Here is a 288358-nt window from a genome sequence, read left to right as displayed (position 1 = left end):
AGTTCTAACCCAGGTGCTGATGACAACTAGGCCACCCATCACTCTGTGCTCAGGATATCATTTTCCAAAATGCTCTGCCGAATCTTCCTACCAGAGTCCATCTATCTTCATGACACAATGATGAGATTCGTAAATAACTTAAAAGAACCCTGAAGACATCACTTCCTTACTTGCCTCACTGTTAAGATATGTAATTAGAACTCGATGAGCTGATACTACCATGTAATACACAGAAAATGACAAAATGCAGATGCTATCTGCATATTTCTTTATTTATAAGATAAAATGCTATCTTATTTAGATGGTCTTCAAGATCAAGGTAGAAATCATGAAGACTAGGTATAAACCCCAATGACTATTTTATTCTCAGCAGCTGCTCTTTGGAAGTGAATGTTTCGTATTCTCAAAGGAAAACAGGCACTGGAGTGGAGGAAAAATGAGCCTATATATACTTATTTTTCCTAGTACATACAATTAAGGAAAATGATCTAAAAATCATGGAATTAGCAATTTTCAGGAGTTAACTTAATTGTGGTTATAATTGTTATATATGTTATTGTAGAAAACTTCAAAACCAAAATATTTTAAAAATTGTCCATAACCTAATTGAACACTGACCATAACACCGACTATATTTCTGCTATTGATACTTACATTCCTGGTCCTATGACTCAAGTAGTATGACCTTGGGGAATGGAAGGCTGGTGACATTCAATTGCTTATCCCAGGGAACTACAGCTGGTTACACACTTTACCCATGTGACCATTTATCTGTATTTCCTTTAATGGAAAATGCCATTTCTTCTTTTCCTCCTTTTACTTTGTTTCTCTTCCAGTGGTTTTCAAACATAATGACATCATACCTTTTAAAGAGGCATAAAATAGAAAATTGTTTCTCGTTCCAGTGAAATTATAAGTGTGCAGGAATGACTCTTAGTTTTCAATAGGTTACCCTGGATCAACCATGCTTTCGTCAGTTTAAATTCGAAAGTGTTTCTGAGCAGCAGCAATGGGAGGGATGGAGTTCCAGTGGACCTGGTGGATATGAACATACCCGTGGGCACTGCTGTGACTCACACAAGGCTTGTGGAAGTCCCCACAGCAAGTACCCCTCAGAGAGAAAACTCAGACGCCAGCTGTGCTGCACCTTCTCCTCTGTCTTCCCGAGGGACAATACAAGATTAAAATAGAGCCTTTCTAAAATGAAATTAAATCCCTATCTCTGACCCTACACAGAACTCAACTCAAAGTGGATCAAAGGCTTAGGTACTAGAACAGAGACCCTGTGCCCTAGAAGAAAAAGTAGGCCCAAATCTTCACCATGTCGTCTTAGGACCTGACTTCTTTAACAAGACTCCTAAAGCACAAGTAGTAGATCAAGAATCAATATAAGAGATGGATTCAAACTAAAAAAGCGCTTTCTCGGCAAAGGATACAATCAACAAAGTGAAGAGAGAACCTACAGAGTGGAAGAAAATCTTCACCACCTGCACCTCAAAGCACTAATCTTCATGATACATAAAGAACTCAAAAAAAACAAACAAACAAAAAAACTTAACACTAAAAAACAAATAACCCACTCAATAAATGGGCTAAGGAACTGAGCAGATACTTCACAGAAGAAGATATACAATTGATCAATAAATATATAAAAAAATTCAATATCTCTAATAATTAGAGAAATTCAAATCAAAACTACTGTACGATTTCATCTCACTCCAGTCAGAACTGCAATTATCAAGATTACAAGCAGGACCTCCTTAACTGTGCTGTAAGCTCTTTTACTGCCATGGATGACAGAGGTGTTAACAAAGAGCCAAATCAGAAACTAAACTTTTCCTTTTGTGAAGAAGAGACTGAGAATGAAGGGCAGAAGACAGTACAAGAGAGTGGGGAGGCCCAGAGCCCGAGTCCAGAGAAGGGTGAGGCCCAGGACTCGGTGGCTTCCCTAACTCCCCTCAGCAACATACAGGAATGCGACACATCTCAGGAGAGAGCTGAGGGAAGCCCAGATCCACTTCTCCGGACTCCAGAGTCAGCCGCTCCCAAATGTCCTGCTACACCAGTACAGACAGACAAAAGGAGCAGGCTGCCACATGGCGACACCCCCTCACCAAGGGTCTGGTGAGCCAGCCAGAGATTTCTTCAGCAGGGAAGTTTCCCTCCCGAAGCTCTAAGCATTTGAGACACACACCTGTTCCCCTCATGGATGAGACAACCTCACTGGCTCTGGTTAATATTAATCCATTCACCCCAGAGTCCTATAGAAAATCATTCCTTCAAGGCAAGAGGAAGACCCGAGGAGATGTTGAGGAAGCTGACGCAGAGGAAGGCAGATTAGAACAAGGGCTGCCTGCCAAGAAAAGTGTTCTACGAGAAACTAACATGGCTTCCCGCTATGAAAAGGAATTCTTGGAGGTAGAAAAAATCGGGGTTGGGGAATTTGGTACAGTCTACAAGTGCATTAAGAGGCTGGATGGATGTGTTTATGCAATAAAGCGCTCTACGAAACCTTTTACAGGATTGTCAAATGAGAATTTGACTTTGCATGAGGTTTATGCTCACCCAGTGCTTGGGCATCACCCTCATGTGGTACGTTACTATTCCTCATGGGCAGAAGACGACCATGTGATCATTCAGAATGAATATTGCAATGGTGGGAGTTTGCAAGCTGCTATATCTGAAAACACCAAGTCTGGTAATCATTTCCAAGAACCGAAACTCAAAGACATTCTTCTACAGATTTCCTTGGGGCTTAAGTACATCCACAACTCTGGCATGGTACACCTGGACATCAAACCTAGTAACATCTTCATTTGCCATAAAATGCAAAGTGACTCTCCTGGAGTCCCAGAAGAGGTTGAAAATGAAGCCGATTGGTTTCTCTCTGCCAGTGTGATATATAAAATTGGTGACCTGGGTCATGTGACATCAATAAGCAAACCTAAAGTAGAAGAAGGAGATATTCGCTTCCTGGCTAATGAAATTTTGCAAGAGGATTATGAACACCTTCCCAAAGCAGACGTATTCGCATTGGGATTAACTATCGCAGTGGCTGCAGGAGCGGAGGCACTGCCCACCAATGGCAGCGCCTGGCATCATATTCGCAAGGGCAACTTTCCAGATGTTCCTCAGGAGCTCTCAGAAGACTTTCACAATTTGCTCAAGAAAATGATCCACCCTGAGCCAGCAGAGAGACCTTCTGCAGCAGCTCTGGCCAGAAATCGAGTTCTTCGGCCTTCCCTGGGGAAAACAGAGGAGCTCCAGAAGCAGCTGAACTTGGAAAAGTCCAAGATAGCCATACTGGAAAGGGAACTGAGAGAAACCCAGCAGGCCCAGTCTCCTACAGGAGACACCCACCACAGTGACCCTGGGATCTCTGGGGCTCACACAGAATCGAGAAACAAAAAACGCCTGGTAGGAGGAAAGAGTGCAAAGTCTTCAAGCTTCACCTGTGGGGACTCTTCCCCATAAGAACTCATTTCATACCAGACTGCCTTGTACCACACAGACCCCTGAAACAGATACTGAACATCCAAATCCCCCTGTTACAAGAAGGAAAAATTCACCAATTTGAGTGCCCAAAGACTTCAAAAGCCACCTTCACTTAGTATTTACAGTTAAGATCATAAAGCTACTAAGGGTCTTATCAGCAGTGGTCCCAGGTGTACTGATTGGCAGACATTTTTCTTCCCTGTTATATTCCTAATGCCTCCTATCAATAACTTACTCTCAAATTTTCTGATGAACAATGAGAAAATGGCCTCTAAAGTGGAAGAAAGGAATAACCTTTGGCTTGGCCTGTGGACTAAGAAATTTCCAAGGGCCCCAGGGACTCCTGGGATGTACATAGAAAGGAATAATATTTGGCTTTGAGTTGAAGTAACAGCTTAAAAAAATGTTCCTGGAATTCAACAGTGCTTCCCAAGTTATATAATGCTATTCCTAAAAGTGAATTCCCATCCTTTTGAGCAAGCTGTTTTCTGGATGGCGGTATTCTCTGATACTGTATTTGTTAAATTAATGGCCATATTATGTATAATTAGGACATCCCTGAACTGGTTAACTTGTGAAACAAAAACAGGAGGTAGAGGTTCCAGGAAGTTTGATATCACTGCTCTATTTGTTTTAACCATCTTGTGGTTGTTGTAATTGGTTTGGATTTTTCTGGATACCAATAATTTCTCTTGATTTTAGCAGAATTTGGCTTTGCTTCTGTGATTTTAGCATATTTTATCCAAATCCTTTTTCTGTGTACATTTTCATAGGAATTTGTAAATAAAGGTTTTTATCTTTTCCAAAGCCAAAAAAAAAAAAAAAAGATTACAAGCAAAAATAAGTGCTGGCAAGGATGTGGAAGAAAAGGTACACTCATACATTGTGGGCGGGACTGCAAATTAGTGTAACTACTCTGGAAAGCAATATGAAGATTCCTCAAAAAATTTGAAATGGAAACACCATTTGACCCAGGTATCCCACTCCTTGGTCTCTACCCAAAAGACTTAAAATCAGCAAACTACAGTGATGCAGTCACATCAATGTTTATAGCAGATCAATTCACAATAGCTAAACTGTGGAATGTTCAACCTAGATGCCTATCAATAGATGAATGGATAAAAAAAAAAATTGTGGTACATATACACAATGGAATATTACTCAGTCTTAAAGGAGAATAAAATTATGGCACTTTTAGGTAAATGGATGGAGTAGGAGAATATCATGCTAAGCAAAATAAGCTAATCCCAAAAAAGCAAAGTCCAAATGTTTTCTCTGATATGTGGATGCTGATCCATAATGGGGTGGGGGAATGAATTGAGGAACTTTGTATTGGACAGAAGGGAGTGGGGAGGGGGAGGGGGCAGGGGAGTGGGAAAGATGGTGGAATGAGATTGGCATCATTACCCTGGGTACTTGTAAGATCGGAGAATGGTGTGACTACATCATGTACAACCAGAGACATGAATAGTTGTGCTCCATTTGGGTACAATGAATCAAAATGCATTTTGATGTCATGTATAACTAGTTAGAACAAATAAAAATTTTTCAAAAATAAAATAAAATAGAGGCTTTCTTCTGTTAAAAGTAATGGAAGAGACTTTTTCCTTTCTGGCATTTGTTTTAGAAAACATTGTAATCTCTTTTTCTGGCTTTTTAAGATCTGTGTATTGTTTTTTAATTAAATAAGCTCTTTGCCAGTTTTACAACCCAGGAAAGCTTTTCTTAAGGTCTTAGCGTCTTTTGAACTACAGTCATCAAGGAAGGTAGAGTCCCTTTCTCTAACTTTCTGTGGGAGGTTCCAAGCTGAAAAGTACCTTCAGTTATAAAGTATGAGAACTTTATTTTCTCCTCACATGAAGCGATCATTACACAGAGGCGGCTCTCCTACAAACTAAGTGAACTTAGGTTGAACCATGCCAAATGATGCTGCCAAGTCCTCTTACCTAAGGGCCAACTACCACCTATCCTGAAAATATGTATCTAGTAGATGGTACAGACCTGGTAAATAGAAGCTAAATTTTCTTCCTGTTTTTGAATTCTTTTTAGTGGATTGCCTTTGAGATAAATCACAATCTGATTGAATGCTTATTAAATAACAAAACTGTTCTTTTTTTTTTTCTTCTATCTTTTTGAGAGTTATTTTTGGGGGAGAGTGGCAGATGTTATGAAACGAATTTTGTTGTCCTAAAATTCATGTCCTGAAATCTGAACCCCCTGTGCCTGAGAACCGACTGTGCTTGGAGATGGGTCCTAATGGGGTGATGCAGTTAAAATGAGGTCATTTGGCTGGGCCCCAATCCAATATGACTCATGTCCTTATAAGAATAGATAAGACACAGATACACACAGGACGGCCATGGGAGGGCTATCAGGCCAGAAGCGCCTCAAAAGCAGCAGCCCTGCCAACACCCTGGTCTCAGATTTCTCACCGCCAGAACTGTGGGAAAATAAATTTCGATTTAAGCCATTCAGTTGATGGTGTTTTGTTACCACAGCCCTAGTCGACTAACGCAGCAGATTTCGTTTTAAATCTTATTTCCATGCCCACTTCCAATCTTCCTTTTTCCCTTCATTTGCCTTCCACAGATATTTATTGAACATACTGTCCATATCATGTCCTTATTCAGGTTCTGGAGATGCCAAGTTTAATAAAGCATGACCTCATGGAACTTCAGACTACAAGGAGAGAGAGAATTTAAAGGAACCACTGTGAAGTGCAACAGATGAAGCTGAGCTTCATTCATGCTGTTTTCTATGACAGTTCTGGTGTCTAACTCCAGGAACAACCCACAGTTGGAATTAAGTAGGGTTCATTGAAGGTATGAGGGTATGCAAAGAGGAGAAGCATCAAACTGGGCTTGTGGCTCAGGGAGGACTTCCAACGAACAGGCACTTAAAGATGTGTTTTAAAAGGAAAGTATGTATATGTTTTATGCAGGTAGAAAAAATTTCCAGGTTGAAGTAATTGTGCATTTTAAAAGTATGGTATGATTTTGCAGAATATAGTTAAGGGATTTCTGCTGAAGTAAGAGCAAAGAATATTAATTTAGAAGTGAAAAGGAATAAGATTTCAGTGTAAAGTTTCTAATCAAAGGCCAGTCTTTTAGCTTGCATTTTCTTGTGAAAACCAAGGCAAACTACTAAAGAATTTGTATACAGCAAGTGATATTGTGATATCAATTGAGAGGTGGAAAATCAATTGCAGATGAGAAGGATCTAGAATAAGGTAAACACAGAAAGAAAGGAAGTAAGCTTACAGAACAAGTTAGAAAGCAATCTCAAAAGGGAAGGTAGTTAGAGTGGAAATCCTATAGGACATTAATTTCATAAGAAGACTGGGAAATAGTGAGCTATATCCAATTATTACCAAGTACTTTCTCCATTAGTTTTTATTTGCACTGTAGGTGCCTCAAAAATTAATGGAAGGATTTCTAAAGAGGATTTTATGAGCTCCCAGATTTAAAACATAAAAAAAATCTTGTTTTTTCTTATTGTTTGTTCTATTTAGTTATACATGACAGCAGAATATATTTTGATTCATTGTACACAAATAGAGACTACTTTTCATTTCTCTGGATGTACATGAGGTAGAGTCACACCATTCATGTAATCTTGCATGGACTTGGGGTAATGATGTTTGTCACATTCCACCATCTTCCCTTTCCCTGGCCCCTTCCCCTCCCCTCATTTCCCTCTACACAATCCAACATTCCTCCATTCTTCACTTATGCCCTCCCTGCCCCCCACCCCACCCCCTGCTCTCTCCTGCCACCCTGTGACCTCCTGCAGGTTTCCAGCACTGGCGGAAGAGAACAGGAGACCAGAGAGCAAGGGAACCTGAAGGAGGCCTTCTTCAGAGGTGCTCAGAGGCACCGCTGGGTGGAGAAGAGCAGAGGAAGGGCCGGGTGCAGGGAGTCAGGAGGAAGATCCCTGAGAACAAGAACCGGAAGGGAGACGCCATCGGGGCCAGGCAGAAGTTGAACTGTGATACGGTCACAACAAAGGCATCAGCTGATCCCTGTAGGCTCTGGTGCTGGGACAGACCTGCAGAGATGTCCTGAACAGGGACAAGTGGCTTGGATGTTTGTACCCAGTTAAGTAAGTCATCGGATGTCATCTGCACTGGGGAGGGGGCGCATGCTCAGGAGAGTTCCTCTCAGCCCAGGTGAGTTCCCAGGTAGGGATTTGGCTGTGAGACATCTAACAGCCAACACCGTGACCCCTGGGAAATGAGGCCAGGCCTGAAGGAGGACTCAACTGCACAGAAAGCGTCCACCACAATATCTTCTTGAATCAAAGGAGTTCAGAAAAATAATCGTTTGGCAGCAGTAAGGAAATGAATTTTCTATCTTGCTTAAAATAATTTTATTTATTACTTGACTATATATAAGATTTTGAGAAAAGCCTGTCTTAGTCTCAGTTAAACCACCTCAAGACTGGAGTGTTTTTCTGTGTAGCTGAGTTTTCAAGGATGTGCCTATAACCTCAAAATGAAGCCACCCTATTGGGAGAAGAGCATCGGACCTCAGGAGGCCTCTTTCTCCAGGAGAATGGAACCATGGCCTCTTGGGGGTTCATTCTTATATTTTATCTTCTTCCCTCTGTATTTTGATTCTTTTAAACACTACAACTTCTAGTTTACAAGAGTGGGATAGATTTGACAGGCAGCAATATCTTGTTTCTTGAAATGTTTATGCACAAACCTTTAGGAAGGTGAAAGCAAAAGTAAGCACACAGGGACTGACAATCACTGAATACGTTATTACCTAAAACAACCATGAGAGACCACAGCTGATTCTCTAGAACAGTCCAGCAATCCAGAAGCAAGAGCATATAAGATCTCAAGTCACTCATGCTAAATGCCAATCTACTACAAAGTCGAACTATTTCTTTGACTTATAAAGTCAACTCATTGACTTTTAGAGTCAAAAGCTGAACCAGCACCTATGGCAGCTGGGAGAAAAGCCACAGACAGACATTCTTTACAAAACGCTTCTGTGCAGAGCAATGCCTGAGGCATAGCTCAGTGTTCTTAGACGGAAAGATATGGCCTCATTAAGTCTCCTGAAAACATGGAGGAGAAAAGTATCTTGAAACAGTTTTCATTAGGAACCAGGGGAATGTTTTAGAAATGCCTTGCTCAGAGAACACAAGGAAGCTGCAGCTGGACAGAAGCAGAAAAACGAGGGTGAAGGCAACATGAGGTTCACTCAGAAGTGAATAGCAAGGTGACTGAAATAAAAGGAGAGCTGCAGAAAACCCAGGCTACACGAGAAGAATTAAACTGGGATTTTGTACAACTGACCTTAAGAAAGATCAGGAAAACAGACTTTTATGTCCCCCAAGAACACAAAGAAAGTGATGACAGGGACAATGACAAATAACCAAGAACGGAAACACCGTGCTGAGGAAAAGTCACGAGTACCAGAAATGGAAATAATCACAAAAATAACAAAAGCAAATTTAACAGAATTAAAAATGACGTGAACTTGAGTCTGCAGAGTGAAACCTATGAAAAGAGAAAAGCTCTTCCCCAAGGTGACCTTATATTTAACAGAAGTAGCAACTTAGTTGGAGAAAAACAGAAGAGACTATTGAGTGTCCAGACACTGAAATGAACTGGGGGATTCATTTACATACTCATAATGGTTTAGCGTACAGACTTTAAAATACATTTCCTAAATTGGAAACCAGTTCAGTGGTTTGGGAAGGAAAAGTGCTTGTGGGAAGGAAAAGACCCACATCCAGCTCACCTTTAGGTGAGCCTTGTCTCTCCTGAAGATTAGAAGGTAGAGGAAGTTGAGAACACTAGTGAAAGAAGTCACAGTTCAAAGTCACGGGCTCATTTAAAGATTAACACCTGATCATAGAACTATAAAATGCTTCCCAACTCCAATGCCCTACAATACCACCACATCAATAGGATGCCTGTATAATAACAGGATTACCCTCAAAAGAACTGCAAGGCTCAGACGATATTCAAGAAGGAGTCTCCAGGGAAACCCAAAAACAGCCAAAGAGAGAAAACTGAGAACACAAGAGGAAATTTTAGCTTCTGACACCAACAGCTAAAGCAAATAGCCACTAAAGCCTAACTCCTAGCCAGAAAAACATAAAAGCTCACACTAAAGACCTAGTTATCTCAACTCCTTATCTAATTAATTATGCCTAGTTTTCAACAAATAAGTTCAAAACATACTTGAAAGCAAAGAACAGTCTGAAGAGACAAACCAAGCACCAATCCCCAACTCAGTTATGCCACATATTCTGGAATGATGAGACACATTAATAACTATGATAACTATGATTAATGTGCCAAGGACTCCAGTTGGAAAAGCATGCAAGAAAAGGGGGGTGGTTCTAGCACAGAGATGGAAACTCTAAGAAAGTCTGTTGCCTTTGTTTTGTTTTGTTTTGTTCTGCTTTAGTATCACCTTCCATCAAGAGAAAACCAAGAGTATTTAATTTACAGAATTTGTATTTATAAAGTCCTGCTCTTTAGTGCCCCATGTCTTATATTTACCTCATGGTAAGCACTCAAAAAATAACACAGTTATGATAAGCGGATGAGGATATATAATGGGGGTGGGAGGGGTTAGCCTTAGGGTTAGCGTTAGGGTTAGGGTTAGGTTTAGGGTTAGGGATAAGGAGGGTGGCAAGAATGGAGGAAGGAAGGACTGTATAGAGGGAAAAGAGGGGTGGGAGGGGTGGGGGGAAAGGGAAAAAAATAACAGAATGAATCAAACAACATTGCCCTATGTAAATTTATGATTACACAAATGGTATGCCTTGACTCTATGTACAAATAGAGAAACAACATGTATCCCATTTGTTTACAATAAAAAAAAAACACAGCTATTATTATTTTTGAAAATTCATAGCTGTCTTCTAGATACTACCATTATGGAATGTCAAATGACCCATTGATTATAACAATTAAAATGCTTTCAAAGGGAATGCATTTTTCTTCATTCAAAGCAAAGCTGCAGAACCCACAGTCTACAGATATAATCTAACATAATATATAGGACTTCTAAATGAAGAGAATTAAAATCATATCAAGAGATTGTTTCTTTAGCAACTTCAGTAAATGAAAAGACATCTGTTGTGATTATGGATGGGAAAATTAAATTTCTTTCATCTCTTTAATTTGTATAATATAAAATATTAATTATTTCCATGCATGGATATGAAACTTGACAAAATAATTATAAGAATTTAACTACAATAAGTAGCAGGAAGAAATAGTTTTGAAAAGCTGAGATTGCAAAGGAAGAGCTCTAAAAGAATACTTCAAAGTTATAATAATTAAATTCTAAACACATACAGGAAATGTGTCAGTGGTACTGATCCTATATAATGAAATAAAGTAATTTGTAAGTAATTACTTTAAATAAAGTAATTTGTTGTTATTCTTCCATATCAGCACTGATTTCTGTTGCTTCTTTGATCATATACTATGAATTCATGTTATATAAGTCAATTTTAAAATTCCATTGCAATTTGAACTATAGTTATATACTATCTCTGTCCTCTGACAAATTTACATTCTGAAATGATGTCTCTCTCTCTCCAGATATTTAAGTTTCTTTAACAGTAATCACAGTAGTCTTGTAAATTCTCCAGATAGGTTTTATAACTAAACAATATATGTTTTAATAAAACTTTTAAAACATTTTATCCTAAAAATATTGTAAGTATATAAAGAATTCTTATAGAATTGTTTATTCATACCTGGTTAAATTTTACATGTGTTGAGTAGACTTGTCCATTGCTCAGATTTTAGATTTGAATTTGTACTTTCTGTTCATTAATTCTCTTTTGCTATTTCTGCATTCTCTGGTTTCTTTCTCTTAATTACATTTTTTGTCTACCTTTTTCCTTTTAGGTCAACATTTATTATTTTCAGCACAGCGTTTTCCCCTCCTCCTTTTGAAACCAGATTGCTCCCACCCACATTTTATGGGACGTTCTTCACTCTAATTTCTTCGTTCAAAGGAATGCTGCAGAACCCACATTCCAGCGAGTGACCCGGAGTGACTGAGGAGATGGCTGCTGAGATCTCAGTTCTTTGGCTGCATCGAATTATACAACATTTCTCCAGCATTCCTTGCACCTCAACTCATAGTTACTGTTCTTTAAGAACACTAGAAAATGTAAAGGTATCTTCAGGGTTGTATATTACCAGCAAGAAAACCAAATTTTGGAATTTAGTTGAAAGATAAAAGGTAACTTATTTCAAACTGCTTCTATAAGGTTTTTAAAAGTATCTCATTATATTTCTTAAGCAATGAGAAATTTTGAATCTCTGAAAACCATTATTTAAAAAGGAAGTTATCATATGCTATGATTGTTCTGTGCTGAAATAACATCATAAGGTTTAAAAGCATGCAATGACTTTAACGCAATTTTTAAAAATCATGAATTTAAGATAGAGGAAGGAGATCCAAATTCCTCCCCACCTTTCAGTAGTATTCCTTTCAATAAAAATCAGTTTATAATAGGTTTCTAGTTTTTATAGTAGGCAGGTGTTTAATGTAATAAATTCTAAGCATGCAAATGTAACTTGCAATATAAATTTCACAGAGAAAGGATAGTCTGTCTATATTTTTAAATGGAACTAGCAACTATCACAGAATCTAGATATTATTAAAAAATATTCAAGGGCAACAAATCTTCAGAATTTCACAATAAGAGACTTTTAACTCTGTTGAAATAAGAACTCAAGAGCTAACTACTAACTGAAAATAAAAAAATTTAGGCCATAGATGTGCAGGCTGGAGTCAGCTGCAGGCCGGTGTGCAAAACTAGCTTGAGAGAGCAGAGATTTAGACTGCTACCAGCAAAACTCTAGGGGTGGAACTCCTCACTGCAGAGTATCTGGGACACTAGAGGTGGAGCCTTAGGATTTATTGTTTGCCCTGCTGAGTTTTGCTCTTGCTTTCAGCAGGTTCTTCTTTCTATTTACCCATTTCTCCCTTTCAGTATTGTTTACCTATACCTGTCTCACCACTAGATCTTAGTAGTACATAATTTTATTTTTTCCTCCACAGGGGCTGGGCTCACAACTGAAAGAATTTGCCTTGCGTGTCAGATGAGACTTTGGACTTGGACTTCTGAGCAATGTTGGAAAATTTAAGATTTTAGGACTCTTGGTGCTAAAATAAAGAGGGCACAAAACTTTGGAGGTCAAAAGCAGAATGCTATAGTTTGGGTGTGTTTGAGTGTCCCCACAGGGTTCATTGTGATCAAGGTGTGGTCCCCAGAGTGGCCATATGTCGACCTTGAAGAGATCTGGTCTGGCAGGAAGTCTTTAGATGATCAGGTAAGGGATTGTGGGACTCCAGTCTCCTTCTCTGCTTGGGGACTTAAGGCATGATCTTTCCTCCAGAACTTGGCCAATGTAGGCACCATGCTTTGAATTGAGTTAGAGAAACTTTTCCTCTATTAGTATCTGGTGTCAGGTATTTCATTACAGTAAGAAAAAAAAAACCTGAGTAATATAATATAGATGCAAAAATCCTCAACAAAATACTAGATACTGAATTCAACAGCACATTAAAAGAGTCATTCATCATGATCAAGTTGGATTTATCTCTGAGATGCAAGGATGACCCAGTATATGAAGATCAATTGATGCAATACATTACATTAACAGAACCGAGGGTAAAAGATCACATCGTCATCTTAATAGTTGTAAAAAAAAAAAAAAAAAGCACTTAGCAAAGGTCAGTGCTCTTTCTTGAATGAAACACTCAACACTAAGAATTGAAATATATTTGGACAGCACAACAAAGGTCATATATAAAAAGCTCATAGCTAGTATTATATTCAATGGTTAAATAAAAAATTAAAAGCTGTTCCTCTAAAATTGGAACAAGACAAGTGCTATAAACCTTAGGCTTATGTCTCCCCACAATTCCCACATTAAAACCTTAATGTGATGATATTGGAGGTCAGGTCTTTGGGAGGTGACTAGATCATGAGGAGTCCCTAGTGACCTTATGAGAAAAAGAAAAGAGCTTTTTCTGCCACGAAAGGATAAAATGAGAAAACCTGCAAATTCAAGGGTGTCATCTCCAGATGTGGAATCTTTTGCCTCCTTGATCTTCAAATTCCTAGTATCTATTCTGTGAGAAATAAGCACTCGTTATTCCCCATTATTGTCCAAAAAATTATCAGTACTAATAAACAAATGCAGCAAAGTTGCAGAATAAAACATGAACATAAAAGAATATGGGCTGAGGATGCAGCTCAGTGGTGGAGCATTTGACTAGTGCCTACGAAGGTTTGGGTTTAATCCCTAGAACTGCAAAAAAAGAAAAAAAAAAGTTGAGTTTCTCTATACTAATAATAAATATTCTGGAAAAGAGGCAAAAGACCTGAAAAGCTACAAAATGTCATTGAAAAAAATGTAAAGACAATGAAAATGGGAAGACATCCTATGTTAATGCAATTGATCTATAGATTAAATGTATCCTCGTCAAATCCTCTCTCACCAAAAACAAAACAAAACAAAACACAACCCCATGAAGGATCTCAAGTAGACAATATAATCATGAGAAAGAACAAAGCTGGAGTGATCAAAGTAGCATGTGTATGGACATAAAGACAAACTAATAGACTCAGAGAACAGAACGGAGCACCCAGAAACAAATCCAGGAACAGGATAGTGTTTCCAACAAATAGTGTTGGGAAAACTGGATATGTACACTCAAAAGAATCAAATTGGACCCTTATGGCATGTGCCCCCCAATATCAACTTAAGATGAATCGAAGACTTAAATGTAACACTTGGAACTGTAAAGAAGAAACCTTAGAGGAAGAATTTTGTAACAATCTTGGCAATAATTTCTTGAATATGACCCTAAAAAAGTATAGGCAACAATAGCAAAAATAGACAGTGGGATCACATTATATGAAAAAGTGTCTGTGCAGCAAAGAAACCCATCAATGGAGTGAAAAAGCAAGACACCAAATCAGAGAAAATACTTGCAAACGTATCTGATAAGGCATATCCAAAATACATAAGAAACACCTACGGGTCAATCGTAAAATGATACAAATTGAAAGTGGGCAAAGGATTGGAATAGACATCTCTCCAGTGAAATGGTCAAGAAGTATATGAAGACACTCAACATGACTAATCATCAGAAATCCAAATATATCATGACATTACCTCATGCCTGTTAGAATGGCCATTAGTTTAAAAAAAAGAACAAGAATTGGCAAAGATGGAGAAAAACCATAAGCTTTATGCTCTGTTGGCAGAAATGTAAAACAGAGCAAGCACTATGGAAAACAGTTATGGAGTTACCTCAATGAACTAAAAATAGAACTACCATATGACCCAGCAATCCCACTGCTGGGTATTTATTCAGAACTGAAACAAGGATCTGGAGAGAGGAGCATTCCCACATTCACTGCCCCATTGTTCACAATGGTGGAGGTAAAAATAGCCTAAAAGCTCATCAGTGGATGAACAGATCAACAAAAGGCAGTAGATACATACAATGAAATATTATTCAACCTTTAAAAAGAAAAGAAGTACTGTCATGTAACATAGATGAACCTGGAAGTTGTCATTTGATGTGAAATAAGCCAGTCATGGAAGGACAAATAGTGCCTGATTCCATTTGCACGAGGTATTCAGAGTAGTAAAGTTCACAGAAGAAGAAAGCAGAACAGCGGTTGCCAGAGGACACGGGAATTGACGCTCAATCAGCATAGTTACTGTTATGTACAATGAAAAAAGTTCCAGGGCTCTGCTATAAAACCATGTGCCTTTAGTGTACAATACTCTATGTACTGCACATTTAAAAATTCGAGAACAGATTTCGTGTTCAATATTTTTTGCTGCAATTAAAATATAACCCAAACAAGTTGATTTTAGCTCTTTAAAGTTTGTCCACTTTACATCCTCTAAGAAACTTCATCCAGCATCTCATGGCCATTAATAAGTTAGGGCCTTTGTAAATTGGGATTTTTGTTTATAAGATCACAAGTTGCCATTTCCCCTAGAAACTCCCTAGCCTAGGAACTTTCCCACTGTGCTGCTGAGGACAGTCCTCCCTCTCCAGGGAGTTCTCTTGCTCTCCTCCCTTCCACCCCTACATGATGGCTTTCAAGGGGCCTCGGGACAGATCTTTGTTATGAGGGACTTTATCTCTTCAGTGACTTTACCCAAATACTGTCCAACAAAATTTATGACATGATGTAGTCTCTTGTAGTAGTATCTTTCCCCTTGACACGTTACAGTCTAGAGCTACCAAAACCTTATTTGCAAAGAGCCTGATTTCTACTTTTAATGTCCTGCCTTTTAGACCAGTGGAGAATTTGAGGAACCAACTGCAGAAGAAGGAACAGCTGACGCCACCCGTAAAGTGACTATTGGGTGTGTATAGGAAGACAGTATGAATAGTGTTGCCACACTTGAAGGTCTACCAAGAGTGGAGAGCAGTACTCTGTTATGGAATATGGTACATGCTCGCTCCTTGTGCAGAATTTCTAGGTTCACCTTTCATATCAAATCAAATCATGAAAAAATGCTTGGCCTGATGACATCTTCATTTCCTGCAGAAATACCTTCATGAAGATACAATAAAGTATATCATTTAATTGCCTGCCATTGCCAAGCATTGACATGAGAAAGACACTGTCACAAAGACTTCCAGGACTGAGGATGTAGCTCAGTGGTAGAATGCTTGCTTAGCATCCTTGAGGACCTTGGTTCAATCCCCGGTGTCACAAAAAAGAAAGAAAAGAAAACTTCCCATATGTGTGTATTTGTACATGAAATGGCACCAATTTTTTTCACTGCACTCATATCAAGACAAACCTGATAAATTTAGTGCTAAAAGAATAACATCCTTTTCCTGAGAAAGTCTCATGATTCCCCTTATTAGAAGAGAATTTAACTACTGTAGCTTTTTGTTTTGGTTCCAATTTTCTTTTTATATATGTCTCCACCCAATGCAGGACTCAACCTTTTTTAGAATTGCAATGGCTTTGTGTTCTTATTGAGTTTGTCTTTTTTATTGCATTGGAGCACTTTGCTCATATCGCCACTGTGGCTGGCCACATACGTTATCATTAGAGTTAGTTACTGGCCTCCACTAGGCAGTGAGATTCCTGAATGCAGAGAACATGCCATGTCCATTTTGACACCCATCACAGAGCACTTAATGCTTCATTGGGGATCAGAAGTATCGATACATTTTTGCTGATTTGTTTCATTGAATTATGGTATGCTGCCTCAAATCCTTCTGGGCAGTAGGCAAAGTAAAATGTAAATAGCAATTGTAAGTCAGACATTAGAAAGAATATCAGTGGATTTTTACATCAGAATAAAACAAGTGTTTGCTGACTCACTTCTGGTGAAAGATAATTTCTTATGCTATCTGTACATACCATGTCATAAAATTACAAAGCATTTCCATTCTCTCAAAATGTGCTACACATCTCCCATGTGTTTTTATTAATAAAAATTTCATAAAGAATAGGAAATGTTGTCGGTGCAGTTTCATTCTCAACAAAATATGCTGACCATCTACTTTGTATTAATCACTATTCTAAGCACTAGCGGAAAATAATGAACTTGGCAGAAGCTTTAAAAAAATAGTGAGAAAGATGCGATTTGTCACATGAGGAGCCTATTAACTGGCCCCAACGTTCCTACACTTAGACATATGATAATTCAGAGGAATGACAGTGCATTTGGTCATGGATTTGCTCTGTTCTTGAACAGAATCTCTTGAAACACCAAAACAGAGGCCTTGAAATGTGTCATGTAGGCAACCACAGGTGGAGGTAGGGGAGCAGCAGGCAGCTACTTCCTGCAGGATGTCCTGAAAAGAAGCAGTTTTGACAGTGGGGTGGGGTCCATGGAACTAGGACAACATTGCCATGAAGTCCTAAGTGCGGAGGTCACACCTGGCCCAGAACAGCGTAAAGCCGATGGTGAACTCGCGATTCCAGGTTTAGGATCCATGGGCCTTGGTGACCTCAGCGTCACTTTTCTTCATGACTTATGGAAACTCTAGAGGGATGCAGTGATGCAGTAAGTTGTTCCTAATATGTGCTACCTCCTTCTTCTTTCTCTGCCTCACTTAATATTAAATGATTACTTCATCTCCATCCTTCCCTACATGGAAGTATGGATTCTGTTACAATAAGCCAGTAAACAAATGTACCTGAAAATAAAACAGTTGTTAGTTAATTTAATGGTTAGCGTTACTCAATAATGTAAATCAGATGTCAAAATAATATTTTCTTATTTTATCTTTTTTTATTCATTTTTATTGGTGCGTTAAAGTTCTACATAATTCTGGGGTCCGTTTTGATATACTTATGAATGCATACAACCGAGTTTGCTGCATTTCGATCCCCAGTACCACCCACTTGCCATCCCTCTTTGTTCCCCTAATCCCCTGCATCTACTCCACTGATCTTCTTTCTAGCATCTTTTTTCATAAATATTTCTATCATTTTTAGTTATGCATGACAACAGAGTATACTATGGCATAATTATAAAAGCATGGAATATAATGTGTTCTTATTCAGTCCCCAGTATTTCTCCTTCCCCTCCCTCCCACCCCATTCCCTTCCTTCTATTGATCTTTCTGCTGTTTACTTTCCCTATCTCATCCTCCCTTCTCCCTTCATTTCATTCCCCTCTGTTTACTACACTAATCTTACTTCTATTCATTTTTTTTAATCCAACCCTCTTATTTTGAATTAGCTTCCACATATCAGAGAAAACATTTGACCTGTGATTTTGGAGGAACTGGCTTATTTCACTTAGCATGATAGTCTCCAGTTCTATTCCTTTACCAGCAAATGCCATAAAGTCATTATTCTTTATGGCCCAGTAATATTCCATTGTGTATATATACAATATACACATATTAATATATGTGTACACACAATACATAAATGTATTAATATATGTATATACATAATATATAAATGTGTATATATATATATATACCACATTTTCTTTACCCGTTCATTTGTTGACGGGCATCTAGGTTGATTCCACAGCTTAGCATTTGTGAATTGTGCTGCTGTAAACATTGATGTGGCTGCATCACATTAAGTCCTTTGGGTATGTATAGCTAGGTCATATGATGATTCAATACTGCTTTTCCATAGTGGTTGCTTTTCCACCAACAATGTATGAGTGTACCTTTTTGCCCCACATTCTCGCCAACATTTATCATTACTTATATTTTTTTGGTACCAGGAATTGAACCTGGAGCACTTAATCATTGAGCCACATCCCCAGTCCTTTTCTATATTATATTTTGAAACAGGGTCTCAGTCAGTTGCTTAGGGCCTCACTAAAGTTGTTGAGGTTGGGTTTGAACTCAAGATCCTCCTGCCTCAGCCTCCTGAGTTGCTGGGATTACAGGTGTGTACCACCATGCCCAGCTTTGTTACTTGTATTCTTGATAATTGCCCTTCTGACTGGAGTGAGATGAAATCTCAGTGTAGTTTTATTTTGCATTTCTTTAATTGCTAAATAAACATGTTGAACATTTTTTCATACATTTGTTGACGCTTCATATTCTTTTGAGAAGTCTGTTAGTTCTTTTGCCCATTTATTGATTGGGCTCTTTGGTTTTTTGGTGTTAAGGTTTTTTGAGCTCTTTGTATATCTTGGATATTAATATCCTACGTGCAGGTGGCAAAGATTTTCTCCTATTCTGTAGGTTACCTCTTCACACTCTTGATTATTTCCTTTGCTGTGAGAAAGCTTTTAAATTTAATGCCATCGATTTATTCATTTTTAATTTTATTCCTTGTGCTTTGGGCGTCTTGCTAAGGAAGTCAGTTCCTGAGCTGACATGTTGGAGTGCTGGTCCTACATTTTCTCCTAGCAGGTGCAGGGTTTCTGGTCTAATGCGTAGGTCTTTGATCCACTTTGAGTTGAGTCTTGTGCAGGGTGAGAGATTGGGATTCAATTTCCTTCTACTACATATGATTTTCCAGTTTTCCCAGCACCATTTATTGAAGAGGCTATTTTTTCTTATGTATATTTATGGCACCTTTGTCCAGTTTGAGATAACTGTATTTATGTGGGTTTGTCTATGTCTTCTAATGTATGCCATTGGTCTTCATGCCTGTTTTGGTGCCAATATGATGCTGTTTTTGTTATTTTTGTTCTCTACTATAATTTAAGGTCATGACTGCTTTTTCTATTTCTGCAAAGAACATCATGACAATTTTGATGGGAATTGCATTGAATCTATATAGCACTTTTGGAAGTATGGCCATTTTGACAATATTATTTCTGCTTATCCAAGAACATGGAAGATCTTTTCATCTTCTAAGGTCTTCTTCAATTTCTTTCCTTAGTGTTCTATAGTTTACCTTCACCTCTTTTATTAGATTGATTCCCCAATATTTTATTTTTTTAAGGCCATTATGAGTGAGAGAGTTTTCCTAATTTCTTTTTCAGCACATTAATCTTTGGAGTATAGAATGCAATTGGTTTATGGGCATTGATTTTGTATCCTGCTACTTTGCTAAATTCATTTGTGAGCTCTAGAAATCTTCTCATGCAGGTTTTTAGGTCTTCTAAATATGGGATCATGTCATCAGCAAACAGATAATTTGAGTTCTTCTTTTCCTATTTGGATCCCTTTAATTTCCTCCTCTTGCCTTATTACTCTAGCTAGAGTATGTTGAATAGGAGTGGTGAAAGTAGGCATCTCTGTCTTGTTTCTGTTTCTGGAGAAATGATTTCAGTTTTTCTCCATTCAGAATAGTGTTGGCCTTGAGTCTGTCTTTTATAGCCTTTGCAACATTGAAGTAGGTTCCTTCTATCCCTAGTTTCACTAGTGTTTTAAACATGAATGAGTGTCGTACTTTGTCAAATGATTTTTCTGCATCTATGGAGATAATCATGTGATTCTTGTCTTTAAGTCTATTTATGTGGTGAATTACATTTATTGATTTCCACATGTTGAACCAACCTTGCATTCCTGGGATGAATCCCAGGTGACCATGGTGCACTAGCTTTTTGATGCCTTTTTGTGTACACTTTGAAAATATTTTATTAAGATTTTTTGCATCTAAGTTCATCAAAGATAATGGTCTGAAGTTTTCTTTGTCAGAATCTCTATCTCTATCTCTTTTACCTCATTATTTTCTCTCTGAATTCATTCCTTATGTCATCTTTTAGCTCATAGAACAGTTTGACTATAAATTTTCTAAATTCCATCTCTGACATTTGCTTCACTTTGGTGTCATTGAAGCCTTTTGTTGAAGTGTTATGGGTTGTTGGGGATGGTTTGTTCCCTTGCTTTTTCATATTGTTTGTATGTCCACTCATCTGTCAGCAGAGTTCTGACTTCTTTTATATGAAGGACTACTATGAAAGCTTTTTGTTTTCTTAAGAGGCCTGGGTTGGGTGGATATCTTGATTACAATATTTCAATTCTATGTGTGACCTCTACCTATCCCAGCACTACTTTAGAGGTACTACTGAACCTCATTCCTTGGAGTCACTTCTGAGCCAAGCCTTATACTATTCAACCTTCTAAGAACAAACACTTGCTTCAGTGGTTCTTTGTGGTTCCTCAAATTCAAGTATTAACCTATAGTAAAGTTTGTGGACAAGCCAAAAAATTAGTAGTGAAATTTGGTAAACTTATTATAAACTTAAGTGAGTGCCAAAAGGAGGGAGGAAGAAAGTTTGTGCAAATGGGGGGAAAAAAGGACAGAAAGAAAGAGAGAAAGAGAGGGAGAGAGAAGCTATAAAAGGGTAGTTTTACACCAATGTAGACAGGAGGAAGAGATGAATTGGTGTTATTGGAGGCAGGAGAGGAGAGTGCAAGAGTAGTGATTAAGAGAAGCAGGTATAAACTAGAGCTAGGAACACAAAGAGAGGAAGATTGGTTCCAACTAAGCTTTAAACCACTAGATGAAATACATTCAAGTGGGTTGGAGGTACCTCGTCGGCTATAGGATTAACAATTATTGTTCAAGCTAAGGAGTTATTTATTTTTATTGATTTTTTAAAATATTTTTTAGTTGTTGATGGACCTTCATCTCATTTATTTATATGTGATGTTAAGAATCGAACCCCGTGCCTCACACATGCTAGGCAAGTGCTGCACCACTGAGCCACAACCCCAACCTTTGGCCATAAGAAGTGAATTACTCAGGGCCATAAGAAGTCATTTATAGGTGCTCATCTGACATTAGAGTTGTTTGTAGGCTCAGAGGGTGCAGTGTTGGGAGCTGGCTGATTCTACTGTTGCAGAAGTTCAGGATGCAGGTCTGAGATGCACCTGTGTTTGCTGTGGGTCACAGGGGTACCTGTTCACCTCTGCTAGATTCTTTTCGTGGGAGTGAAGATCCTGGTAGATGTCTGTGCGAGCCAGAACCCTGGTTGTGGGTTTTCCGCAGGAGCTCCGTGGTGCAGGGGTACCTCCTGCTGCTTCCACTCCCTGATGTGCTGTAGTGAAGGGTCTCTGGCTCTGTACCTGCTCTCTAGTTCCACGGCTCCAGGTTGATTCCTTCTGCTTAATAGGTCTGGTGGAAGGTCCCACAAGTCTGCAAACAATGCCCTGTCGCCTGCCACTTGGATCCCGAGTTAGACAGTGCACCCATTTAGGCTAACATCCAGCCTTTTCTGCTGCAGAGCCTCTGGTATTGTCCCACTGGGTCTGTATGTCACTGATATTCCTGCAGCTTCCCTCTGGTATAGGTGCTGCTCTTCTGGGGATGACCCTAGGCTTCCCAGGGTGCCTACCCTAGTGCTAGCAGTAGAGCCTAGTGAACCAATTTTCCTTTGTTCAGGGCCAAATGCACTTCCTGGTGACCTGTGTCTGAGTCAAGCTAGCCTGCACAGAGGCTTCTGCCCTTGCCTGGGTCCTAGAGGTTGACGGGGGCTAGATCTGCACTTCCCTTGGCCCCGTCCCCTCCAGATGGCTCCATTCCCCTTGTTTGCAAATGGAGGGGAGGGGGTTCCATGATTTACCTAGTAGTGGTCCTTCAGAAGTCTTTCCAGCCAGATTCTTAAGAAGGCCATGCAGGGGACTTCCTTCTGATTTAACCTGCAACTGTCTGGGCACGGGAAGCTGCCCTGCTGATTTAAGAGAGTGGCTGGTCTGGTCAGCTGCAGCCCCCACCTTCCTTTTCGTGATTTGGTTTTAAGCAGTTTGTGCTATTTTAAGGAGGCTTCTGTGTTTTAAATTCTGTCTTTCCAACAGTTTTTAATTAGGTGAGCTTAAGAGAATGCCTGCCCCATCTCTCTTTCCTTCTCTGATGCTTCCTCCCCAATCACAGGTTGGGTCTCGGTTCCCACCTTTCCTGTTCCACTCTGGTAGCCCGTCTTTCAGTCTTTCCAGGCCTCAGACTGTGTAGTATGGAATCACAGAGCATTTATTTTGTCACCTACCTCTCAATTCTGCTCTTATTTGCTTTTTCCTTTCCGTGGTGTGAGGAGCTCAGGACTCGCTGGCTAGTTTGCTTCCGCCATCTTCTGCAATACTTCTCTTATTTTAAAGGAATGGAGAACATACGGAAATGTCAACTTTGAATGGCATTTAGAAGCCATGAGAGTTAAACAATTTTGTCAAAGAGCCCTGTACTTGTAGACTTTTTACACATGCACTTCTCTTAATAGATTAAAACTCATACTGAATTTGCCTAAACATATAAGTGCTTCTGTGCACAATTTTATATTAACTCCTTTTCTATAGATTAAAAGTTTGTTTTTTTTTTTTTTGGTGGGGGAGAGTGGTATTATCAAATTACCAGGGTGAAGCAAACTGGAAAATGTACCCACCCTCGTTCTCTGGTTCATTTACAGCCATCCTAGAGCTTCGTATTGGACTTGGAAAATGATCCAAACTCCCATCTGCAGCCTCCAGCGCTTGCAGAAACTGCACTCTAAACATCTGATATCCTAGTCTTCCCTCTTCTCTATTCTTTGGGCTCTTTGGCCTTCTGGTCTTCCCTGAGTATCAAGGTCAACCCCAATTTAGGACCTTTATTCTTACTAAATACGCTGCCCACGATGCTTTTCTCCCAGATTTCCAAGGGTTGTTTCCCTCTACTGCTCAAATTTTAGCATTGATGTTGGTAAAGAGATGGCCCTAACTCTCCCATTTGAAACACAGACCTCAATTTGGCCATGTTCTTGCCTCTTGCCTTGATTAGTTTTCGCTATAGTATTTTGTTTTTGTTTTTGTTTTTGGTACCAGAGATTAAACCCAGGGGCACTTGACCACTTAGCCACACATATCCTCAGCCCTTTTTTATATTTTATTTAAAGACAGGGTCTCACTAAGTTGCTTTGGTTCGTGCTAAGCTGCTGAGGCTGGCTTTGAACTCACAAGCCTCCTGTCTCATCCTCCCAAGTCACTGGAATTACATGCATGCACCACCATGCCTGACTTTATAGTATTTCTTGATATATAAAATTATTATAAGTTCCTTTATTTATTGTCTTTTCCCCTATTATAACATAAGATCTGAGACCAGAACACTTGTCTATCTTGCACATAATCGCTGCTCAAAAACATACTTGATGAATAAATGAATATATGAACATGAGTTCATCCTACTTAAAACCATCTTCATAGGAGGATTATATTTTAACTGTCTAGCCAAACTTGTAAGAAAGTTTTTTCCTGATATCTAATCAATCTACTTTTTTCTTGTTCTGTTCTTCTCAGAATAGACCTGACATATTTGAAATTTTTCTCCCAGAATAAGTCATGTCAGTTTCTTCAGTTTTCTGTCTTATATTTAACGCACTGATATTCTAGTAATGTGGATGTCTAGTTCCTCCCTGACACCTATTCAAATGTTCCTGTTCTAAGTTCTAACTTTTAGAGAATGGGGAAAGTGGCCATTATATGAATAATGTTCTGACTAGTGTTGAATACATATTCATCGCCATTCAATTCGCAAAGGGTAAATTGCAATTTGCTTCCTTTATTTTTTCCAATGAAAATTAGATTTTATTAGTACAGTACACACACATGTAGAAATATTAAAGTTACATTCCTGATAGTTATAATTTCCTGTTTTTACCATTTTAAAAGAAATAAAGGTGGTTTGATTTAAAACACAGCTGAATAACCTTTAAAAACGTGAGTAACCACAAATGAATGATTTCTTCAAATCCTAATTGACAATTAATCCCTTTTTGCCCTTCCTTCTTTGTCCTGAGTTTCAGCAATTTTATGTTCAGTTGGTGGGGTAGCCTCTCGCATCTGGGCTGCCCAAATTCAATCACTGGCATTTGATCTTATGGAGCTGTGTATGACATGCCAGACTCCACATCACCTTTAAAGCAGCCTCTCCACAAATCCAAAGGAGGTTAGATTCTCTTTCATGAATATGGTTATCTGTTGTACAGATGGAGTAAATATCACCATGCAGGAACGAGATTTGATACTATTGACATTCCTTCTGATATTAAAAAGATGGACTAGAAAAGAGTGAGAAAATTTCTGAGAATCATAGCTCATTCATCCTGTTATTTCACCAAAACTTAAAATGAATGTTGCTTTTCATTCCTTTATCAAAGTTTTTCATTATGTTAGACTTCTTACCAATCAGAAACTGAAGATTTACATAGAATGTATGAAATAGTTAGTCCTCTTACAAAGTTTTAAAAAACTTTCGGTATGAAAAATAATGAGTCACTAAGTGATCTTAATATTACAAAATTATCTTAATAATTGAATATTATTTAATGATGTTCTGCTGGTTTCCTGGATGCTATTCTTTGGTTGGTAATGGAGACTGGGTATACTCAGGATTTCTAAGTAGAATAAAGTGAAAAGAGAAAATGCGGGGTTGGGGTTTTGGCTCAGTGATAGTGTGCTTGTTGGCACCTCTGAGGCCCTGGGTTCAATCCTCAGCACCACATAAAAAATAAATAAAGTTAAAAAAAACAGAACATGGTATCCAAACCCCATCTCGCTTGGCTCTGTTCACGTGGACTTCCTTGGCATAGTTCATCTTTCTGCTTGTCAATAAAGTCAGGGTGTTTCCCATACTTTCTGTGGTTACCTACATTATTTGCTTGGCTTCTAGATCTTGGTTTCATAACTTGGTCTAATATCATCCGATCCAACTTATTCTTCAATAAACTGCCAATAGATATTCTCCAGCAGTGCCCCTCACCCTAGGGTTGTCATTCCTTTGAACAAACTCATTCCTGTGACCCTGTTCTCATTCATACTCTTCCGCTCCTGTCTAAGGAATCCTCTTTTTCTTTGTCTGTCATGGTACCCAAACTTCAAAGTCCAGACCAAATTACATCTCTTCCCATGAAATTGTCATTCATCTTCATTCTCCTCCTGTCCCAAAACTGACACCATCTGCCCAGATCCAAAAAGAGTTTTTTCTCTTCTTGGAATCTCAATACCAAACATCTCTCAGCCCCTTAGCAGTAAATAAAGGCATCTATTGGTTGATTTGTTTCAGGTAAATATTTGTGTCTTAATTGATGAATAAAAGTGACAATGGTAAGGGAAGAAAGGAAGCAGTATTACTGACAAAGAAGTAGAAAATATAGAAGCCCAAATTAGCAATTTGGGGGCTAAATAAATTAAATTGTTAATTAATAATTTACTATTTGCAATACTGATGTACTCTATTACTTGTCTGAACATTTGGGGATTGATGTATATCAGCTCTGCAAGCCTTTAGAAACCTGCAAACAAATGGTGCAGTTTTCCTAGCTACTACCTATGAAAAGCCAGGTATCACTTCTCACTAGCAAGGAGTTTTCTATCTTGTACCATTGGTCTATCTGTCTATTTTTGTGCCAGTACCATGCCATTTTTGTTACTATTGCTCTATGGTAGAGTTTAAGGTCTGGTATTGTGATACCTCCTGCATCACTCTTCCTGTCCAGGATTGTTTTGGCTATTCTGGATCTTTTGTTCTTCCAGATGAATTTCATGATCTCCAAAGTTTATAAAGAACTTAAAAACTTTACACCAAAAATACAAAGAACCCAATCAATAAATGGGCTAAGAAACTGGGCAGATACTTCACAGAAGAAGATATACAGGTGATCAACAAATATATGAAAAAGTGCTCATTATCCCTAGTAATTAGAGAAATGTAAATTAAAACAACTCTAAGATTTCATCTAACTCTGATTAGAATGACTATTATCAAGAACACAAGCAATAATAAATGTTGGCATGGATGTGGGGAAAAAGGCACAATTTTACATTGCTGATGGAGTTGCAAATTGGTGCAGCCACTCTGGAAAGCAGTGTGGAGAATCCTCAGAAAGCTTGGAATGGACCCACCATTTGACGCAGCTATCCCACTCCTTGGTTTATACCCAAAGGACTTAAAATCAGCATACTACAGTGATGCAGCTCCATCAATGTTCATAGCAGCTCAAATCACAATAGCTAGATTGTGGAACCAACTAGGTGCCCTTCAGTTGATGAATGGATAAAGAAACTGTGATATATAAACACAATGGAATTTTACTCAGCCATAAAGAAGAATAAAATTACGGCATTTGCTGGTAAATGAATGAAGTTGGAAAATATCATGCTAAGTGAAATAGGCCACGCCCAAAAAACCAAAGGCCAAATTTTTTCTCTGATAAGTAGATGATGACATATAACAAGGGGAGGTGGCAGCAGTGGAGAGAGAAGAATGAAGGAACTTTGGATGGTGTAGAGGAAAATGGGGTGGGAGACGGAAAGATAGTGGAATGAAACAGATAGTATCACCCTATGTATATGTATGATTACATGAATGGTGTGAATCTACATTGTGTACAACTGTAGAAATGAAAAGCTGTACTCCATATGTGTACAATGAATCAAAATACAGTCTGTAAAAATTAAAAATTTTTTATTAAAAAGCTATGTGAGTGAAGCACTGAGTAAAGATAATGCTGCTTTGCATTAAAATTTCCGTTTTTAGCCTTCATCATCATCAACATCATCACTGTCAACCAGAATATCTATCCAAGTGGTGTGGGGCAAACTATGACAGAGAGCAAAGGAATTAGGAATATTGGGTAGTCTGGATCAAGTCCAGGGTCCAGTCACTCAAGTACAAATGAGGAAACTCAGTCAACAGGCCTCATGGTGCCAAAGATAGAGCAGGAGCCCCAGAAAGACATAACTGATCCAGAAGGCAACTGACTGAGGACCCTACTGACCATGGCACGATCACTCCCACCACGTGTGGCGACGTTGGCCCGAGGGAAGGAGGAGATACAGACGTGGAGCTGGGGAACAAACAGGCTCAATGGCTAAGGGTCTCAGGACTGTGGAAGACGATGAGCCTGCCACTGCAACAAACAGAATCTGCACAGCTGAGCTCAGACTCTAAAGTCATACACATCTTGGTTCATACCCATTCCATGAGGGAAGTTATCATGTCCGTTTTGTTCACTTGTATTCAATACCCAGCACAAACAAAAGTACAACAACGATATTAAATAAATACTCATAAAAGAAATAAATAAATTACCAATCGTTAATAATTGCTGGTTAATTTTACTATTGTTTTCTTAGTTCTCATAATGCATTGAGTGCCTCCGAACTTTTCATTATTTTTTGGAAGTCTATGTTATCTTTTTAAGCCCTTCGAAAAGCCTTATCTAATTTCTAATTATCCCAGAGATAATTGACTCTTGGCATCTTTTCTTCTTGGAAGAAAAAATTGGAGTGTATTCTTCTGACTTTTTCTACCCTCATTTTCAAAATAGAAAAAAATAATTGAATTCACCCTACATAAAGCAGTGAGTGTAACCTACCAAAAGAGCAACATCTGACAATGTCCTTTATCTATTTTAAACTATTCTAATCAATCTTCTAGTCCATCTTCTGTTGCAATGACAAAACACTTGAGGGTGGGTAAATTATAAAGAAAAGATTTTTTTTAGCTCACAGTTCTGAAGATCCACAAAGGGTTACTTCTGATGAGGATTGGCTTATTGGCAGAGTCCTGAAATAGGATATGGCAAGACAGAGCAAACATGCCAGCTCAGGTCTCTTTTCCTCTTCCTAAAAAGTCACTAAGTAGTTTTGAGGGCCTCATCTTCATGATCTCTGCTAATCTTAGTCACCTCCCAAAGGTTCCACCTCCAAATCCCATTAACATTTGACTTTGGTAATGAAGTTTGCATCACATGAATTCCGCAGGGACACACTCAAACTGCAGCAGGTGCTGTTGAATTTGAGTGGATCCATACCCGGCTCACCAGAGCTGCCAGGAACTAGAGAATGGGTGTCCAGCCTCACCTTCCACTGTTCTTTAAATCCCTCTAACCACCATGCACTCACTGACCCCTGGGCCTTTGATCATCCTCCACCTGCCTAGATTTTCCTCCATCAATCTTAGTCTTGATCTCTAGTTCTCTCTCCTCCCTCCATCCCTCTTGTCTAACACCTTTACGGAGGCATAATTGATGTGCAAAGAACTGCACATATTTAACACGCATGATTTGAAGAGCCTGGACATATGGAAACACCATGATACAATCATCACAATCACCAAAATCAAGGCTATAGACATATCCAACACCTCCCAAAGTTTCCTTTTGTCTCCCTTCCCTTTACTTTTGAGTGGTTTTCATGCTTAATGTGAGATATACCCTGAACCCATTTTGAAGTTCAAATACCTCATTGTTAACCATAGGCACATTGGTGTACAGCACATCTCTAGAGCTTATTCATGTAGAATAAGTGAAACTTCATACTCATTGAACGACTCCCTAATATCCCACCCTGCAACTCCTGTCAATCTCTATTACATTTTCTGCTTCTATGAGTTTGACTGTTGCAGGATATCTCATATTAGTGCAATCATGAAGAATATTATTCAGCTATATAAAAGGAAATCTTGCCATTTGTAACAATACAGATGAACCTGGAGGACACGACATATCCATTCATTATTAGGCATAGTGAGGATACAAGGATCCGTAAAACCTATCACACCTTATTACTCCTGTTTAATTCTCTACTTTTCCCCTTTGGACTCTGTGCTATAGGTAATGTGACAGCCTGTATCCACCTTATTCAAAGATGTATCTTCTGTGACCAATGGAGTCTGATACCTTGTGTACATTAAACTCTTAAATGAATGAATGATTAACCTATGATACCACAAAGGTTACATATTTCCAAACTCATTCTGTCCACTAATTCCAGGGCAACTATGTGGAGAAGGTTAATTTGCATCAAGTTGATAATCATCCTGGTAACCACCCCACAAGTCCCCTCTATACCTATAAGTAAAAGAATGTCTTTTGTGGGTCTGAATCTTTTAAATGTATGGTAATGTTATAAGAATAATTTAAAATATAAATGTATAAAAGTTTCTAATAATTAGAAATGTCTACTTTAAAAATAAATGTATACTCAAGGTCCAGAAGGAGAAAAATCATTTTGACAGGTTATTAGATGTTCCTACCTATTATGCATAATGAATGACTTTGTATATTATTTGGGTGTCACTATGACCTATTTATTGTTTTCCAAATCTTATTTTTATTAAGTATGTGATCTTTATGAATACACTTGAATAATGAAATTATTAACTAATGTGTGTTGGTATTTCATTATAATCATAAGAGAAATATCAGGCTATCAAGAGTGTTCTGCACTACACCTGTAAATCCAGTGGCTCAGGAGGCTGAGGCAGGAGGACCTCTGAATTCGAAGCTAGCCTCAGCAATGGCCAGGTGCTAAGCCACTCAGTGAGACCCTGTCTCTAAATAAAATACAAAATAGGACTGGGGATATGGCTCAGCGGTTGCGGGCACCTGTGTTTAATTCCTAGCATCCCTGCCCCAAAAAAGAGCGTTCTAGGATTTTCAAAAACTTCCATTTGTTTTTCAGCTCTGATGATAACTAAGGACCAAATTCTTCAAAGTTATATTATCTCATAATACTATACACAGTTCTCATTCATGCTTACATTATTTAATCTGCATGAATAAATCTGTCACTTCTAATAATATGCTTGGGATTTCAACATCATCAATTATTCCAGCTAGTAGTGCTTTGCTATGTAAAAGTTATTAAATCAATAGAGTCACAGGACAAAATTCATGTCAAATACATTTTGAATGGTTTAAAGAACAATTGGCAAAGCACTCAATATCAAATAAACTTGGAATAAAATGAAAATTGCAGGGAAAAAATCAGAAATGGAAATTGGTGCCCCTAAATTGACACATTGCTCACTGTATAACACACAAAGAGAATTAACAATATGAAAGCTGTTTACATGATGTTAAATCACTTTTTAAATATTTTATTTCTGATGTTTCCCTTATAATCTTACTAAAATGCTCTCGCTGAAAAAACTTCTGAAGTCTTTTAAAGAATGTGATTTTTGAAAAAGCAATAAAAATAATAATTCTGTCCACATGCTCTATGGGATGAAAGGTAGATTATTCTAAATATAAGTGTCATCTGAGAACGGGCGCCTCATAATTTTCTCCCATGACTCACTCATACGTAGCCTTATTTCATGTTTTCTTTCTTCATTTGGGATGGTCATTAATAGCCTCAGAAATAGGGAGCAAAGAAACCAATAGCCTCTACAAAGGTCAATCTTAGTCACAGATAAATGAGAAGGACATCTGTGGGGTATGATTTCAGAGGCACCAAGAAAGGTTCCTGTTCCCCAAATATTTTCTTATTAATTCCAAAATTTATTCCACAAGATGTGATGTTTTTTCAGTTAGGGATAGCACCAAAACCTCGAGCTCTCCAAAAATGTGACACTTGAACTTAAATTTACAGCTATGTGTATTATCAAGTCATTCCAGGTAGACAGATTTTGCAGGTAGAACGGCAGGGGAAAAAATGAGCAAAATACCAAGATCCTGGGTTCCCATATGGGTGGAATAGACAGGAGGGTGTTTTAAATTCAAGCCTACTGCATAGTCCTGGGGGTCAGACGTAGGCTCAACTTTGCTTCTGTGAGCCCCAGGACCAACATTTGTAAAATAAGAGCACTTAACTGAAAAAGTGTGTTAGTCAGCTTTACGTTGTTGTGACAAAAAATGCCTGATAAGAACAATTTAGAGGAGAAAAATTCATTTCGAGCTCATGGTTTCAAAGGTCTCGGTTCACATTCAGCTGACTCCACAGTTCTGGGCTTGATCTGAGGCAAAAGTCATGGTGGAAGGTCATGGCAGAGGGAAGCTGTTCAACTCACTGCACGGCGCATCCAGAAAGCAGAGCGGAGGGTGAGAGAGGACCCAGGACAAGATATGATCCCCAAGGACAGCCCCCAGTGATCCAATTCCTCCAGACACACCTGCCTGAAATTTATCACCCAGTAATCCATTCAAAGTATGAAAATCTACTGATTAGGTTTCAATTTTCATAAGCGAATAGTTTCATCTCTTTACATTTTGCATTGTCTAATGCATGAGTTTTTCAGGGGACACTTTATATCCAAATCACAATCAAGAGTCTTCAGGCTTTTGTTGAAGAGTAGGGAGCAGAGCTATATAGATCAAATGAGCTTATCGTGTAAAGTGCTTAGATTAGTGCCCAGCATGAAGAAGGCGCGCAATGATGTTAGTTGCTAGAATTATCCTCATTTCTTAAAGTAAAGCAGAATAATTGTCATGGAAGATAACTTTGTATACATAGCTATGTGCCTGGTAAATCATAAAAGAAAGTTAACCAGGTCAAAGGTCATTTAAGATTCATCCTGCCCTGAGACTTTCTGATTCTACAATAGTTTGTTCAACAAGTTACTCACCTAGTAATGCCATTAGTTCACAGAGCCATTCTGCAATTATTCTGGAGAGGAGAGAAACATTATTTTGCTATGCTTTCTCATGTAAATCTGCAGAAGGTTTTATTCTCAGGGCAATTCAATTCAATAAAATTTATGTTTGACACATGGTATAGTATATCATTCTAGATTTGGATTCAATGATGCTTTCATTAATGAATCCACAGAAATAAAACTCTTAAATAAATCAGAAGCTATGGTTAATATATGGGGTAATAAACCCTCAAAAACATGTATATAGAATACTGAGAGAAGGAAAAAATAATCCACTTTTAGAGATATCCATACAGGTACAACCGATGTGACAGAAACTCCCTCAAAGAGCCCATGAGGTAAACTGTGTTTTATAACAAGTCTATGAGGTGAAGAACTAACCTGTAGAAATTACAGGAAAATGTCCAAAAGATGAAAATTGGAAGACTGGGTATTTCCAGCCAAGTTCAGGAAAAAGGGTCACCTGCTTTCCAGTGACTGGAAAGTGCAAATCGTGTGCTTGTAACTTGAAAGCAAACTTTAAATAACATCAAGTACCTTTGACACAATAAATCTTTCTCTAGAAGATTTTCCTAACTGGGAGAAATGTGGTGGACAAGGAAAAAGAATACTGAGTTCAATGGGATGATTATTTAAGTGAAATGAAAATATTCACACATAATCCACCTCAAGAAAGTAGAATACATGGCAGAAAAGCAAGGCATAGTCAGTCTTTGATTGAGCCTTGAGTTCCCCAACTTAGTACAGACCTGTATTAAGTTGGCTTAGACCATGTTGACACTATCTTACTGTGATGTTCAGAAAGTATAAATAGATCACAGACAAATAGAGATGTCCTTCTTTTCATTCTGCAGTCCAAACGCCAGGCTTAAGTCTTAGAATTGCCATTTGTCTGCACTAAAGAATCAGGACCCCAGCATGGTATCCCTCATCTCTAATCCCAGGGACTCAGAGGGCTGAGGCAGGAGGATCAAGACCAGTCTTAGGCCTTTTGGCTCTCTGAGCTACCACGGCGGTAGGCAAGAACAAACGCCTTATGAAAGGCAGCAAGGAGGGAGCGAAGAAGAAAGTGGTTGATCCATTTTCTAAGAAAGATTGGTATGATGTGAAAGCACCGGCTGTGTTCAATATAAGAAATATTGAAAGAACATTAGTCACAAGGACCCAAGGAACCAAAATTGCATCTGATGGCCTCAAGGGTCATGTGTTTGAAGTGAGTCTTGCTGATCTGCAGAATGATGAAGTTACATTTAGGAAATTCAAACTAATTACTGAGGACGTTCAGGGGAAAAACTGCCTGACCAACTTCCATGGCAGGGATCTTACCTGTGACAAAATGTGTTAAATGGACAAAAAATGGCAGACGATGATCAAAGCTCATGTTGATGTCAAGACTACAGATGGTTATTTACTGTGTCTGTTTTGTGTTGGTTTTACTAAAAAATGCAACAATCAGATATGGAAGACCTCTTATGCTCAGCACCAACAGGTCCGCCAAATCCGAAAGAAGATGATGGAAATGACTTGAAAGAAGTAGTCAATAAACTGATTCCAGACAGTATTGGGAAAGACATACAGAAGGCTTGTCAATCAATTTACCCTCTTCATGATGTCTTTGTTAGAAAAGTAAAAATGCTGAAGAAGCCCAAGTTTAAATTGGGAAAACTCATGGAGCTTCATGGTGAAGGTAGTAGTTGTGGAAAAACTACTGGGGACGAGACAGGTGCTAAAGTTGAACAGGCTGATGGATATGAACCACCAGTTCAAGAATCTGTTAGCAAATTAGCAAGGCCCTAAGCAACTTAGTGAGATCCTGTCCCAAAATAAAAAATAGAAAGGACTCATGATGTAATTCAATGGTAAAATGCCCTCGGGTTCAATTCCTGGTACCAAAAAATAAAAATAAAAGAACATAAAGAATTGTAGTTTACATAGTATTTTTGATTAACTATAATTTCAACAAGATTATGATACTCATTTGATAACCAACATCTTATGTTCCTCTTGGGTACAACTTAATTTGGTCATATTCTACAGTGCCATACAGTTATATTGATACCTGAAGTTCTTATTTTCTCTGGGTATTGGCTTCTTGAGCCCAGAGGCAGACATTTCAGACTCTTTTCATTGTCTTTATCTTGTAATTTTCCCTGAGTTGTAATTCAGGTTCCCTCAATCTGCATGATGCACCTATTCAAAGTGAAGAGGAGACATTTAATAGAATGGAACCGACTTCCTTGGAGAAAGACCTGTCAGCAAACTATATAAGATCCTAGAACTAAATACTAAAATTAATACTAGAAATAGAGAAACATGTATGCACAAGGTGGACATTAGCTGTAATTTCCTTGTGAAATAATTTTTAAAATATTCTGTAAACCTTATTAAAATATATAGCAATTCTCAACTATAGAAATTTTCCTCTTCACTCCAAGTAAGTGTAATAAGAAAAAAATAATCTTTTTGTGAAGATTGAATATATGTTCTTTTTAAATACTTCTTGATACTTAGTTTTATCCCTGCACATGCACACTTGTATGTCCCTGATTAGACTGCAAAAGTATTTACTGATTCCAGAAGAGGCTACAGAGAGACTAATAAACTGAGTTTGGCAAATTTAAAGTAGTGTCAAAAGTTGGCATTCAGGGTCTGCTAAGGAAGTTTGGGACTTATGTCCTAGGTGCAAGGTTAAGTAAGAAATAGGGACAAGCAGCAATTTAAACTGTGTTTCTAATCATGTCAATCCCTGGGGTTGAAAATAAAAACAATAGACAATAGAAACAGACAAATAAGAAATATAAATTAATTATTTGACACAGCTTTAAAAATTACATGTATTATGTCAAAGGAAAAACAGAAAATATGGATATTTTCATCAGATAACCTATAACACTAGAAAGTAAACATTGAGGTGCCAGAATATATTTGAGGTTGTGCTTTAAGTTTTTAGAAGACTGACCCATTTCCAGTTTATTTCTCCTTAAGTGTAATCAATAAAGGTTTCCACAGAAGGATTGAATAATGGTCAGGGACCCTTGTCCTTGGTGGACACTTGATTTCAATTCTTTGTCTCCCCAGCTCAGTGGGAGACCTGTGCTTAGGTCTTTAACTCAGCAGGATCCTTCTTGGTTTTCCTAACCTCTTGACCTAAGTAGGTGTGGTTTAGAAATAAGTAACTGCATCAAGAGGGAATTAAGTGAAGAATGTTGGGTATACTGCTTTTTAGTATCCTATCTTCTGGGATTATGGCCTCACGGATTCTGGCTTCCTTAATATCTGTCATCTTTTTCCTTTCTCCATTTTGGTGAGACTGACATCAATTCTAGATGGTCATTTAATGTATCACTTCTATGCTGACTACTTAAGTTGGCCTAAGTCACAAAGGAATAATGTAAGGCCAATGTAGGTCTTACCAATGATCTTCCTTTATTTTCAGTATTGACCTTTCAGGATATGGCTGTGTTCTTGCTTTCTCATATCTTTAAACTGATTGTTTAAAAATTATTTTATCTAGCATTTATTAATTAGTTAATTTTTGGTCAGAGCATTAGCCTAATAAAAGAAGCACCATTCTTTTGAAGGCAGAGGTCTGCGTATTGAATTTAATCAAATGTCAAATGTTTTGTTCTCTCCCTATATATAAAATATATATTATATATTCACATTATTATATAATATATACATATACATTACATGTATACATTATATATATAATGTATATCTACATATATGTGTATGTATATATGTATACACACACACACACACACACACACACATACACACACACACACGTTTTTTGTGATACTAGGGATTGAAGCCAGGGACACTTAATCATAAAGCTACATACTCAGTGATTTTCATTTTTTATATTGAGGAAGGGTTTTGCTAAGCTGCTGAGACTGACCTGGAACTTGTGATCTTCCTGTTGCTAAGATTACAGATGTGTGCCACCACACTCAGCCATGATCATATAATTTTTTATTATGTTAATGTGAAAAATTATAGTCATTGATTTCTGAATGTTAAAACTGTTTTGCATTCTTGGGATAATTCCAACTTGATCATCTTGTTCATAGTGTATTATCCTTGTTACACATTATTATATTCATTTACTAATAATATGCTTAGGGTTTTTGTATTCATTTTTATGAATAAGATTGGTTTATAGTTTCCAGAATGCTGATATGGGGACAGGAAATTTAGCTTAGGATTACGTCTGAGGCAGGAAGCAGTATCTAAGAAGACCATCCTAAATCTGATCTTCCAGTAGCTCTCCCTCCATTTAAACTGACAAGAAGACTGCTAAGCAGACAAGAGATGTAGCAAAAAATCTTTTTCATGTTTGGGTATAAAGAACAAAACAGGAGAACTACTTTCCATGTTGATCGAAACCTTAGGCTTGAGTAGGGATGGAAGCATACTGGAAATCTAAACTATTTGTATTGGGGGGTTGGAATTTCAAGGTGAAAAATTTAATCTAAGCTTGGTGAATACTTGCAAGTAAAAAACAGTTCTGAAAGATACTTTCATGAAACAAGTTCATAAGATTTACACAAAAAATGCAGTCTCACCCAAATATTAATTCACAATAAAGCAATTACAAAGAAGAGTGAGGAAATGATCAACCCTACAATGAAACAAAAATTATATATCCTAAATTAAATTCAGACATCCTAAATTAAATTTAAAGCAGGTATAGCTAAAATAAACTGTCACAGAAAGGTTGTAAGTAATCAGGTAAAAATAGATATTTCAAGCAAATATTCATCAAAGGAAATATCTTCTACCAGTTGCTAGGGTTGCCAAAACAAACTATCACAGACTGGGTGACTTAAAACAACAGAAATTTATTTTCTTATGGAAGGGAAGCTGGAAGCCCAAGATCAAGGTGTCAGCAGGGCTGGTTTTTCCTGAGCCCTCTCTCCTGGGCTTACAGATACACCCCTTCTCTCTGCCTTCTCCCATGGCCATCTCCCTGTGACACATATCCTTGGTGTCACCTCCTCTTCTTGTAAGGATACCAGCTACGTTATGTCAGCGTCCCATCCCAATGGTCTCATTTTAGCTTAATCACCTCTTTAGAGACCTTATTTCTGATGCAGTTACATTCTGAAATCCTGGAGGTTGGAATTTCATATGAATAGCTAAACTACTATCAGGTAAAATAATAGGTAACCAAAAATGTGCTGGGTGATCTGGACTCACTTTCATGTGATAAAAGGTAAAACTCTTAGAGAAGACCTGAAGATCCTGAGGCACTGCACACAGAAAGACCAAGGCTCAACATATAAAAATCAAATATTGATAACATAAGAAGAAATTGATCACAGCAAGATAATTTAATATACCTCTGTGGAAATTGATAGATTAGTCAAAAATTAGAAGGATTTAGAAGGATTGAATATTGCAATTGACAAGCATGGGTAGAAGGCTACATTCTTTACAACAAGTAAAGAATAGGTTTTTGTTAAAAACAAACATGAAGCATTTATGATATTGAAGTTCATTCTAGTTGCCAAAACAGATCTCAGAAAATCATTATATCAACTTTCTTCTCATGCATTTTCTACTGTTAAATGAACTTAAAATCAAGAGCAAAAAGGCCTGAGATTCTATTCATTCTATTCATTTATAAATGTAAAAGTATTTATAAATAGTTTATAGGCAAAAAAAAATAGTAATGACAATAGAAGCATTAAGGATGAAATGCCAATGAAAATAACACAAATTAAAACCTTTGCATTATGCTTATATAAAGTTTATGCAGTATTGAGGGGAAAATGGATGGTCCTGACTGGATAAGCTAAAGAGAAAAACAAAAGATGGAAAATTGTTATCGTTATTTATTTAATTCAAGAAAATATAACTAGAACAGGGGCAGGAATGCAAAGATGAGAAAGGAAGGAATTTGTAGGGACGAGAGCAGAAATGCATGATACGGAGAAAACAAAAACATAAAGAGAAGCACAGGAAATCAAAAGCTAAGCGGCTGAAAACACTGATTAGTTTTTTCCAGTGGTGTCGATAAAGGGAATCCTAAAATAAATTAATTATGTTGGAACTTGTGAAAATGAATGGAGATAAAGATTAAAAGAATTAAAAGAGCACATTTTGACTCCCTTCATGATGGTACATTTTTTAAAAAATACAAATTAATAAAATGGGTTTAAAAAACAAACTAAAACAAATACATAAGCACTACTAAAACCAAATCTGACCCCAAAATCTACTTGCCAGGACTTCAGTGGCAAAAAAAATTGACAAAGGATTAAAATATCCATATAGAGAATATTATTTTAAATCTGCATAAAGAAATAACAAGGTAGAGTTGTCCTACTCAAGGATGAGACCAGTTTTCCATTAGATTCTGTTCCTCAGGAGAATCCAGCACATAGTCTAATATACTTTTTAAAATACCATACAGAATGGGTGCAGGGTGTTCAGCTAATGAGCTCATCTTGTTTGTGAAAAAAAATCATTTTATTTCTATTCATTTGAGCATCATGAAAATTATGTCACCAAAAATCCCTGGGAAGTGTTGCTTATAAGTCCTCAGAGATCAAATTTCCATGGAATGTATTCCACCGACAAAAAAAAAAAAATTGCATTATGCTTTCTTTATATTTGGAGCTCTCTTTACTTACAGACATTAAGTCATCAGATCAGGAACTCACCTCTTAATTCCATAGTACACTGAAACGTCCTCAATTAAACCAAACAGTGATACATTAAAATTTAACAAATGGTGCATCACAAATATTTTTCCATTGATAATGCTCTCCACTATTGCTATTGAGGGAAACTTCAATTTGACTACATTTCCAAATAGCTCCAAAAACCACCAAGACCCAGCCAAGGTGCACAGCATATGCAGACTTACTGTCTATGATAGTAGCAAGAGAGAAGAGCAAGAGAACAACAGTTATTTTCACAAACAAGGACAAAACCACTCTCGGCAGGATGAAATTCTTGCTTTATTGAAATAAATATCAAATAGAAAGTTAAAGCACAGTGGTATTCAGGTGAACCCACCACAGCCACTAATAACACCATTTGATTCCCTTCAAGGAAAGAGTTCTCCAAAGCACAATGAGCTAAACTAATGCTGCTGCTTCATTCAGCTCGATTCTTAAGTAAGAACAAAACACTAGGGATATCAAATCCATGATTCTGTGCAAATTCATAGAACTTTAAAAGGAAAAAATTGCTACTACCTTGGTTTTGAACTAAACCAAAGATAAGATCAGAGATAAATCTAATCAGAATATTCTATATTAAGGTGAGTCAGGGTCAAGTCAGAGAACTGTACGTGACTACCCAAGAACAATAATCGCCTTCGTATTTGAAAAAAAAAAAAAGAGCTTTGTTTTGCAGATGAAAAATATGTATAGACAATTAAATGAAATAAAATCTGTAAATCACTGGAAAAATTCTGCATTACTATTATTTTTCCTAGCTTATGAATAATTTTTAGAAACACGACTATACAGACGTGGTTGAGTAATAAAGAGAAAAAAAAGCCTATGAAGATATATTAGTGCTAGTACTCTATATTGTAACTTTTTAAAAGACTATTTAAGACATATATCTATTTTTACTACAACAAACATGATGACTGCAAACTTTTGAAGATATGAGAAGACATTGTAAGTTTTATTAACACTACTTTCATTTAAGTTATATGTAAAATGCACACATGTAAAATAACATTAAAATGGTCCCTATAGGTTTATACATGTGTGGTATACATATAACAGATGTGTATGTATGTAAAATATGTGCCCAAGTACATATGTGTATATGTATAAGATATTTGCAACACACTAGGAAGAAATGTTTCTATAATATATTTCCATGTAACTGAGTCCTACGTATGTCACTGTAGATTTCTCTGCCTTTTCGTAGGCAGAAATGTTCTATAACCAAATGTGAGACATCTGTCATGAAGAGTGATAGTTCCATGAATTTTAGCTTGGCTACTCCCCTTCACCTTGGATTTAAGAAACACATTTTGATGATTCACACATACAGAATAAGGACGACTTTGACAGGAAAATGACTGCAAGCTATATAAGCCTCTAAATAAAGGGAAGTCATACCTCTCACACAAGTAAATTCTCACAAGAATTCATTTTGTAAAATTGGAGAAACCTGCTCCAAGTGGGCAATGGGTATAAGATCCTAAAACGAAGAAATAAACATTCTAGTTTTCCATTTAGAACACATTCCAGAATTCCACTCTCCTCCTACCACCCCATATTTTGAAGTTTTATAGTACCTAGCATAATTTGTCTTCCATTTATTTGCTTTTGAAACATGCTAAGCTGTAATTACTTGGTTAATGGGAATCTATTTTTTTTTTTTTCACACTGACCCACATTAGCTAGAACAGATTTTCAAACCTTTGTATGTCTATACATCACCTGGGTATCTTTTCAAAATGCTGCTTCAGACTCAGTAGGATTGGGATGGGACTGCATTTCCAGCAAACTTCTTGCTGATGTTGATCCTGCTGGCTAGCAGCCCTCCCGCTGTGTGCCAAGGGATTAGTGTACTTCAGCCATGTTATTCACGTCCATCCTGCCCTCCAAACATGTGAATCCAGGTGTAAAGCAGGTTTTAAAAGTTATTTTTCTTTATATTTTGCTTATTCCATTTGGCTATGGAAAACAAGTTATAAAATGCCTTCTGGAAAATGTATGACTGTTTGTTAGACTTGCTTGAGAATAATGCAGAGATGCCTTAAGTTAGCTTTGCTTTGCTAAGTACCACCTAATCCTGGTGGAAACAATCCTCATAAAGACTACTTAAAGGAACACCTTGCATTCTTTCTCCTTACACTACCAGAACTCAACAGTTGAAAGAGTCCACCTAAAACACATTTTATTCAACACTGTCAACCTTTCTTCAAGGTCAGAAAACCCTGTGCAAAGAAGATTGAGTTTGGAGTCAGACCTATTTGGATAAGGTATGATAAATCCCACTTATCTGTATGATCCTCAAGTTGTATCAACTCCCTGATCCTGTGCTCTTTCCTGCAAACATGGATGTGTTAGCCAGCTTCCCATCACTGAGAAAAAAATATCTGAGGGAGTTGTCTTAAAAGGAGGAATAGTTTATTTTGGTTCACAGTTTCAGAGATCATGGTCCCTTGGTCCTGTTGCTTTGGGTTTGTGGTGACACAGTACATCAACACAAAACCACATGGAAGAGGCCTGTTCACCTCATGAAGGTCAGGAAGCAAAAAACAAGGAAGACACTGGCATCCCAATATCCTTTCAAGGGCACCTAACTTCCTGTACCAAGCTCCACCTCCTAAAGGCTCCACCTGCTCCCAATGCACCATGTGCTGGTGAGCAAACCTTCAGCACGTGGACCTTTGGGGTCCTTTGAGATCCATAGTATAGCTATGGGTATGAACGTCATCTTCCACTTATTTGAAACATTTATGAATAGCTGCAATGAGCTAGGCTCTGTTTTATCACTTGGGACGATCAGTGAGCAAATGGACAAGGACTCCCCCATCGTATGTATGTTGCATGACAATAACGCAGGTAAGCACACCCTGGCATGCACCTGACACCCCAAAATGGTAGCTGCATAAATGTTCATAGCAGCTCTCATACAGTGCTTACTGTATGCCTGACACGACCCAAGAGTTTTGCAAGTGTCTAAAGCCATAGAACCTCACAGCTACCCCACAACTAGGTTGCTACTCTCATTTCACAGGGATAAGAACACTTTGGCTCAGAGAGAAAATTAAGGAATCCCCTAAGACCACAGAATGGATAAATAGCCAAATGGGCACCTAAACTCAAGGAATTTGTCTTCTGACAACTACACCACCTTGGAGAGATGAAATGAGAATCATTTAAAACAAGTCTGAAACGTTTCAATTCGTGGACTAAAGAAAATAGTGGCGAATTGTGGGTTAGTTAGGTTTGTTCTGCCCTCTGGTGGGTAACCAAGGAAAGGGAAGGCCAAGTGCAGTAGGGAAAGAAAACAAGATTCCTGACACTGTGGGCTCTGCAAAAGTTGACAAACTCAGGAAAAGGGCAGGACAATTTACTATAAGACAGAAGAAAACCAAGCGAGACCCCAAGTAGGTGTACTAGGGCAGTTTGATGTGAAATCTCAAGGGATAAAGAGCAGAGGAGCAGATTTTACTAGAAACATTAGTAAAAAGGTATCTGTCAGCATTCAAAACACTGGACCATGAATCTGTTGTACAGTCTTCCCAGGCATGAATGCCCAGGCAGGAAGTATGGCCTGGCCCTCCTTGTGCTGCTGTAACATTTGGGATTGATGAGTTCCTAGGACATCCTAGTTCCTAGGATGGTGGCCTCCTAAGTCCTCCTGGGTAGCTTTTGCACCCCTTACTCCCGATCCCCCAAGCAAAAGCCTGGTGGAGGGAGATAATGCTTCTTTGCTCATCGCATTATACATTCCAGTAGTCTAATGCCAATGGGCGTTAAATGTCAGTTGCCTGCTGTGACGTTCTGATAGCATGGCATCTTCTGTGACATCACCAACACTGTCTGATATGTACCCTGTGCTCCAGCTACTGAAGGAGGGCAGAAAGTTTGCTCTCTTATGTTCCTCTTCCCCCTGCCCTTCAGTCTCAGCTGTGACAGAGTCTTCACGTCCAGGAGACTCTCAGACCATTGCTTTGCTATTGCCCAGACTGCTGAGAACCCACCATGCTCACCTACCCTCCTGGCTCAGGATTCTCCTTTCTCTTGTTGGGTCTCTCAGGAAGACAAGGATGGCATTAGAGATGGCTTTGACATTTGTCTCCTGAGAATCTGTGACTTTGTGTAAACATTTGTTTATCTAGAGAGAAAGAGCACAGTCTCTCATGCCTCAGGCCTGGAACCTGGATTCTTCAGGATGCTTAGCCACTTCATTAGACCAGGTGTGGCCATTGACCTTTCTACAGTCTATCCACCACTATGTAAAGTGCTTCTAAATGACCCTCTGGAATGAGCAAGTCCGTTCTTAAAAACACTCAAGTATTTTTACTTAATTATTTTTAAAGTTGGCTTTTGAAAAAAAAAAAAAAAAACAGTACTACTTAAAAATAAATAATACCTCCGTGCGTTCGGAAGCTGGTCAGCTATGCAGGTGTTTCTTTGGGTGGTCACAGTCTCTAACTTTGCCTTTGAGTTCCTCTTCAGCCACCCTACTCTTAATCGTTTTAGGACGTTTTCAGTGGGCTTTTTCCTATCAGCTAGAGTGAAATTGATAGTGGTTTTTCCCAGTGTGAGAGGAAAACAGATGACGAGAACCGCTCTCCTCACTGCAGCATAGGAGCTTCTGAGGACATGGCATCCTCGCCCTGAATTCCCACAGTGACTTGTGAGAAACTGCATACACTCCTTAGCTAATTCATCTCTGCTTCAATCATGCTTTTTAAAAAAAGCGATTGCACTTTTAAAAAAGAGAAGGGGCAGAGCAAGGAAAGGAGTAAATTCTTTTCTCTCCAATAGCCAGGCAAGGTGGTGCCCACCTGTAATCACAAAGGTTTGGGAGGCTGAGGCAGGAGGATGGGAAGTTTAAAGTCAGCCTAAACAACTTAGCAAGACTCCGTCTCAAAATAAAAATAAATAAATAAAAAGGGCTAGAGATATGCCTTAGTAGGTAAGTGTCTCTAGGTTCAGCCCCCAGTACGAAAAAAAAAAAAAAAAAAAAAAAAGGTTCTCTTCAATAATTTTTTGGCTCTGATCTTCTTGTTGGAAATAATTTTCCTTCATTCTAAGACCACAGCATTTTTCTTTGCATTTATTTCCTTTTGCCTTCTCTATAGTTAACTTAGTAATTTTTTTCATCTAGCTCCACATCTCCTAGACTTTCTTAATTAGGATTCTTATGTGAGTCATAGATCCTGGAAACATATTTCAGTAATTATTTTCCTAACTTTGTCAGGGAAGTTTAATAACTGATACCACTCCAGACGCCCAGAAGAAATATTCATGTGTTGCGCGTAACCGATGCCTTAGGTTAGTAACACTGAGTTCTGCACTGGAACCCGGGTTGAGAAAGGTTTGTACTTGACCTCGCCAGCAAGCTTCATTGTGACTAGAAGGTACTCAATGGGTGCTTTTTAAAATAAACAAATAAATTAATATCTGTAAATTTCTAAATGTGAGCTTTGAAGTCATTCAAAGGTTCATGAACTCAGTGTTTTAACAAAATTATTTTCTCATAAGGTTACTTTTTCTACTCATCTGCTAAGAACAAAAAAACTTTTCAATTCTCAGGATTAAATAAGATAGGTGATGGAAAATTTAATATAAGATTTATTCTAGTCATCAAACTACAGAATTATTTAGGAAGAGACTTCTTTATTTTGCCTATCTTAAAGATCTAGATATTTGGAAGCATTAATACTTTGGCCATGATGGAAAATTATTAAAAATTTATCTTATTTATTATGTGCCAGAAATTACATTAGTACTTCACTTATATTTTTTACTTTAATAATTGTGTTAATAAAATCAGGCAGGCAGTATTACCTTGTCCTTACAAATATGAAAAGCGGAATTTGTAGATGTTAAAAACTTCCCAAAGTTTAACTAGTAAGTGGAAAAGTCAGGATTTGAAACCAAAGATATCCCATCAGGGATACTGCTGTCCCACGGGGGCTTTGGACAAAAAAAAAAAAAAAAAAAATTGGTGCACCCAGTGTGTGACTACGCAGTCTCTTCTGTTGACAGGTAGAGGTATCTTCCAGAATAAAGTAAATATTTAACTACCAGTGCGGACAGGAACGGTTCCCTTGCTTTCCACCCTTTATCCTGATGATCAGAGACTTGTCTGTTCTCTAATCTCACGTGAGTTTATCATCAAAGCCTTTTGAAAACAAATGACAATGACAAAATGCAGCAAATCCTCTTCATTTATGTCTATCTCCCACATGTAATGGGATACACCAAAAAAAATGTTTTAAAAAGCAAAACAAAAAAGGCAGTAGTGAAGAGGTATTCTCCAAAACGAAAATCCTGGGTTCTCTATGCGCTTTGAACCTGAGGAAGAAGAGGAAACTGCTCCGGAGTGAAAAGAGCAGAGAAGGCTTTGCAAGGGTCACAGTAGATTCTGCTGCTCAGCTGGAGGCCACGCCCCAGGTCAGCGGCAGGTCCACTGCCTCCCAGGGAAGAGGTTAGCCTGACTCTATCTAGATGGTTCATATATTAATTCTGGAAATAGTTAGGAAGCACTTTATAGGGGAAAGGGATACAAGATTAGACCCGCATGGGTGACAGTAGTTTCCTGTCAGTTTGGGAGTGACAGTGTGGGCTGGGGTCCAATGAAGTGCAAGTTACTGAAAAAACAGTGTGAGTTTCTGAAAGAAAGACCCAACATCATTTAGATGAGATCTGTTCCTTCACTTTGTAGAAAACACTGTCATCTCCACTTCTAGAAGTTGACTTATTTGTAAAAGTCTGGAAAACCTGGGCATTAGGGTACTAGGGCGTGACACGTGGGTTAAAGTGTCACAAAACCCCTGGGGTGCTTATTGGCCGTGATGAACACGGCCCTGAAGAAACATGGAGTAAGGGATATGTGAAGTTCAAAATGTCCTAGTTGCCACACTGAAAGAGTAAAGCTAAACACATAAAAATTGATCTTCGTAGTATTTAAGCCAGTATATGTCTATGTGGAGTCAAAATGAAAATCGTTGATGGCATTTTGGTCTTTTTCACGCTAAGCCTTCAATATCTAGTGTGCATTTGACAATAGTGCATCTCGACTTGAAGTCACATCTGACATGTTCAGCAGCCAGAAATCACTCCTGACTTGGTCAGTGCAGATCTCAACTCTTTATGTAAACAATGTTTCAAAATGTTGAAGAGAGCAAAACTAGTGACCTTCACAACGGAGAAAAACAAGTAAATCACCTGTATCTATGTATCTTACCTTAACACTGTGTGTGGATTTCATTTTCTAAGCTGAAAGCCTAAATGGAATAAGAAAGCAGTAATAATGTTGTTTCACCCGGTTTTATATCTGAATGAACAAACTCAAAAGGACAGTGTTAAAAGAGCACCACCTTGTGGTGTTGTTTTCACATTGTTGAAGCAGAATTTGGAAAAAAGAAAACAAAACAATCAGAGTAGAAGTATAAGAAACATTGATGTGGCTGCATCACTGTAGTTTGCTGATTTTAAGTCCTTTGGGTATAAACCCAGGAGTGGGATAACTCGGTCAAAAGGAAGATCCATTCCAAGTTTTCTGAGGATTCTCCACACTGCTTTCCAGAGTGGCTGCACCAATTTGCAACTCCAGCAGCAATGTATGAGTGTGCCTTTTTCCCCACATCCACGCCAACATCTATTATTGTTTGTGTTCTTGATAATAGCCATTCTAATTGGAGTAAGATGAAATCTTAGAGTTGTTTTAATTTGCATTTCTCTAATTAATAGAAATGCTGAACACTTTTTCATATATTTATTAATTGCCTGTATATCTTCTTCTGTAAAGTGTCCAGTTCCTTAGCCCATTTATTGTTTGGGTTCTTTGTATTTTTGGTGTAAAGTTTTGAAAGTTCTTTATAATTTTGGAGATTAGTGCTTTCTCTGAAGTGTGCGTGGAAAAGATTTTCTCCCACTCTGTAGGCTCTCTTTTCACATAACTGATTGTATCTTTTGCTGAGAAGCTTTTTAGTTTGAATCTATCTCATTTATTGATTCTTCCTTTGATTTCTTATGCTTTTGGAGTCTTGTTAAGGAAGTCTGATCCTAAACCAACATGATGGAGATTCGGGCTTACTCTTTCTTCCATTTGGTGCAGGATCTCTGGCCTAATTCCTAAGTCCTTGATCCACTTTGAGTTGAGTTTTGTGCAGGGTGAGAGGGAGAGGTTTAATTTCATTTTAGTGCATATGGATTTCCAGGTTATCTAGGTTGTGGAACCAACCTAGATACCCTTCAACGGATGAATGGATAAAGAAACTGTGGTGTATATATACACAATGGAATTTTTTTTTTTTTTTTTTTTTTTTCGGTGCTGGGGATCGAACCAAGGGCCTTCGGCTTGCAAGGCAAGCACTCTACCAACTGAGCTCTCTCCCCAGCCCCACAATGGAATATTATGCAGCCATAAAGAATAATATTATGGCATTTGCAGATAAATGGATGGTATTGGAGAATATCATGCTGAGTGAAATAAGCCAATTCCAAAAAACCAAAGGCCGAATGTTTTCCCTGATAAGTGGATGATGATACATAACTGGGGTCGGGGGCAAGAGAAGAATGGAGGAACTTTAGATTACATAGAGGGAAATGAGAGGGAGGAGGGGGCAGGGGTATGAAAGATGGTGGAATGAGACAGAGATCATTACCCTATGTACATGTATGATTACTCGAATGGTGTGACTCTACATCATGTACAACCATAGAAACGAAATGATGTACAAAAAAATCAAAATGCAGTCTGTAAAAATAAAAAATAAATAAAAAGATTTTAAAAAAGAAGTGTAAGACACTGCTTTAGTAAGGCATCACCATTTTGTCCTTATATGCAGTTTTTATGGCAGGTCCTCAAGTTGTATGACAAACTTCCCAGACAGAGGACATGGAAGTGCTGAACTCTGGGTGCCAGAGAGCAATCCACACGGCCCTCGGCTAACAGCAAGCAGGCTTCGGTGCTTTCAGATTGACACGGCATTTGCTTCATATGGAAGTTTGAAACCATATGAGCACATCCATCAAAATTTTAGCAGAAACACTAAAAGCCCCACCCTCTGCAAGCAACCACGGAGATACTCTGGGACTGCCAAACTTTAACTTTATTAGGCAAAGACCTCAATGAAGCTGCCTCTGCCATTAAATGTCATCCCAACTGATCAAAAATACTAGTTAGCTTCACACTCTACTAGGATGGCCAGGAATGACTGCATGAGAGTACAGACTTCTCATTGGCTTGATCAGAGAAGTCATGGAAAGGAGGTCATTCTGGAGCTGGCCGCCCAGCTCAGAGTCCTTTGGCCAAGGTCCGTAAAGGTCCTTCTGAACGTCGTATGTATTCTCACCACAACGTGAACCAACAAAGGAATCTTATGAAATAGAGTTCGCTTACATTCAATGTATGTAGTAGATGCTGGAATACAAAGAAAAAATTTCTAGTAAGCTTTGGCTAGGACTGTGACATTCAATAAAAAATAAGTTTTTAAAATACCATATATTATAGTAAAATACATCTCTAAATGATACATGCTCCCTGATACAGAAGGCTTAAAATCCTTGTGATCAGACCAGATCAAACCCATTTTGGCTTGGGAATGTGAGTTGTTTTTATTGAGCACTTTCTACAACATGGTGGCTTATAACCCTGTACTTAAGCCAGTGTCAATTCCAGGCCAATCAATTCTGTATCTCAGAGTTCCAGACCAGATATTCTCAGTATTAATTAGTATAGCCAAAGTGTGAGAAGACTTCTGCTCATCTATACCTAATTTTTTTTTTTTAAACTGGGGATTGAACCCAGAGGGCCACTTTACCACACCCCTAGCCCTTTATAATCTTTCATTTTCAGACGGTGTCTCACTAAGTTGCTTGCGGCCTTGCTAAGCTGTTGAGGGGACTCGAATCTGTAATCCTCCTGCCTCAGCCTCCAGAGCTGCTGGGATTACAGGCTGACACAGCCGCGTCCAGCTGTTGAGTTGTTTTATCATAAAAGGATGCTTACACCCTTCTTTACCTGATTTGCTGATTTTTACTCATGAAAGGGTGTTTAATTTTGTGAAATGCTTTTCTGCATCCAGTGAAAACGATCGTGATCTTTTTCTTTTGTTGTAGATGGACACAATAACTTTATATTATTTATTTTTTATGTGGTGCTGAGGGTGGAACCCGGTACATCACACATGTGAGGCACTCTACCAGAGGTACAGCCCCAGCCCTTGAGTGGTTTTGATCTTATATTTTTTTTGTACCTTGATTTTTGTCCCTCTTTGGCAGCTTCTTCACTCTCTTCCCCCAATGGTAGCTGCATTTTTGTATTTCCTCTCCCACTTTTTAAGATTTTTATTTTTTATTCCTCCCTCGTTACTGCTGTTATCTGTTGCCTTTCTCCTGCCTCTCCTGTGTTCTAAAGTATTTCAGATTTTCTCTTGCCTTCCTACTCTATTTCCTCTTCACTTTAGAAATGAAGCCAGGTACAGTGGCACACACCTATAATCCCAGTGACTGGATTATAGGCTGAGGTAGGAGGATCTCATGTTTGAGGTCAGCCTTAGCAACTTAGAGAGGTCCTAAGCAACTTAGTGAGATCACATCTCTAAATAAAGAATAGAAAGGGCTGGGGCTGTGGCTCAGTGGTTAAGCGTCCCTGAGTTCAAGCCTGGTACCAATAAGTTAATAAATAAAATTAAAAAGTTCTCCTTTGTTATTTCTATTGAACATTTTACCAGAGGTTTTAGCCAGTAAATTTGCCAAAATGTAGGTTTACAGACTAAAATAAGAAAATTAGTTTTTTTTTGTAGAAGATCATTTACATAGAAAATCTGGTAGACTAAATTATAACTAATTGTTTAGCAACTAAAGGTGGAGGATAACAAGTCAACATATAAAAACACTGCATTTCAATATATTAGTAACAAATCATCAAAAACCAAACTGTCATTTACAGTAGTATAAAAACATGAAATGGATAAATCTGACACAAATGTATATAATGAAAAGATAAAGCATTGCTAAAAGAAATCTTGAAACATGTGAATCAGAATTACTGTGTTCCTGGGTTGGAAAACCCCATGTTGTCAATACTCCCTGTATTGATTTGTTACAATCTCCACCAAAACCCATGGGGCATTTCTGGTACGTGGTAAAGTTGATTATAAAATTTACACAGAAACGCAACAGAATGGACATCCCAGAAACAGAACAGTGAAATTTCTTTTTTCTGAAGAAAAATAAAGGACCATCATTGCCCAATTTTAAAGTTATGAAGGCAGTGTGATATGGGAGTTTGAGATGCAACTCAGTGAACAAAGAGCAGCTTTGTCTGCAAATAGTATAGGAACAAGGTGTGAATCCATAGCTCCCACCATATTCAAAACTGCAGATGGATCTTAAACCTAAGTGTAAAATTGAAGACTGTAAAACATCTTGAAGAAAACATAGAAAAATTATTATGCTCTTATACTAGGAAAATTTTAGATAAAACACCAAAAGCATGACCCAGAAAACTATAATCATTTGGATTTCATAAAAACAAAATTTTTCCAGACACTAAGAGACAAGGCCCCCCATGATAAAGCTCTTGTAACAGAAGATATATTCTCAGATCTCAGTAAAAAACAATGAATTATTTAAGTAGACACATCACCAAAAATGTATGAAGTCAAACAACATGAATAGATGGTACTTCAGAAAACTCTGACCCTTTTAAAAAGCTGAATGTGACACTTTGTATATAATCTAGCTATTCTGCTCATAATTACAGAAGAGAAATGAAAACAACTATTTATAGACTTGTCTAGAAATGTTTACAGAAACTTATTTAGAAAAACAGCCAGGCATGGTGGCGCACGCCTGTAAACCCAGCAGCTTGGGAATCTGAGGCTGGAAGTTCAAAGCAGGGGTGGAGCACCCCTGAGTTCAATTCCTGCTACCCCCGCCAACTCCAAAAAAAGATGTGGGGAGCCAAATATTCATTAACAAGAGGCGAATAAAACTGGCAAATCCAACAGCACAGTGCTTAGTAAGGAATGGACTTCCAGCGCACACGCTTGGATGCATCTCGAAATCATGTTCAGTGAAAGCACACACACTAAGAATGTAGTTTGATTCCATTTGTATCGAGTTCTCGAAAAGGCAAACTAACAGGATGGAGAACACATCAGACGCCTGGGCACTGACAGGAGGAATCAGGAGAAAGCGTGGGGAAGGCCCTGCTCCTGTGGTCGCCTGGCGCTCCTGACACACTTCAACACTCACCACTCACTCTAGCCTGCCATCAGTTTACTTCAGCAAAGCTGCATGAAGAAGACGGTTCACCACTTGGGGTAAATTGATCAAATGAAGTCTATTACAACTTCCAAATCAAGTTATTTCTAGGATTAAGATATTCATAATAACATAAGGCAAATGTTATTAAGTTCGTAACAATTTTATTCATAACAAAATTTATTCATAGGTATATACATTACTTTTTTACTTTGACACATAAAAATACAGACATATTTACACATATACAAAAATATTAAAACCAACTTCGGAAACAAGGAAAAAGTCACAATTTTACAAAGGACAGATTCGTGAGAAATATATACACTGAAAAAATGGTTAAGGAAAGTTAAACAAACATTTAAATTAATAGACTCCAAAAATTGATAAATTGGTATTCATTTAGTGAAGCAAGATGTCTCGAATGCTAGTAGATAGCAAACCAGATTTATATTTCAGATTGTCTAGGTAAAATTACATAGCTTCCCTTTATCCTAAAACAATCAATTTTATTTTCTCTCTTAAATCACAAACATCAGATAATTATGCAGTTTTCCTCTTAAAATACTTATATCATTAAGTTGTAAAATATTTTAAGAGTTTTGTGTTCTCTATTTACTGGGGGGAAAAAAAAAAAATCCCAGACACATTGATTTCAACATAAAATGGGAAAAATCACCACCATTTTTTTTTTTTTGTGGGGTAAGATTAAAATCTAACATTTTCTAACCCTCATGGACATTCACAATTGATTTAATAACAGATCACAATCTCTGTAAATTCTTTTTACTTTTTTTAGTACCAGGAAGAGGACCCACTTTACAACTGGCTTTTAGGAGCTTGCCATTTAAACAGTCTTTGGTGGAATGATAATCACAAAGACACCTTGTACAATAATCGAATCCACAGCCTTCCCTTCTGCAGGTTGCTCGCTGTAAATAGCAATCGTATTTCGCAGGTGACTTACAGCGAATACAGGCTTTGAGACTCTCGTTCTTTTTCAAAGTCTTGGCAACCTAAAAGAAGCAGATTGATTTTAGTAAGGACTGAATGTAATTTAGTTAGTAAGCAAGAAGGACACCCGTTCCCCCACACATACTTAAAGCACTACTGTCACACACAAGACTTCTTTCCCTTAAGGAGACTACTATTCAATGGGTGACAGCATTACTCCTCAGGGGGTCCAAGGGCCATGGCTGCTCTTAGATTTACTGCCTTTTGCCTCAGGCTAAGGCATTAAGTAGACACTGAAGGTTACTTCCACATCAATGTGCAACTTAAATGCCACCATTTCTATGAAGCCTTCCTAGCTTCACCGAGTTGGGTGATCTTTTATCTTGAGTTCTTTTAAAAAGCACCTACTATATTATATGCCCTTTATTTTTTAAGTACCTATTTTCCATTTTATTTCAAAATGTGTACTTGATTATGATTTTCTAAATTAAGCTTGCAAAATTATCCATTTTCAAGCAGAACTTTTAGTACCTATCACCCTGTGATCTGAAGGTATAAGAAGCTTTTGATTTCTAAAAGTCAGGCTTTTATGACTTAGTTCTTTCCTCAGTTACAAAATGCACCACTGACTAATTTTATAAGTTTTAAATCCATTTTTGAGAGTGAAATGAAGAGAGGAGAGGAACTCTATTAATTCCCTAATAATTCTAATTATGATACAATTAAATTTAAATGAGCATCAATATCAGGTGTCCCAATTTGGAAGAGAATACATTAGTTGTTATTAAATACTAAGTTTACATTTTGACCTTGAAAGTCCTTTTCTATTTCTTACTTTAAACTTTTAAACAAAATAAACCCCTATGTTTCTAATTTGTTGATTAAAATAAAGTTACCTCAGAGAATTCATTGTGTCGACTGTAAGTAGAACTTTTCTGATCACGCTGACTGGATAACTTGGTTTGAGCACTTTTGGAGGGAGGACCATGCACTGCAGATTTTTGAACTGAAGCTAATGCAGTTCTGAACATAACATATTCTCTGGTTGAAGCATGTGGTGAAAACTTAATGCTGTTTTCCTAATTAAAGAAATTTTAACAGGGGTTACAATATTTTCTTTGCTATATCAGTTCAACAGTCAATCACTTATATTTGCACACATAGGAAAGGTCAAACAGGAATGTGTGAATTTAGTCCTATCTAATGTAACTGCATGTGCTTAAACACAGCCACAGTAACTATTCAGAACTTTAAAGCCTAACTCTTGACAGAATTCGTGAGTCACAAACTGAGAAATCACCTTACCTGTGCAGTCTATGTGGCGTTTGTCTAATATATGATTTATAACTAACCAATGTCAAAGTAATGACAGAACAAATGGTCATTCTTCCTATCATCAGTAGATGGCAGTAGCCACACTTAAGCGTCACCACAGTATTATGAACAGCTTTTATAGTCTTTTATACTAGAGTTTTCATTAATACCAGTAAGGAATTCCAATGTGGAGAATTTAGGCAATACTTCTATAGTCATTTATTTAGCACCAAAATTTTATACCTAACCCTGTCCAGTTCTAAAGCCTCAGCTTTAAATCATGCACTGATCTTGATTCTTAGACGCATCTACAGTTACCAAGTATTTTAGAAAAGTAAACATATTTCCCTTCCACAATAAGAATCTTCCATATGTTGATATTACTGGTTGTTTTTTGGCAAGAAAAATATACTTTTTATAGTCCTTATTTCTTACTAACTAAGAAGTGTAACTACAATAGATTTCCACATCTGTCTCCAAGATTGGCTAGATGGTCAACTCTCAGTATCTGAAAACTTAGTTATTTCTCCCACTTTGGGCATTCATAGAATCCTAGGGGGAACTCAATAAATAAATAACTGAGGTGGCATTCCTTTCTCTTAAATTTTTTGAATTTCGTTTCTTAATCAGTTCCATTGAAAGGCTAAAATTATTTGCAAAGCATTTTTCCTTTTGGGAAAGGGTTTCTAGATTATCTTTTTTCTTTCCTATTTCTCCTTTATTAATAAAGGTAAGAGCAGTAGCAGTGTATTTTAAAAAGAAAACACCAATTGCAAAGACTTACAGTAATTCTTTGCATAGCCTTATTGTACAGCTGGAATGTCCCCTTATCATCTTCTAGAATCTTCTTCCAAGCTGTGCTCACTTTTGACATACTGGAAAAAAAGTGATCATAAAAGAAATGATTAAAGTACCACAAAGATGCTAAAATAGATATAGTAGAGAAACATTAAGTGTATAAATGAAATTTATCTTAACAGTGTTTTTCATATCTAACTATCCATTAGAATTGTTTTAGGCACTTGAGTCTTAAGGATGGATGCCCGGGGCTAGTCATTTGGGTTTAACTGGTCTAAAATGGGCCTCAGGTTTCTATATTTTTCAATAGCTCCTTATGGAGTAATTCTAGTATATCCAGTTAAGGATCACTGTTTTGTATTTTAATAATTATCTGTGAACACTAAATAAGTAGCTATCATTGTATATATGATACCATGGACACATTTCAAAGTACTCTAGGACATACCACTATTAACAGAAATCTATTTGAAAACCCATTATGCTAACAGAAAAGGGTACTGATAATGATTAGCCTTTAAGAAGCTAGCTGGGCTACGGTTGTGGCTCAGTGGTGGAGCGCTTGCCTAGCACATGTGAGGCCCTGGGTTTAACCCTCAGCACCACATTAAAATAAAATAAAGGTATTATATCCACCTACAACTTAAAAAAAAAAAAAAAAAAAAGTATGTGTGTGTGTGTGTGTATATATATATATATATATATATATATATATATATTCAGTCAACAATAATACTTGTTTAAAATGTCATCATTATCAAACCCAGGAGGACCTACTTAAAAAAAAATCTAAAGACCAACTGAATTTTGTGTGCAAAAAGTAATAAGGCGTATTAAACCCACAGACTGGAACTAGGCTTTTATAGTTGATTTCCAAAGACATAACTAATACATTAGAAATTTCAGAACTAAAAGAAACAAAAGATGCCAGACTAATAGAAACACAGTTTTCTAACAGTGAACATGAAATTCAAAATGACAACATGAAATGCATACTTCTTTCATCTCAGGGGCCCACAGGTAGCGAAACACCAGCAATCAGAAATCATTATTTCAATTAAACATTAGTCTTTGTATCAGCTGACAGAACTGAGTCATCTAACAGAAATGTGCAGATTACACTCATGTACTCAAAGCAATAATACTTACTTGATTAAGTCCATATCACTGAGCTGTGTCAAAATATTTGCTAGAAGATGCCTGAGTCCCCTTCGAAAGAGTTCACCGAGGATATCTACACATTCTAGGCCCATTTTCCTGCCAATTATATTCTGGAGTCTAAAATTTCCATTGGATATAATTTCCTTCAGCATTTCTCGATCTATTTTAGGATTTCGCTTGGCATTCTTTTTTAATGTTGAACAAACCACTTTTTCAAAATGAAGAACTGGCAGCAAGTTTTTGTTGGGATATTCTGGGCTTTGTGTCTGTAGCAGGCAGGACTGTGGGCTGTTTCTGAAATTTTCCTCAAGTGTAAGGCTACCCTCTTCATATTCGCTGAGGACACTTTGCTGAGTAAATGAGGAATATCCACTGTCTTCATAAAGTCTACTGGTCTCCAATTCTTCTATTTCATTGGAACTATTAAGTGTTTGTTGTACATGTTGATTTTCTTTGTTATGCAAGGGTTTGCTTTTAGGTTCAAGTTCTTTAGTCCTTGTGCTCACAACTGGTGACCCAATATATGACAACCTTTCACAGTCTTTAATGCAGTCTTTACAAGAACCGTCCACATATGCAGGAGTGCAGGAAACTTGTCTTCCACTCTCATCAGGTTTTACTGGTTTTGATTCAGAATGAACATGGTTACAATTAAAATCACACTTCATTTTGTCAGAAAGAGGGAAATCTTCTTTACAACCTACAAAAAGAACATATTTACTTCTTAATTGCAAAATTTACATTGGAATATGCAAGATTCAATGACTTTGCATTCTCTTAGCATTATGTACTGCCTACAAAGCTGTGAAATTATCCAAATTTAATGGAGATATGATAATACATGTAGAAATATTATTTAAATCTTATGGACATATACATATTCTTGAAAAGATTTCAGAACAGATTGCTTCTGGATCTATATACATGTAAAATTTGTTTAGAATCTACATTTGATTAAGTAAAAACCAGTCAGAAAAGTGACCATATACATGTGAACTTAAGGAATAAATGAGGAATATGATACAACAAAAGAGTAGGGTCCAAAGTTAAAATGATCCTTAAAGTAATCACAAATGCTTCTAGAATCCATATTTCTTCTCTGGACTTTAATAAACATTCATATGCTAAAGTTACCTGAACTCCCAGTTCTCATCTCCAACTTTTATTCTGACAGGCTCGAGGTGACTGTGTGACACATTTAAAGTGTTTGTGTACCTAAGGGATAAGTATAGGAACACCTCTCTATATCTGGTTTAAATGTACTAGAAATATTGCTATTTTTAATTACTGAGCAAAGACTTTTCATGACGAATTAACCAAAGAATCAGAGTACTTCAGCTACCAGTCAGAATTAAGACTTGACAAATAAACATGGCACTCCAATCATTATAAAACTATATTTAATAACTTGAGGGAAGTAGGTCGGCAGGTGTGTGCAGCTGCTTTAAACAACTTAAGACAACATACTGGTTATAAGTAGTGTGAGAGGAAAAAAAATATTATCAACAAATCATGCAATTATTTCTGAACATTATTCATTAGAATTCCTAATTACTGATTCAATCTTAAGCTTAAAAAGTGAAAGGTCTTTCAGGGCTATTACGTGATTATCAGAGCCTAAGATACTAGTTGAGACACAATGGGGAAGGCAGCATTTTAGGACAGCTTTAAAGCAAGGTTTCCCAATCTCTACTTGCTCGATTCTTGCTCGTATGTGCTGCTCAGACATGGTAGGCTGTTCAGCAGCCTTGGGTACCAGTAGGAGCCCCCAGCCACAAGGTGTAACAAAGAACAAATGTCTTCAGTTACCAGTATCTCTAAACAGCCCAAGGAAGGTGGAAATGGCAACATTTCCCTTATTCCTAAGTAGAAAACTACAGCTTTAAAGGACGATTAGGATTTCTGTCAGGCAGTAGGGGCTGGGGAGGTTATTCACTGAAGGATAACTTCAGTAAAGCCACAAAGCTGGGAGGGAATGTGGTTGTCATGAGTTCGGGATAATTGTTTAGCATTGTTGGAAGGCAGATATATGAGCAGGGGGACAATGAGGACACAGCCAAGAAAGCGTCAGTCTTCAATGCCCGGTGAAGTGTCACTTCCTTCCCACGTGCCCCACCTACCATCACAGATAGGCTGCGAACTTATTCTGTAAGTCAGTTGTGTATGCTAGCCAGTTGTTTATCATATACAAAATACTGGTGATTTGTCCATATTAATTTAACTGGTTTTACTGAGAGCAAAACTTTTCAAGTCAAAGTACAAATTTATCTTTCTATCAAGTAAACTTGTAGGTGGGAGTCTGCCTTTAACTTCTAATGCTTGAGAGTGACAGTTACTGCTTTCGTATCCCACTAAACCTTAATCTGAACCTAAAAATTGTTTTAACTAAGAGGTCAGGGCCATAAAGAGCACATAAACAACTTTCCAATTAACCCTTACCTAAAAACAAATTAAGTGGTTTCCTTCTATTCCAAAGAGTAAGAAACACCAAGAAAGGATTTTTCCCCCCTAATCTTGCCTCAACTGGAGAACTGTTGGATTTACATAGGACCACAATTTATCTGAGGATAAAAAAAGCAGAAGCAGCCTATCAAAGCCACACCCTTTACTTCAGGTGCCTGAAGCAAATAGGTGTGGAGCAGAACTCCAAGAACTCCTTTTTCAAAGGCTGTCCCTATTCCAGAACCCAGATTTGGGAAGACTGTCCTATAGAACCACTTTTACTCAACAGCATTCCTTAAATAGACAGTCCTTTAAAATTCAGCTAGTAATGATTCAAATATTTTATACTTTTTTAAAAGTTTTCAATTGGTCCTCACAATCTTGAGGTGGGATGGGGAGTTCCTATTACCCTGGTTTTGATAATGCAGCGCAGTGAAGCCAGCTACGTAGATCGCAAAAGATTGGATCATCAGTCAAGAAAGCCAGATCACTTGACTGTAAATCCAGGGCTCTTTTCACTATCTCACCTGGGAATGAGGTGCTTTGGAAACATAAACCTGTTTATAAATGATGAAAAAGCCAGAATTTATGGTGCAAGAAGTTACATATTCACTTAAGGCACAAAGGAACATTTTTACATTTCTTCTCTCATTTAAGAAACCTTTTTTTCAGTTTGTTAGAACAATAATTTTCCCCATCCTAGGAGTTTTGCATAATATATTTTTCTCTGACTAGTGTATCTTTTTAGCTGCCTTTGTCTAGTTAGCTCCTAATTTATTATTCATGTAAAGCTTCATATTTCATTTAATTTTTCGAAGAGTTTTTTTAGACCACGTCAAACCCTGCTTCACAGCTCAATTTTAAATTCATAAGATTACTGTAAATTCCTTAACATGACTGCTATTGCTTATGATGCAACCAAGCAGCCGGTACTGTGCCTGACACAGTGAAGACAGACATAAAACATTAGTGTTTCCTAGTATTCTTTAAGACCAAGATTAGAATCTGTCCCTAACATCAATATTGTGTCAACATTTTTTTTCTTTTTTGGCTCTGGTGCTGGGCTTGAACCCAGGGCCCTATACACTCAGCCCTTGTGTTTTCATATGAATAGCACAGAATTCCTATACATCCAGCACCAGATCCAACCCTCAGGTTACTATGGTGCGCATGTCAGAATAAATGATTCTTATTATTACTGATGCATTATTAATGACCAAACTCCACATTTTAGTTGTTTCAGTTTCTACCTGTTGGTTTTTTTCTGTTCCAGGTTCCCATCCAGGATACATGGTCATGTTCTGGTACACCCCCCTTGGCTTTGTCAATTTTTGACTTTCCTTAAGTCTACTGTTTTTGTCATGGTTATCTGGGGTTGTGGGTTTTTAGGAAAAAAGACACAGAAGTAAAAATACAACTGTCATCACATCCTACAGAAGATAAATGTTATTAATATACTAACTTATTTCCAATCTTTACCTTAAGCACCAGGCTGAACTGATCAGGTCTTTTCACCATAAAGTTAATCCTTTTTGTTCCTTTCCCACATCATACTCTTTAAAAGGGAAATCACTAAACATAGTTTATACTTCAAAGAAGAGCCGACTTCTGTTCTATCTCTTTTAGGGAGAGTAAATACATAATCATTTGGAATTTCTCTGCAGATTTATCTATTTTATCCCACTTCTTTTTCAACCATTTCTGTCAGTACGGACTCATGGATTTTGGATTATAATACAATACTATTTCAGTTTTTGCTCAACTTGTTCCAGCTTTCACAACTGCAAGCTCTCTCAGTTGGCACTGATGTTCATTTGACATATCTGCAGATGACACTTGCATCATTTTGGTTTTTGAACATTCCTTATTTTTTGGTTCTACAGGATTCTCTTCATTGTTTCTATCAGAGAACAGTATTAGAAAGTAAAATCTGGATGCTGGTTGTAGATGTGAAGTGACTGTAATGTATTTTTCATCTCCATAACAATACTTTATTAAATACCGCCATCAATAGGAAAGGAAGCAGAAGAAAACTGTAAAAAGCTAAGCCCATGCCTTTAACTAGTCAGGTACTTTCCAATGATCAAGTCAAGTGTTCCTAAACTACGTGGGAAATATAGGTATCCATAATTGATCTGATACTATCCAGAAAGGCAGAGAAGATGACTTGGTTCTATAACCTCTTGAAATTAGCAAATAGGGTCAAGAGTCCAGTTCTGCCTCTTCATTCATTTATCCATTACTTAAATCTGAAAGCCTTTTCGGAAATCTGTTAGAATTCCAGATTTAGGGAAACACAAGGAAGCAAGGACAAGTGTAAAATTTTAATGTTCAAGAAAGACTAAGGACTAATAGTGCTACAACTTAGTGAGATGGGAAGAATGACTAAGAAATAATGTCGGAGAAGTGGAACATTCACAGGACTTGTAAGGGTAGGTTGGGCCTTTGCACTGTTCCAAGTGAAGGAGAGAAATTTGGTTTACATTTTGAGATCTTTGAAAGCTGTGGTGAATGGACTGCAGGAAAATAAAAGTGAAGGCTAGTAAGTTAGTTAAAAGTTTTTATCGTAAAAGTATTTTATCATAGGAGTCCAGAGTTGGGGACTTCAGTGGAAATGAAAATAACTGGATAGATTCGAGGTCTTTTGTATGAGGATAAAGACATAATTACTTTGCTAATGTACTGGTTGTTGATGATTAGGGAAAGTGGAATAACAATAGCCTGGGATTTAAGGTTTGAGCTATCCAAGATATGCAGCCCTATTTACTGAGTTGGGGAAAGGCAATGACCTCTCAAAGTCTGTTTCTTCATCCATAAAATGGGGGGAAGAAAACCAGATTAAATGCATGGCAGAGTCTCTATAATGAGTGTTTAATCAATAGACTTTTTACATTATTCACAATAAATCAAACCCTTCATATTCCTCAAGTTGCAAATCATGAACATTTAAAAGCAGTAAAATACCCTCCAAAGCGTACACTTAGGAAGCAGAACCAAGTTCAAAACAAAATTCCTGCCCAGTCGTGACTAGCTTTGTTGATTGGAACAGTGCCCTTCATTATTTTTCATTTTCTCTAAAACAGAGATACTAATGACATCCAAATAGAGCATTAAAAAAAACCTCTTGACTCAAAAGAGTTCAATCATGAAAAAGTAGTATTATAATAAACCTTACAAATTTGACCTTCCATTTAACTTTCCAATATAGACCTGACACACCATATTAGAAATTAAATTGGGTTATAGTGCTTAAAAATCTTTATACCTCTTTCAATGTTAATAATTAAATTTCACTGTTTCCAATGTCTATAGATAACCCGCCATGTGCCCCAGGCTACACATGGTCATTCCTTAACTTAAGGATTTAAGAGAGAGCCAAGACTTGTGGCCAAAGCTGCAAATGAGCCACAATCCTCAACAGAAAATTTCAGGAAAGCTTCCTTTCAAAAATATTTGGATGCAATATTTGGTTTTCTCACACCTGTAAACAGGTAGGGGGAAATAAAAAACCCTGGAGGCAGCAAATATTTTCAGAAGAGTAGTTAAGACAACTGAATTAAATTTTGTTAATCCCATCATAAAGACATCAAGGTTCAGAATTTCGAAGGGAAACTTACAAATCAGGATTTTTTAGAAGTACATAGTTTAACCTGTTACAATTATTTTTTTCTTTCACGACTTGATTCCTTTTCTAATGAAAGAGATATTACCAAACAGTGCAATACAGATTTACTATTTTTTTTCATTTGGGACCATTTGTGAAGTAAAATAAATGCATTAGAATTTCATTTAGAGATAGCAACAAAGAAGATAAAAATAAGCCATTCTACCCAAATTTTGTTAATAAAGGACTATAGCTGTTAGGGATTACAGAAAAATAAAAATCACTTCTTCAATTCTCAAAAATTGGCCAAATACCCTAGATAAATTCACAGGTCTTTATTAAAAAGTGCTTTTATTTAACCCTTCCTTTTCGAATCCAGGCCTTGAGATTGGACTACAGAGCAAACAGCAAAAAAAGGAGAAAACTGACGTTTTTGTCTGGATGTCCCCAAGGAGCTTGGTCCGATTGCGGGCGGGGGGTCCTCCCCATTTGGCGGGAGTGGGGAGGAGACCCTGAAAATCAGGCGGGGTGGGTGGGCCGCCCCTGCGGGCGCGGGACTCCGGAGGCGGGAGATCACCGCGAGCTGATCTCCCGCGCCCGCCCGCCCGCCCCAGGAGCAGGACCCGGGAGCCGGCCTGGACCTGAGGAGTGTGCGGATGCAGGAGAGGCTGGCGGGCAGGGGGCAGGCACCTGGCGGCCCCGGGGCCCGCGCGGCCTGTCAGCCCCAGCGCGCGTGGGGGCGGGGAGGGGGCATTTGGCGCCCATTCAAGCGGGTGGGGCGGGCAGATCGTCCCGGGAAGGCGCAGCCCGTCCGCCACCGCGCACCTCCCCGCCGCTCAGCCCAGGTTCCGCATGGGCGGCGGGACCCCGCGGGGGCCACCGCTCCCCAACACATCTGGCCTCCGGTCCTGGACCCCAGAGTGCTCTCTCCCCGACCTGAGAACCATCGCGACCCTCGCCCGCACCGGGGTCCTGCGTGTGGCCACGCGACCAGACTCGGGGGGATGGAGGATCAGGAGTCGCAGGTTGCGCCCCTCACCATGCACCCCTAACTGAACGCGCGCTACCCCGCTCGGCTTCCCCGCACTCACTGTCTGGGCGATGAGGTCGCGCGGCGGCTGTCAACGGGCTGGAGCTGCAGGGGCAGGAGCTGCAAGAGCAGGAGAAAGGCCGTGCGACACAGCTGCAGGGGCGCCAGCTCATGCCAGTGGACGTGGGGTCCGCCTCAGGTGGAGTTCCGGCCAAACCTGCAGCCGAGCGAGTGCCTGCTTCACAAGGCTGTAGTTCTTAAAAGGCGCCAGCTGGTACTTTTAAAATCTTTGAATTTGGTGCCCAAATCCGCGCGGCCCAATGAGGCGCGTCGCTCGCACAAGCGCACCAATAGGAAGGCGGTGGGAGGGGACGCCCTCGCCCACACCCAATTGGATGCTGCCGAGGCGGGGCCGAGTCGCGAAGCCCAACCCCCTTCCATCCTGCCGGTTCCACAAGTCCCAAAAGATGCTGCAGCTGGGGCGGGGCCTAAGAGGACTGGGAGCCCGCGGTCCAGCCGCACGTGGAGAGAGCCTACCACGCATGCGTGCACCCGCCACACTTTCCTCCGCCGTCCTGGGAACGGGCCTCCTGCAAGTCCCAATATCAACCAGAAAACGACTCTGGCTTGTCTGAAGATCTCTGACGGGTACAAATGATATCCAACTTTCTTCGATCGTCTCAACAAGTGGGAGTTCGGTGAGCGGCAACTCTGGTCGTCCGGGAATCCAGACTTTCCGGAAGACGAACCCTCCCCCCAGCCCTGCGGAGCCCGCCTCTCTAGGATTTAGGCGCGATCGCCTCTCCCTCCTAATTTTGCCCCTCCCCCCGCCGAATGCCTCTGCGCAGGCGCCTTTGGCGGGAGGCTGGCGACTTGGCGGGTTGGCGCTTGCGCGCTGGGGTGCCCCGCCGTTCCCTCTCGGGCGGGTGGGGCGCAACCGGCGCGGAGCAGGTAGCGGTGCATAGGTGCGCGACCCTTGCGGAGGCGGGGCCGCTTCGGCCAACCGCGCTGGCGGGAGACTGGAGCCTGCCTTTCAGGCCTTCCGGCGTGTCCGAGTGCCAAAGTCACTGTCTCCTTGCCAGTACGTTTTCGTGTATTTTCGGCTGTAGTTGTTCAGCCACCATTGATTTTTTTTTCCTGACGTTAAGTGTACTGGTTTTGTATGTACGCCTTCCTGATTTTTTCTTTCCTTCGTGGACTGAATGCAAGACTTTAGTCCTGCTCAAAAAAAAAAAATAAAATTACCACTTTCTTGAACTGAAGCCCTCTGGCCAGGTGAATGCTTTTTCTCGTGATGGCAGGAGTGGATGTAATGATTGTTAAACCTTTGCTGACAGATTGTACTGAACTTGTATTTGGACACGCGCCGAAGTGGTGAGGGTGCATTCCTTGGACTCAGTTTTGGCTCCTTCAGTGAAGCCACAGGATGTATGCTTTCAAAAAACCCGCCTTTTGCTGTTTCCCCTCCTTTGCTTCTCTGCAGTCTCAGGAAGGGAGGTTGGCAGTTGGCTTTCAGTTAGTGTTCAGGGTAATTGGTGCACACAGTTCGTGTGAAGCAGGGCCTGCATTAGGATGAGTCATGCAAGTGCTGGCTGGATCCATCTTTGCCTAAAATTTTTACAGTTAAGTCATATTGAATTTTCTTTTTTTGCATTTTCATTTTTTTAAATGTTGCATTAAAGTAATAACAATCTTGAGTACTAAGATTTCTGTTAGCCGCTTAAGTTTTGTATCAGAGGCATGTGCCTGGCCCTGGTGGTAGGTCCTGGAAATACTGGATTACAAAGACAAAAGTTCTGTCCTTCAGGAAATTGGAAAGCAATTGACAAGAATATTGTAAATATAAACCCAAGAATCATGAATGGGGAGGAGAGAGACATAGGTTAAGGACTTTGGAGGGTTGGGACAATTTCTGAGGCTTTGAACCATCATGTACATGTGGAGCTGGCAGTGCAGACATAAGCAGGTAAGACCAGAATGCCTGGCTAGAACTCACTGAGCAAGGAGAGTGGAAGAAAATGAGGCCAGAGGTAGGGAGAAGCCAGATCCTGTAGGATATTGTAGGATTCCATGTAAAATTTAGAGTTTCTTCTTTCTAAGGGGAATGTTTGGATTTTAGCACAGGAATTGTTGAGTGAATATTAAACTATATGAAGTTCTTTTATGTACTGTGCAACTAATGTTAATTCATTAATAATGTTGGCACGATTTTCATTTTATGATGGTTGTGCTTTGAAGTTAATCTTCACTGTTGGGAACTAGAACTGCAGGGTGGGAGGATTTCTGACAAACTGTCCTCACAGGGTGAGAACTTGGAAGGATTCAAAGGACCAAACTCATGAAGACTAGGATTATGTGATTCAGAAAGTCCATGTAACTTTCTCTGTTATGCTATGGAACATTTACTGGGGCCTTGGTTGTTGACTATGTTTTCACATTTTACTTCCCTCTTTGACTTTAAAATCATCATTATGCATCTTATTTATTTTCAGATATGGGCAGAGAGGACATTTCAGAATGGGCAAGGGTTCTCATTAAACTAGTTGAGTGAGCATCTGGAATATAACCTTTGGCTCTTAAGCACCTCTTACAAGTTTTGTTCAGTCCCCCCCCCGCCCCGACTGATATATTATTAGAAAAATTAAAATAACTTTAACAATATAAGGTAATATAGCCAAGCATATTTAGTTACATGTTGGCATAATTGTCCCATTCCTTTTCAGTTTATTATTTGATTTGTGCTTTGATTATTCTTAACTGATACTTGACAGGCTCATGGCACCTGTTAATATCATCAAAGCATATACCTCTTTTTTGATGCAAATCAACATCAGAGTTGTTGGATTTTAGATGCAAAATGAAGTCCCCAGAGAATTGCCCTTATTCTTGATGATCAACAGCTTTTTGCAGACCTAGTGCATACAAGACATTATGAAGTGATGTAGTGGGAATAATTGGGACATAGTATACCTACACTTCTTGCTTATGATGTGGGTTGCCTTCATAGTAGACAGTAAATACTTTTGAAAAAGTCATGAAGTGCAAGAAGGAATAAATACACAATATAAAACTATAATAGAACATTGGATGGACCAAATATATTTGAAGATACAGTGGGAAATTTTTATAGAACACAGGTTGAAGTCTATGTTAGGATAAGGGAGTAATCCATAGGACAGGGTTTCTCAACATCAGCATCATTAACATTGTAGACGAGATATTTTTTCATTTGTGGAGGCTGTGCTTTGTATTGCAGGGTGTTCAGCATCACTAGTCTGTAATTCACCTTCCCAAGGTATAATTGAAAACATTGCCAGAAATTCCCTGGGGGCTGGGGTGGGGGTGAAGCCTCCTCTGAATGAGAACCACTGCTGTGGGGATGTCTCTTGAGAGAATTGGAGGAGGGTGGTTATCTACAGTATAAGGAACAAAATGGAGGAAGCTTAAATGCAAGGGCCTTTAATTTGATGGAGCATAAAGGAGGTGGGTATGTAAAATCATCTCCCTAAAGGGGAGTACATAGTGAAGCTGGTTGCCAATCATGGATATATGGTATGCACAGTTGAGAGCTGTAGTTTTATTTGGCAGTGGGGACCTATTACGTGTTGAGCAAAGGAGTGCTGTGATCAGAGCCCCACTCTATGTACAGGAGAATCTGGTGGTTATTTGTGTGCAGCCAGCATTATACAGCATACAGGAGGATGCAGGGAGAAGTCAGGCGGCTATTAAAGTAGCCCAGGAGAAGAGTTAATTCTGGACAAGAGTGAGTGGTAAGAGAGGATTAGAGTGTTTAGAGAAGTAGGATTTAGCAGTAAACTGAATACACAGAAGAGGAATCTAAGGTGCCTAGATTTTAAATTCAAGAGAGGGAAATTGGTAGTTCCATTAATGGCAAGTTATAGATGAGTATGTTTCATCTGAAAGTTATCTTTTATATGGCTTCAAAATTCATTCAACCTAATGAATTTTGATTAATTGGTTTGGTAGGCTCTTGAAGTTGTTTTTTTATGAACAGTACACCCAATTTCTAGAAAAAATAGTTGAGGTATTACTGCTTGTAAGCATCTATTTAGCCTATTAGAGTGTAGGTCCTGAAGAGACAAGAATGGTGAAAACACAATCTTTTCTGTTAATGGACAGTGTGAGGTCTAGGTAAATATATGCTCCTTAAAATTTGGTTATGTCCCCATAAACTCATAAGTTAAAAATACCAAAGTCAAAAACATATTTCATGCACCTACCTACTGAACACCACTTCAGCAACACCATATTGTAGAATCATGGGTGGTCAGTAACCTCATAATTGTGTGGCTAGGAGCAGAAGCTCCCTGTTGCTGCCCAGCATCCCAAGAGAATATCCCATTAAAATCCTGCAGAAGTCCAACCATCTTGGGCTGGGGACGAACTGACTCTCCTTTTCCATTCCTTATTATACACACACTCTTGTCTTTAATAAAACTAGATATAAAATAGTTTACTACTTTGAAATGACTGTTGCCATACACACATTATGGTATCTTAGTCTGTTTGCACCTCTGTAACAATATCACGTGATATCTACTGTCACACTTCTATTATTTTACATTTTAAGCTTCTCAAAGAAATTTTTGATTAAATATTTTAAGTATTTTACATAAAACAAATGACTTCATTCGCTTGTACAGAAGAATGCAAGATTTACAACAGCAGTCATGATTATGTATGTTTATTAATACATTGAGGGAGGTCTACATTAATTATGCATTAAGAATATGCATATTACTTCCCATTGTAAAAACTTTTTTTTAAGAATACTGGTGAGTAAGCACAATTGATGTGCTATAGAATTTTCCTAAGCTCATAAAATAATGACAAATCAACCTAAACTTTTTTTGGAAATAATTTCAAGTAAAGATTCATAATCTGCATAGTCCTTCAGTGACTGTATAAGTTCATCCAGTAGATAATCTCCTTGCATAAAAGTCTCAAGATTGTGCAGTGATTTGTTTATTCTGTGATCTGTAACTCGGTTCTGTGGAAAATTATATGTTCTTATTTTCTCTGATCTTCCTTTAGTTCCAACCTACACATGTATAAAAAAAGATATGAGATACAATTAGATTCAGGAAAACTTAAACATTTAACTTAGATTAAATTCTTGATTTATAATGTAAGTCACAATGCAAAACCAAGTTTTAACATGTTGAATGTCCACATGACATAGGATGTGATAAAGAAAAAAGAATGTGGGCTTTAAAGTCATAAAGATTGATATTTGAATTCTGGCTTTGCCACTTCGGTGCTCTCATTTCAGGAAATAGATTTAAACTCTAAACTTTAATTTTCCCACATGAAAAACACAGATGAATTTTATCTACAACACAGTGATGTTGTGTATACGTAATCTCTGTGAATTAATGCAGCCATCTTGAGTGGCGACAAGATGAAATGCACACACTGAGGAAGTCTTAAAAGGGCTCTGTAAAAGCAAATAGGAAGAAAAGTTCACTTTGCAGGAATTTAAAAAAAAATTTTTGTGGTACGAGGGATTGAACCCAGAGTTCCTTCACAAACAATGAGCCACATCCCAGCCCTTTTAACTTTTTAGTGTTAGACAGGGTCTCAGTAAGTTGCTCAGGGCCTTGATAAATTGCTGAGGCTGGCCTTGAACTTGAGATCTTCCTGCCTCAGCCTTCCCAGGGGATTAAAGGTGTGTTCCACAATAGTTGGCTCTCAAGGGGTTAAAGATTAAAGGGAGTGGGGACTCATTATATCTTTTTTTAGTAACTTTGACAAAAAAGTCTGAGAAAAATGCCTCTGAATATAGAAGGCAGGGGTGCAAGATTACTATAATACAAGTAGGACTTCCTCAGTCAACCTACTTGAATTGTTTTCTACTTTTGACAAATACATGGAAAGAGTGGACATACAAAAACTCAGTTATATAAAACATTTTTATCCTGTGGAAACATGTTTTAAATTGACTTTTACCTGAATCTTCCTCGCACTGTATCTCCTGCTTATTTCTTCCTCTAGACGCATATTGTACAGCTTTGCCCGTAACTTTTTCATAGCCATCTCTCTATTTTTCAGTTGAGACCTTTCTTGTTGACATTCAGAAACAACACCTGAATAGTGTTATGAGAATTAGAGAGTTTTAATAGAAAAATCTTCTTATTATCAAGGAATACTCCTTTTCCTTCTCATTCTTCTTCCTTTATGAGGGGGAGAAAAACAGGACTCTAAAATAAAAGGGAGACTTTAAACTTAAATAGCTTTTTAAAATTTATCAGAAAAACTGAAATTTAAGTCTGAGCTATAGCCAAGGGTATTTCCATATTGAAGGCATATATAATTAAACAATAAATATAAACCATTTAATAGATTGTTTTCTTATATCCTCAGCTAACTTCTATACTTTTGAAAAAATAACACTTATAGAAACAAAGATATACAGAAGTTAAAATCATAACACTATTAATGTTTTTGAGAATATCTTTTTTCCCATTACTGTTTACACTTGACCTTGAAATTTAATAGGAGGACATTCCCATATTAAAAAGAACAAAAACATAACCCAGCACTCCCATCAGTCACTTCTGATTAATGGGAAATATGCCTATTTGAGATCAGTTAGAGGTTCCTATATTCTTTCTAAACAGTTGAGGTCTACTAACCCCTATACTCTTTATCACATGTAAATCTGTGTAGTAACATCAGTAAAACACACTTAATTCTACTTGGTAAGGATAGTGGAGACTTAAAGATTTAGATACAGTCCCCTTGCCTAATTATCTAGAATCAGAACCCTTACAATGATCTCAATGGGAAGAAGACCCCAAAATTATATTCAAAACTTCACATGCATATGTTTCTGGGTAAGGGGGTCAAATGCTTTCATTTTCCCAAAGGAATCCATGTTGCCCTTTCCCCAAAAAGACTCAAGAACCAGTGAGTAAGAGCATTTCCTATATGTAACCTGTGATAATTACTTCACAGTAATCATTTTCTTAAATATCTAAGAATATTAAGTATAATTTTCAGAATGCCATTTAGAAAGACTACATACTTTCTCTTCATAGGCACTAATACGGAAATTCCCTGAGTTCATCAGAACTCCTCCTTTTCCTGGCTTTGTAATTATCTTGCAGAGCATCATGTGCAGATTCTAAATCAAGTAATTAATAACGATCCTAAATAGTATATATTCCTTGGGTGACTGAGGGTCTGTTTCAGTGGAAAATGAGTCAAGTCCTTCAGAAAGTGACTCTTAATTCAGTTTTATGTTGAAGAAATAAGTACACACCTGTTGGAAGATGAACGATCCGGACAGCACTGTCCGTGGTATTTACATGCTGACCCCCAGCTCCACTGGCTCGCTTAGTATCTATTCTCAAATCTTTAGGATCAATCACCAGATTAATCTATACATACAAAGAGAAGTTTAAAAGATTTTTAAAACTTATGTGTACAACTATATAAAGGGAAGGTTGAACCATTTATAAATACATGTCATGTAAAGAATTCATAAGATTTAAAAAGTTTAAGAATAGAAAGTAATTGGAATGATGCTATTTTTAGACTTGTTTGTTTGTTTAAGAAGAGTAGGGAATCTAAGCATAATACAGAACAAAAACAAACCCTTCCTAATCCTCAAAAACTGGGCTTGGTTTCTCTGGAAATTATTCCCTTTTTCCCCACATGAACAGCAAAACTTAGCTACTATTAGTGGTGTGTGAATATAAGCTACAATGAGATTCATAGACTATTTCTGAGTTCAAAAAGACTAGCAGAGGGGGGAAAATTGCTAGCTTGAATGCAGGGTATTTCAGACAGGGAAATGGAAACGGCAAAGGCCAGGACTCCAAGAGTATTAAGAGTATAGACTCAGTGGATACACTGGGATCTCACATCAGGATAACACTTGGTCCTGGGAGTCACTGTAAGAAGCACTAAGTTTAAAAAGTTCCAGGAACTATGAATTGCTCTATGGAATGTCCACAATCTTGGCAGTAAGAATCTCACCATTCCCCCCATGTCTCCCTACATAACTCTAAGAGTTGCTAGAAGTGTCAGATGATATATGGACCTCAGTCTCCCATCATTTCCTGAAAGCACCTACCATCTCCAAGATCTCAAACCAAAGTGATTAATACCTGGGTGTGACTCCTGCTGCTCATTCTACTTTACTTTCTCCCTTAACTGTTCATCTATGCTTCATACAAATATGAGAACTAAAGAAACTCCATTAACCCTATTTATATACAGCAAAACCACACTTTTTCTCTAATAAACAGAAACCATCCATTAAATTTCTTTCTCAAATTATATCTCATTTTGAAAAATGTCGAAAACAGCACAAATTAAGCAAAACAAATACTACACTAGATGGAAAATTAACTTTGTAAGAATAATACTCATTATGAACACTATAACAGTGTTTCAATTTTAATGTGATTGAGCCATAAAGTAGCAATTATATTAACTTAATACCCTTGTTCTAATATCCGGGGATCCAGTCACACAAAGCAAAATTATTACTAAGGCTATCAAACCATATTTAAATTGGTTAGTATTATTTTACCTACAGAGATGGTCTCACAATGTATATTTTAGTGGTAGAAATAAATTGATAATGCAAGAATGGATCATTTATAAATCTTTAGTTCTTACCATCTGCTGTAAAACTACAGATTTTGAACTAAGAATCTATTGATTCTCAGAATTAACTCAAAAGATGTGAGGAAGGCCAAATGATAAGAGATAACACTCAATTGAGTAAACTTTTGAATGTTACTGGGGAGTACAGGGGTACTATTTGCTAGAAAAGAGGGAGATATTAGCCTTACCTCAGTGGGCTGGGGTAATATTGCCACTGTCATGGTGCTAGTATGGATGCGGCCTTGCTTCTCTGTCTTTGGCACTCTCTGTACTCTATGCACTCCCCCTTCAAATTTCATGTGTTTATAGGCTTCTGAACCGCTAATGCTGGCAGATGCATGTCTAAGGCCACCTTGAAAGTACAGGGAAAACAGGTTCTTTTTATTATTCCTGAGATTTATAAGTAACTGACCATTACATCTACTACCTTGAAATATATTTAAAAGAACCACAAAAAATTATAAGTAGAGATTGCAGATACATTCACTTTGGCAAGTGTATTGATACTTAGCATTTTCACATTTCTTTATTACTTACAATGACTAAACTATAAAGCATTTACAGTGCTACTGAACTGACATCAATGAAACATGTTGAAAGACTGCTCTTAGAGACCATTAGTCATTCAGTCCTTAATACTGAATGAATATCCATTAGATTGTATAGGCTATTTCAAAATTGGTATGCTTATATTCAAAATTATTAGGTAAATGATGAGCATAAAACAGCTTAAGACATCCTAACAAGTAAGTTTCTAAAGCCCAGTCATGGTCTTGCCAACTCTTTTTCTAGGGCCCAGGTAGATAAGTAAAATAATACTACATTGCACCCACCAAAATAATTTGAACAATTTTACTGACCTATTTCACTTGGAAAGTATTCCAGGGTTTCAAAATGCCATCTTTTATATGCAGCATACTGCTGATACATATCAAACATCTCCGAAGTAAATAACATTGCCTCCTGACCCCCAACTCCTGCAGTTACCTCCAGAATCAAATCATTTTCATCAGTTTCTTCTGAGGGAACCAAAAGTAAGACAATCTGTAAACATAAAAATATTATCCCTCCTATAATTGAGAATTCTCTGACACTTAGTAACAACAAAAAGAAAAGCTAAATGATTAGAGTATTTTAAGTATTCAATGCAAGTTTCTCTAAGCAAAGAATTGCTGAGTACTATTCAACCATCTTGCAAATTAGAACTATATAATCCATCACTTCCATGAAATATCAATGTTATAACTATAATAAATGTTATAAAATTCATATTAAACTTACTGGCTTGATTTTATTTCTCCTTAGAAATCTTATATGCTTTCAGTTCCCTATTCAGTTATTAAGAATTAGGTGCTCATTGTGAGCAGGATATTAGGCAAAAGAAGATTCTAGTTCAAGTCTTGAATAGTAAAGCCTAGAGTAGAAGAAAAACAAAAGGATTCAAATTGCATTTGTGGATTTATATGAAGAGAAAGCTTGTCATTTTGCAAGTCTAGACGGGCACTCTGTAGTACGAGGGGCACGAAGATAAAAACCCTCTTGCCCCTGAGGTGCTCCCAGTCTGCCATCACTTTCATAACCTCTTCTACCCACTGTCCGTTCCTAACCCCTTAAAATAACAATAGCGGAAATATTTCATTACTTTTCCAGAAAATGCTAATACTGAGACATTTGTCTTTTTGTGAGAGCTCTACAATCCTTTTGGTATGAAAAGAGGACCATACAAAGTATGTCTTTTCCTGCTTTAAAAAGCAGTTTGTTGATAGTGGTAATCATTTCATAATGAATGTATTGAATACCTTCAGTAAATAAAAATTTTGTCAATTACAACTCAATCAGATGAAAAAATTAGGTTAAAAAGCTTATTATAAATAGTAAAAAGTTAGTTACTTCTTGATTTTATTATAAACCTCTAATAAAATACATAGGAAGTAATGACACGCAATTTATTCTTTATACCAATACTGTACCTGATGCTTCAACTGGGCTATTTCTTTTTGACACAAAGTTATTTCATTCTCTGCAAGCTTCCTTAAATCTTCATTCTCATCTAAGAAAAAAAAGGCAGCAAGTGAGTTTTTCTTAACTTCATATTAAACTGCCAACAAGTCTTCAGGATAACAGGAAGTCTTCGGGAAAAATAAAATGTCTAGCTTGTGGTTTTAATAATTACATTAAAAGCATTTGTACACTAGTTTTCATAAACATGCAGCTGTGAGAAAACAAATTTTTCCTTTTCTGATGATGAAAGTGTAAGTTAAACTAAAACTAAAAAGTGCCTATAGGAAAGAAATAGTTAAACTTTTCTATAATTTCATCCCCATAAAATTGTCACATTAATAATCAAACTTCTAGTTTTTCAACTTAGACTGTACAATAACAAATGAATACATTTAGCAAGTTCAGAAAACCAGAAGAGGAACAGAAGGTTCTACCACTTAAACCAAAACTGGATCAAAAAGTAGGAAGTTACTGTCTTAGTAAATATTTCCTTATCACAAATAAGTATTCCTGCTTAACTTTTACATGAAATGCTCCTGTTTCTCTGGCTTTACCCTTCTGGTTTCATCTTTGAGTTTTTATTTTTGACCAACAAAACATACTTCCTCATTTATTCTATAAATAATCACACAGCCTACAAAAGGAGAGACGGGGACATTTTTTAGCCATTATCAATTGTTCTTTCTGTGAAAGATCAAACTCTTAGAGAGTATCTGTATGCTTATCTATTAAGGACCAACCTTGCTGGGGACTGGGATAGAAAGAATGTAAGACGATTACCCTTAGGGCAGGGTTACACATCATTTTAGTCTCTTCATACTTTTCTAGAGGAGAAAAAACTCATCAATAATAACTTAAAGCACCATATGACACCTATTCTATGCTCCTACCACAGCATATTTCCCAATTTGGTACATCTGTTCTTAGTGATCACTTTTGTCTTTAATTCCTTCTCTTGATCCACCTGACATCCACTTGCTTACCCTTCAAGATCCATTTAAATGCCAGTTTTTGCTTTTATTACACTCTGCTCTTTAATACAGAAATAAAACATTCATCCACTTGTTTTTACTTAACATCTTAAACTTCTCTTTCTCATTAAGCTGTAAGCTCCTAAAAGGTTGTTCCACAATTTTTTTTTTTTTTTTTTTTTTTTTTTTTGTATTTAGTGGGGTCTGACCTCTGACACAGTAATAACTCAGGACTTCCTCCTGAATGACATTTTCTGTAAGCAGCATTTTCTAAGTCTGTTAACATCTCTAAGTTCGATTTTTAAAATACCTCTTAAATCCACTTGGATTTTAAGATTGGCTTGTTATGGAACCAATTTTTCCCCAAGGTATTTTTCTCAATACCATTTATTAATTCTTATAAAAGAAGTGACATGCTGTTTTTCTCCTAAATAAGTTAGGCTCTTCTTAACTTTCACACTTGCATTAGCCTCCCTTTTCGTGGCATCTTCAATCCCATTCCAGGCTGACTTTTAAATTGCCACACATCAGGCTTCCTAAGGGACAAAGTCAACTCTATTATTTGCATCCCAATCTAAAAGCTTCTGCTGGTTCCTTCTGCCAACAGGATAAATCAACCTCTTAGATGAGTATCTTATCTCCTTTACAAAATGCAGGTTCCAACTTGCCATTCCCCTTACCTCTCTTCTTTGATGAACAAGAGTACAATGATTAAAAGAATGAGATTTGTAGTGAATCCAATCCCAACTCCACCCCGTATAAGCTGTGTTGTTTTTAACCTTAATGCCTCAGGTTCCTCTTCTGTCACATGGGGTTCACAGTACCCACCTCGTAGTTTGTGTGAATTGGATGAATTAATACATAAAGAGAGCTCAGCAAAGCTTGGAGCATGGTAAGGGATCGATAAACTATTATACTATTAACGGGCAGGCTCTTACACCTCTGCAACAGCAACAAATTCTTCGCTTGGATTTTTATTCATCTATATATATCTGTTCTCATATATCAACTGTATAATTAATTCTGTGTCCCTCAAGAAACTGCAACCCTCTCTAGAACCTTGCCACCCAAAATGTGGCTCACGGACCAGCACCTTGGCATCCCTGGGAGCTGGTAGCAATGCAGCAACTTTTAAGCCCATTGCAGATTCGACTGCGCGGGAACCACCTGAGAAACTACAGAAAGTACACATCCCTAGATTTAAGACTGAATCACAAGTCGCAGCGCTCTTCACACGACTGCGGACCGTGTTCCTACGACGGCGGAACGCCGGTCCGGAGCCCATCGCTGGTAGGGTGCCTTGTTTGTCCTTGCTTAGGAGAGGACTCCTGCCAGAGAACAGGCAACACAGAAACGTCAACCTCTGTAAAGGCGGGCGGAGCACTGGCAAGGGAGCACGAGAGCGCCAGGAAGAACGAGGAAAGAACTCACTCAGGATGTCTCGACCTCTCATGCAGAACAAGAGGCTGAAAATGGATATAAAGCTCCAAACCCGGTAGCGGGGACACCCGGCCAGCGGCTTAACGGAAAGGGCAAACGAGGAGTGCTCCCCTGGCGCGGCCCTCACCGTGCAGCAAGGGCTCGGTCTCCCGCAGTTCCCGCTCCTTCTCGCTCAGGAGTTTGGTGGCCGCTACCAGCTCTGGCCCCCGATATCGTAACTGGGCTTCTGACCCTGCCTGACGCTCGAGGAAGGTCCGTAAGGGCCCGCCGCGGGCCAACAGCTCCTCCAGGGGCGGGCTACTGCAGCTCAGGGGCCGGCGGGCTGCACCAACAGCCCGCCCAGCCCACAGACGACGGGCAGCGCCCCACAGAAGTCCGCCCCGCATCGCGGGCCCGAGACCGCCAGGCCCATCGGAACCGGAAGTTCCGGACAGAGGAGGTCTCGCGATACTGGACCGAGGCGAAGAAGTAGGGGCGAAGAGCTGGCCACACCCCTTCAAGCGCACATGCAGGTTTTAAAAGGTTTTCCGGAAGCTCTCGTGAGAACTTCCGGGCGACCGTGGGAAAGCTGCAAGGTTCATGAGGGCCAAAATTGAGGGGGCGTGGTGGAGAGCTGCGGGGGCGGAGCTGTCCTTGAGGGGCGGGACGGAGAGCAGCTGGGGCGGGGCGGGGCGCGCCAGGGGCGGGGCTGCCCCTTTTCCACGCCCCGAGTCGGGAACGCCTCCTCGCAGGGAGTGTGGGAATAAACTGCCTAAGACTAGGTATGGCTGGGTGCTTTTACAGAAAACCTCTCTTGCCTTGTGTCTCCTACGTAATTACCTTGGTTTCAAATGACCTCTCTCAGTTGCCTATCCTCACTTAGTTATCGTGTTTTTGTTTTAATGCAGTTGCCTGAATTCTGGACTGTGGCCACTACGTAGCTACACAACGCAGCCCTGAGACCATCTGCCTGGCGGGGTGTGCAGCTCCGCGGAAGAGCATTTAAGAGCCTTGGGAGGCCCTGGTGGCATCCCCAGCTCCGCGCACAGGAAAAACCGCCTCCGGTGGCCCGGTGCTTCTTACTTCCAGGAAATTTGCACATAGGACCCGGGAATACTGAAGTTTATTGGTATATTGCTTGCGATTTTAGAAAACACTTATTCACAGCCCACCAGAGAAAAGGATATGAGAGACTAAATACAACCAAGACAACCCTGGGAATGCCAAGGTGAAATGCTCAGTCAGGGATCCCCCTCCATCTAACTGGGTCGGGCAGCGTCCCCTTGATGATTTTTCGTTTTTGAGATGACTTACTTGAAATAGCATTCTTATTATTTTTCTCAAAAAAGAAGAAAGAAATGGTAGATCATAGAGTGGTTAACAAAGTTGAAATATACTTCAGTCATCAAACAAAAACTGTTAAAGTATAACTTTCTTTCAGAAAATGAACTTGGAGCCTGGAGATGTAGCTCACTGGTAGAGCACTTGTCTCGTATGCCCAAGGCCCTGGGTTCATCCTGAGTACTGCAAAAACAAAACAAAACAAAAAACCCAATAATTTGCATTTTTCCATTGCCTTTATCTCCTAGCACTACATAAAATGGTAAATGAAATGACTCTTCAAATAATGGAATGCAAAAATAGCTTTGCTACTTAAAAGCTACAATTAATTAATAATTCTTTCACTTTGTATAGTCAAGGTACATTACTTTATAAGATTGTCTTGCTGTAAGATGGTGTTTAAAATCTTATTTTAATGTTGATCTGAGAATAGAATGGAACAGTCAGTTTGTTTGTACCCCTGTTAGGAGCAGTTATTTCCTAACTTGAAACTCAACCTTGATTTTATTTTTTAACCAAAGAAATAAATGGGAGTAATTTGAGCTCAACATGATAAATCTCTCAGCTGAATTCTCAAAATTATTTCAAGATTATATTTTGTCACTTATAAAAGGTACAAAATTGCAATAAGCAATAACCTTACAGAACAATGTAATGAATCCAGCCAGAATTTATTTTTCCTTAGATGCATAAGCAATTTAAGCAACACATGTGTACCCTTTATTCCTGTAGTGTTATACCAATGAGGAAACAGTAACTTGTCAAAGATACATTGGGTGAATTCTTTATTAATTCAAAAACATTTTAGGAAAGTGTAATGCTTATGCATTTTACAATGATATATCCATAGGTTTCCACAACATAGTTAAATGAAAACAGCTGTTTGATTTATTTTGAAACTTCAAATGTATTTAGTTTGAGACTTCTGGATTTTCTTACATTGTTGTCATGCTCAAATTCTATTACATGGTGAAAATTCTAGCATTTGGGGGAAGTCTACTATTGTACATAGGTAAAATGATAAAATAGATTCAAGGAAAGGGGAATAAAAATTCAGAATAATTTAAATTGGAAAAATAATCTTGATTATCTATGCAATTGATGAGTAACCACAGTTATTTTGGCATTGCAAAATAACCAAGTGTGGTGCCTTTTAAGATGTATTCATGCACTCAAAACTTTGTAGTCCACTAATAAATATTGGTGGAGTCCAAAATATGGATGTAGATTACTAAATATAATGAACATGGTGGTAAGAAATTATACACATTCAATATGATAAATTTTATAGAATCAAACACATTAAAATTCTTTTTAGTATTTAGCAAACATCTTAAAATCATATACAAGAAACAGTGTATTTATGACAAATAGGTAAAGCCAGGGGTGGAAATTTCAAGTCTTTTACAGTATTTCAATATTGTGTACATTGATCAGTGGAGGGCATATAGAAAAGCACTAAGCAAAATGATTCCCAATTTAAATTACCCCTTATTACAATTAATAAGATTAAGATCTTTAATATCCAAAATATGCAGAGGAATAAGATAATTGCACAGGTAGTTCAAGGAAAAAAATTTACTTTCACCTATTATGCAAAAATTCAAGGTAACACTGTTTTAGTTTTATTCTCCCATTTTATTTTCCAGTTCATTGTATTCATACCATTGGTCAGTCATCCTTTAATGAACCTAATATTAGTATTGAGAAACCCACTCAGAATTTTTTTTAAGCTCAGTGTAAATGTCCACTAAATTTTCCTCCAATACAACCTTGTAAAAATGTATTACTTTATAGTGGAGAAACCTAACAAGAAGTCCCTCACCTCAGGTGATCAAGGTCAACATCAACAGCTAAGAAGATCCCAAAGTTTGAGAAAGTCTCACAGCAAGAGGAGTCATGACCATGGCATTCGCCTTTGGTATCATGGAACAAGAATGGTACTTTCTCTCTGGTACTCCTTCCCCAAACCATAACTACTCTCTAATCTTGGAAAAGCATCAGACAATCACAACAGAGGAACAGTCTGCAAAATGCCTGACCAATACTCTTCAAAACTGTCAAGGTCGGAAACAGGGAAAGATGTAAAAACCCAGCTAAGAGGAGCCTAAGGAGACATCTCAACTAAATGTGATAGAGTATGGTAAATGAGATCCAGGGACAGAAAAAGACAAAAAAAAAGGAAATCTAAACATAGACTTAATCAATAATATTAATTGACGAATAACTAATACCCTATGGTGTGATGTATTTGAAGACTTTTTTTTTCTTTATACTATCTTTGCAACGGAAAATTTGCAGAGATGTAAATCTAAAATTATTCAAAAAAAGATTTAATGAAAAGTTTTCGGAACGCATAACAACTCTTTTCATAAGTTTATGGTAAAATTGTTAAAGAGAATCATACTACTCTAAAACTAAAATGTCTGTTATGGTCAGTCTCTCATTAAGTTAGTTTATCTCTATCATCCATTTAGATATTTGGTAAATGACTTGATATTTTTATTATTCCTATCCTTGAGAATATAGTTTTTATTTCCATTATGTATGTGTGTCTATATATAAACACATAGATATGGTACATGTGTGTAGATATATATACACATATATATATAACTGCGTGTGTGTGTATATACATATATAGCTATGTATATATACACGCATACATTATCTGTGTATATGTATGATTGAAGAAATTTTTCTAGATTTATAGATATGGTGGGAAATTGTTGAAATGAAAATAGTGATTTTGAATCATTATTGAATTAAACAATAACATTTTTATGACCTTCCATCTTAAGCTTGGATTTTTTTTGATAATTAATCAGATTTTTAAAAAGTATGTTTTGTAAAAACCAAACCAAAAAAAAAAAAAAAAAAAACAACAAAAAAAAAAAAACCTACAGATAGTCCTGAAAAGCAGCAATTATCATTGAGGTGAAAAACTTTGATAAAATATTATATGTAACACTATTCTTTCCATATTTATTTTATTTAGTGTTCATTGCCATGCTATAAATAAATGTTCCTCATTTGCAGATAAGGAAACAGACTCAGACAGAAAAAATGATTCGCCAACCATCACAGGAGACGGAAATGTAACTGGAGCCAGGAATGGCGGTAGCACACAGGCCAGTAATCCCATTGACTCAGGAGGTTGAGACAGGAGGATCTCAAGTTCAAAGCCAGCCTCAGCAACTTAGTGAGACCCTCTGTAACTTAGTGAAACCCTGTGTCAAAAAATAAAAAAGGCTGTGGCTCAGTGGGTAAGCCCCCTGGGCTCAATCTGGTACCTGCCCCAACCCCCGCCAAAAAAAAAAAAAAAAATCTAACTTGAAATCAAATTGGTTATTCTAAGTTCTTGATGTTTTTACACTGTATTCCAAGTGTGAATCTGGACATAGTAATATAATAATATAGTAAGCATTGTGTATCACATCATCTGAATACAGCAGTAAGGGCTAGAGCTTTGTGAAAAGGAATTGTATTCAAACCTAGGACAGAAACGCAACCTAACTATTTAAAACCTGGAATGTTGTGGCAACATACAGGTATAAATCAGCAGCTCTAAAATTCTAAAATTTCAGCAATAGAAAAGAGAAAAAGAGGAGAAATGATAAGGGGAGAATGAATTTGAGTTTGCATATGTATTAAAAATGTTATATTTGGTTCTTTTCCTTAGTGCTTAATAGCACCCCTTTTCCCTACTCATCTCAGAGCTTTTGTCATGGGAACCAGACTAGTGGCACACTGAGATGTGTTACCAGTTAGGTAGCGCTTTGTCTTCCACCCTGGTTTCATTAGTCAAAGTCTAGAACATCTCCGTGTATGAAGCTGCAAAGATGTCACTGGGAACTGGACAGGACTACAGCTGTAAGAACAATGATTTAAAAAATTCTTACAAAGACATATAAGCCGATGTTCAGAGACAATACTTATCACCCTGTACACTGTCATGTAATGCAAAGATATTATTAAGTGTTTCAGAGATCTGAAGCAAGTTTTTGGTTATCAGTTTTGTTGATAAATATTTGCAATTGCATCAGGAGAGGAGTTACTAAAATTTTTAGATTATATACTGTTTTCTCAGGAGGACTTTGTATATTGACCAGAAGTTTAAGAACTGAAAAAAAAAACCCACTGTTTATAAAATATACTTTGAAGATTAGGGTCATAGACTGTCAATGTAAAATAGATGGGCAAGAAAGTTTTCTGGAAATATCTTTACTACATTTCAAAATAATTTGCTAATGTATCAAGCTCAAAGAGTTCAAAATACATGTTTGATATGTTCTCTATATAGACATTTTAAATCTTTAAGAAATTTTGGTGGATTTCCAAATGGTTCTTATTTCTCTTTCTTCTGATTATGTTTGAAATTCCTTCCCTTTAGATTTCTTCACTAAAGCTTCTAATAATATATATTTGTTGCAAATGCAAATAGTCACAATTATGATCTGTTTTGGTAAAGTTAAAATACATAGAAAAAAAATGAATAAACTCAACATTAAGAATCAGGTATTATTTTAAACCAGCTTAATTCGGTGAAAATGTATATTTACTCCCCCCGAATAAACATTATTTACCTATTTCTGTAGTACTTTTACAACACTGAGCTACCAGGTAAGTATACAATACATACTTTATACTAGGCTCATTAAAGGATACTTATTGATAAATACCCCATGCATGATGACCAACTATCAGAACTGGTCGTCCTATGTACATATTTCAAGATTCTTTTTAAAGGACCATGTTGTGGTCTTGGCTTTTGCATTTCTTTATTTCAGTATCAAAACTGTTTTGCTCTTATTCACATGTACCCTATAACACTGTCAGAACATCTATGCTAACTTCAGGTAACATAATAACAATTGGAATAAAGAAATATCATTCATCCACTATTACTGTGATCTATGTACAAGAGCAATCTCTGAAGAAATCTGGGTCTCCAATTTATCTATATATACATAATCTATATCCTATACTTTTCTTTCCATTCTAGATACACCTGAAGTTAGGCAATTCAGAAAGTGCATTAACCTCTTTCTGTGCACATTAGCAGATTCTAACTGTATACAGAGATCATTTGGCAATCTAAAACACAAAGTGCTCCTTTTAAAGTGCTCATTTTTCCCCAGGGAGGAATTTACTCACTAGGAAAAATCAAACTCTAATAAAGCAAATATTGTGCTCTTGGAATGGTAGCATAGACACCAGTTGAGTGCTTTTCTGTTTGTTTATTATAGCTCTATAACTTAAACACAAGGAATTATATCATACTTAAAAAATGATAACGTTGCAAATACACAGACATATTCTTAGAAACTTTAAACATTTTGAAATTAAATGAGAAACCGTCCCATCCCCTGAAAATATGAGTTTAGCACAGGAATGCTCACGTAGCATGGATACCAACAGCTGATGTGTAAATCTGCTCTAGATTCCTTGTCAACCCAACTTCATTATCAGGTTTCAAAAAGACATACCAAGTTCAAAATCTGTATTCTACAGACACCCAGTTAGAGATTAGGGCTCTTCATAAGGGCCCTTATCTTTCCCATTTGGTAAAATATTAAACGTATTGTCAGACAGACAATTCATCTAATAGTCCAAAGTATCTTATAAAGATAACTTACAACTAGCAGGTCACCATCATATATAGTAACAACAAGAATATAAAGTCTACAATTAAAAAGATCGATGCATGCGAGTATCATAGTATATTACATATCTTCTAATCATGTGCACCAATTTATTGTGCCTCAAACACAGAAACATGTATGATACTTTACCATATATTTGTACACATCATAGTAGCACAATAAACCCAATTCCAATCAAGAAAAAAAGTAAATGACTTAAGAACAATAGAACTTCGCAATAGAGGCAATGATGTTTTTAATCTTTCTTTACTCTTTAGGAAAAAAATATGACTTTTTGTAAACATCTTCATAGCTATCTTTTTTCAACATATTACTGAAAACTATTATTAAATAGTAAATATCTAAGTGACATGAATCAACTATGTCTTAACACACAACATTTTCAGAAAGAAAACAAGCATTTGTTAAAAGAAATGATTTTATAAATATTTTCTACCTTGCATTTTAACTACATTTTCATAAATAATGTATTTAAAAGTGCTGAATATGGTAGGATAGTCAGCAACGCCAGTGTAAACAGAACATTTTGTTTTCTACTCTGCAAATTTTTTTAAAATCCCATTTTGTCAAACACTGCAACAGTTAAAATATTTGCATAGGGAATAGATAATAGCCCTTTTAATCATGTCTCCTGAATTCTATATAAATTAGAAAATCATATTCACTTAAAAAAACAATTCTTGAAATGTTTTAAATTTATGGAAAAAGAAACTTACAATGCTATCCTTTCAAGTAAAATAAATTTAAAAAGAAAACCCCAAACTTGTTTTTTAAAAATGTTTAATAAATTAAAAAATGAGAGGTAGTTAAAAATGACAAAGAAAACCTATAATTTTAATATCATCCTTAATATAAGGCCAGTGTTCTCAGTGGATATAAATCTTTTTAAAACTTTCATTTTAGGTTACTCGGTATTATAGTCATTCAGTTCAAGATTAAAAAAATAGTCTCCAGGGGATATTAATATTCAAATGTAACACACTGATATAAATATGACAATGATTATTGTTATCATCCTTTTTGTGCACAATAGGATATTGTTTTCTTGAATGTCAGAAGTACATGCCAATGTCAGGCAAGAGTTTTGTCTTAAAGAGTGTATTTATAAAAATAATGGCAGCTAAAAGATTTGAGCACTATACTGCCCTTTCATTATGGATGAGCATTAATAGTTTGGTTTTAACAATTTTAAAATAAGTCATTCGTACGGTACTATGTGAAAACAGTTAAGGTCTGAAGTAGAGAATTATCTCTTCATAACCCTTATAAAACTTTTCCTAGTAAAAACTTAGCTTTTCACTGGATTTCACTTTCAATGAAAATATGCCACAGAACAGATGCTAGTCATCAAAATGTTTTACAGTGCTACATGTAGGCATTCTTTTATTAAGTACTTTTCTACATATTCCGAAACTAAGTTATCAAGCTTATTTGTTTTCTTGCTTAAGTACATAACTTTACACAACCATTATGAACTGGAGAGCCAGTCTTTAATAAATTAATTACAGTATTGGACATCTTATATATACACAGATTCATTTTCATCTATTACAATTAAAAACAGTATCATTCTTTGATTTGTCATTGAGAGAAGATATCTTCAAATAGTTTTGTGCTTTGTTTTCTTTTCTTCTTCTTTTTTTAACATAGCAAACTCTTCTGTAATAAAAATGCCACAGTTTTGGCAGTGAACGACCAGAGAAATCCCCCACTAGAATTTGCCAACATAGATAAATAGCTCTTTTTTTCATGTACAGAAATATTGGCTTCAAAATTAGTGTACTGAGCACAATATTATAGCATGTTGAATACCATTGTTACATTTTAAAAATTGCCATTTTCTGTCTCGGATTATGTTAAAAAATGCAAACCACAGCCAAATTTTTGGCAATTATTTCTATAAGACCATATTGCACAAAAGTCTTTAAATACAGATATAAGTTATGCTATTTGACTAAATGGAACAACAACTACGTGGCAAATGAAGCAGCTTTACTTTGCACATGCAGTCTCTGGAAATACACTAGGAGACTGTTCATAGGACTACGAATACAGTTTGCTTGCAAGTAGGATGAGTGTTGAATAAAACAAACTTAATTTGGCAATTCATTGTTTTGTGTGGTATTTTCTCCAAACTTGATCATGGATAACCTTGATAAAAAATGGAGACAAAAGACCATAATGGTGGTATGTTCACAGTAGCCTGAGAAGCGCTAAACTGCAGTTCTCCAGGAACTCAATTTCTGTATTATTTAACTACTTTTATTCCCCATCCCAGCCCTCCAAAATGATGTTTTTTAAATGAAAATTAAGATTCAGAAGAAGAGCCGGCAGTACTTTCGACAAATGACTTATAGATCTGAGAGTTCAAAAACCTTGGGAAAGAATCTCTGTGCATTAAGGTATATATCTGAAGTTGGGCATCTTCATACATGTGAGGGTTAGGATCCAACAGATTTCTATTGATCACCTCTCTAACTCGAGAATCAAGACTCACCTAAAAAGAAAATAGAGATCCGTTAAATAACATATTTTTTTTCAAAAGACCTCAATTAAATAACTGCAGGTTTTTGACATTTCAGACAAACTTCAAAGAGTAAATCCAACAACTGCAAACCTTGAGGTCGTCTTTTCAAAGGCCATGTAACCTTATATAATTTTCTCCCTTCAAACTTTGATTTTAACAGACAAAAAAACCAACTAGACTTTATGCCAGAAATCTGGTTCACAAATATCTTGACTAACTTGGATTTATCTTTTCTATGCATTCATTCAGGAGCTTTTGAGAATTTCATTCACCATTGAGGTCCCAGAGAATAGCCGGAATGTAAATTCACCTCCTCCTTTTCTTTAACTTTTGGAGAGTTTACTCGGTAATAGGATAAACCTCTACTGGCAGAGTCGAGTTCTCTGATCAAAATTAATATGCATGTCATAGGTTGATTCTCAACAGTTTCCTATCCCCACAGATTCTATGGCCTCACAAGTAGGAAAAGAGGAAAGCAGAGTGAAGCAGAAGTGCAGGAGGCTTTCTTAATGATGCACATCTCCCTGGCAAGACCCAGGAAACATCCTTGCATTGCAATACATCCAAAGACCTCTGTACTCAACATGAAGCAGCACAGCTGCGTGAAATGGGATCTTTCAGAAAACTATAAGTAGGAACTAAGAATATTAAAATATATTAAATAAAATAATCAATGCAGTGTTATTTGAAAAGTATATAGAAATGAAATTCTGTTGTGATGTAGTGCCCTCCCCCACTTAGGACTGATCCACCCGGAACAGGTAAGGACCCTCTGGGGGGGAAAAAGTGGAAAAAAGTAGCAACGAGGGCATGCTTGGGGAACAGGACTCACACTCTGCCTTGACTGCCTTGTTTGAGAAACACTCCAAGAGTCCTGACTGATTTTCTCAACTTTCACAACTGAGCAAGGATAGGACATTATGAGCCGCCCTTACTTGTCTGATGATACACACACCATACGTATTTATACCTCAACAGCCCATCGTGAGCATCTGTCAAAAGCTGTTTTGGTTCTGGCTCCTTTTTCCATCACTGTCTAGGGTACGAGAGAGTCTCTGGATGAAGCCACTTGCATTCCATTGGGTGTCCCCAGATTCCTGATCGCTACAGATCATGTGGAGTTGGGTTGATTGACACACTCCAAGGACAGCTGCTAGGTTTGTCAGGAAAGGGTGATTCAGACTAAATTTCTGTGGTTTAGTTAGACCAACTTATAAATAGAAAAAATAAATATTTCTGGCTAAACTATATATTTGTCTTTTATGGGATATTCTTTTAAAAATGATGTTATGGAAGTGTATCATTTAGTTTTTAATTTCTGTGGCATACGAAGTCATCATCAATTATAAAACAACAAAAGTAGAGAATTCCCCCGGCCCCATAATCTTCTTATTTCATCTAAAAGTATCTTTTGCATTTCTACTCAATGGGACACTATTGACATTAGAATTTAAACTGATTCGTCTTATTGAGTTGTTGTGGTACAGTAAAGTTTTGCCAAATATATGCCGCTGTTTTTGTAAATGGTGGTTTTATTTTTAAACTTGAGGTAACTTTGTTTCAATGGAGAAGGGAATTTTAGATTAATGAAATAGAAAAAAATGTGCATGTACTTCAAAAATAACAGCATAATTAAGTTTAGTATAGTAGTTCCTTATCAGTAGCTAGAATCAATAGTTTAAGTTATCTTAAGACAGAAATAAAATAACCTGAATCATTACATGTTTTGATTCCTCATTAATTTTTAATTTTCTTTGCAAATTGAAAACAATAATAAAATATCATAAAGTAGTACAGGTTAACATTTGCTAAAGTGTAACAAAAGCGCATTTGTTATTTCCATTTGAAAAATAAAATATTTACCTTCATATCTTGTTTGTTTGAAAAGGTTGTCAGTCAGTCAAAAGAAGTGTAGAAAGGTCAATAACAAGTTTAAGCCCATGGGAATAACAATCTACCGTTTCATCTCGCGGTGTCTTGTGCTTCAGAATGAGGATCATCTATAATACAAGGCAATGGGGTGGATCCAGGCTTGGGCCTGGGCCATAGTCACCCTAGGATCAGGCATGTCTAGATGGCTTGTAAAGCCATCTTATCTGGGGTCCACCCCATCATGCGGGGCTGAGGGGTTCCTGGGAAAATCTTGTCCCCAGGGTAGAGAAAGTTGAGCAGTACAAGAGCTATCTTTTGCCACAGAAGTTTTCTTCCTTCTCAGTCTCCGTATTCTCGTAGTTGGGGATAAGGGGAGAGAGCATTACAGCAGTAACAGTTTAAATGCAGACACTTCTACCATGAGATGGGGTGCAGGACTACTGATAATTTGGGAGCATTTCATTGGCAGTGTTTAGCTGGTGGTTTCAACAGTGCTGACCACTGTCAGTTTAGAGAGGTGGCAACTGCAGCTTCAAAAAGACAGAAATGATTTTATGGAGCCTCAGTGGACTTGGAAATATACATTCCCACTGGAAGAAGAAAAGTGGATTGCAAGCACAGAAAAAATAGGAAAATATACCCTGAATACCCTGGTTATTCCACACATTACTGGGGAGGGAAATTCAATGAGCACTTAGGTTCCATAGAGTACAGAGGTCAAGTGGAAGGAATGAAGACAGATATCTTGCTAGTGTGACTCAGAAAGCCCTGGGTTAAACCACTGGTGTACCCTTTTGTCAATCTTACTAGACTTCCTATGCCTGGAAGGAAACTAATAAGCTAGGTGAATATTTCTGGGAGGGAGAACATACTCTGATCTGACCTTTGTTTGTTTGTTTGTTTGTTTTTTGTTCTAGCCCTCAAGATATAATAGAAATTTTGACCCTGTGGATATGGTTGGCAGAATTGGAATGAAAATGATTTTCACTGAAATCTTTTTTCCCCATAAGACCCTCCTTTATGTGAATTTTCTGAACAATTTTTTACTTAACCTAATTAAATACTTCCTCCCATTTCCATCTTATTTTTAACAGATTTTATATAATAATTTTAAAATAAATTATTATTTTTTCCATGTCAAATTCTGATTAATATTTTTTTTTCATTTACAAGCCCATCTCAGATTTTACCAGTTAGAACTTCTGCCACTGGAGATTTTTTTCCTTAATTTTAACTAAATTTAGTATTCTCACAATAGTTTATAGAACTGAAGATATCTGATTCTCCTATCAATTTTAATAAATCTTGGGCATGAGCACTTTTAGTCATGCATTGTGTTATGCTTGTTATTTCTACTGAAAATAATGATAAATTGCAAAGTGATGGATAATTCGAATGCATCTGTTGGAGCGAAAATCATTAGAAAGATAAAATGAAGTGACTTTATTCCTGGGAGGGCCCAAATGAGGCAGCACACCTTGCTTGTTTTGAGAGTTCAGGGATGTGGTAGGCTGGCTGTTTCTCCTTTTTGCCTGAAGTTCTAAGGTCGAGTTCACAGGCATTGGTCATGAAGAAGACCCTGGACAACGGAGGAAGGACTCCACATGCTTCAGTAGGAAGAACTCCAGGTTTGGGGTCACAGGTTCCTGGGCTCACGCTCTATCACTACCAGATTCAACTCCAATGCCTTGCAACATCCACTTTACCTCTCTGAGGACCAGCTTCCTCTGCTGTGAAATGTTGGCCTCTGTTCTCCTGGCTGAAGGACTGTGGGGAGGTTTGGATTGTGATAATGGATGTGAGACCCTCTTACCCGCAGTGAACTTCAAGCCCAATGAGAAGTGAGGGGAGTAGATAAAACAGTTCATCCTAATCACGAGGACAACTTTTTGATCAATCCAGTGTGTCTGCTTTTGTGTCAACTGGAGTTTTACCTCCTCAGAGCTTCTTTTTTGAACACCCCATTCTAGACTACATCCTTTGACCCTGTCCGCCCCAATGTTTATCACGACTTTCAGTCACTTGTTTCCAACATGCATTTTCTGTGTTTATAGAATGTAAACCCATAATGGAGAGACCAGTATCTGTCTCGTTCACCATCGTCTCACCAGCGCCCAGCCCAGAACATGGCTCAAGGGACTTAGGTTATTAAAAATACAAAAAACTTGTTCTTAAAACGATTTGAAGTAATTTCCATCACATTGGCTTCAATGGTTTCATTAAAGAAAAAAGTTGTGTATGATATATGCACATACACACACACTCAAATATATATAGAGAGAGAGAGATATAAATACATATATTTATGTGTATAAATAACTTTAAATGTAGACTTTCTCTACACATAACAAAATGAAACATGATAATTCAAATTAAGATAAAATAAACTCTAGTGAGGTAAATGCAGTCTGGTCAATACTAAATCTTGAAAACTTTTACTTACTTAGTTATTACCATTTTATAAATGACTCAAATGTTCATATTTTTAAAAAATAATCTGAGTAAGTGGAGATAGTTACAGAATTTCAGAGTAGAAAGGCCAGATTGTCTAGCTCCCATGTAAGAAATCAACTGTGATCAGTTTGTAGTGGTTGTCTTTTATTTTGTTTTGTTTTGTTGTTTTTTGGTATCAGTGATTGAACCCAGGAGCACTTACCCACTAAGACACATCCCCAGCCTGTTTTATTATTATTGTTTTTTTTTTTTTTTTTTTTTTTTTTTTATTTTGAGACAGGGTCTTGCTAAGTTGTTTAGGGCCTTCCTAAGTTGCTGAGGTTGACCGTGAACTTATGATATTCTTGCTTTAGCCTTCCAAGCCACTGGGATTACAGAGGTGTGCCCTACTACACCCAGCATGTAGTGGCTGTCTTAATGCTGTACTGAGATTTTGAGGTTCTATCTGTGTAGGAGTACCATATTGATTAGTTATATCATTTGATGGGGCAGGTTAATGTGGTAGTACAAGTGGCCTTAGAGCTGCCATTTTGGATTTGGTTTACTAGTCTCTGTGCCCATTTTTATGGTTACTCTTACAAATAAATCAACTGAATAATGAGGCTCCCCAAAAAGGTGAAGTGGTTTGTCCTAAGTCACACAATTAGGATGTATCAGAGCCAGGACTAGTATCCTATGAATTTGGATATTTGTCCTGTGTTCTGACTACGTTCTAATCAGGGCTCTCCTGGATATGACATGGGTTCTCACCAAGGAAAACAACATTTAAAGAACAATAATTCAATGGCATCACTAATATATGGTGCCTGATTAGAGATTGAGAAAAGTTCTCACAGGAATATCACTAAGCTAAATAGACTGGAAAGGGCTCCAACTTCCATGATGTTGTGTGAATCAAATCATTGAACATGGCTCAAGAGTAAATAAATCTGTTCCTGGGCTTAAAATATAGTTTTTATAGTTTTTCAATAATGATTTTATATAACTGAAAAGACCTACTTTCATTTTACTTGGTTTTTGAGAGTAAACAATAATCAAATATAATTACTAACTTGAGAAAAATCAGATGACAAAGGCACTTCATACAGTTGTATAATTAAAATTCTATGTCAAAAGTTATTTATAATTTATTCACAAGTCAGCACACAAAAAGCAAGATGATAAAAATGTGAATTCTCTTTCTCTTCTTCCTCTCCATTATGTTATTTTGAGATTTAGGGTAGGTAATGGATCAAATGTGAATGCTAGGAAAAATGGAGAAAATAAATATGGCTATTAAATTAAATATTAGTTTATGTGATTTTTAAAAAGGTCATGTTCCTGATTAGGAAATACTATCTGAATGACATTTTAGTAAAATTCATGTTCAAAATAAAGAAATTAGGCCAAAATATAACTTCGTTATTTTAGCAAAAAGAATGAAAACTCATGTTTATTTTTCAATAATCAGTATCTCTGGTAGCTCTCAGCACAGTCCAAAGAAGAAGTAATCCTGTGTACATCGAGTATTTTGTAAAGCTTCATCAACCAGCCACATCTGAGGAGCAGCCGAGAGGACAATGCCCCCCACAAAAACTAAAGATCAGGAAATAGAGACCAGAGAAATGAAGGAACCATATCTGCAAAATGTGGAGAATACTTTTTTTCCTAACATTTAAAAAAAAAAAAAAAAAACGGAACAACCAGCTTTTTAAAGTGAACCATATGTAATTCAAAGGACTGACCTTGGTAATCCAGACAACTATCACTAGAAGATGACATACCTCACACGTGGCTGGGGAGAGAAATGGGCTAGATAATCTTCTCAATGACTCTCTAATTTTGTGTAACTATAAGCAAAGACACATTTGGGGATACATCTAGATCATTTGGTTTATTTGCCAAATAATGTGACTTTGAAATACAAATGAGAATAATATTATTATGCTAAGATTCAAGAAGAGTTGATTAGATACTGAGGTTCTAGATAGACCAGAAACCTAAAGAATGTTTTCTTTTTATGTAGAATTATGCTAGTGTTAGAAATATAGAATGATATCAGTAATACATGTTTTGATGCTACTGAAAAAAAAATTCCCCTACTTAGTTTCTATGACTACTTCTATATTTCTGTAGGAAATGAAAACAAAAATCAAGCTTTTGTGCATCTAATTTAGGAAGTTTTCTCATTTTGTAGAGAGAATACTGCTGGAGTATTCTGGAATTCCAGTGACACTTTAACCTAACAGATAAAAAACATTAAATTATTTAAGTACACTTCATTGTAAGTGAAATAGTTCATATGGCATTTCCAACTCAGAGATTTGAAAAGTAGATGCAAATTCATCTTACAGGTCTCAGAGGAAGGAGTGCAAAGCAGAACCTGGGAGCTGGCGTTGTAGCTCAGTGGTGGAGCGCTTGCCTACCATGTGGGAGGCACTGGGTTCGATTCTCACCACCATATACACATAAATAAATTATACAAAGGCTCATCAACAACTAAAAAAAGTACACTTGTCACTAAAAAAAGTAACAAGGCAGCACAGGGCCACCTCTAGTGCTGGATGAAACACTGAGAACAACAGCCTGGTTCTAGGGACTTCATCCATGTCCCTGGGGCACAAGAGGGCGGTATGCAGTATGCAGGCTAAACCAGGAGCAGAAAGCACCAGGGCCAGATACTTAAATACACAGATCAAATCACAGTCGTTTAGTAGAAACAGAAAAGGCAACAGAGGGTGAGGAAAAGAGACAGCCTTCCAGGGGCCACTGGGTTCTCTCAGGGCATGAAAGCACTTCTGAAGCTCTCACATCCCGGGGCCTGGTCACACTGCTAATCCACGGCTTCTAACAGTCAGCTGCAGCATTTCTTATGCATGAAATTAAATTAATTCTTTAAAAATTAAGAGGAACATGCTATTGGGTGGCTGGAGGTGTTTTTTATTGATTAGGTACATCCTAGCAATGGGAAAACTTGCACTTTCTGTAACAGAAAGTCTAGAATAAGTCATGTAATTTCTATTTCCACCCTTGCCCTGAAAATATTAGTGGTGATAAAGGCCCATTCTTCAGTGCTGAAAAATTCAATCATAAGCATCAACAAACACATCAGTGATTGTTTTTTGTTTTTTGTTTTCGTTTTAGATTTTTTTTTTTTTTTTTTGGAGCCCTTATGCCAGAGGTTTTCAAACTAACACATATGTGGGAACAAAGTGAAGATTCCTGGGCTCTGTTTCCAAAACTTCACATCTAGAGCTCTGGGTAGGCCTCAAGAACTATCGTTTTAGACATACTCCCATAAGAGTGATCTGGGGAAGATGCTTTGAGAAGCACAGCAAGTTGCTTAAACAGGCCGGATAGTGTTAGCTCCTGAGAAGCAAGAGGACTATCCCACACAGTTCAGCCAGACAAAGCCTAGTGGAGGAACCTGACCTTCAAACATGTGTCAGGAATATACATAGTTTGGAGGCTTAGTAATCTGCTCACAGAAGTCTTCTGACCTGTCCACATCCCATGCACTACCCAATTTGGACTGTGGTTCCTTTAAGGCTATTCTTGGTCTTAGAGAGCCCACCTCAGTTTTCCAGAAGTTTACCTCTTTTGGCGACAGTATGGAGATGTAATCTTCATATATCATTCTGGCCTTTTCTTCAATGACTTTTTTGTTTTGTTCTTTCTTCAAGTCTTCACAGGCGAGCCAGAAAAGCAGATTCTCTTCACTGTATTCTGTTCGCAGGAACTCTCTGAACAGGTTCCTTCCCGCTGGGGCCTTCATCATCTTGTCGAAATTTTGAGACCAGGACAAGACTTCATCCGCTGTGGGATTCTGGCTGCAGAGACGGAAGGTGACCATTACCAAAAGCAGCCTTGACCTGTGAACACTAGACTAGGTGAGGAGGAGAGGGGAGAGAACATCTACTCAATCCTGCCATCTAGAGGTCAGGATTTTGACATGCAGTCCCATCTGACTGGGCAAACACCTGTCAGGACCAGATCAGTTTTTTCTGGGTCTTGACCAACAATCAGGTAGGTACAATATGCCTGGAAAGAAACCAGGTGATGAAATAATAAAGAGCTATACAGTGTACGAACATGATCATCGTAAATTCCTGATGAAGCTTGGAAATGTTTAAACCCTGACGATAACTTGCAAGTGGATGATGCTTTGAAGTGTAAACTAGATTTTTTCATGGCCTCACAATATAGATTTTCTAGCTAAAAGGAAGAGTTTTTCTTCTCTAGTACCCATTTTTCCACTAGTCACTGGATCTCAAATACAAATATATTGTGTGCACTTGTCATGATTTTCCTAAAATGCTGCTGTGAACCACCTTCTGGTTCATTCCACAATGGCATTGGAGAACTTCAGATATCTATGTGCAGATTTTTCCATGACTACTGCAGAAACCGCCATTCATTGCTCCATCTGCATTTGGTCAAAGAGGTATCTATATTTTATTTTTTCTTAATTTTTTTGACCAGTTATTTAAAATAGATCTGTTACATTCCATAATGTCTGAACTTTCTCCTTCACTTAGAAATAATTAAGTTTTAAAAAGTTTAAAATTACAGTGAAGCATCATTATAAAAAACTTCTCATAAAAGAAAAAAGAAAACACTTACATGAATAAACTTGTATTTTCATTTTACTCCCTAGACATTGCATGTCATTTCAATTTCTCATTTTGGATAAACTTGTCAGAATCTATTCCTGGAAATAGAACCAGGAGGCAGCTGGGTATCCTTCCCAATTGACTTTGGTAATCCAATATCTATTTATCTATATTCCTTCCTATCTTCCCTCCCTCCCTCCCTCCCTCCCTCCCTCCCTCCTTCCTTCCTTCCTTCCTTCCTCTGTGTCTGTGTGTGTATGTGTTTAGAGTCTTCACTCATAAAGAAAACTTTTAAAATACCCTCAGAAAAGGAGAGCTAAATAGGCAATTTGGGAGGCTAATTCATGCAACAATCTCTATCTCTTTCAAGAGAAAGATGAGTGTAGACGATGTTTTGACTGATAACATAGCCAATAGAAAAACTGAGGAAAAGCAATCAGTCACAAAACAAGACCTCATGGACCGTGTTAGCATTCATTTCACAAAACCATCCCCAAGGTCACCCTGAGGCAAGAGATAGGGCTTAGACACTCAGCAGACGCAAGCAGCTAGGAAGGAAGTCCCCATACTCACCACTCCTCTAGGACCTGGATGCTCTCCATTCTCGTGGTGAGTGTGGGTCTTCCTGCATTCTCCCCTCTTTCTTCATTCCTGACGGTGAGGCTGCAATGTAGCACGGTGTGTTATTTTGTTAAGAGAAATTCAATCAAAGAATGAATTTTACAGGAGAAACAGCTCATAGGAGAGTTCATTGTCAATTATGTGAGAATATTTAAAGTACAGAAAAATCACACTTAAATGGTGGGTAACCTGTGCCAAATGGAGATAAGAGAACAATTTTTAAATAACATGAAAAAGTAATTCAGATATCAGAATGGATATTGTTACTTATTTTAAATTCACTGTTACATAATTTGGATTACTAAGCAAATCTGAGATATTTATGTGATTATATGTTTCAATATTTGATATATAGTTTTTTTTTTTTTTCCCCCAGTACTGGGGATAGAACCCAGGGGTGCTCAGCTCCTGAGCTACATCCCCAGACCCGTTTTGTTTTGTTTTTATTTATTTATGTATTTATTTGAGACAGGGTCTCACTAAAGTGCTAAGGTGGCCTTACACTTTCAATCCTCCAAGGGTGCTAGGATTACAGATATGCACCACCACACCTGGCTTAATACATACTTTTACATATTAATATATACACTTTTATATATACTTAATATGTCCTTTTATATATTTTCTTTATATGAAAAGTCATTTTCACGTTAATTCTATTCAGTTTGTTTTCCATTTATTTTTTTCCCATAATAGCCAAGAGGATAAAATGTCTCAGAATCTAATACAGATTTTGCTGAATTCACAATGTCTTTCCCTGCAGACCAGGTGTGCTGTCAACCAGTCACTTCAGTTTAAGTTACTGGATTTGTATTTGACTTTGTCTTTGATCTTTCACCTTTGATAATCTTCAGTGTTATGAGGGGGTCAGGCCAGCAACTCTGAAGTTTGGGAACCTGAGAGTATTGGGCAGGATTCCTCCTGGAATCTCTGTTTCTGGGGTTTAGAGTGGGAATTCTCCAGGATTACAGGAAGTAGGATAATCTCATTAGTCTTAGGGACCCAAAACAAGAATAAGAATTGTCTGATTGAGATAAACTTCAGCTGAGCACTGCCTTGGGTTGGAACGCCCAAAGTTCAAGGTGTAGACTGCAGATGATGGAGGAAGGTGGGAAGGATAACTCCTCCGTGGCCTTGGCAATCTTGAGCCCCTGAATTAGCAAACTGAAGCCTCTGTCTAGAAGCTGAGGAGCTTCATGAGAGCCTGTTAAGAGCAAAAGCAGGTCAGATAACACCTCTTCATTTATTTACTCCCCAAGAGGCAACGGAAACTATTAATTTTTAGCACCTGTTCTGAGTCCATCACTGTTCTCATAATAGTAATGTTATTCTCATAATGAGCAAAGTACAAAGTGGATTGGTAAGTGGGGCAAAAATTGGATGCTAAAACAAAGTGGGTTGGTAGGTGGGGCAAAAACTGGATGCTAAAATGTCTGGTATACCTGGAGTGAGCTTGAACTCTACTCTAACCACCTGTATTTCCTTTGAGTGCCTACTAAACCTGTCTTCCAAGTTGTTATCCATTTAGGTCAGATATGTGTTTTACAAGAGTCATTAATTTCTTAAAGTATCCAAGTGACAGTGCTTTTCTGGAATTTGAAAGTGGGTGGTTGGGGGAAATACACCACTGACAATATTCTCTGAAATTTCTTGCATATATAAAATATGCATGTATATGTATATATATAATATGCATTTTTTGGTAAGTTCTAGAAAGATCTTATTTAAATAGGAAATTAACACTCATACTGCCAAGCACTACTTATGTTATGTGTATGGATGTACAGACATATTAAGGTGCTACAAGAAGACTGAAAAAGAGATCTTCCCCTGCTTAGATGATAAGAGCTTATTTCAATTGCATTTCCACGTGTCCCAGAGAATGTGCCCCACAAAATGTAGGTATACCCCATGTTAGGCAACATCTTTGAAAATTTGTTCTCCATGGCAGAGCAACAAATCTGGAAACCAGGTGCATGATTCACAAGTTTCCAAAAACGAGTTCTGGCTCTTATATCTGTTACTGTGATGTTTACAAACATCCCAAATGTTACCATATTAGAGCGATCGCTATGAAATACTGGGTTGTGTTTACATCTTGCACTTCCACAGATGGTAAAATGTGGACACACATTTGGACTAAAACTGCTTATAACAGATATTCAATAAAGGCTTAACTGTTCCCCATTTGTGTGTGCTCTCCAACTAATAGTGGACCCTGTATAAAGAACCTGAACTTTAGCAACTGACAATTTATCCTCTTAATAAACTGCCCAGTAGTACCACTCTTCAAGATGGGTGCCATGGTTTCAATGTTCAAACACCAATGAAAATGCCCTTTTAAGATGAAGTGGAGAAGATAAACAAGAAATTGCTGCTGGACTGTGTGTGAAAGCACCCAGAAACCACTGTGGATACTGGAACTCATGCAAGAGACCGAGAGAAAGGGACAGAGAAAGAGAGAGAGAGAGAGGGGTGGGGGAGAAAGGCACGCGGTGGAACTATTCTTAAGTAGTGGAATTTCACAGGCTAATAACAATGGACCAATGACTGACTAGGAGGTTCACCGGCTAACAAATCTGGACCAATGACTGACTACGAAGTTTGTGGGCTAACAACCTGGGTTGCAAAGTGGTGTGTGTTGGGGTGGGGGCAGAACACTGGTGGCAGCAAAATGGCAGATCTGATGCCAATAGTGTGCCTGCCCTGATCCTCACACCCCCACCCAAAGTTTCACTTGATCCTGCTCTAAGGAAGCATAGTTGTTTATTATTTTTTTAAGATACTGAACTACTGGAAAGATTTGCTATAGAGCAACATCTACATGTCATCTGTGTTGGAGAAATATCCAGGAGGAAAACATCAAATGTAAAAGTCGTGAAGTCACATTTTGTTTTTCATTTTCACACATGCAACATTTTAACTAACATTTCTACTTCTTAAACTATTAAATCCACCAAGAGAACAAAACACATTTGCAGTACTCACAGTAGGAGTCTTGATCAAAGCTTAAATACTTTATGGAACAAAAATGCTAACAACCTAGGCTACATATACTAAAATAAGCATTTAAGTTCCATTAGAGACATTCTAGAATGTTGACTTTCAGAAGGGAAGAAATGTATTTGATAGATTTCAGAAAAATAAGAAAATGTGCTCTGTTTACTGGTAGACTGTTGATTTATGGGGGATTGGATGGTGGGATGGGGAAAACGTTGTGCCACTTAAACAGTTTACTTTTGCCATCAGGGATATGTGCACGGTCTAATTTGGAAGATGGTCTGCCAGTGTTAGGAGAACACTGGCTTTCAGGAAGAACCCTTGAAATGGTTCCAAATAGGATGAAAACTTTACAGTAGCCATGGTAAGTCTGGGAAAGAGGATGATCATAAAACCATATATGTTCAAACAAAAATTCAACTGAGGAATCAATACGCTCAAATTTAATATATTGTGACACCAAGGCTCCAAGAAAGAACCACTATCACTGGTAAAGGCAGACAGTTTCCAATATTTTAACATTCTTACACTGTGATATCAATCTTTTCTTTTTATGTAACAGCTTCTAACTAAAATTGCCTAGTGAAAAGAGAAATCAACATCCATTAGGTTCCCTGAAAAATCATTGGTAGATGATTCTTTAATATTTCATTTTCATCATTCAAAATATTCATAGTAAATTATGATAGCTTTATTCAGGACTTAACAATAATCTACAAATATGTATGAAACATCTGGCTTAATTTCACTGTGGCTGGAAATTCAAGATGCATAGGACAAAGATAAGCTCAGACAGGTAAGTAAACATCACATGCCATGCTGTTAAGAAGTAAAAGTAATACCTGTGGTGTTTCCAAGACACCAGTATGGTACTTATACTTTTGCATGAGGGAACTGAGGCAGGCTTTGCAGAAGAGGTCATGATTAAAGTGGGTTGAAAATGAGCAGATGTTTGCCAGAGAAGACCTGGATAAAGGGGATTCCAAGCCGAGGGGTGAAAAAGTCTTGCAGAGGCTGGGAGTTGTCAAAAGATACCATCTAAATGGAGAAGAGAGTGAACAGATGAGATGGTTCAGGGCAGGAGCACAAAACCAGGATGAGCAATGAAGTATGTCTCATGTGACCAGCCAAGAAGACGATGATGTGGACTGCACAGGCAGCGTACTCCCCCTTTGGGATGAACCTCACTCTACTTGCTTTGTTTCCCCTTCAGGATGGTGACAATGCAGTGACCTGTTTCACAAGGGGTAAGGCAAGAAATAAGAACTTGGGATCAAAAGGCAAATTGTTTCAAATGCTTAATTAAATATAAGGCCGAATGGGCTGCATACTAAAATGGCAATTTCAAATTTATTAAAGAGCTTTTCATTTCCAAAGGAGGAAAGAGAGACTTATACTTTGCCCATAAAACGTTCCCTTATACATTGCCTTCCTTACTTCTTCCTCCTAACAGTCCTGTGGGATAATCATTCCATTTTATTTACAAGGAAACAGTCACGGAGGTTTATTTACATGGAACAATTAAAATGCAGCAGCTCACATCCCGGGACTTCTTGGCTGTGCTCATTTTCGCTTTGCAGGGTTGCTCTATTCAGAGAAGAGTTGACTGTGATGTTTTACCGTTTTGGTAAAACATCAGAGGATGCTGGGCCCAGGGTCTCAGTCTGCAATAGACTCGGGTGAGTGGCAACTTGTTTTCAGTTCCCTGGAACCTGAGATTACCAGAAAGAAGCAGGGAGAGAAAGGTTTGACAGCAAAGTCTGAAAGAGAAAGAGAGGACACGATGGCATGGGTTGTGGACAAGCTTCTGTGGCTGCAAAGCCAGCCGGGAAGCCCACCCTCCTCCCAGTTATTCCTGCAAGGAATAACTTGCAGAGAGGAAATCAGGGAAAGGCAACAGAACTGAGGCATTGCTTACAAAAGACTACCCAACGCCCCAAATCCACAACCACAAAAGCACAGAGGCACCAGGAGGTGGGACAGGAGCCACGTGACATCCATAATGTCAGACACGTAAAAGCTCAGTGTCAGATCTATGACCTGAACCTCATCTCCTTCATTTCTCCATTTTTATAATAGGACTTGGTTCTGAGGGGGGTTTGTGAGGTGGAAACAGGAGCTAGTCATCTGTGTCTGGAAATGTTACACAAGACAAATGAAGAATTTGAACACCGTTAATTTAACATTAAAAATCTCATCCCCCCTGTGAGGCCTCCTCCTGCATTTCAGTCATGTATTCTGTGTCACAAAACAAGCGTTTCACTTGGTGTAAGCTTTTGCTTCATGTACTTAAGTCTCTCAAGTAAAATATTCAGCTATTAAAAAATCTCTCCACTAGATGGCTGTGTTACCTTTATAAATACAGTGTTTTAACCAAGTCAGAATAAAGAATAAAAAAGTTTCTGGGAATAATTACCCATATTTGGAAGAAAAAAAAAATCTATTCTTACAATAAGGAGTTTTGAGAATTATGTCTTTCTAAGGAATTTGAAAAGAGTCCTTCAATTTTTCTGTGAATGTAAACTCCAAGGGATAAACTTAATGTTGGGAGGTGTGTATAAATGGAGTCATTTTTCTTTTTGGTTATTTAGAAAATGTTCTGAATAATCCCTGACTCAAAGTCATTGATTTGGGAATACTTTTAGTCATAAAAGCAGGCAGATGTAATCTTATTAACATTGTCATTATGTTTTCCAATTATTTATTTATTTATTTATTTATTTATTCATTCATTCATTTTTGTGGTGCTGGGGACTGAATCCAGGGACTGATTGCCTTGTGCACGCAAGGCAATCACTCTACCATCTGAGCTACATCCCCAGTCCCCATTTTCCAATTATAAGTTGCTTTGCATGCTGCTGTCCTACGCTGGGGGGATATAGAACTTAGGTAATACATTCTTAGAACACATCAATTAGATAACATTCTTAACTATCAACCAGTAGGGAATGTTTTTATGCGAAATGTTTTAAGATAACTATTTTTTCCTTAGAATTAAGAGAATCTGAGGACCGAGTATGTAGCTAAACTATTAGGATACACATCCCATAATTTGTTTTTGTTTGTTTGGACTGGGGGTTAAACTCGGGAGAGTTTTACCACTGAGACACACCCCCAGTCCCTTTTATTATTTATTTTGAGATAGGCTCTCACTAAGTTAGTCAGGGCCTCACTAAGTTTCTGAGGCTGGCCTCTTCCTTGTGCTCCTCCTGCCTCAGCCTTCCGAACCTCTGGGATTTCAGGTGTGCACCACCGTACCCGGCCACACACCAGGATCTGAATCTTCACCCTGGTCTTCAGTTGCCTAAAATCCTATGTTAAGCTGTTCCTTTCACCCACTGTGAGCTTCTCTGAAATTTTTAAGTAAGCTAGTGGATACTTTTGTGGAAAAGCAAACCTCTGGAGGTGAGAAGATCAAGGGGCCTTCTGTTGCATTAACAGACACCATGGCTAAAATGGCACCTGATCAACTGAGTCTTTCAATGCATTAGTTAAGATGGAGCTTAAGCTTCTGGTCTAGGGAACTTGTGTCCTTGCCATAAACAGCAGAATGAAAAAGCAACAACTCCAGCAGCTGGTATTCAGGCTGGCGCTCACTTACCCACCACCCATTTGTTCCCTTTTGCTGGTACTTTCCAGTTACTGGATATATGACTTTGTCTAGGGCGGAGGTCGAGGGCATCCTTAGGTACAAACGCAACTGACGACAACTATCCCGACCTGCAGGGAAACTTGACTGCAGAACACAGAACTCCTAACACTCTGGCAGTCCTGTGGCTGTTGGTTTTGCTCTAGAATACGCTGGGAAGCGCACAAGCTGGGGAGAAGGGCCCACGGTCTGTGACATTAACTGACAGCGTTCGAGAGTGCACAGCAGAGGTCAAACCCTGCCATGTCGGGGAAATTCCTTTCAGCTTGAGACTGTAAGAGGCCTGGAAATACCTGTTAATAAAGGATTATTCAGGGGCCTGAAGCATGTACTGAACCATAAACTAAACAATTTATATATGTAGCTAATCCCATCTCACCAAGAAAAAACCGAGGCTCACAGAGATTAAGTAACTTGCCAAAAGCTTCCGGGTTGCACGTCACAAAACGGACATACCCAAATCTGCCTAATGCTAATGTGGCAGTTCTTTCCCTACCTCATGCTGCCTCTTGAGGAAGAGTTGACATGAGAATTTGTGCATGATCGCATAAAATGGCAACACCAACTCTATTTACAATGAAACTTCTGGAATTAATATTCCACTAATAGCTATGGAATTGGTTGATTGAAATGTTTCTGTACTTTTAGATAATCCAAATTTTTTGACAGAAGATGCAGTAATGGTATAACTTTGCTTTCTCTTAGGAACAGATCTTCCAAGGCACAAGATGTACACTTATGTGTGAAATACGGATATCTGAAACAAACATTTTATATCATTGAATATTATTATATTCATAATACCCAATTTGGTAGAACTATTATACAATATGCTCCATTTTCACTCAAAAGTAGATTTTAGGATCTTACCTAGGAGAAAGAGACACAAAATTCTTGAATAATGTCCTAAAAAAGCAAACAGATTGTTAATAGATCTACCATGCCTAGCCCATCAAAGAAATTAGACAGGGCCCAAAAGAAAGAATGAAGAATTTAAATAAAAGGGACAAAATCAGAGCTAGTACTTACTTCAGTCAGATGTAGCATGACTAGGACACCCTATCAGCAGGGAAAGAAGGAGTAGCCAAAAGGCCAAAAATCTCATCTTTGCATTACTGTTCAGGGGAGGCTGGGGAATTCTTACAGGTTGTCCAAATAGCTACCTCATTTGTCCTGGATCTGGGAGGTTGAATTTCATATTATCTTAGAAACTGAAATGATCTGCTTTGATTAACTCAGGAAGGGAACTTTGACTCCCTGAAACCTAACCTTCATACCCAAGGGTCACCATGTCTCAGGATCTCTAAAGAGGGGCTCACTCGCTTTCTCTGACATGGTCTGTCTCTCTCTTCAAGTTCCTCCTGTGGGCCTTAGGGAAGAGCTGGGTTCTCACAAAGCACGGACACCTCCTGGTTGGCCACATCACAGGTGCTTTAGGACCTCTATCAGATGGGACTCGCCTGGGGCATTGGCAGCCTCACTGGCTCCCTTTGAGAGACTCTTCGCTCTCTGGTTTGGGTGGGTCCCACTACTGTGTTTTGTGAGACTTTTCCCTCTGGGAGGAGGGTCCCTTCTCTGCTCTGCCTGAGCATGGCACATCTACTGGTCCTCTGCCCTGCCACTGTTGGTAGTCCAGAGCTCGCTGCTCTTCACTGTCTTGAGCTCTCCGGAGCAGTCACTCTCGTTTCTGGGTAAAGCGTACTGATGAATCCAGAAGGTCACAATCACAGTGTCCTTGCCGTGCAAGCGTCAGACTCAGGTACACAAGTACCTCTAGGGCATCTCAAAACAGTGAGCTGAAATCATCATCTCATCCTTGGTCTAGACAACTTCCTATTCGCTCATTTGATGGATCAACATCAAGTCAACCACTCAAGCAAGCAGTATGGATATTCCTTATCTCTTCTTTCTCTTATCACTATTTCTTGACACCATCTTGTAATGTTTTCTTGAACATCTAATTCTCTGCATTCTTTTAACTGCCTCTTTGTCTTGGACCCCTAAACGTCACTCATTGTCATGGTTTGGATCTGGAATGTTCCCCAGAGACTCCTGTGTTGAAAGCCGCTCCCCAGTGTGGCCATGTTGAGAAGCGGGGCTGTTGGGCAGTGACTAGGTCATGAGGACTCTGACCTCATGAGAGGTTTAACCCACTGAGAGCTGAATGGATTACTGGGAGGTAGTGGAAATTGTGGGAAGTGGGGCCTAGTTTGAGGGAGTGAAGCTTAGAGGTGTGCTCTTGGGGACGGTGTCTTGTCCCTGGTCCCTCCTTCTCTCTCTGCTTTCTGGCTGACATGAGGTGAACAGCTTGCTCCACCACACCCTTTCACCAAGATATTCTGCCTCATTTCCAGCCCAAACAGTAGAACCAGCCAACCATGGACTGAAACTTCTGAAATCATGAGCAAAATGAATCTTTCCTCCTCTAAGCTGTTTATGTTGGGTATTTTGGTCTCGGTGACCAAAAAGCTGACTAACACTTTCACTGAGGGTACTGTCAATGTCTCCTAATACTTCCCTTGCTCTTTGTCTTGTCCTTGCAAATAATTTCCCATTCCCTTCAGAGACTGAAACATAGAATAGATTTTGTCATGTCCTTACTTACTCATCTTCAGTCACTTCCCATCTTTAAAAAAGTGGGAGGTCCTACCTAACTCCTTTGATGGCATAAAGAACATTTTTTTTTGGTACCAGGCATTGAACCTAGGGTTTTTGGTACCAGGCATTGAACCTAGGGATGGTTAACCACTGAGTCATATCCCCAGCCCTTTTTTATATTTCATTTAGAGGAAGGGTCTCGCTGAGCTGCTTAGGCCCTCACTAAGTTGCTGGGGCTGGCTTTGAACTCAGAGTTCCTCCTGCCTCAGCCTCCTGAGCTGCTGGGATTATAGGTGTATGCAGATTTTGTTATTGTCGTCACCAATGCCCCTGCTTTTCTATTTTGTGCTTCTTGACTTTACATCCCAGCAATACTAACTGAATTTTATTGCTCTCTCCTCAAAACCTTGCCCTTCTTGGCAAAAATCACTTCTAGCAGTTTAACAATACACACACAACAGGATGAAGGAAAATGGTGCACAAGAAAAACTCTCTGGTGCTGCCGGGCTCAGCACCAGCCGCCACACAATTACACTACATTCTGAGACAATGTGCCTGTGACTTTTCAAAAGAATTTCTGTGACACACATTTTCTCGTTTTATAAAGCAAACTCAATTGGCACATCCAAATCAATCATCCATCCAGCACATGTTCAAGAAACTCCTAACGTATGTCAAATAACATACTGTGAGCCAAAATGGCATTTGGCTATTCGAAAACACGAAACCTGAGTATACAGCCATGAAAGTACATAGTGGTGATCAACCAATATGGACTTTTGGGAATTCATCTACAAAGTCCACATAATTTGACAGAAGGTATTTACCTGAAAAAGAAAAGGGTCAAATGGAAGAATCACTGATATTAAAAAAAAGAAATGGTACGGAGAGTTTGGAGTCAGACTCTGGCTCTCACGCGTTCAGCCTGGTCCAAGGAAGAGGAGACACGGCTCAGCACTGGCCCGGGGCCGAGGTCTTCCCTGAAGCTCTGGCACACCCTGGTCACCCCGACCAGATGGTGCTCACCAACGGCCACACGCTGTGAGTCAGAGGTCCTTCCCGGGTCTGAGCTGGAAAGGACTGGAAGCTGACTGTAGTTCTGGTGCTGTGGACCCCACCCACGTCTCCATGCAGAGCCTGTCCCCAGATGCCCTGTGCGGTCTCTTCACCTATAACACCTTTCCGCCTGTCTGCTCAGAACTCTGGGCTTCTGTACCAGAGGGAAGCTCCCCGTACCCTCGACTTTGATGCTGAGGACAACTGTTTTCTCTGGAACCCCCTTTCCACATGGAGTCCACACTCCTGCATTCTCAACCTGCTGGGGCCCCCTGTCTGCCATGGCCCCACCTGGTACCAGCTCTCTGAAGGAACCGCCCCTCTCGGGAGTCTCTCTTACACAAGTCACTCCTCCCACTTGCCACAGGACAAACTGGGACCTGGCATCTTGTTTTAAAATCCTTTGAGGCTAATGCCATCTGACTTGCCTGTCCCCCTCTGCTTATCCCCTCACAACCCTGTGACACCCCGCCCCAGCATTACTCACACTCCCCTGGGTAGGGGAACCTTGCCATAGGTGATCCCAGGGTGTCCCCATGGTGTCTACGAGGACATTTCCTTGTACCCTCACTGCACTACCTGGGGACTGCCTTGGCTCCAAGCTGGCTCCTGCCTTCTGGCCTGAATCAAGTTAATCTGCTGTCTTTCACTCTTGACTGAACCACTGTTCTCCTTTCTACTCTCCTGAATAAGACCAAGCATAACATTTTCAATGATGATTTTCTTTCTTTCCTGTTCATCTTTCAGTCGATAATCTAAATTATGCAATGTGATACTTTAAAAAACATGCATTTTTTAAGAAAGTAAATGCAGAGAAAAAGTACATATTGTATACCTTTGAAGGCAAAGTGTCAATTCAGTTCTGATTCTATTAGCTCTTCAATAGATAGGACTCTGGGTACATGCAACACCAATTTGGCAGAGGCAGCTTAAATATAAAGTTCTTTCAGAGGGTGACCTGGGAATATAACCAAATATTCATATCTAGATGCAGCTGCTTAATGAGACTTTGCTCTCGGGCATGGCAGAATAAGGGAGCACCCCAAGAAAGCTGATGAAACCCAACAGTACAGGGAGAAATGGGCATTCAATTAATTGCAAATGAGAGATTTAATGAATGAATGATACTACAAATTCCCTAGTCCTAATGTCCAACTACTGGTGGTGTGAATGGCTTATGAAACCTGGGTTCAATTCAATCGCTGTCTTTTGATTGTGTAATTTTAAGTTCATATAACTGACAGAAACGGTTGAGGAAATTCACCTATGCCCTTGTGAGATGGAGTTTTGAAACTGGTGGATTCTTTGTAAATTATATTTATCTGGTTACAAGTGCTTTGAAAATCCTGTGCTGAGTAAGTTATTCCACAGGAATAACTTATGCCCCCTGGTGGGCTGCATCCACACTCTGAGGGTGATGGGTACGGAAGAGACTATTCACTGGCACCTCAGATGAAAGGAGTCAGCTTGCATGTGTGAGCAGTTTTAGTTCCAGGGAGTGGGTTCTCCACCATAGTTCAGACATGGATATTTTTTTTTCTTCTTTAAAAAAAAAATTCTTTGGCTTTGAAAGTTTGCATCTTAATATTTCCATTGGCAGAGAGCTAAAGTGTGACGGCATCCAAGGATAAAATAGGGCATTACTTTTACACTGTTTTTGATTACAGAGGCTGTGGTGCTTGCTTCAATGGCGGGCAGGGGGTCTCCTGGAGCACTGATGAACTGTCCCACGGTCCAGGGACTCTGGGCATGAAAGTGTCCAAAACAGAGGCAAGTTTGGTTTCACAGGACTAATCAATTTGCTTAATTTATTTTGTGACCAATCCCTCCTGAGAAGAACCTGGTTTCATGGGTCACATCTTGTGGTACCGGAGACTGTGAATTTGATTGGGAAGGTGGGATTTGGAAATGGTTCATAACGAACCTGGGAATGAAGAGTCTGGAAGTATTAAAGTGGATCCATCAACGGAGTGGATATCAAGAGGCTTGAGTTTCAATTCCACCTCTATCACTGTCACATCTTGAGATGGCAGTCGGTTTGCTGAAGTGTAGAATCAGACATGGCATTTTCCAAATGCTTTGCAGTTGTCGTTGGTGGTTTGGTTTGGTTTGGTTTGTGAGAGCATTTCTCTCAAGCAAAAGCCTATACCTAAGTCTAACTTGTAAAACAACTAAAGACAGAAACATTGCACTGCCAACTCCGAGGGGGAGCCAGAATGTGGCCAGAGGTCCTCTCCCCCTCTGTCCCCACAGCTGAACAGTCCCTCTGCTCAGCACCACACAGAGGCCACACACACGGGAAGGATGGTAGCTGAGGCCTCCTGATTTCTATTTTAATGACTAAACACAGGGAAACCCATCTTGCTTGATGAAACACAGCTAGGATAGTCAGATATTAAAAGAGCGATTAGCCCCTAAAGACCAAAAAAAAAAAAAAAGGCCTGGGTTATTTCAATGTGAACCCAGCTGCTGTGAGAGCATTTAGCTTTAAGCTCAAAAGAAGAATCTGAAAGCTCTACTTTCCTGTCCCCTTTTTGATGCCTGTTGTGTTCTGAACACACAGCGCTTTCCATTGGGCAATGCACCTGAGGTGTTACCTCAAGATCTGAATAACCCCACGGCCTTCACGGTGGTTCGTGGGGAGCCCCCAACACCTTTCGAACATTTCTTCCATGTGAAGAACAGGCAAAAAGGCTGCGCCCTGAAATGGCAGTTATTCTGTTTTCCTGTGTCAACCCTGAAGCTCTAGACAAGTGGTCTTGCTAACACTATCTGCCCAGCTGTCCAGAATCGACAGTCTCATGGACGGAAGGTTTTGCAAGAAGACAGACTGTCCATCTTATGGCTGAGATGCAGGCATCCATCAGCCATTCACGACAGACAGTTAAGGGGGCTAACCCCCTCTCTCCTGTCGTCTCTTCTTGAAACACACCGCTATGAGGAGAGCTGGGACGCAGGGAACTGGCTTCGGGAAGGAAGTGGTTCTTTGACAGCTGGAGAAGGGATCAGCTCAACACTCGTGAAGTCTATCCAGACTATTTAGATCTTGAAGGAAATTGTGGATGCATCCAGCCGTGATGTACTTACTCCCTATATCATTCCCCCAAATAAAATACACTGATAATTTTATAAAGATAGGAATAAATTTAAAATGCGAGGACAGTGAAATTTGAAAGAGAAATGTAAATCTGAGGGTAATATTAAATTGTTTAAAAAACCCATAACATGTGAAGCTAAGGGTGGAGTATTTATATTTATTGCTAGATATAGAAACATTTTCCAAGCACAATATTTCCTTAAAAGGAAGTAAAATCAGCCACATGACAACTGTTCCTATTCGCAAGTGACAGCTATTTCGTATTTTGATTTCTAACTTTTTTTAGTCCTTAAATTACATTTTTTCATGTTTCTTTTTGTTCTGCTCCTTTGACCTAGCCTGGAAAATTTGAAGAACATTTCATTCTTTATTTTTCACTCCAAAAAGCCCTTTAAATTTATTTCTTAAGCTCAAAGTACAAAAGTAATGACATTTTCAAAATGCATGTGTAAAGGAATTTTCATTTGTAATCGGACAAGATAACATAACTAAAATCCCTAATTCAAGGCAATTAAACTTTAATCATTTTTAAAAAATTAAGCTGTTTACATTAGAAATTACCTATTATTTTTTCACATAGGACTTATCAATGTACAGACCATACACTTTGAGGCCTAGACTCAGGCATCGGTAACCCATTGCTAACAAATGCAGTTCCTGACAACCACACTCCTGTCCAGGGCTAGCAGGGCACACTGCATGCTTGAGGATCCAAAGCAGGTATTACTCTAAAGGTGTGGAGAGTTGTAAAACCTGTTTTGTTCTTGATCTATACTCTGTGTTCAGCAACAATGTGATATCATGAGCTAATTTGAGTGTGTGTTAATTAGTGCATATTTCAAGAATTAATAAAAGAAAATGTCACTAAATATCTGTGACAGTAAAAGCAGGTCTCACTAAACAGAGTTATGCATCACATAATGATTTTTCAGTCAGTGACAGACTGTATACAAGAGGGGTCCCATAGGATCAAAAGGAGCTGGCATTTCCTATTACCTAGTGACATCACAACCCTTGTGCAGTTGTAGCTTAACACATCACTCAGGAGTTCAGGTGGTGTGTAGACAAGTCTACTGAGCTGCTGGTTGTACAAAAGTATAATGTGCACAATTATGCATGATATTTAATACTGGATAATAACTGTTACGGGTTTATGTATTTACTATGCTACACCCTCTTTGTAACATTAGCGTGTACTCCTACTTATGAAAAAACATTGACTGTGCAACAGTCTACCACATTACACCAGCAGCAACGTCATCCAGCTCATGTCTACCTAGTCTCTTGATCATATCAAGGGTCACAAGTGGGCTGGGGCAGTGGCTCAGTGGTAGAGTGCTTGCCTGGCACTGGGTTCAATTCTCAGCACCACATAAATAAAGGTATTGTGTCCATCTACAACTAAAACAATACATATACAAAAAAAAAGAGGCCAGAAGTGACAGACCTGTCCCATCAAGGTTCGTTTCGGTTTACACTCTGTGATGCTCACATAGTGACAAAATTGCTTAGCAACACAGTTTTCAGAATACATCCCCACCACTAATTGATGGAAGACTGTATTTATTTGACAGTTAACATAGTGCAACCCAACTTCAGTATTCTCTTTTGGTGTTCAAGTTGTAAAGAAATTAAGAAATAAGTTTGGGCAGGTAAATAAAATGATATCTGATTACAAGAACATGGCATAGTACAAATGAGAAATAGAAGTATAATTCTCAGCAGTGTGTACCAATGCATTTGCAATGTTTAACACAGAATTTAAAATAGCTTTCTTTTTCAAGAAGTTCCGGAGGGGTGGGGGCAAGGGGCAGGGGAGGAAAGATGGTGGAGTGAGACAGACATCATTACCCCTATGTACATGTATGATTTCATGAATGATGTGACTCTACATCATGTACAACCATAGAAACGAAAAGTTGTACAACATTTGTGTACAAAGAATCAAAATGCAGTCTGTAAAAATAAAAAAAAATTGTAAAAAGTAAAATAAAATACGCTAAAGGACAATAAATATATAAATAAATAAATATAAAATCTCAAGTTTTTTAGATCTAAAAAAAAAGAAATTTTGTGTTATAAGTTGATTTTTAAAATTCTTCTATTACTTTGAACTAGTGCCTCTTTAAAGATTTTTTTTTTTCTAATATGAAATGTCCCATAGCCAATTTTTATTAAGGGCTCACTCTGTGCTGGATACTGTTCTCAGCTTGTATGTATATAGTGTCTCATTTAATTTCTATAATAACCTCACAAGGCATAGGTTTGGCTCTTATTACTGTTATTTGGCATCTGAGGATTAGAGAGATTAATTGGCTAAAGGTCACGTAGTGACAGATGAGGACAAAATTTGAACCCTGGCAGTCTGAGTTCAGAACTACCATATTAAGTCACTACATAGTGTTTCGTAAATTAAGACCAGAGCTGGATGATCTCTATGGGCGTGATAAGAAAATGATTACACGATTATGCCTGAAATCACCTCATCTAGAGCTCTATTTCCTTCCTCTGAAATTATTAAGGCTCAACAATGAAAGAGGATGAATCACTTATGACTTTCCCTAACAAAAAATCATCATCACCCAGAAAACCATTTTTGTATGTATACTGAAATATCTGATGGCTTTCTGGGTCTGGTGTTTCTAGACTGGATGGGGCTTGTTCATCAAGGGCACCACTCAGTACAACACTTTTCATCTTCCGTTCTGACCACAACGGTACACCACCACATCAAAACATAGCCTCACTGGAGGTGTTGGCACACATTGGTGATCCCAGTAGCTTGGGAGGCTGAGGCAGGAGGATCCCAAGTTCAAGGCCAGCCTCAGCAACTTAGCAAGGCCCTCAGCAACTTAGAGACACCCTGACTCAAAATAAAATTTTTTTAGAAAGGGCTGGGGCTGGGACTCAGGGGTTAAGTACCCCAGGTTCAATTCCTGGTACCAAAAAACAAACGAAAAAACAGCCTTGGTGGATGTTGGAAAATTGTAGAGTCATTCACAAGGAGAAGGCTCAACCAAACCACTCAGGCCTTTCAGTAAAGTGTGAAGTAGTTAGGGGAGAACCAGATGACCACTGCTAGTCCAGAGGTCCTAAATTGGATCATAAAGGACCCTGAAACTTAGGGTTTCAAGGAACACTTTGTTAAGTCTAACATCCCCCTGAGGACTCTCATCTGAATAAATATCAGGACTTTTGGGTCCTACCAAAAGTCAGTTTTCTCACTGAAAAGAACCTCAGGATTTGGAACTGGGAAGGTTCCAGAAGGTACCTGAGCACCTAGATGGGACTTTGCAAATCAGCTTGTCCATCTCATCATTATTCTGACAGTACGTAAGACCGAGAACAAAGAGAAGTCTCAGAGCCTGTCAGTGATAAAAAGCAGGCTTTTTGTCTTTAATTTCTGAGTTTTTGGTGAACTGACTGGGCCTTCATTCCAAGCCTGGCCTCTGACCTTTCCGATTGGTGGTTGAGATCTCTGCTCTACCCTCCATCCTCTTGGCAGGGGATCTGGGTCTGAAGTTGCCACCCTGACTGAATTATCTGGCCATCACCTGCATGACTCACACCCTAGAAGGAAGGAAACACCTCATGGAAAACCGTATTCAACACTGTAGGCAATACTGCCAGCTATCGTCTTCATGTTCTTGTACTATCCTAAATCTGGTGAATACTTTATATTGACATAAATAAATAACGCTAATCTTATTTTTACCCATAAGGTTTAAGGTGCATGTTGAAAAATGACATAGTTTTCCATTCTTAACCTGTCAATTTAATTGCAGATTCTGAGGAAATGAGCACCTAGATGGGACCTTAAATTCCTTCTTTGCTTGTGGAATGTTTGCACTAAATCAACAATGATCCTCAGTCATTTCTACTTTCCAAGCATTTGGGGGACGTGTGCAGACCTTTCTGGGAGTCAAAGATCTGGCAGGCATGCTCGCTCCCCACGGAGCTCAGGAGCGCGTGGTACCGACAGCGCCACCTACCAGGAGCAGCTGCAACAGCAGCACCAGCAGAAGCAGCACGTGTTGTTGGGCCTCTGGTTTCCAGGCGCTTGAGCCACGGCGGGTGTTCCTTCATTCTGGGATTGCTGCCTTTTTCGCATCTCAGCTACTTCAGTACCCAACTGGCTGAAAGAAGGGAGAAGACACAGGTCTGAAACAAACTGCCATAGGATTATGGCAATCCTCTGCAGAGGATGCATCATGTCATTAAGGGAGGTAATTTAAGAAAGGGTATAACCAGTGAGTAAGCTTTAGCAGTTGGAACAATTTTTTAGAAAATTATATTCTGAAAAACTTTGGGGACAAAATTCCACCATTATGTGCCACATAAAATTCTAATAATTATGTTGCTGCATAATCAAAACCATTGGTTAGGTGAACATGATAAGGCTTGAAAATTTGTTTTGAACTTCCCTCTTTCCTAAAGAATGCTTAAATCTGCTTTCCTTTAAGAACTCCTTAAAGTGATCGCAGGGGTGAATGTATCTAGTTTCTCCACTGCTGTCTGCAGTAAGGCAAATGGTGCTTCACAAACCATTGCAAAGTTCCTAACTCTATTAACATCATGGGGAATATCACGTTTGTGTTTGGTGCCTTCTCCCCTCCTTTTAAAACGCGATCTCCTTGATTGAACTTCTGACTCATCCTCCAGAGGCCTACTCTTGAAAGCATTGGCAACAGGGACTCACTTTTTGTTGGGTGGCCCTGTTGGAAGGACATCACCTCCCTTCCTCCACTCTCCAAAATTTAATTTCATTTTGGAGAGGATGGGGAAAGCCAAAAAGCCATCAAAATAAGGGAAATTATTTTGGTGGAATTTATATGTCATAGCAGCTAATAAAATTCTAGGATAGAGAATGACTTGCCACCTACTGATACAGTCTATCCTGATCTAGGACTACATTATGGATTAAAAAAAAATAGATCAATAGAATAATATCAAATTTAGCATAAACTCTCAAAATAGACATTAATTCTATTGAATGATGCTTTTCAAAAATATGCAATGTATGTAAATCATACACAATTATTATCATATTTATGGCTGAAAATAATACTTATTAAGACTATAATGTGCTTCAGGTTTCTTTGGTCTTGTGAGCTCAAAAAAAAATTATATTTTTAGTTCTGAACACAATGATAGATACTTTTAAAAAATACTGTTTTCTTGAAAACAAGATAAAACATCTCTTGAGACCAGAAACTAAATTACACACACACACACACACACACACACACACACACACAGGTAGATAAATGGGTACTAAAGCCTCAGGTACTTTGTAATTCACGTGTGGAAACAAAAGGGCAAAAGTCCCCTCCAGTGGGGTATAAAATGCTCCATCAGGACAGTGAGAGCCCAAACTCTAGGCTACCTGCATGTAATCAGGGGTTGTGGTTCTGTCACCCACACAAAGGTGCCAAGGGTACCTAACTGCAGGAGGGAAGGATTGAGAAAGCCATCAGAGGGGATTTGTGCTGTTATGGCTTGAACCTAGGAAAGCCCCAAGAATTAGGCAATGTAGGTCAGAGGTGAAAAGATCAGATTATGAGTTGCAACCACATCAGTGATGAATCCACTTGATGGGTTAATAATTTGAACCACTGGGTGGTAACTGAAGGCAGGTGGGGCATGGCTGGAGGAGGCAGATCACTAGGGGAGTGGCCTTAGGCTATATCTCTTCCTGGCCACTTCCTCTATCTGCTTCCTGGCTGCCATGAGCTGACAGCTTTCTTCTGTCATACATTTCTGCCATGATGTTTGGCCTCACATCAGGCACAGAGCTATGGAGTTGGCTACTGTTGACTGAGACCTCTGAAACCATGAGCCAAAGTGAACTTTTCTTCCTTTACATTGTTCTTGTCAGTTATTTTTGTCACAGTGGCTAGAAGCTAACTACCACAGATGTGAAGCACCCACTGGTTCAGTGACTGGGCCAAGGATGTCTCAAAAACCTTTGCTGGGTGGCCAGAATCCTGAAATACCAGTGAAAGAGCTGCTTCAGGACTGAGGGTCTTGAGACACTAGTGGAGACACCTGAAAAGCCTTATATTTTAGTTAGCTATTTCGCTGCTGTGACTAAATGACCCAACCAGCACAACTGTAAAGGAGGAAAGGTTTATTTGAGAGCTCACAGTTTCAGAGGCTCTCGTCCATAGAAGGCCAGCTCATTCTTTAGGGCTCCAGGTGAGGCTGAACATCATGGCGGGAGAGTGTGGCAGAGGGAAGCAGCTCACATCATCAGGAAGCAGACAGAGAGAGTCCTCTCGCCAGACATAAGTATATACACCCCAAAGCCACACCCTAATTCCCACGTACTCCAGCCACACCCTACCTGCCTCCAGTTACCACTCAGTTAACCCCATCAGGGATTAATTTACTGATTAGGTTAAGACTCAAAACCCAATCATTTCTCCTCTGAACCTTCTTGCATTATCTCACACGTGAGCTTCTGGACACCTCACATCCAAACCATAACACCTTACATGAGGAAGAGTGAGAGTAAGAAGGACATTTCTCACTCAATTTGATACCTGCCAGCAAACAACAACAACATCAACAACAACAAATCCAAATTAACACTAGAAAGAACACAGGAAGCCAACCCAATAATTTGAAGATGAATATATTCTTGACCAAAAGCAAATAACAGAATCGCCTAAAATTAGTTTAACAGAGATCTATTTAGGTTAAACAATGTGGCCAAGGAAAGACTAATATTCATATAGGAAAATAAGAAATTATAAAACAAAAATAGGCAAATATGAAACAAGGAAATGGAAAACCAAAAAACACATGATCATTAAATAGATTCAGATAGAATTATGTCTTCCAAAAGCAGTACCAAAGAGAATCAGAACTAGTGCCAAAGAATGTGCACAGAATGCAGCAAAAAGACGAAACAGAAAAACCGAGACGAATAGAATAGTAACACTGAAAGCCTCCAGGACAGCCAGCAAGATTTTCATCATAAGGAGAGAATTAACGGATTGTCAGGGAAGTGGTATTTTAAGGCAAGTTGGCTGAGAAGTTCTTTCCTCTGAAAGAAAACAAACAGCACAAAACAAAGACTCACTTTGAAAGAGCACACCACATGCCAAGCAGGGTAAATAAAATAAAAACAAATCCACATTTACACATAGGATAGTAAAACCACAGATCTACAAGATAAAGGAAAAAAGCCAAATTAGCCACAGAGGAGTCACACTTTGACTGACAGGTGACTTTTTATGAGTAATATTAGATGCCCAGGACAATGGGAAATGGGACAAATCATCCTATAATTTCCCATTTAGCTAAATAATAATCTAAGAGTAAAGATTATCTCACAAATAACTAAATTTATGATTCACATCTTTGCTGGAATTAACTTCTGTCAAAAGAAAACATAATTAGAGGAAGGAGTCAGAGTATATTAACAAGAACTGAATTTGGTAAAATATGACTCTGAACTTAACTACTGGCTATAACAAAACCCCATGTTTCTCTGTTTACAAAGGGCAGGAAAATGGGAGGGCTTCCCTAACTCCATTGCAACTGATTTTGTAGATATCAGAATATTCCCATATTTTAAAATCTGAGTTATTTTGTTGTCTTCTACTGGGCTGCTATAGTTTGAATATGGTTCTTCCCCATCAGAACTCAGGTTAGGACTTAATTCCTCAATGTGATGGTGGTAAGGGGCTGTAGGGTCCTTAAGCAGTAATTAGGCCATGACTGTTCCCACTCATGAAAGCAGGATGTAGTTTGGATGACAGTGGGCCAGTTATCATGAAGTGTGTTGCATAAAGCAAGGTTAGCTCTTGTGTTCACTCTTTCACACATGCCTGCTTGCCCATCTGTTTCTGTCCAGAGTTGAAGCATAATTTTGAATTCCCCAGCCTTCAGAACTGTAAGCCAAAATGAAAATTTTTTTCTTTATGAATTTCTAAGTCTTAGGTATTCCATTGTAGAAGCAGAAAACAAACCGAGTCAGGAGCCTATTAGCAGCATCTGACACAGTAATGCACTGAACAGGTAGCCCTACTATCCATAAATTAAATTCCTAACCTCCAATGAGATGGTATTGGAAGATAGGACTTTGAGGAGGTAATTAGCAAATCAAGTGGGAGCCCTTCTGCACGGAGTTAATGCCCTCATAAAAGGAATCTCAGAGAGCTTTCTGCCCCTCCTTCTTCCATGTGAGAACAAAGAGAAGCCCTGGTCTGCAGTACAGAAAGGGCCCTCACCAGAACTCAACCATGCTAGCATCCTGGCCTCAGACTCCCAGGTTCTAGAACCATGAGAAATCAAATTCTGTTGTTGACAAACCACCCAGTCTCTGGCACTTTGTTACGGCAGCCCAAACTGCATGAGAGACAGTGATAACTCCAACCCCTTTGAAATACTCTCTCTCTCTTTGCCTTTGTGGCACCACATTGTCTGCTTTCTATCTAACCAATCACTTCTAACCCTACTTTGCTGCTTCCTTTTCATCTCCCTTATCTTCAGAGTGTGGCTATAGTCATTTATCCTTAGAACTCTCCTCTATCATTTCTTTGACGTTCACTGCATCTACTAGTTTTCTATACCAAATCTCCAAACTAACATGTCCAATAAAGGTGTTTTTCCTGAATTCAGCGCTTATAATCCATCAACCTACTTGACATCTCCTCTTGGCTTTCTCAACCTGGTGTCTCAAACTTACTACGTTCTAATCTGACTCTATTAGTTTTTCCCCTAAAACTTGTTTCTCTCCCAGTTTTTCCCACTTTAGGAAGTAAAAAGGCTCAAACTTCCAATTATTCAGATGAAAGACTTGGTACTTATCCTTAACTTCTCTCTTTCATCCATATTTCACATCAGTGGATCAGCGAACGTGAGTCCTTACGGGATCTCCTCCTCTTTCCTTTGGTTTCTACCGTTACCCAGCTCCTGCCCTTCCAAATCAATCCCATTCTGTTCTCAACACAGCAGCCAGAGTGTATCTTTTAAAATATAGGTCAAATAATTTCAGCAAAGAATCTTCCTTTCAAAGATGCTCAGAGTCTTCTGGCAGTTTCTCATCTTATTGAAAGCCAAATTTCTTGCAATGTAGTCCTTCATTACTTTTCGGAATGGATCTCATTTTGTATCCTTCTGGTTCTCTGTTTAAACCACAGTGGCCTCCTGGATGCATCTCAGTCATGTCTGATACCATCCTGCGCCAGGACCTTTGCACTTATTTCACACTTGGGGCTCAACTTGTTCAAGTCTTTACTCAAATGTTACATTGGTTTCACTTGAGGTTCCATTCTGTGGAACCTTCCAGGACTATCTTAATTGAAAGTACAACTCCTTCATTTCACCCCCAGCATGACTTAGCATGCTTTCATGTTTGATTTTTCCCCATATTATGTATCATAATTGATCATAGTACAAGGATTACACATTTGTCTAACCACTAGAAAGTAAAATCCACGAAGACAGAGATTCTTGCCTGTTTTGTCTGTTGTCTTAACCATGTTTGGCATATAGGAAGTATGCATCAATATTTGTTGAATGGTAAACTTTACAAGTATTCCCATTGGTGACAAGAAAAAGACAATGAGATCTTATGCACCCAATACTCAAAGTTATTAATTTCCTATCCAATGCAATAAAATAAGAAAAGTTGAGTAAGAATTGGAAAGGAAAACCCAAATCTTATAATTTCTAATTGAAATGGACATCTACAAAGAATTCCAAGTGATTCAACAGACAAGTTATTAGAAACAGTTCACAAGAGATACTAGGTCAGTCTTCAAAATTCAGTATATTTTAAAGACACCAATAGTAATTAATTTGAATATATAACAGACAAGCTTTTCAAATGAGCAAAATTTTAAAACTCACAATGCTAAACAAAAGTTCTACAAGAACTTTACAGAGATATTATAAAACTCTATTAGAAACATAAGATCTAAATACAGACAGAGTTGTTTTCTCAAATGGGAGGATTAAGTATCATTAAAATGTTAATTGTCCCAATTTTATAAACTCCATGTGAATTTAATAAAAGCACTAATTGAATCATTCATGGAACTTAACAGATGGATTCTAAAAATGTATGTGAAAGAATAAAGAGCCAAGTATAAGCTGGGCATTTCTGGAAATAAGAATAAGTGGAGTACTTGTCCCATCAGTATAAATAATAGAAAAACATAATAATTAGGATACTGTGGCAACAACATAGGGATCAATAAGTGGATCAATAGATTTGAATAGATGCTCAGAACTAGTCATCAGAGAAATTCAAATTAAAAAAATTATTCCACATCCAAATTTCCCACGGTTAAAGTCACAAACTACCAATTTTGGGATAGGCCTTGGGTAAATGAAAAACTCTCACACATTGAAGGTGCAAATGAAAGTTGACAAATCACTGAACAATATTGCGAACAACCAGATAAATGATAAATATACATTGGATGAAAATTCACACTTGTGTATGAAGATATTAATTATGGAATATTTATTACCTAAAATGGCAACAACCTGTTAAAGACTGAATTCTTATGTCGTCCCCAGATTCACATGTTGAAATATAATCCCCAATATGATGGTCTTTCTAGGTGGACTCTGGCAGGTATTTGGGTGATTCCAGTGCCTTTGTAGAAGAGGCCAGGGAGCCTTCCACGTGAGGACACAGCAAATACTCAGCACCTAAAACCAGGAAGAGTTCCCTCGTCAGTCACTGAACATCAGGCACCTTGACCTTGGGACTTAGCCTTCAGAACTGGGAGGCACACGTTTCTGTTGTTGGAAAGTCACACTGTTGATGGTATTTTGTGATCCTATACCAAGGAGACTGAGACAGAACTTATTACTGAAAAGTGGAGCATTGCTATAACAACATGGCAGCAACTCTGGAACTTGCTCAGGGTGGAGGCCACTGGAGTTTTAAAGTGCATGCCAGAGAAACCATGATTGTCATGAAGGGACTTTTACAGGTGCTTCTGGTGATGATTTCGGAAAGAGGAGAGCTCTAGAGAAGGCTTCCATCTTCTTAGAGAAGAAACAGATAAGTGTGTACACAATGTTAGTGAAAACATGGACAGTAAATGCCACTTTGATGAGGTGTCTGATGGAAATGAGGAATATACTATTATCCTCATTAACACTGTTGTCCTTTTCTCCCTTTTGTCCAATAAAGAAAGGGCAGTCCTTGTTATAATGTGTCAAGGAAGTTGGTTGCATTGGGCTCAGCTTCCACTGTTTTGTGGAAGGAAGAATTTGTGAGCAATGGAATTGGCAATCAGTAAGTAAAGTGTGAGAGTGGCTTGGTTCCTCCTGCCTGCTTAGTGTAAGCTGTAAGAAGAGAGAAAAGACTTGAAGACAGAAGAATGAAGCAAAAAGGAACCACAACTTCAAGAGGTTTGGAAAATTGTTTACTCACATTGTAAAAAGTGAAAAGTCATGTTCCTAAGAGAACACCAGGGTGTGGCTTGATAAGGAGGTAAGGAAGGGTGTGAACCATAAACTTAGCAGCTACTTGGACAGGAGAATGACACTTTAAACGGAAGAGGAAGGAGCCAGGGAAATGAAGAAAGGTGGTCAGACTTCTTGGACTTTACAGACAGACCTCAGAACCCTCCAGCTGCAGACCTGCTCTGTTCTTCAAGACAGGCAAAGAAGGACCCTAAAGGTGATTCAGATGTAGGCAGTGCTGCCTCCCCATTTCAAAAGCAAAGGTTTTCAACAGGCCAGGTGGCTTCTGCCCAAAGCCACAGAGGTGGGACTGCCTGGAGCTGTGGGGGACCCACGCTTGCTCAGTAGAGATCTGAGACCCTCCCTTCCCCAGCAGCAGAGCTTCAGACCCAAGGACTCCACTCCAGTGGGTCCAAATCTCTACCGCAGTGGGTCCAAATCTCTACCCCAGTGGGCCCAGAGGGGTGAGCATCAAGCCAAAGAGAGCTATGCTCCAGTCTTACAGTCTCACGGAGTTTGTTTCACTAGGTTTTGGACTCGCTTGGGACCTGTCACTACTTTCTTCTTTCCTATTTCTTCCCTTTTGGAAAGGAAATGAATATTCTGCATCTGTCTCACCATTATGTTTTGGAAGGATGGAGCGTGTTTGGTTTTACACGCTCTTAGAGCTAGAGAGAGATTTTATCTCAACGAATTGTACCTCGAATTTCATTCATGTCTGATTCTCATGTAGTTCACTGAAACTTTCATCTGAAGACTTGAGAACTGATGCTGGAACGAGTTAAGACTTTTGAGGTTATATGGGTGGAATGAATATATTTTACATGCAAGAAAGGGGGGCAAAGGGCAGCATGTTATAGACTGAATATTTGTGCTTCCCCTAAATTCAGATGATGAAATCTAATATTCAATGTGATGTTCAGAAATGGAGCTAATGGGAGGTAATTGGGGAGCCCTCATCAATGAGATTAGTGCCCTTATAAAAGGATCTTGATCTCAGATGTTCAGCCTCCAGGATTATAAGAAATAAATCTATGTTACTGATTAAGTCACCCAGCTTATATATTTTTTTGTTATTGCAGCTCAAGCTAAGATGCAACCATATTATCATCTTTTTTAGGAATGAATAAAAAGTTAGTGATATTATATGATGATATGTATAAACAACATTTAAAATAAGCAACTTAGAGCCATAGGAATCAACTTGGGGAGATAGTAAAAACAATGCCGAGTGGAAAAATAGCTGTAAAATATTAAATATAGTATCATTCACATAATTTGCAACAGTATGCAAATTACATGTATACTGGAAAATACATGTAGAAGGCATAAAATCATGAATTTTTATGGTTCCATAACAGGGTACGGGGAAAGGATAATGAAGGAATACAATTGAAGAGGGAGAATTTCAACTTTACCTGATTATTTCTTTAAGAGATCTAAAGCAAAAACAAAATATTAATATTTATTGGAGTATAGGGGTATTGGTTTTACTAACTTTTGTACCAATCTGTATTTCATTTTTTTCTTCAGAAACACCCACTCATACATACACACACAGCACAGAAGTCCTCATCTGCATCCTGAAATACTGCAGAAAGAGTCAGTAGTTTTCTTGAGAACTGAATATCTTAATTTTTTCCACTGTTAAATACTCAATTTGGAAAAGCTTGGAGGCAAATTCTATGTTGGGTGTCCAGTTGTGACAACGTGGATCTTAAATGTTCCCCAAAAACTCTTATGTTGAAGGCTTAGTCCCAATGTGTGATATTCAGAGGTGGAGCTTGAGGAGGTGATTGATTCAGAACTTTGACTCCATGAATGGATTAATCCATTCAAGAGCTTGGTGGGCTACTGGGAAGTTGTGAAAGCTCAGGAGGCGGGGCCTAGTTGGAGGAAGTGGTCACTTGGGGATGCTCTGGAGAGCTATTCTGCCCCAGGCCCTTTCTCTGTTTCCTGACTGCCACAAGGCCAGCCATTTCTTCTCCATTATGGTCTGCCTCTCCACAGGCCTCAAACCTGGAACCAGCTGACCATAGGCTGGAAACTCTGAAACCAAAAGCCAAAATAAATCTTTCATCTTTTCAAGTTCTTTATCTCAGGTTTATTTTATTTTTTTTTCACAGTGATGGAAAGCGTAATCTCTAAAGATGTTGGCTAAAATCACTGTAGAGGGATCCGAATGTTATTCATTAGTTTGCAAGATCTTCTATATCTTTTGGCTGACTAGAAAAAAAAATAAAAAGCAATGCTTTCCTTGTGTTTCTTGAGGTAATGATGTGTGGTGCCATAAATATCTTCATTCTGGAAAAAAAAGTTCCTACTCACTGATATTTTGTATGTGTGTGTGTGTAGGTTCTCATGAGCAGATCAGTTCTATATTTCTGACTGGTCTATATGTTCCTGAATACCAGCCTTTTAGCATCTCATCTGTGTTCCAGTCTAAACTTCTGACCCTGCTGGCATATGCCTATATTTGAGAAAAGGAGTGTTCTATCACTCTCACATTTTTCTACTTAGATGCAATGTTGAAGGAATTAGACACACAAAACTGGAAAAAGATCGACTGTCTGAGAATGTTGTAGTGACAGCGCACAGGCAGCTCTTTCCCGAGACCCCATCTGCAGGTCAATCAGCACGAAGACCCTGGCCTACCCTCTGGTACTGGAAGTTCAGTCCTGGAACCTTTATTTACAGTTCCTTCCAGTGAGCAACTGTAAATAGTGGGGTCAAAGGGAACCGGCTAGGGTTTACCAGTAAACTCAGAAAATTTCTATGACTTATTATATTTTTATTTTCCAGAGTTCATCAATTTCAGTTTTAAGCACAACACATTTTAATGCCATAATAAAACATGAAAAAGTTATGCAAAGTGAGACATAATAATAACCTGAAACTCTCAAACACCTTTGTACATGTGGAGGCCAATTCCTTTTTCATTCCTCTCTAATTCTCTATGGAGAAAGATTGTCAAGAAACCCTTTCACAGCATAGATAAGAACAAGGCAGAGGAAACTGGTTCCTAAGAAGAATGTACCTGTGCACAAAGCAAAGACTTCAGTCTTTGGGAGCTGTGCAGTCCTTGAAAGGCCCAGGATCCAGAACAGAGCAGGACTAGTACAGTGTGCAGCTGGCATCCCAGAATGCTCCTCTCACACCAGCCTCCCTTAAAAGCACTTCATTTCGTCCTTGTAGTGAAGTGCTAGGAACACTATAGTGGAATAGATATTAGTGTTCCCAGCATAATCACCCCCCTTCCATACAAAGCTTAAGTTTATTAATAAAGAGGCAATTGCTGTAAGAAAACGTAGAGTCAACACTCCAACATATTGGTGCAGGCACCAAATTCCTTAACAAGACTCTGAAGTTCAAGAACTAAAATCAAGAATCAATAAGTGGGATGATATCAAATTAAAAAGCTTCTGCCCAGCAAAGGAAATGATCAAGAGTGCAAAGCAAGAAACTACAGAATGATAGATCTATTCCAGGTGCTCCACCAGCAGGGGATTAATATCCAGAATACATAAACAACTAAAAAAAAAAAAAAACCCAAATAACCCAATTAACAAATGGTCAAAACAACAAAATAGACACTTCTCAAAGGAAGAAATAAATGTGAATGGTAAAAAAAAAAAAATGTTCAACATGGATAGCAATCAAGGAACTGCACATCAAAAGGACACTAAGATTTCACCTAACTCCAGTCAGAATGGCAGTTATCAAGAAAATAAATAATAGTACATGATGATGAGCTTGTAGAGGAGAAAGGTACACTCATCCAGTGTTGGTAGGACTGCAAGTAGTACAACCATTCTGGAAAGCAATATGGGAATTCCTCAAAAAATAAGGAATGGAACCACCATATGACCTAGCTATCCCACTCCTTGGTATTTATTCAAAAGCACTAAAAGCAACATACTATAGTGGTTCAGGCACAGCAATGTTTACAGCAGCACAGTTCACAATGGTCAAGTGAAGGAACCAGCCCAGGTGCCAGTCGATAGATGAATGGATAAAGAAAATGTGGCACACATACCCGATGGAGTCTTACTCAGTCATATAAAAGAACAAAATTATGATATTAGCCAGGAAATGGATGGAACTGGAGAACATCACGGTAAGTGAAATAAGCCAGACTCAGAAAATCAAGGGTCTAATGTTTTCTCTCATATGCGGAAGCAAGACCAAAATAAGGGAGAAGGATGGGGGTATCCCATGAAAACAGACGGGAGATCAGTGGAGCAGAGGAGGGGCTGGACGGGGAGGGCAGAGGGACCATAAGAGAGGAATGGTGGAATGAAATTGACCAAACTGTGCTATGTACAGATATGAATATATCACAGTGAGTTTCACCTTTATGTACATCTATAAAGCACAAATTAAAAGAAAACTATAAATAAATAGAAGGAAGACTAGGAGGTTAGAGGAAGGGGAACAGGAGGAGGGAGGAGGGAAGGAAAAGAGGAAGTACTGGGGACTGAAGTAGAGCCAATTATATTCCATGCATGTATGATTATGTCAAAATGAACCCCAATATCATGAATAACTACAATGCCCGAATGAAAATAAAAATAAAAATTAGTTCTCCTCTGGCTCTGGATACTAAACTTACAAATACACAAATGGCAGTATCCTCATCCCTACCACCAAGCCACATCACAGTACGGTAAGTAAGCAAGTCCTGGACCCACGTCTGTCTCTAAATCTTGCTTCTGTTATCAACGAGATGAGTTTGGGTTACTAACCTCTCTTTCCTCATAGGCAGATAATAATTGACAATAATAGAACATGCCAGAACATTAAAACAGAGTTAAAGGAACTGATCACATAAAATACTTGAGCCAAAACTTGGCACTTACAGCGAGCACCAAAGTCTGAGGGCTCTCTCATGGGAATAAGGAGTGGAGTTGTTCATAATGTACCAAAAAAGCTGGAGCGGCACAAGCTTCTCAGGCTACAGATGTTGAAGATTTCCATCAGGATCTTCTTGCTGAGAGATCATTTCACTTCCTATATGGTGGGTTGAAAAGTTTTCGTATCCGTTGCTTAGAATTCTCCTATCTCAGGGATCTACACAAAGGCTTACTCAGTGAAGAAAGAAGACTGATGGTTTGGAGTCTTTTTTAAATTTTTTATTCCACTACTAACACTGTAATTTTTATCATATGTAAATGAACTGAGTCTCAAGTGACTCATAGCACCCACAATCAACTCGTTACCCAACAATCAAACTCCATTTTAATTGCAGCCATCTCGTCATGTTTAGTGAAAGCATCCCGTTCTGCCACGTAGTTGTTGATTCAGTGTTGAGCCCCAAAAAGGTATTTGCTAAATAAGCCAAATTTGTGAGGCCCTCTTTAGCACCGGGGTGGACAAGGAAGCAATTCGCCAAATACAGACACTTATTCTTAGTTGTGCTGCGAAGAAAAGGAACTCATTTCTCAATTTAAAATTTCTGATCACTATCCTGCTTCAGCGAAGCCAGCGCCTGTCTACATATCTGAGCAAGCTTTCAGTGCTGCTTCCTATGTCATGACTTGCTCATCTTAAAACAGTTGTTTCTAACCTACTTTTTGCTTTTTGTGTGCGGAAAGGGTATTTTTCGTATTTTTTTTCTTTTCAAAATCATCATTTTTGAGACTACATTAGAACTATCAGAAATACAAGGTGTCAACATCTTAAGGGTGAATTAATGGGTCACGGTGGTGCACATCTACTTTCCCAGCAACTTGGAAGGCAGGGGCAAGAGGCCAGCCTTGGCAACTTAGAAAGACCCTGTCTTAAAATAAAAAATAAGAAAAACGACAATTCAGCTTAGTAGTAAAGCACCTGCCTAGTGAGCCCAAAGCTTGGGCTTCAGTCCCTAAGGCTTGGGTTTCAAGCCCTGATCCATACTTCAGGTGATCAGAATCTAATTTCATCAGTGAACAAGGTCCACAGAGATCCCTTTCCCTGTTGATAAATAACACTTGCTAAAATGGCACATTGCATTGAGTCAGCAATTCTTTCTTCATGTTCATATTTACATATATCTATAAAAATCTATAAAATACATTCAAATGCTAAAAAATAATTATTCCTGTGCTTTCCTCTGTCTTTAAGATATGTAATCAGAGGAGCATCCGACCTTCCTCACATTGGATCATGTGCAGAATCTACTGGTCACATTTAAACACATTATTTGACAGGTCCATTTGATAAGAGCACCTCGTACACTCAGCTGCTGGGTTTTGTCCCCAGAAGAGTCAGTCATTTCTATTCAACACCACAGCACAATCACCTCTCCTAATTCTGCATTTCTGTTAACTTCCTGTTTGCTCCTCTGACTCTGCTTGGGAGTGTCCTGCTTTAGAGTAGGAGATCTGGACTTGAACCACAGAGGTCTGCCTCATGTTGGCCCTGTGGCATTCAGCAAGTTACACGACCTCTGCCTTTGTTTGTAAAATGGGGGAATGACATTCACTTCACTCAATAGTTGTTAAGAAATAGGAGAAAATAGATATGGCTGTTATTACTACTAACCGTAGCAGCGTGACAAAGAGCACTGGATAATTTCTCATCTCAATCATCATAAACTCCTGAATAAAAACTTCTGTCTTCATATTTTTGCCTGATGACTTTTCTTCAGATTTTCACTAGAGGCTTTTAAATATGAGTACAAGGGTGACAGATGCATTTGGTATTTGCCAAAGTTCTCACTTAAATTTTGACCTTTGCCTTTCCTGCAATCGCTGGACCATCATCTGGAGGTGTTAGAAATAAGGATCTTAATCCCTAAACTTTCCTCCATCTGAATCTGCATTTTAACAATATGAAATACTATGGAGCTGCAGGTGACTGGTGTCCACACTGAGCCCAGTAAGCGCTGGTTCAGATCACACCAGGCTGTGACCTTGAGACCCACCAAGCACTGCAACTGGTGCACAGAGGAGGAGTAAGAAGCATGTGGGGTATTCTAGCCCCATGAGGGAGGAAAAATCACGAAGGGCTCAGTGAACAACAGGAGTCCCCTTTTATCCACAGGTTAGCTTTCTGTGATCTCAGTTACAGTCAACTGCCGTCCAAAAATATTAAATGGAAAATTCCAGAAATACACAATTCCTAAATTTCAAATTGCATGCCATTCTTGCCCCACCTGCAGCGCCCCCCTTGGATGTGAATGAACCCCCTTTGCCCAGCACATCCATGCTGCATGTACTATCTGATGTAGGTTACCTGCCAAGGTGTGGCAGTGCCTGTGTCCAGCTAACCCTTATATTGCTTCACAATGGCCCCAAAGCACCAGCATAATGTAATGTGCCAGAATTGACTGTTCGTGGGGGTCGTCAATCCCCTCTGCAGGTTCATCTTACTTATCCCCTCTCTTTCATCCCATTTGGGAATAAATATGTTCTCCGAGTGGTAATTGTAACAGGCTAGCTTCTCTGTCTGGATTCTGACATGCTAATAAAGTATCTCCTCTGCCTCAGTCTCCCGGGCTCCTGGCAGAGGTGCCTCCTTCAGGAAATCCTGGTCTTGGGAAGACACCTGGCACTGCTCCAACATGCCTGTCATTCCATGTTGACTTAGAGATTTGACATTTGTGAGTTTTCCCTGAGCTCTTTGAGGGCAATAACCTTAAGAACCAGTGAGTTCCATGGGTGTACGTTATACAAGTGAGATGAGAGAGAGAGAGAGAGAGAGAGAGAGAGAGAGAAGCTGCTCTCGCCCCCCATGGGCTGACAGGTTTCTAACAGGCCAGATCTGGGCAGGGGAAATGAAGGGGAAGGTCATTCAATTACTCAGAAATTTAAGAAAGCCTGGAAGACCAACTCATAAATGTAGTGCTTCTAAAAATCCAATTTTTACCTAACTTGCTGAGGCATTGCTTTCTTTTACAATGGCATCATTAGCTTAGGGGAAATATTTTGGAAATGGAGACAAAAACACAGTTAAGAGCAACTTTTGTCAAAAACACTACACACTGACAACAAGAATCCTTCACATGTCCCTATTACTTTACTGTGCTAGTCTAAAAAAAAGCGTCCGCTGTAGAGTCAGAATATATTTAAGTTGGGGAAGCACTGTTAACACTCTCATCTCTGATACTTTCTTGAGATTCATCAAGCGGTTCTACAGAGCAGACATGCTCACTATTTCAGCTCACAGAAAGAAGAAAGTTTGAAAAAAGGCAACATATTTAGAAAGACTTAAAGTATGAAATGGGAAAAATGTCAATAGAAAAGACAAAACCACATTTGACAAAGGATGTGGGAGATATGTCCCCCAATAGTAATTTTTCATATAATCATTAATGATATTATACAAACAGGAAAATTTCTATGGGAATTTAATACAGAGCAATGGTTAAATACACCAAGCGTGAATAAAGAGATTAATATGATGTAGAGAAATTCACAGGAGGGAACACACTGAACATGTTTTGTTTATGTTTATGTCTAATGTAACATACTTATATGCTCCTTTGTTATTTTTTTCTATAATTAAATCAAGTCAGGTTGCCTGCGATCCTCTCTTGTACTTCCTGACATCTCCTATTTTGAAGAACAGCTTTACATATGTAGCCTATGAGGGAGTATGTTAGCTAGGCTGTCCAAAGCTACGGTCAACATATAGTTTGTCCTACATTAACAGACATCTAAAAAATCATTGAAAGATACAGTGAAATAATGAGCAATCTTTTGCAAAAGTCTGTATACTAGTCAAGGTAAAAATGCATTGGGAGGATTTATGGTCACCCTTCCTACCGTATATTGCTTACTGTTTAGTCAAGCTAACATCTTATCACTGAGCCTTTAGCATAATGTTTTTGGCAAACTCGTCCTAAGCCTGCTATGAAGTTTACACTAAGTCAAATTTCTTTTGTAAATAAACACACCAACCTCCAGGAAGTGTACAAGTGACACTATTCACTGCTGTAGCCAAACATTTACTCCCCCCAGGAGAGCAGGCAGCAGCTATCGGAAAGGCTACGTGTGGTGGTAAAGATGATGGAGGAGCAAGGCTGGACCCCAAGCCCCAGCCTCCCACTACAGCACTCTCTGAAATACAGAAAAGGACAAGAAGTAAAATGACAGGATGTTTTTTTCTTTTTCTTTCCTTGGGTCGGCAGAAAGATACGAAGATTCTCTATCCTCAGACGTCCAGGGAAGAGCACTAGTAATGAAAGAAGCCCCAATGGTCCAGCTAGCAAAGAAGAGCTCTGAGAAAAGTGGATATTGGTGGCAATATTCAGAGCATAATCTGAGAAAGTAGACATTGTAAAGATCTACATCATACAGTTCTAGGCATGTGGTGAGAATATTAAATAATTTTATGTATGTGTATATATGTGCTAAAAACTGTAAAAGTATAAGGTACTAAGCATGATCCTGGGCACTTAGTAAGTGCTCAGTTATCACGATCCTGGGCACATAGTAAGTGCTCTGTTATCAGTACCTACTCATACTGCTGTCATAATCCTCACTTCATTCTTGACACTTGATCACCTTACTGATCCTTCACCACTTCTGATGGAAGACCAGGATGTGTTTTGCTTTCTTTTTTTTTTTTTTTTACTCTCAAATTTCATATCAGTCATGGAGAAATAATTTGTCAAATATCATAAATTTTTTATTAATAGATTTAATATTTTTACTAATAGATTTAATAGACATAAAATCACTGTCAAATTGCCATAAAAGTTTCTAAATGCTTACTCTCACTTTCATTATTTGTTATTGGCTGAAGACCAGTAATGAGGGTTTTGCAAATGAACACAGACCCATAGATCACACTGAAGAGTCATGCTCTCACACTTAACTAAGCACCAGGACTAGAATTGTTTAGGGAGAATATACTCTCTCATAGTCCTCTTATTCTTTGGGCAAGTTGCCTGACTGTCTTCAGTTCTGGACAATGCAATTACAAAATCAAGATAATAACATTACCCAATTCATGATGTTGTAGAGATAAAATAAAAAGATCCCTGTAATTAACAATGGGCACATGATGAATCTTCAATTTATGTCAATTGCCCATATTTCTAAGCTTTCGTACTTTCCCTCTATGAGGGTTTTAGGATAAAGAACCAATTGAATTATTATCTGTATTCTCAGCACCTAAGGCAGTACCCAACTGTCACAGGCCGCACAGTTAAAGTGGATGAGCTTTCACACAGAAAAAGAAATATTACTAAGGAGTACAAAAAACTATAAACAATTCACACCCTCTTGGAAAAATGCCAGCATGTTTCTCTAGGTCACATAATTCATAAGCCATTAAAACATTAACCTCTCACACACACACTGCAGTTATCACAGGTCTCAGCAAAAGTCAGTCTCATGACACAAGGGCTCGCAGGGACACATAATGGAGCAGAGAGGAAATGGACCACGTGGGGAAGACAGGGAGAGCCCTTCCTGAGGGGTTTCTACCTACATCATGCACCCCTAAGAACAAGACTGTGAGATCTACTATTCTCATTTTACAAACATGAAAACTGAAGCCAGAGAGATTACTTAGTCACCGGATATCCAGCCAATATCCAGTATAGGTTTAAACTTAAACTGCCGATCTTCAGGGTCTATGGTGCTTCTTTCTCTGTGGATGATTCCTAGGTAGTATGGTTTAGCACAGATCTCTAGGGCAAGCCCCTTAGGGAATCCAAGGAGTGATCACAACAGGAAGGCCTCATGTATATCTCTCTGCGAGGCAATGGGCATATTCCAGATGCCACTGAGAAACAAATTGGCTTAGCTCATTCGTGATTCCATCAATCTCTCTGGATCATCTAGGCTTCTATACTTTTCCATAACAACACAGACTCAGTAGAGTTATTTTATTCATTGAGGAAGACTATAAAAATAAGCACTTCCTGAAATACCTGTTGGTGGTTCATCCTAAACATGAAGTACTTGGTTTCCATTTCATCTGAGCTGTGAAATATTTGATCCAAGATCAAAAATAAACAGTTTGTGGCTTATAATAAAAGATTAACAAAATTCCAAAAAAATCAGTGGTCTTGCATAAATTAAGTTCCTACTCTGTACAGCTCATGGTTAGACCAAAAGAAAGTACCTTGTTTTCTCATATTAATGACCTGTCAGTTTTCCTAATTAGTCTGCAATGAAAGTTTGTAGGTTGGCTTGCAATAAAGGAGCATCTGTTGTTTAAAAGGTTTGTTTAAAAACAGGTGAGGGCAAATATAGGGAAACCTCACACGCTGGGGTTAGGAAATCAGTTACAGGTGATGAGCCAATAGAGCCAGGAGGGCACGGACACAAAGACCTGTGTGCAGAGAAGTCTTCCAGCAGTGACCTTAGATAGATCTAGAAGAACTGTCATCCCCAGTGACTGACTGTAGAGGGAATAAATGCTCTTACACTTCTGTGCCCTCCAACAGACCTGCTGCCAGTGGTCACTCTTGTTCAAACCCACTTAGGCAGCCCTTATGTGCCAGTTTCCTGGGGTGGACAAGAATAGAGAAGTGAGAAGAACATTCTGCAGGGACACATGGACACTGTCACATCATGAGGGCTGTCCCATCAGTCCATTTTCCTGTATGCCCTGCATCTTCCTGAGCTCACCGATGACAACATGCACAGAGAAGGGGCTCAATTTTCTTACTACTTGTTACTCAGGGTGGCAAATGGACCACAAAGAAGAGGAAAACGAGACTCAGATCTACCTAAAGATGGGTGTTAGAATTCAGACCTGTTGTAGAAACATTAAGGTATTTCGTATGATTCCTGAAATATAAAAACATGAAAAGTTTTTCAGCATTTAAAAAATTCTCGAGGAGAAAATCCACCCCCCCACCCCGCCACAGTCCCAAGGAAATTGCTGTTCCCACTTGTGAGCCAAGTGCACACAACTTCTTGCATTTCCCAAGGAGTGGCTTGTTGAAGAATTTACTTCTGGCTGTTCATCTGCATACAGTCGGCATAGTCCAAAGTCAGCAGCATTCTATGGATGCTAAGGCAGCTGTTAGGAGTTTTAGCGGGAGGGCAAAATCCATGCAACATGAGTATATTTCTCTTAATAATGCACGCCCTGAATTTTGTTTGGGTCTACATCCCTTCTTTTTAACAAGTCACGTAAAATACATTAGTAAGAACACTCTTCATTGTCAACAGCTTCCTCACTACAGAACTCCCTATTAACGCAGAATGGGTGTCAAACACACCTGGGACTCTCAAGCTACCATTATGCTAACACTGTGAAGAAGAATGAAAAACAAAATGTTTCTTTAATTCCATAATTGGCAGGAAAAGGGCTGTCATCACAATTGCCAGGCATGAAGAAGTTAGAAACACGATACAGTATATTACAAACCCTACTCAGCCTTGGTAAATTGGATGTTGTCAGCAAGGTTTACTATCATCATTGGGTTGATAATATTTTTAGAAGAATTTCTGTATATACAGCAGTCTGTGGTTAACATAAAAGAAGTGCTGTTGATTGATTAATTATTTACCATCTATATGGAAACCTCAGAACTAAAATCTATTTTTCGAGCTTTTATTTTGCAGTACACTGTGGAGAGAGAAGAAGCTTGGCAAGACAGAGACCATCATCTGCTCCAATAGTGCAATTCAGCATGGAACCAGGAGCCGCTTCCCCTGATACTCATCACAAGAGACCACGAAACTGGGCTGATTATTTCAACTGGATGAATTCACAAAATAATGAGTACACAGCAGCATAAATAAATAAGTTCACACACATTGCTGTATTTAAATGTTTACTTAGATCAAATTGGGTAACTTGACTTTAAATGAACTGAAAATCATTTGACTTATTATTATATAAGTCATTCATAGGTGAACATTGTTCAATACTAACCCTATTTACAGAGAAAAAATTTTTTGAAATTTAGTACAAAATGAAAGTGAAAAGGACTTTTCACAAATAATGTTGGAATAAATGTATATCCATTTAGAAATAGATAAAATCATTTAAAACCTTAAACTCTGCCCCAGAATATACTCTAGCTACATTCCAGACACAAAATCAAAATTCAGAAAGATACAAGAAAATATGAGCCAAGTTCTTTATAACATGGGAGAAGGCCAAGTCCCCAAACCATGCTCAACTTCTAGAAAAAAAATAATAACTTTGCATGGCAGAAGCAAAGCAAAGGACTACCATAAACATAATCAATAGGCAAATGACAAACCAAGAGAAGATAATTGTAACTTATACTACGTAAGGTTGATTTTCAGGTAACAGAAAGCTCTTTTAAAAAGAAAAGGCAAAAGCCCTAATGAAAAAATGGGAAAGAAAATGTACAAGTGATTCACTGATAAGAAATAATTACATTTTAACATAGGATAACAAAGTTCAACCTTACATATAAAATAAATACAATTATAATACAACAAGATACTACTTTTCAAGTACCAGATTTCTGAGTCAAAAACATGACAACATAGCCTAACAGAACAGCTGTGTACTTTCATGCACTACTGGGAGGAGACAAAACTTCAGCCCTTGTGGAGAGGAATCTGTCACTATCTAAAAAAGGTAATGTTGTATTTACTCTCTGATCCAGCAAACCCCACCTCCAGGAATCTGCTATGAAGATTCATCTCTGCAACTGAAACAGCACATGCCCACAATTAGACCTTACATTATTTGCAGTAACAAAAGATAGGAAATAACCAGAGTGTCCATGAACCACACTGGTTGAATAAACTCTGATGGGTTCTGTGGGTGTTGGTAACCAAAACCCTTTCCCTCCACCATGAGGATTTACCTATGGGTGGACTGTCCACCACCACTCCTGACAATTTGATAAAGGTAGAATGCCAACTACATCCTATTATTGTTGCCTCTGGTAAAATAACCCCACTAGTAAATTGCATCTGGCCTGGTAGGAAATTTGAATGAACTAAATTTGAATATCTTCCTTTAGGACAGTGACTTTTGTAACTGGGCATAGGCCTCCTGGGCACTCCTAAACTGTGCTTCTGGAACTGTTATAAGAGACACTGGCTTCTGTGGGAGCCAGGGCTACGTCCACTGTGTCCACCCTGTCTGCTGAGGGACTCATCTCCTTGTACCTGAGATATGTCACCCAGGGAGGGAGGTCCAGAACTGTAGTGTGGGGCTGTCACTAGCTCCAACTGGGTTGCTACAGGATTCTTGCTGAAAGCAATGACTGATGCTGCCCTTTAGGTTCCGGTCCTTGATGCTTCCAAATGGACTAATAGTCTTTTGAGTCTGAATGGTGAGCACAGTCTGAGAAAACTCCCTGGAGGCACTGCGCATCTGTGAAGTACAGGGCGGTGCACCTGTAAAATACTGAGAAGACTCTCTACCCAGGGGTGTGAAGTAATTTAAAGCATGTGTGTTCAATGAAGAAATGAAGAGGGTGATGTATTCTTTTGTGTGGTATGTGTGTGTGTTTAAAACAGAGAAAAGGAAATAGAATACATGTGTGTCTGTGAGTGTATACAAACATGTGTGTATGTATTTGCCTACTTTTACAAAAAATGACACCAGATAAACCAGACAATAAAAGTTACTTATATAGTGGGCCAGTACAAACAGTAAATTGTGACAACTAGAAGCAAATTTCCCACAGAGCAACTTTTCATGTGATTTTGATTTTGAACCATGTTTTTCATGTTCTAAAAACAAAATCAAGTTTTTAAAAATTCTGAAATTGAACATAAACATAAGCAAATCATCACAATACATATTCAATTCATACTATAACTACACACAGAAGAATCCATTCAAGTAATTTCTTCTAAACACATCACTGTGATTGAAATCTTGAATTTTACTCAGTAGGTTTCTGTTGGTAATAATACTGGTGTTTTCATTATAAAACCATCATCACATATATAATAACGCAAATATGTAAAAATTAAGTAAATGTAGTATGAAGAACCAGTAGTTTTAATATGAAACAGAAATGAAAGTTAATAAAAAGTGTAATAGTACAGATGAACTCGAATTATTCACAGGACCTTGTGATTGGCAGTACATTTGCTTGGCCTTTCCATAGAAACAGTTCAGAAGCAATGGCACCTCAGTAGTAATGAACACACACAGCATCTAGATTCTGAGTCTTAATTTTTATTCCCCACAAAAAAAGGAATCAGCTTCATAGAATTAAAGGCACTTGTCCCAGATAGCTGGGTCATGCTTGAAGACCAATGGTTCACTTAAAAAGAAATAGCCAGTTTGAAAAGGCTTCCACCGGACCAAGTTAGAGGACACCTCTAAAAATTAATGTATAATGATTTTAACACACTAAATAATTAAAAATCCATGGTCTGTAGTAACACTAAAAATGCAGACATAGATCCTCCTATGAAAAAATGCCAGGTAACAAACGTTAAGAGGAATGATAGAATTAGGAAATCATCATCTGATTACCAGTGGACCCAGAAACTATAAGATGAAAAGCTGGGAATAATACCTCTGTGTGGGGCTGAAATATTACAGATGCTTTACTAATTGAAAAGGGGGAAAATGTACTTTGAGAGTGCAGCGATGTTTCAGCACCCTACTTTCAGGAACATCACTAATGGGGACCGCCTGACACGGTGTGCTCTGTGACTGACACACTATGATGCAGAACAGAAACAACTTACTCACCTACGGCTCTTCCCCCAAAGAACTTAACTTGAATATCATCCAGTGTCTGGACCTGATGTCATGTTACAGAAATAAGGAAGAGAGAAGAGCCAGTTAAGTTACATCAGAAAGAAACAAGATGATGAAACTGATCGCCAACCGCCAGTGGAGCACCAGCTGCCTGCTGCTGCCTGGAAGTTCACTGTCACAGTACCTGCAGGTTTGATTACACGTGGCTGCTGCCATTTTGAGACAACAGTCAGACCCCATAAGACCCCTGGCCGGACTGACTGAGCCCCATCTCCAGGAACCCTCAGTCCGACCGATCACTCCCTGCCTCTGGGGCCCTCACATCGACTGAGTGCTCCCTGCTGCCAGGACCCCCAGACCAACTGACTGCGCCCTATCACCAGGACCCCAGACCAACTGATTGCACCTGGCCTCCCGGATCCCACAACCACTCCAAACACACGGGACCTCCAGGACCCCTGCCGGACCAACTGCATCCCGTCTCCAGGACCTCCAGCTGACCACGTCCACCCTGAGCTGCAGCTTCCCATTTGCCAACACATTTCAAAGCCAGAGCAGCCAATTTGGATAATCCTGGAAGCCATAGCTCCGATCTTTGGGTGGGGCAAATCCCATCCTGAGGCGCCTGCTGGAGGCTTGAAGCTCCCTGTCAGGTACTTCTCATGCATCAGGCTACTGAACACTGGGAGGTTTCATTAGTATATGACTGTTATACAGTAGATTTTCATTTTTCTCCTTTTTAAACAAATTTAAGTTTTTATTTCTTTACTTTTCTTGCTCTCTTTTCCTTTTGTTTACCTGTTCCCTCAGAGTCTCTTTCTCCTTTTGCAGGCTAACATCCGATTTCTTTCGATTACACTCTCACACTTTCTATTTTCTAGAACTTCTGTTTATTCTTTTCTTATCCCATTAACAGCCACATTCTACATCCCTCTGCATCCTATTTGTCCTCCATTAGAAACTGCAGACCTTACTGCAAACCTGTTTGTATACTGAAGATAATATTTGAACTCACTTTGTTTATTATGACAATTTTGTTATTGTCCCCATAGGGGCTATTTGGTCTAGGATTGCATAGTGTCTGATTTGGGCACTGCTAATATTGATCTCCCCTTAAAGAAAGGGTTTTGGAAACCTATAGGGCCACTATAAGCCTATAGGGGGAAATCTGCAATACCCAGATCTGCACTGCTAGAGGGCAAGATACATGAACAACATGAAAAAACAGGGAAGAAAATGATCCAAGCAAATCTAGATTCTATAGTAATAGAATCCAATGACAGTATGTTAGAAGAAATGTCAGAAAAGGACTTCAGATTATACATGATTAAGATGATTCGCGAAGCAAAGGATGAGATAAGAGAGCAAATGCAGGCAATGAATGATAATACCAATAAGCTGAAAGAGCACCTGCAGGAAGCAAAAGATCATTTCAACAAAGAGGTAGAGATTCTCAAAAAAAAACAAACGGAAATCCTTGAAATGAAGGAGACAATAAACCAAATAAAAAACTCAATGGAAAGCATCACCAGCAGACTAGACCACTTGGAAGACAGAACCTCAGACAATGAAGAAAAAATATTTAATCTTGAAAATAAAGTGGCCCAAACAGAGAAGATAGTAAGAAATCATGAACAGAATCTCCAAGAACTATGGGACATCATGAAAAGACCAAATTTAAGCATTATTGGGATTGAGGAAGGCACAGAGATACAAACCAAAGGAATGAACAATCTATTCAATGAAATAATATCAGAAAATTTCCCAAACCTGAACAATGAAATGGAAAATCAAATACAAGACGCTTACAGAACACCAAATGCACAGAATCACAACAGATCCACACCAAGGCACATTATAATAAAAATGCTTAACATTCAAAATAAAGATAGGATTTTGAAGGCCGCGAGAGAAAAGCATGAGATTACATATAGGGGGAGACCAATACAGATAGCAGCCGATTTCTCAACCCAGACTCTAAAAGCTAGAAGGGCCTGGAACAACATATTTCAAGCTCTGAAAGAACATGTTTGCCAGCCAAGAATCCTATACCCAGCAAAACTAACTTTCAGATTTGAAGATGAAATAAAATCCTTCCATGATAAACAAAAGTTAAAAGAATTTACAAATAGAAAGCCTGCACTACAGAATGTTCTCAACAAAATATTCCATGAGGAGGAAATGAAAAACAACAATGGAGGTCAGCAAATGGAGGAACTACCTTAGAGAAAAAGCACTCAAAGGAGAAACCAAGCCAACTTACAAACCAAAAATAAGCCAAATGACTGGGAATACAAATTATTTCTCAATAATAACCCTGAACGTTAATGGCATAAACTCATCAATCAAAAGACACAGAGTGACAGAATGGATTAAAAAGAAAGACCCAACAATATGCTGCCTGCAAGAGACTCATCTCATAGAAAAAGACATCCACAGACTAACGGTGAAAGGATGGGAAAAAACCAACCACCCACATGGACTCAGTAAAAAAGCGGGGGTTTCCATCCTTATATCAGATAAAGTGGACTTCAAGCCAAAGTTAGTCAGAAGGGATAAAGAAGGACATTTCATACTGCTTAAGGGGACCATAAATCAGGAAGACATAATGATAGTAAATATTTATGCCCCAAACAATGGTGCATCCCTGTATACATCAAATAGATCCTTTTCAATTTCAAGAATCACATAGACCACAACACAATAATTCTGGGTGACTTTAACACACCGCTGTCACCACTAGACAGATCCTCCAAACAAAATCCAACAAAAGAAACCATAGAACTCAATAACACAATCAATAACCTAGACTTAATAGACATATATAGAATATTCCATCCATCAACAAGCGGATACACTTTCTTTTCAGCAGCACATGGAACCTTCTCAAAAATAGACCATATGTTATGCCACAAAGCAGCCCTTAGGAAATGCAAAAAATAGAGATACTGCCTTGTGTTCTATCAGATCACAATGGACTGAGAGTAGAAATCAATGACAAAATAAAAAAGGGAAACTACTCCAACACTGGGAGACTAACTAATATGCTATTGAATGAAAATGGATAACAAAAAACATCAGGGAGGAGATTAAAAAATTCTTAGAGGTCAATGAGAATGATGATACAACATATCAAAATCTCTGGGACACTATGAAAGCGGTACTAAGAGGAAAATTCATTGCATGGAGCGCATTCCAGAAAAGAATGAAAAGTCAACAACTAAATGACCTAACATTACAGCTCAAAGCCCTAGAAAAAGAAGAAGAGAATAACAGCAAAAGTAGTACAACACAGGAAATAATTAAAATCAGAGCTGAAATTAATGAAATTGAAACAAAAGAAACTATTCAAAAATTTGACAAAACAAAAAATTGGTTCTTTGAGAAAGTAAACAAAATAGACAAACCCTTAGCCATATTAACAAAGAGAAGGAGAGAGAACACTCAAAATACTAAAATTCATGATGAAAAAAGAAATATCACGACAGACACCACTGAGATACAGAACATAATGAGAGGCTACTATGAAAATCTGTATTCCAACAAATAGAACGTACTGAAGACATTGACAAATTTCTAGAGACATATGCTCCTCCCAAACTGAACCAGGAAGACATACACGATTAAAAAAAAATCAATATCAAGCAATGAAATAGAAGAAGCCATTAAAAATCTACCATCCAAGAAAAGCCCAGGACCAGACGAATTCTCAGCCGAGTTCTACAAGACCTTCAAAGAAGAACTCATTCCAATACTTCTCAAAGTATTCCAGGAAATAGAAAAGGAGGGTACCCTACCGAACTCATTCTATGAAGCTAATATCACCCTCATACCCAAACCAGGAAAAGACACATCAAGGAAAGAAAATTTTAGACCAATAACCTTGATGAATATAGATGCTAAGATCCTTAACAAAATATTGGCAAACTATATCCAAAAACATTAAGAAAATTGTGCACCACGATCAAGTGGGATTCATCCCTGGAATGCAAGGATGGTTCAACATTCATAAATCAATAAACGTAATCCATCATGTCAATAGACTTAAGGATAAGAATCATATGGTTATTTCAATTGATGCAGAAAAAGTGTTCGACAAAATACAACACCCCTTCATGCTCAATACACTAGAAAAAATAGGGATAGTAGGAACATACCTGAACATTGTAAAGGCTATTTATGCTAAGCCCATGGCCAACATCATTCTTAATGGAGAAAAACTGAAACCATTCCCTTTAAAAACGGGAACAAGACAGGGATGTCCTCTTTCACCACTTCTATTCAACATTGTCCTTGAAACTCTAGCCAGAGCAATTAGGCAGACTAAAGAAATTAAAGGGATACGAATAGGAAAAGAGGAACTTAAGCTGTCACTATTTGAGGATGACATGATTCTATATTTAGAGGATCCAAAAACCGCCTCCAGAAAACTTCTAGATCTCATCAATGAATTCAGCAAAATAGCAGGCTATAAAATCAACATGCATAAATCTAAAGCATTTTTATATGCAAGCAAAGAAACAGCTGAAAGGGAAATGAGGAAAACAACTCCATTTGCAAGAGCCTCAAAAAAAAATAAACTACTTGGGCATCCATCTAACCAAAGAGGTAAAAGATCTCTATGATGAAAACTACAAAACATTGAAGAAAGAAATTAAGGAAGATCTTAGAAGATGGAAAGATCTCCCATGTTCTTGGATAGGCAGAATTAATATTGTCAAAATGGCCATACTACCAAAAGTGCTATACAGATTCAATGCAATTCCAATTAAAATCCCAATGACGTACCTTACAGAAATAGAGCAAGCAGTCATGAAATTCATCTGGAAGAATAAGAAACCCAGAATAGCTAAAGCAATCCTTAGCAGGAAGAATGAAACGGGGTATCGCAATACCAGAACTTCAACTATACTACAAAGCAATAGTAACAAAAACAGCATGGTATTGGCACCAAAATAGACAGGTAGATCAATGGTACAGAATAGAGGACATGAACACAAACCCAAATAAATACAATTTTCTCATACTAGACAAAGCGGCCAAAAATATGCAATGGAGAAAAGATAGCCTCTTCAACTAATGGTGCTGGGAAAACTGGAAATCCATATGCAACAGAATGAAACTAAACCCCTCTCTCTCACCCTGCACAAAACTCAACTCACAATGGATCAAGGACCTTGAAATCAGACCAGAGACCCTGCATCTTATAGAAGAAAAAGCAGGTCCAAATCTTCACCTTGTTGGCTTAGGATCAGACTTCCTCAACAGGACTCCCATAGCACAAGAAATAAAAGTAAGAATCAATAACTGGGATAGATTCAAACTAAAAAGCTTTCTCTCAGCAAAGGAAACTATCAGTAATGTGAAGAAAGAGCCTACAGAGTGGGAGAATATCTTTGCCAATCATACTTCAGATAGAGCACTAATCTCCAGAATCTATAAAGAACTCAAAAAACTCTACACCAAGAATACAAATAATGCAATCGACAAATGGGCTAAGGAAATGAACAGACACTTCACCGAAGAAGATCTACAAGCAATCAACAAACATATGAAAAAATGTTCACCATCTTTAGTAATAAGAGAAATGCAAATCAAAACTACCATAAGATTTCATCTCACTCCAATTAGAATGGCGATTATCAAGAATACAAGCAACAATAGGTGTTGGCGAGGATGTGGGGAAAAAGGTACACTCATACATTGCTGGTGGGGCTGCAAATTAGTGCAGCCACTCTGGAAAGCAGTGTGGAGATTCCTTAGAAAACTTGGAATGGACCTACCATTTGACCCAGCTATCCCACTCCTTGGCCTATACCCAAAGGACTTAAAATCAGCATACTACAGAGATACAGCCACATCAATGTTCATAGGTGGTCAATTCACAATAGCCAGACTATGGAACCAACCTAGATGCCCTTCAATTGATGAATGGATAAAGAAACTGTGGTATATACAATGGAATATTACTCAGCCATAAAGAATAATAAAATTATGGCATTTGCAGGCAAATGGATGAAATTGGAGAATATCATGCTAAGTGAGACAAGCCAATCTAAAAAATCCAAAAGATGAATGATCTCACTGATAAGTGGATGATGACACGTAATGGGGGGTGGGAGGGGGGCAAGAATGGAGGAAGGAGGGATTGTATAGAGGGAAAAGAGAGGTGGGAGGGGTGGGGGGAAGGAAAAAAATAATGAATCAAACATCATTACTCTATGTAAATGTATGAATATGCAAATGTTATGCTGTTACTCCATGTACAAACAGAAACAACATGTATCCCATAGGAAGGAAGAAAGGAAGGAAGGGAGGGAGGGAGGGAGGGAGGGAGAGAGGGAGGAAGGAAGGAAGGAAGGAAGGAAGGAAGGAAGGAAGGAAAGAAGGAAGGAAGGAAGGAAGGAAGGAAGGAAGGAAGGAAGGAAGGAAGGAAGGAAGGAAGGAAGGAAGGAAGGAAGGAAGGAGATGAATCCACAATCTGGGAAATTCTCAAATACAACTCTCCTTTCTCCTTACAAAATGAACAGTGGGGTGAGAATAGGGGATTGTTTTAGATTAAAAGGATATAAGATCAACTGTGATGGGTGAGTTTGAGTTGGATCCTATTTTTTAAAAACTGGCTGTAAATACTTGGGACAACTAGGGAAACTTCAGTGTCCTCTGGAGATGAGATGAAATTATGAAAGTACTGCTAATTTGATTAGGTGTGATATGGTATTATGATTAAGTTGGAGACAGTCTATTCTTTGATGATACATGGTTAAGTATGTCAGAAGTAAAGTTTCAAGACTTCTGCACCTTACAAATGACACGTTTTTGTATGTTGATCAATGTTGTGATAAAAATAAGAAAATTACCATTAAAAACAAAACTAAATTGTAGCCATTTACAAGTAAAATTATTCTTCAAATGAGTAACAGGAGGAATAAGTGGGGAGTTTTTCTGCCATTATAGAGTCCAAGTACCATTTTGGAAAAAAGAAGAAAATAGTTGTGTGGGTGTACATTTCACATTATCTAGAAACTATTAATTGGTAATACAATGGCATTTAATCTATCCAGTATTGAGAAGTTTTGAATATTCTTTACTATAATCTTACAATTATAAAAAAGTTGGCAATATGCAAGGTGAGGCTCATGAAAAAAATATTCAGTCATGTTTTGAAATACATTTTCAACTAATCTTTGGAACGATCTTGTTAATAACAATTATATCATTTATTAACAATGATCACCTATATACTTTTCAGGAGAAGTGTCCAGTGAAGTATTATCTCTAGTACCAGTTCATAACAATTTAACATTTTAAAAATACCAGCTTGTGTAGGCCATATATACTGACTGACTTCTTTATTTCCAAAGTATACCAATGGAGAAACATTATATCCCTTTTAATAAAAGTGCAGTTATATTGTTTTATGACTTTAATGCATGTTCTTTTCAGAAAATTTAGGAACAATAGAAAAATATCAACTTTTCTTATAGCTTGGAGTGATTTTAAGTTTCTAGAAATACATTTCACATGCAAAAAAATGGTAGTAATCACAGTACCATATACAGTGGTTAAGGACAATGACTTTGGAGGCAGACTGCTGTAAACTTGAGTAAGATACTTAACCTCTGCAAAATGAGGATGACCTCATGAATTGCAGTTTTCTTCAATACTAATGTTGTGAGCAACTTTTCTAACGTTTGCCAGACTTCCTCCCACCTGTTTTTTTTTTTTAACTCTTAGTAAGTACACATCAATTTCATTTGGGAACAGGAAAAATGTGAACATTTCAGAGCAATCTTAGTAAAGTAATATGTGGTATTGAAATTTTTTTCATTTTTTTTCGACAGTGATCAATATTTTTAAAAACATCTCTTTCATACATGCACATAGGGTAATAATGTCTGTCTCATTCTACCATCCTTCCCATCCCCACCACACCATCCCTCCCCTTCCTCCCCTCTGCATAATCCAAAGTTGTTTGTCAGACTCTTATTTTGTGAAAACTATATTCAAATATTGGGCCTATTTCTTAAATTGGGTTGTCTTCCTATGACTTTGAAAGAGTACTTATTCTAGAAACAATTTATTTTCAAACACATGCCCTGGGTTTTCTTCCAGTCTGTTATTACCTCTTCATTTCATTAATGGTCTCTTTCAAAGAGCAAAACATTTATTCGTGATGAAGCTAAATATACCAATTTTTGTATTCTAAGAAATCTTTGCCTACAATACCATGCAATTTTTATTTTTTTCTCTGAGTTGTATTATTTATAAATTTTCATGCAAACCTATGATATATTTTGAGTTAATGTATGGAATAAAGTTGTTATGGTTTGGATATGAGGTATCCTCCCAAAGCCCCAGTGTTTCTGCAGAAATATTCAGAGGTAACATAATGGAATTCTGACAGCTCTAGCCTAATCAGTCTGTCCTAGTTTAAATGGATGGAGTGGTAACTGCAGGCAGGTGGGATATGGCTGGAAGAGGTGGGTCTCTGGGAGCATGCCCTGGGATGGCTGTCCTTCCTGCTGACCCTTCCCCTCTCCTCTTTCTCTGCTTCCTGACCCCACAGAGTTGAAGTTTTCCTCTGCTGTGCCCTTCCCCAGTGATGTCCAGCCTCACCTTGGACTCCCAACAATGAAGCTGTTATTGATGAACTGACACCTCTAAAACCATGAGCCCCAAATAATATTTCCTTCCTCTTAGTTGTTCTTGTTGGGTATTTTTGTCACAGCAACCCAATAGCTGACAAAAGCAGAGGTAAAAGTCAAGATTCATTGCTTTTCAATATAAGTATCCACTGTTTACACATTTGTTGAAATTGTATCCTGTAACCATTGTATTCCTATTTTTGTGGGTTTATTTTGAAGTCTCTAATGTACACGAATGACTGGCAGTGTCTTTATGGGAAGTCTATAATCAGCTGGTGTAACTCCTCTGCTTTGAACTTCTATTTCAAAATTGTTTTGACCATTCTAGATGCTTTGCAGTTCTGTATTTATTTTTAGAATCACTTTGTCAATTCTGACAAAAAGTTTCTTTGAATTTTGTTAGAGATTAAAATAAACACGGGGAAAACTTACATCAAAACAATACTAATTCTGGGGGCTGGGGCTGTAGCTCAGTGGTAAAGCACTTGCCTAGCACATGTGAGGCACTGGGTTTGATCCTCAGTGCCATAAAAATAAACAAATAAAATACTGTGTCCATTTACAACTATAAAAAAGATTAAAAATTTTTAAAAAATGCTAACTGCAATGATCCATTAACATGGTATATCTTCATATATTTATATCTTCTTAAACTTCTCACTGCTATTAAGTAATTTTTTTAGAATTCCAGGCTTGCATATTTTTAAAAAGAAAAATTGATGTATAGATTTTAAACAATTATTATAAATGGTATCGTTTAATTTCAATATTTCAATGTCTAGTTGTTCACTGCTAGCATGTAGAAATACTATAGTTCTGAGGTATTAATTTTGCATACTAACTTGCCAAGTTCTCAGCTAGTTCTAGTAGGTTTGGGGGTTTTTAGTTTATTTGTTGTTGTTGCTTGTATTTTTGCAAATTCCTTAGGATATTCTACAAAAGCTATTTCTTTTATACATAAAGACAGATTTTCTTTTTCCTTTCTAATTTGTATTTATTTTTCATGCCATATTGCACCAGCTAGGGCATTTACTACAATGTTGAAAGGAAGCAACAACAAACCTTCATTCATTTGTTCCTACTCACAAAAGCATTCAGATGTCACCATGCATCACAGTGTCTAGTGTTGATCTGTCACAGATGTTGTCTGTCAAACTGAAGGAATTCCCTTCTATTACTAATTTGCTACTTTTTTTTAATCACAAATGGACAAATGGGTGTTGAATTTTGTTGTTGCTGTTGTTTCACAAATATTAATATGATCCTATGATTTTTCACTTTATTCTATTAACGTGGTAAGTTTTATTCACTCAATTTCAAATATCAAATCAAGCTTGTATTCTTGGAATAAACCCCACCTTTTTATATATGGCTGAATTTGAATACTAATGTATGTTAATGAATTTTTGTTTATTTATAGGGAGTATATTGATCTGTACTTTATTTTCGTTGATTTAGTTTTTTTTTTAATAAGGGTAGTAATGGTCTTATAATAGGAGTTGACAGTTGTTCCTTCCTCTGTTTCCTGAAAGGCTGTATTATTTCTTTAAATATTTGAGAGATTTAATCAGATATTTGGACCTTATAGGAAATTTTAAGATTATGAATTTAATACTTTAGAGTCATATAGTAAAATTATGTTAAATTAGTTTTTCTCTTTATTGTTCTGTTTCTTTGAAGGAATTTGTCCATTTTATGTAAGCTATTCAAATGTTGACATAAAATTGTTGATAGCATCCCTTATCCCTTCCAATCCTTAAGATCTAGTGACACCCCACTGCCTCCATTTCTAATAATGGTAATTCCTGCTTATGTCTCTTCCTCTTCCTCTCTCTCTCCCTCTCTCCCTTCCTCCCCACCTCTTTCAATTCTATTTCTTTTGCTTTCACAAATTCTATTTTGCCTGTTTTATATTTTCATGATTTCTGCTATCTTCATTATTTCCTCCCTTCTGTTAATTTTGAATTAAAAAAAATTTTTTAGTCTATTATTCTGGAATTTTAGTTGAGATCTTTCTTGAATGTTTATGCATTATTGTTGTCATCTCAGTTCAAAACATTTTCTATTTTTTTTTAACCTGGCCCATGGTTTATTTAATAGAGTATTGTTTGATTCGGTGGGTTTTTCAGATATCTTTCTTTCTAATTAAATTCAGTTTTGGACTTAGAATATATTTGTCTATATTTTTAAAGTTACATTTTTCATTTAATAGTTGATTTATAACTCAGCATATGTTCTATCTCAATAAATGTTAAGCTGTACTTAAAGGTACTTAAAAGGAATCTGTATTCTGCTGTGTTTGGGTGCAACATTTATAAATTTCAATTAGCTTAAATTGGTTGATGGTGTTATTCAAGCTTCTTTATTCTCTCTGATATTTCTGTCTACTTTTCTACAATTGTTCAGAAAATGATAGCAATCTCCAATTTTTATTGTTATTTTGAATTTCTTTTTTTTTTTTTTTTTGTTCTTTGTGTTTCTGCTTTGGGTATCTTGAAGCTACTTATAATCACTATGTCTTATTTATGGAATTCCCCCCCTGTAATTCTGAAGTCATAATGATTCTAAAGCTTTCTTATGACTACTGATTTGACAGTATTTTTTTAATCCTTTTAATCTTAATCTGCTGTACCTTGGCTATAGAGTTTTGCTTAATCCACTTATGGCCTAGTACTCAATAAAGACTCAAAATGACCTTAATCAGATTTTTGGAGGTTTTTAATTTACAAAGATACCCTGTCTCTCTCCCCCACAAATCCCTGTCTCCATCTTCTCCAGGACTGCATGTCTAATTAGATGTTTAGCTGAATCCCAATGGTGAGAAAACATTTGTGTTTTGTTTACAAATACTGTCATGAGATTAAGGAAGTGTCCTTCATTAGTTTTAGAAAGAGATTAAAGAATATTGTCATCATAAATGTAAGGGTTTTTTCCCCTCTTTTGGGAAAAAATGCTAAAACAGAGTAAGGTCCATGCCATGGCCAGAATTATGGAAAAAAAAAACCATTTTCTAATTATTTTTTATTTTTTTTAACTAATGGGTCATTTCCTACAGGCCAGCCTGCAGAAAGAAAAGCTGGCAGAGTTGTGAGTCTGTTTTTATGAAAATAAGGTCATTAGCACTAATTTTGATGGACACGATTCATTAACTTTTGGACAATATTGATAGGGGAGAAGAAAAAGAAACAAACAAGAAAAGAATCAGTGAATCTTAGTCTGTGGCTGAAATCTTGGAATTGAAATGCAAGAGCCACTACAGCAAGCATTGAATTTAAACCCCCAAAGGCTTATTTTAACAAAGGGAAATCTAAAATGACAAACTCAACTTGCCACAAACTATACAATAGCATTCTTATCTTGAACAGACAATGCTAGTTTGGCTATGCTGGCAGCTTTCCAGATAAAATGTTTATTTTTTAAAGACACACACTTATATGCAGGTATTAAAACATGCACCAATATTGAAAACATTGTAAACCTCATTATCATGAAATAAAAATGTTGAAAGTATTAGTATATAATCTCCGGATGTGACCTTGGTTTGTCAGAATGCAGTAATGAATAACTTGCTGGAATTTGATGAATTCCTTTATTTATCAGAATAGGTGGCCCCATGAGGACTGGTTTTCTGGAATGCAGGGTGGTGGAAGAGTTTGGTTACCTAAAGATGAGAGAAGCAGAGCTTCTATGGCTAGCTGGAAGCTTTCTCAAGGCCAAGCAGAGGCAGCAGCGCTGGGTGTCCTCTCTGCAGTCCCTCCAGCTGACCCTTGCTTTTGAATGTTTAGCGGTCATCTGTCTCCCTGGTCCTCTCAGAGATCCAGGAGGAACCTAACATCCCTTAACAAACTGTATTTCTATTTTAGTCTAGAATGAAGTTTAAATTTGACATCAAAATCATAAAAAAATATTGGATTCAACTACAGTGATACCAGAGGACAGACCGGGCTATTTTAATATGGTCACAGGATGGCATTCTGATTGGAGAGGGTAAGAAACAAAGACGTGAGGAAACAGCCAGCTAGCTCTGCGACTCTCTCCTGAGGCATGACAGAGAACAGCGGCAAAGGCTGTGGGACTAAGGGAGGGAATTTTTATTTTTCAGGAGGGCAGTGACTGAAGGTTCCTGAGAAGACTGGAATACAATCCAGAGGACAGGCAGAGGGACTGCGGGGGCTATGAGGGGCTGGGCTCCTTCAGCCTAGTAGGTTTCCAAAGTGCAATGGTTTACTGACTCCAGAGGGGTCAGAAATATACAAATATTTCCTCCAGAGGAGCCTCACCTGCTGTATGAACAAGAAACTGATAGATGCCAAGGGAAATTCCAAATGGTGAAAGCAGGCCCGGTCCACCCATCAATGTACATACAAAAAGACGGAGATTTGTTAAGTTTCATTGAACATGTCTGTAAGCTACTTCTTTGTTTATATTTGTGAACAATAGAATCATGGTACAAAAATTGAGACAGAAGAAACAAAATCAATTTTCAGGTCCCATAGCTTCACAATGCTTTTAAAATGTGTTTTAAAATTCATGTTCAGGTTTTTTTGTATGTGTAATTTTACTCGGCTATACTAGGGTATATGTGCACGTAGTCTAAGGCATACTATTTGCTTCATTTATCATAATTATGCTTCTGTCTGAAACAACAGTCACAGGCATCACTTTTATAATATACTACCTAACTGCCATAATTCACTTATCTTTTTCTCTGTTTCTGGCCATGACTATATCTACACTCAATCACGGCATAAATTTGAATTATAGCTCTAGAAAGGACCTTGGTGATTATCAGGTGCTACATCCTCTTTATAGAGGAAAGGAGATCAAGATACAAAGCACTTAAATTAATTCCATCAGTATCCTGCTGCAGATGAGCCACACAGTGATCCTCAGACCCGGGCTACAACATAGGGGAGGGCAGGGTGGAGAAATGATTTCACCTGCTAGTCTAGTTCAGTGCTTTTCAAACTCCTGGTCTGGGAAATGTTTTTTACCAGTCCACACTGAGATAAGGGACTTGCAGAAGACTGAGGGAAGCAGTGTATTGATTATAGTCTGCCGCTGATCAGAAACTATCAGTTTACATGTTAATATTAGTTGGAGAACTATTTTTATGAGTAGCATAAGACTAATTGAACGAAAAAACACTCACGAAATGCCTGATTCTCCCTGTACTTGTGAATGGCATTAAGAAATATTATTTTGTATTTTTCATAGGCACATTTACTTTATTACTCTTATTTTTTTTCCTCAACAAAATCCAGTAAGTGCCCATTTTTGAGCTTTCCAAAATAATGCACATGTACCCACCCTGCAAGCAAGCATGAGCATTATGTGCTAACCCTGCAGGTTCAAATGGTTTACGCAGAGGATTCACGCAGAGGGTTCTCACAGGAAGACAGAGGCAGAGGCGGCAGGATGTCCTTTTACCCTTGACTCTTTAATCAATGGATAATTCAGCACCGTTCTTGGGATGCGTATTTGTCTCTGTGTGAGAAAAAAAGACTCTTGCAGGATAATTAATCTATTCTGGTTTATTTATTTATTTTCTAAATAGTAGAAAATGACAAGGGGAAGAAGGAGAAGGAGCAGGAGGAGGAAGAGGAGGAGGAAAGGAGGAGGAGAAATAAGAAATAATAATAAAAATACAGGATGACACAATGCCATGATTCTGCTGTTTTCAATGTGAGTTGATCTTGGGAAATAATGACAAATTTGGGTACAATGGTTTAAAAAACATTCTATAGCTCACGGGCTATCTTAAAGTTAATTGCAAGCACGAGAGGGATTACTATTGTGTCACTTGGGGAAAACAGAAGACCAGCGGTCACTGATTTCATTTCTCACTTTATAAACTGACCTGCTCACCAGCGATGCTCAAGAGAAATTATGTAGCCAAGTTTCCCTGTTTTTTAAGATTGCTGGAGGAAGAAATGATGCCACAGTTCCTGTGATGGGTAACATGTTCACGGCCCCCTGAAGGAAGCCTCCACTGCCTTCCAGAATATATTACCATCTTTTGGTTCTTGAATGCAATTGAATTGAAAAGCAAACAAACAAACAAACACTGAAATCTAAACTACTAAATTGTATTGTGTAAGGAAAAGTGTGATAGCTGAAGAGAGATGGTCTTTTTACACAGAAAAAGTAGATTTGAAATGCAAGACCAGCCCAGCTCAAGTGGATGTCTAGCTTGCCAAGGTGTCTCAACAGACTCATCGTTCCACAGGAAAAAAATTCTCAAGTTAGAGCAGGAGGACACTAGGAGCTTATTTTATCTCTCAACTTAATTCATAGTTCACCCAGAAATATTCTCATTATGACAGCATTCCTACAATTATTCACACATGGAGAGAATGCTAGCAGTACTATTTCTTAATATGTATCAGTAAACTGGCAGTGTGGTTTGCTCTCTTTTCTGCCCTTATGACCTGGAAGTGTAAATTAGTCATTACATCACCATTCAATATTTGGATTAAATGCATTTCCCTCCATTCTTAAAATGTTGCATGTGGGGAAAGGGGGAGTAAGTGTTGTAAAAACTTAAAATGTTTTCTTGGGAAAATTTAGAAAACACAAACAATGATGGAAAACATTCCACAGTTTAGGAATAATGCTTGACTTTCATGTGTGAGATCTGTCTATTTATACATCTGTATTTCCTCTTTCTTTTCTTTGGCAGTACTGGAGATTGAACCCAGAGGCGCTCTACAATTGAGTTGCATCCTGCCCGTTTTAACTTTGAGACATGGTATCACCAAATTGCCCAGGCTGACCTTGAACTTGTAATCCTCCAGCCTCAGTTTCCTGAATAGCAGGGATTACAGGTACCATGCAGGGCTCCTCTGATTTCTACTAGTCAGCTGAAAAACATGCTGTTTTTCAAAAGGAAGGACTGACGACAAGCCAAACTCAGAGACCTCAGATAATCACTCCCCAACCTTGAGACCCCATCAAGAACTCCCAGCATTTGCCCAGTGCCATCCAGAATTTCTATGGCCCAGTGATTTTTTTTTTAAGCTTTTTACTTTTCCACTCTTGAAAAGAAATGCTCACTTTATGGTGGATGTGTGGCAGGCTGTTAACTTGTCTCTTCAGTCTACAGATGAAGATAGAAAGTACTCTATAAATCAAATTAAAGAACTAAACCCCAGAAGCCTCTTCCACATCTGATTTAGAGAACAAAATTCTGGGCTTTATATCTACTTTCAGAAGAATAAAGCTGGGACTCTATCTCTCACCAGTTCCAAAAAAAAAAAAAATCAACTCAAAATGGATTAAAAATTTAACTGTGGAACCTGAAACTACTAGAACAAAACACAGAAGGAAGCTCCAGGACATCGGAGTGGGCAGGGGTTTTCTGGACAAGACCCTGAAAGCAAAGGTAACAAATCCGAACATAGATGGATAACAGGATCACGTCAAACTAACAGCTTCTGTACAGCAAAAAGAACAGTCAACAGAGTAAAGAGATAACCTACAGAATGGGAGAAAATTCCTACAAACATCCGACAAGGGGTGGATAATTATAATACACAGAAAACTCAAAAAGCTAAATAGCAAAACAAAACAAACTTAGTCAAACGATGGGCAACAGGCTTAAAAATCCTCAAAAGAATGCATACAGGTATGGCCACACACATGTAAGAAATAATGCTGGACACCACTGATCACCAGGGCAGTGCAAATCAAAACTGATTTTTTTTTTTTTTTAAAGTGAGCATTTCTTTCCAAGAGTTTTCAATGAGGTACCACCTCACCCCAGTAAGAATGATTAGTATCAAAAAGGCTAGACAGCAAGTGTCAGCAAGGATGCCGAGAAAGGGGAGCCCCAGCATACCCTTGGTGGAAATGTAATTAGCATGGCTATTGTGGAAAACAATACAGAGGTTCCTCAAAAATTAAAAACAGAATTACCATATGATCCAGCAATACCCCTTTGCATACCCAAAGAAAGTGAAATCAGTCTGTCAAAGAGGCCTCCGCCCTCCATGTTCATTGGAGCAGCTAAGAGTCCTAACAGCTAAGAAACAGAAACACCCCAAATGTCCATCAACTGATGAATTTAAAAAATGTGATACATGTACACAATGGAATACTGTTCAGGCATAAAAGATGAAGTTCTGTTATCTGAGACACCATGAAGGGCATTATGTTCCATGAAAAAAATAAAAATAAAAAAGCCCACAGAAACCAAGTACTGCCTGATCTCACTCATAGGTGGAATCTAAACCGTGGCTCTCAGAAGAAGAGTGTGAAATAGTGTTTACTACAGAGTGGGAAATGCAGAGAGGAGGAAGGAAGGGGGACCAACAGATACGGAGTTACACTTAGGCAGAGCAAGAAGTTCTGATGCACTGATGTACAGCAGGAAGACTCTAAATTTTAAAGAATAATGTACTGGATATCTCAAAAACCTAGAACAATGGAAGTTGTTTTCACCTCAAAGGAATGATAAATGAGAAGATGGCCATGTTTAATCTGATATTGCTCAATATACACACGTCAGAATATTGCTCATATACACAAATAGCCATTAATATGTACAGTTATTATGTTATCGTAAATAAATTGGAAAAAATTCTAGGCTTTGACCTGATTAAAGGAAGAAGTCTTTTGAGGACCTTGAGATGGCCCCCAGGATTCGGGCCTCCAGGAATTTGCACAGAGGTCATACCCTGAGTAGGGACTGGATTCATCAACCAACTTCCAAGGAAAAAATACAACAAGTGATGAAAAGTCATAAGAAGACTGTAGCTTCTGTCTGGTCTCTCTGTCTCTCTCTTTCTCTCTTTCCTCCCTAAGTCATTTGGTGCCAGCGCCCATGTGACAAGGAAATGTCTCCAGTCAGCGACCAGGGAGGACCAGAAATCTCCTGGCCATGTGCATGTGACGATTTGGAAGTGGATTTGCCTCCGTTTGAGTCCTGAGATGACAGCTGCCTTCAGTAGCCACCTTTGATTCACTCAAAGCCACAAGCACTAAGATACACTATGCCCAGATGGCTGACCCACCGAAACTGTGGGAGAAACTGCTGCTGTCACTGCTATACTTTTATGCATGTAAAAATAAACAATCAGCCTGGCATGATTTTGCATGCCTGCAACCCCAGTGGCTCAGGAGGCTGAGGCAGGAAGACCCAAGTTCAAAGCCAGCCCCAGCAACTTAGGGAGGCCCTCAGAAACTTAGTAAAACCCTGTCTCAAAATAATAACCGAAAGTACACTGGAGATGCGGTCAGTAGTTAAACACTCCTGGGTTCAATCTCTGGTGCAAAAAAAAAGAAAAAAATCAAAATAGATGTTGAGTTTCATATAGGACTGGACCCTTATTTTATTACTTTGATTAATGATTTCATATGCATTGAACATGACATTGTTTATAAATTCACAAGTGCATGAACTTAAATTAATAAGCTATATTTTCCTTAAAATACTTTTTCTTCGTCTTCCTTGGTGGTCTACTCACTCTGATTTCAGAGGATCCCTAGTATGCCCATCTGGTGACTGTGGGGTGCAGAGTGTGGCACACTGGGAATGACACATGCAGATAGCTGATTTTAGGGGTATGTGGCTTACCCGTTTATACTTCAAATTATAAGCTAGTACCATGTCTTTCTAGCCATTCAGTACTTTAGCATGGATAAACATGATAGCTTCCCACAAATTATTATTATAAACGAAAACAATGAATTACAACTCAGAGGTTCAAAACATGGTTCTGAGAGCTCATCAAAAGATTGTCCCAGAAACATATTCTACCCCCTGTTTCTTGTCATTATGAATCTACAGAGTCTCAAGAACTGCTCCCACCTACAAAGAATTTCCTCCAACATTGTTTGGACTATGGTTTCCTCTCATCTTATTTCTTTAAAGAATGTTTCCAAGTCTCTGATCTTCAACGGTCCTCCCTTCTTTCTTTCGTATTGTTAAGCATGCATCATAAAATGCATACTTATACATGTACATATATGCATATGTGTGTATATACATGTATGTACATATGTTCATTTTTCATTAAGTGGTTTGAGAATGGGGAAGGAGACATACATGCTCATTTTGCCAGTTGAATTCAATTACCAATATGCCTGTATTCTTGAAATCAGAACTCTAAGTCAGACTTTGTATAGAAATAGAAGTAAATTTATTTATTTATTTATTTATTTAGTGAGTGAGTGCTGGGCTTGAACCCAGGGCCTTGTGCATGCAAGGTAAGCACTCTACCAACTGAGCTGTATCCTCAGCCCTAGAAGTCAATTTTTGATAAAACTGAAAATAATAGCTCTTGAACAACTGTGATACTGGGGATTAAGAAATGGAAACAAACACTTGGAAAGTGGTCAAGTTGCTTAGTGAATGTTGCTTCTTGTACCAAAACAATAAGGAGGAGTAGTACTTTAAACTGTGTGAGAAAGTGATATTTAAAATACAAAAAAAAAAAAAAAAAAAGTCTCTCTAAAATTGACAGAGAAATATATGCATTTCAGTCCCTGGTAGCTCATGTCTATAGTAAGACCATTTAACAAAATAAGACTACTGAGTAACAATGAAATTAAAAATAATAAATCAATGATTTAGCAAGCATTAAAGTATCTATAAATACTGAAAAACAGTCATATAGAATTTTTAAAAAATAGTATTTGAAATTCCCTAATTCTATAGGCCAGAAAGTTAAGAGGAAAAAATGAGTTTGGTTTTAAAACTAGCACAAATCTGTCACAGATTCCTACTAATTAATTTTATGGTAATAATTACTCTTACTATAAAATGATACTTGTATACTGCTACTTCCTAGGAATATAATATAAAAGCACAAGTGATCCTAAAATGCATTCCTGTGATATGCTGAGATATTGTATTTCACTCTTGAACGTGAAAAACAAATTGGCTAATCTGGAGAACTGTCTAATGATTTTGTCAAGTGTAAACCCTAAAATATTTGTAAGAATACATCATCATTAATGGTGATCAAGCTAACAGTCCCATAGCTACACATTATTCAGAGATACATGCTTAAGACCCATAATTAACATGTAAAGATTCTAATACAAATGCCTGATTTTCAAAATGCCATTTTCATTAAAGACCCATAATTAACATATAAAGATTCTAATACAACTGCCTGATTTTCAAAATGCTATTTTCATTAAATTGTATTCTGGAAATTTGGGGAAATTACAAAAAAGAAAAATTAATATCTATTTCAATCGGTATTTGACCACAGTTACCTTTAAATAAAGCTATAAGCTTTTTCATTGAAAAAGAAAAAATTGTCAACTTTGGGGAAAGTGGTAGAAATATGATATGCAGATTCGGTTGGAAATATTCCAAGCCTGATATTTGTTATACAAAAATTTTAACTTGTCAATCATTTAAAAATTTTTCAAAAGACTATTGAACTTTTTTGCTTTTTCTTAAAAAAATATGGACATCATGTATCTTCTTTAAATCCACCTGGATAAGTCAAATTTTTCAAGATGGATGACTGCTGTGTGTACCTCTCTGTGCAAAGAGATTTATGTCACGTTAATATATTTAGATACAAAGGTGCCATTTTTAACTTTATGATTTTCATGGCAGTTGTAGTAACATGTCTTGAGAATAGTCAGTGTCTGCTGTGTGGCTTTTGACACTGAAGCTTTTATCAATACCTGTTCTATTAACACCTCTCTAGGAAACAACAGTGTTTGAGGTCAATATTCAAGTAAGTCCCTGTTAATCTGGTTGTTTTGTTATCTTTCACCTTTACCTACCCCAACCTGTCTTTACTCGTTCCGTCTTTTGAATAAAGAATGTGCACATGGTTACACATGGTTTGTTACAGAAGGGACTTGGGATATCACAAAATGAAAGTGGCTCAATCCACTTTAAAAGTACCTCCTAAGCTACACAGTCAAGCAAGACTTGGACATGCAAGAGATCAGAACATGACTCACAAATTATCCCAGTTCAATTTAGCTTACGAATGTTCTGGAATCATACAATTCTGTTGGGCTCATATGACTTGTACATTCAGTGCATTTTGTGGTTGGGCATTCCTTTTAGTCCAGGTACCTCCTGACAAGCACAGTATTACAGCATAGTTGTGGTTTCAATTTCCCTTCATGCCTCGCTTTCATTGGAAAACCAGTAATAGTGGGTGGAGGGTGGACTGCCTAACTCTCAGTGTTATTGGGACCTATGAATATTAAATTTCTACTCTCCCAGTATCAAACAGAAAGTCCTGATAATGACTAGAGATAACTGAAGACACCAAAAAATTTTTAAAAATGAAGATGTTACTTAAGAATTATTATCAAGACTAATTAATCTTATAACCAAGAAATACATCCTTGAAGCATTTTTCAATTTTCTAAATTATTGCACATCTAGTCTTATTTGATTCGGGATTCTGAGTTAGTGTCACTCGACTATGGAGATTTTTATATTCATGCTCACTACAGGCCTACAGATCATAGGCTCTTAGACTGTCAGGGTCATCTGATCTAACCTGTTCTGCTCACCTTCTCCAGGGCTGACTTCTCAAAGGTACCTGGCAGGGCAGACCTTTCGATGAGTCAACATGGCATGCACTGGTTTGGTTTTTTCCTTTCTCCACTAGGAGAAAGTTCACTTTATATCCCACAAGCTCCTTGACTACCAGGCAAAAGACCCAACTCCTAACTGTGATCCTTCATTGCCTTTTTCCAAGGAGCAGGAAAACCCAGGTGACAAGGGATAAGGACAATGGGACCAGGGACACATCTGAGGAAGGTCATGAATGGGTAGGACAAATCCTACACACACTTCACCATTAGAAGGGCACCTAATCAACATAAGCTTGATGTGGTAGATAAGGGAATAAATATATAATGAATTCCAGTTTACAACTTACTGGAATTGCAAACTGAACTACTGAAAAGATCACTGGTCCTGGAGTTAGAAGACTCAACTAAGAATCAAATCACTGGTTAATCTGTACCAAGTCACTTAAATTTAAGCATTGGTTTCCCCATCTGTGAAAAAGGGATAAAATATTCTGGTACCTCCTCTGACTGTTTTCAAGCACTAAACCTGGAAATGCATTAGATAAATACAATTATGGAATATCTGGCATGATCAAGGAATAAGATTTTCTGGATGTATTTTTCCAAAATGTATTACACACATCCATGACCTAAGGCAGGCAAATTGAGCTGTTTAAGTAATATGCATTTAAAGCCTAGCAGGAAAAAAATTTCCATTGTACTAATAACTTCTAGTCTTCATGTCTTTGCTTTTCTCTATTAATTTCCATCATTGTACCTTTTAGAAATAAAGCATAGAAAACTCAGAGCATTGAACACTTTCAAAATATTCTCCCCAATATATCCAGTTTTGTTATCAACAAAAGCTCTTAAACTAGGATTCTTAATTTTTTTAAATCTTCAATTTCTTCTTTATAATCATCACATTCAAATATTAATATAACTTGGGGATTGACAGAATCTTCACAAATAAAAGAAACAAGATAAATATTTGTCTCTGAAATAACAATATTAATAATATTGCTAAATCTCAGGTGTATTCGTTTATTAAGAATTTAATATTAGTTTGGTGTGTATTTGTGGAAATTTCTGAGTTAGTTATATTTTTAAAAAATAATTCAAATAATTTGAAGAAAATAGAAATTTAAGTGTTATACTCTGCGGGTAGATAATACTTACAAAATCCAGTTTTCTCTAATTCTTGGCAAGTGATTTAGACATACTGAGTAAGAGGGAGAACCACTATGTTTCATCACGACATATTCTTTTATTTTGAAGACAGTGCATTAAAAGAAATATTTTGGCCACCTTACAATAGTTATTTTTTTTAAAAGAAAAGAAAAACAGAAACATCTAAAAGAATACAACATGAAAAATAATGCAGAGAGACATTTTTGAAATACTACTACTGTGTTCACAATTTTAAGTATATCTGCTTTGGGTTCTGGAAAAACATTGCAACTAAAAGATTTTGAAATTGATACCAAGTGTATTTACTCTAGGGAGAATAACCCACTTTATGACTGAATCTGTGGTATTGCACTCATTGAATATTAGCTACACTATTCTGTATAGAATTGAATTTCTCAAACTACGTAAGCAATTCTCTGAAATAAGTATTTTAAGAGGAAAGATCTCAAACTGGTTACCAGAATGTCATTTCTCCAATTTATTGCCAGATTATGAAAAATGATCTAATTATATCTTTTATTCATATTTGCTGAGTCACTTCAGGCATGCATAACTATGGGAGGGCACTTGATTAGAGTCTATAAGAAATATTTATATCTGCATTTACAAAGACCCTAACTCCAAACAATATTTAGGATCCAAACTGTTTTCAGTTCTTAAAACAGTTTTTAAAATCTTTGAATATAGCAGCTACAGGTCTCTAAAACACACAGCTGATTGGAAGTGTCCTCATGAACATCCAACTAATATTTGCTAGACATCTTCAATGTCCTATACATGTGTTAGGTTCAAAAAAAGGTGAGGAAATAAGTCTTCAAGGAGCCAACAGACATGTGGGAAGAAGATAAAAGGTGCTGTTGGAACCCAGAGGAAGGCTAGAAGGGAGTTGTGTGTTTTGCCTGGATGGTAAAAGTGGTGTTCAGAGGGTCTGCAGGATGGAAGAAATTTCACATACACAGGCTTAGGATTAGGAAAGGGCATCAACCAGGGGAAAATGGGTTCAACAGGATGGCCTGGCTCTGTGCTTGGCTTGCTGGGTAATAACACTGTTCTTTAGCATCTTGGGGCTATTCCCTCATTTGAAAAAACCAGGATGACAAACAGACCTACCTCACTACCTTATTGTGAAGATCTGATGAGGCATGTAAAATGCTTGGCAAAGTGCTTCTTGGTCCCTGTTTAAACGGTCAATAACATCAGCTCCTGCAGATTGGAGATTGTGAGTGTCGACGTGGTTTCATTTCCTTATCACATTAAGCCAGTCATTTAATTTCATTGGGTTTCCTCTTCCTTCTCTGTAACAGGAGGTGGAGCAAGCAGATGTTGACTTCACGTCCCTTCCAGCTCCAGGTTATTACAGCCAGATGACCACTGTCTCATACATAGCAGTTGATACTAATTTCTATAATGTAGGGTTTTTTTCTTTTTTCCATAAGTAACATTTTTCATCACATAATTGTAAAGTCAAATTTGGGGGTCATAGGTGGCCCTTCACGTCTCCAATTCAGATTGATCCATGCCAAACTGCATACCTCTAATTTTCATGTTTATTTCAGGTAAACTAACTTTTTTTTTTTTTTTTTTGGTGAATTTTGATAGATTTTAGAAAGATGATAGGCAGAAGATCTGAAAAACATGGGCAGAGGTAGAGCCTGCCCCTTCTTTATATCAGAACTCCTTCCTCTGAACATAACATGTCAGTAGGGGAACCATCTAGAACCATCTAGAATCTCTTTTGTTTGGAGGCTGTTTCACTCAGTATCTGGCTGGAGTGCAACTTAAGAGTGAAAAGTAATAGCTTAACAAGCTCCTTGACTTCTTTGTTCCTTAACATATTGTGCAAAAAGCAGTGAACTAGTCAGCAGTTATCTGTGGCTTTTGGTGAAACATGTATCATGATTACATAAAAAAAAAAAAAAAAAAAGAAGAACAAATACTTCTTGACAGCAAAAATGGGGAAAAAATGGGGAAAATGTGGGTTCAAACTTTCATTCCATACATTTTGTTTTCTTTAATGCAATCAGTGTTCACTGAACAACTGTTAAATGTAGGGTTTGGGCAAAGACAATCCAGAGCACAAGGTTACAAAATCTTTAGCATCCAGGAGTGAGAGAGCATCAAGGGGTTAAGGAAGGGTGAGTTAGTGGATCTGAGGTCCCTGAGTGGACGAAGGATTTGGGAAGGTGGGAACAGGATGCATGCAGGGCAGCGAAGTCAAAGAATTGGGCAAGACGGAGATGCGCGAGGTGTTGCATGAATTTGTCACACCTTGGCCTAAGGAGATGTGGCACAGGAAGAGGGTCAGGCAGAGGGTGGGGCACAACATCACCCCCAAAGAGGAGGCCAGGGAACTCTAGGAGGAGACCCCACAGGCATTAAGAATAAGAGGGAGAGTGTGAGACTCTCAGTGCCCCAGGAACAAATGCAGGTGGGAAATGAGGGCAGGGGACCCAAGAGCAAGTAGGTGTCAGCACTGGTGAGTAGTTTAGGGGGACAGAACCTGATTACCTGGAGTCTGGGAAGGAGGAAGACTGGCCTGGGAGGACCATGGTGAGTGAGGATCACCTGTTCCACCTGGTGGCCAATGGTGGCAAGGGCTGCCAGGAAGGGCAAGGGCTTCATGAAGTCAGGGCTCTGGGATCAAGAAAGTGAACGGAGCATGCAAGAGGCCAACTGTGTAGTACATGCGGCTGACCGCGGAGGACAGGCCGGGGTGGCGGATGCACAGGGCACACAGTGGCTTTCAGGGACAGGAGCAAGGATGAGGAGGTGACCTTAGAGGACAGGGTTCCTGGAATGACTTATGTGAAGGGAAAGAAAGTAAAAACCTCCATGATGATCGCTTAACATCTTAACGAAGGTATCAGGATCCGACACTTCTAGATCTATCATTTACATTTATTTTTGAAAAAAGTATTCCAGATGTTTAACACAGGCTATTCCTAAATTCAAATGCCTATTACATTTATATATGTGCATATGTATATATACACATATATATTATATGTCTACATATGTTCTGAAATGTTATAAAATGCCTTTCATGCCTATCTTTGGCACGTTGCTTTTCCCCTTTGCATGTTCTGTCTTTGGTGCAGTGATTCTTTTGGTCTCATCCTCCTGCCCAGCATGCTGGTCAGCCCCCCTGGGGAAGTCCTCAGTCTCTTTTCTTCCCCCAAATGAGTTATAAACCCAAGAGACAGGCACTTAAGAGAATTGTCAGGTGTTCAAAGTGAACAGGGCTTAAAATCCCTTCATATGACCCACTGGCAGCTCTGTTTTAAAAGTTATGTGATTTGTAGAAAAATGGAAGAACCAGAGAGCATCATGGGAAGCAAAGTAAGCCAGACTCCAAAAGACAGTATTGTACCTCTTCTCTCATATGTGGCAGGTAGAGGGGAAGATCAGGGGGTGATGTTATGAATGTCACAGGGAGAACATTAGTGTGGGGAACGAGGTGGGGTAAGAGGTGGGAAAGTAGGGAGAGGTCTGGACAGTGACATTTATCCAATTATGTATATGTATGAATATGCCACAATGAATCCCACTATTCTGTATAGTTAATATGCACCAAATTAAATACATTTTTAAAGTTGAATAATTTCAAAAATGCATGTATATAAAGTCGAGTCAAAGCGTGGGGTTGTCTATCAGAAAAGGAGAGTTTGAAGTCAGATTTTTAATAAAGTCCTTTCCATTAAAAATATTATCATTTTATGACCTTAAGAGATTGAACTTGAATTTCAAATTGACTTGATAAATCAAACATCAACCAGAACTACACATGATACTTGAGGAATAATGAGAAGGAGATGCACAGATGAAGCAAAGGAGAAACACCACAGCAAAAGATGCTTGGGGCCAACCGAAGTGACCATTTACTGTGGCCTGGAATTATCCATATTCACATTCCATGATCCAGTGGAAATGTTCCTGGTATGGCTTTTCACTTTCTAAAACGAAACTGACTTGGAGGATAAAGTATATGATCACTCTAGATATAGCAGATTGCAAAATAAAATGGATAAGACCAAGGAGCTGCGTATACACCTGACAAGCAGCTAAAATTCAATCCACTCACTGCCTCGCACACACTTTAAAATGCAGGCATATCTTTCTTCTTTTCCTTCCCTTTCTCTCCTAGCAAAGACAGAATTTAGAGAAAAGTGACATTGCCTCTTTATATTTAATGTTAACTGCTTAATAATTTACGTTTAGATATTTTCAGGACTTTCCATTGATCTTTGTTCAAAGATTTAGTGGAAAAGTATTGAGCTAAAATTTAAAATCCTGTGGGGGGAAAGTGAAGTTCAAATAAATGTAACCTTGATTTAATTTAAAATATTTTTCCTATTATTAGAAGAGTATAATTGAGATAAGCTCATTTCTAAAACTTGGGGGGTGGGGAGGAAAGAAAAGAGCTCTATCAGTTTTACAGGCAGGATGTTTTCTGCCCTTATGTTTCACTCTTGCTGGAGTCGAAGTGACTTTGCACCTCACGAGTGGCTTTGTGAAGAACAAGTAAAGAGTGTTTGAGTTTAAAAAAAAGGAGGTCAGGATTCATAACCAGAGGTCTTGGATCCATTTCTGACTGTACCACTCATTAGCCTAATAACTAAGGGTAAGCACATTACCTAAATCCCTACACTTCAGCTTCCTTATCTGGACCATTATTATCTCACAGGGAAGGCTCCTTCTCAGAGGGGATGAGGATTAAAGGAGAACGGGTGTGTGAAAGGACTTGTCACCGCTCCTGGCCTTCAGTCCCTCAAAAGTCACCTGCCCCCTCCACTTCCAGTTTCTGATTAATCTATAGCCCTTCAAAAGAGAACTAGCTTCAATAATGACATTTGTAAGATGCCACAAGTTCCCATATCAAAGACTATATTGAGGATATTGTACTCGAAAAGAAAATGAATACATCTTCAAAGCATTTTCCCCAAGAAAGCTTAAAGACTGTTTAAGCTTTAATACCTAGATGATTAGTTCAGAGAAAGTCTGATAAATCAAAATTTTATGTGAAGGTATTACTGGGCAATATGTATTTTTTAAAGACAAATACACTTCCATTTATGTGCATGCACTACCACATTTTTCTTGTCTACAATATATGCTTTTATTTTTAAGAGATAATAATAAACTCCTACTTAACACAGTTTATCTGTTCTTTCTTCTAGAAACTTACTTTTCCTAGGTATTTGTTTATATCCTGACATAATTCTTCATGTCAAAATTTGACTAGATGCAGATATTAGAACTGAAATTAGAATTCACCTAGCAAAAGTAAGGAAATTAAGAATTTAAATACTAACACATTTTGTGCATTGTTGCTAGAAGTTTTATTTGGACCCAATTTATTCTTTATCATTCTATCAGTAAATATCTTCTTCTCTTTAGAATGAAACCTGAGTTCCAAAACTTGTAAGCAATTTGCCCAGTTTCCAATCAATGGAATTAAGTTTTGAACCTAGTGCATTAGGTTTCAAAGTGTATGTCCATTTTACTAGCAACCATATTGTATGCTATTGATTTAAAAGTCATGGTGGATGTTTTTTCTGTTTACAGAAGAACTCCCTTCTAAATGAGAATCGGAGAAGGGTAGGGCTATCCATAGCAGCTAACAGCACATGCCACCAGAGTTGACTACCCATGATCATGCAGTGGGCTTCCCATCAGCAAGGTGTCAGATCCTCTGTCTGGTGTTCATGACATCCCTGTAACCATCTGTGTACTCTAAAAGCATTTTGCTCTTTCACAGCCTTCTATCAAGGGAAGTTATAAGTCATAACAGCCAGACACCAGAGGTACTGGGAGAGGGACTAAAGGGACAATAGGAAGGATCTGAAATGCAGCATGCCAGAGACTTTTTATCCCTGGTTTCTCTCTAGGGTAAAATGAGCAAAACTACCACTTCTTCTAAGTCAAGTAAAATTCCAAATATAATGGATGTGCATGCACACAAACCTAAGAATACACGGACTCATTCTAGAATTGTCGCACTCCTTGAGATGTGGTGTGGTCCATGAAGGAGTAATCAACTGCAGTGGAGCTTTTTGATGTAAATCGTTGGTCTTTACTTAGTATCTTTTAAGTTCCATACTAAGTCATAGACACATCATTCTGTAACCTATTTTCATTTTTATTTTGGATGGAAATAAATCCAAATGGAAGCTAATGCTCACTTTTTAATGTTCAGATCAAAGGAAAAAGAATCAAAGAATAAAATGGCATAGACCCACAAGTTAGAAGAGTTTCCTACCTGTCAATCTGGTTAATCAATTCTTCAGAGAAAAGAAAATTGAAGGTAGCTTAATTTTAGAGATCTTGCAACTGGATGAACTGAACCACAGTCTCAAGAAGGCAGATACAGAATGCAAGAGATATAAGCCTGAGTCACTGACTTGGTAGAATCCATCAGAAAACAGGGAAGAGAAAATCTATCTTGAGCTCTTTTAAAGTTATCCAGAGATAGTTCACTGATCTGTAGCCCAGTTCACTCCACTGGCTGTAGCACCGGCGATGTCACAGATGGAGATGGTCCCTTAGTGTTCCCCAGGCCCCACTATGCATGTGGAAGAATCTAATCACAGTTGCCAACTGACAGCTGGCCTATGTGGAAGGATCCTAAAATATTTTTTCCCCAGAATATTACTTTCTTTCAAATGCTAATAAGGGCTGAGCCCAGAGCATTTTGGTGCCCTCTTGAAATAAAGGAAAAGTACAATGCAAACATGAAGCATTCTGTTTTCATTGTGCATGTGTCTTGTTTTATGCATTCTATCTTAAAATATTTATTTATAGCCACTGCCCTGATACTCAGAGGTTGGCAGTTGGTAGACACTCAGCCACAACTGCTGAATGAATAAAATGAATTGTACAGTGAGCTTCCACCATTGAAAATCATTACAGAAGTCTATTACATCCATCTCAGAACTTTTATAGTTTAGTTAACAAAGACTCTGGCTGACAGGTGTAGCATTTCTCACAGAAGCCATCCAGCACTCTTTAGCTATTTTCTTCCAGTTTTGTGAACGGAAAGCCAGGGACATTACAACAAACCACAAGATATACAGGAGGATATAACTTCTGAGTAATGACCTCCCACTAGATTGTTAGCAGTTTCTGTTTAACGGAGGAGTGTTTAAGGAATAATGGGCTAAAATGTCGTGTATTTTTATGAGGACATCTTTAGTAACAATGTTTTTATTCCATCTGTGTCCGTAATTTATTTAAAATGGGCCATAAAATATTACCACCAGTCGATGAGGGCGTGATGGGATAGTTATGTTCCCGTGCCCTTCAGCAGAAGACTGAGTGGAGAGTGTTGCTCTGAGCTGCTGGCTTCTGCCACAACCTGCTGGCTTCTGCCACAACCTGCTGGCTTCTCCAGGACAGCAGAGCCACATGGCCTCACATGTGCTGTGCCTACCCTTTTCTCCTAGCAACCATGTTATGCTAAAGTGCAGTTGCTGGGGTTGCCAGGATATTCTTCTATTCTTGTCCTCCATGACCAAACCAGAGGCGGAGATTCAGGTAGAGGGACCCAGAAAAATAAAGTGCCTCTTACGAAGAGGAAGTAAATTGAGCAAATTGTTTTGTTGTTAATGCTTTAAAGCTTTATCACTCCTTTTTCTTTTGGGAGAAATGAGAAAAACAAGTTTTAAAGACAACTCATAAAATAATTGCTATTAAGCATTTAAAGACAAAATTCACCACTTTATTCATTAGAAACCACACTTTCCCACTAGAGGAAGAGAGGCAAACATCTTAAAATCGTCAAAGCAACCTGAAAGATTCTGAACTATAATTATCATACTGTTTTAGACATGAAGGTGCTGAAGTAGATACCACATATCATTGAACTCAAGAGACCGTTGACTATAAAGTGCAAACTGATTAGTGAAATGTTACGATGTGCAAAAAAAAGTGCATGCTAGATTTATTGAATCGGTCTATTACTTCCTTTGATATCTCAATCAACTCTGTGATAAAATGTCTTCCTTATTTATAGAAAAGGAGCCAAAGTAAGTTTCTCAGTCATACAGCTAAGAAAGGATAGAGACAGAACTCAAATCCTGTTTCACTCCTGTGTTCTTCCTTAGGCCACACTGCTGCTTTGATTGCTTGCACAGATAGTAGATAAAAATAGCCAACTAACCTGCTTATAGAACTTTATAGCTGTTGATGTGTTTCTTAGCCTCCTCAGGATTTGCTAGGTATCATTAACTATGTTTTTACAAATGGGAAAAACCGGGCGCAGAAAGACTGAATGACTCACTCAAGGTCACATAATTAGCAAGTGACAGAGCCAGAAATGAAACAAAGATAAATGACTCTTAATTCAGAACATGTTTGACTAAGGTCAGACATTAACCAAGGACCAGATCTGAAACTGGATCACGGACAGAAAGATAATTCAAAGATATCAGTTGGATTGCAAGAGGCGCTTATGCACAGGTCAGAGGGAGTCATTGATTTTATTCAACAAATATTTATGGAATGGCTGCCATCATCTAGGCTTTGCTTTAATATCGGGGATACGGTGGTGAATACAAGGCATAAATATCACACAGAACTTCTAAGTGCTCCGGAGAGATGGGGTGTGGGGGAGGGGCACTAACCATCTTAAATGGTGTTTAAGGAGGCATCCCTGAAAAGCTGACCTTTGAATAAAGTAAAAGGAGATAAGGAATGCACCACATGGACATTTGTGGTAAGAACATTCCTGACAGAAGGAAGAAAATGGCTGAGTTGGGGATGCCCTTGCTCAGGACTGAGAAAGGGCAGGCAGAGGGCAAGATGATAGCTTCAGAAAGGTGTGGGGTCTGAAAAGAGGGAGTGCAGAGCCTTTGGGGCCCTAAAGACTCTGCGATTTACTCAGACCAAAACAATAACCTTAGGCTGAGCAGCCTCATGGAATCTGAAATCTGCTCTGAGTCAATGACATATACCGTGATCATGTATATATCTATTTTATTAGTCCAATTTGATCTTGGGCTACCTAACAAACAGATGTCACTTTTTCTGCCTTCCTGTCCTATTTTAAAGCATGGCCTATTCTCAAGAGTGACAGGAAAGTTTCTAGCTCTGTGGAGAGCTAATAAAATGCTGGGCAGTTTAAGAAAATTCCCGTACACCCCCACACACAATGAAAAAGACTTAGTGCCCACTCTCAATGAGCTGATAACTTAGCTGCAAAATCACAAAGTGTTTGTGGAGGAGTAAGTATGGAATTATGATTATTCCAGAGATAACTTTATGTAAAATAATATTTGAGGTGAAGTCCGACAGCAATACTTAACATGAGGTTTTCCATGTGGACAGAGGCAGGTAAAATCTAGAGGTAACAGCGTGGACAAAACCAGCATGCCTGAGTAGCCTTGGCTTCCTGATTACCGACCCATTCTTTCATCCATCCATTCTGTGTGGCTGGGGCATCAGGAGCCTGAGAGGTGGTGGGGACAGACAGCAGGGAACCAGCAGGCAGGGGCCTCCTAAAGTATCTGGATTTATCCTGCAGGCTCTGGGGCATCCCTGCCTGCTTCCAGACTGCAGCATGGCACTGGAATTCCCATTTGATCACTGCCGCAAATTCATGGAAGAAAAGTGATGGGAGGCAAGGCAGCAGCTGCAATGGTCCAGGCGAGATGACGGTGTTGATCTGAGAGGGCAGAGATGGAGAAATGAACTGGAAGAAGGAAGTCCTTGAGGTAGACAGCCTACATTAGGGATACGGTACTAAGGAGCAGAGTGTTCCAGAGAGGAGCTGAGTTTGCTACCGGTGTCACAGTATGAGACTGTGGAGATGCCACCCTTTGATGAGCACACGGAAAGGAAAAGCTCTCTTCCTGAAGAAGACAAGAACACCAGAGTCACTAAGGCTGGCAGGAGCAGAGGTCACTATAAGGTGGCCAGGCAGGGGTGCATGAAGCTTTTAGGACTTTAGCTTGGGCTTTAAAAGATGGTCAGGATTTAGAAAAGGGTAGGGAAACACATACAATCTTCTAGGCTGTAAAGAGAAAGAGCAAAGACTCCCAGAAGTGGCATATCAGAGATCTTTCTCCAGGGGTGAGCATGTTGACTTCTGCTACTAGGAGAGGGCAGAAGAAAGGAGGTTGGTCCTTGAATGATACAGAATATTTGCAATTTTCCTGTCAGAGACACATGATTCATTTTTTGTAAGGCATCTGGGCCTATTGCTGATCAGTTATCCTTGATAACTATGAAAGTGATCATAATTGCCCTGATCATGTTAATTGACAATGATCTTTTATGAGTATTAGGATTCTTTGTCATGTTAGGCTATATAATTTACCCAAGCAAATCTATAGCTGTAGCTAGAGCTCAGTTCTTCTGATGTCATCTGAAAATGAAACAAACATTTTAGCAGTTAGTAGTCAAACACTGGCGCCATGGTTTCTCCAAGCACCGAATGTGGTAGTTGTAATACAAAGCTGCTCCCCCATCCTTTCCTTTCCATTGCATCACAACCTAGCTTGTCAGTTTGAAAGCTGCTCTCCCCGCCCTTTTGCTGCAGCCATTTCCCCGCCTCCCAACCACTTGTCAGTCTGTGAACATCCTAGCTAGCTATTGGTTCATCAGTCAGCTTGCAAGTATCCTTCTCCGTTATTGGTCCCCTGTTAGCCTGGTGGAATTCAACTGCTTAAGGGTAACTACTCGGCCATCTTTTCTCATGCTTTCTCCTACTCACTTGCTTTCTTTCTCCTCCTGGATTTTCACACTCTCTCTAGCAGGTGCCCTTTCTCTTTTCCTCTCATTTTCTCTCTTACCCTGCAGGGAGACACTCTGTTTACTTAATAAACTCCCTTATGTGGTTTCCCATGTCTGGTGTGGTTTTCATGGGTTTCTTACAGTAGTTATATTTGAAGTGTCAAAAAACACATTCAACAGCCTTTATTTAAATTCATTTTCCTCTCACCTTGAAGTCCATGCTTGTTCTTATAGTTAAATAAATTCATTTAATTAAATAAATCCTGTAGTGTTTCATGCTGTTTTTTAAAAACAAATTTCATGTACAAAATAAACTTGAAGTCTATATTATATTTTCTATTATTGTTTCGGGTATTTCTACATATATCGTTTCAGGTATTATGACAATCAAATTTTAATTCCATCAAAACAACCTAACTTTTTGAAAACTTAACATTTAAAAATCTTATTTATTAAGACATCACTAGCTCTGTTTAGCCTTTGATTATTTTCAGAGGTGGTAGAGTAGTCATTATGCCTTCTCCAAGTCCAGCATTTCAAAACAAATAAATACCAACTGGAGCATTAGCTGTCATTACCTATTTTCCTGGAATACATTTGGATTCTTTTCCTTCCTTTCCCCTTGGCAACAATCAAATCACTAACAGCTCTTGATAATTCATCATTTCTTACTTCAGTGCCATCCTTGAAAATGTGAAAACAAAGTCATTCTGTTATTCTGTATGTGAAATTATGAACTAAAAAGAAGAAGGAAATATCATGGGTAAAAGCAGACTCAGATCGCTCTAAATGAGGTCTTTAAAAATACTGCCTCTCCCGTAATATAGCCAGAAACTTGGAGTGTATGTCAGTCACAGGACAATCTGCAAAATACCAGTCTCCCACCTCCGTAAAGGAAACACTGTATTCTTCCTCATTAATTTAGGCTGCCGCTGTCTCTTCATTCATTTTATCCCACTATGGCTTTGCATATGACATGGCTTCCATATGTAATTTTCTTAAGAATTTGGATGAAATAACATTGAACTCTTATTACCTAAATATGCATTTTAGGAACATACTACTTTTTTGGTCTTTTATGTCTGTTAAATGTGATCTTAATTTTTTTGACGTATCTCAGAATTCTTCTGCTTCAGTTAATTATGTTCTACATTCTTTGAAATGTACCTCCATGCCTAGAACACTTGGAAGCAGGTTTGGCAGGAAATGCAAGAAACAGCTCAGGGATGGAAGGCAAACAGGCAGCTCATTCCTGGGGAATTCCTGGAGGGAAGTCAGATTTCTAGCCTGAGAAAAATTAGCTCACTTCTCCCCCTTGTGCCCAGAACTTTGGATGCTCTGAGCCATACATTTCCTTGAATGAAGGAAGGCAAAGCAATGGAATTTCCTTCCTCTGAGAGCTCATTCCAATATTTCTCAAATTGCATTTAACAGATTTATGTAGTATAATATATTGGTTTGAAACTACAAATACCAAATTATATCAGTTATTAAATAATTATTATTATTATATTCCAATATGACACAACCAGCATGTCTTTGATATTCCATCATTTGACCTCATTTATTTGCATTTAATGTAAGAGTGAAAGAAAAAAAATATATGTAGACAGTACATACAGATATAGATATACATAGATATAACTATATATCTGCATCTATACATACACATCCAGATGTACAAGTCAACTTGTTAGCTCTGCATTACAAAGGACCTCAAATGCTGCTCTTTGAGGCAAATAATAAACTCAAGCATCAAGCACAGAACCCTCTGCCAAGCAGGCATTTTTGTCTATTTTGTTCCCTAGCAAATCAGAATCTCCTAGAACAGTGCCTGGCACAGAGTAAGCATTCAGTATTTGTTAAAAAGAGAAAGTCTCTTGATGAACCAACCATACACAAGATTCAGCATGAATCCCTTTTATTTACACCTTTTTTCCCCCCAAATCACTTACTCTTTATTACCTGAACCTCCACTGTTGGAGAACAGTGCACCCTAATAGAAGAGAGTATGTATATATGAGAGTGGACCTTATTTCAAATATGCATTCAAAAGAGCACTTTCCCAATGCATTCTTGTGGTACTTTTCCTTTCGATTCATTTCCATTTTTTAAGAGTACATTCTTTCCCAGTGGCAACGAGATAATTTACTTTTGCCCAGTGCATAAAGGCAACATTTATTAGCTTGGGCATCTTCTCGTGAAACAATTTAACAAATTCAAATGAAGAAAATATTTGTTTATGTGTTTAACAGTCAAACATGTGGTCAAAAATATGGAGGTGAGTTCTTTCCCAGACACAAAACTCCATTCCTCCAACATTATGCACATTCTGTTCCCTACACTGTTCCGTGTACTAGCTTATGGGAGGAGAGGCTGATACTAAATAAGGTAATTTAACAGTGCAGTCAATGCTATAAAACACCTGATTCTTGTGAGAGAATGACTGCTGAGAGAAGGGACGATGAAGGGTCCATAGCAGGCCGAGAGTCCGACAAGGGCTATTTGCAACAGTGACATCTGAACTGAACGGTGAATGATGAGGAAGGTCAGCTCTGGGGGCAGAAGAGGCGATGGGGTGGCGGGCGCTGGTGTGCCCTCTCCCCACATTCCTGGCACTACCCTGAGGCTATCTCATGGGCTGCTTCTTCAGAAGTATACTATGTCCAGCTGGTCTTTGCTCCCAAGAACCCTCACTGCTTTACCTAAGACTCACTTGACGCTGCACAGCTGACCTTCAATTGTTCACACGAGCAGTCGTTCAACAAACCTGCGACGTCAGCAGAGCCACTGTTGAGCCCACCGTGGAACACGTCCCTTTCCCGTAAGTAAGAATCAGTGGCTTAGATGCTTCATAGAATTGGTTCCAGGAAAGAAAATTCCTCTGAAGAACTGTTTTCTCTGATTAACTAATGAGTTCCAGAGATCCTGCCCCGTTGCCCAGGAGCGGCGGAGCTGAACCGCTACTGTCCTGTTACAATCGCGACCTTATCCGGGTGGGTGACAACCACCCCGCCTCCCTTTATTTCTCTTGGTGGTTTCTTATCTTTATTTTGTCTCATTTTCACTGCTCTTTGTGAAAGTGCTTTCATTTAACCTGCCCGAAACCTTTTGGAAATAGATGATGTGTAAATCATTAATCACAAGGGCTTTCCAGACAACCACAAGTAACTTCCTCATTGCAAAATCTAATGGGTCATCTTGGTCCTGGTCTTACTCAACCTTTCTGCCAAATGACATAACTCAGCTGCTTTTCTATCTTAAAACATTTTACCAATCCCTTTTTTTGTTTGTTTGTTTTTTTTGTTTGTTTATTGGTTTTTTTTGGAAGATAATTATACATAAGAATACAAATGGTTAAAAAAAAAAAAAAAGCATTTCTACTTCCTTGGTTTCATGGCATATTATTGTACTTTCATCCCCTTTTATTTCTTCTCATTTGAGCGGCCAGGGATTCGAACCGCGGTCCTTGCGCATGCTAGGCAAGCGCTCTCCAAAAGGAGCTATTTCTTTAGCTCCCTTTCATCCCCTTTTAAATACTTTTTTTTTTTCTGACCATCTTATGTATATGTGTGCATGTGCATATATATGTATTTTTAGTTTCCTTGTTTTTTCCACATATTCATTAAAAGCAGATATGCTCTGAGATTTTATTCTCAGCTCCCATTCACTCTGCATTTTTTCCCTTTTCTACTATTGACACCTATAAGTAAAAAGATTTCCAAATTTTATTTTAGCCTCCACGTCTCTCTTAGATTTGCATTACAAATTTCCCGGAGCCATGTGAACCGCCAAGTTAGAATGAGGTCTTGTATTTCCTTTACCTTCCTACATTTAAATTTAAATCTTTAAATTTCTTTCATAACATCTTTACCAACTATTTATCTCCCATGTGATCTCCAACAACAGCAAACTTACTAGCTTTCAAGGCAGCACGCCTGATTAACGGATGATGACTACTGGAAAGTTCTTTCCAGGGTGTGGCAGCATCTGTCTGTAATCCCAGCAATTTGGGAAACTGGGGCTGGAGGAGTCAAGGCCAGCCTAGGCAATGTAGTGAGAACCTGTCTCAAAAAAAAAAAAAAACTTCTGATAGGTTGACAAAATCTCTATGATGCATGTCCATGGCTTCTAATTCTGTTCCTAAGAGAGTAAGAGCTCAGGGGCACTGAAGGCCAACTGTATGCAGGCGCATTACACACGTTATCCACTTTCAACTCTGTCATGACGCGTTACTCTTTCCATTATACATTGGGTAATTTAGAATTAGTCTAATTATTTCCCCTGGCTCTTGTCCAAATGGTTCTCCAGGGGAACCACTCTATTCCAGGTCAACACGGTACAAGCTCCTTCCATCCTCTTCACATGAGTTTCATTTTGCAAGCTTATTTCGCCATCTGTATTGCAGTCCCATGTGACTTGAAAAGGCAGACTGGCACAGAAGGGTCACCCACTTCATTCTGTGAACTTCATATACTGTGTGGCCCTACTTCCATATCCTAAGATCATACTTGTTGCTTCCCACTTAATCAACTTATATTCCTGAGGCTTTTTAATCGCAGCATGTTAAACATCTGTGAGCGCTCTGATGGACATGCCAAACTATTTCCCAGTGGGACAGAACTTATTTCCTCTTTGTTACTTTAGATTTCCATGCCTTGGTGGCATCTTTACTACTCATACTTACAGACTCACTTGTCCTGTGTCAGCTAAATCTCTCCTCTGACCATGTCCTAAAGGCTGGGCTGGGGGGTGGACGGAGGTGGGGGTTCTTACAATGCCATCTTCCCACAGGCTGGGCCCTTGTCTGTTCCCCAGTTCAGGCCTCACCTTTTCTTGCCTGGACAACTGAAATCACATTTCGATTTCCTTTCCCCTCTTCACTGTACAGCTTGATGAAGTTCCCCTTCTAAAGCCTGACTCTAACCCTGTAATCCCTCCTTTGAGGAATAGTTTCACTGACTCTTTACTTATCAAGGAAAATTCCAACCTTTTACTTTAATAGTATCACACTTTAGTATGTCTCCTTTCCAGTCTGGTCCTGAGATTTCCTGCATGGGTTTTAGAAAATTGAGCCACAGTGTATTTTCTGAATTTTCCTAATTCTGTGCCTCCCTTTATTTGTATTATCCTTGTGCTGAGGCTGGCTTTGAACTCATGATCCTCCTGACTCAGCCTCCGAGTCACTGGGATTATAGGCATGCGCCATGGCACCTGGCGAGCCTGGAAGGCCTTTCTTTACATATCAAAATTCTACCTTTTAATTTTGAAAGACTGTCACAATCTCAATGAAACTTATGTCTGGCTACTGAATCAGACTGAATTTGTCCCCTGCCTCCACTCTGAATCAAGAGCAATTTCCTCACAGTGAAAGTGTTAACTAAAGGGCTACTACTCCCAACCCCCACTGTCCCATCCTTCCCCACCCACGCCCACCCCAATCCATGAGGACACCAAGGAAGCTGAAAATGGAGACTGCCTCCTGCCCTGGGCTGTCTAGCACAGGCTAACTAAATCTGCATATGTGTATTTCTGCCTTTTGTCCCATTTTGTCCCTTCTTCAGGATGACTGAATCTACATACATTTATCACCTGACTTTTGATTCTATAAATTGTAGTCTAGCAGCTTCTCTCCAGTTTGATCAAACTGCATAAAGTTCATTTTTCCTTTTACAAAACATCTTTTGCCTGTTTTTATGTGGAATCCAGGAGGGTCCCAAGGTAAGGCTCCTAATGACACTAATATTTATCTCAGGTTCCTGTATTCTTACATTTTATTTCTCTCCTAGAGCACAAGAATAATAGAAAATTATGTACACATATTTTTTTCTCTAACTCATCTCGAGGCTCCTTGAGATTTGGCCATGTCTTATTTAATTTTACTATTCCCAGTTACAGAGGAGGGTACCAATTACACAGTACATTAATTAAGACTAAGGAGGCAGAAAACAGAAGAGGTGAAACTGATGAGCAGCTGAACCTGAAGACAACGTGGAAATCTGCAATCAAATTCAGAACCACACAGGCTACATCTGCGTGCACCAAAAGACCTCTCTCTTCCATTATTCCTGCTCCCCCTAGTTCAACTTTTTAGTTAGAACCCTCTGAGCTCTACTTCAGGCATATGACTTCCTTTTTTGCCCCCTGAAATCTAACCAGATGAGAACTCTCTCGGGGCTAAGTGGTCAGAGGCCAGCCCACCAAGTGCCAGAGTTGATTTTGGTTATAAGCAGCAGCTTCACTGAGAAACCACTCTGAATGATCCTACTAAGCCATAAATTCACCTTCTCTTAAAAACCATCTCAGTGGCAATGAGCAGACAAGCTTCTCCAGGCACCTGTGTCACCCCCCAAGTTTGAATAAACATTTTAGACATTAAGTCATTACACTGCCTCGCTGTTCAATAAAACAAAGCTTACCATGTGCATTTACTCATTGCTGCTCTTTTAAAATAACATACAAAGGACTCTACTTCATAACCACAGAATTGACTTTATATAAGACAGCTATAGGAATAGTTGCATTTCAATAGAAAATTGTGGTATAGATTATTATTTTTTTTAATCAATGTGACTGAATTTTGGTATCACCTACAAACATTTTTAACTATTTAACATAACATGTCAGGTCAAGAAGTGCTCCACATGTTTTTCTTTCCTGGAATTAACATTTACTTAATGGAATTCTATCTCATGAAATCCCACTTGCATTACTCAGATGTTTAGTCAATGAAATTACTGAATTAATGGAGGAAAAAATTAGCTTCTTAAGATCAGGTCATGTGAATTCACAAAACTGGAAGTAGTTACATAACACAACAGAGTTATATAATAATATATGAATGATATTATACTTGACGATATAATGAGTTTTTAGCTGAGTGTCTCGTTTCCTGAGCACAGCTTCCTGGTTTTTATGTGACTTTCTTTCTCATCTCACTGATGCCTCCTCCTGTATTTCCAAGTCTGTATCCTTTTTCCTGGTCCCTAGGCTATGATGACATAGGCGTGGTGGCAGTAATTTTCCTTCCCATTCATGACTACAAAGAGGAAACACACACAGAGGCATATACTGGCACACCAATCATCTTTTCCAGATATTAAACTTTGAAGACAATTCCATTCTATAAAAGATTTCTCCATCTCTTGGTTTTCAATATGAAAAATAATTATTTTCAACTAACTCTTTTACTTATGTACATATATGTGAGTCATTAGGCATTTAATCTTTAACAATAACTTTGTCAAGATAATTCTTCAACAGTGGAAATAGAGATTACTGGACGTGAGCAGATGAAGAAAGCATAGAATCCCACAGTCTGAGCAGAAATTGCCCACATTATTTATTCATAAACTAGCAAACAGGACAACCAGACCGTTTATCCCTGACCACCAGGAGATAGTGAAACAGCAGGTTTTTTCTTTCTTTGCCCTGGTAGATTAAACATTTGAGTTCTTGATATATTTTAAATTTCAGACAAAAGCTTATATTTTAAAAAATTACATAAAATAACAACCATGAGCATCTATTTTTCTTTGAAGAATTAGAAAAGGAATTTATACTTTTTCTCTCTCAACTTACCTACTTAGAAACACTATTGCTACTAGTACAACTAATAATATTAATAAAGAGGATCCAATATCAAACTTTACCAAAACAGTGAATAGGGAAAATGTTCATATTGCAATTCACACTAGAGGATTTACTACTTAGACTCACAGCATAGCATTCAGTTAGTCACACCAGTCTGTAAATTACACAGGCAATCATATAAAGCGTATGCTTTAGTATCCTCAAGAAAGATTGGTTTTTCCTTTTCTTTTAGCTAGAGAATCTTGATCCTTCTAACCTTAGAGGTCACAGGTAAAATGCTGCATGGTCATACTAAGTAGAAATAAATAGAAAAAGAAATAGGTACAAACCTCACAGTAGCACACATGGTTATTTATTAACAGCCCAGTCAAAGGTTTAATGACAATCGTGTTAAATTTAGTGGCTGGCATGAGGGTTCAGCTCACCTTCAAGCTCATTCATTACTAATGTCAGCATCTTTTTTTTTTTTTTTTTTCTTACCATAAATAGGACAATTAACTCTATATTCATAACATATTGTTAGAAAGGACTTGATTCTTTACCGTGATTTTATATATGATATCAAATCTTCTTAAATCAGGGTGAATCTAACTGCTAGGTTTAGAAATCAACCTGGTGATTTCACCAGTTAATATTGAAGATGGTTTTCTTTCTCCAAAATCAAATATATTTTTTCTCCAAGATTATTATGGATTTTTTTGCTGTCATACTATATTATAAAAAGATGCCTATTGAAGATGGAACTATAATAGCATTAGGAGAAGATGCTGTAATATTGTCATTGCATGGGAAATGTCCTAAGGTAGGGCAGGGATGGCAAGCTTTTGGTCTCCCTTTGCTCATCTGCCATAGAAGCATTTTATTATGTGAGGATGATCACCCAGGGTGGTGGGGGTGTATGCAGATATTTCCTTTAATGAGGGAGAACTGGGGATTCTTTCTATGGTACCCTCACAAAGAGGCTTAAGTAAGTCTCCTGCATTTGATGTTGTAGGAGAGGTGGTTAATCTACCATCAGAGCCTCTTCCTGCTTTCCTTCTCCTTCGCTCTTCACTGGCTTGCACTTTAGGAGTCCAAGTTCTTAAATTTTAAGGTCAAATTAACCCAAATTCTAAGCCCTAAGGAAATCCTCACTTGTTATTTCCACCTGGTATTTAGTTATGATTCGTAAGTTTAAAATGACCAGTGCCGACCAGATGAAAGCAAAATACTAAGTTGAAGCAACTTAATGTGCATGCCTTATGGGAAAGGGGCCTGTTTAATTAATCATTGTATCTAAAAGTCATATCACAGAGCTTGGCACACAGTAGGTATTCAAGAATGTTTATGAATAAATGAATGTTCATTTAATGGGTTCTTTGAAGGAGCTAGTCAGGAAACCATCAGAAGGAAAAACTTGAGAGCAACGTAATTAACATTAATTAAGACGAATACTGGCAAGAAAGTTAAATCTCTTCTATACAACGTTTCTTATATTTAGTTATTTATTTAACTCGAGTATACTAACACTTGCAGAACAGTTGCCAATATGTGAAACATTTTAATAGATATTCTTTCATTCAATCCCTCAATATTTTTGAGGTGCATACAATCATCATTTTCAGTGTTATAATTCATAATACTAAGGTTCAAAGAGACTAAGGCTAAACTCCTTTTTGGAATCCCAAACCTGGGTACGGTACTTTCTACCAAATTATATGCTCTACTTTTAAAATCTCTTTCTGACTCAGGAGGCTGAGGCAGGAGGATGGCAAGTTGGAGGCCAGCCTTTGCAACTTAGCAAGACCCTGCCTCAAAATAAAAAAAATAAAAAGGCTCAGGATGTAGCTCAGTGGTAGAGCACCCCTGGGTTCAAACCCTAGTACTGAAACAGAAACAAACAATAACAAAAACAGAACTCTTCCTTTTGAGGGAAATATTCCATATTTATTTGCAGATATTATCTATATTAATTAATACTGACTGCTGCTTGGGAGGTAGCAGAATTTGATTTTGGTAAACAGAAAGCTTAAAAAGTTGAAGAGTTGGAGAAAGAGGACAGGGACTTAGAACCAAAACTGACTTATGAAATCAATAGATTAGATAACCTTTCATATTACATTTTAAAAAGCCCCCACACTCAACTTAGTGAAAGTCTGAATGTTTTCAACTTTCACAAAATTGTTTTTACCAGATTTAACTCACAATGAACAGAGAAGACCTGAGATAATTGAAGAAATGAAATAAACACCTGTTCATTTCATTTATGTCATAATTTCCCCTGGGCTGTGTCTGTTTTATTGTAAAGTCATGACCCTTGAATTATAACCTGTGTATTTCAACAGCCAATCAGCAGTATTATGAAAAGCCTGTGGCCCACAGGAAGTAAATATTTGCTTTGTGAACCACACTCACTGTCTATAATAAAATTATACTTATTGACACAGGGATTTAAAAGAAAATCTCACATACAAAGTTTAAGAAATTCAGAGAGATTTTAGATGTTAATAACTCATGCTAGAATTCCAATTACAAAACACTCTTATAATTTTATAGATGTCTTTACATCTAGTAAATAGTAAAAATTCAAATCCAGGTCCATTAGAAGGGAGATTGTATTTTCCACAACACACTGCTTCTCATATAGAGACCTCCCAATCATTACAAATTTTCATTCATTTTTCTGAGTCACCAAAGTTTTACTATATTTGGTAAACTGGAACCCCTGCTGACTAAAATTTTATGCTCACTAGTTATTTTAATATCTAAGTCACTTCGTAAAATCTTTTTCAAGTTAAATAATTAAGTTTTTGAAACAAAATTTTTCAAAAGTCACAGAATTTAAAAAGTCAAAACCAGGAATTTGTGAGACCACTGGCTCAGGTGGAACATTAAGGTAACAGATTAGATTCTTACTTCTTAATTATTTAAATTTGACCTACAACTGAAAATTCAAGGCAGGGCATGTTGACCTGATATGATTTCATAATGGAGCTTAAGGATTTCATTCTGAGAAATGCCAATCGGCATCCCACAGGACCTCCACCCACGGCCATCATCCTTTCATTTATCTCAGGGAAACTCCAAAGTTCTCCCACAGCACTGGCAACAGATAGAAACAATTCGTGAAAACTTAGGTGCTCTTCATGGGAGAGCTTCTCAGCAAGGTATTCCGGCAAACCAATTACTGAGGCTGGGCTTCTCAAAGAACTGGGCAAACTGGTAATCGCAGACACCATGGTGGTATCCTGTGAACACCAAAGTAGCCCCATTCCAGACTAATCTACCTGCAGCCCTTCGGGCATAGCCAAAATAATCTCTGTAGTCTTTGCCACAGGCAGTCTTTACCACTGAGCAGTTCCTTTCCTTGTTTGCTTTTCCCTTTTTAAAGGTTAATATTAGCACTTAAATAAATAAGAAAAATGCATCCAAATACCAGTACACATGGGCAAAAGACTTGACTAAGTCTTTGTGATGCACTGGGTTCGAGTTTCAGCATCACACATAAATAAAACAAAGGTCCGTTGACAACTATATATATATATATATTTAAAAAAAACAAAAAACTAAAATTTGCTCATGAGCATGTCAAAAACTAGTATGTTTGCTTAGTAACCAGTTTTCTTAGTTATTCAAAACTAGATATTCTTACTCATCAAGTTTGAAGGAAAAACTGCATTACAGATATGCATAGAATATCTAGGAATAAGGATGTACATCAGTTAAAATAGAAAATACTGGAAATAACATAAAGGCCTCCAAATAAAAGAAAGGCTAAATAAATGAGGGCATTCATAAGATGAATTTCTTTTGTGGTGACTATTGTATTAAAAATATAGAAAGAGTAATGAAGTAATATTTATTTTCAAATATGCACATATGACATTCTATGATCTGATTCCAGTTCTTTAAACCATGCACTGGTACATCCATACACACAGGATGGACTGGTTGTAAAGTACTCTGTATTGGCAATAGTTCTTAGACATTAGAATAATTCTAAGTACTTGGCACATACTAAGCACTATGTTCAGCACTTTACATACACAGCACTATATTTAGGCTTAAAGCAATCCTAGAAGGTGGATCTTTATTCCAGTTGTCTATCAGAGGAAACTGAGGCCAAGGGCAAGTGAGTAACCCAAGAACATAGCTAATAAATAGAGGAGCCAGAACACAAGCTAAGGTCAACCTGGCCAAAAGCTGTGTTCATCATATCCATTTCTGCCCCCAGGTAATTTTATTTCCTGTTTAATACACTGTCCTGTGTTCTAGGGAATCTAAAAGAAGCAAATATTGTTCTCTAATTTGGAAACAAATTAATACTATAAATGTTGTATTAAAAGCATGCATATTCACAATGTGACAAGTCAAAAAACTACTCCCTTCAAAGATCTACAACCATGGGCATGAACTTCATGGCCTCACACTAGTGTAATGGGTAAAAAACATGAGCGCTCTTAAAAATTATAAATTTGATCTTGGGAAACTTTTGTGAGTCATGTCAATTCCACAAAGTTTATTCATTTGAGAAGTGTTTGGCCCTTTGTTAGATGTTGTACCAGGCACGACAGCAGGAATAAATGAATTTTTTGGAAGTTAGAAAAGTATCTTTGGGAGATAGTGGAAATGGAGAAAAAGAGGAAACTTGGCAATATCTGTCAATCTAACCTCAAAAGTCCCACTGTCTGGGTTTCAACAAAAACTTATATGTCTGAGAATCCAAGACACCTCTCCTAGTGTAATTTTAAACATCTACAATGCATTCATATTTATACTCTCAATAAAGAAATCAGATGAAATAAAATGCTTTCAGTATCGCAAAGCATTATTCTCATCCACTGGGCACAGTGGTCCTTGCATTTCCTCTTCTGGATAATGCAATATCTTTGTTGTTAGGTAGGCAGCTGGACTATCAGGACTCTTAGCAGTTGAATGTATGCCCATCCCTCTTAGCTCTACCTCACAGTCCATGACCATCTTCTGCTTTTCCAGAAAAGTCCCTGTACTTTAGTGAATGGACTTCCAATATGAAATCCATCATCTTTATAGCAGTAGATTAGCAGCGCATAAATTCTTTCTCACTTTCAGTCTGTGAGTCACTCAGCATTTTTATCAATTAAGATGCAGATCATTCACTTACTTGGCTGTTATAATAAGGCTAGGTGGATAAGAATAAATATTTCTCTCTTTCTTCAAAGCTTCTGGTCCAAAGGCAGGAAATGTAGAGGAAGGTTTTTGTTTATTTATTTAGCAAAGAAGTCCATAGGAATGATGATGGACTTAGACATTCACCATTATGAGTTCAAATACTCTCAGACCCCAGGGAATGATCTCCCAAACCAAAGAAAACCTATCTGAAAAGAAAAAAGCTGTTTGCCTTAGAACTGCACAGGGACAGCAAAGAAGCTCATTGCTAATTCTCTTCCATGGAAACTAAATACCAAAGAGTAGTTGCAGAACCAGAGCGAAAAGAGTGGAAGTCGGCAAAATGGACACCCTATGCTGTTTCTTATAAATTAGGTAGTTTTATTAATCTTTCAGGCTACAATTTCAGGAGGGAGGATGAGTGTCCCCTGCTGAGATCAAGTGTCATTGCCATGGAGATTCATCTTATTTAATAAATTATGCTACTTGATCTTTTTGTAATAATAAACACTTGTTTTTTTATCTCCAAAAACTATAAATAAACTACGCTTCCACGGTTGACCTAAATATAGTTTTGAAGATTACTAATATAGTGAATAAATCTATACTCCCATAAAAGTGCTAATTACTGTTTTAGTTCATGCTAAGAGAGGAAATAGCTTAATAACAGTAAGTTAGCTGAAGGACAAAATTCTCATTCATTTGAATTAATCAGTACAAATTACCTTTGGATTAATTATTAGTACTACAACGTGCATTTCACGGACAACCACTACTATTACTATAAGACTTCAGAAACGACTACAATGTACTTGAAGTGTTTCACAGTATGCAAAATTATTTAATACATATGGCGCCCAGCAGTTATGAATCCAGGAGAAAAAATATTAGTGTCCATTAGAGGAGTAGAAAGTATTTCTCACTTCTCCAATTAAATCATTTTCTGAAGGGTTCATCACCCGGAAAACCAGTCTGTATGAACGCCGGAAATGCAGATGGCATTCAGTCTCAGAAGTGCTTCTCCAGGTGGGAACCTAACTAAGATTTCTCTTTCATTTGTGTGACAGCCATCCCATGATGGAAAGAATCTCGCTGTGAAACAATTTTCGAAAAAAGAAGGCAAGAAACAACTATGAAGCTTGCAAAGTTCTCCAGAGGAGACTCTGAAGAAAGCATTTATTGAGGGGTAGGCGAGAGAAGGGGGTGATTGGAACTAAGCCTGGGGCCAGGGTCCATCTTCCCCGAGGGACCAGGATTCCCCAGGTGAGCTGGTGTCCCGGGCTCCCGCTGGAGGCGGAAGGCGCAGGGCGGGTCCCTGCGCGGCGGGCGGGCGTCCTTCTCTCCAGGCGACCCCGGCTGCGCTTCGGGAGCCCAGGGACTCCCGAGGCTGGCGCGGGCAGCCCGGGACGCGCGGCCAGCAGCCTCCCGCTCACTCGGAGCATCTCCCCACCCGCGGCTCTCGAGCCAGCGCTGTCCCCTCCGCCATCCTCAAGTCCTCCGACATTTTTCAGGGCGACAGGGAGGTAGGGAGAAGAGGAGAAAACGGCTGGCGAGTGTCTGCTCCCAGCCTCTGCCGCAGCCCAGGGAGAGCGAGAGGAGGAGGGAGACTGGCGAGGAGGCAGCTCTGAAACTGTGATTCCACCGATAATAAAAAGAATCATCATCACCCACGGCCGGGGAGTCGCGGAGACACCCACCCGGCAGCGGCTGGGCTTTGGTGGGCGTTCCTCGTCCTCGCCCCCTCGGTGCCAGTGAACCCTACCCCATGCCGTGCACATCAGAACTCCCTTCCCCTTGACGGCGGGGAGGGGAAGGAACAAAAGAGACCCTCGCCCCTACACACACACACTCACACACACACACTCACACACCCAGATATTTTACCGCTGCTCAAGGTACTGATTTTTGCAACGCCTTCTGCTGACACCTTCCCCACCTGAATAGCGCATTTCCCCAAAGGTACAAAGATAAGGCAGAAAAAATACCATCCGGGGTGATCGGGAGAGGAGACGATTTCACAGTCGGTTCTCTTCACCAACCACAAAACACACCCTGCCCGACCGCCAGCCCCGCGGGGTCTCCCGCCTTCCCGGCCCTCTCTGCCGGTCCCCCGGAGGTGCCCCGGGAGCGCGGGGACCCACCACGGCTTCGCTGGGCGGCAGGACGCTCGCCCAGCCCCTCCGCAGAGCTGGAGGGCTGCGAGCGGACGGAGCCCAGGCAGCGACGCGGGATTCAACTTCCCAAAGCTGCGGCGCCGCGGGCAGCGCCGAGACCCCCGCGCCCGGCAGCCTCCCTCTCCGAGGCATTAGCCGTCGCACTCTCCGCCCCCTCTTTCCTTCACCTCCCCCCCACCTTGAAAAAAATCCATCCATCGGTGCAAAGCAGACATTTTGATGTCATTTACTTAGTACCGCTCGGCTTTAGAGGCAACATCTTACCCGATCGCCTGGAGGTGTGGGCAGCGCACCGAAGGTCCGAGGGCGCAAGGCTGGGCTGCCCGGTCCTCTAGCAGAGCCGGTTTGCTGCCATCCGCCCAACTTCAGCACCCAGCGGGCGAGGAGAGAGGGAGAGAGGCGAGGACGGAGGGGAGGGGGGAGGGGGAGGAGGCAAGGGTGGGCGGGGAGGCAGCGGGAGCCGCTCGGCAGCGCGCATGCGTTCCGCGGGCGGGCGCAGCCCCTCGCCCCGCGCGGCCGGAGGTGCCGCTTCTTCCCCGGGCGCGCGGCCGCGTGAGTCACCGCCCCGCCCCTTCCAGGCGCCCGCGCCTGGCGGGGCCCAGCGCTCCCGCCTGAGGACTAGACCACGGTGCAGAACCGCTTGACCAGCGGTCTGGCTGTGGCCACTCACATCCCGAACTTAGTGGGAGCCCTGGAGACCCGAGAGCCTTCCTAGAGGAGAGGAGCTCTTGGGCCGAGGCTCCTTCAACTTCTGTTCACCCTCAGCCCTTGCTCTGTTCTGGTCTTGTTTGCAGCCAGAAGCTTGTGTTTAAGCGCTGCTGCTGCTGCGGGCTCCCAGCGGAAGCGCTCTTGAATGGGGGTTCAAGAAAGTGTAAAGTTAAATAAGTTTTGCTTACCAAAGGACTCCACTTTATGAAGAGTTCTTTTTTGACTTCTTTACCCAGAAACTTGACCCCTTGCCCTAAGTATTCTGTCGGGGCTCTCTGGCCTAGGGCATAAGAGCTATCTCTGGCATCTGGACCCCTGGAGCTGGAGGTTTGAGTGAGAGAAGCTGATGGAAAGGCAGGAGTCGTGGATTATTAAGTGATGCGGTGATGCCTGGGGCCCAGAGCCTCTGTAGACTGCTTGGATGGCTACTCAGGTCCAGTAATTGTTCTGTTCCCCGGCTTGGTGGCGAAGGAGCTTCAGATACTTAATGCACGGTGAGCGCGTTAGATTGCATCTCTGATGGTTAGAATGAAGTGTCTGTGAGGGGGAAGTAGGGAAGAGGATTTCTTTCTCTTCAGATACCACATGTGTGGGAAGAAGAATGAGTTCCTGCCGGAATGATTAGGCTCTTTCCTTGTACCTAATTAAAATTGATTACTTGTAAATATACATGATTTCCGTGGCTTGTGTACTCACGTATGCAAACACTGTTAGGATTTCAGCCTACTGAACACCTTTTCCTCCCCACTTGAATTTAGTATGTCTCAGGGCTTGTTCCAGGGCCTCCTTCCTGTAGCTACCTCCCTGACTTGGAAGTATTAGTGCTCTTACTGTGCATTTCCTAGTGCAGGTCTGCAAACTCTACTGGTCTTTAGTGGGAGGTAAGTAAAGAAATTGAGAAGATTTAGAAACGTTTATAGCTGGTTGACACTACCATTGCATCCAAGCACATTAGTCAGTTGTACTTTGCATGTTTTATTTTTAAGGTAATTCATTTTTGTTGGAGTTTATGTAAGTATTTGTCCTAGTCTATTCAAGGTGCTACAACAAAATACCATAGATGAGCTGATTCATAAACATCAGAAACTTCCATCTCACAGTATGGAAAACTGGGGAGTCTAAGGTCAAGATGCAGGCAGATTAGCATCTGTTAAAGGCCCAATTTCTGGTTCACATATTGCTCTTTCCACTTGTCCTCACATGGTGGAAAGAAACAAAGGGACTCTTTTAGTGTCTTTTATAAAGGCACTAATCCCATTGGCAAGTGCTCCACCTTTTTGCCCTAATCACCTTCCAAGGATCCACCTCTTACTACTGTTACTTTGGACGTCACGATATCAGTGTATGAATTTTGGGGGCAGAATATCAACCTATGAATTAGGTGGGTGGGGACCGAAACATTCAGTTCACTATACTATTGGTCTATGATAGATAAAAAAAAAAATAATGTCCTTCTCCAAGAACAGTTTGAGCAGTAGTGAATCCTATATAACTCTCAGATTTTTATCTTCATACTTAGCCCCTGCAGAACTCTTTTCAGCCCTTAGCTACCTTTACTTGAAGAAGAATTAGAGTAGTAATACTTATTGAACAATTACTTCCTACTTGGGGTTGACCTGATTTTTTTTTTAAAGGTTCTTATTCTCTCTTCACAAAAACCCTACAAGGTAGATACTATTATTATCATGTTTAACAGGCATCTCAGAAGCAGAACTCCGGATATCCACCCCCTCCAAACCTGTTCCTCTTCAAATTGTTCTACCCAGTTACTCAATCCAAAAATGTAGAAGTCATCCTTGTTTTCTCTCTTTTCTTTCATTCTCAAATCCAACTAATTAGCAAATCATGTTTTCTCCACCTCCAAAATATACCTCAATTTGTACTCTTTGCTTCCTTTCCATGGGTACAGTCTGGATCCAAATCACCATCATCTCTCACCTGGACAACTCAAAAGTCTTCTACTTTGCCTCCTTCTTTCTGTCCCCCATAAGCCCTGAAATACATACTCCAAACAACAGCTGAATGATCTAAAAACATAACCAGGTCTTATCACGTGTTTGCTTCAAACTCTCCAGTGAGTTTGCCTTGCACTTTAAGTACAACCCATAATGCTTAGCGTACCCATATGAAATTGTTCCAACCTCATTTGGTTCTACCATGCTCCTGTAGACCACAACTATGCCACATCTGCCTGCATCTTTCACTTTCTTGAGTGAATATGGTTCACAATACTTGGACTCCTTTTTTTCCTGGAATTCCATGCCTTCAGTTCTTGAATACAGGTTCATGAATATCATGCAGCTATCTACTCATCATCACCTCCTCAGAAAAGCATGATATGATCCACCCCATTTAATCTGCTCTTTCAAGGCAGAGTTCTAGTCTGTTTGACTGCCTTGATGCATTTTCCTTAAAACACTTCTTAATATCCAAATAAGCTTGTGTATTTCTTGTGTCCCCATCCCCCACTAGAAGAAAATACCTTAAGAATTTTGCCTTCGCCTTTCACTATTTCATCTGTAGGACCCAGAACATAATTTGGCACATGGCACATACTTGGTAAATATTTAGTGAGTGAATGAATAAATCAGAAACTTAAAATCAGTGTGCTTTATCTTTTGTCGATGGTTTATCTTCTTGGATCCTAATTGCTATCTGTCAGAATCTACTGTTTCCCAGAAGTGTGCAGATAGGCTACATCGTTTCTCTGCCCAACCTATCAAAGATGACTTCATGCAAGTGGCTCACATTTAAACCACATACCAAAGTAATGTTCCAACAACCAACTTTAAAACAAGCATACAGGATAAAAAGGTATTCTTCCCTCCATTATCTTCCCTAAAGCTCTCGATGGTTCTTTGGGTAACTTTTTGCAAATATGACAATTTGATTATTCTACCATTCATTTGTTTGCAAAAGTCTTGGTGACTTTTAAGGTTGTGGGTTTTTGGTAATCCCTTAGGCATTAGCCAGAATCTTCAGTGATAATATTCTAGGAACTGGACATGTTGCCTGTCATCTGAAAGATGAGTAGATGGGTGTAGCAACCACTGCCCTAATGGCCTTGTAGAGTTGATCATTTGTCATTTCTATGTATATCTTGATCTCAGGAAATATCTTCAACAATCTTGACATCATGATGACTCTATGGATAATTCAATTAGATAAAATTTGTTAATGTTTACTATATGTCTGTCATTATGCCTTCTAGCTTTATTGTTAAAACTGTAAATGTTACATAAAATTATTATAATATGGGACTCATAAATGAATTTCAGTTTGGTACTCTATACAGAATTCAGGACCCACTGGATTTATCATTATCAAACAGCCATGTGGTACCTTGAAAAGCAGCTTTCAGTCACAAGCATTTCCAGGTCATAGTATGTTTTTCAAGTACAGAGAATCCAGGTACAGTAGCAGTTTGAGTATAATGTCTTCATAGTAAGGCAGACAGGAGACTTACTGACAAAATATTAGCAGAGATATTGGAAAAAAATAGACCATCAAAATATTTATAATATATTGACTTATAACTGGGGTACTTGTTATGAAGAAACTGGAATCTGTCTCAGTGAGTTTGGTACCCTTCAGAGGTTATTCCAGGAAGAGACTCTATAGCACTGAATTTCATTCTTTTTTAGCACATTCTCATTTATTTAGAAGCAACCGTTTTACCCTTGAAAAGCAGAGGGGAAACAAAGAAGTTGGTTGAACTAGAAAACCGACTGTGATAGTCAGGTAAATGTCTGCAGTCTGGAGTGTGGATGGCCGGGTGGAATGTGGCTGCTTATGCACACTTTTGCTACACTTTGAGTAAATGGAGCTCATCATGCTTCTTCAACTGGTTTTAATCAAAGCTTTGAGACAGGCTTTTCTCAGGGAACCTATTTAGATGGAAAATACTTGTGTTTCTTCATCAATATTTGAAGACGAGAGAAATGAAAGAAAGAAAAAGGCGTCTGTCTCCCAAATATATAACGAAATACACAGTTTCATATTTTATATGTCCCTTTTTTTAATAACTCTTAACTTACAAATATCCCCTTGTTTAACTTACCAGCATTGAACTTGAAATGCTCAATGTTAATTTTCAGACTTGCCTTTGTGAATTTACATCTCTAGTGTATTTGGATGAGTCCATGAAAGTAGATATAAACACCTCCATGTGATTTTTATCAGTTTTGCCCAATTTTGTTTATCATAAACTCCCACAGTGGCTTGACAATGTAGAGTCATTTTTGAGTCATCCCAAGTTGTTTAGAAAAGTACTCCTTAGATGGATCCATTGATTTCACATTATTTTGGTCCAACAGATCTACCATGTAATGTTGGACAACAGTCCTCTGCTCTTCCTTGGAAAAACAGCAAAATTTTTGCCTTACCAAGAGAACATGATGGTATTCAATTTTTACAGTCAGATTCTTGATGGAGCAAAATTCCAGAAGTTAATGTTCAATGTTATATTATCTTGAGATTTGTGGAAGTTCCTCGTTGCTAGGTTGTAGAACAGGTTTCTTATTTATCAGCCCTCCTTCCAGGGCATGATGAAAGCAAAGATAGAGACAGTGGATGATTTTGCAAGTTTCTGGTATTATTACTATATTTTGGTTTATAGCAAAGCAAATTCAGAGATACATAAAGTTCATGAAAATCTTTGCTGGTATGTGTATAAAGAGGAACAGTTTGCTAAAGATGTTCAGAATCTGGAAGGTTCCATGCAATTCAAGTTCCACATTGAAATGCTCTGAAGTTGCAAATCAGAAGATCTGTGCTCCCATTGTAAACGTTCTGATTTTTACAATCAAAAAATGGTTCTTGATTTTCTGTGGACTAGCATCACAGTGTGAAGTATGTTGAAGTCATATATGAAAATACTTTACATAGTCTTGCCTAAATATTTACATTCAAATGTTAGAATTAACCAAATATCATATATAGATTGACTACTCAAGTTCCATCCACTCATTCATTCACTAACCCATTTACTTAAAAAGCCCTCAGAAAGCATTATATTGACATTTTGGAGAATAAAAATATAATGGAAAACATCATTCTTAACCTTAATGATTTATAAACCAGGTAAAATATAATTTACATTTATGATGTAATCCTCCAAAAGAATCCATGAGTATACTTGAGATAATATGCTATTATTTTTTTCTTTCCGAGATGTGGAACAGAAAATGATGAAAAAGGAATTATGTATTTTATAATCAAAATTCTCAACTGCACAGCACAGAAATTACAAATGATCAAAGTGGCCTGTTGAAGGAACACACTGCAAACTTTGTCTTGAATGGAACTAGTTTTGAATAGCTTTGAATAGCTGCAATAAGAATTCAAGAAAGAAGAGATTCAGAATATAATATATTTAAATATGAAGTTACTGTTATGCTTCTAATTGACAGCCACATAGAAAATATGTATTATGCACCATAATATACAAGGCATTGTGCAAGACTCTGTGAAGCCTACATAAATAGACTAGAATATAAGGAGTTACCTGATAGGTAGTATCTAGTCTAGAGAGATCACACTGAACTTCCAGTGATCTGCAAAGAATGGGGATCATTTGTATATTTTGAGATATGTGGAAGGGCATTTGCTTTAGAAGTTACAATATGGTACCATAATTGAATATGCACAGGAAAACTTGATTATTATGGTTCAGTAATATAAAGATTTCAGAAATATAAAGTTTTAAATGTAGATTAAGGCTTCATTGTAGTGAGCAGGGGATTAAAGACTCAGATTAAAGTCTCAGATAAGGCTTTTTTTTTTTCCCCCCGGTGCTGGGGATTGAACCCAGGGCTTTGTACTTGCAAGGCAAGCACTCTACCAACTGAGCTATCTTCCCAGCCCTAGATATGGCAATTTATTTCATCTCCATATCAATTCTCATCAATTACTAGTAGTACTGTATGGAATAGGATTCTTAGGTCACTTCTGGGATAAGCAAGAAAGATTCCTGTGATTATTAGCAACGTCTTACATAGTGTTAGTGCATTTGCCTAAGATTTAAAGTCTCTGTTCTAGTCAATTGGAGGGTCAAATGATTTGAAAAACGAGTCATGTATATCAGGATAATAGTTCTTGAAGAATTCTCAAACTGTTCTTTTTCTTCCAAAATTGATACTCTGAGAACAATGTGTTCACTTGGTAAATAAGCTTGAATAATGAAAATTGATCTCTAAATTTATTTCTTAGGATTTGATAAATTGGCATATTAAAAACTCTGAAAAGCTCCTTGATTAAAAAAAAAAAAGAAAGAATTCAAAATGGTGTTTAAATACATGAGGAAGTTCTTCCTCTCTCTTCCTCCCTGTTTCTTTTTTTTCCTCTTTATCTGTCTCCCTCACACACATGCACACACAGTTTATGCTATACAAGTATGCACACGTATTTTATCAAGAATCAATTTTATTGATTCTGTATCTAAAATCAAAACAAAATTAGCCTTTTCACCTCCATTTTTCTTGTTCCATTCATCTAATACATATTGAGCATTTGTTATGTGGCTGTGGAAAGCACTGGTACCATATAGCAAGGAAAAAAATTCAAAACCTCTTCCCATGAAGCTTATAGCCTTAATATTAGAGACAGACAAAAACCAATGTAAATAAGTAAAATAAAATGGATAGTAAGTTACACAATTGTAAGTGACTGAAGGGGAAAAAGGTAAATCAGAAAAAGAGTAGAGGAAATATGTGTATATGTGAATTGGAAGGGATTCTGATATACACAAAGTCACAAAGAAGACTTCACTGGAAAGGTGATATTTGAGTCAAGACCTGAAGAATGCAAGGGATTACATTGACAAATTTCAGGGGAAAATGAATCACAACAGGAGGTACAGTCAGCACAGACCCGGAGTGTATCGGTCACAGATACAGAACAGCAGTTAACACGAGGAGTGTCCGTTCATTTTCTGTTACTCTAACTGAATACTTCAGACTGTGTGATTTATAAAGAATAGAATTTTATTTGGTTCATGTTTGTGGAGGCTGGGAAGTTTATGAGCATGGTGTTGGCATCTGTTCAGCATCTGGTAAGGGCTTTCTGGCTGCATCATAACATGACAGAGGGTATCACGTGACCCTCTAGATGTAGCAAGCATGCTGACATATGTCTCTCTTCCTCCTTTAAGGCCACTAATGCCATCACGAGGGTTCCTCCCTTATGACCTTATCCAATACTAATTACCTCTCTGAGGCCCCACCTCCAAATACCATCAAAATATGAATTTGGGAATTAAGTTTCCAATACATGAACTTTTGTGAACACATTTACACCATAGCAGGGACAGTGGTAGAGGCTGAGGTCAGAATGGGAAAAGGAAGGGAATCACCAACTGCCTTGTAGTGTATATGCTGACTTGCACTCTGGGCGCCTTGGAGACTTCTGCAAGATTTTGAGAGGTGCCATAACAACAAGCCATAACTTCGTTATTCTGGTGATGGAGACTGACAAAAATGACTACCAGTGAGTAAAATAAGGAAGAAGATATTTGCAATGCATATGAAGACCTACTAAATATCAATAAGAATGAAAAAACCAACAGAAAAGGAGACAAAATGAAAGTAGGACCACTCTAGCTACAGAGTGGGAAGGGATAGAAGGCGGAGGGCATTTTGTGGGCTATTGCAATGAACTAGGGGAGGCATGATGACAGCCAGGACCAGGGTCACAGCGGGAAAGCACTAGGAGTAGTTGGAGGCTGTACGTATTTTCAAGGTAGAGTTTATAGGATTGACTGACTGGATGCATGGTGTAAAAGAATTTGAGGAATCAAGAATGACTTCCTCTGCTCTAGTTTTCCTTTAATAACTTCCTACTCCCAGAGCCCTCTGATCCCCACAACTAAGACCAATAAGTTATTGTAAACAAACAGGCATAACCATTGTCCCTGCAGGGTCTCTTGTGCAAAGAGTGAAGGGGGATTGCAGTTAGAGGAAATACAGAGAGGCCTGTCTGCACAGCCAGGCAGCTCAGCATCCATCAGCCTCATATGGGTGCAACTCTGGTCTTACATCCTGGCTTCAGACCTTTCATCTTAATCTGCATGCCTCTGAATGTCCACTTTTATTGTCTGGGTTAGGCGTGCCACTGTTAACCCGGGTCCTTCAGTTCTACCTACTGACTGCTTCCAGGAAGCTGGCTGCCATCCACCTCTGGGCTGCCAAGACATCTGCCTATTGCCTGTGGTTGAATTTGTATGCTGTGGACAACTTGCCTTGTGGCCTGAACCTTTGCCTGCTACCTCTGTCACCATTCTTTAAAGTTCTGAGGCCCTTCCCATGTGTTCAGTTGTCTCCTTCCTAAGTTAATTCATTCATTTAAGAATTCACTCATTCATGGCCATGTTAATGCTTTCAACCCAATCTTTACTGAATGCTAACTGTGGGTCACATCTACGTGTTGGGGAATGCAGATGAAAGGTGAATAATCTGTAGGCTGTTTGCAAGGTTCCAAAGAATCTCCTTGAGTCTAGAAGACATAAGTAAATGAGGGAGAAAGAGTCCAGGTCTCTCACTGTGTCCTGTTCTGATATCAGTCACAATATTGCTTGTCTGTTTATTGAGATTTCTCCCCCATTTTGCCTCTTGTGGTCAGGAAATTTGCTTGCTTAGGTTTGCTGCCCAGTATCTGGCACAGTGCCATGTATGAAGTGCCCGGTGAGTATTCATTGAATAAGAAGACAATAGAAAGACCAGGCTTCCTGGTGTTGATGCCAGTTGAATTAGATTTTTAAGAACAAATTCATTGGATGAAGAAGGAGTAAAACTGCTTCAAACATGAAAGATAATGTTGGCACAGCAAAGTGACATGAGGTCTTCCAATGGGCTCCAGAAAGACCAGGCAGTGCTGGAGTCCAGGAGTCTTTGTGGGGCATGAGAGTTTGAACTATGGAAAGTGGGCAGGAGTCAGATCCACACGGCTGTTGTGTCATGCAAAACAGTTTGGATCTTTTTCTGGAAGGATATGAAGTAGGGCACATGAGGCTTTTCACAAGCTGTTCCTTACTTCCCCTTTGCAGACTCATGTTCCCGGTTTTGTGTTCCCGAAACACTGACATGTTGATGCACTACCCCTGTTCTCCCTGTAACAGCCCATAGCATGGCGATGCTTCTGTCTGTTGCATTCTTCTTTATGTTGCTCCCACTGCGTGGAATGCCCCACCCTCATCGCTAGCATCCCCTTCTCTTGACCAGCTGGCACTTACCCTTCAGCCCATGGCGGACCACCTACACAAGTCTTTCTGAGCTCTATAACTCTCAGTAGTTCCTAAAATTCACATTCCACCAGTGCTCACGATGTCAGCGTTGCGGTGAGTTGAGTTCTTTGAATCTAAGATGTAGTCATCACAGCAATACCATAAAATAGGTACTATTGTTTTCATTTTTAAGTGAAGAAAATTGACATTTTTAAAGTTTGTTATAGAATTCCCAGCTCTGGGGCCCCTTCTCTTAGGAGAAGCCTGTCTCTGTATCTCTGTTGCCTTTGCAATAAACCTCCTTCTTGCTCCCTATCTCTGTTTCCTCTTCTTTAATTCTTTGCTGGCAGAGACAACCAACGCAGCACCCCTAGATGGTAGCAACATGAAATATTTAAAGAACCATAATAGGAGCTGAAGGAGCTACAAAGTAAATGGTTTTTATGGTTTGTGTTCTAAAATAAATAAATGAAGTTTATTGTACATTTCGCGGGTGAACACACTAAAGCACAGACAAATGATCTAAGGGTCGGCATGGCTGAGCTATCATACATGATGTGGAGCTAAAAGCCCACCATCTTCGAGCTGAACATTGCATTATGTGCTTGCGTGGGATCATGTGACCCTTCCTGTGTATCCACACAAGCATCTATGTAACAGTTTATTTTAGCAATCTCAATTTGGCAGAAGATGAAGTTGACACAATTTTCTTTTCTCCAATTACAGTTTAAAAACTTTCTGTGTCAAATTCCTTTTCCCCATTCCTTGATAATATCTTGGGAAGATTGTACAATTATCTGATCACTTTGATTATTAAACTCACTTCAGTGCAGTTTAAAATTTCAGTTTATCTTTTTCAGAACTTTTATTCTTCCCATTGCAGGACAGGCTTTTGGCCCAAGGGACCCGTAATGAACAAAGACTGGGCAAGACAGCTGACGATCCCTCCTCCACCCTTCTTAACCAGGATCCAGCTCCCACTAGGTCAGAGGGGGTCGGGGAGGATGGATGTAGAGAAAAGGGCAAATCTCTCTTTACTTCACTGGTCTTGGCCACGGGGCTCTGGTTGGCTAGCTGTGCTTTGGAGACGGGCATGGATGGGCTGGCATTTTCGTGGTGCGGCAAGGTTCTGGATGCTGAGTGGGGGACCCTGTGGGACCCTCAGAGGGCAGCACACTTCCACTGTGCAAGCCCCTGGGATTTGAGTACTTCCACAAGCCCCTGCCACAGCAGTTCCCTGCCACTGGGGATCTCTCCACAGACTACCGTTGCTGGAATCTTCTCAGTGAGCAGGCAGTAGTCTTGGCTGAGCCTCGGGCAGTTGGCTCTGAGAAGTTTCATGCTGTGCACATAATCATGGGACAGTCACACAACCTTGTTATCCCAGAGGACAGAGAGTGCAGCAAGCTATCCCGCCATCCACCTAGTTACCACGCCAACAAGGAAAACCCACAACACAAGCCGAAGCCCCTTCAGGGTACTGAGGGTGAGGTTCCTCTTGTAGCAGAGACCTCATCTATCACTTTAGTCTCTGAAAAAATTTCTGTATGTAATTCATAATAAATAATGTACGTACAGTTTAAAGTATATTAATAAAAATATTATTTTTAATTTTTTATCTGACCATACACGTATTCTTTCAAGAATTAAAGCATTTATCTCAGAAGTCCCTGAGCCCACACTGATTCTGGATTTTGTGTTAATTCATCCTATACATTAAAAAAAATATTATTACATGTACATTGTGTTTATCTTCTGTGGTTGCTGTAATGAATTACCACATACTTGGTGGCTTAACACAAAAACAGGTTATCTCACAGTTCTGTAGGCTTGGAATCTGGTATGGATACCACTGGGGGAGAGTCCATTTCCTTTCCTTCTTTTCCCAGTTTCCAAAGGCCACCTGAATTCCTTGGCTCCTGGTTCTTTTGCACCTTTGAAATCAACAGCAAGGCTTTTTTTTTTACCATTGGGTTCATGACTCTCTGGCCACACCTGGAAAAGATTCTCGCTTTTGAGGACCCAGGTGGTTATACTGGGCCCCCTTGGATGATCTCCTCATCTCAAACTCCCTAATTTAGTCACATCTTCAATCTCTTTTGCCATGCAAACTACATATTCACAGGTTCCAAGGACAGGATCTGGACATCCGGTGGGGGGCGGGCATTATTCTGCTATCACATGTATATTTTTCTGAAGGATATTTTGAAGTTTAGTCTGTTTCCACATTTCATATGAATATAATTAATGAATATAAGGCTCTTTTGTGCCTTGATTTTGCTTTACCAGTGTAATATTGTGTTTTGCGTTTATACATGTTTGTACACGAGCTGTAGTTTATTTTCATTACTACACAGTATTCCATTGTATGACTATGGCAATATTTATATGTCCATTCCACAGTTAATACACATTTCTATAGTTTTCAGTTTGGGATTATTATAAACACTGCTAGTGTAAATCTCCTAATTCATATCAGCCCATATTTCTTTGGGCTTATAGTTAGGTGTGAAATTGAAGATATTTCAAGCATTTTGTATCCACCATTACTCCTAAGAAGTCAGGGGTCAATCCGTTTTGCACTTTTCTTTTACTTATGCATCTTTTCACTCTGGGTTCTTTTAAGATCTTCTCTGTCTTTATTCTTCTGTGGTTTCACTTCATCTTGGTGTGAATTTCTTCGTTTTTACATGCTTGGAATTTATTGGATCCCTGGAGCTGAGAATGACTGAAAATGAATCCAGTTCTTTGCACTTTTCTATAGGTACAGGTTTCAAGATCCCCAGAAGATCTTAAAACCATGGATAGTACCAAATCCTACATGTACTGCTTTTCCTATACAGATATACCTATGACAAAGTTTAAATTATAAATTAGATACAGTAAAAGACCAATAGTAAACAACAATAAAATAGAAGAACTGTAGCAATATAGTATAATAAAATTATGACTGTTCTCTTTCCCTTTGGAAATCTTTTTGTTCTGAACTCACCCCTCTTACTGCAATGATGTTAGGTGATACATTGCCTATGTGATGGGATGAAATGAAGCAGATGATGTAGGCATTTTCACACAATCATGTGACTACTGTGCAAGAATTACTTGAACATAAACACTACAATCCCTTGATCATAAACCTATAACCAGGATGTCTACTAAGTGACTGACAGGCAGACAGTATATACAATGTAGATACACTGGACAAAGGGATGATTCATATCTCAGGCAAGATGGAGGGGGATGGCAAGAGATTTCATTCATGTACTCAGAACGATGCACAATTTAAAACTTAGAAAACATTTATTCCTGAAACTTTCCATTTAACATTTTTAGGCTATAGTTGACTGTGGGGAGCCATAGATAAGGAGGAACTACTATATATCAATTATCCCATTAGGGGAAAAAAATCAGTCAAATACTCTAAGAAAAGTAGAGAAGAAATTACTAAAGAAGTAAGCAGCAATACTTGAGCCAAATAACTAAAACAAATAAATAAGAAAGCTATAGCTAATAAAAATACATAAAGTAAATAAACCATCAGTAAAATTAATAAATAAATTAAAGTACAAAGATTCATGACAAGAAATGATGAGGAGAAATTAGACATCAAAATAGAAGAAAGTTCTACAAATTTTAAAATATTTCTTCATGCATCTGTTTGCAAATAAATATGAAATTCTAGTCAATCAAGAAATGATTGAAAAGATATCAGCAAACTCATAGGAGGGAAATGTTGATTTTTATATTTTGCTGTCCATCTAAGCCTTTAAAGACCAGTGATAAGCCAAGTGTGTTTGCTCAGATGGGTAGTACCAGCTACTGGGGAGTCTGAGGCAGGAGCTTCATTTGAGCACAGGAGTTCACAACCAGTCTGGGAAACATAGTGAATCCCTGTGTCAAAAACAGCAACAATGACAACAAAAATATAGAGTGATAAATGTGGTTCTACACATGCACACACATCTGCATGTTTACACACACACACATATGTTAATGTAAATCTTGCTTTGACAATGTGAAAATAATTGAGCTAACAAAAATTCATATGAGAATGGGGAGGAGACTTGAAAGAGAAGTAAAATCACAGACTTCTTCCTATATAATAGAAGGGAGTCAAAAGATATTTAAAGTGACACATCATGTAGTAGAAACAATATTTTAGTACAAAAGTAAACACAGAATGGTACTTATATTAAATATATTGGGTTGGTAAGGAGAAGGGGGACATACTAGAGACTTATTTTATTATTGTTAATTTTGTTAAAGCTTGCACACATAAATATAATCAGTAAATAACATTGTATTATATGGCAGAATTGAAGTCCACACAGGACTATCATATCAATATATTTAAATAGAGTTATTGCTCTTATCATGAGAGACTTTCAGGTTAGATCACAGAAAAAACCAAAGTTATATACATACAATGTCATGCTGGAAACAAGTGGTATGGAAATGTTAAGAGGATGGAAAATGGATAAGAGTAAATTTATTGAAAAAAAAAAAAAAGGCAGAGACTCCAAGTTTGGCATTGATTTAAGCTAAAATCCATCAAATGAAGCAAAAAAAGGGAACTTAATGAAGCTGTAGGACAAAATTCAAGATGATAATGAGTTAAAATAAAATAGTATGAATCTTCATATTGCAGAAATTACCAAAAATGTAGGTAGAAGCACATTGACAAGGGAAAATTTTAATTAGCCTCTCTTAGCCCAAGGTTATATCAATCAAAAAGCAAGCAATGATATAGAGGTACTGAACAACACAGTTTTCATGTTTATTTTTTTACAGTCTATTTTTCTAATAGTATAATATTCTCCACTGTGCTTCTGTGACTCTTTGCAAAGCATACATTTTTTCCCACTCTTTTACTTTCAATGTATTGCAACTTTAAGCCTAAAATTTGTCTCTATGTCTATATATAGTTGAATAATTTAAAAGTATTTTCATCTATTCACTATCCTGTCTTTTTATTGGAGAGTTTAATTCATTTACATTTAATGTAATTAATGATAAAGTAGAATTTACATATGCCATTTTTATTTTTTTTACTTAAGTATTTTTGTTTTTTAGTATTTTCATTACTGTCTTCAGTTTGTGTTAAATATTTACTTTTTAAGAGTATGATTTTCACTAACTTTTTAATTTTTTTACTAGTTCGCATTAATATCTTAATTTATTCTAGTTCTGGTTCAAATTAAAATCAACTTAGTTACAAAACTATACAAATTCTTTGCCCCTATGTAACTTATTTTCTCTTCTTTTATGCTGCTGTGGTCACAAATATCACCATTATAAATTGATATTCATAACTATTGCTTTATGTCTTTTAGATTTTATAAGGAAAAGAGCATTGCAAAGAAAAATGTAATTCATATTATTTTATGAACATCATTGTGGTTATCTATATGGGTGTCATGTTGATCTGAGATGGGTCTAGTATTTTTCCATTTCAGCCTGGTCAATTGATAACAAAACTTTTCAATTTGTGTTCACCTTGGAATATCTTTATGTATCTTTTGTTTTTAAGGAATAATTTTCCCAGAATTTTTGATTAATGGTTTGTTTCCAACCCTTCAACGTTTTGAAGATCTCCTCCCTCTGCCTTTCAGCTTCCGTCGTTTCTGACAAGAAGTTAGCTGTTAGTCTTATTGAAGATCCCTTTTTCTTTTGCTGCTTTCAGGATACTGCCTGTGTTTCTTTTGACAGTTTGAACATATTTGTCTAGTTGTTTATCTCTTTGAGAGTTTCCCACTGAGAGATCACTGAGTTTCTTGATGATATAGGTTGTTTTTCTTCAAATTTGAAAAGTTTTGGCCATGGTTTATTCAATTTATTTCCTTTCCCTTTCTTCTCTCTTTTTTTGCATCTTATTATGCACATGTTGCTATTTCTGATGATGTCCCATGAATCTCTGATGCTTTATCAATTTTTAAAATCCCTTTCTCTTTCTTTTCCTCAGACAGGATAACTTCAATTTTTCTAGTTTCAAGTTTGCAATTCTTCCTTCTGCCTACTGTAATTAGTTGCTGAGCTTCTATACCACTATGTTTCTTTTCAACTTATTTAATATTTGCTTCTTTTTATAATATGTATCTCTCTATTGACACTATTTAGTGAGACAGAAAAACAAAAACTAAAGAAATTTTTAGAGTTGGTTCTTGCAGAAAGCTACCAGGAAATTCATGTTATGACAATTCTTTAGGAATGAGCCTTAAAAGAAATTAAGATCCATTCTGCTTCTACTGTTGCCAGGAATTTACACTTTTTTTTTCAATATTTTTGCTGAACTGATATTTTTGTTCTTACGCTGCTATAACAGAATATCAGAGTGGATAATATATAAAGAGCAGAAATTTATTTTCTCATCATTTCTCTCTCTTCCTCTCTCTCTCTGCACACACACACACACACACACACACACACACGCCTGCAAAGCCCTTTTTATAGTGACCTCAGTCCATTCACAAGAACAAAGTTTCATACCTAAATACCTCTCATCAGGTCCCACTTCCCAACACTGTTTCATTGGGGATTAAGCTTCTAGTACATGACATTTGGGGGGCTTATTCTAAACTTCAGCAACTATAAAATTAGAGTAAATTAAAATGCCAGAAAATTTATAATTTTACTGAGATTTGGTCATTTACTGAAAAGAACTGCTCCTTGACTTTCTGAAAACTTTGTATTAATCACTAATGTTCTGAATATTTTAATTCTAACATTTTTTGCTGATTTTTGTGGCTTTTTTGAAGTGGAAAAAAATTTCAACCAAACTGAGAACCAGTAGAGAAACTATTTTCCTCTATTGGTTTTTTATTTATAGATATCTTAATTTTTTTTCCTGTGCTTACTCTTGGAACTACAATACATATTGTTCATTTTTTCAATCTTATACAAATTAATAAATCCATGTTATATAATACTTTATGTATAATGTAAGAAATTTAAAATAATATAATTCCTTTTGCCTCCACCCTACTTTTTGCTATTATTGTCATGTATCTTCCTAGTTCCTGTGTTATAAGTCTCATGATACAAGGTTTTTCTTTTGCATTTAGATAACCAAATATCCTTCAAATAAATTGGTATGGTTTTTAAAAATGACTTTCCTATTCACTGGCAAGTTTACCATTGTTTAGTCATTGAATCTTTCAATTCCAGTTTTTCTGAGAAACAGAAGAAACACTGAGACTTAAAAGTAGGAAGCACGGCTGGGGATGTAGCTCAGTTGGTAGAGTGTGTACCTTGCATGCACAAGGCCCTGGGTTCAATCCCTAACACCACTAAAAATAGAAAAAAAATGTAGAAAACATATCTTATAATGCAAGTTTTCTAATAGCATATTCTATCAGTATTCATTTATATGAAGATGTTTTAATTTCATTCTCATTGTTTGAAGGTTATCTTTCTTCATAAAGAATTTGAAGTTGGTAATTTTTTCTTCCAGCCTTAAAAATGTCATTTGTCTTCTGACTGACTTTGCTCATGATGAGTAGCCAGGAGGGTCTCTTTCTTTATTATCGTTTTGAATGAAGTGTGTTTTTGTTCTGTGGTGACTTTCAGATGTTCTCTTTAACTCTTGTTGTCAACAATGTGCCTAGGTAGGTTTTTCTTTGTAGTTATCTTATGTGAATTTCACATGAGCTTGTATCTCTGGGCTGTTGTTTAAAAAAAAAAATCACAATTTTTTTGTGCTTTTATTTTTAACACTTATTTCATTCTCACGTTTCCCCACGTGTCCTGGAAATCCAGTTTTACATGTGTAAAATTAGTAGACAGTGACTTATATTGCCAGTTTAGTTTCTTCAGTCCTTTTCCCCCTGTATCTTTATGTTGAAAAAGATTTGTGTCAATCAATGTGTCTCTAAGTTCACTGCTATTTTTTTTGGCAGTGTTCAGGAGGCTGTGAAATCTATGTAATGCTTTTTTTGTTTCACATATTGTGTTTATCAGTGTTCTCGTCAGAATCCAGCGTCAGCTGCATTATGCTCTTACCTTGCTTCTGTGCCCAAAGAGTTGGGCATTCCCAACATGCCCCAAATTGCAAGTATTCCTTTTGCCTTTTTCATTTCTTTTCCCTTTACTCTAAAGTTAGTAGTTGTGGTCAGGAAGAATTATCAGACCAGGGAAATTATTATCAAATAAAAATAATGCAAAAACAATGAAACAAACATATCTTAAGAAGCTAGCAATAGAAGAGTGATATAAACCAAAAGTGAGGAATGAATCAGTAAAGTTTGAAGAGGAATCTAAGAAAGAGAAAACAAAACAACAGAGGTGACTATCAAAGCCAAAAACAAGTTTTTAAAAAATATTAACAATAATATTAATAAACCTTGATCAAGCCTTAACAATGAAAGAATGAGAGAAAACCCAAAGATAAAAATGAGGAGGGAGCAGGGAGGGCATCTCAGATCCACAGCAATTGAAGGATAATGAAGGAATAGGGTGCATGACTTTTCCATTCAATTCCAACAGCTTACATAAAACTGACAGTCTTTGAAAGACATAGAATATCTAATGTGGTATGAGAAGAAATGTAGAAAATCTGCATCTTCTGATACTTTATGGAGAAATTTAATTGGTGATTCAAATTTTTCCTAAAAGAAAAACCTTTTGCTCAGATATCATCATAAGTAAATTCTATACAATTTAAGAAAGACACAATTTCAAACTTGTACCAGTGGTGTCAAAAAATAGAGGAAGGTAGTACACACCCCAGCTCATTTTATGGGGCTAGGATAACACTGCTTTTCACCCAGAAGAGACAATCTAATTAAAAAGACACACATACACACACAATTATAAGCCAATAGCACTTGTTTAAACATAGACAAAAATCCACAACATTATTAGCATATCTAATTCATCAGTAAATAAAAGGAGGTATATATCATAAAAATTGGATTGTCTTAGGATGTGAGGCTGCTTAACATTAGAAAATTGATTCATATAATCCATCATGTTATCAGAATAAAAGAGTAAGGCAAATGATCATCTACATAAATTCAGAAATGTGTTTGAAAAAATCCAACACTTATTCATGATAAAAATTCTCAGTAAATGAGAAATAAAGAACATATTCAATTTAAAAAGGAGACTCTGCTACAAACTTACAGGAAATATTACATTTAAAGGTGAAATACTGAATGTTTTCCCCCTAAGATCAGGAACAGGCAAAAAAGTTGACTCCTCCCAGTTCTACTCAGTATTGTACCAGAGGTCCTATTGAGTGCAATAATTGATGAAAAAAATAACAAAAGAAAAACCCCACAAGACATAAAGATTAGAAATAAAGAATCAATATTATATTATGACAGATAAAATTATTGTGAACATGTTGAATTTTAAGAAATAAAAACAGAAAGACAAAACAAAAGCTCCAAGTGATAAAATTAATAAGTATGTTTGGCAAGATCCAAGGACATAAAGTCAATTTTGGAAAAGTAAATGTATCTAATGAAAATTTTTAATAAATTTTATATGAAAATATAAAGAAACTAGAATAGACAAATCAATCTTGAAAAAGAAGAAAAAAATTGAAAGACAATATACAATTCAACATTTCCTATAAAAATACAAGATATGAGATATTTTGGTATTTTGCTGAAGAGTAGTCAACAGTCAATGATATAGAATAGACAATTCAGAAATAGATCCACTCTTTTACAGTTGAATTTAAACAGAGTGGCCACTGTGAATTGATGGAGGAAAGGATTATATTTTTAGGGGAAAATTTTTAAAAAGAACTATAGTAGCTTGACCTCCACTTTACTTCATGTTAAAAACTGAAATAAATAACTTATAATAGTCATAAAATATGTACATGATATTGATACAACATAGACATGGACAAATTAAAAAATATTACATTGAGAGAAGGAAACTGACCCAACTGATTCCATTTATAGGAATTTCAAGCATAAGTAAATCTAATCTGGGATGATGAAAATCATCAGAGTTTACCTCTAGGGTACTTTGGGAAGTTTTGACTGTTGTGTTTTTTGGTAGATAGGTATGAATATGTCATGCCTTTTTTAAAAATGTAGCTTTCAGTATTATAAAGTGACCTTTACTTGATTTATTAAGAATTTTTTGGCTTCATCCTACCTCTAGATTTTGATCACTGCACTTTTATTGCTTTTTATATTTTTGCATCTTTTAATATATGATAAAGAATTGGGTTTTACAGTATTAATAATTTGAATATTTTAGAAATTCAAACAAGTTAACATTTTCTTAGGATTGATATTTTCATCTGTTTGTTGTACTGTTTTATGATATATTTCCAATATCATTTAGTGTTTCAAGTTAAGTTTTTCAAGTTGCCTGTTTGTCTTTTCTATATGTATTTCTTCTGGTGTTTAGTGAATTTGACTTTTAGATCTTATAGTTTAATTTATACTAGGTTTAGAAAAACATTCATAATTGCCTCTTTGTTTAGATGCTGTGTGTTTGTCTTTTGTTACAAATAAGACTAAAGTTGATTCCTCATTTTTCCCCTCTACTCGAGTTGAATATCTAGCATTGTGTTAGTGTTGATCTTTACATCAGAAACCATGCATGCTAACAGACATGTAGACCAGTGGTACAGAACAGAAGACACAGAGACAAACCCACATAAATACAGTTATCTAATATAGACAAAGGCATTCACTGGAGAAAAGATAGCTATTCAACAAATGGTGCTGGCAAAAAATTGAAAGCCACATGTAACAAAATGAAATTAACCCCTTATCTCTCACCCTGTGTGAAACTCAACTCACTGTGAATCAAAGACTGAGGCCCTAGAACAGAAACTCTGCGACTACTAGAAGAAAAAGTAGGCCCAAATCTTTACCATGTCCGTCTAGGACCTGACTTCCTTAACAAGACCCCTAAAGCGCAAGAAATTAAATCAACAATAAACAAATGGGATGGACTCAAACTAAAAAACTCCTTTTCAGCAAAAGAAACAATCAATAATGGGAAGAGAGGGCCTACAGATTAGGGGAAAATCTTTACCACATACCCCTCAGATAAAGCTTTAATCTTAAGGGTATATAAAGAACTCAAAAAACTTAACACCAATAAAAAAAAATAACCCAATCAATAAATGTGCTAAGGAACTGAACAGACACTTCACAGAAGAAGATGTACAATCGATCAACAGATACAGAAAAAATGTTCAACATCTCTAGCAATTAGAGAAATGCAAATCAAAACTACTCTAAGATTTCATCTCGCTCCAATCAGAATGGCAATTATCAAGAATATAAGCAACAGTAAATGTTGGTGAAGATGTGGTGGGAATGCAAATTGGTGCAACCATTGTGGAAAGCAGTATGGAGATTCCTCAGAAAACTTGGAATGGAACCACCATTTGACCCAGTTATCCCACTCTTTGGTTTATGCCCACAGGACAAAATCAACATGCTGCAGTGACACAACCACATCAATGTTTATAGCAGCTTAGTTCACAATTGCTAAACTATGGAACCAACCTAGATGCCCTTCAATAGATAAATAAATAAAGAAAATGTGGTATATACATATAAGATGGAATATTACTCAGTTTTAAAGAAGAATGAAATTTTGGCATTTGCTGGATGGAGTTAGAGAATATCATGCTAAGTGAAATAAGCCAAACCCAAAAAAATCAAAGGCAGAATGTTTTCTCTGATATGTGGAAGCTAATTCACAATAAGGGAGGGGGAGATAGGGAGGAATAAAGTTACTTCAGATTAGGTAGAGGGGAGTGAAGGGAGAAGGGGTATGGGGGAAGGAAAGATAGAGTGAAACAGACATTATTACCTCATGTATATGCATGACCCATGTGGTCTTAACAATATGTACAATCAGAAAAATGAGAGATTATACTCTATTCATGTATGATCTATCAAAATGGGTAAATGCATTCTACTGTCATGTACAACTAATTAGAACATATAAAATAAAAAATTATAAAAGAAATCATGAATGCTTCCTTATTTACAAATTTCAAATAACTGTTAAGTCTTAAATATATTTTAAGCCTTAAATATACTTAGGCTTCTATTACTTTATTTGCTCACTTTAAACAATATCATTTTACTTCCTGTTAATTCGTATGTGAAGTTTACTCCACTTCCATTATTTCTGCCTTGTAGTGTTTGCTAATGTTAATGTTTGAATATCTAAAAATTGCTATTATTTTTTCACCATCATTCCGATCTTTTGACCTTAGTCCCACTAAGTTAATACTTGGTACACCCTCTACAAACATTGTGCGTATGGAACTCATTCTTTCGTAGGTTTGCCAAGAAGTGAGTATAACTCTAATATTTCTGAATATTTATAGATGGCTGTGGTTTTTATTTTGAAAAAAAGTTTGGGCATAAAGTTCTTATGTCACATTCTATTCCCATTAAACTCTTTTTAAAAAGTTGCTGCATTCTTTTTCTAATGTAAATGTGGCTTTGAGAATTCTCATATCATTCAGATTGTTATTCCCTTATAAGTAATTTTTACGTCTCACCTGGATGCCAAAGGGAATTTTCTAATTCGTTTTAAAAGTACAATAATCTTTGCTTAGGCTAGGACTTGATGTTCATCATTTTTGGTCATTTTTCCCAGGTACACACTATCCTATGCGCTTTAATAGTTTATTTCAGAAAACATTTTTCAAATAGGGTTCCAAATATTTGTTCTTTTCTGTTCTTTGACTTTCTTCCTTGAAGACTTGCATTATGTGTATATTTCTTCTCTGTACCCTATCTTCTAACACATTTTATTAGTTTCCCATTGCTGCTGTATGTAACAAATTACTATGAACTTAGTGGCTTTAAACAGCACACATTTGTTTTCCTACAGTTTTGGAAGCCAATCTCAAATGGGCTGGCTGAGTTGCGTACCTGGAGAGTCAGTTTCCCCACCTTTTCCAGCCCGGAGTGGCTGTCTGCATTAGGTGGCTTACAACCTCAGACCTCTACAGCTGTCCTCACCCATGCTGACTGTCACCCCACAGCCTCTAGGTAACCCTGTGATGATATTGCACCCACCCATATGATCCAGGGCAACCTCCTCATCTGCACAAGTCAGGTCTGTGAAGTCCTTTTGCCAAGCAAGGCAACATATTGATGGTTTGGGGGATTAAGAAATCTTTGGGGGGCCATTATCTGCCCACCACACACAGAATTTTTTTAAAACCTGTAATCATTTTTTAAAAATTTCTGTTTGGTTTCCTCTGAACTCTTTTCTTCTTTATTCCTATTTCCCTTTCTGTGTCTTTTCTGGTGTCTCGTTGCTCTACTGTTTTACTTAGTCTTTTATGAAACACTGCTTGCTTTCTGCTTAGTTTTAACTGGTATCTATTAATTTGTTCTGAGTTTTTCTGGGTTTTGTGCTGTTTTATCAAAGCTTTAATTCTTCTCTGATACATAAATATTACATTGTAGTTTTCATCTGTTCCATGACCTCATTCTTCTGGTGAATTCTCATTGTTTGTCTTAATGTCATTAAGGCCTCATTCATGATTTCCTTGTAATAATGTTCCATGGTGCTAGAAAATTTATTTTATTTTATTTTAGTTTCTGCTCCTTTTGTTTGAATGAAGAACAAAGTAAGGCAGGATTTCCTGGGTTATTCAGAGATAGGCAGGCCTAGGTAGTTTTTTTTCCCCGTAGCACGGTGTAAGAATTTCTTTGTTTTTACAGAGACAGTCACAGTGGGTCCTCTGCCTCCTGGCCGCTGGTTCATCTCTCTGAGCTGCCTGGCTGTGAAAGGTTTCCTGCCTCCTGTTCCTGAGGTCCACAGCCCATCCCCCAGGGCTGTGCTCTCCACATCTGGCTTCCCAGTTACTGTTTGGTTGGTCCTGTGTTTAATTCTCTATTAATAGTAAAGGACACTTTTCTTTATGTGCTGAATTCTTTTTTCAAAAATATGGTTTTACTGTGTATAGTTAACATTTACAACATAGTGGCATGGACTGCATTCGGAAGGTAAATTGGTGGCCGTGTGAAGCAAGTGAGCGTACCTGTCCTCTCACATAGTTACTTTTTTGTATGACAAGAGCTGTCACAGGCATTTTCTTTAGAAGGAGGTTTTGGAACTTCCTCTCTGGGCATCTCCAGCCCCACTTCCTTTGGTTTTTCCTGGTGGCAGGAGGCCCTGTCCTGAAGCAGTAGGATTCTACTTTACAGCCAGGACCATCCCACTCATTTCTGCCTCCTCCAGATCTGTGTGACTCTGACTTTTACCTCCAACTCTGAGCCTGTGAGCATGTTTTCCTGGTTTCACTAATTGTTCTCGGACTTTCTTCCCAGGTTTCCTCTCAGGACAAGTCCCTTCTTTGGGGAGGGTGCACATTTGCTAGTGACTTTTGCTTGCCATTTGGTTGTTTTCACTTCATGTTGTTTTGTTACACAACGTTGGTCTTGGGCATGTCCTGTGGCTGTTGCTGGTCTGTCACCAACATCTGCCCATACTTGGGGTCTGCAGTCCTTGTTGTCTTTAGCTATCATGATTTTGCATTTGGTTTTCAGGAGATGTTTAGAAGATTTAAAACAACTACTCCGCTGACATTATTGTCTTACAGAAATTCTAACGTATTTTGAGAGAATTGCTGTGGTTCCTGAATTGAGATTAGACTACAGGAGAATGAACAAGGAAGCATGGGAAATAATTTTTAGTCAACTGTAACAACCCAGATGGTTGATGGTGATCACTGGAAGGTGAAGTTAGATTCTGGATATCTTCTGAAGGCAGAGCCCCAAGAACCCCTGACGGTATGGATGTTGGATATGAAAGAAAAAGAGAAGGTAGAGATGGCATGAAGTCTTGATTTTTAACATTTCAAGGGATGGAGATGTCACTAACTAGGTTGTAAAAACTGTTGCTAAACCTAATTGAGTGTCCTGTTAGTCAGATTGGGGTGAGGCTCTGCTGCAGTAATAAGCCCTAAACTCTCCACTTTTGCTTGATAAATACGAGGGGAGAAGTGATTCTCCTTCGGCTTTTAGCCTTGTTACCCTGAATGTGTTACCTTTACTTTTGTTGTAGTGGGTGAAAGAGAGCTGGAGGATCACAGAGGGTGAAAAGTCTTTTGGCTTCTCTCCTCCTTCGTCCCCCTTCTCTGTATCCTCCTTCCTCTTCCTCCTCCTTTTCTCCTGTTACTCCTGCTCCTCCATTTAGTTTTCTTTTTCTTCCCAGAACCACAGTGGCTTTCAACACTTCTGTACTGATGCCCACATCCCATTGGCCAAACGCCAGCTACATGAACCCGGTCAAACTGCAGGCAAGGCGGGGGATTTCTTTGCTGCCCATTGGAATCCTTGTCAGTGAGTTGCTGTTCAAACACCTTACTTGTCTATTACTTTATACATAGGATTTTTTTTTTTTCTCTTTTTTTGATACTAGAGATTGAACCCGGGGCACTTTCCAATAAGCCACAGCCCTAGTCCTTCTTATTTTGAGACAGGTTCTCACCAAGTTGCTTAGGGCCTCAGTATGTTGCTGAGGCTGACTTTGAACTCATGATCCTCCTACCTCAACCTCCTGAGCCACTGAGATTACAGGCATACACCACCATGCCTGGCTACAGAGGAATTCTTAATATCCTCTGAAAAATAGTTTCTTTTCACATTTGTTTCAAATATTTCTCCCTGTCTATTGCTTGTTATTTTTTAACTTTATTTATAGTTACATTTGTTATGGGGAATATGCTAATTTTGCAATATTCTATTTTGTGATCAAAGTTTCCTGTATCTTATTTAAGACAATTTCTCCTTATCCAGAAGTCATAAAGATATTTTCCTATATTTTCTTTGAAGTGTTTTAAGCTATTTGGCTTGTTTTTCTTACTTGCTTATTTAATCCACTGGGGATTATTTTGTTTTTCCATCTGACTTACATGTGAAGCTGCCACTAGGATATATCAAGTTTTTATTTATGTGTAGGTTTATTTTTGGTTTTTTGTTTCCAAAATTATCACTATTGATATATTTGTCTATCCTTGTGGAATAATAAAAAGTTTTCCATTACTACAGTCTTTAAATCAGTCCTGATTTCCTCCTTTTGTTGTTATTTAATTTCTCGATTATTTTTATACATTTACTTTTTTAATATATTTTATAATCAATTTGTCAATCTTTAGCAAAAATCTTATTAACATGTTGATTCGAATCATACTGAATCATTTATAATCTTAGAGAAAAACAGAATATAAATCCTATTGAATTCTCCCTCTTGGGACATCTGCATTTATGTCTCTCACTAATATTGTCTAGTTTTCCCCATAAAAGTTTTATCCATCATTTTTTGTTGTTTCTAATTTTTATCCATTTATTTCACTTGGTAACTTGATTTTTTTCTTTAACAATTTCTTTTTAGATTTCAACATTTACAGGACCATTATTTTAGTATACGTTTATACCCATGTGCAACTACTTACTGAACTTTAAAAAATTACACACTTTATTCCAGTGAATTTTTTGGTAAAGAATGTAACAAAAACTTTTGTTAATGGTCTGTATTCATTATTTAAAATAGACAAGTAGAATACTAAAGCACTTGATTAGTAATGACAGTAAATATTAACTAGAATGATAATTATTTTTATTATTGTTGTTTCCTTGATAGACAAAAGTATCACTTGAAAGCAATGGTACATTTTTCAGGGTTTTTTTTTTTTAATATTTACATCTCATTTCTTTTTCTTGTTTTTCTCTTTGGTGTTAGTTTGGAATATCATAAGTGGTATAGGAATACATCTGTATTTCAACATGTGGTATGATTTTTGCTTCCATGGTAGGGAGATTCTTTCCTAAGACTAGAGAACTAAAGTTCTATTTCTTATTAGCTAAGAGTTTTTAAACAATGATGAATATAAATTGGCTTTTAAAGATGGCATTTTTGCAACTATTGAAACTATGATTTTTCTTCTTTGGTATGTTCATTCCATGTCCAGTCACTGGGATACAGGAAGGTAAACTCTGAGCAGGAGGTGAGGTCTGGAACTGGTATATAGTCTCTGCCCGCTACACCCATTTCCTTTTCCAACTTTCACCCAACTCATCTTCTGATATTTGAAGTTCCAGGTAAAGTCATTGCAACTCCAAGCTACCACTGCTTAACATAAATCCATTCCTAGCACCAACGAAATCAAACCTTCTCTCTGAAAGTGACTGCACCAAGTCTCATAGGTTCTTGTGTTAATTTTAATGTTGTGTATTCTTTTTGTATTCCATAACTCAGTCGCATCTTGATATTCTGCACGAACTTCACATCCCATCTAAAATTATAGTTAGGTAAAAAGGAGGGTAGAAAATGAAAGGAATCGCTTGAGAATAAGAACATAACGGAGCTTGGAAGAGAAAGTGAATCGCCCTGACAATGCTCATGCGTACAGCTGATCACAGGCCATATTTCCTGCACAACCACTTCCTCCCTAAGTATGCATTTCATCTTTCCTTTGCTTTCAGCCAATATCTTTCCTGGACAGATTCTTAAGTTCACAGGTTCCTTGAACTTTATTCATGAGAGGTCTGAACCCTTGATGATCCTGTCTGGCATAGGTGGGAGAATTACTGTTTTCACTTGCACAAATGCATGGGGGCATGCCAGGAGGTACCCGACATGACTTGCTGAGTAACATACACTCCTCCTCACCTCCTGTCACGTGTCTGCAATTCTACCTCCCCTTGGGAGAATCATTTACCATAGATCACACCCTAATAAATACGCTACTTGAAGTTCTTCCTGCTTGAGGGACTTGCAGTTCTGATTGTCCTTCAGGACCACCCTGAGTAGAGATGGAGAGCCCTGAAAATCAGTTCTGTGTGGTGCCAGAATATCTCAGAGAATCATAAGTAAGTCAGACTTGAGACTTGTTTTTCTTGTCAACTAGTCAGGGGGACTTCTGAACAAGGTCCAGGCATTTGCTGAGGCTAAGCAACCCCCAGCAGGAACAGGCATCCTGAGAATGTGAAACCCCACCCACGTTACCATGTATGCAGGACCTGCTTCAGCCTGATAAAGTGTGGAACTCTTCTGTGGGAGGATCAGGCACCATTCACTTGATGATGTGCTCCTCATCATTTGTTGTCTGATTGTCATGGGTTTGGTTTCTATCAGAACTTAATGGTAAACCAACAACATTTCCTCAAACAGAGACCAGATCCCTGATAAAGAAGACAGGGCTGTGTCTATAGCTTGTACTAGGATGTTGAATTTAAGGTCTATGGTGGGATTGCTAGAGAACTCTATTCTGTCACAGATCATCTGAGTGCTGTTGGAATCCATTGACTATCATAGCTTAAGAATGACATGTACTTTTTACTGTGCTCAAAGAAAAGTGTTCTAATTACTCTCTTCTTGAATTTGGACTGGATTTATTACTCGCTTGACCAACAAAGTACGACAGAAGTAATGCACAGTCAATTCTGAGCAAGGTTTATTAAAGGACTGGCAGATTCCACTTTTCCTGCTTAGAGCTCCGAGCATCCATGTAAGAAATTCAATTACTTCAAACCTGGGAAGAAGCTGAAGCTGCAGAGAGCTCATATGAAGAACCCGCATGGAGATACGCCAGTCCCACTCAGACCCAGCCCAGCCTCAACCGAGACCCAGACCTTGAGACATTGTGGAAGAGAACTCAGTCTTCCCTACTGAGCCTTGCCCAAGTTTCAGATTTGTGAACTAAATACATGACAATTGTGGTTTTAAGTAATTATGACTTGGGGTGGATAGTTATACTATAATAGATTATTGAACTGCTGTTCATAAAGTCCATTTAGCATTGCTCCTTACACCAAAGGCTGACCCAGATGATCCCATTTTATGGTCTTGAACCAATCTCACTCAAAACTGTCAGCCTTATAAAGTAGGCACCATGACCTTATTTTAATTATGCTCTGAAGAATGAAGATATTTTTATGGTGACTAGAGATGCAAATATCTGGAAAAATTATTAGACAGTTGTTGTAGGCTGAAGAAACCTGGATATGTGATAAAGTAACCATCCTAGGTGAAAACTAACCATGAGCTAATTCTTTTGAGTTCCAGTAGGTTGTAGGTTCCCAGTAAAACGATCAAATTTCCTGTCTTAATGAGAAAAAGTACTCTTGCATCTTTAATTTACATATTGAAGGGGAGGTTCTTTTCTCTTAGAAGCCAGAAATGATGGATTAAAATAAACTCTTTAATGTTAGGTCTAAAGTTATTTATATAAAATATAAAATTACACAGGGTATAGTAAAAGGCATGGTTGAGCATGCTCATTACCATACCTATTGTAACTAAAACAACCACAAATACATGTAGGTACGTTCCTGTTGGAGATATTATGCCAACTTATCAAGAAAAGATGATAGTATCTGTATATGATTGATGCTTAGAATCACTGAGGTTCTGACTTTCCTTTTATGGCAAATGAGAACTCTAGGCGATTTTGTATGATAAAAAATTCGAAGCTTTCCTCTTTGACAGTTTCCTTATCTTAGCCACTTGCTCTCAGATTTGTAAAAAGCATGTGGTGTTCATGTCTATATATTCCTTTGGACTTCTCTGGATCCACCACTTGGCTAAGAGCAGAACCTCTTTGGTCACTTAAATGTTCTCTTCTTTGCAATTAAGAAGTAATAAACCAGTGAAGTCCTCATGCCCTCCCTGATCTTGCTCCCTATGATTTGCACTGGAATTTGATCATTTTTAAAAAAAAATGTAGGGAAAGAGTTCCCTGAATGCTATATCTTGTTTATAAGTTAGAGGTCAATCAGGTGTTGCATTTCTCCTGGGCACAGTGAGGTGACCTGCTGAGTACTTCATATCCTTCACTCAGTCCTTGCAGTAACCTTGAAGGCTTGTTGTATGGTGGCATTGTGTTTCTGTTGAGTGGGTTCCGTCCTTCAGATTCAGACGTGATTGTTCTGTTTCTTCTAGTAGCAAAAGCAAACATTGCTCTAAGTTTGTGTTTGTGTTGTTTGCATTTGTTTGGTTTGTTATTGTGAATATGACTGTATATCCTACTCAGGGTGTCAAGATGTTTACATACAGTTAAAATGTATTTTCTTGTGTATTTTGGGGGATCTGTTAGCTGGTTTCCATTATTATTTAAAGAATTGTTAGTAAAAGATATTATTGGGGTTTTGGGACTGCAAATGTTTACAACCTACTGATAATTGTTTGCATTTTAAGCTATTATCTTAGCAAGAAAAGACTTCCCTCCCCTTCCAAAGCTTGGGCTGAGACACAATTCTCCCACCCTGCCCATTACAACCAAGACCCGTGTGAGTGCTGTTTTGGAAAGGCTGCATTCCTCTGTGTGTTTTGAAGGATTAGTATCAATTTAGTCTTCCAGAAGGAGCTGGAAGAAGAGCGACCACTCCTGAGTTCATATCGCAGACGCGATCTCTTCATTTCCAGCTGCTCTATTTCAGTGCTTCTGAGTGGGAGAGGCTTGTGGGTAAGCGTGGCTGTTGGAAAAGATAAGATGAAAAACTTAAGGATAAATTGGCAGTCCTTTTCCTAAGTGACACTCGTTTTAAAAACAGAAAATCTTCCATTACTCCTTATTATAGAACTTTTAATGGAATGGGATTACAAAATGAGAAACAGGTGTTTAATAGTCTTTCAACTATTGAATGTAATTTAGATATGGCATAGTTATCCATTACTCGTTTATTTCTCTACAATAGTCAAACTAGGAAATTATGAAATACCAAATTAATATATACTTTAATGGTGAATAAATTATAAAAACAAAAAAAATTATTTGGAGTATGCTTTATCTTAAAACTATATTAAGAATAGGTAATCTGCACATTTCTCTGCATAATATAGAATTTAATGTGTTTAAACCACTGGATATCTAATTATAGGTTACTTCCAAAGATAACCACATATCATATTTTTAGGATTGCTTTACTTATGTTTAAAGGATGACCACTAATTTTTGCGTTGTCATACACTGTAGCTCCTAAAAAATAAAGACCAACTTTTACTCTTTGAAAAAGATGAAATAAGAATATGATAACAAACATGGACAAGGAAATGAAGTCTGCAGGCAATCTTTTTAAATTTGTGTCTTACAAACTCGAGTGGATCAGATGGCATCCTTCAGGTATTTGAAAAGTAAATCATTTAACCACAAAGGAAGACCATAAGAAAGTACAATAAAACTAGAAAACAGGTACAAAATGACTGCAGTAAAACCTTACCTGAGAATAATTACCTTGAATTTAAAATGCAGGAGGCATTACGCTACCTGAGTTCAGAACGTCCTACAAAACCGTAGTCATCAAAACAGCATGGTTTTGGCATTAAGACAGATACACAGACCAATGGAGCACAACAGAAGCTAAACGTGAAGCCACGTGTCTCCGGCCACTGGAGTTCTGACAGAGGTGCTGAGAACCTGCCTGGAGAGAGGACAGTCTTTTCAAAAGGGTGCTGGCAGCTTGGACATCCACTTGAGAAAGAATGAAATCTCTCACCAATTACAAAAATCAACGACTCTATAAAATAGATTAAAGACTTAAACTGTAAGACCCCAAATAATGAACTACTAGGAGAAGACACAGGGAAATGCTTCAAGATTTAGGAACAGCAAGGAGTTTTTGTATGAGTCTGAAAACATAGGAGACAAAAATAACACATTGGCAAATGGGATTATGTCACACCAAAGCCTTCGGTAAGGAAAGAAAGCGACCCACAGAGGAAATGGACAACCTGTGCAGTGGGAGAAAATGCTTGCAAACTATTCACAAAACACAGGGTCAATACCCAGAATATATAAGGAACTAAAAACCTCCATAGGAAAACCACAAATAACCTTATTAAGAAATGAGCCCTAGACCTAAGTAGACATTTCTGAAAAGAGAACATACAACTGATCGCCGGGTACATGAAAATGTTCAACCATCACTAATCCGCAGGGAAATGAAAACCAAAACCACAGTGAGAGAAAACCTCAGCCTACTAAGCATGGCCAGCTGCAAAAAGGCTGAACAAGTGTGGAGAGGAAGTGTCAAAAGGGAGCTCTTGCCCACTGTTGGTGGAAATGTAAGTTAGTGCAGCCATTATGGAAAACAGAATGGAGATTCCTGAAAATATTAAAAACAGCACTACAATATGATCCAACAATCCCACTACTGGGTGTAGAGTTGAAGGAGATGAAATCAGGGTGTTGAAACATCTGCACTCTCAAGTTCATTGCAGTGCTATTCACAACATCCAGGAAGTGGAAACAACCCTAGTATCCAACTGCTGAAGAAAGGATAAGGGAAATGCGGTCCAAACGTACAATAGAATACAATACAGCCACAAAACACATGAAATCTTGTCACTCGCAACAACATGAATGGAACAGGAGACCATTATATTAAGTGAAGAAAGCCAGGCATAGAAGGATGGGTACTCATGGTCTCACTTATACGTGGAATATAAAAAATCCCTCCCATTGTAGGGTGGTGGTTACTAGAGGGCAAGGAAGGTAGGGGAGGGGCAGGGAAAAGTTGGTCAGCAGACACTAAGATCCAGTTAAGTAGGAAAAAGGAGTTCTGGTGTGCAGTTGTACCTGTTGTGACTATAGATTACAACAGGACTCAGTATATTTGCAAACACTGAGAAGAAGGGATTTTGCATGCTTTCACCATAAATAAATGGTACGTGTTTGAGGGATAAATACTTAAATATTACACAGTGGATAATGTATCAAAACATAATATGAAATCCCACTAAGGGCTACAGGATTTGTGTCCTTTTGTAATCTTAAAAATAAAAACAGCTTAAAATGGCAAATATAATGCTATATACCTATCTTACTGAAATAAAAAAATATTTAAAAATATATTTGCTGCTTAAATTAGAACACTGAGGCCTTTATAGGAAACATTCATAGTCTTGTTTTTATAATTTTTAGGGCAGGAAACATCATAGGAGAACAGTTACAAAATAAGCGTTGTCCCTGCTGAGATTTAGTTTCTGTGCAGATGCTGGTCCCTTTTCATGAGACAGTGCTTTCCTGTGCTGTTCTGAGTGCCACATAAGTTCTCTGAGATTGTTTAGCTGGCTTCCGTGTTGGTTTTACTCTGTAGAGGCAGGGAAATGAGAGTGGGGTGTGGCTCCCTCCCTCCCGCTGCTGTGCTGGAGGTGCTCCCAGTCATTGCCCTATCCCAGTGACTTTCACAACATCCAGAAGAAGTTGCCACGTGAACTGGTAATCACGAGGTTCATTTGGCAACTTTAAAAATAAAGACCAGAATATTTATGTGGTGATGAAATCCTAAATGTCCAAGACACTGGGAGTGCTTGAAGACTAAGAAGATGTGAAACCAGGGAAGAGTGGAGAGAAAGTTTTAGTCAATTCCCAATTATCAGCATAATTGAAGTAGGCAATGAAACAGATCAGGCTAACTGGACGGTACCACAGAATCCAATTGTCTTTGCTGTCAGTTGTGTTTTGCCATTTCCCGGTGAGTACGGGTGTGTCTGGTGAGCTGATATCATTCAACATTTTGAGCAGATGGAAGTTTGGGAGAAAATGCCCCGCTTCCCCACCCCACACCTGCTGCTGGGTCATGGTGGCTCTGTGCTTTCTGCTGAACACCGCCTCAGTTCCGCTCCTTTGAAATTCCTCCTCCGTTTCCGCTTGCAGTACTTCTTTCTGCCCGCTGCTTTCCTGGGCTGTTGCTTTCCACATTGGCTTCTCCTCTCCTCGGGTGCTTACTTTCCACCCATGGCAGCACGGAGGAGAACCTTACTGTCCCCATTTAAAAAGTGCTCATTGCTCAGTTCTACAGCTTCAGTCCTCTATCAACTACCTTCCTTTCCAAAATATTGTTTTTGGCCCATCTGTCCTCTGTCCCTCATTTCATCTTGTGCATGAGAGTGATTCTAACCAGTCACTTTGGATGTCTACCTCAACTGCATGGATTATCCGTCTGGCTTTCAATACAATTTGTGCTGGGGGGTGGGGTGGGAGGGTGAGGGGGGGTTAAGGCAAGGGATGAAAGGGAGGTCCTCCTGTTTGCTTCAGTACATTGAAATAGCCTTTTAATTGGTCTTGTCATCTTTAAACTTGAAGCCACTCTACCACCTTTGAAAGAATTTTTCCAAATGCAGATGTGATAATGCCTTCTCTTTAAAAATGCTTTTTCAAATCTCTATAATGGCATGTTTTCTGGGCATGTTCTATTTGATAAAATAAAAAGATAATGGAGGAATAGGAATTACCTACCTAGGATGTGTGTAGCATTCTAAATAAGGCCACTTTTTTTTTTTTCCCCCAAAGATAAGCTTCCTGGTTCCAAGGTATAATTATCAAATAATCAGGTAGACATGCAGGTTACCATTACTGGTATTAATTGTGCTAAAGATTTCATGACTTGTGACTTGTACAGTCTTTCTCTTTACTGAACAATGAATGAAAATGCAGGACAAGAAAAAGGAAGTTGTTGTATTTGAGGAGGACTCTCTGTTAAAATTCACAGGACTGAATTTTATTCAAAATTAAAAATCAAATGAGGAGTCTGGGGACTTAGGTCAGTGGTAGAGTGCTTGCCTAGAGCATATGAGGCCCTGGATTCAATCCATAGCACCAATACTGCACACACACACACACACACACACACACACACACACATAGCAAGTGAACTTAACACATCCCAATATGCTTTATAAAAGAGGCTTTTTAATAAAGCTACTGGAGTTTATACCAACTTTCTTGTAATATAAAAATTTCTGGACTGTTCCCCTTGGTTTTTCTATCTCTATTATTTCTCCTTCCTGAGTTTCAACAAGTCTTATCAATAATTGTTACATCTGTAGAGAGACTAGGGCTAGAGTTTCTCCAGTGTAACTTTTCAGAAAAGAAGCATTTTGATTGTAAAAGTCTGTCAAAAGTCACATGACCTAGCCTTGCCTAATATTTCAGCTTTCCATAAATATGCAGCACTGGCTATGTTCTCTATTCATTAGTTCCAATTCCCAAATGGGACTCTATTGCCTCAGTTTCTATTCTCACCCTAAGGTCACAGGGTGAGTCTTTGTTCTCAAGCAACATTTTAGTCCTAAATTGTATTTGTAAGAGTGCTGATGACTTATTATATGTAGAAAGGAGTTTTTTTTTTTTTTTTTTCAATGAATCTGCTGTCTCTCAGTTTCATTGTTAGAACAGACTGCTATCTTGTGAAAAAGCCCTAACCATCCTGACCCCATCTTTGAACAAGCTACCTTGGAAAGGAAGCCATCAGCCTAAAACGATGATAAATCTTTATCCCAGAGTCTGCACAGTTGCTAAGTGTACAGTCAACCTGGAGAGCCTTTTCTGTTTCCTGACTTGTAGAATAAAAAGAAGAAAATCTGTGAGGCTCTAAATGATAGCAGTAGGTTGCCCCAGTGACAGGAAACATAAAATTGTCTTTTTAAGCTGCTGGTAACTTGTAGTTCCTATTGAGCAGCTGTGGAGGGGAGGTCTTTAGTTATTAGGTCTAAAAAAGAACATCAATGGCTTTCATTGCTTTGTGGGGTGAATCTATACATATTTATAAGAGATGGTTTAGAAATTATAGCAATTTGATACTTTGTTGATTTTCAGAAAGATTTATAAATTAATATAAATATCTCATGCTGTATTGTTTGTTTTGCTGGAATGCACTTGTTGAAAATTAAGTGCTTAGTCACAGAACATCTGGGCAGGAGTGTGGATGACTCAGGACAAACTCATCACCATTATCAAAACTCAGAGGTCACAGCTTCCTGACAATGAGCCATAGACATCATGCTCTTCTACCAAGGGCTGTGGTCCCAACCACTTTTCCACCCAAGTCTACCCATATTATTTGGATAGATTTGCTGGCTCCACTGGTAGACTATTGTTAAAAGCAAGAAAGCATGCCGTTTTTATCATAAGCTTTTTGCTTGCATTATATAATGACTTTATATAGTAATAACCATGAAAACACAATTTTCTTTTTACAAATTATACTGATAAAGTCACATAACATGAGATGACCTTTGAATAATAATGGAACAGTCATTTATTTTTGGTAGGGAGGGAGACTCTTGTTTACCCTATAAATTCTGGGGGTGGGGGAAAACTGAGAAGCAACTAGCCATTTTTATTTAAACTCAGTCCTAATTATTAACCTTCCTAGCTTCAACAGAAATTAATAAAAATTAGTCATCACTGCCAAATCTAAGCCATAATTCCTAGGATGGTAGTTAATATTTAAATAAGATTACATATTTTCTTTTTGGATTAAGATAGAGGATTGCATAAATCTGCCTTTTGGAAACTTTTGCTTTAAATATGTTTTCAAGGAGAGGTTGATCCTGTGTCCACAGTGTCCCCACCACAGGTTTAAATCAAAGATTCTCAGAAGGGATTAGAGCACTTATATTCCAAGGAGTGCTGACTTTTTCTTTCCTTTCTTTTCAATGCTTATCACTCTTTGACCCAGGCTGAACTTCTGATGTTTACCTAAGGTTTGGTTTTTACTTTAGTGCCTTAGTTTATGATCTAGGACATAGATTGAGGATGACATTCTAGAGTTGAAAAAAATGGTGAAGTTCTTTCTGGAAAGAAAAGAAATCTTTTCCAGCCTAGAGCTGCCATTTGGAAATTATTTAATGACATTAAGAATAACCTTAAAAACATTAGGTCATTTTTCGAATGATATACCCAGAGGTGGGCAGACAATTTAACACTAAGAATAACTTCATCAAGTATTGATATTGCTTCAGTATCCCAAACACAACGTACCACTGAGCCATGACAGTTTCTGTTAGCCAATGGTTCTGGAGAAATCAGAATGGTTCTCCACGTTCTGTCTGGTGTTGGGCAGGTTGGCTGTTACATGTCTGTAAAATTCAGTTGGGTCCAATTTGAAATATAAGACAAATTAAACCAATTTAACATTTCCTCTGAATTCTGATAAGTTAGTGCATGACCCATCAGTTTAAAATGTGAGAAGACTATTCCAGAAAGTTGGACCTTTGACAAGCAGGAGGTCTGAAGGCAGGCTGGAGTAAACAGCTAAGGAGGAGAGCTTGGGCAGCATGAAGTTTGGGAGGTCAGGGTGGATCTAGACATCACAGGCTTTTAGAGACCAAGTTCAAGATTTGTCTTACTTTTAAAAATCGTGACTCTTACAATGGAAGAGTTTTAATAAAAAGTAGGAGGGTGACATGATTTATATCTTTTTTTTTCAAGATTATACTTGAGGGAGACCAGAGAGGACATATCCAATGGTCTAGTTGAAAGATGATCGTAGCTTTATATCTAATTTATTAAAGGTCTATATTTCATTAGCATAAATATGAAATAGAACACTCTTGTTCTCCTCTTACTTCTTCCAGATAAGCCTTTTCAGCTTTGTTTCTCCACCCTTCCAGGTCACATAAATAGAATACTTATTGCTCATGTAAGTCACAGGACAGTCCATGTTGGACCCGATCAAAACTTCAAGCTCACGCTCACTTTCAGGTTCTCCTCTTCCCTCCTCTCCACCAGGAACTTCCGGTAATGACAGGGTGCCTTGTGCTTTTCAGTGCCTTCTCTCCCTACTGCTATCACTTCCCCCTTTGTTATGCTGAAATTGCCAAGAAGGGATTAAGGGAGAAGGGGTCAAATGCCTTTTTTTTTTGGTACCAAGGATTGAACCTAGGGGGACTTAACCACCAGCCACATCCCCAGCCCTTTTTAATATTTTATTTAGAGACAAGGTCTTGCTGAGTTGCTTAGGGCCTCTGAGGCTGGCTGAGGCTGGCTTTGAACTCGCAATCCTCCTGCCTCAGCCTCCTGAGCCACTGGGATTACAGGCATGCATCACTGTACAGGGCAAATGCCTTTTCTTTCAGTTGATGATGATATCGTCCTCTCTTGACTGTCATTGTTTGTTAGTTCCAATGTGCTGAAGATATTCTGTTAGGGACAGCCTTCCACGTGCCGCCATTGTGAAATATACTTGTGGGTCTTTCCGTAGTGCTTTGGGGTCTCCTCTTGCCTAGTTACTTTGCTGTTCTTACTCCCACCTCTTGTGTCTCATCAGAACCTTCTTGTTGCTGGCTCTTCCTTGCTGAGCTGCCAGTCAGTCCTCCTGCATAAGGTACTGGCTGGATGACTCATGCCAGAGTAACTGCCATGGTTTCTGCTGGACCCAAGGGACACTTACTCATATGTGCCCAAGCAAATGTAGGAATTCAGCTGTTTCTGGTTATGCATCTTCAAACTGACATCTCTTTCCAGTTAGCTTTTCTCTTTACTTGAATGGTCATAAGATGCTTATAAACAGGTCTATCAGGAAATAGTCAGTAAGAAGCCATATTCTAATCCCTACAGGGAATCTTCCTGGAGCCCACTTCTCCTGACTTTATGGTGGTAGTAATAGCTTTAGGGGGGTTGGGTGCTGTGGTGCACACTTGTAATCCCAGTGACTCGAGAGGCTGAGGCAGGAGGATTGCAAGTTTGAGGCCAGCCTTAGCAACTTAGCGAGGCCCTAAGCAACTTAGTGAGTCCCTGTCTCAAAAAAAGGGGGGCTGGGGGCTGGGTAGGTGTCAGTGGTTAAGCACCCCTGGATTCAATCCTAGGTACCAAATTTTAAAAAGTCAGTGGAGGTTACCAGTGAATCCCAAAATGGCAGAACTCTCTTCTAATTGTGACTTCCACCATTCTCCTGGAATTCTCTCCTTGCTCCTAGTCATCTACTTACACAGATTTGCAGAATATGATAGGATGAGGGTTGAGTGTTCCATCTGGTTTTGAGATTTTAATGTACTCTGCAAAGGTATCTGGTCCCCAGGTACTTTCTGGTGTTTAGAATGTGGGGTAGATTTAATTTCACATTCTCAATCCTTTCCAGCTCCAGTCTTTCACAATGGGAAAGATCATATTCAGAATCCTATGTGGTTTGGACTACCAATGTTAAAGAAGATGGGGGTGAGGGTTTAAGCCAGAAAATTCCTGGTGAAGCACATAGGACTTGATGGTAGATTGGACATGGAGAGTGAAGGAGAGGGAGCAAGGGTGACTCTTGGGTTTTTGTTTTATACTACGCTTTGGTTGTTGGGAAACATTTGAAGGAGCCTGAGTCTCTGCATAATTCCACCCGACCCCACGGAAGGGCAAGCGGCAGATGATGTGTCATGTGTTCAACGTAGATATTTTGAGTTTGGGAAGATACTGAACAGACAAGGTGGGGAGTTCTGTGAGATGGAGATAGGCACTTGTAATTATGTTTTACTAGCAATAGCTAAAATCACGAGTGTGGACGGCACGCAGGGCGGAGTGTACACAGTGAGAAGAGTCCAGCACTCATCACATGCTCAGCTACTGAACAACGACCTCTACAGAAACACACACAGAAATTAGAATAGTTTTAAAGAAGTTTGTAGGGTCGCTGTCACTATTCCATAGTCAATGTTCTTCTTACGACTGTCTCGAGGGATATGAAAGGTGATACGATTTGCCCGATAAACCCAAGTAGCTGTTGGTGGGTTTGCTTGGTTCCTATAGAGCTAGAAGATATAGACGTTTATTTGATAACAAACAACTCCAACTAGGTTACCTGCTGTTGTGGTCTGGATGTGAGGTGACCCTCAAAAGTCACATGTGAGACAATACAGAAAGGTTCAGAGGAGAAATGACTGGGTTGTAAGAGTCTTAACCCAATCAGTGAATCAATCCCTGATGGGATTAATTGAAGTGATAGGTGTGGCTGGAGGAGGTGGGAATTGGGGCGTGGCTTTGGGGTATACATTTTGTATCTGGAGAGTGGAGTCTCTCTCTCTGCTTCCTGATGATGTGAGCTGCTTCCCTCTGCCACACTCTTCCGCCATGATGTTCAGCATCACCTCGAGCCCTGAGGAATGAGCCGGCCTTCTATGGACGAGGAACTCTGAAACCATGAGCCCTCAAATAAACCTTTCCTCCTCTGCAATTGTGCTGGTGAGCCCCTTTTAGCTGTAGCAGCGAAAAGGCTGATTAAAACACCTGCTTTAGAATACAACATTCAGAGAGGACCTGGGGATAGAAATCTCAGCCCCGACAGCTGGTAAGAGAAGCCTCTGCTCAGCTCAGGATGTAGATTGGGATGTCCAGGCACAGTTGACCCTCCAGGAGGGAAAAGCCCATAGCAGTGAGGATCGGTTGGCGAAGCAGAGGCTGTTGCTGTACCAAGCAGGATTTTCAACAAGACTGAAGATCCTGCTGGAAAACATGAAGTGGAAGATGTAAAGATTTAGATGGAGCTGGTCCAGAACTAAGAATTTTTTTGGTCATTATTAGTTCTTTTTCTCCTAAAAATAATGATTTGAAAAAAAAGTCAGGGTAGAATTCCTGAAATTGCCTATTAAGTATATAAAGATTGTGTAGCAATGAATGATAAAAATACACAAAATTAATAGTTTGGCCACATCATTTCCCATCGTGTATAAAACTTTCTTTTGGCACTTACAGGTGCAGAACTTGCCCCTCAGATGTCCCTCAGGTGATTGTGACCGTCACATGCTCTTCTGCCGGTGGAGTCAGGGGTGAGGGCAGCTGAGCTGCTCTGGGACAAGCTCTGTGGAGCAGCTGAGCCCATGACACTCGGGAAGACCTGAGGATGCTCACAGGTGGGCTTGTAAATCCCAAATGCAAAAGCACGGCTTGAGGTGGGCACTGAGCTTTTAGAACTGATACCGCCGTTTACCGGTGACAAGTTCTGCTCCTTCTAATGTTGAAGATTGAACACTAGAGAAGCACGCCAAGGCAAGCATATTAAGCAGGTTTTATTTAAAGGTAATAATACAAACTTCTCCCGGCAGGAAGAAGGGGGGCCATGGCTGATGTTCTAAAGTCCCCAGAAGTGAGCGCACCCTACATCTTTTATAGGTTAAGGTCTCTTTTGTCCTCCAGTTCTCTCCCCCCTTATCTCTCCTTCCTGCCTAGTGACTAGGCCTGGTTTTGCATTAAGTGAAAAGCCATGGGCAGGGGGAAGGCCAAGGTGATTCAGGCAGGTAAGGACCCAGGGGGCAGCTCCATGCTTGCAGTCCTTGATAAAGGCAGGTAAACTTGGTAATCAATGGGCTCCAAAGATCCTTGACATTCCATTCTTCCAGGGGCAGTCTCCAGCTTCCAGAGGCAGATGGCTTCATGGCTTCATTTCCTCAATTTGACCCGATCCCCTATTTCTACACTAACTACCTGTCCTTAATTCTGGCTTCAGAACCTGGGCTATCCGGAGGGTTTCTTGATGCATAATATTAATGATAATAATAATAATTAATAATAATCCTTCCTTACTTGGGGAAAGAAACATCTCACTTTAAAATCAGAACTGGGCTAGAGTCATTTGAGTCTTCAGTAAAGCAACCCTCTTGCTCAGGCGCACACTTAAGTCTTCATTCGCATGTTTAAGTGGTTTGGGGACATGGCTATATTCATGTCTTCTCTCCCCCTTAGTGTTAAAAAGCTCACAAGGTTAGAAAACAGCTATTTACCCCAGTGGTTTTCATATGAAGAGAAGTTTTTGAAAGAATTCAATTAATATTTTACCTAAAATATCCAAATTAATGATAGAGACTTGTTTTTGAAGGATCAAAGTTTTTTTTCCCCCTTTACATTGTTTATAAAATAATTTGGTTTTGGCAGTCAATAGTCTCATTAACAGCAGTTTGTCTTCTTAAAATTAATTTTATTGTATGGCTTGACTGTCCTGGTCTCCACTTTATCTTGTCATGGGAAAAGCTCAGCTGTTACAAAGATCCTTAATGTCCAATAGGGAAATGTGGGGAGGAACATCCCAGAGTCCCAGTGGGGTAAATTCTCACAAGTGACACTTTTCTAGGGAGTGCTGTTTACTCAAGTGGCCAAACAAAGGTTTGGTTTGCCCAGGATCCTGAATTATGCCCCTTGTGTCAGGTTGTGGTTTTGGAGATAGATATAGGGGTTTTCTGGCTTACCACACGTGCTAGGGCAGGGGTTGAAGAAAGCGTGGCACATCTGTGCAACTCTGAATAGCTGAGCACTGTGGGGCACAGACGTAAAGGGAGTCAGAGAGGATAACTCAGGTGAATCAGCATTTCCCACTCTGCATTCCTTGAGCTGCTGTGTACCCCTGAAGTCGAAATTGAGGACAGGCAGTTAGTATAGAAGAGGGAATCCAGTAGAGTGGAGAAGATGGAGGCCATTTGAGTCTGGGAAGTTGGAGACCACTCCTGGGAGAATGGAATGTCAGTGTCCCCAGAGTCCTTGGATCACCAAAGTTACCTGCCTATACTACCAAAGGCTGCAGGCAGGGATTGCTAATTAATGCCCCCTGGGTTGTTACCTGCCTGGATCACTCCATTTGGCCCCTCCCCCTGCCCATCTGCTTCTCACCTTTTTGCCATCTCACCAGCATCTCCTGGGCCTAGTCACATAGGCAGGAAGGAGAGAGATAAGGGGGAAGAGAGCAGGAGAACAAAGGAAATTTTCTTGGGACACAGAACACCAACCATGGCTGAAGGGTTGTGGAAAATAATATTCCTAAAAGACAGACCCCCCACCCCAAAGCGGAGGGACAGTGTGGTTCGGGAGGAAGGAGGGGAAACTGGCTAAACACTAAACTTCTCCCAGTGCACCCTTTCCTAATAACAATGGCCCTAAACTTAGACCTTCCCCGTCGCAAATTAGCCCTAAATAGAGGCATAGCAAACATTGAAACTCTGGGAAACAACGGATCCCAGACTAAGAACAATGAGTTTCAACCTTTTTGCAACCACCCTCCTAAGTTAAAATTTTAACCCATACAACTGGCCCCTGATGGTCAATACTGCAGGTACATGGCTTCCAATGATTACATCATTGTACCCTATAAAACCAAACCCCCCCTATAACTGGGTGCCATTTTCCCCACCTGGAAAATGGATCCCGATGGCATCGAGTCTGCCAAGGAATGAAGGCTTCTCTGAATCTGTTGAGGTCTCCCTTCCGTCCTTTTGAGTTTACAATGACCCTCTTCTCCCTCCCAGGAGAAGTATGTGCTACCACCTTTAAATAAAACCTGCTTCACGAGCTTGCCTCGCGTGCTTCTCTAGTGCTCAAACTTCAACATTTGAGGAAGCAGAACTGGTCACCAATAACTGGAGGTATCACCCCCAGGAGTGCAAAGATACCACAGAGAGGCAGAGGAAGACACTCCACAACAGAGAGCAACGCCTCAGGGCATCGGCCTTGGTAAGCTGTTCTCTTTTCATAACCTCTGTGTTAATATTTGAGACCTAATCTATAACATAACTTAAAAATATTACTTGCATGCATCTGAAAATTCATACACATGAAGTAAGTAGAAGGTTCAAAGAGTTTGATTAGTAATCTCTTGCTGATGTCTTTTAAAAAAGAGGAAATAAAACATTTTACTAAAACTAATCTCAATATTAATTATTGATATCAGAGAGCATTCTCTAAACCAGATGAGTGCTGTTCATCACTTACACTGACTGTTCTAAATGAATTTTAGAGGTCTCTCTCTGGAGAGGTCAGGAAATCTTAGAAAAATCAGGAAATCCTGGTTGGTTTCATGATTTTGCTGTACAAATACTACCCTTTGTTTCTGAATGTCATGATGTGAAATGGATAGGAAGCATTCTGCTAAAGGCCTCTTCCTGATTTTATTCTTGTTTCCCTATCATCTAAAATTTATACCTGCATACATAATTATATCTTCTACTAAAGAGATACTATAGCTGCCCATTCATAATATGACGCCAACCTCTATTTTTAAAGTATAAATACTTCAGCAACTCATTGAAAAATAGTTTCTCAAAACTTTGAGGGGAAACTAGCATTATCACATAATTACTGAGCACTTGCTACTTGCAGGGCACTCTGATAATCTGTGGAATTGGTTTATGAACTGCCACAGAAGATATGGAAATGAGTGTCAAGAGAGGGTTTCCATTGTAGCTTTCTACTAACGCTTTGGCAAGTTACTTAATGTCTCTGTGCTTAGGTCTTCTAATCTGTATCACGAGGCTAATCATGACTGTACCTCATTAGTGAGTTGATCAAAATGAACAATCTCATTAGCTAATTGATAAAAATACCTTGTGTGGTGAGAGTTATCATCCCTGGGGAGTTGTGAAATGTGCTAGTTGTGTGGCATGTGTTATAAAAATATTGGCCTATTGTGTTTATTTTCTGGGATCCCTGGGTAGGTGGAGAGTAGGGTAGCCAGCTCGTTCTGCTTGGATAATGATTCAGAGACGCACGGTGTGTCTGAACTTACTTTCTGCATCTAAGATGCTTGGTTGCAGGCCACGGTGATGTCTTCCAGAGCATTCCTGTGTGTTATCTCACCTCCCCTGATTTCTGACCTTTTTATGAGCTTATAATGGAACTACTCTCCAGGCTGTGAGTAATCCAATTGCCTTTGATTACATCCCTTTCCTATTTAAGTTAGCCTGAGTTGATCTTCATTGTTTGTAAACAAAAACTGACTAGTAATCCCCATTTGGATGTTTAAGAAACAGATGCTATAATGCTTAAGAATCCTTCTCAAGTTCTTGCAAGTAGTTAACAGTTGAGAAAGAATTCAACGTGGTTTAACTTTACTCCAATATCCCTGAACTGTATTTACTCTAATAAATCTTTGGAAATGCCTTCCTTAAAATATGAACCTTGAGTTTTATTAGGTCATCTGTGAAGGTATCAATACTGATATTTAATAAGTGGTTATATAGGATGTTTTTGGCATTAAATATTTGTGATTTGTTTTGAGTCATATAAGGCAATTCAGTTGGATACTGAGATAGTCAATATATTTTTATTTTGTGACACTCTTATTGGTAAATGCTCAGCCCATATTATGATGCTCTCAACGTCCCTTCTGTTCATCTGGAAGACTCTCTGTTACACAAGGCTCAATGTAAAGGCTGCTTTGAGATCCAATATAATGTATGCAATAACAATTAAGGGATGAAATGTAAATTATAGTATTTTAAAATATTAATGTAATTGATAAAGATGAACTATGATGAATTATTTAGCAGTAGTTACTGTGGGAAAAATACTTAGAGGATCCAGTATGAGTGGAGGCTGGTCCTTGAAATTCCTTTTAAAGAATGATGAATGCTGTGAATTTGGATTGCCCACTTGCCTGGCTATGGATCATTTCCTTCATCACTTGAGGGTGGGCTTGGGCAGAGCTGAGGGTTGAGGGGGCCTCCAGTAAACCAGAGGAGGTGGGGCTTCCCTCTGGAGTTCAGAAACTATGCCATTAGCTTTAAATTCCAATAGCAATTTGGTAAATCTTTCTGGGGTTTTTAGATGTTTACAGGGTGTAACTGGACTGCCCTGGGAGGAGAATGAAGAAGATTTCAAGTGTAATACACTAGTTCTGAAGGCATTTTGTTATCGTACTCCTTTTTCTTCCTCTTCATCTTTGTATGGGACCATCTGAGTCTGGAACTTCTCTTGAGTCTGCCTTGATAGATAAATCCTCTCCTCTGCTATCAGCCTCCTCTGCATATTTTGCACAGCGGTTTTTAATCTGTCGACAGGCTTTCACGCTGTTTCTGTCTTCCAGAAATCTGTTAAAATCTCTTATCTTTGGGTGGACCATTCTGTCTGATGTAATGGTTTATTTGTGGATTATCATTTTGTTGGTGATGTTGGAACTGACAGAGATAAACACTTGCTCTAAGTCTGCATTCTTGATGAGACTTGCTCAGACTTGATAAGACTTGATCCCCAAACTAATAATGACTTTTTGACACCTCTTTGGAAGGATCTTGCAAATTCTCCTCAAATTAAAAGAAAAAATCCCATTGCTATATTTATAATGCTTTGAAATATGCATAAAGCTACTTACATTTTTAATATTATTCATCAAGGACATAGAGTGAGATTCTAATCTGCTGTAATTGAGGCATCAGTTTTCTCTGTCAAATGAATCCCTAAAAGTTTCCTGTACGATCAGAACAAGATGGACTTTTAGATCTCATAGTAATTTTTGGTATTTCTCATAATGCAAAGCCATGGTTGTTTTTGTTTGCTTGATAGTTTTTGTCTATGGGGGAAAGAAAAGAATAATTGAGAAAAATCTCAAAGAAAATCTTCCCTGGAAATCGTTAAGACTCCTCTTTTGTTTTCTGTCTGGCTAATTTTGAGATCTCAATATGCTTTAGAGAGGAGTTAGATCATGAATTGAGCATAAAGTCCAAGCTACCATTTCAGTTTACATGGAAGGATGACTGAGCCAGACTTCAACAACAGAAGGATTAAAATAAGTACAAAGTCAAGATTTCTAACAAGTGGAAATTAGGGAAGGACTCAACTGCACAGCAAAACAGAGGCCTAGAAGTATATGTAGCTTTACTGAACAACCTGATGCAGAGTTCATATTTCCATAGGTGGGGGAGATTTGGGTAAAGAGCTAAAATCATTCCTTGAGGGTTGCTCTATTCATTCATTTATCATCCATTTGTTGATTCCACAAATATTGATCTTACTATGAGAATTCTGAGAATCTAGTGGGGAAAATTCAGAATTGGTTTCTTTTGTTTCTTCTTTTTCTTTTCTTTTCTTTTTTTTTCTTTTCATAGAGAGTTTAGAATTTAACGTAGGTCTCATCAACTAAAAAGGCTTGGTAATTTTTTCTAAGATCTAGCTAGAACCAAAGCACACCAGGGCAAGTAATAGATCTGCATGCAATGTGCTTTTGTATATTAATTATAGTTAAGTAATGCATTATTAAATTTTAAAAATATCAATATTGGCATTAATAAACACATTAGTGAGGGTATGAGTATTCTTACGCTTCAGTTGAACATTACCTTGGTAATGTATTATTCTCAGCAATATTTAGGTACAGATTATGAAGGATGGATCCCAAAAGTTTGCAAAGAGACTCTACAGGCAATTCTCTGAAGCTTTGCTGGCATGAAGAAAGGATGTTTGATGGGCAGATTTTTTCATTCCATTTCCATCTGAGAAAGTAGATGTGACAACTGGTCACCCTGGTCAGATTCCAGAATCAACCTGTTGGATTTTGATCAACACTTGTGGTTCCTTTCTGCATCCTGAAACTTACTTGAATGTCTGCTTGCAATCATAAGATTTGACAAGGCAGGTGAAGGGTTAGAGTAGGGCCTAAAAATGCCATCTACCTTTACACATCAAGCTGAGAAAGTTTGGTGGAAAGGAAAGAACTGAGCATGTGTTTAACAAGCTAATGCTACATCAAAGGGACAGAAAGAAACCGCTTGATAATAAAAATGTTGCTTTGATTGAAGCTGGGCAAAAAGCCAAAAGCACTGGAGACTTGAACATACTGAATTGTTTCAGGATCAAACACTCCAGAAGTCTATGGTAAATGTAAAATTTCTCTTGTAAATTGTGAGGCTACATCAAAACGGATCTCTTGCTGAGGCTCCAGAGTTGAACCTTACTCAGAATGGTTCTCTTTTTATAATTAAAGAATAGGCATAGATACATGGATTCATTTAAAATAGATTTATCAAATGATAATGTACAAGAATTTCTCACAGGGAATTCTGAAGAAAAGTTACATATTTGTTCTTTCACATGTTTCTTTGATTTTAAAAAAGTCACTTGCAAGATTTCATTGAAATTCTTATTAAAACAAGTAAGTATTCTTGGGTATAACAATATCTATACTTGGCAAAAACAACTTCATTTGGACACGATAAATTAATAATTTACTGTGTCTCAGGCCATCGCATTTACTGCTTTGCTGATGTTTGGGATTAATTCTCTATTAGACTGTAAAGCTCTGGGAGCAACAATCATGACTGTTTTATCTAGCATGTAAGAGAGGATCAGTAAAATTTTATCAAGTGAAGCTGTTACACATTGAGATGTATTGATAAAACTCGTTCTTATGACTTGATATTCTTCAGATATAGTATCATGGTTTGTGTGTAAGTGGAAGGGAGTTTATAAGATTCAGGGGTTTTGTATAACTCAATGTGTAAGCTCACAAGCACAGACAGTAGAGGTAAAATGATAGAAATACAACAGGCAAAAGTTCAGTGAGATCCACCCAAGCAGTTTATGTCCTAGAGGTCTGACAATCGGCGGCTTCGATTCTTCTTGAGCAGGTTCTTGGTTGCTGCTGCGATCGCCTGAGGACCTCCAACTCTAGCTCCTGCCCTCTTCCAAAGTGGACTCTGACCAATGAATCTCCAGGGAGTTTCCAGACCTTCAGTCCCAGTCTGGGGGGGCATCATTGATTCCTCTTGTTCTAAGGTGCCAGATTCTTGGACTGAGCAGCTATGGGTTCCTCCAGCTCTCCAGTCTGCAGACAGCCATGTGGACTCTTCAGCTGTGGTTGTGTAAGTCAAGTCAACAAATCCCCTTTTTATTTAAATCATAAAAACCATCCTGTTGATTCTGTTCCTGACTGGTCCACAGATACAGTGGGAGCCAGAGTGGGACAACTTTTTGAAAAAGTCAGTAAACCAGTAAAGGGAAGGAATTTATATAGGGTTACTCTGGTGTCTGCTCTGTCCTAGGCATAAGGTAGCAGAGAAGGCACTTCTTCTAAGTGAAGAAGGTGGCCCCATTATGAGCACCAGATCCATCCTTCATTGTCCTAGAACACCAGTAATCAATTGGTGTGCCCAGAGTACTGAAATTCCTATTACCCTTCACTATAGGCACCAAGTCGAAATGTTTTATTTATGTTTTAAATTCTTTACATTTACTAAAAAGGCACACATAACACAGAGAGTTTGGGGTGAGGAAAGTTCTTATTGTTCAAAAATATTCATTGTATTTTACCTTTTTTAAAAAAATATTTATTCAACATCCTGACATTGATCTAGGGTACATGAGTTATATCTGTGAAAAAATAAACATATTTCTGCAAATTTTGGATAAGACAATAACAGACATAGCACCTTCATGAAATGTAGACTCTGATAGGCTGGTGTGGAAAAGTTAATCAGGGTAAGGGTGAGTTTGGGGTTGGGAAGTGAATGTAACTTGAAATAACTTGATCAGACTGGAACTCGTAGAGAGGTGGTATGGGAACAATTTCTTGAAGGAGGGAAGTAGGTTAGCTGGCAGATACTCAGGGAGGAGAGCGTTAGCAGTGGGGACAGAAAATGCAAAGACTTCAGATTTTGTATGTGTCCAATATTTGTTCACAAGTGAGCCACTGTCCATGGTAGAAAGAGTGGTGGGTGTCTATGGATGTTCTTTTCTGATCTGTTCTGTTTTTCAGTAAAATAAGAAGTGGGGGTGTTGATCAGCTGAGAGTGAGGATGATGGAGGGGGAGAAGGCCCTAAGGATGGTGAGAGTCGCTGGCACTCACCTGTCAGTGTGGGGAGTAAAAGGATATTTTAGATTCAAGGGCTGCCATATCAGAGTTCTACCGTCCTGGTGACTTAAACAACAGAAGATTTGTTCTCACTTTCTGGAGGCCCAGAGTCTAAGATCAAGGTATTGGAAGGGTCTCTTCTGAGGCCCCTCTCCCTGGCTGGTAGATGATCACCTTTTTCCTAAGCCTTATGTGTCTTCCCTCTGTACCTGTCTGTGTCCACATTTCTTCTTCTTCCATGGACTCTAGTCTTATTGGTCTGAGGCACATGCTAATGATCCTATTTTAACTGAGTTACCTCTTTAAAAACCCTACCATGAAGTTGAGCATGTAGCTCAGTGGTAGAACTCTTGCCCGGCAGGTCTTGAGGCCCTGGGTTCAATCCCCAGCATTGTAAAAACAAACCCACAAAAATCCCTATCTCCAATTAAATCCATATTTTGAGGTACTGAGGATTTTGAACTTCAACATGTGAATTTTTGGGGGGAGCACAATCCAGCTGATACAAATGGAATAAAAAATATAGTATGAAAAAAATATAGTATGAAATACTATATTTTTACTATATAGTATAAAAATATAGTATAGAAGAGTTGGGAATAAGTATTCCCAACTTCATGAGGGGCAAGAGTTTGAGGGTTTCTACGTAACTTTTAAATAATCTCTTCTCAGAAGTTCTAAACTGAGCATTTCTCAGATTCTTACTAATACCTGAGAAGAGACAAATAAATGTGAAAACTCAAGTAGCAACATTAAAAAATGCTAGTCTAATAAATTGATAAGATGTAGACGAGATCATGGAAAAAACTTGGCAATGATGAGTTTTGAGGGCAGAGTTTTTCAACTCAGAGAAACTAAAAGGTAGGTGGAAGACAGGGAAACCCAATGAAGCAACATTGAACCAGATAAATTTGCCACTGGAGACTAGCTATGGACCATGGATTTCTGCATAGTAATTTATTCTCCAGTCATAAACCTGAGAATGCAATTGAACCATCACTCATGTAAAGATTAATAATATCATGGGCAAATCACAAAATGGATTTGTTGGAGAAAGCCTCCTGTTTATACATTCTACTGTGTTCAAGGAAGAAAAGAGAAAGAAAATCTTGTGGAAAAACTTCAGTTTTAGGGGAAGGAACATCATCATGAAGATATAAAAGGAGAAGATCAATCTGAAACTAATCAGGAAATTATTGAATAGAAAACTGAAAGACATTAAAAATAAATCTAAATAGAATGCAAGAAAACCTAATTCCAATGAGACAGGATCAGAAAGCTTTCTAGAGAACCTGGCAAACTGAAGTACGTGGGATCTGATTAAAAAAAGAAAGAAATATCCTAAGACAAACAAGATAGTAGGGCATCTAAAAGTAAAATAGCAGAGTAATATTCCAGCCTGGACTGGATAAAGGTCAGGACTAAAATGGAGAGGATGGGATTAGTGATGTGCAGGATTAAAATCAAAAGTTCTTTGAGAATGCAGAGGTAAGCGGTAGAAATAAGGAAATGAAAGAACTGGTCTTACTGATGATGAAAAAAAAGATAAAAAGCAAGTAGAAGAGAAGCAATAATCGCAGCCATAACCAACTGAAACTACTTCACACGTGCCAACTGAGAAGCTCAACAACCTTGAGAATAGATTCACACTTTGGCATACCCTGAGTCTGCCAAAAGAAAACAAAGTTTGAAAAGATCAACTAAGCAGTCACTGCAAGTACCACAAGCCTATTATAAAGTTGTATGAAGAAAAAAGAGGTTCACTAAAAAGTCTTATGCAACCCTGAACACCAAAGATGTGTACCGTATTTTATAAAAGTTTAATGCCATCTGGTAATATAACCGTCAAACCTATCTTTTGCTTATTAAGGGAGATAAAAGTATGTTCAAATATAAAAACTGTACATAATGATATGACATTCAGATATTATTATTTTCAAAAACACTTGATAACACTGGTTGACAAAAGTAAAATGAAACCAGAAGTTAAATGATACACTGAGGAGTGAAAAAGAAAAACAAAACAAAACTGTAATTTCATGATTGGATAGACTGATGAGGAATATTTACATGAAGTAAAGTAAAAATACTTTATGCAAAATGAAAATGTTCAAAATATAGAAGATTAAAAAGTACAGTTGGGTGTGGTGGCTAAAATCCCAGTGACTCAGGAGGCTGTGGCAGGAGGATTGCATGTTCAAAGCCAGCCTCAGCAACTTAGTGAGGTCCTATGCAATTTAGTGAGACTGTGTTTCAAAATAAAAAATTAAAAAGGCTTGGGGACGTGAGTCATTGGTTAAGTTCCCCTAGGTTAAACCCCAGTACCAAAAAAAAAAAAAAAAAAAAAAAATGTTTATCAGCAATTGCTGTGTGATGTTTCAGATTATATTAACAAAACCTGGTGTATGTATGAGAAAAACTTAAAAATGTTAAATGTTAGCACTGGTAAAACAAATATTTTTTAAAAAACATTGCAGATTACATAAGTAAAATAAAACCCTTTAAAAAACCATATAGGACAGAAAACAAAAGAAACAGCAAGAACATAAAACAATAAAACAGAAATCAGACCCAGTATGTGCTAAAATTGAGTTAAGGAAAAAGATTTGTATGCTGTTTGAGAGGAATCAGGCATTATGAGCACCAGCATTAAGAAGACACCTACTTTAAATATTTAGTGGCAATTTTTGAAATCACAAAGACTAAGAAAAAATCCTAAAAGCATATAAAGATGATTTAGGAGGCTATTAAAATTTCAAGATGGAGCTTTTTGATAAAGTAAAAGCAAAAATCTTATTTATAAAATGAGCGTTATTTTTAAAAAAGTGCAAAAGCGTTTCAAATAAAAGAACAGGCAAGTTTTTATCTGGTGAATGGAAGCTTTACAACATTAGAATCAGTGTTACAACCCCAGGTAAAAGGTACTTCAGGTGGGAAACCATTAAATGGGGAAAAGAAAAATTAATTACTTAATGTAAAAATATAAGCCTAAAAAGTGGTAAAATAAGTTGTATGTTTAGAATTTCAGCCTCCTAAATGTCCAGTAAAATAGATACATTGCATCAATAATAAATTGATTATTAAATTAAAAGACAATGTCTAGGGCTGGGGATATAGCTATGCGTAGAGTGCTCTATGGGTAGCACTCTATGCGTAGAGTTCTTGCCTCACAAGTACAAGGCCCTGGGTTCAATCCCCAACACTGCAGAAAAAAAAAAAAAAAGACAATGTCTCATCTGCAATGTTTATGACAGACACTTGAAATTTTTAATATTTAAAATAACTTCTTAAAAGCAATAACAATAATTGAACAATTTCAGAGAGAATAAGTAGATCACAGAATCACAGAATGAGGCAAAAGGAACAGATAAGTATGTAAAAGTTTAGCATAATTAGAAATCAAAGGAATGCAAAATAAAATCACAATCTGTCAACTACTAAATGGACAAGTGGTTTTTTTGTGTTGTTGGTGGTGGTGTTTGTGTGTGTGTGTGTGTGTGTGTGTGTGTGTGTGTGTGTGTGTGTGGTTTTGTTTTTTAAATAGTAATGGCATCTCTGAGTTTGCACATAATTGAAAACTCAGACATTGTTGACAGGCATATAGATTACCAATCTTTCTTGAACACAGATTGGTAATTTGTATCAAAAGCCTTAAGTTACTCATTTCCTTTGATTCAGTAATTTCACTTAATGGAATTTATTCTAGAGGGAAAAAGCATCAATTCATGCAAAATGTTTTATAAAAGAATTAGTAACAGATGTGTTTATACTAGCAAATGACCAAAAAAATAAAAGGTTTCTCCTTATTTTATTTTAATAAAGACAAGTCTTAAACTAGAATACTTGGTAACCATTAAAAGTTATGTTCTGAACAAAATGGAATGGGAAATCCCAATAATTACTAATATTACATGAAAAAGATCACATTAATACCGTTTCTAAATTTTCTTTACTCCAGTTCTATTAAAAAAACATTTTTTTGTGAAGAAAAAGATTAAAAGTAAATATAAACATGGGAATGGATGTTTGAATATGGTAGAATTGAGTGACTTTTGTTTTATTTTTTAGAGTTTCATGTATTTTCAAAATTAACCATTATCATAAATCAATTTTAATAATACGATATTATTTAAAATTATCTAATTCTGAAAGGAACATAATTTGAGACTATTTTTCTTAGCTTGAATCCCTTGTGTGGTTTTCTAACGCAAAATGCTTTCTGATTCCCCAGGAAGAATAATCTGTCCCTCTTAGTGTCAACCACTCCAGCCTTCATGCATTTCTTTGGTGACACCTGGGATATGCTTTTCAAAATACATTTGTTAGTTAACATTTTGGTCTCTATGTCTTGTACTCTTATTTTATTAATATTTGAAGTACAAAGTGTGGAACTGCAAGATATTTCCCACATATTGATAATGCTCATTGAACATTTGCTGAATTGAAAGAATTTTTTCTGGTTTGATCACAGAAATAAAACTTTTAGAAAGAATACATGGTTTGCAAAGTCAGTCAATAATACAAAGCACTTTTGATGTGAAAATTTTCATGTTGTATCCTTCTAATTTGTCAACTTAAATGTTCATGTCTATTTGGACTGATCTTATTTGTTATCATTCTTTAGGTTTCATAGCCATGATGCATTTCCAAGTAACCTACACAGAAATGTTTATGTATTCACTTTTGTAATAAATTATGGACTTGGTACAAATTTACAATACCTTAATGATACTGTACTTGCATATTTGAAAAAAAAATCACACTAAACAAGTATTCCAATACTTTAAGGGACTTTGCAGCTGTAGTTAGTGAAACTTCTATATGAAGATGTGTACATTTAATGTTTTGCTTGTCTTTTTATTTTTCAGTCTCTCTCTATGTATATCTATCTCACAGTGGAAAAGAAAACAATTAGTCACAGGAAATACCTGATAACATCACAAAGAGTGTCTCATGGCATTTATGTTTTTCCATAATGAAGAAATCTAATTTAATTAATTAATTTATTTCCCTTTTGATTTTTTATTTTGAGACAGGGTCTCATTTTCTTTTTCTTTTTCTTTTTAAAAAATATCTTTTTAAAGTTTTGTCCTTTTATACATGTTATACATGTTATACATGTCAAGTTATACATGACAGTAGAGTTTATTTTGACCTACATACACTCATGGAATATAACTTCCCATTTTTTTATGGACTGTATTTTGATTCATTGTACACAAATGGGGTACATCCTTTTGTTTCTATGGTTGTGCATGATGTAGAGTCATGCCATTTGTATAATCATACATGTACATAGGGTGATGATTTCTGTCTCATTCCACCATTTTTCATAACCCCCTCCCTCTCATTTCCTTCTCCAAAATCTAAAGTTCCTCCATTCTTCTCTCACCCCTCACCTCCCCCACACCCATTTTATATCATCATCCACTTATCAGGGAAAACATTTGGCCTTTGGTTTTTTGGGATTGGCTTATTTCACTTAGCATGATATTCTCCAATTCCATCCATTTATCTGCAAATGCCATAATATTATTATTCTTTATGCTGAACAATATTCCATTGTGTATGTATACCAGTTTCCTTATCCATTCATCTGTTGAAGGACATCTAGGTTGGTTCCACAATGTAGCTATTGTGAATTGAGCTGCTATAAACACTGATGTAGCTGTGTTACTATAGTATGTAAGAAATCTAATTTAAGTTGGATGGTGACAAATAAAATTATTCTTCCTAAAAATAGGTGTTTAATATTCTCCTCTATGGATCCATAACTAGCAGAACTGCATGTGGATAACAGAAACACTTGCAAAGACAGCAGGCACAGAGATGGACTGAAAGCAGGGGTGAAGACAGCATTCCAGAGATGAGGTCACGTAGAAATCCTGAGTTTTGCAGAGTTTTACTTGAGAGCTATCTTTAAAATAATTTCAATCATGAGGTAACTACAATGGCAGTGAGTCTGCTACAGCTGGCTCATGCCCAGGGAATTCACTGGTCTTGAGACGTATACTATCGACTGGAAGTGACTGGTCTACCTGAAAAGAGAATGGCCTGCTGAGGTCTCAGTTGTGGTGTTACTGAGAATGTGCTTTGGATATGTGATGCTTTCTCTTCCATAATCAGAGCAGGTTAAAGCTAGAAATCAAGAAGTGGAAATGGGGGTGCACAGAGCAGAGACAGAGGTATGTGGGAGTGACATAGGAAAGAGTGAACTACAGCAGTTATTAACTTGGTGCTGCTCAGCTACAAACTTACCCCGTTTGTTCTGCATTGTGATGACGGACTTATATCTGCACGTTGCATCTGCCCTTTGTCAGTTGCTTTGGCATTAGACTTTCCTGAGAAGATATTGGAGGTACACAGGAGGGCTGGAAGAGGAGGGGGTTTTTCTGCTCCTGTGTTCTGTTTTCCAAAGAGAGCACAGCTGCAAATCCCAGCTGCAGTGGCCTCTGCGGTCCACTTGAGACACCCCCCTCAAGGTTGTTCATCATCACAGTGTGAACTACTTTGGCAGTTCAGCAGGAATATCCTCAAGTATGTTTCTCGGTCACCAAAATAAGAAGATATTCTCGTGATTTCACAATGAGTGGATTCCACTGAGCTTCTTCATCTTCGCAATGGTGAGTAGTGCAGAGTACTACAGAGGCTGAACCTCAGCCTCAACAGCTAGTATAGTTTGGATCTAGGATGTCCTCTCAAGGCCCATGTGTTAAAACCTTAGCTTCCAGTTTGATGCTGTTAGGAGATGACGGAAACTTTAAGAGATGGGGCCTGGTATGAGGTGTAAAATTTTGCCACTAGAGGCATGTTATTGAAAGGGACATGAAGACCCCAGTCACTCCTTTTTCTCTTTGCTTGTATGTAGGGTATTGGGTAAGAGTTCACTGAAAGCTAACAGAGGTAGTTTTCAGGCATCAAACAGAAGGCCCTCAGATCTTCATCGCTTAGCATAATGAAAGTTTGACTGTGAAGTTTAGCCAAGACTAAAAAATGTGAACAAGTAAATATTTGGACCACATTTTTGTATGAGGTTAGTTTGCTTGGTGTAATCCACACGCTTCTTGAGGTTTTTTTAGTGAAGCTTTAGAGAATGATCCTCAACTGCTTCTGGTTTCTTGCATGAAGAATTGAAGTTCAAAATGACAGCAACTAAGGTACTGAATTAGGTGAGTTCATTTAGATGACGTCTACTCAATTTGCTTCTCTCTGGGGACTAACCGATCTCACATATGTATGACAGGGTTCCAAGTTGATCGCTTAATAACCAGTTTGCTGATATATCAGTCTCCCCTGTTGGGCATAGATTATTGGACTAAAATCAAATATTTGATTCCAATTGGGCAGGATCTATTCAGCAGCAATTTGGATTGCTCAGTAAGAGATCCTACTCTTTCCTTTGCTGATGTCTAGCTACCAAATCTTGATATCTTTCCATTTACTAAAACCAAATTAAAAAAAAGTTTCTGACATAAAATAGTGTGATTTCATAAAATCCATCCAAACATAGTCGTTCCCTTTTAGATGGATTTCTTCAGATAATTAAGTATACAAAGTGCTACCAGAATTTTATTCACACATCTTCCCAGCACTGTTTATATGAAATTTATTAAGCTAAACCTTATACTGAAAGAAATAACTGTTATGTACACATAGACCCTAAAAACTTCAGGGCAAATGTTCTCCTCACCAGCATTATTCTTATTCTGAGCTGGAATGAGAAACACAGAGAGGGTACTTGCCTCTGAATTCAGTTCTTAATCACTGAGAACATCCAAATGAGTGTGTGCTAGCTCCAGTCAGTTGAAATACCAGCTCTTCTTTTGGCTGTGGTTGACTCAGCCTCCACATAGGCCACAGACTAGCTGTTGTCTGTGTGGCCACTGTCCATGAGTAGTCTCTTCACAAAACTTTCTCCATCATCACAATCTCAGAACTGAATTTCCTTTGCTGAAGTTCCTTGTCTTTCTCTTAGTAAATGTGTACTGAGCACCTACTCTCTACAAGAAGCTGTGTGTGCACCTAAGAATATGGTAGTAAAGAGACACACTCTCCTGCCCTCCACCAATATCTCAGAGGATAGAAACATTAATCAAATATTTATTTAAATGGACAAATAAGTCAGTCATATATATTTGTTGTTAGTGTACAACATGATATTTTGAAATACACATACATTGTGGAACGGCTAAATCAAGGTAATTAATATATGCATTACCTTGTGTACTTATTTTTTATTTATTTGTGTCAAGAACACTTAAAAACCTACTCTGAACAATTTTCAAGTATACAATGCATTGTTATTGACTACCACATCAAACGTTTAAGTTAGTTTGTGCAACAAATTTAGTACATATTTTATTTACTCTATTACCATTCTAGGTGCCAGTGATCAAGCAGTGGAAGAAAAAAATGGATAAAACATCTGTTATCAAGAAGTTAGCCTTCTCGTCCACATAAAATCAGAAACACTGATACATGAAAGAAGAATTATAGAGCACAATTGCAGCATAATTGATCCTGAGCCCGAGAAGATGTCATGAATTTGATGTGTGAATTGAGACCTGCAGGACAAGAAGGTGTTAACTAGGTCCAAGAGGATGAGCAGAAGAAAACACATGCACTAAGGACCTGAATTAATACATAATTGTGGGAAATAATTCAAAAGTAATTAAAAGTACTAGCAGTTAATTCTAAATCCCTGACCAATTAAAATTAATTAAGTGACCAAGAAACTGGTTTCTCTTGGAACTTTTTCCAACATTAATTATGTTAAAACACAATTGCCATATTCAAAAATGAATATTCATTTGGGAATTCTGATCAAGGAGAGGAAAAATACGGATTATATGTAGTATGAGCTCAGTCAAACACTATTTATGCAGCCATAATTATATAATACTTTCTGAGGCTCAAAATACAGTTAAATATTTTTACACGTTGAACTCACTTTCAAAAGAAAGGGAATATTTTTCTTGTCACTAGGTCCACAGCACTAAAAATCCTTTATATTGGTTTTTATGGTCCTAATACAATATGTGCTCATTGTATACAATTTGAAAAGTAGAAGAAAGTATAAAAATGGAAATAGGAATCAGCAGTTATGTGCCAACTCAAATTTATATAACTTTTCTTGTTTGATTCAAATCGTCTAATTAAACATATTGTATGTTCTATGTACAAATATCCTAAAATTGGATTGCCAAGATACAGGCAAAATTTAAACTCATAGACGACTGAGTTCTGAAGTCAGTGTATGTGTTGGTTCATAACACCATATGACAAACTGGGTACAGAAGAAAGAAGAGAGGTTTATCTATTAACTGATTTGAACCTGGTTCTGCTCCAAGGTGGGAGGCCACACTGAGAGATGCAGGCAGACACCACAAGGCTGGGGACAGGGAGTGCACAGGTGTCTCTGGGACTCTTCTGACCCTCTTCTTATGAATCTGGCAGGATTCAAGCATGGAGTCTCTGCCCCTAGCTTCTCTCTTCCTGATCATCTCCAAAGACCCACCTTGAAGCAATGTAGTCAGATTAGGTTTCTCCTGGCTCCTCACTGAGGGGATTGCATTTCAACCCCCGAGACCTTGGGGATGCATTCAAGCCACGCTCCCAGCCACAATAGTGCCTTTGTGCCTGTGCTTTACATACATTGCCTCACCAAAGAAAATAACAATGTTGCCAGCGTTCTTTCTTCTATCATTGTTGGGTTTAGATGATGATTGAAGTTTAGAATATCAGAAAATCGCATTCTAAGTCTGTAATTTTATTTTATTGAAAAAATAAACATTCATGAGTTTTTATGAAGTGCAATGAATTTTCTGGTATTCTGATTATTCTTGAAGATAAGATGTAATATTAGCCTAATCTAAAATATGAATATTGCTTTCATTATAGATATGGGATTTAATAAAATTAGCTGAATAGTGAGCATATTTGTAATTCTTGGATTAAAAATATATTTGATTATCCTGTTTATTATAGTCTAACTTTTTAAATTTCCATATTAATTTTACTATAGTAATTTGTTCTTCCATAATTAAATTTTAAAATTTTTCTCTAAAACAACACAAAAAGGAACATGCAAATACAGATGCAATAATTTATGAAGTCTCAACTAAAATTTTCAAGACAATGATGCAGAGGATTACTTACTAAGTTAATAAACGTTCATAAACTACTGAAGATCCTGCCTACAGGTAGATTCATGACTTGGATGTGGCCGATCATATTCTCCCACCTCCTTTTCCACAGTTGTGGGTGCAGGTGATTGGTGTCACTCAAAACCTTGCCTGGTCATTGTTATTACTACAGTATAGATGTGGAGTAAGAGATCACTATTTTTTTATTTTTATTTTTTTCTGTATCTATAAATTTGAAGACCGGAGCTTCTATTGATCATTTTTTCTTTTCTTTTCTTTTCCATAAATTAAATCTACCTAAGAATAAACTTATTGCAAATGATAGCCGAGCTGAGAAGGGAAGAATTGCATGGGAGATTTAAGACAACATTTAAGCACCTAAAGCCAGCGGAATTTGAAGCCTGTTCTTGCTGGTTCTGCAAGCCAATACAAATGTGTGTATGTATATATGCACTTATGCTCAGTCTAAATCACATTTCTGATTATGAAAACCAGGCTGAAAAAGATGCAAGAGGTGAGATCCATCTTTTATTTATTTATTTTTTCAGTGGTGGGGATGGAACCCAGGGCCTTGTGCATGCTAAGTAAGCACTAACTATACTACTGAGCTACATCCCCAGTCCCAGAACTATCACATTGTAAAGGAATAGGTCATTTAAAAAAATTGTCCTTTTAATATATACATTAGAATAGAGTGTATTTTGACATATTATACATACATGAAGTATAAAGTATTCTGGTTGTACATGATGTGGAGTTTCCCTGGTCATGTATTCATGTATGAATGTCGGAACCTTATGTCCGATTCATTTACAGATTATTTCTATACTTTCAACTTCTTTGGGGACATAGACATCTTCCCAATTGAACTGGACACCAAAACTTCTATAGTTTTTCCCAAACATATACTGCATTGTGGACAAACTTTACCTATGAACATAGGCAAAAGTATTAAATATGATTGAATCCAGGTAAACATTAGAAGACTAATTTAATACTGCTTATGGATTTTTTTCAATAATGAGAATGCACATGGAAAGGAGGGTCAAGATGGTGGATTAGAGCAAGGAAACATTTCTCCTAGTTCTGCTACCCAGAACTCAAGCAGTGGGAATACTGCTTCTCTCCAAGGCTTAGAGTAAAAATTCTTGAGACTGAGGGGCATTCTGCCCTAGCCAAACTAGAGACTGTTGGACTCATTAAGTGCAAATAAAAAAAAAAAGTCACCCTGAGTTTATCAATCTCAAGGGACTGCCATTCCAGGAACCGTCTTGGGACTACAGTGCATCAGTCCCAAGAGGAGCTGGAAACCCAGATCCGTGACTTCACAACTAGGTCTACCTAAACCTATGTGAGCCTAGTAAAGACTTAACTGAGCCTAACAAGCCCATGGGAAATCAGAAACTGAGAGCATGTTGCCTGGGGGAACACAGGCGGAGAGGCTAGAGAGAGCCCTGCTCTTCCCAACCCTGTGAGTTCTGCAGCTCATGGGGACTTACAAGACCAGCTACAGCAGGTCAAGACATTGGAAGAGTGGATGTGAGGGCACCTGGCTCTCAATAGCACTGGTCCGGTGCCACCCAGTTCAGCACTCACTGGTTCCTAGAGTCCACTGACCCCTGACCCCTCACCCAGCCCACCACTCCATGTACTAAGTCTGTAGCTTCACTGCCAGCCTATACCCCAGCCTGCCAGGTCACCACTTTGCACTTGGCCTGCCTGACCCAGCTCATAGCTTTTCCGCTGGCCTGCAAGTCCCATCCCCTGGCCCTGACCTACCTGGCTCAGGCTAGTGTCAAAGCAGCTAGCCAACTGGACATGGATAGCTGCCTTGACACTCATCCACAGCCCAGCCTGCCTGACCCAGCCACCCACTTCCCACGTGGTGCACCCAGCTCACTTCTTCACCTCCTGGCCCACCCTGTCCAACAAGCCACTACACCGCCTGGCTCAGCTGGCCACTTTGTCCACTGGCTGCAGCACAGCTTGCCTGGCACACCACTTCACTACCAGTCCCACCTGCCACAGTCATCTGCTTGGAAACCCAGCCACAACCTGGTCTGCCCACACCAAACTCCCAAGAAGGGAAGTTGGGAAGACTTAAACCTCAACCTTCAACTCCGTGAGTAACACAATAACAAGGAAGGACTGAAATCCCACAGCCCATACTTCCACAGTTAGTTCATACCTCAAGAAGAAACAAAAAGAAAACCAGTTGAGCACAGACAGTGAACACATACACTCAGTAAAATTTACTATTTTGTCCGCCATAGTGGAAATGACCCCTTAATTTCTTAACTTTTCACCAAGTGTTTTCCCTTTTTTTCCCCCTTTCTTCTGTTGTTGTTTTGTTTTTTGTTTTTAGTTTTCTATATCTGGTTTTGATTTTATTTGACTGTGTGCTAATTAATTCAAGGACTTCTATACATATACATATTTGTTTCTCCTCATTATTAGTCTTTGTGTGTGTGTGTGTGTGTGTGTGTGTGTGTGTGTGTGTGGTGCTGGGGATTGAACCCAGGGCCTTGTGCTTGCAAGGCAAGCACTCCACTGACTGAGCTATCTCCCCAGCCCCATTAGTCATTTTTTTTTTAGGTGTGACTTTCCCATGCTCTGCATTTTCAGGATTAGGATTGTTGATTAGCATATTTTGATTCAATAAGGAGATAGAGGTCCTGAAGAAGAATCAGTTGGAAATCCTCAAAATGAAGGAATCAATAAACCAAATTAAAAATTCATTGGAAAACATCACCAGAAACTAGACCACTTGGAAGACAGTTTCAGGCAATTAAGACAAAACATATAATGTTGAAAATAAAGTTAAATGAAGAAAATGTGTTAAGACACCATGAACGGAACTTTCAAGAAATATGGGATAACAAGAAAAGGCCAAAATTAAGATTTATTAGATTAGATGAAGGATTGGAGATATAAACCAAAGGAATACATAATCTTTGAATGAAATAATATCAGAAAGATTCCCAAACCTTAATAATGAAATGAAAAATCAAACATAGGAGGAATATGGGACTTCAAATTACAAAATTAAAACAGTGAAACCAAAGTACATTATTATGAAAATGCCTAACAGAATAAGGATAGAATTTTAAAGGCTTCCAGAGAAAAATGACCAGTCATATTTAGAGGGAAATATTCCAGATCTCAGCTGAATTCTCAACTCAGACAGTCAAAGCTCGGAAGTAGTGGACTAATATATACCAAGCTCAAAAAGAAAACGGATGCCAACTAAGAATACTATACCGAACAAAATTAGCCTTCAGAGTTGATGATGAAATAAAAACCTTCCATGATAAACAAAAGTTAAAAGAATTCACAACGAGAAAGGCTGTTCTACAAAATGTACTCAATAAAATATACCACGAAGAAGAAATGAAAAATGGAAGTGAAAATCAGCAAAGGGAGAAACTATACCTCAAGAATAGTCGATCAAAAGAGAAAATAATTTGAATTAAAAATAGGAAATAGCTCAAAATGATAGGGAATGACAATCATATCTCAATAATAACATTGAATATAAATGACCTAAACTCGTCCATTAAAAGACTTATACTGGAAGATTGGATTAAAAAATAAGAATCTAAGAAACTCATCTCATAGGCAAAGACATACAGACTGAAGGTGAAAGATGGGAAAAAAAAAAAAAACATATCACTCACATGGATCTTGTAAACAAGCTGGGGTTTCTATCCTCATATCAGATAAAATGGACTTCAAGCCAAAGTTAATCAGAAGGGAAAAAGCAGGGCATTTCATACTGTTTAAGGGAATTATACAACAACAAGAAATAACAATTGTTAATATTTATGCCCCAAACAATGGAGCATCTGTGTACATCAAACAAAGCCTTCTCAATATCAAGAATCAAATAGACCACAACACAACAATGCTGGGTGACTTTAACATGCCTCTCTAATCACTGGATAGATCCTCCGAACAAAAAAACTAAATATGGAAACTATGGAACTAAAAAATACAATCAATAATTTAGACTTAACAGACATATAGAGAATGTATGATCCATCAGTGACTGAATACCCTTTCTTTTCAACAGCACTTGGATCCCTCTCTAAAGTTGACCATATCTTATGCTACATAACACCTCTTAGCAAATACAAAAAAGAAAGAGATAATACTTTGCATTCTATCAGATAATGGAATTAAATTAGAAATCAATGATAAAATAAACAATAGAAGCTACTATAACACCTGGAGACTAAATAATATGCTATTAAATGACCAATGACTAGTTGAAGAAATCAGAAATGAAATAAAAAGATACTTAGAAGTAAATGAGAATAATGACGCAACATATCAAAATCTCTGAGACACTCTGAAGGTGGTTCTAAGAGGAAAGTTTATTGCAGTGAGCTCATTCATTAAAAGAATAAAATGTCACCAAATAAAGACTCTAACATTAAATATCAAAGCCTTAGAAAAAGTAGAATGAATCAACACCAAAAGCAGGAAATAATTAAAATTAGAAGACAGTAAATAATTAAAATGAAGGCTGAAATCAGTGAAATTGAAACAAAAAATTCAAAATATCAAGGAAGCAAAAAGTTGGTTCATTTAAAAAAAAAAAAAAAGATAAATCCTTAGCCAAGCTAAAAGAGAGAAAGAGAAAAAAGTCAAAGTACTAAAATTTGTGATGAAAAAGAAATTATCACAAACATTACTGAAATACAGATGATAATCAGATACTATTTTATAAATCTATACTCCAACCAAATAAAAAAGCCTGAAGGCTTCGACCAATGTCTAAAAATGCATGACCTCCCAAATGGAATCAGGAGGTCCTAGGAAAATTAAACAGATCAATTTCAAGCAATGAAATTGAAGATGCTATCCACAGTCTACCAACAAAGAAAAGCCCAGACTAAATAGATTCTTAGCCAAGTTCTACCAGACCTTCAAAGAAGAACTTATGCCACACTCCTCAGTGTATTCCCATGAAATAGAAAAGGAGGGAACCCTTCCAAACTCATTCTGTGAAGCTAGTATCACCCAAAAGCAGACAAAGATGCATCAAGGAAAGAAAGCTCCAGACCAATATCCCTTAATAAACATAGATGCAAACATTCTTAATAAAATACTGGCAGATTATGTACAAAAACATATTAAAAAGATTGTGCACCACAATCAAGTGGGTTTATCCCAGTGATGCAAGGTTGGTTCAACATATGGGAATCAACAAATGTGATTCACCACATGAATAGACTCAAAGACAAGAATCACATGATTATCCCAATAGATACAGAAAAAGCATTTGACAAAACACAGCATTCATTCATGCTCAAAACACTAGAAAAACTAGGGAAAGTAGGAACATATCTCAACATTGCAAAAGCTATATATGTTAAACCCAAGGCCAACATCATTCTAAATGGAGAAAAATTGAAAGCATTCCCTCTAAAAACTGGAACAAGACAGAGATGCCCTCTTTAACCACTTCTATTCAGCATAGTCCTTGAAACCTCAGCCAGAACAATTAGAAGAAAGAAATTTAAAGGACATGAATGGAAAAAGAAGAGCTCAAACTACCCCTATTTGCTGAGGACATGAGTCTATATTTACAAGACCCAAAAATTCCACCAGAAAGCTTCTAGAATTCATAAATGAATTCAGTGAGGAAGCAGAATATAAAATTAGCATCCATAAATCAATTGAATTTCTATACACCAATGAAGAATCAGTTGAAAGAAGTTAAGAAACATTCACAGTAGCCTCAAAAAAATACTTGTGAATCAATCTAACAAAAGAGGTGAAAGACCTCTACAATGAAACCTCAGAACACTAAGAACGCAATTGAAGAAGACCTTCGAAGATGGAAAGATCTCTTATGTTCCTGGGTAGGGAGAAAATCATTGTCAAAACGGTCATACTACCAAAAGTAGTAATGCATTTAATGCAATTCGTATTAAAATTCTAAAGATGTTCTTTATAGAAATATTTAAAATGTCATGAAATTCATTTGGAATAATAAAAGGTCCAGGATGACCAAAGCAATCATCAGCAAGAAAGGGGAAGCAGGAGGCATCACAATGCCAGACCTTAAATTATACTACGGAGCTATAGTAACAAAACATCATGGTTTGGCACCAAAACAGACAAGAAGATCAATTGAACAGAATAGAAGACAGAGACAAACCCACATAAATAACAGTTGTCTCATACTAGACAAAGGTGCCATAAACATACATTGGAGAAAAGAGAGCCTCTTCAACAAATGGTGCTGGGAAAACTGGAAATCCATATGTAGCAAAATGAAATTAAACACTCTCTCTCACCCTGCAGAAACTCAACTCAAAGTGGATCAAGGACCTACGTGTTAGATCAGAGACTCTGCACCTAGTAGAAGAAAAAGTAGACCCAACTCTCTATCATGTAGGCTTAGGAACTGACTTTCTCAACAAGATTTCTGAAGTGCAATAAGTAAAATTAAGAATCAATAAATGGGGACTGGGTTCGTAGGTAGTGGTAGAGTACTTAATTAGCATGTGTGAGGCACTGGGTTCAGTCTCAGCACAGCATATAAAAAAAATAAAGGCTCGTTGACAACTAAAAAATATTTTAAAAAGAATCAATAAATGGAATGGAATCAAACTAGAAAGCTTCTTCACAGCAAAGGAAACAATCAAGAATATGGAACGATAGCCTACAGAATGGTAGAAAATTTTTGCCACCTGGATCTCAGATAGAGCATTAATCTCCAGGATATACAAAAAACTCAAAAACAGTAACAAAACAAACAAACAAACCAAAACAAATAAACTAGTAAATAAGTGGACAAAGGCACTTCACAAAAAAAGAAATTTAAATCGTCAACCAAATATATTCAACACCTCTAGCAATAAGAGAAATGCAAATTAAAACTACACTGAGATTTCATCTTACTCTAGGCAGAATGGCAAATAGCAAGAATACAAGTAACAATAAATGTTGGTGAAAAAGTTTCAACTCATACACTCCTGGTAGTACTACAATTTGGTGCAACCATTCTGGAAAGCAGTGTGGAGATTCTTCAGAAAGCTTGAAATGGAACCACCATTTGACCCTGTTATCCCACTCTTTGATATATACCCAAAGAATTAAAATCAGCATACTACAGTGATGCAGACACATTAAATCTATAACAGCTCAATTTACAATAGCCAAGCTATGGAATCAACCTAGGTACCCTAAAACAAATGAATGGATAAAGAAACTGTGGTATATACATATATACAATGAAATATTACTTAACCATAAAGAAGAAATAAATTATGGCATTTGCTGGTAAATGGATGGAACTGGAGACTATGAGGCTAAGTGAAATAAGTCAGTTCCAAAAACCCAATGGCCAAATACTCTCTCTGATATGCAGATGCTAACACACAATAGGAGGGGGAAGGAAAGAAATTTATTGGATTAGACAAAGGAGAACGAAGGGAAGGGAGGGGAGGGGGGCCTGAATAGGAAAGACAGCAGAATGAATTGGACTTAACTTTCCTATGTTCATATATGAATACAAGACCAATGAAACTTCACATCATGTATAACCACAAGAATGGGATTCTAGTTAGAATATGTTTTATTCCATGTATGTATATTGTGTTAAAATACTCTCTGCTGTCATGTATAGTTAAAAAGAACAAATTAGAAAAATGATTATTGGGTGTATTGATGCACTCCTATAATCCCAGCAGCTTGGGAAGATAAGACACAAGGATCACAAGTTCAAGATCAGCCTCAGCAGTTTGGTGAGGCCCTCAGCAACATAATGAAAATCTGTCTCAAAATAAAAAAAAAAAAAAAAAAAAAACAAGAAGGCTGGGGATGCAGCTTAGTGTTAAATTGCCACTAGGTTAAATCCCCAGTTCCAAAGTAAATAAATAAATAAATCAGTAAACAAATAAATAAAAATATCACATTGAGCAGCAAGGTAACTATACTTAACACTATGGAAATATTCATTTACGAATGATCGGGATGGTTAATGCTTATGTTTCAAACCACAATAATTTTTTTTTTTTTTTTGTAAAAGAGAAAAGATTACAAAACTCTCAGTTAAATAGACCAAAAGTTCTTGGGACAGAGGCTAACAGTTCTTTTAAAAGGAGGCAGTATCAGCATCTTCTCATCTGGGGTAGTTAGAAGAGAGAGAAGGAAACTATCCTGAATATCCTGGAGGAACAGTTTCGCTGCGTTGAGAAAGGAACTCTTCCACTCTGGCATCCTCGGTAGGACTGCTTTTAGGTCTAGACGGTGGGTGACCGCTGAAGTCCTAGGAAGGCTGACCTTGGCCTCCTCCCAAGGAGCGTCTTTGAACCTTGTCATGTTTACACAGTACCAGGATTTCTTACTGAAAATCACTTCCTCTTCTATCAAACATTCACCCTGATTCATTCACACATGAATTCCTTATTTTCCCTCTGAAAATGCTTAAGTTACGCAGAATGGACATTTCTGTTCAATACGGTTTTACTTCTAGACGCTTGGAGGACAGATCCAGGAAAATCCTCTTGTAACTGCCAAGGGGGTTTGAAGGGTCGGGCAGTGAGCACTGCCACGCTGAGGGAGCCTCCAGGTTACCCAGGGTGGAGAGCCCAGGCTGCTTAGCCGTGGTCTTGAAATGCTGTAAAAATTTGCCAAAAGGAGGGGCTGGGGAAAGAGCTCAGTCGATAGAGTGCTTGCCTTGCAAGCACAAGGCCCTGGGTTTAATCCCCAGCACTGTAAAAATGAAAAAAAGTAAATAAATGAAAATTTACCAAAAGAATAAATCATTTGGAAGTTAAAAAAAATAATAATAATACCTATTGGCTTCCATCTCTGCTGGTTTCAGATGCTCGAATGTTCCAGAAGTCCCCAGACCATTGCTCTCTGCTCGAATTTGCTCTCTTGCGATGACTGTCTTCTTAGGCGGACTGACTCCATGCTGGGGAAAGCGTGGTCAACAGAAGCTGCAGACTCCGGTCACAGCCATGCCGGCGAGGATGGGCTCTCCTTCCACACCTACTGTGGCAGTAACGGGCTGGACTTGGGTGGGTGAGACACCGCTCACCTGGGCCAGTTGCTGAGGAAGCTTTTAAACACGGTTCCTCACATTTATATTCAAAGAAGAGAGGTTTTCAATCATCTCGGTCAACTTCAGTTAGTATAAGATGCAACTGCATTTCCGATTAGCGAAAACATTATTGAACAGGATGAGAAATGGTCCGTGTTATAAGAACAGCTACCTTTAATTCATAGTAGCCTTAACATGGAAAAATTAGAAACACCTACATTAAATTCGAGAACAGAAATAGTTTTTACAACACATGGAATTAGACACAAACCAAGCAGCAGTAGAAAAGAAGAGAATTGCTATTGTTATTTTCGGATTACCTAATTACACAGATGGAAAGTACAGAATAGCCAAATCAAAACCTATTTGACTGAAAAAGAAATACATGAACTTAAATAGTTAACATTTAGAAGTTTAAAAAGTAGAATGTAAAAGGACAGCATTCGCACTAGAATCTGCTTTATGGATTTCCCGGGATAAGACCTCAGTGTCTTGAATGTGGTCTTCTTGGTACCGGACTTCTTCATAAGCCCCGCCCCCAGAACACACTGCGGTAATGGATTGTATTGACCGCCTCTGCCATGACCTCTGTGTCCACCTTGTGCCCCAGCTGAGCAGTTCCTTCCATCCAGCCTCTTGGCACAGTCAGGGGTCGTGTTTTGCCCAGCAGGTTAGTCAGGGGACACAGTGCACGCTTGAGAGGTTCTTATGTCAGGACCGTCCTCTCCTACGGACCTCTGCTCTTTTTATTCATTTTTTTATTGTTTGTTCTGTTAAGTTATACATGACAGCAGACTGCATTTTGATTCATTGTACACAAACGGAGTACCACTTTACATTTCTCCGGTTGTACACGATGTAGAGTCACACCATTCTTGTAATCTTACATGTACACAGAGTGATGATGTTTGTCTCATTCCACCATCTTTCCATCCCCCAGACCCCTCCCCTCCTCTCATTTCCCTCTACACAATCCAACTTCCCTCCATTCTTTCCTTGTCCCCCTATCCCCCCATAATGTATTAGCAATCACTTATCAGAGAAAATATTCCACTTCTTTTTTGGGGGATTGATTTTTTTTCACTTAGCATGATATTTTCCAACTCCATCCATTTACCTGCAAATGTCATAATTTTATTCTTCTTTCTGGCTGAATAATATTCCATTGTGTATATATACCACAGTTTCTTTATCCATTCTTCTATTGAAGGGCATCTAGGTTGGCTCTACAATCTAGCTATCAGGAATTGAGCTGCTATAAACATTGATGTGGCTGCATTACTGTAGCATGCTGATTTTAAGTCCTTTGTGTATAAGCCAAGGAGTGGAATAACTGGGTCAAATAGTAGGTCCATTCCAAATTTTCTGAGGAATCTCCATACTGCTTTCCAGAGTGGCTGCACCAATTTGCAATCCCACCAGCAATGTATGAGTTGTACCCCTGTTCTTGCTCTCTGTGCTTCCCTGTGCTTGCCATGAAAACATGCTTGGTTAGAGTGAGCGGCTCAGGAGACACATGTATATAAGAGACAGTTGGAAAAGACTTCAAAGGTTCCAACCAAACCAGCTTAGATCCTTCCAGGACCACTGACTCCAGATATTTGAGTGCACAATCATACCCAAGAGGTTAACCTGAGGCCAATCCATCAAGGTGGAAACACATCTCAATTGCCATATTAAATTTGAGAAGAATCAGAAACATTGAAAATAGAGAGCTTTCTTTGTAAGCTTGATCTCATGGTAAAATGAAAATGATTATATTTTATTAAGTAATGAAATGAGAAATCTTTTACTCCATAAAATTATTCTCAGGGAAAAAAAAAAAAAAAACAAACAACCCCCCCCCCACACACACACACACACAAATCCTCCCTGTTTTTGGAGAATGTTCTGCTGAAAGTACTTTATCCACTGAGCCTGAATGTGAAGCCGGATGAATCAGCTGTTAAGGATGGAGGGACCAGTGTTTCCCTAGTGCTTATCACCTGAGCGATCTCACGAAGGCTCCTTGATTGTTTTGGGGAGATAAAACTGTGGGTTAATGTATTTTTCTTTACATCTTTCTGTATTTCTGAAATGGCTTACCAGAGGCCTGTCTTGCTTTTGTTGCCTCTTCTCTTTTTTGATATCTGTGTCTTTCATAATCATTCACCTCTAGATATTCTGAATTGCGTTTTGTCATTTTTCTCTCTAACCTGTAAGTTACTTATAAGTGAGATTTTTTTTTTCATTGAAGTTTCTTGTGCATTTATTTCTTTTTTTGTGGGACTAACTTATTGTTAACTTTAATTTTTTTTTTATAAGAAATGGGTCAGAGAAAGATGTGTATGATGATACTCAGGCCTCGTGAGGCATAGGAGGGGACAGGCATGTTGGTGACGAGCAGTATTTCCTTCTGTTTCATGGCAGTGATAAAGGGGCTCTCTTTATCTCTTGGATCATGCTTATTAGCGGCACTGCTTAAATCTTCCTTATCCTCTATTTTTGTCTGCTGTCTATCAGGTTCTGAGGGCTGTGTGCCAATGTATCCTGGTAATGGCTGTGGAGCTGTCAAACTCTTATTGAATTTTTGTCTGATAGAACTTCGTTCTTAGCTATATCAGACATAAGTCTATTTATTGGATAGCCACATGGGTAACTATTATATGTGGATATGGATAATTATTATATATTCAGAACCTCTACAACATTGACTCCTCTTTGCTAAATGCCACACCTCATTCTTTATCCGCAGGTGTTATTCTCCTGAGAAAACAGAAGAGACACTCCACATTTTCTCTCCATCCAATCTGCCTAACTAGCTGCTCTGGTCCCCGACTTTCCTCTTGTCCACAGTGAGTGACAACGTCTCTCAAAGAGCTGATAGCTCTAGCTGAGAACTGAAAAGCTTGCCCCGGCCCTGCTGTCTTCCCTCATTGTTCATTTCTTCCTTGAGTGCTACTTTCTCCGACTGTACAGTCTTCTGTTACTGTTATGTAAATTATCTTCATTCAGATGAAACCAGTATGGCAGGCCCTGCTTTTGCTCCCACCCTGGGCTTGAGACCAATGGGTTCTCCTATGATTAGCCTTTTGCTGATTCTGGAGGCTGTGGTGGCTGGTGTTCTATTTTCTTGGAAAGGCCTAACATGGCTTCTTCTCTCACCTGGTTTTTTATTTTCCATTATTCCATAGTCTTCCTCCCTTCTATGCACAAAGGCAAACTCACTTCATCAACACCAGAATTAATTTTCTTGCAGAGACCACTGGTTCTAGTTTATGTGAAGGATGTATATTCTTTGTGCAACATGACTTTCTGGCAGATGAGACCTTACTAGGTATATTCACACTTTTTCCTGGAATTCACCTAGGGATCTTGGTGAGGTGTAAAGATGGAACCAACTTCTGGAGTCACGTGTTAAATTTTGATTTCTCCACTGTGTGACTTGAGTGTAGTTATTTTCTGTTTGTAGAAACAGGTGAATCTCATGGGTACAGGATAGTTACACCTTGCAGGGATTTTTGTAGGAAGTGACATGACCTAATAGACTTGAAGAGCCTAGCACAGTGCCTGTCACAGAATATGGACTCTATAAAAGTTATTTCACTTTTCTTCTGCTGAGTGTCTTCAGAGGCAAGAGCTCAGAGCCTACAGAGTCATGATAAGATCCCACTCAGGGGACTTGCAAGACACCCTTGCCCTTTCTCCTTTCATTTCTCTCCACCTCGGCTGTCATGTCTCCTTTCACAAACGACACAGTCGGGAGGTATGTGGAAGAGGCCATGGCTTTGTCCTGTGTATGTACAGTGTTCATCCCAGTCTTCCGCTGGTGGGGTAGGAAGCGCATTTGACAACCCTGCCAACACTGGGGCGGGGAGCGTCTCATTTAGACACTCGCTTTGCCCTAGGGGAGGAAGCAGCGCTTTGCATCTTCCTCAGGCAGACTGTCATGGTCTCATTTGTAGAAGATCTATATCTGAATTAGCACAGAGCACATTTCTAAGAAAAAAAAAAAAATCCCAATTTTTTCTCCTTTTCCTTTAGGCAGACTTATTTATCCTGAGTTCCACAAGCTTAGGAAACACTTGAGGACTCACAAGCCTAGCGAGATGCCTGCGTGGTATTCTTGCATGTTGTCGTCTGGCAGCTGGATGCCCTCTCCTGCTGCACAGCTGTTTCCTCTGGGTGGTGACCTATCCAGCTGGCCCTGTGACAGCAGAGTCTTTTTTCCATCAGGTGCAGGACCAGACTGTCTTTCTTATTTCAGTGCCCTGGATAGGGCTGTTGGGTCTGCAAACCAGAGAGAGAGGATGAAGAGGATTCACTTCATCTTAGACCAAGAAGGGGTTCTACAGAGATAGTGAGGACAGCCCATGTGCTTCCGCTCCTGCTTTGGAAGTAGTTGCCAATTCCAGGAGCTGCTCCAGAGGGAATATCTTAATGGCTAGAAACCAGCTGGTAGGGGTTGTAATAGCAGAGGTAGGGGTTTTTAGAGCAGAGATGTGGAATAATTTCTAGCCTGGAGAATTAGCGATACTCCGTTCTGACAATGTAGCTAGTAACCCCAAAGAGATTACAGTTTGTTTTGCTGGGCTAATTATTATTATTACTATTTTTAATCTTTGGACTCTCCAGTATGTGGTAGCATGTGTATTTTATGGCTTTTTGAAAAATAAGGATAGTAATACTTTTTAACTATTCTCAGTGTATTAGTTTCTTGTGGCTGTTATTAAAAAAAAAAAAAAAAAAAAAAGGTACCTCTTTGGTGGCTTAAGACAACGAAAATTTATTCTCTCACACTTTTGGAGCCCCGAAGTCTGAAATCTAGGTGTCTAGGGGATCGTGCTTCTAGGCAAGAATTTTTTCTTGTCTCTGCCAGTTTCTGGGGTGCTGGCCACCCCAGGCTTGTGGCTGCTTCGCTCCGTCCTCCTTCCTTCTTCTCTTTGCCCCGTGTGTATGCGTGCACCCCGCCCCCACCCTTTCTCCTACACAAACATGTTTGGTGACATTTAGGGCACACTTAGATAATCTGGGGCAGCTTCCCCATATCAACATCTTCATCACCTAGGTAGAGTCCAAATTTCCAGATAAGGTCCTGTCACATAGAGGTTCCAGGATTAGGACCTTATGTCTTTGGGGGTCACTGTTCAGTTCTCTGTACTTGGTAAGTAGCCTGTCAAATGATGGTAAATAATGCTCACAATCTTAAATATGATTCATCAAAGGAAAGGAATAGATACGCTTAAACTATGTCCTAAGATGAATAGCGAAGAAAAAAAAATGTGTTCAAGGCCAGGAGAAAAATAAATTTGTGAATGAAGTTGTGAGTAACGGCAGCAAGCAGAGAGAAGAGAAAGGAGAAGCCAAGAAATTGGCTTCTGAAAGCATTCAAATAATTCCCATTGCTAAGGAAACCACTTCACAATTTCCTGTCTCTATCTCAGCTCTGAACAGCTGCTTTGCTTATAATTTGGCTTCACCAAAGGGCTCTAATTGCTAGGTGAAGAAAGCCAGAGTACCAAAGTTAGAATGGAAAGAAAAATCATGGTGATGCAAAGTCCCATAAAAACAAATTATTTAAGATAATTGGTAATGTTGATGCTTTTAAGAAGGTGGTTATTGCTCCTCTCTTTCTTCCTAAATGCACCCTAAGGATGGTTCCAACAACTCTGAAAGTCATTAGAAGTGACTGTTAAAAGTGGTGCCTTTAAGTTTTCTATAAATAAAAATAAAGAAGTGATCACGTCAATTCATTATTCTCCGCCTGAACTGTCAATGTCAATGACTATTTTGTCTTTTGACCCTTTTCCCCTTCTTGAAGTATTTCGTTCAAAGAAGTACAAATGAATGCATCGCTGAGTAACCTCAAGTGCCTCTGGAGGAGGGGGAGGGGATCCTCAAAGTCTGCTGGTCTGGTAGCCAGAGTTTTGCTGGCTCTGTGGGAATGCAGTTTTATCTTGGGTTTTGTCGTGAAGAGTCAACCTCGAGAATCTTCTCCTCCATTCCCCTCTTTTTCTCTTTGCTCGTGTAGCAGAAGAATCGTGCTTTCCACAGCTCACCTCCCCACCGTTGCTGCCAACAGCACTGGGGAAGAAGTAGTCTCTCTCTTCCATCCTGTTCTCTGGCCAAACTCAGGTCTTCCTTTTAAAATGATTTTGCAAAGCAGAGGGTAGTGATAGAAATTGACAATCTTAAGTTACTTAAAGATGTCATTGTTCATATGTAATAGCAGATTAATATCTAGAATTACTTTATCTTTTATTGAGTGAAAATTCAAGATAGTCTGCAGGGAACAGTGGTCTAGTAAGTCTTTCGACAGCAACCTTACAATGTCTCCCGACCAGTAGTGTCTGATACCTTCGTGCACTGATGAAGTGTTCACATACAGTGCTGCCTAATATGCCAGCTACCAGCTACCCATGGTGGTTAAGTGTTTCAAGTGTGGCTGCTGTAACTGAGCGGCTGAATTTAAGATTTTATTTAATTTTAACTAGTTAATTTTGCAGGCACATGCAGCCAGTGGATGGATCTCATGAGTATGATTTTATTTACTCTACCATATTTCTAGCTATGTGACTGTTTTTCACTCATTGCAGGTAAGGCAGACAAAAATGAAGCTTATGTATTTAGAAACAGTTCAAAAAGCATGAAAAAACTCAAGAATATTTGGAAAAGGACCCAGGATAGTGCATATTTCCGACTTTTGTCACTATGTCAGCGATAAATGGTGGGAAAGTAGTTGTGCCAATAGAAGAGATGATATTACTATGTATTTAAATTAATATCTTCCTGCTCATATGTTGCCAAGACACCCTGATGATTCAGTTTGCCTTTTCAGGGTCTCAAGTCTGCCCTTGCTAAAGTTGCCTGTATATGAGCCATAACCCTTAGCAAAGGGACAGATCCAGGCTAAGTTAGCCATGCCTAGGTGCTCGAGTTAGGTTTAGAATTTAGGAAATCACATGGAAATCATGCCTCCGTCCCAGCATTTCAGCGCTACAGAAGTCTCACACTCAAAATCTGTTCAGATCTGTTGGAAGTCTAGACAATAAGTGGGCCTCAGCCCCATTTCCTCCCTGGGTCTAAGTCCCCTTCCTTGTTATTGAAAAATCACCTGTGATCTTAGTAGGTGATTGCCTTTACTATCAGGCTTTTATTCTGCTGTTCTTTAGAAATGGTCTATCATAGATTATAAATTTTTAGACAGCAGGGACTATGCCTTCCTCATCATTTAAATTCAGTACTAATTTCAGCATCACAAACATCATAACACTGAAAAACCCATTTTTTTCTTCTTGCAGGCAAGAGGGAGTGGAATTGCACAATGCCACAGGAACATTTTATTCTTTTAACAATTGACCTCAATTAATGGTCATGTCCAATAAGACTTGGAAGAAATTTAAATCTTTTGCAGATTCAGAGTGAGGAAGATTAAGGGTGAATCTGGTGTTGATGGAGGAGAGCAGCTGTTTCTGCAAGCCTCAGAGCCTGGCAAAGGGGGAGCACCCAGAAAAGAGGGTCGAACAGGAAGGGTGATGACGGAGGACCCGGGGCTCCTTCCTGTCTTTCCTTGCCAATCCTTCTGTTGTTAAACAGTCCAGAAATCTGAATTTCCTAATCATGCTTCCATGATCTACCATGGGATATTCCATGGCAGTTGCTTTCTCCCTGTCTTCATATAGTTGGGTTCATTTGCACTGCATGTTATAAAATCGACATCATGTGTTGCTTATTTTAAATTGTGAATATGATGCTGAAGGTGGAAAATGAAAACAACTAGAATGTTTTGAAAATAACTCACATACACTTTTCATATTTAGCAAGCCACTCCGGGTGCCCCCCCCATCCACTCAGTGCAGGAATCCCCCGCTATTTCCCACCAGCCGCCGAGGTGCGGAGGTGCCGTCCTCAGATAAGGGAGCACTGGAGCTTTGGCAATTAGCTGCTGGTTCCCACTTTGGGATTAATACAAGAAGTGAAAATGAATGTTAATTGCTGCTCCATTTGAGAATTCTGAAGACAATTAATGACGGTCTTTTCCATAAGAAATACAAGTTTACTAATTAATTTTGTGAAAGACCTGAAGAGACTGTGGTGTTATTGCTTGATCTGTTTTGTCCAGGTGATGGAGGATAATCGACCTTTACAACTCAACATTCGTGTGAGGAATAAAACGGTGACAGCACTCTGAGTTTTATTTAAGAAGAATGCTAATACCCAAGCAGGTTAATGCAAGACTTTTAGCAGAGAAAACATCCGTTTCCAACTATTGTTATTATATGGGAAAGCTACAAAATCCAATTCAACTCAGCTTTTGATCTCTCCTTACCATATTTGTACATATGTGTATATATAATAAATATATGCATGCACATACATACGTGTATGTGTATATGTATGTATGTGTTCATGTGGTGTACTTGTGTGCAAACCTAGGTGGCTAGGGTTGCTATAACCAGCGAGTGGGTGGATAAAACGACAGAATTTTATTTTCTCCTAGTTCTGGAGGTTGGAAGTCAGCTCAAGGTGTTGGAGTTGGTTTCTTCTGAGACCTTGCACCTTAGCTATTAGGTGGTTGCTTTCTCCCTGTCTTCACATAGCTTTCTTCTGGTCATACCTGTGTCTTACTTTCCTCTTACTAGTCGTATTGGGTAAGGACCCAATTTGATGCCATTTTAACTGAGTTACCTAATCAAAGACCTTGTTTCCAAATGTGGTCACATTTTGAGGTACTGGAGTTTAGACTTTAGTGCATAAATTTTGGGGACATACAATGCAATACATAACTTATATTTCCTCAAAATTACTTAACTCAGATTTTTTGCCTTAATAAATTACTTATTGTTTTGTAATAACAATACAAAGTAAATAGAACAAAAATTTAAATGGCACAAAAGTCTCTTTCCCAGGCTATCAACACTTACACCCAGAAGCATTCACTGTTAACCCATAGTTGTATATTCTTGCAGAGATAGTGTAGGTGCATGGGTGTGTGAGTGTGTGTGTGTGTGTGTTTGGGTGTGTACCCATATTAAGTGAAAACATGCAGATGCAAGCAGTGTTCCTGGTATGTTTTCGTTTGCATTTCAAAATAACATAAATGATTGTGTGTATGTATGTTATTTTTCTATGGTTTTATATTTTTTTTTTAAAATGAATCTTCCACACATTTATCATTTATTTATGTGAAGGGATAAATTTTGGATATGAATTATATTTTTCCCAGGTTGTTAACTCATTGTCTGAATATTGTATTTTAAATAATTTATCTTTCCTCTAGCCTTTGAGAGTCTATCTTTATCATTATTGCATCCCCACATCCATTTTGAACATTTTTATGACCTTTCTCTTCGGCCCATTTGCGCAGACATGATTGTTCCCCTTTCCCTGGCCAGCCTGTGCATTGCCTAACTGCATACCATTCGTTTCTGGCTTCTCTTTCTCATGGTGTTACCATCTATGGGTCTCATATTCACTGTCTGCATTCAGCAAAGAATTGAGAACAGGACACAGAGATAGCAAGCAGGCAGCAGGTTTATCGCAAAAAGCGACAGTAACAGCTTCCCTGGAGAGAAGAGGCCTGGGAGCAGGGGTCTGGTGGGGTGGGGAGTTTTGGCCTGTTTTTTTGATGGTCTCTGGAATTTCCTCCTTTCCTTTCTCCTCTCCTGTCCATGGCTCCTCACTGTCGTTCCCCCGCCCTGTTTCCTTGCGTCTATTTCAGTTTTCTACTGGTTCACTGCTTAGGAGCCTGAGTGCCGGAGGGCCTGTCGGATTGGGTCTCCCACTTGGGTCAGTGAGCACTTTCATCAGCCAGGAAGTGACCTCATCACAAGACCCTCTCCTTGTCTTTTGGTCTGGCTGTGCCCTGAACCTCCTCACTCGCCATCTTGCCCTGGCTGCCTACGCCCTTGTACATCTCCCTCAGTAGCAAGAAGGGTCCATGTGGCCACGTGTGCATCTCCATGGGGTCGGGAGAGATTGTACACATCCCCGTCCTCTTCCTGGGTGTTTCTGCTCATGCTCTCTGATGTCTGTCAGGCCTTCTCTTGACACCATTGATTTGGAATAAGTCAGAATTTTGTAAATGTAACTTATATTTTAATATGTGTTCAAGTTAGACTTTCCTTTACTCTTTTTTTTTTCAGATTTTCCTATTTTCACCTATTTTATTTAACATATCCAAGAATATGTTTCAAGTTCCAAGAACATTGTTATTTAAAAAAAAAGCATTCTTACTTTATAGGCCAGATGTTTATTCTCTGTATAGGCGACAGCTTAAGGATTTAAGCCTGACTCTTGTTAAAAGAAAAATAAAATCAAGAATCCAGGGCTGGCGCTGCCTCTGCTCAGGAGTGGAGTAAAGAGGCCTGTGTTAGAGGACAGTGCTCTCTGTAGATAACAGCACAAAGATACGCTGTCTGGGTTCCAGATGTGGGTTCCCAGGGATGGTGTGAGGTTATCTTAACAGGGATGTCACCAGACAGTGTGGCTTTGAGGGCGGATGTGATCCCAGAGAGGTTTGTTTCCATTGCTCAGAGCTCAGGAAGTGGTCGCAAGTTGTCAGAGGGGAAGCAAGATCCTCTTCCACATGGTGTGGCCGGTTGGAGGGTTCCTGTTTCCTCACCCAGAGTCCGTTTTCATCTCGGCAGCCATAACTCTTACGTGCTCTGCCATTGCGCTAAGGAAGTGAGGGCCTTAGGGCAGGGTGGGGTAATGCAGGCCTAGCACTTGTAGAAGTGCATTTAGAAGTTGGTCCCACTGGATTCGTTCTTATCTGGGGGACGCTTGCAAGTCACAGGAAGTTCTCTGATGGACTCATTTGTTTGATGTTCCTGGGTTTAGTCAAGAGCCAGGCATCACTTTTGACCCGCTTTTGTGGATGTGTAGACATAGAAAAAAAAGAATGAGGATAGTGGGCGGATGTCCTTTGCCCCACAAGGGCTGCCATAATCTGGGTATTTGTCAGCTCTTTGTTGTAAACTTCAAAACTGGTAATTGCAATGATCTATTTGACTGATGCATCGATGACTAGACTAAGAACTATGTTACAAACTACCATGTTGGTGAATTTGTCAATTAACATTCATTTTTGCCATACGAATGGTTAAATTGGCCAGAGAAGTACAAAAGTACGAAGAACCTGATTATCACAGAAAAATTACTTTTACAAAGAAGCAATAAGGCCAATGATGATGGCAGTGTTTTAAAAGTTATTCCAGAAATGTAAAAAATAATGAATATTAAAAGTAATCTTCAAAAAATTAGATATAATTGATACCAAAACCTACAGATAATACACACAAAAGCATAGTCTAATTTAATTATAAATATTAATGTGAAAATGTTAAGTACTAGCAAATGGTGCATCAGCATATTGAGAGGATGTTGTTATAAAAATACTTCCACTATAAAACTACAACATGAATCCATTATAGAACTGATACAGAACTGATATGATACCTTCACATCAAGAAATGAATAAAACTCATGTAAGTAGATCAAAATAGAAAAACCAGAGATCTATGTTAGAATTTATTAAAAATAGTTCCACTTGTTTATACAATAATTCATACTTAAGTTATTTTAAAGTTTCTATCTATCATATATGTTAAGCTTATATTTGTTTTGAATTTTACTAAACAGACTTAAAGAGACACAAATAGCAAATGTGTTTCTCTTTTGGCCCTCAAACATTTTTTGTCACATCTTTCTTTCTCATCATTCAGTATTTCAGGCAGATCCATCTACTTTCAGGTATTAAAGATTCCAGTGAAATTCAGCTTCAAAGTTCCATCTCAGGTACACAGGGTGAAACTTGGTCAGCCCACAGTGCAGGTGGGGGAACATCTGCTCATTCTCCCACTCTTCCCAGTCTTCCTTGCCCCTGGCTTTCACTTTCCATCATTGGATGCTTCTGAGCTTCTGTTTCCTTCCTGGTTAACGTTAGTTCCCAGGACATGCAGACTGAACTCTCTTAAGGTATATTTGCCAACTTGATTGTGGTGCACTGGTGTAAGACTGACCTTCCCAGCAATTCAGCCAGCATCAGGTCCAGGCAGGAGCTGCTAATCACCTCTCCTCTTACAGAAAATGTCAGTCTCTGTGAGGATCTCAAGGTGTGTCTCTTTTGAAGCTGAGTGGGAGGAGGAGGTGACACAGCTCCTCCTATCTTCGTGCACTGGCCACCAACCAACCATGACCACAGATGAATTCTTCTGAATCAGTTCCTATTTTCTGCTGATATGCGCTGGACAGGGAGAAAACCTGTTCCCCTTTGTCGGTCCTGGGAGAGAGGTCTGGTGACTTTTCATCACTGTCTGCAGAGTGCAGAGTTTGGATCCATTTTCTTCTTCTTTGAGGTTTTGGTCAACATTCTTAAGACTAGAATAGTCTTGTTCTATAACTTCTGTGCTTATATGTTCTTAGAACTTATGTGTTTATATGTTCATATTAATATGTTTCTGTGTTTTCTAGGATTTAAAGAAAAATCAACTTTTCTTTTAGTCCTGGTTTGTGAGTTATTATTTTTATTATTATTTTTAGTTGCTGGACAAAAATCTTGGTTTTTTCCTGTCATTGCTAGATTATTTTGACATAGTTTCAAAATTACATATCATTTATATCACAGTGCTAATATCAATTTATTTAAGGCTTTCCCCACTAGTGCTGTTGTTATCAGTAATAAAATGTCCCTTTTCTCTTATTCATAAGTCCCTTGCTTCTGCCACCATCCGTGATATTGTGCAGGTATCTCATTTGCTGGCAAATGGGGTAAAAATCTCAGGTTCTTTACAATTCTTTACATCTTTGGTTTGGTAACCACATTTTAAAGAATCTATGCTATAAAAATAAAAATAAAAATAAAGGCAAAGCTAATAACATTTAAGAAAATATTTGTAAGAAAATAAAACCTAGAGAAAAACTGGATACGATCTGGATGTTCACCCATATTAAAGGGCAATGACTGGTGCTCCAGCTATTTTATTAAATATTGTGAAGCATTGAAAATGGAGTTGAATCTATAGCATTTGAAATGTATGATAATTATTTTTATACAAGGAAAGCAAGTTGTAAAGCAATGTGTTTGATCCAACTTTTGTGAATCAAAGCAAAATGAAACCTATCCAGTACTGGAGTGATTGTGTGTGTGTGTGTGTGTGTGTGTGTGTGTGTGTGTGTGTATGTGTGTGTGTGTATGCAAATATATACATATATATATATATACACATATATTTACAAATATATATATATACAAGTATGTATGTGTGTATACATATAAGCATGTGTGTATATATATATATATATATATATATATAAACATGTGTGTGTGTATATAAACACACACACATATGTGTACCTGTGTGTTCCTTCTTGCAACTAGATTTAACTTTTTGATGAAGTACCAACCTAAGGAGAATTGTACCATAGATTGTGTTGCTTTTACCTCTTCCTCTAACCTGCTGCTATGAACAGCTGGAAGCTAGAAACATCTAAGTCTGAAGCTTTTGTGCAACAACCAGCCTGATTATAGATGTTTTTTACATGAGAGAGAAATACAATTGGGTCTTGCTTAAGCCAACATTATAATCTTAAAAGCAAATTCTTACATGCATAGGCAAACCTCATCCTAACTACTGCCAGGCTCCTGGCAGACCACATATGTGGTTCTCCTCAGTGGGATATGTAGGCAGAGTCCGTGTTCTGGGTCCCAGGCTTTCCTTTTGGGGTTAGTATCTCATGGCAGTTGTTCCTGTCACGATTCCCTCTGCTAGGTAAGATTTCAGGAGAAGCATTTGCCTCCATGGCTTTAATCTGGAAAGACCCATCTTTTGGATGCATTGTTTAATATACCTTTATCTGATTGTGAGATCTTTCTTTTTTTTTTTTTTATTGTAAACAAATGGGATACATGTTGTTTCTCTGTTTGTACATGGCGTAAAGGCATACCATTTGTGTAATCATAAATTTACATAGAGTAATGTTGTTTGATTCATTCTGTTATTTTTTCCCTTCCCCCCACCCCTCCCACCCCTCTTTACCCTCTATACAGTACTTCCTTCCTCCATACTTGCCCCCCTCCCTAACCCTAACTCTAACCCTAACACTAACCCTTCCCTCCCCCCCATTATGTGTCATCCTCCACTTATTAGTGATATCATTCGTCCTTTGGCTTTTTGAGATTGGCTTATCTCACTTAGCATGATATTCTCCAATTTCATCCATTTGCCTGCAAATGCCATAATTTTATCATTCTTTATGGCTGAGTAATATTCCATTGTATATATATACCACAGTTTCTTTATCCACTCATCAATTGAAGGGCATCTAGGTTGGTTCCACAGTCTGGCTATTGTGAATTGAGCAGCTATGAACATTGATGTGGCTGTATCTCTGTAGTATGCAGATTTTAAGTCCTTTGGGTATAGGCCAAGGAGTGGGATAGCTGGGTCAAATGGAGGGTCCATTCCAAGTTTTCTAAGGAATCTCCACACTGCTTTCCAGAGTGGCTGCACTAATTTGCAGCCCCACCAGCAATGTATGAGTGTACCTTTCTCCCCACATCCTCGCCAACACCTGTTTTTGCTCGTATTCTTGATAATCGCCATTCTAATTGGGGTGAGATGGAATCTTAGGGTGGTTTTGATTTGCATTTCTCTTATTACTAGAGATGTTGAACATTTTTCCATATGTTTGTTGATTGCTTGTAGATCTTCTTCTGTGAAGTGTCTATTCATTTCCTTAGCCCATTTGTTGACTGGATTATTTGAATTCTTGGAGTAGAGTTTTTTGAGTTCTTTATAGATTCTGGAGATTAGTGCTCTATCTGAAGTATGATTGGCAAAGATATTCTCCCACTCTGTAGGCTCTTTCTTCGCATTGCTGATAGTTTCCTTTGCTGAGAGAAAGCTTTTTAGTTTGAATCTATCCCAGTGGTTGATTCTAGCTTTGATTTCTTGTGCTATGGGAGTCCTGTTAAGGAAGTCTGGTCCTAGACCAACAAGGTGAAGATTTGGACCTACTTTTTCTTCTATAATCTGCAGGGTGTCTGGTCTGATTCCGAGGTCCTTAATCCATTTTGAGTTTAGTTTCGTGCATGGTGAGAGATATGGGTTTAGTTTCATTCTGTTGCATATGGATTTCCAATTCTCCCAGCACCATTTGTTGAAGAGGCTATCTTTTCTCCATTGCATATTTTTGGCCCCTTTGTCTAGTATGAGAAAATTGTATTTATTTGGGTTTGTGTCCGTGTCCTCTATTCTGTACCATTGATCTACCTTTCTATTTTGGTACCAATACCATGCCGTTTTTGTTACTATTGCTTTGTAGTAGAGTTGAAGATCTGGTATTGCAATACCCCCTGTTTCACTCTTCCTGCTAAGGATTGCTTTAGCTATTCTGGGTTTCTTATTCTTCCAGATGAATTTCATAATTGCTTGCTCTATTTCTGTAAGGTACATCATTGGGATTTTAATTGGAATTGCATTGAATTTGTATAGCACTTTAGGTAGTATGGCCATTTTGACAATATTAATTCTTCCTATCCAAGAACATGGAAGATCTTTCCATCTTCTAAGGTGTTCTTTAATTTCTTTCTTTAGTGTTGTATAGTTCTCATTGTAGAGGTCTTTCACCTCTTTTGTGAGATTGATTCCCAAGTATTTTATTTTTTTCGAGGCTATTGTGAATGGGGTAGTTTTCCTAATTTCTCTTTCTGAAGATTCATCACTTATGTATAAAAATGCGTTGGATTTATGGGCATTGATCTTGTAACCTGCTATTTTACTGAAATCACTTATGAGTTCTAAGAGTTTTCTGGTGGAATTTCCAGGTTCCTCTAAATATATAATCATGTCATCAGCGAACAGGGATAGTTTGAGTTCTTCTTTTCCAATTCGTATCCCTTTAATTTCTTTGGTTTGTCTAATTGCTCTGGCCAGAGTCTCAAGAACCATGTTGAATAGAAGTGGTGAAAGAGGGCATCCCTGCCTTGTTCCAGTTTTTAGGGGGAATGCTTTCAGTTTTTCACCATTTAGAATGATATTAGCCATGGGCTTAGCATAAATGGCCTTTACAATGTTAAGGAATATTCCCACTATCCCTATTTTTTCTAGTGTTTTGAGCATGAAGGGGTGCTGTATTTTATCAAATGCTTTTTCTGCATCTATTGAAATAATCATGTGATTCTTGACTTTAAGTCTATTGATATGGTGAATGACATTTATTGATTTCCTGATGTTGAACCAACCTTGCATCCCTGGGATGAAACCCACTTGATCATGGTGCACTATCTTTTTAATATGTTTTTGTATGCGATTTGCTAAAATTTTGTTGAGAATTTTTGCGTCGATGTTCATTAAGGATATTGGTCTGAAATTTTCTTTCCTTGATGAGTCTCTGTCTGGTTTAGGTATCAGTGTGATATTGGCTTCATAGAATGAGTTTGGGAGGGTTCCCTCCTCTTCTATTTTATGGAATACTTTGAGAAGTATTGGAATGAGCTCTTCTTTAAAGGTTTTGTAGAACTCGGCTGAGAACCCATCTGGTCCCGGACTTTTCTTTGTTGGTAGGCTTTTGATGACTTCTTCTATTTCAGTACTTGAAATTGGTCTATTTAAATTGTGTATGTCCTCCTCGTTCAGTTTAGGCAATTCATATGTCTCTAGAAAACTGTTGATGTCTTCGAAATTTTCTATTTTGTTGGAGTATAGATTTTCTATAACTATTTACTGTCTGTGTGATGAGACTTAAACTTAGGGTCAAAGTACTTCTTTCTTTACTCAACTGATTATTTCCTACAAATGTTTCCATTTTTTTCCAACAGAGACTTGGGTTGGCCATTCCCAGGCAAAGCCCTGTCCATGAGACTAAGCAGTGGAGCCAGGAGGAAACTTTGCTTCGGCCCAGTAGGTGAGACATCTTTGTAAGAAATTTGATGCCCCCTTAAGAGTTTAGTTCTTGGTCAGCAGGTAGTAGGAAATTTAAAAGCTTTTTTCAATTTAGTTAATTAACCCTCATGACTTTGCAAAATCTGTTGGGTTTTTTTCCCCTGGAATATATGATACCAAAACATGCATTCTCCCAAATAGCAATTCCAGTTTCAGTGTGATCTCCGCATGATCTTTGCTTTCTGGCCGCGGTCCAAATCCCATTCCTGCTCACTCAGGGTCCAGCGTTCTCTTTAGTCCCTTCAGAATGTAGGGAGCCCTGGTGGAAATGCATGTGCCGTTCGGAAGAAACCTCGACTTCACAAAATTTTACCCCCCCAAATTTTACCATCAAATGTAACGCTCGATTTTGTTTCTGGTTTCCAGTGCTAGGGATCGAACCCAGGGGTTCTTCACCGCTATGATGCATCCTCAGCCTTTTTCATATTTTATTTCAAGAGAGGGTCTTACAAAGTTTCTGAGACTGACCTCAAACTGGCCCTTTTCCTGCCCCGGCCACCTGGGTAGTTGGGATAGCAGGCCTGCGCCACCACCTGGCTAAGCATGAACTTTAGAACGCTGTCCCCGTGACAGCACCTTATTGAAAGGGCCTGACCTGGAAAGCAAGGGTTTCACAATAAGGGGGACACTGGTCCCTGGGACTACTTAAAATTCCCGTTGTTTCCTTTCCCTTTTACTCACAATAAGGCTGCGCTTAAGCTCATCGTACTTCATTCCTAAAATTTCTGCAGCTGTCTTCGTGTGTGCCCCATATGCTCATCATACCCCCAGGCTCGCTCCATTGCTACCTCACATAAGCCGAGATACCTGGTCCGGTAAGAAGTTCCTCCATAGAGCGGAGGAGGCAGAAAAGAGACCGCACTGGGACAAGGCAGAGGATACTTTTTGGAGGCTAGGAGCAAAGAGGGCTGGCAGCTACTATAGGTTAATAATTTTTAGTCCAACACATAGGGCAGTTGAGTGTCCATCTTTTTCACTGTAAATTGAAAGTTTATGTATTTGGTTATCTTAATGTGGATTCGAAGCACTAACGGATTCCTTGGTCATTCATCCATCTATGACTCCCGTTTACCTCAACCAGGGCAAGGAGAGCCGTTTCTTCTGAAAGGAAAGTCACAAATGTGAATTGTCCTATTCCTTCTTTAATACCTATATGATAACTAGATTCTGGAACTTCAGTTTCCATTCATACAAGGTAGTTGTTGGCAGAAGTAGTTATAAGGTGACACTTCTTATCAGACATGAAAGAAGTGGATATAAAAAAAAAGACATGAAATAAAGACATGGATATAAAAGGGGGTGGATCTGGAAATTTCATGAAAGAGGTACACTCAATTTTTTATACTTTTTTTTAAAAATAGCTGGACTATTTCTGACTTTAGATGAACAAATAATAAAACCCACCAGATCTCTTTTCTTTCCTGCGGTTTTCTATTCAGCAGGTTGCAAAGTGCTGAAAGGCCCATCTGAGCCAGTGCCTGTCTACCAAGCCTTCCCCAGAAATAGGGAGAACTCCAAAAGCAACCGGTGATACAGGGAAGGCCACCAGCGGAAAAACTCACAGAACTGACATTTTACTTACAAACAAAAACTAGAAATGGATATTTCATAGTTTTCTATTTACTGAAATAAATGTTAATGGAATATAACAAGAACAGTCATAAAATCAACCAAGTGGGTTCAATGGAGAAATTCTGTCACTTAGAAGATAGGAATTACAGCAGAGAAAGATTCTTTTGGGGAAAAAGTGTCTTATTACTACAATTTAAGGTGCTTTTTCAATTTCTATCAACTAAATTCAGGAAAACATAAATACACGATACAAAATATAAACGACTACATGATAGAAAGACAAAAAGGGAACTAAGAGACATAGACAAAGTTTAAAAAGTGAGTGAGGCAGCAATAAAATCTCTTCAATTCATCTGGTTAATGGAGGTTGCTTGTGCATCTCGTTATGGATGGCATGTGTGCTGCCAGGGTACCTAGGTGGAGGCCCTAACTCCGAATATGAGAGTATTGAAAGTACAGCCTTCATGGAGGAAATCAAATGTAAATGAGAGCACAAGAGCCGGGCCCTAATTTCAACAGGGCTGGTCACCTTATCAGAGGGGAAGAGACTCCAGGAGCAAGAGGACAGGTGAGAAGGCAGCCATGTGGGGCCCTGGAGGAAACCTCCCCCTACCTCACCAGGACAGCTCCCTCTTAGACCTCGCCAGAAATAAGGCTGTGGCGTCCTGACCTCAGACCTCAAGAGAAACAAGGCTGCGGCCCCTCGATTTTGGACTTCAGCCCCCAGGACTGAGAGGAGGAAAAGAAAAGAATCCTTTAAATTTTTGGTTCTCAAGCTGTGTGCTTGGACACTTGGGCACCACATGAAAGCCCGATGGGATATTTAAAATTTTGGGGAGTAATAAAGGGACCCTGGTTTCCTTTCAGATGCTGTACAATTTGCTATTCTGAGTTCATAACTTCGATTTGGGATTGCACCACATTCCTTCCTATGATGTCATGTTTGTGAAAATGGTGTTGTTTGATCTGATGCTGATATTTCTGAGGTCACCTATGTTGTCATATTATGTAACCATACTTTGACTGGAATTACTAAGTGTAATTAACAGTACAAATACTTAAACAAAACAAGAGATAAAATTGCTAAGCAGTACGGAGGTTAGAATAAAAATGTATTAAAACCACAAATACCCATATATGTGTTTTAAAGTCCGTGTAAAGACAAATAAATGATTTTTAAAATGTAAAATGTTTAGAAGTACATTTTTAAAATAAAAAATCTATGCCTAAGACTCTACTTTAAAGGTAGTAGATATTAATATTAATACAGATTTTATCTATTAAATGTCTATTGAAATTTCTTTTTGTGTACATGTGCTTTGTTGTAAGAAGACCATGTGCCAGGTTCTTTGAAAGAAATGAACTGATATTCTCGTTTCATATTTTTAGGGTCTTCAATTAAAGGTTTTTTTAAAAAAATTTTAATTGTAAATTGATGAATAATAGTTGTATATATTTAGGAGTGAAAAGTGATTTTAACATTGATGAATATAATGTGGAATACTTAAATCAAACTAATCAACATATCCTTCATCTCAAGAACTTATTTTTTTACTGAAAGTGTTCAAATTTAACTCTTAGCGATTTTAAAATGTACAATATTCACCACACTATGGAATGTAATCTCAAAGGAAAAATCCTCACTCCTCTGTCTACTTGAGACTCTCTACCCTTTTTGCCCTCATCTCCTCCTCCTTTTTTTTTTTTTTTTTTTTTTTTTACTGGGGATTGAACTCAGCGCACTTGATCACTGAGCCACATCCCCAGCCCTATTTTGTATGTTATTTAGAGACAGGGTATCACTGAGTTGCTTAGCACCTTGCTTTTGCTGAGGCTGACTTTGAACTCCCAATCCTCCTGCCTCAGCCTCCGGAGCCACTGGAATTACAGGCATGTGCCTCCACACCCGGTTCCCCCTTCTTCTCACCATCCAGTCTCTGTAATCACCATTTTACTCTTTGCTTCTTTGAGTTCAGTTGTTTTAAATTCTACATTTAAGTGAGAACATATAGTGTCTTTACATGCCTAACTTATTTCACTCAGCACAATGTTCTCCAATTGCATTCATGTTGTAGTGTAGGACAAAATTTATGTAGGACTGAATGATATTCTGTCTCATATGTATATCACGTTTTCTTTTCTTTATCCATGCTCTGTTGATGGGCACGTAGGTTAACTCTGTAACATGGCTACTGAATTAGTGCTGCAGTAAAGACAGGGGTGCAGGCATCTTTTCAATAACTGATTTCACATCTTTTGGGTAAATACCCAGGGGTTTCTGTATCATATGGCAGTTATACTTTAGGCTTTTTTGAGGAATCTCCATATTATTTTCCATAATGGCTACAATAACTTGCTTTCTCACTAGCCATGGCAGGGAATCTCTTGTCTCTACATTCTTGCCAACACTTGTTATCTTTTCCTTTCTGACAAGCCATTCCAAGGGATGTGAGGTGATACCTCATCATGGCTTCATTTGCATTTCCTTAATGATTAATGACATTGAGCATTTGTCATAAACCTGTTGCTATTTGTACATCTTCTTTTGAGAAATGTCTGTTGGAGTCCTTTGTTCATTTTTTGTTGAATTATATTTTTTCTGTAGAATTGTTTTAATTCCTTATTTATTTCAGATATTAACACTTTATCAGGTGTATGGTTTACAGGCATTTTTTTCCTGCTCTTTAGGTTGACTGCATCCTTTGCTGTGCAGAAGCCTTTTATTTTGATGTAATCCCATTTGTCTATATTTGCTTTTGTTTCTTGTGGTTTTGGGGGTCATATTAAAAAAAGTCATTTGGGTATTGAAGTGATATTCCAATGTGTAAAGATTTCCTGTGACCTCTTTTTACACTCCAGCTTATTTAGAAAAAAAAATGTTTTAGAAGTCACAAAGAGGTAAAATTCAGCAGTGTTTATCTATGATTATTAATTAAAGGAAAAGGAATCTAAATGAATATAATTTCATTTGATTATTGTGATTCCAAAGAAATATCTGTAGGAAAATATATACTAAGACATCTAACTTTCATTGTTTTAGTGTTATCTTCAGCAATATAAATTTATGGAACAGAAATACTTTTAAAAGTTCAAGTAAAAGTTAATATTCCTCCTGAGTGCTGGATATATCTTGACATTTTTACAACATGCGTTTTAATGATTTATAAATAGTAAATTGTATCTGGTTGGTTATATGCACTTGGCCTTTATTCTTCTATAGCTTACTTATCAAATTGTTTCTTAATATTTCTAGGTTATTATTATGTTTGTTTTGAACAAGATAAGTACCATTAGCTAAAATAAATTAATTCCCAATGTACAGATTTGTTTTAAATTCAATGACTCAAATGTCAAAAATTTCACAAAAAAGCACTAAAAAAGTAAAAAAAAGAATTAAGATAATAATAAGAATATGGTTTCTTGGAAGCAGTCTGAAGTGCAATCATTCTAGCCAGCATGGCTGCTTCCTTCAGGCTGAGGAATAACGTGGTCTTGCCCACCCAGTGAGGAAGGTGCTCATCCACCCCAGAGCCTTTGCCCTCCACCCTACGATTTGTTTAAGAACAATGGGGAATGAACTTCCCAAGCAAAATACCTCTACAAGCAGGCCTAGTACCCGGATTCTGCTTTTGCTGCATTTGTTACTGTGCTACACAATGCTGCTGTAGGCGGGGAACGCGGGGCCTGTACACTGTCCTGGGACACTTAACTGTCTTGCTTTTTAAAATTAAAAGCAGACAGGTAAAAACAAAAGGTTAGAAAGAGACTGTCTCCAGTCGTTGCAGTCAGCTGTGAATGAGAGTGCTGGATAAAGCAGTTTTGTGACTTCAGGCCTGAGTGTGGAGTCTGGCACCTACCATGGGGTTCTTTGACCAAGAAAGATTCCTTGGAACACACATATCAAATTCCTTTCTAAAATCTGATGGCTTAGTGAAGCTCAGTTTCATGACAAATGTCTTACTAATGTACTGAAATATTTTATGGATGAAGAAAAGTTTCATATTCATTTTACTGAACCAGTAAATGTACCTTTAAATCAGGCCCACGTTTAACAGAGCACTCCTTAGAGTGCTTTATAAGCAGGAAGTAGTATGGATACTTGATATATTAATTTCATGTTCACCCATCCTTTTCAAACTTTAATGTGTTTAAGGAACTTGGTAAGATATGGATTCTAGTTCAGTAGATCTTCATTAATCAGTAGATACAGCTATCCCATGGACCTGGGTAGCAAAGACTTTGGCAGATTCAGAATGATGACAAAAATCAAGGGCAATTGAAAATAAGGAGATAGAAAATAATATAAGAACTTTTCATATTATCTTGAAAGCTACAGGAATCTGGTCTTTCAGAATTTTACAGTCAGAATTTTAGTTTAGAAAAGTAACAGGGCTTGAAATTGACCAAATTATACTGTTATACTGTGTACATGTATAAACATTTAACAACAAATCCCACCATTATGTGTAATTATAATTCTCTAATAATAAGGAGAAAAGATTGATATGTAGCAAAAAAAAAAAAAAAAAAAAAGAAGAAGAAATAAAAGAAAAAACATCACTCATCACTCTGGAAGTTGTTTGGAGAGAAACTGGTCTAGGGCCAGAGAAGCTGGAAGACAACAATACCCCAGTTGTCCAGGAAAAGCCATCTTAAGGGCTGAGGTGCAGGACAACAGAGATGATAAACTTGACTAAATCACCGTGCCAGTTAAGTGAAGCTTCTACTGTTCCTTGCAATCCTGTGACGTGTAAAGAGATCCTGCTTCCCACAAAGCAGACAATACCTTTGAGCGTAAGTAACACAGGCAGTTTTGCTTCTCCTAACCTGTCTTGTAAATATTATTGAATCATGGAAGTACACATTGTAAGGAACCGTAGCAGACCTTGTGTTTGACCATGAGACCAGCTGACTAGTAACTTATTGACGTTTAAGATAAGTTACTTATTAACATTTTGCTTCTAAATTGGAATAATATATGGATATTACTGTAACATAGAAGTGACCACTGTATTTTATCATCGAAAGATAAGCCTTTTAATATATCCCTCAAGATATAAGTTAATATAATAAAAAGATATTTTTAGTAGAGCCAACTGTAGTATCTAGATCCCTAGTATGTATGAGTTTCTAACATTCTTCTTCTCCCCCCACCTCTTTGGTACTAGGGATTGAACCTGGTACCTTATCACTGAGCAACATTCCTAGCCCTTTCTGTTTTTCTTATTTTGAGACAGGTTCTCAGGACAAGGCTGACCTTGACCTTGAGATCTGCCTGCCTCAGTCTTTCAAATCACTGGAGAGTAACTAATGTTATTCTGTGATGGTGACTGATAAGTGAACACCATCCCAAAGAGTTAAAAACACAGTACTGAATCAGCAACTATCATAAATCCTTCATTTTAATCTACAGAAAGATACAGACTATATTCACTAATGTAAATAAGGTTTTCTAAGTCAACACAAACTAGACACTAAACAAACATTAAAAGAAGTCTGAAGGGAGCCCAAGTAATGGTCTTGCATGGGCATTTGTAGGAATGATCATAGGTGGGATTTTTAATACATTTAGAAGAATAAAATTAAATGAGATAAATCAGATGTGAAAATGGGTGGCTTAGTCTTCCTTGGAGTTCCCCAAATGTGTCGAAGAGCATCTAACACACAGGTAGGAGTGTGAGGCAGTGTGTTAACTTGACTGGATGTAACTTTTCACATAACTCCAGATGTGTTTTTTGCTTCTGGGAGACCTGATTTCTCTTGTATACGTGCTATTTGTAGTGCTAGTGAAGGATAACGGTGGGCTGCGTGTGTGTGTTCCTGGGTACGAGGGGATTTTCACATAAGGGAAGTACTGTCATTCTCAGGAAGAGAATGTAGAGATCTTTCCTGGAGAAGATGGAATGGTGAAGGGAATTCACACAGCTGACCTAAGAGGCTGTGTCTACTCACATTTGGGAGTGCGGGGAGAGCCCCCTGCACAGTGAACAACAGAGCCACCCTGTAGTTGAGAAGCAATTATGTGTTCAGGCCACAAAGAATAGACATAGTTAAGGTTCCTTCATGGCTATTCTCTCCCAGCTCCCATGTGGCCAAGAATGCATTTAGAAATTCCCAAGGTGGGGAAGAAGCCCGAGTTTAGAACCTGCAGGCCTATTACAGGGCTTCCGCAGAAAAGCATGATGTGATCTCAGACCAGAGACAAGAGTGCACTTCTTAGACAGAAGTGAAGTGATGATATAGCCCAAATCAAGGCACGTTCAGTCAGGAAAGGGGACACCAGGCTCTGGCCTTGCTGGAAGAGCAGACCACTAGATTCACCACTATTGACTGGGAAGTAGATGCCAGCAGGGAGCCAGGGACTAGGAGGGATAAAGACACTGTGTTCAAGGGCAAGAAGGGACCCAGAGCTTGGGCAGCATCCAGCACAGGGGCCCGAGGGCCATGCCACTCTCTGGGCTTATGTGACCCAGATGATTGACATGTAAATTAGGCCATGATTGCTTTCAGAAAATGGTTTACTCTTAGAAGTAACTGTGGCATATCTTATTCTAAAAGCTGGTCATAACTTCTTTATTGAAAACTAAACAAACATGACATTTTTGGTTGCAAATCAAGAAGCTTTTGTTTTCTAACCTTTGAGTTTAAAAATTTCAATTTAAATTCAAACTGCACATTAAAGAAAGTTAAACATGATCTTTCTTAGCTGATTATATACACAGCGCTGAGTATGTAATCATCATTGTGCCTCTTTTACATGGTAAACTCATTGTGTTTGTGAGTGAGGATATAATACCTGCGGATGTTAAGATATTCCACGTTTCTCAAACTCATTAACGACTAAGGTCTAGACAGTGCTGTTGGCTTTGTTGTTTTTCTGTAGCATATTGGCTTGGATCGTTTTTCTATTACAGAGCATTTTGAATGCTTTCAGGAGACGTTGGTTTGTTTGTAATTTGTATGCTTCTACCTGTGAGGTACTTTAATATCTACATGGGCACAGGCCCCAGGATACACGAGAAGGTGGATAAATGGCCACCTTCTAGGGATTTTACAAGCTCCGTAGCTCATCGGAAAAACCCATTTGCTAAATGGATCCTCACTGTACTGTCAGATGTTTACCTAGTTCTTTTATGTAACTTCAGGCTGCTTCACGCTAGCATTAACTTGATTTTGGTGTTTCTCCTAATGTCCTGCCATAGCATAACGATCAATCACTTTCCATAGCCTAAAATGACCCTTTTCCACAGCATAAAATGATCGATCATGTGAAAAGGGAAATCAGACTATTTTCAGGTTATGTTTATTTTAGTATTACATTTTAAAGCTCATTTTCTAGGAATTTTTCTTATCTGTAAAGTAGGAGTTAGTCCATGGCAAAATAATTTTAAAAAACAATTCTGTTCACTTGAATCTCTTTATTACATATGGTCAAGTTTCTCTAAAAACCCTAAAATGTAAAAGAACTCTCAAATAAACTGGGGGTGTTCCCTATATTGACTTACCTAGCATATTTTTAGAAAGAATAAGCTGTATACTGTTTTAGTTCAAAATTTTTTTCCTGGAGAAGTACCAAGTCATTGAAGAGAAACAAAATATAATGCAACCTAAAAGGCTACTGTTGAGATTTTATTTTCTTTCAACAATGAATAAACATGTTTTTACATTAATACATATTTGCGAAATACGACAGAAAAGTCTTTGCAAATGTGAGAAAAATTAACACACGTCACATGCTAAAAGTGGTGTAAGTTATGCCAACTGCGTTTCTAGGCACCAACACCAGAAGGCACTAAAACACTGTAGTTAGTTGTCTGCTTGCCAGTCGGTGTTCACAGCCTGTTCACACAGGGCAGGCTCTGCGTCACTGCTCAGTGGAAGGATTGACAGTAGGTGCAAACTCTAGCCCCTTCGTTTCAGAAGATGTTTAAACACAGGTTATATTTTGTTTTCTTTCTGTACATGAGAGGGAAATCTCTTCATAAGGGAAGCTCAAGAATATATTCCCTCTCTGTCTCTTCCTGCTGGCAAGAATTAGGATTTGGTATCTGAGATAGGGAGAGAGAAGGAACTGGCTACATTTGTTTAAATCCATCCTTGGTCTTGAACATTAGGAGAGTGACAGGAAGAGAGCTTCAGGCAGAAGCTTGGGAATTAATTTATAAAGGATTAGAAGTGGGCACTCCTGGAGGGTGGTGGGGAAAGAAACTTAATTTTAAAGACCCCAGAAAAATATAATTATTTTTTCTTTTTTCCTCCCAAATGTTATTAAAATGACAAAATGATAGATTTTGAGATTGCATGTTCTGATAAATGCAAAAGTTTGTAAGGAAAGCAAATATTCTTGTATCGTGCTGCTTTTTAAGTTAGAACATAGAACGAGAGATCACTGCTGTGCTGTGGGTGGAAACTATGTGCTAGAAAGCAATCACGAAGTTAGGCATAGTTCCAAAATTGCTCTTTTTAAAACAAATATATATTTTCTAGTAAGTCAACAAACAAACACACGGCAAAATATTTCTGTTGTCAATTGTGTGAAATTCTCTACACAGTAGTGAGAAGTACCATAATTTTTAGGCGTCTAACATTTAAAGAGGCCAAATCATGAGATATCCACAGAGTTTGGTAATCATCAGTCATCAGTGTTGCTGGGATATGCTTAGGCCCTGAGCAGAGCTGAGCTCTCTGTTCTCTGGGTTACATTGAATTCTGCAATCAAAAGATCTGTGACAATGAAAATCTTGTGGTAGCAGTAATGGAGATGCCATCATGAACACTGATTCATTTAATCGTCCCAAGATGTGAATGGTAGGAGTAGATGTGTTGCATAATGACAGTATTATGTTGGAAATTCTTAGAGAAAGTTGTTTTTACTTTTTTTTTTTTTTCTTTTTTAGTGCTGGGGATTGAACCCAGGTGCTCCTGCAAGCTCAGTACCTGCTCTGCCACTGAGCTATGCCTAAAGCCAGGAGAAAAAAAGTTGAAGCACAAATAAATGACAAAACACCAAAGATATATTATTATATTTTTTGTTCGTTAGACAAAATAAGAGAAAAATAAAAAGCATAAATATTTGACTAAATAGGTTTAATAAAGTGATTTCTTTTTAAGAAATATGATAAGTGAGAGTCTCAAAGGAAATCTATACATAGGGATGGGATATTTTAGATTACGCTTGAAGAAGATTCTGTTGCTTATTACTTCTAAACTTACTATATATGCGTGTACTCCCATTTATGACCAAAAATCCAAAAAGTAATACTTAAAAGTTTGAAGTCCCCCTCTGTGTTTCTACAATCTGTAACAGGAAAAATAAAGCAAACTAACAGTGAATGAAAAGAGTTTAAACCACGGGTGTTTCTGAAAATTTCATAGCGAAGGTTGTCGATGACAGCACAATTACTTTTGTTAAGATTAAAGTGACACGATTGTTATTTGATAGGGAAGAGATTTTTAAATTTATTTCTCAGTTCTTTACTCTGAAAATGAAAACTGCATAAACACTTCACAATCTGCCAAATCTTAGGAGATAATATTCAATGAAATGCTATTTTTCTGTACTTCTCCTGAAAAAGAGAAAAATTATTCGCAATTCTTTTTGTTGTGGTTTATGTTTGCTTTTTAGGGGACAATTTCTTAGGACAAGGCCTTGAAAAGACCAAGGCTTTCAACTCATCAACTTAGAACTGTTCTTGTAAATGCAAATAGGCAAGAGTAAGGAACTTTAGTTTCCAAATTAGTACAACTGAAACTGTTTTTTGTGTCATGTGTCAACCTCTTTTTGTTGATACAACTAAGACAACAGTTTTATGAATACATATTATGGAGAATGTTTTATTTTTGTAAACCAAGACACAACTTTAGGGACAACTTAAAGGTGCCCGAAATACACATTCATTGCATTTTATTTCTTCTTATTACTGCTCTGTATAATGGTTTCATGATTTAAAATCTCTTGGTATTTTATACGACTTTTCAGAACACAGAAGAACATGAACTCTACACATACCTAGACCTTGCCACTAGGACAGGAAGTTGTTGACAAGTATCTGAGAATTCTCGGATCATCAGAACCTCTAGAAGGTTGTTAACTGTGAGATGATCATGATAACAGAAAGTACAAGTTGCTCCTGTGGTTTTCTGAGGAAAGACTATGAAATGATGGGTAACAAACAAAAGGCTCACACAATCTCGTTCTAGAGGATGTGTGTGTCTGTATCTAGGACTTTCCTTAATCTGAATGAGTGATTTGAGAATAAGATGCGTATCATAAGCATGAATGTTAACCAAATAAAAAAGCATTCTTGGCAGTAGAGGGATAATATAACTCACAGCGAAAACTTGAAAAATTCTGAACATTTGAGATGGAGTTCTAAGAGGCTAGGCCTCCCAGGTGGGCTGAGATTCAGTTTTGCTAAGTTTGACAACAAATCTGTAATAAATACATGTAATGATTAAAAGCTGGCAGCAATAAAGCTAAAATATATCACTGTATCTCAGATAATTTTCATGAGATGATACAAGTGAATTTCTTTTAACCCAATATTAGTTAACTACTTTCAGTGTAACTTTCTCACAGAATCAAAACTATTAGAACTCTAAGTAACAAACGCAAATTGAAATATCCCATGATTTTCAACACTGCCAATGTTTGATATCATTATCATCATCATGGGATAAGTCACAAAAACACCCTCCCTAGACTAGCATCAGAATGAAGTGTAGAGTTTAAACTTATATTTAACTTTAATATAAGGGAACTTATATTTTCAATGCTAGCCCTTTTAACCTGTTTTTGTGAAAAACAAACAAACAAACAAACAAATAACTTCATCAAGGGACCACGATAGATTCTAAAATAAATTCATCTCAACCCATGAATCTCCCTTCCAGAAATTTACATACAAGTAACTGAAAATCATAAAATAAGTATGTTTTGAATTATAAAGTATTGTTAGATTCCCATAATTCACACATCAAGTTCAGTGATTTTGCATTTTTACTCATCCATGCTAATGGGGGCTTTTGTGTGTACCTTTGCAAATTTTTAGTCATTTGCAAACTTTGACACATTATAGTCCAATGGAAATCCACTTAACTTAACATACTCTCCAGTTGCATCTCCTTGGTTACCACATGACACTTAATTCTTAGAGTTTGGATTAATCAATGTTATATTGAGTTTTCAGTTCTTACTATTAAAGATTAAAAATAATTTCCTATGATTTAGGTTCTTAGAATCTGAAGTAGAGATAGTTAAAAGAACTAAGAATTGTAATCTCTATGCCACTGAATTTAATTTCATACAAAGAGAATTTTGCATTTTCGGGCATTTGCTCTGTTACCTTATGTCTTAATTTCAATATTTTTTTAATATATACCAAAGTTGATTCACATGCATAGCACAAAATCCTCAGACGGCTTTCCATCTCACCCAGAGTAAGATGCAGAGTCCCCACAGTCACTTACAGGACATGACAAGGTCCTGGAGCATGCTCTGACAGGATGTGCTTCCCTCTTCTCACTGTGTGCACACTGGTCACCTTGCTGTGCTCTGTGCCCTGCACACTCCAGCCTCACATCTCTTGCTGGAAGCTCTTGACCTGAGACATATTTTTATGACATTCATGCATCCGTCTCCTTCATGATCTTTGGGTCTTTGCTCTGGAAACTTTCTGAGTGAGATCTTTCCTGGTCTCCGATATAGAAAACTTTCCTTCTTCATTACTCTCATTTACTTTATTTATCTTCATGGAACTTGTTGTCACCTGAATTAATATTATATTTTACACATTCGTGTTTTACAAATTCTCTTAGTAGAGTGTCATTCCCATATATTGTTCAAGATTATATTATTGATATCTAGAATAGAGTCAGGCACACAATGAACATTTCAGTAAAACATGTTTATTAAGCATAGAAGATTCTTACTTCATTTAAAATTGTTTTGACTCTTCTAGTTACTATGTCTTTCTATATAAATTTTAGAATTTTATCTTTTTGTACAAAAATCTTGAGATTTACACAGGAATTGTGCTAAACCTGTATGCATCAATTTGAGGAGAATTAACTTCTTTGTTGGGTTTTCTAATCCATAAACATGGTATATCTTTTCATTTACTTAGATCTGTAATTTTCTCCAATGATATCATGTGGTCTTATATATGTTTTGTTAGAATTATACCCCAGAATTTCATTTGTTGAACAATTGTGAATAGTATTATATTTCTAATTTTGATGCTTATGTGTTCATTGCTAGTGTATAGCAATGCAATTGATTCTTAAATGTTTATCTTATATCCTTGAAACTAGCTGAATTAATTTATCTCCAGGAAGTTTTTTTTTTTAATTCCTTGCGATTTTTTTGCATAGAGAATGACATTATTTGCATAAAAGAACTTTTAAATTTTTCCTTTCTGGTTGATTTGCCACTAATTAATTAATGAGTAATTAATTAATGGTAATCCTTACCTTGTTCTTTTATCCCACTTATGTTCAATTGGTGCATTATAGTTATACATACTGATGGAATTTGTTCTTACATATTCATACATGCACACCTCGCTGTGTTCATAGTGGGGAATGGATTCAGCTTTTTGCATGAAAGAAGCTAAAGCAAATAAGAGGGAAGCCATTAGTCTCCTGGATAGAACATTCCTATAAATTGTTCCTGGGCTCTTCTATAAGCAAAATGAAACTTGGAGTCATTTCTTAGAACTGACTTAAAATGAAAGGCAAGCCTCACCCAATCGTAAACATCCAGTCAACTAATTGGTTCTATAATTATGAACGTCACATTGGATTATATTCAAATAATGCAATTTTCTAGCTATAGTAAATTAAATGACTTTTTACTTCACTCCAGCGTTCAGCCTATGGAAGCTTATTGATCACGGTAGTGGAACACTGTTCTCTGATTTTGAGTATTGCCCAATTCATGAATCAATTTTAGCTTAAATAAACTCTGTTAATCTTGTTGTGTCTAAAGTTTTTCTTCTAACCTTTCTTTCAAATGTTAGCTGTAAGTTTGTGTTGTCAATGTTCTTTATCAAATTGAGAAATTTTCCCTGTACTCCTATTTTCTGTGGGTTTTCATCATGAATTGGTTTGGAATTTTGTCAAGTATTTCTTTATTTGCACTGATTCATGGGATTATGCTATTTTCTTCCTTTTCCATTACCATAGTGGATTATGTTGATCTTCAAGTACAATAAATGAATCAGCACTGCATCCCTGGAGTGAATTCTTCTTGAGCATGATATACACTTTTTTAATGTATTGATGAATTTTGTTTTAAAATAATCTGCTAAATATCTCTTTTCCCCTCTGTATTCATGGAGAGTATTGAGTTGTCATTTTTTCCCCTTTCTTCTTCTTTCTCTGTTTATTTATTTATTTTTTAAATTTCTTTTTTTGGGGGAGTCAAATTTTACAAATGAGTTGAGAAGTGTTCCCTTTCTTCTGATTTTAGGAAGAGATTGTGTAGAATTGGTCTTACTTCTTAAAATTTGGTACAATTCTCCAGTACAACCATCTGAACCCGGAAATTTCTTCATGCAAAGTTTTTAAATTATGAACACAATTTTCTTAATACTTGTAGGGCTATGCAATTGTCTACTTTGTATGGAGTGCGCTGTGATAGCATTTTTGAGTTTTGTCTTCAACATGAACTTGTGTATGGAATTGTTCATAGCATTTCCTTGCTTTCTTTCTGGTATCTGCATAGTCTGTAGTAAAACTCTGCTTCACCCCTGCAGATTTTGATGATTGGTATCTTCTCTCTTTTTCTCTTTGCCAGACTTGACAGGAGTCTGTCAATTATTTTGGTTGATCTGTTCTAAAACCAGTTCTTTGTCACATTGCTTCCCTTTTGATGTTTGTCAGGGGAGGGTGCTTCTTGTTCCTGCTGGATGAGGGTGGGGGTTTCCGCTCCCCCTGTGGTCTCCACCTGACACTGATGGGGGAGCCTAGTTACTGGGTAATGATTACAATTCTGATTCTCCATAAAGCCTGCTGTGAGCAAGGAGGATCCTCATTGCTCCTGCAGGGAGTGGAAATCTAGGCTTGCCACTTGGTCTGCAAGTGACATTGTGGAGACCTCAGGGTGGAAAGGCCTGCTTCCTACCTTCTCTGGCATCACTGGCAATGGAGTTGGGTCCCCTCTTTCTAGCTTCATAGGACGGATGTCCAAACTTTTCAGTTGGTGTTTGCTAGCATGGGAGGAAGCACTGTGTTTTCTGTTATTTTCTACAAGTTTTCTTTCTAACTAGGTTGCCCCTTTCTTCAGTCTTTGGCTAGAAAACACAGACTTTTTCTAGTGTGTGTGTGTGTGCTTTTTTCTTTGCACCTGTGTGTTTCCAGGTTGTTGACTTCTTTAGCTCCTTGTCAGTGTAGGCGAGGCTGAGGGAAACCTCAGCTCTCTTGATCCTTGATCCTGAGATTCCTGCACTGTCTTCTTCTCCCCATCTTTTAGAGGGTCTTCTTATATTAGTTTTATGTATACCTCCCAAGGTGTTTAGCTGTACTTAGCAGGAGAAACAGAAGGAAATACAGCAGAAACATAGTCTATCGCATGCACTTTTCCTTTCTGTGTAATGTTATTTTGATGGGGATGGGATGGACTTAGAGCTCTCTCTACCCTTTCTTTTCCCCGACAGTGATGTCTGAGAGGGAAATATTTCGTGCACTGCATCAAAATAACCAGACCAACAGAAGCTGTAAGAAACACTAATGCTTCTGAAATTGCCTCTTTTCATTTTCCATGAACATGTAATTTTTAAGTGCACAACCCTTTTCAGAATTTCAAGTCTGTGGTGCAGGAAGAATTTTGCCCTTTGAAATTTCCCTGAAATCACTGACTTGGTTAAAACTATTTTCACCTAAATTTTTCAGTCAGGGTATCAGATGATACTTTTTTTCCTTACCTTTGCATTGCATTGTGGGTCACATACCTGTCAGGCCAACCTCTAAGCCAGCTTTCTGTGGGTTTCTGGATAACCAAAGTTCAAGAGCTCTTGAATATGATGTCCCTATTGAATAGTTGTTTTCATCTCTACTACGACAGTGTTTTGCACAATATTACTATTTGATATGTGCAGAATTCTTTAATGCTTTCCAAAAATTTTCATATTGGAACTCTATAATCGCATGTAAAATAAGCAGAAGAGCTATTATCTACCTTCATTAACTGAAGAAAAAATAGGTCAAAGAACAAACACAGCATAATATTATGCAGACTAACTGTATACACAGTGAAATAGACTCTAAAAACATATGAGAGTGAAAAAAAGAAAAAATAAAACATATGTGGAAGAATTTATGTAAGATAAAAATAAATATACCCAAGCAACACTATGTGTCTTAAAAAGAGACACATAAAACATATTTATACAAAGGAAATACATTAAAATGGTCACTACAATGGTAGGAAGAACAAGAATTGGGGATAGGAGACAACTGGAATTAAATAAAGAAAATAAGAGAAAATTCTAGCATACACACAAGTATGAGAATTTTGGTTGTTATTTTTCACCCCCTTGCCTCATTGCTAAAATGTCCAACGCTAGAAAGTGGACCTCCGGAAAATAAAAATAGAAAAATGTTTTCCTTTAGCCTATAATTACTATATGAAAAGTGATGCAGTAATAATCATGGAAGGGATTGTGGAAGGACTAAAATTCCTAAAATTCCTAGGACTAAAATTTCTACCCTTGAAAAACCAAGACGAAGCTGAAGATAAGACATAATCATAAGAAATATTAAAAAATAAAATAGCAGCAGATTAATAGTTCATATTAACTATTAGAATTGATGTCTCAGTGCTGTGCTGATGAAATTGTCAACTGACTTTTATACCAGGAATAATTACTGTATCTCATTCCTGAAAATAATGTGCTCAGTATCACTGAGTTTTCCTACCACCATTTGTTGAAAAGCCTATCATTTCTTTAACTTATGTTTTCAGCAACTCCATGAAGAATCATCAGATTATGCTATCTATGTGGATTACTCTCTGTCTTCTATTCTATTGGTCTTTATATCCATTTTTATGTTAATTTTGTGCTGTTTTTGTTAAGGTTTAGAATAATTTGGCTATTCTGGGTCTTTTGTTCTTCAGTACAAATTTTATGACTGAGTTTTCTGGTTCTATGAAGAATGTCATTGGTATTTCGATGGGGATTGCATTGAATTTGTATATTGATTTTGGTAGTATGGCCATTCTGACTATATTGATTCTTCCTATCTAAGAACATGGGAGGTCTTTCTATCTTCTGAGGTCTTCTTCAATTTCTCCAATATTCTGTAATTCTCATTGTAGAGGTCTTTCACCTCCTTGGTTAGATTTATTCCCAAGTGTTTTTTAATACTATCAATGGAATTGTTTTGCTGATTTCTTTCTCAGAAGATTCATTATTGGAGTATAGGAGAGCTGTTGATTTTTGCATGTTGATCTTGTATCTTGTTACTTTGCTGAATTTATCAGCTTGAGTAGTCTTCTGGTAAAGTTTTTTGGGTCTTTTAAGTGTGAAATCACTTAAAATAATTTAACTCCTTTTTCCATTTGTATCCCTTTAATTTTCTTCTCTTTTTGATGGCTCTGGCTAGAGTTTCAAGAACCACATTGAATAACAGCAGTGAGAATGGGCATCCTTGTTTCTAATTTCAGAGAAAAGATTTCAATTTTTCTTCATTTAGAGATGTTAGGTTTAGGTTTATTTTATATAGCTTTTATGATGTTGATGTAAGTTTCTTCTATCCATAGTTTATTCTGTGTTTTTATTATGAATTGGTGCCCAATTCTTTTGAATGTTCTTCTGCATCTATTAAGATGTTCATGTGAATTTTGTTCTTAATTCTAGTTATGTGGAGAATTATATTTTTTTATTTGCATATGTTGGGCCAACATGCATCCTTGGGATGAAACCAACATGATCCTAGTGTACAGAATTCTTAATGTGTTTTTGAAGGTAGATTTTATTAAGGATTTTTGTGTCTTTGTTCATCAGGAATATTGTTCTATAGACTTTTTTTTCTTTATGCATCTTTTTCTGGTTTTGGTATCAGGGTAACAATGGCTTTATAGAATGAGTTTGGAAGAGTTCCCTCTTTTTCTATGTCATGGAATATTTTGAAGAGTATTGACATTATGACTTAGCTGAGAATACATCTGGCTCCGGGGGGTTTTCTTTTTTAAAAGGCTATTAATTACTCCTTCAATTTTATTGCTTGATATTGGATTGTTTATGTTATGTATATGCTTGGTTCAATTTGGAGAAATGTTTCAAGAAATTTTTCACTATATTTTAGACTTTCCAATTTATTAGAATATACATTTTCAAAATAGTTCCTAATGATCCCCTGGACTTCATAAATATCTGTGGTGATATCTCCTCTTTCAAGTTCTATTTAGTTGATTTAGGTTTTTCTTTCTTTCTTTTGGTAAACTTGACTAAGGGTTTATCAGTTCTGTTTATCTTTTCATTTTTTTTTTTTTTTGGGGGGGGAGGGAGTACCAGGGCTTGAACTCAGGGGTAATTGACCACTGAGCCACGTCTCCAGCCCTATTTTGTGTTTTATTCAGAGACAGGGTCTCACTGAGTTGCTTAGTGCCTCGCCATTGCTGAGGCTGACTTTGAATTTATAATCCTCCAGCCTCAGCCTCCCAAGTCACTGGGATTACAGGTATGTGCCACCACACCTGGCTTGTTTATCTTTTCAAAGAACCAATTCTTTATTGCATTGTATTTTTGTGTTAATTCTTTGTATTCAATTCTCAATTTCATCAATTTTGTCTACATTCTTAATTATTCCCTGTTTTCTACTGGTTTTGGAATTAGTTTGTTCTTACCTTTTCTAGATCCTTGAGATGTATCATTAGATTATTAATTTGTAATCCTTTTTTAATGTAGGTACTTAATGCTATAGACTCTCATCTCTGTTTTTATTTGTTTGTAAGAGTTTTTTTTTTTATTGATTACCTGATTTCTTCTATGACATGTTCCTCATTCTAAAGCAATTATTTGATCTTTACTTGTTAAAATAGTTACTGGTTTTATTTTTGTTTGTTTATTTTTTAAACAGGGATTGAACCCAGGGGCATTTAACCACTGAACCACATACCCACACAGTCCTTTCTTAATTTTAAAATTTGAGACGAGTTCTCAGTAACTTGCTTAGGGCCTCGCTAAATTACTGAGGCTAACTTTGAACTCATAATCCTCCAATCTCAGTCTCCCAGCTGCCACCACACCTGGTGGGTTTCTGGTTTTTTATTTTGCTACTGAGTTTTAATTTTATTTCAATATGATCTTCTAAGAATGCAAGGGATTATCTCAATTTTTTTTTTTTTAATATTTTCAAAGACTTGCTTTGTGTCCTAAAATATGGTCTATTTTGGAAAAAGGTTTCCGTAGAGCTGAGAA

General features: G+C 38.2%; 4 protein-coding genes, 2 long non-coding RNA genes and 1 pseudogene across 24 annotated transcripts; 4 read left to right on the top strand and 3 right to left on the bottom strand.

The window, feature by feature from the left end:
- The first annotated feature begins 1765 nt into the window (after positions 1-1765).
- Positions 1766-3869, top strand: LOC306665673 (wee1-like protein kinase 2). Its single transcript, XM_079147342.1, is given in 2 exon segments — positions 1766-2117; positions 2120-3869. Coding segments are annotated over 2 exon segments (1683 nt in total). The 5' UTR covers positions 1766-1789; the 3' UTR covers positions 3475-3869.
- Positions 3870-33275: 29406 nt separating this feature from the next.
- LOC306667020 (small ribosomal subunit protein eS1-like) lies at positions 33276-34071 on the top strand (annotated as a pseudogene). The gene has a single exon. The product of its transcript is annotated as a small ribosomal subunit protein eS1-like (transcript).
- Positions 34072-51801: 17730 nt separating this feature from the next.
- On the bottom strand, positions 51802-62721 carry FBXO5 (F-box protein 5). The gene is made up of 5 exons (XM_079146572.1): positions 62586-62721; positions 55437-56148; positions 54274-54364; positions 53072-53254; positions 51802-52237 (listed from the first exon to the last, which is right to left on the bottom strand). The coding sequence occupies exons 1-5, from the start codon at positions 62695-62697 to the stop codon at positions 51986-51988; spliced, it is 1350 nt and encodes a 449-aa protein (XP_079002698.1). The 5' UTR covers positions 62698-62721; the 3' UTR covers positions 51802-51985.
- A 363-nt stretch (positions 62722-63084) lies between these two features.
- On the top strand, positions 63085-79733 carry LOC306665237. The gene is made up of 2 exons (XR_013764951.1): positions 63085-63222; positions 76464-79733. It is a non-coding gene; the product is annotated as an uncharacterized lncRNA (long non-coding RNA).
- On the bottom strand, positions 67365-76100 carry MTRF1L (mitochondrial translation release factor 1 like). Of its 8 annotated transcripts, none has more exons than XM_079146573.1 (8): positions 75704-76100; positions 73906-73989; positions 73135-73214; positions 72025-72208; positions 71353-71516; positions 69810-69927; positions 68495-68631; positions 67365-67586 (listed from the first exon to the last, which is right to left on the bottom strand). In XM_079146573.1, exons 1-8 carry the CDS (start codon positions 75960-75962, stop codon positions 67380-67382), a joined length of 1233 nt encoding a protein of 410 aa, XP_079002699.1. In that variant the 5' UTR covers positions 75963-76100; the 3' UTR covers positions 67365-67379. The 8 variants fall into 8 exon arrangements, with proteins under 8 accessions (XP_079002699.1, XP_079002702.1, XP_079002704.1 ...); XM_079146576.1 differs by having other exon boundaries at positions 73946-73989; positions 75704-75799; XM_079146578.1 differs by having other exon boundaries at positions 72025-72183; positions 73946-73989; positions 75704-75799.
- A 585-nt stretch (positions 79734-80318) lies between the features above and the next one.
- RGS17 (regulator of G protein signaling 17) lies at positions 80319-183438 on the bottom strand. 10 transcript variants are annotated; one of them, XM_079146618.1, is made up of 6 exons: positions 183303-183388; positions 118519-118702; positions 112021-112164; positions 94581-94670; positions 92990-93224; positions 80319-85059 (listed from the first exon to the last, which is right to left on the bottom strand). In XM_079146618.1, the coding sequence occupies exons 3-6, from the start codon at positions 112137-112139 to the stop codon at positions 84871-84873; spliced, it is 633 nt and encodes a 210-aa protein (XP_079002744.1). In that variant the 5' UTR covers positions 112140-112164; positions 118519-118702; positions 183303-183388; the 3' UTR covers positions 80319-84870. The 10 variants fall into 10 exon arrangements, with proteins under 10 accessions (XP_079002744.1, XP_079002738.1, XP_079002746.1 ...); XM_079146613.1 differs by lacking the exon at positions 118519-118702 and adding an exon at positions 86953-87089 and having other exon boundaries at positions 84943-85059; positions 183303-183438; XM_079146612.1 differs by lacking the exon at positions 118519-118702 and having other exon boundaries at positions 183303-183438.
- Positions 183439-216120: 32682 nt separating this feature from the next.
- On the top strand, positions 216121-241989 carry LOC306666499. 2 transcript variants are annotated; one of them, XR_013765320.1, is made up of 5 exons: positions 216121-216395; positions 223379-223536; positions 226046-226120; positions 231007-231240; positions 240613-241989. It is a non-coding gene; the product is annotated as an uncharacterized lncRNA (long non-coding RNA). The 2 variants fall into 2 exon arrangements; XR_013765321.1 differs by having other exon boundaries at positions 225982-226120.
- The last annotated feature ends 46369 nt before the right edge of the window (positions 241990-288358 follow it).

The sequence above is a fragment of the Sciurus vulgaris genome (genome assembly GCF_902686455.1).
Source record: "Sciurus vulgaris genome assembly, chromosome: 7".
Taxonomy (NCBI): Eukaryota; Metazoa; Chordata; class Mammalia; order Rodentia; family Sciuridae; genus Sciurus; species Sciurus vulgaris.
Note: the sequence above shows the minus strand (reverse complement) of the source record. Positions and strands in the feature narration are given on the sequence as shown.

Coding starts and splice junctions, on each gene's coding strand:
- MTRF1L (XM_079146573.1), bottom strand. CDS start 75,962: ATGCGGGGCGGACTTCTGTGGGGCGCTGCCCGTCGTCTGTGGGCTGGG. Junction 71,517..72,024: donor ATACTTTCCAAGTGAAATAG/GTCAGTAAAATT, acceptor TGTACTTTCAAG/GTGGCCTTAGACATGCATCT. Junction 68,632..69,809: donor GATCGTTCATCTTCCAACAG/GTGTGTACTTAT, acceptor AACACTATTCAG/GTGTTGTTTCTGAATGTCAA.
- FBXO5 (XM_079146572.1), bottom strand. CDS start 62,697: ATGAGCTGGCGCCCCTGCAGCTGTGTCGCACGGCCTTTCTCCTGCTCT. Junction 54,365..55,436: donor AGTGATATGGACTTAATCAA/GTAAGTATTATT, acceptor CTTTTTTTCCAG/TATGTCAAAAGTGAGCACAG. Junction 52,238..53,071: donor GACACAATGAATTCTCTGAG/GTAACTTTATTT, acceptor TGCTTCTTTTAG/GTTGCCAAGACTTTGAAAAA.
- RGS17 (XM_079146612.1), bottom strand. CDS start 112,139: ATGCGAAAAAGGCAGCAATCCCAGAATGAAGGAACACCCGCCGTGGCT. Junction 94,671..112,020: donor TGCTGTTGCAGCTGCTCCTG/GTAGGTGGCGCT, acceptor GCTACATTGCAG/CCTCACCGTCAGGAATGAAG. Junction 85,060..92,989: donor CCATACTGTCGCCAAAAGAG/GTAAACTTCTGG, acceptor TTTTCTTTTTAG/GTGAGTCTTGATTCTCGAGT.